Source organism: Dendrobates tinctorius, unplaced genomic scaffold, assembly GCF_039654945.1.
Source record: "Dendrobates tinctorius isolate UK_male_01 unplaced genomic scaffold, ASM3965494v1 ptg000177l, whole genome shotgun sequence".
NCBI lineage: Eukaryota > Metazoa > Chordata > Amphibia > Anura > Dendrobatidae > Dendrobates > Dendrobates tinctorius.
The window spans coordinates 8769266-9057623 of NW_027361844.1; the positions used below are offsets into that span (position 1 = coordinate 8769266).

The 288358-nt window shown below is 44.6% G+C and overlaps 3 protein-coding genes across 5 annotated transcripts in view; 2 read left to right on the plus strand and 1 right to left on the minus strand.

The window, feature by feature from the left end:
• The first annotated feature begins 680 nt into the window (after positions 1-680).
• Positions 681-197155, plus strand: MPP4 (MAGUK p55 scaffold protein 4). Its single transcript, XM_073551429.1, has 21 exons — positions 681-720; positions 8901-9022; positions 20510-20587; positions 25782-25862; positions 26045-26176; positions 58867-58948; positions 59226-59311; positions 67455-67526; positions 148140-148336; positions 148436-148500; positions 150398-150415; positions 152641-152679; positions 166056-166076; positions 166472-166486; positions 167444-167485; positions 182713-182883; positions 188266-188346; positions 189542-189635; positions 190831-190939; positions 193181-193315; positions 196970-197155. Exons 1-21 carry the CDS (start codon positions 681-683, stop codon positions 197153-197155), a joined length of 1866 nt encoding a protein of 621 aa, XP_073407530.1.
• Positions 197156-206270: 9115 nt separating this feature from the next.
• On the minus strand, positions 206271-239961 carry WDR12 (WD repeat domain 12). Its single transcript, XM_073551529.1, has 13 exons — positions 239777-239961; positions 237276-237370; positions 236216-236310; positions 235026-235132; positions 234826-234941; positions 232494-232648; positions 212453-212498; positions 212073-212158; positions 211589-211729; positions 209030-209135; positions 207878-208010; positions 207691-207763; positions 206271-206636 (listed from the first exon to the last, which is right to left on the minus strand). Exons 1-13 carry the CDS (start codon positions 239815-239817, stop codon positions 206559-206561), a joined length of 1272 nt encoding a protein of 423 aa, XP_073407630.1. The 5' UTR covers positions 239818-239961; the 3' UTR covers positions 206271-206558.
• Positions 239962-240012: 51 nt separating this feature from the next.
• CARF (calcium responsive transcription factor) overlaps positions 240013-288358 on the plus strand; it is a 127861-nt gene continuing 79515 nt past the window's right edge. The window contains exons 1-2 of one of the 3 annotated variants that reach the window (XM_073551528.1): positions 264538-265658; positions 265942-266170. The gene's annotated coding sequence lies outside the window, so the exon portion shown is untranslated. Of the gene's footprint in view, positions 240150-240177; positions 240329-264537; positions 265659-265941; positions 266171-288358 lie in introns of those variants that run through there. The other 2 variants (XM_073551527.1, XM_073551526.1) reach the window with 2 other exon arrangements.

A 288358-nucleotide genomic window follows, 5' to 3' on the forward strand; every position in this document is an offset into this window, starting at 1 on the left:
ACAAAAAGGATGAGAACAGAGAAATGGTCTGTGGTCATCCCCTGCAGAACCACTCCTTCATAAGAATTGTCTTGCTAATTGACTATAATTTCTGTTGTCTCTTCCATCTGCACAACAGCACGAGAAATTGATTCACAATCAAAGTTGCTTCATAAATGGACAGGCTGATTTCACAGAAGTGTGATTGACTCGGAGTTATATTGTGTTGTTTAAGTGTTCTCTTTATTTTTTTTGAGCAGTGTATATGCATTCATTTAAAAATGGACACTTTGGTTTCCTATTTTACATTCGTTTTTAATACACAAGTTTCTGAACATCTCCAATGTTCTTGGCATGCACAGTAGTAAAAACGGATTCTTTAACCCCTTTTTGACATTGGGCGTACATTTACGCTGATGTCGGACTTCCTCCCTTTGATGTGGGCTCCAGCAGTGAACCCAAATCTTTCCCGACACTTGCCAGCTGTTTTGAACAGCTGACAAGTTCCTGGAACAGTCGCGGGTGAAATCGCGATCCACCCGCGGCTATTAACCCGTTAAATACCGCTGTCAAACACTGACAGCATTTAACATGACTGCATTTAACACTGACGGCATTTAACATGCACTTCCAGCAATTGCGACCAAAATCCGCCCACCGGTGACCACTGTCACGTGATCGCGGGTCACCGGTGGGTTGGCATGACAACCGGAAGTCTCCAGTGGTCGTCACTCATAGCAAGTGAGTAATTCTACTACATAGAGGCGATCTGATCATCGCCTGTATGTAGCAGAGCCGATCGGGTTGAGGCAGCTTCTAGTCTCCCATGGAGACTGTTGAAGCATGCCAAAAGTAAAAAAAAAAAAAAGTTTTTAAAAATATTAAAAAAATAAATAAATGTTCAAATCACCCCCCTTTTGCTCCATTCAAAATAAAACAATAAAAAAATCAAACATACACATATTTGGTATCGCCGAGTTCAGAATCGCCCAATCTATTAATAAAGAAAAGGATTAACCTGATCGCTAAATAGCGTAGCGAGAAAAAATTCAAAACGCCAAAATTACTTTTTTTGGTCGCCACATTTTATTAAAATGCAATAACAGGCTATCAAAAGATTCTATCTGCACCAAAATGGTATAATTAAAAATGTCAGCTCGGTATGCAAAAAATAAGCCTTCACCCAACCCGAGATCACAAAAAATGGAGACTCTACGGGTATCGGAAAATGGCAGAATTTCTTTTTTTTTTCTTTTTTTTTTAACAAAGTTTGGAATTTTTTTTCACTTCTTAGATAAAAATAACCTTGACATGTTCGGTGTCTATGAACTCGTAATGACCTGGAGAATCATAATGGCAGGTCAGTTTTAGCATTTAGTGAACCTAGTAAAAAAGCCAAGCAAAAAACAAGTGTGGGATTGCACTTTTTTGCAATTTCAATGCACTTGGAATTTGTTTCCTGTTTTCTAGTACACGACATGGTAAAACCAATGGTGTTGTTCAAAAGTACAACTCGTCCCGCAAAAAATAAGCCCTAACATGGCCATATTGACAGAAAAATAAAAAAGTTATGGCTCTTAAAAAAAAAATGAGAGTGAAAAACGAAAATACCTCCTGGGGTTAAGGAGTTAATTGATTACATTTCTCCTTATCTGAACCCAATTGATCACCAATGAGAAATTCTGAAGAGGTACATTGAGCGTCACTCTCCATCCACCATCCAAACTTTAAAATAAGTCATTCTGGAAGAATAGAAAAAGGCAGATGTTGCAATATGTGGCCAACTTGCTGATTTCATGCCTAGAAGACTTGGTGCTGTCTTTAACAATCATGGAGGTCGTAAAAATACTAGATGTAGTAGTTATTGAAGTAGGGTGTACTCGTTTTTGATTCAAGTAGTATGAGTAAAACTGAAGATTTTGTAATGAAAGTTATAGCATTAGGCCAGGGTCACACGTGAGTGTGATGCAAGAAACTCGCATCAATACCCGGCACTGCCGCCGCCACTCGGGAACAGAGTGTGCGGCTGTATAGAAATACATGCAGCCACACACTCGGGTCCCAAGTGTCGGTGGCAGTGCCGGGTATTGATGCGAGTTTGTCGCATCACACTCGCAAGTGTGACCCTGGCCTTAACCTAATTTTCAAATTATGGGTTACAAATGTTTTTGGAAAATCAGTCTTGTCAAAATGTCAGAAATTGCTCTTGTGTTTAGTGAGATATTGATTTGAAATCTTACTTTTCAAAGTGGGTGTAATCATTTATGCTGAGCACTGTAGTGAAGATTGCAGGATGACACAAAACAGTAGGATGAATTTAAAAGTAATTTGCATAGGACACAAGCAGAGAATTTTCACCTTCAGGCCTGGGGTGGAGAGGTCACTTGTGTTCTGCTGTAACTATTGTGGATAACATTAAATGTTAAGGAGATTAACCCTTCTTAGAAAAGAGCAGAGGCACTGATTAAGATTCCCTTCACCAAAGTCATCAGAGCAGTAAGTGCTCAGACTGAGTCAGGTTTATTTCTTTTACATTTTTCACTGCAGTAATCTTGAAATAGTAATGAGGTCTTGCAGATTATCTGGTGCAATCATACGTAATAACACATACCGTAGGCAACATTTTAACAGCATGGGAAAATTAAACTCTGAGACGAGGCTGTTATTATATAATATACAGTATGGGATCACTATTAGTTTTTACATTAAAACATACTTCAGATCTTTTACAAAAAGGTTATTTATAAATTTAGGCAAGCCGAGATATTTGTAAACTCTTTTTGTTTAGTTTGCACTTGTGTGCTATACAATAAAACTCAGTAATCTACTGCAGTGGTAGTCAATTAATTTTCCTGTGGGGCCACATGAGAGACCGTGACTGTTGTGGAGGACCGAACCAATAAGCTGAACTTAAATCTGCTCAATATTAATATTGTTGAAGAAAAGAGGAAAAACGTGGATATAAACCGCGCTGCTGTAGAATTCACAATCCAGGTATATGGATAAAAAGGACTGGTATTTATTTCATAGTCCATACAGTACACCCAATGCGTTTCGAAGTTCACATAACTTCTTCAGGTCTGTGGATCTGCAGCAGCTGTTGACTCTGAAGAGTCCTATATGCATGTCTAATATGGATGACTAGGTGAGTGAAAATTAATTTTTATTTGTGAAATTATCATCGGATAAAATCCTATTTGCGCCTTTCTCTCCTGGAGGTTTTTGTATTTCAATATTAATATTGACATATTAATTCTAATTATTTTTTAATTTTAATATTAATTGGATCATATAATATTGAGCACAAGTGAACTGACACCCCTATATATAACATGAGCCTGCACACAGTCCAAATATACAGTATACCATATGAGCCGCTACACAGCTCCTATATATAACGTATGAGCCTGCACACAGCTCCCCAATATTCCGTATGAACCTTTACACAGCTCCCCAATATTCCGTATGAACCTTTACACAGCTCCCCTATATACCTTATGAGCTCCCACATAGCTCCCCTATATATAGTATGAGCCCCTACACAGTTTCCCTATATACCGTATGAGCCCTTACACAGCTCCCTTATATACCGTAATTATAGAAGGATAGGGAAAATGAAGGGAGGTCAGCTCACCAGTCTCGGTTGCGATCCATAATCCTCCTGCGCACGGAGTCACCTTGATCAGGGGTGTTGACTGAAGCAAAATAAAGGATGGAATCTCCAGCGCTGGACTTCAGTTAAAAATACATCATTTATTGTAAATTCTTAAAATAGAACAGAAAAAAGTATGGATAAGGACATACAGGCAGATGGGGTCTCTGGTGGTCTCCAACCAACGCGTTTCGACCTAGAGGGTCTTACTCATGGTTCACACTAGACCAATACTGACGACTACAAATAGTACAAAAACTAGTGCCTGTATGTCCTTATCCATACTTTTTTCTGTTCTATTTTAAGAATTTACAATAAATGATGTATTTTTAACTGAAGTCCAGCGCTGGAGATTCCATCCCTTATATACCGTATGAGCCCCTAAACAACCCCCTATATACCGTATGAGTCCTTACACAGCTCCCCTATATACTGTATGAGCCCCCTATATACTGTATGAGCCCCCACACAGCCCCCTATATACCATATGAGTCCTTACACAGAACCCCTATATACCATATGAGCCCCCCACAGCCCCTTTATATACCGTATAAGCTCCCACACAGCTTCCCTATATATCGTATGAGCCCTTACACTGCTTCCCTATATACCGTATTAGCCCCCACATAGTTCCCCTATATACCGTATTAGCCCGCACACAGCTCCCCTATATACCGTATGAGCTCCCACAAGCTCCCCTATATACCGTGTGAGCCCTTACATAGCTGCCCTATATACCGTATGAGCCCGCACACAGCTCCCCTATTTATAGTATGAGCTCCCACATAGCTCCCCTATATATAGTATGAGCCCCTACACAGTTTCCCTATATACCGTATGAGCCCTTACACAGCTCCCTTATATACCGTATGAGCCCCTAAACAGCCACCTATATACCGTATGAGTCCTTACACAGCTCCCCTATATACCGTATGAGCCCCCTATATACTGTATGAGCACCCACGCAGCCCCCTATATACCATATGAGTCCTTACACAGCTCCCCTATATACCATATGAGCCCCCCACAGCCCCTTTATATACCGTATAAGCTCCCACACAGCTTCCCTATATACCGTATTAGCCCCCACATAGTTCCCCTATATACCGTATGAGCTCCCACACAGCTCCCCTATATACCGTGTTAGCCCTTACATAGCTGCCCTATATACCGTATGAGCCCGCACACAGCTCCCCTATTTACCGTGTGAGCCCCACACAGCTCCCCTATATATCGTGTGAGCCCTTACACAGCTCCTCTATATGCCATATGAGCTCTCACACAGCTCCCCTATATACTGTATGAGCCCACACATCTCCCCTATATACCGTATAGGCCCTCACACAGCTCCCCTATATACCATGTGAGCCCGCACACAGCTCCCCTATATACCGTGTGAGCCCTTACACAGCTCCCCTATATACCATATGAGCTCCCACATAGCTCCCCTATATACCGTATGAGCCCTTACACAGCTCCCCTATATATCATATGAGCTCCCACATAGCTCCCCTATATACCGTGCGAGCCCTTACACAGCTCCCCTATATACCATATGAGCCCTCACACAGCTCCCCTATACACTGTATGAGCCCCCACACATCTCCACTATATACTGTATGAGCCCTCACACTGCTCCCCTATAACAGCTTGGTATTCACCTCTGTTACAAGTTCAGAACAATGCTTACAAACTAATGGAGTAGGATGTGATGAAAGACGGGAAAAAAATGTATGAAAAAAACTGAAAATGTGCCTAGCCATTGTTTCCTTTATATTCTACTCCATTAATTTGTGAGCATTGCTCTGAACTTGGAAGAAAGCTGAATGCCAAGCTGTTAGTCCAGTGCTCTGTATCACACTATGATAATTTTATTTTATCACCCAGTGCATTTATTAGATCTAGAATGGTTAGCTGAGGAATTTCATAACTTTATAAAATACTCATACAATTTTCTCTTTTATCTTACAGTTCAATCGCAATTGGTTTGATTGGATTGATTGATGTTTCAGCCACAGAAGGCTGGAGAGTCTTTGAAAATGAGGGAGACCATGGAAATGAATCCAGGATGTCTTCAAGAAAATGGTAGAATGTCATATCATTGTGATACATGATGAGCTCTCATCTACATATCTTATTAAATTGTTATTCCCAGAATCGAAAAGTATCACCTATCATTAGAATAATGGGTAACCTGCTGGTCTTTATGGTTCCAGTGATCCTGAATAAAGGGGGTTCTAGGGACCCAGACTCTGCAGTGCCCAGTCTTGAATGCATATTCGACTTCCAATCCATTCACTGTTTTTGGGACTGACAGAAATAGCTGAGTGTTGTGCTTGGCTTTCTTCAGCTGTCCCATAGACTATGAATGGAGTGAATTTCGAGCATGTGGACCTCCGCCATATACAAAATAAGGCAATAGCCTGATTTCAGTTTCAAAGAGCCTCATTATTGAGATAATTGGAGGCTCCATTGGTCAGACCTCCAGTAACAGTTAAATGATCCCTCATCCTGTGGATGGGGATAACATTTAATTCTTGGAAATACTGTATATACTCGGGTATAAGCTGACCTCCCTAATTTTGCCACAAAAATCTGGGAAAACTTATTGACTCGTGTATAAGCCTAGGGTGGAAAATGCAGCAGCTACTGGTAAATTTCAAAAATAAAAAAAGATACCAATAAAAGTAAAATTAATTGAGACATCAGTAGGTTAAATGTTTTTGAATATCCATATGAAGCAGGAGCCCCATATAATGCTTCAACAGTTCATGATGGGCCCCATAAGATGCTCCATACAAAATACACCCCATGTAATGCGTTAATAATGGCCCCATAACATGCTCCATAGAATAATATGCTGCTCCAAAAAGGTTATGGCCCCATAAGATGCTTCATAGATTATGCCCCCATTTGCTGCCCCGTAAGATGACCCATAATTTATTCCCCCATATACTGACACATAGTTTATGCCCCCATATGCTGCTCCATAGTTTATGCCCCCATATGCTGCCCCATAAGGTGCTCCATAGTATACCCCCCATATGCTGCCCCATAAGGTGCACCATAGTATACCCCCCCATTTGCTGCCCCATAAGATGCTCCATAGTATACCCCCCATATGCTGCCCCCATAAGATGCTCCATAGTATACCCCCATATGCTGCCCCCATAAGATGCTCCATAGTATACCCCCATATGCTGCCCCATAAGATGATCCATAGTATACCCCCTATATGCTGCCCCATAAGGTGCTCCATAATATACCCCCATATGCTGCCCCATAAGGTGCTCCATAGTATACCCCCCATATGCTACCCCATAAGTTGCTCCATAGTATACCCCCCATATGCTGCCCCATAAGGTGCTCCATAGTATACCCCACATATGCTGCCCCATAAGGTGCTCCATAGTATACCCCCATATGCTGCCCCATAAGATGATCCATAGTATACCCCCCATATGCTGACCCATAAGGTGCTCCATAGTATCCCCATATGCTGCCCCCATAAGATGCTCCATAGTATACCCCCCATATGCTGCCCCATAAGATGCTCCATAGTATACCCTCATATGCTGCCCCATAAGATGCTCCATAGTATACCCCCATATGCTGCCCCATAAGGTGCTCCATACTATACCCCCCATATCCTGCCTCATAAGGTGCTCCATAGTATACCCCCCCATATGCTGCCCCATAAGATGCTCCATAGTATACCCCCCATATGCTGCCCCCATAAGATGCTCCATAGTATACCTCCTATATGCTGCCCCATAAGATACTCCATAGTATACCCCCCATATGCTGCTGCTGCCACCGCAAATAGAAAAAAAAAGAAATACTTACCTTTCTGTCGTGGGGGGCCCAGGTGCCGGGGTCACCGCTGGCTCAGGACCCCGGCACTGGCGATACTTACCGATCCTCCATCCATCGCTGTGTCATCGCACCCTCTGCTTGAACATCACAGACAGAGGACGGAAGACAGCAGAGCAGCACGCAGCAATGGAGCGAGGACAGGTGAATATAGCGTATACTTACCCCCTCCTGGAGCGATCTCTGCAGCCCTGTTCTCCAGGTCTCAGGCTCCTTCCTGCAGTGGTCACGTGGTACCGCTCATTAAAGTCATAAATATGCGCATATTCATGACTTTAATGAGCGGTACCACGTGACCGCTGCAGGAAGGAGCATGAGACCTGGGAGAAGCGGGGGGGCTGCAGAGACCTGCCAGGAGGGGGTAAGTATGATGGTACATCCTCACTCCCCCTCGCCCACCGACCCCCCCGTATATGACTCGCATATAAGCCGAGAGGGGGACTTAGAGCCCAAAAAATGGGCTGAAAATCTCGGCTTACACGCGAGTATATACGGTAACCATTTAATTGAGGCTGTCAAAATGAGGATCTGCTCTATTTCATTTCTTTTGAGGAATAATAGAAGCCACTGGTTAATTTCTATGAGGCATAAATATTGCGCTGTCTTGTCTTCACAAGGAAGATCAATGTCATGCACAACCTTTGGTTTAGATTGACTCCTCTAATAAATAGCAGTCCATCTGTGCCCCAGTGATATTCTCAATATTCTCATCAAACGATTTTCTTAAAGTGCTATTAACCTTACAATAATTGTCAGGAAAAAAATCAAAAGATCTATTCACTTTCTCCAAGATATTGAAGATGGTCTATATGGCCAAGAGAAAACTCCATTACGTTTCACTTCTTGTCCTCCTTAACCCTTCCCCTTAGTCATCATGGACCTGAGTATAATGTATGCAAGCGAAATCTAAGTGTAATAACGAAATTTCAGTATTTGGATTGAAGGGTTTTTTTTTTTTTTTTTAATCTAATTTCTTATCAAGACAAACTATTTCCATTTGCAGTATTAGGAAATATAGATATCTCAAGTGAGGGGTCCTGTGGGCCCCTTTCACTAGCCAGAAAAAAACCCTTAACAATAAGCATCTTTTACTCATGTAGACTAGATCAGTTCATGTATCCATGTCACTCGGAGTTGCAGCTTTATGGCCAATCCCCGATTCATCACTGGGGCTTTTGAAGCCATCCTATGTATTGGAGTCCTGGAGGGTCTTCATAATAAAGATGGTTGTCTTAGTGAGAGATCCTTTATAGACCTCACAAATACCTCAGGATCCAATGTAGTAGGACAAGCAATAATAACATTTTTATTACAATGTGACAATGTTTGTTTTACTTTCTCATTATATGTTGAGATAACTGTGGCCTCTACTAACCATTTCCATTCATTCTTAAAGGTCTCTCTCAGATCCTTACTTTAGTTCTTGAGGAGCTGGGCCTTTTCTACCACAGAGATGTGAATGGAATTGGGGTCCTGTACGGTTTGCTCCAGGCCCCATGGCTGCAGGCTTTACTTAAGGTATTTAAACAATGATCAGTAAACTTATCCATAAAATTCCTTTAAATCACCATCCAAAAATACATAATTTCTGATAGCTCACTTTTCTGGCAAAACAATGCAAGTTGAACCACATGGGCACAACTATGCAGTGTGCTCAAAGGTCTACAGCATTTTTCATCAGTGTGTTAGATCTGACTTTCATCCATTCTTGGTCAATGTGTCCATTTTTGCTTTCAATGTGGTATCTGTTTTTATCACATACAAGAAAAAAACTAGTACAGTAATTTCCAAGCTTCTCCTACTGACTAAACAGGAAAAGGCGAACAGCACTCAGTTGACACATGGAGGCCATCAGAGTGTTGTCCCTTTTTTCTAGGTCCATTCACTGGAATGAGTAAGTTTGAGCCTTAAATTGTATAAAAAATGCTCGACATGTCTCAGTTTTTCCTTTACAGATAATCAGTTCGTAAAAAAATAGACGTGTGACGCATCCTATGAACTATAATAACAAAGTATATGTTCTATCTATGAAAAATATGAATAGAATATATATGTGAAACCTAAACGTATGAATGTATCTTAGCAAGACACAAAGGCCTTGATTCATCAGTTTTCACCTAAATTCTGGGGTAAAACTGATTAAAAAATGATGCAAAATGTTAGCACAACTTGTAGTTGCCCAAAATGTGGCACATTAATATATGGGGTGGGGAAACTTTTCAAGATGGGTGGTGACCATGGCGGCCATTTTGAAGTCAGCCATTTTGGATCCAACGTTATTTTTTCCAATGGGAAGAGGGTCATGTGACACATTAAACTTATTGAAAATTTCACAAGAAAAACAATGGTGTGCTTGGTTTTAACGTAACTTTAATCTTTCATGAGTTATTTACAAGTTTATAACCACTTATAAAATGTGTTCAAAGTGCTGCCCATTGTGTTGGATTGTCAATGCAACCCTCTTCTCCCACTCTTGACACATTGATAGCAACACCGCAGAAGAAATGCTAGTGTTATGAATGAGTCACCGGAGGAGGAAAAAACAAAAATGCAAGCTAAGTCCAGAAAACCAGAGAGGTTGGTAGCTAGCGGATTGCAGACCCCTGATCCTATTCACAACAACTAACAGTAGCCGTGGAGCGTTCCTATGGTGGTCCTAGATGCCTCTTCACAGCCGGAGAACTAAATAAGCCTAAAGAAAGAAAGGGGTAATCTAAACTGTCCCAGAGCAGACCCCAAAGCAATAGACAGCCCCCAACATGTATTGTCGGTGAAAACAGATGCAAACACAAACACAGAAAGACAGGCAGAGCAAACGATGGGACCCAACTAACTAGATAGGAAAGGACAGAAAAGATGCTGGCTGCAATCCGCAAAAACCCTACCAAAAATGTCCCAACACGTCTGATAGGAAAAACGCCCTGAAGTCACTAGACTTCAAAATCCCTATATCAGCACTCCGATATATTCTGAAGACAGAGCAAAAGAGATTTAACCGATCAGGGACAAAAATGGAAATTCAGCAGAGCCCCAGCCGGGGCTGGCAGAACACAAAACTAAGCAAATCAGACAAAATCTCATGGAACAATAACAGAGCAAAACTTTGCTTTAGAAGACAGGAACTGAACTGGAGGCCTGAGCCCAGAGCAGAGAAATCACCAGCAACCCTGCAGGGCGTCGGCTGCCTTATATCCACTCAGAGATTCCGGATGTCCAATCGCAATCCACCTGTTCAGGTGACAGGTTTCTCCCATCCAAATCAGTTTCACCACCTCCTTTCACCAGCAGAGGGAGTTCATCGGACATCAAAGGTGAACTAGAAAATGAGCTCACAACAGCTAGTCTAAGGGGGTCAGATTCCTTGTAGGAATGCTCGGACCTGACACCCATAATGTGGTGGTGCACCATCTTGCTGGAAAAACTCAGGGAACGTGCTATCTTCAGTACATAAAGAGGGCAACACATCATCATGTAGCAATTTCAGATATCCAGTGGCATTGAGGTTTCCATTGATGAAGAATGGCCCCACTATCTTTGTACCCCATATACCACACCATACCATCAATTATGGGTGTCAGGTCCGAGCACTCCTACATGAACAGTTTCCTGGAAAGTGGATTGGTCGTCGTGGGCCAGTTGAATGGCCACCAAGCTCTCTTTATCTGACTCCCTTAGACTTTTATCTTTGGGGTCATCTGAAGGTAATTGTCTATGCTGTGAAGACACGAGATGTGCAGCATCTGAAACAAAGGATACTGGAAGCCTGTGCTAGCATTTCTTCTGCGGTGTTGCTATCAGTGTGTCAAGACTGGGAGAAAAGGGTTGCATTGACAATCCAAAACAATGAGCAGCACTTTGAACACATTTTATAAGTGGTCATAAACTTGTAAATAACTCATGAAAGAATGTTATGTTAAAACCAAGCACACCATTGTTTTTCTTGTGAAATTCTCAATAAGTTTGTTGTGTCACTTGACTCTTCCCATTGAAAAAAATAAAGTTGGATCCAAAATGGCCAACTTCAAAATGGCCACCATGGTCACCACCCATCTTGAAAAGTTTCCCCCTCCCATATACTAATGTGCTACAAACAGGAAGTTGATATCTCCAATCATTCCCATTTTATTTAGGTGTATCCATATAAATGGCCCACCCTGTAGATCGTAAACAATATACCAAGAAACATTCCTGAATGGTGGCATCAATGTTCACATTGTCAGGAGATATTTAAGGCCATCCTGACTTCACCTCTTGAGTCCTCCTTTACTTCCTTTTCATTTCCTATTCTACTAAGAATAATTCCATCATCTCAAGATACAAATCCGCAGGGTATTTTACACATTTTCTTTTTATTTCTCAGGAGAAAATCATGACACATATACAGTTGTGTGAAAAAGTATTTGCACCTCTTACTGATACCCTATTCTTTTACTTGTTTGTCACACTTAAGTTACAGATCACCAAACAAATTTAAATATTAGAGACATAACACAAGGAAACAAAAAATGCAGTTTTTAAATGAAGGTCTTTATTATTAAGGTAACAAGAAATCCAAACCTACAGGGCCCTGTGTGAATAAGTGATTACCCCCTAAACCTAATTCCTGGTTGGGCCTCCCTTAGCAGCAACAACTGCAATCAAGCATTTGGGATAACTGGCAATGAGTCTTTTACAACGCTCTGGAGGAATTTTGTCCCACTCATTTTTGCAGAGTTGCATTAAATCAGCCACATTGGAAGGTTTCTGAGCATAAACTGACTTTTTAAGGTCATGCCACAGCATCTCAATTGGATTAAGGTCAGGACTTTGACTAGGCCACACCAAAGTCTTAATTTTGTTTTTCTTAAGCCATTCAGAGGTGGACTTACTGATGTGTTCTGGATCATTGTCCTGCTGCATAATGCAAGTGCACTTCATCTTGAGGTCATGAACAGGTGGTCGGACATTCTCCTTCTTCAGGATTTTTTGTTAGACAGCAGAATTCATGGTTCTACTTACCACAGCAAGTATTTCAGTCCTGAAGCAGCAAAACATCCCCAGACCATAACACTGCCACCACCATATTTTACTGTTGGTATGATGTTCCTTTTCTGAGAAGTAATGGGACATACACCTTCCAAAAGTTCAAAAACTTCAACTTTTGTCTCGTCAGTCCACAGTGTATTCTCCCACAAGTCTTGGGGATCATCAAGATGTTTTCTTGGAAAACTGAGATGAGTCGTTTATGTTCTCATTGCTCAGCAGTGGTTTTAATCTTGGACCATTTTTGCCCAGTTTCTTTCTTATGGTGGAGACACAAACACTGACCTTAACTGAGGTGAGGCCTGTAGTTCTTTTGATGTTGTTGTGGGATCTTCTGTGACCTCTTGGATGAGTCATTGCTGCCCTCTTGGGGTAATTTTGGTCTCCCAACTCCTGGAAGGTTCAACACTGTTTCATGTTTTTTGTATTTGTGGAAAATGGCTCTCACTGTAGTTCGCTTTAGTCGCAAAGCTTTGGAAAAAGGCTTTATAACCTTTTCCAGACTGATAGATCTCAATTACTTTGTTTCTCATTTGTTCATTTGGATCGTTGCATCATGTCTAACCTTTGGGGATCTAATTGTCTAATTCACTTTGTTAGACAGGTCCTAGTTAAGTGATTTCTTGCTTGAGAACCGGCTTGGCAGGACTCAGGCCTGAGTGTGGCTAGGGAATTTGAACTTTGCTTCTCAAAGATGTGATAAACCACAGTTAATTTATGTTTCAATGAGAGGTTGGGAGGGAATCACCGTTTCACACAGGGCTGTAGGTTTGTATTTATTTTTCCCTTAATAATAAAGCCCCTCATTTAAAAACTGCATTTTGTGTTTTCTTATGTTATCTTACTCTAATATTTACATTTGTTTGGTGATCTTAAACATATAAGTGTGACAAACATGCAAAAGAACAGGAAATCAGGAAGGTGGCAAACAATTTTTCATACAACTGTACAGGCTCCGTATTCAAATACTTGTGATGAATGTACTCATTGTCCAACATAAATAAAAAACATAAGTGCTCTCCAGATAATGGCTGCATCTACTTGGTATGTGAAGAAAAGGAAACTCGGAACTCCAGTCCCAGTGCAAGGTGCTTGTCGATACCAATGGAAAAAGAATAACTAGACCTTGCAATTTGAAATAGTGCTGAGTTCTGTTTATTTTTAGGCAATCCAAAAACCTGACATTTCACACTGAGGCTATAACCTTTCTCAAACATCAGATTGCAGGAGCTGATCAGAATGTAGAATAGAATCACAGTGAGTGGCGGTTTGAGAGGTGTCTCTCACCAGAGCGATCATACCACCACTCACTACACTTCCCTTCTATATTCTCATCAGCTCCTGCAATCTGATGTTTGAAAAAGGTCATATCTTCAGGGTGGAATGTCAGGTTTTTGGATTGCCTAACAATAAACAGAACTAGACCTTGCAGTTTGAAAAAGAGCGCCGAGTTCCTTTTACCTTGGTATGTGCAAAGACAGGTTATATTCAGCACTCATCTACGTTTCCACAATGAGATTTTGGTGTGTTTTTGATGCTGCATGTTTTTGCTGTGTCAAAAACACAGCTTCTTACAGTTCCAGCAAAGTGGATGGGATGTATAGAAATCTCCTGCCCACTGTGCTTCTTTCTAAAGCAGCGTACCCTGACCTGTTGTGCCTTTTTCAAATTTTCAGCATGGCAATTTCTTTTGCGGGGTACACTGTGCTTCTTGTGTGGAATTTCCCCATAGAATTGACATAACATGTGGAAATTAACAGGTAAAAAACAAACATGCGACTTTAGTGTGTTTCCGTGGTGGAAATCTGCACCTAAGTATATCAATAAAGTTTTATCAAAGCAAAAAAAAAAACAGGACAAATCAACAACAAAATAACTTTATTTACAGCATGACACAGCAAACAGAGACAAAAAAACACAGTCAAAAATGCAATAAAAACACATGTTAAATAAAACGCAATAAAAAAAACGCAGGTAACCTAATTTACATATAAAAGGAGATGACAGGGTCCGTCAAGGGTCCCCCCCCGTGGGTACTGTACACCTGTCTTGCGTGCGGCACCCTGTTAGTGTAATGTGCTGTATTGTTTATGTATGTATTGTGATGTACTTAATATGTGTAGAAGTAGGGAAGGTATAGAGGTTAATACTTACATTCCATTGAAAATTTAAAGAGAGAATGAAGAGATCCATAACTAAAAAAATAGCTTTTAATCACAAAGATTAAAATACAAGAATATAAAGTAAAAAAGCATAGTGCCTCACATAGAGGACGACAATGGCTACCTAGCATAGACTGTAAGCCTGCGAGCAGGGCCCTCATTCCTCTTGGTATCTGTTATGATCTATGTGATTACTGTTATGCTGTAATGTCTATTGTCTGTACAAGTCCCCTCTATAATGTAAAGTGCTGCAGAATATGTTGGCGCTATAGAAATAAAATTATTATTATTATAAACACTCCAATACGGTACAAAATATATATCCTGTTTAGAAATAATTCACTTAATAGCAACTCTAGTAAGATAACCTACATACATCTGGTAACAACCAGTCCAAAGAGCCTCTATAAAGTATCTAGTGCTTCATATATAATGATATGCAAACATAAAGATCCTATGCTGAGTAGCTGCCACAAAAAATTGAGCACTAGATCAAGAGGCCAGCTCTAAACCAAAATAAATGAAGATATAATATTCAAAAAATAAATAGGAGTGCAAGGAGAATACCAGACGCTTATATGGCTTACTGCCTGTGGTAAAGGACCTGTACACAATATTAGACCCAAGAGTATCTATAGTAATAACAACTAATGGGAGATAACCTGTCAGATAACCACAGACAAAGTCCAGGAAAGTGCTGCAAATGATAGGTAACTGTGCCCGCATGTAAAGGAGACTGATTCACCTTATGAACAGGAGCCCGGGATACCGTCCTCTCACCCCGACACACGTTTCGCCACTGGCTTCTTCCACCCCTGGAAAAAAAAACGCCTCAAAAGCTCATTGTGGGAATGTTGCCTTATACTCAGCACTCATGCACATGGTGAGTATTCAGTCAGTATTTTACCTCAATATTTTTGTAAGCCAAAATCAGGAGAGGAACAATCAGAGGAAAAGTATAATAGAAACACGTCACCACTCCTGTATTTATCACCCACTCCTGGTTTTGGCTTACAAATACTGAGGGAAAAAACTCAGCAAATACTCAACGTGTGCACGGTTCTAAACATGCCTGACTAACAAGTATACACACAAAGAGGTGTGAAATGTGGGCTAAATGGGTATTGTTTGTATGGGGCTGTACTGCTTTTTTTTACCATTTTGTGCTGCTTTTTATATTGAGAAATAAAGTGTTTTTTTTATATACAGAGGACAAATGCAGGATCACTGGTGTTTTCACATGTAAATGTGCTCATGATGTTGGAGTTCACATATATCATTTATATGTCAGTGAAAAATTTGGAATCTCCTTATTATACTGTGATTTACTATGACACTAGAGTAGCTTACTTACCAAAAATTCACTAGTCACCTCCCTCCAAAAATAGTTATAGACATCCACTTTGGAAATGCTAAGTATACTTATCAGCAGGGCCATCTGGCAATTCTGGCAAATGCCAGAAGGGCCTGTCTAGTCAAGGGCTGCCTTGTCTCCTATGTTTTTAACAGAATCAGTGTTCTCAAATTACCCATACTTTTAAGAGTTGTGATGGAGCACAAAGTTGCTGACTTTGTTGTAATGATACTACGAATATGCTCACAATCAAAGTACCCTTCTAGGAGGTTCCATAGCTGTACAGACACACACACTGTGGGTTTTTTAACCCCCTCCTACCCCCGTCACGGGTGCGAGCTCTCTCTCCCTAGCTTCCTTCACTTCGCCTGCATGCCATACTAAAGCCCTCCTACCCCTCCCTCAGGAATGTGTTAATTAGCAGAGATCATTTCATTTTTGTCCACCATGTGCTCCTTTGTGATATAGGAGGTATTAAAGATGGAATAACTTGGTCCCATTCAGTGACAGAGATATAAAAATTACATATTTTGCACCTGCGATGTTAAAGCTACACTCCAGCGCCTTTGCCTAAGCTCTGGCACCAGCAGAATTAGAGAAATAGATTTCTCCTGAACCGAGTCAAATAACCACTCCATGTTTAGATTTGATAGAAAGCTAATTCCAAAACAAGATTGGCGATGGTTCCGCCGTTGTTCTGCTTTGTGTTCTGCCCAAGTTATGGAATTAATAAGGTTTTAGCAAGTTTTCAATTCTGGTAGAAAGGGAAGTGTATTCAGTAGCTCCGCCCACCTCAGTGATGTCACGACCAGGGTATAAGATGGTGTAAGCTCATTGTGCAGCAGCTTTTGCCCTAGAAACCTGAGGCAGAGAGGCTCTGTGATGCACTTTGATATATTGCCCCTCCCACCTCGCACCGCATGGCCTGCTATGAAATGACTTAATAATAATAATAATCTTTATTTTTATATAGCGCTAACATATTCCGCAGCGCTTTACAGTTTGCACACATTTTCATCACTGTCCCCGGTGGGGCTCACAATCTATATTCCCTATCAGTATGTCTTTGGAGTGTGGGAGGAAACCGGAGTGCCCGGAGGAAACCCACGCAAACACGGGGAGAACATATAAACTCCTTGCAGATGTTGTCCTTGGTGGGATTCGAACCCAGGACTCCAGCGCTGCAAGGCTGCAGCGCTAACCACTGAGCCACCGTGCTGCCCTACTTAAGCAATTGTAAGTGCTTTTCTTCTTTTAATCCCTGTTATTTTGTAATCATTTGTACATATTTCAATTGTCTCCCTTTCTGCAAATAAAGTCCGTGGAGCCTCATTTAAGAGTCTCAAACACGGGACTAGCCAGATCTTCCTCCAGGGAAGGACCCAGCCAAGGAGTGGCTCCTTTCGGAAACCACCATTACCACCATATTAAGTGGCCCTTTAAATCAATATCCAGCTCTTTACGAGTTTACAGATATGACAAGGGAAATACCAAGGCCAGGTATCCATCCACAGACAGCTGTTTCGGGGTGTTGCCCCTTATCAGTGTGGAGTAGGATTCTGGCTAGGTGGGAGCAATGCCTAGTAGACCAACATCATGAAACAATCACTGACCTCAGGGAGACCAGTCAAAGAAAACACTGCGGCAGCCGGCAAAGGCGCTCAATCAGTGAAATCCTAGGTGCATTGCTCCCTGGGAAATACAAATATGCAAATAAAGTCCGTGGAGCCTCATTTAAGAGTCTCAAACACGGGACTAGCCAGATCTTCCTCCAGGGAAGGACCCAGCCAAGGAGTGGTTTCCGAAAGCTGGCAGTGACGGAACAGGTTTTATAATCGTATTGCCTGGCTGCGGCTGGGAGTAGTTATATTTCCCTCACTGCAGCATGCCTAATAGCCAGTACACATCCACGCAGTCCGTCTGGCAACTACTTATCCTAGGTGCAGTTCCCTGACTGACCTGAGGGTAAGGGTGCGCTGGCGAGCTGCGAGTTCCAAACCGGAACTGGAAAGTAGGATATACATAAATCCCTGCAGTTGGTGACATATCGGTGGCAGAGGTGGGATAACTAAATATATTCCCCCTGAGATCATTTTTTTATCACATCCGTCACTTACCCCAGCAGGCCATGGGTATCATTAGAAAGATTGGTCTTGTAGAAAATCTTCCTTTCCTTCATCCAGGGTAATATTAGTAATATATCCCATCTGGTTCATGGGGACGAGGACAACACAGACCTGTGTGATTTCAAATGCCAGGACTGAATTTCAGCCCCAGTCCGTACCTGCTTATCAGATGTAAAAACACACATGTGACATGCACAAGTGTGAACACGTCGATCAGACAATGCTCACACCACCCACTAACTGAGGTACAACAAGAAAACACAGAATGACAGATTTACAAAAATACTCTGCAATAAAAAATGGCAGTAATCAGCAAGTGCTGGATAACAAATACAGGGTATTTAGTCAATACGTTTTTTTGCGCAAAAAAATGTACACCAAGCTGCTCCACCACGTCAAGGTAACCCCTATCGAAGCAGTCCCTATCTAATGTATTAAAAACCTGAACATGTGAACAGTGTCTAATATAAACAGGATTCAGACAGGCCGCTCCCTAGTATGGGCTTGTGGTCTGAGAAAGCTCTTATGTGCACGTCACACAAGAGAGGGGTGGGGTCTCCCAAACCATGCTAAGCAAGGAAAAAAACGGATTAAAAACACACATGTGACATGCACAAGTGTGAACACGTCGATCAGACAATGCTCACACCACCCACTAACTGAGATACAACAAGAAAACACAGAATGACAGATTTACAAAAATACTCTGCAATAAAAAATGGCAGTAATCAGCAAGTGCTGGATAACAAATACAGGGTATTTAGTCGATACTTTTTTTGCGCAAAAAAAGTACACCAAGCTGCTCCACCACGTCAAGGTAACCCCTATTGAAGCAGTCCCTATCTAATGTATTAAAAACCTGAACATGTGAACAGTGTCTAATATGAACAGGATTCAGACAGGCCGCTCCCTAGTATGGGCTTGTGGTCTGAGACAGCTCTTATGTGCACGTCACACAATAGAGGGGTGGGGTCTCCCAAACCATGCTAAGCAAGGGAAAAAAAACGGATTAAAAACACACATGTGACATGCACAAGTGTGAACACGTCGATCAGACAATGCTCACACCACCCACTAAACTGCTTATCAGATGTGTAGGTGATGTTCCTGGGCCCTATAACAATATCTGTGAGACCACGTTCACACGTTCAGTATTTCGTCAGTATTTTATATCAGTATTTGTAAGCCAGAACCAGGAATGGGTGATAAAAACAGAAGTGGTGACCTGATTCTATTATACTTTTCCTCTGATTGTTCCACTCCAGGTTTTCGTTTACAAATACTGACCGAAAATTGATAGTGCCATGGGATTTATAGAACTGTCATGCCCACTGTTTTTTTTTTAGTTTATTTTTTTACTGTGGGCCTAAGGACTAACAGGTAGATAGTTACTAACTACCTGTCTGTTCTACCCTGCACCGGGTTAGAGCTGACGAGGACATATCCTGCCAGCGATTCCGCTGCTTCTTGTCAACAGTGCAGCTCTTCCTCTTTCAGACTGCTCTGTCGATGGGGCATGACTGCCGATGTCATGCTGATTGACAGACGGTTTCCTATAGTTATGCAGCAAGGAGCCTCTTGTCAATCAGCATGACTTTGGCAGTCGCGCCCTGTCAGAGAAGAGCGGAAGAGAAGCTGCTGATCTGTCAATGTGACTTTAGCTGAAGCCACAGTATTGTTGACAGTAGCTGCTCTGAGCCAGCAGAGATCGGCAGCAGGTAGAACAGGCAGGTAGTTAGCAAACTACCTGCCTGTTAGTTCTTAGGCTAGTTTTATACTAGCGTTTTGGCCCAGAGCGCCGCTAAGCCCCGCCCCCTGCCGCGCCCCCTCCGGTCATCTCTGCCTAGTATCGCACATTGCTGCATGCGATCTGTACACCCTATCTTTAGCATAGGGTGCACAGATCGTGCGCTGGCCGTGCGCTAGTTGCATTTTGCGTGCGCTGCGCCCTTTTGACGGTGCGCCGAGCGCACCAAAATGCAACATGGTGCGTTCGGCACATATCGGAGCACCGTCAAAAGGGCGCAGCGCACGCAAAATCCTACTAGCGCACGGCCAGCGCACGATCTGCGCACCCTATGCTAAAGATAAGGTGTGCAGATCGCATGCAGCGATGTGTGATACTAGGCGGAGATGACCAGAGGGGGTGCGGCAGGGGGTGGGGCTTAGCGATGCCGTGTGCTGCGGGCCAAAATGCTAGTGTGAAACTAGCCTTAGACCCATAGTAAAAAAATAAATTAGTCCAGGATTACCCCTTTAAATAAATAATTACAACATATATTGCATCTATTACTATATAACAAATTACATACAAATATTTTTAGTAAATTTTTTCTAACAGGTGCATGATTGTCTTCATGAATATATAAGGAAGAGGCCTGTGCCTGTTTTACCAAAGGCTCGTGCTTTATGCAGCGAGGTTAGTGTCTTCCATATTGTCTACTATTTCAATAGTAGTTTGATTTTGCAACAGTGTTATCTGAAGGGGTTGTCTCGTCTAAAACAACAAGTCTGCAGTCACTCTATGTCTCAGAGTTGGGAATGGTGGTCATGTGAACATATGCGCTATGCATACTCACGGACAGAATCTGACTAGACTGTTTCTTGTATGCTCAATGTAAGGCTGGGGTCACACTGGCGAGGAATACAGCCGAGTGAGAGGCGCTAAAAGCACGCATTAGAAACGGACCAATGATTCTCTATGGGGTCCCTCGCACCAGGCGTATATTTCTCATCCGTATTCTACGGTCCCTGCCAATCGCAGCATGCTGCGATTGTCAGCGTACAACGGCCGTAGTACGCCAATGCAAGTCTATGGGTGCGCAAAAAATACGGATTACACACGGACCATACATGTGACTTGCGAGAAATACGCACCCGGTGTCTTTTAGCAAAGCCGGCAATTCAGTGCGCTATACAGTAAACTCACACTGACAGGTTTAATAAAGAAACGAAAGAATGGATATATACACATAGAATACATATATATATATATATATATATGTATGTATGTATATATATGCGCATTCTAGGTGTCTATATCTATTCTTTGGTTTCTGTTAGAAACCCTGGCATAGGGCTCCATTATATGTCCATTTTGCAAGCCTGCGAGAAAATCTCGCCATACGGATGCCATACGGATTACATACGGATGCTTAGATGTGCAAAATACGCGACCACACCTTGATTACGGATGACATACAGAGCACTGTATAGGGGCCATTCATCCGTATTACGCATGTAAAATACTGACCGTATTTTGCGTCGGTTAGTGTGACCCCGGCCTTAGAGTATTGCATGAGGCCTGAAGCTGTCTAGTCAGATTCTGACCAGGATTAGACGTATTGCACACTTGCGGTCACGTGAGTGGAGTAAAGGCCCCGTTACACTAAACGATGCACCAGCGATCCCGACAACGATACGACCTTGTCAGGATCGCTGGTGCATCGCTACATGATCGCTGGTGAGCTGCCTAACAGGCAGCTTCACCAGTGATCAGCACCAGCGAGGACGCTGGTCTCTAAGGTAAATATCAGGTTACTAAGCGGCGCGCATCATTTAGTTACCCGATGTGTACCTTAGAAACCTGCATGCTTGCGCCGGGAGCTGCGAGCACGCAGGTTTCTAAGGTACACATCGGGTAACTAAGTGACGTGCGCCGCTTAGTAACCCGATATTTACCTTGTTTACCAGCTCCCAGCTCCCAGCGCTATGCAGCATCAATAGTAAAAGATAGGATGTTAAAAATAAAAAAATAAAAAATATTGTTATTATCACCTTCTGATGGCCCCCGATCTGCTCTGCGGCGCTCCCGGCATCTTCCGGTCCCAGTAATGCTTTGCGCGAAGGACCTGAGATGACGTAATCAGCAGTCATTCACGCAAAGCATTACTGGGACTGGAAGATGCCGGTAGTGTGGTTTAGAGGCGGGAAGGACTTCGGGGGGCCGCCGGAGGGTAATTATACCTCTATTTTTTATTTTTATTCTATTTTTTACAGGATTATGGTACCCAGGGCCTGGAGGACAGTCTCATCTCCTCCAGGCTCTGGGTACCGTCCGCACATGATCCGCTTACTTTACGCATGGTGGGCATAGCCACATGTGTAAAGTGAGCATTTCAATGAATTCCTTTGGGTGCAGAATCGCCGCGATTCCGCAAAAAGAATGAGCATTCTGCTTATTTTTCCGCTATGAGATTCCACAGTGGAAAAATCCGTAGCATTAGCACAGCATTGCAGAATCCCATAGGATTGCATGGGATGCGTTTTCTTTGTGTTTTCATGGTGATATCACAACGGAAAAACGCCGCAAAAAAAACTAAACGTGTGCACACAGCCTTACAGTTGCAATGAAGATTATTCCAAATTTCAAACTTTCTGCTGTTTGCAATAAACCAATAAAATAAGAAAAATTTTAATATCTCAACACAACTAATATAATAAAAGAAGAAGCGATCCAGCTGAGTGCTCTGGTGATTTATTGAATGCTGTTCAAACAACAGAACGTTGTTTACGCGTTTCTGGCTAGACACCCTTAATCATATGGTTATGATTAAGGGCGTCTAGCCAGAAACGCGTAAACAACGTTCTGTTGTTTGAACAGCATTCAATAAATCACCAGAGCACTCAGCTGGATCGCTTCTTCTTTTATTATTGCTGTGCGGCCAGGGCAGGGCCGGATCCGAGTCTGAGGTGCGGTGAGGTCAGACGTGGGTGAGCTGGACTTTTATACAACTAATATAACAAGCGGTTTTTCCAAATTCTTCACAAAATACAACTTTTATTGACTACTGCAGTCTCAGAATTATTCCACTCCTGAACAGAATACCTCATAAGAGCTCACATTTGTAACTCTGGTGTTGTCTCAAATGTAACTGATGCAATTAACCCCTTTACTTACCACCAAGGGTGGTTTGCATGTTAATGACCAGGCAATTCTGATCACTGTCCCTTTATGAGGCAATAACTCTGGAATGCCTCCATTGATCCCGATGATTCTGACAGTGTTTTATCATGACATATTGTACTTCATGTTAGTGGTAAAATTTATTTGATATGACTTGCGTTTATTTGTGAAAAAAATGGAAATTTGGTGGAAATTTTGAAAATTTTGCAATTTTCCAAATTTGAATTTTAATGCCCTTAAATCACAGGGATATGTCACATAAAATACTTAATAAGTAACATTTCCCATATGTTTATTTACATCAGCACAATTTTGGAACCAAAATTTTTTTTTATTGAGAAGTTATAAGGGTTAAAAGTTGACCATCAATTTCTCATTTTTACAACACCATTTTTTTTAGGGACCACATGGCATTTGAAGTCACTTTGAGGGGTCTATATGATAGAAAATACCCAAAAACGACACCATTCTAAAAACTGCACCCCTGAAAGTGCTCAAAACCACATTCAAGATGTTGTTTAAGATTTCAGGTGTTTCACTGGAATTTTTTGAATGTTTAAAAAAAATGAATATTTAACTTTTTTTCACAAAAATTTTACTTCAGATCCAATTTTTTTATTTTATACCATGCGTATAAAATTTCAGTGCTGAAATCTCATCTCCCGAGATTAAAGTGCCGAGATCTCCATCTGCGCTTGCGCGGCGGCCATTTTCCAGGAAGCAATCCACCGCACAGGCATGGATGGAACGGCAGAGCCCCCCATGCAGCACGGGACAGAGCCCGGTGGCGGCAGGCATCGGGGGACACAGCGCAGTGGTGGCAGCACCCGAGGGGCGCAGCATGGTGGCAGCACCCGGGGGACCCCGCGCGGTAGCGGCAGCACCAGGTACACAGTGGGCGACAGCACCCCGGGGACAGAGTGGGCGACAGCACCCCGGGGAACAGAGTGGGCGACAGCACCCCGGGGACAGAGTGGGCGACAGCACCAGGGGACAGAGTGGGCGACAGTACCAGGGGACAGAGTGGGCGACAGTACCAGGGGACAGAGCGGTAAGCAATAAAACGCCTGGATTATAAGAAGCACCACCATTTTTTTAAAAAAACGTTTTTTCCTATTTTTCTCCTCAAAATTTGGGGTGCGTCTTATAATTCGGAGCGTCTTATAAAGCGAAAAATACGGTAATTATTTTTGCATCGCTTTATTCTGAGAGCTATAACTTTTTTTCATTTTTTCGCTGATGATGCTGTATGGTGGCTCATTTTCTGTGGGACAAGGTGACATTTTCAGCGGTACCATGTTTACTTATATCTGTCTTTTTGATTGCATGTTATTCTACTTTTTGTTCAGCGTTATGATGATAAAGCATTGTTTTTTGCCTTTTTTATGGTGTTCACTAAAGGGGTTATCTAGTGGGACAGTTTTATAGGGCGGGTCATTACAGACGCGGGGATACCAAATATGTGTACTTTTATTGTTCAGATTTTTTTTATTCAAATATTTATTTCGTGATAACGAAATATTGATTTTTTATTATTATTTTTTTTAGATTTTTACAATTATTTAAAAAAGATTTTTTTTACTTTATTTCATCTTTTACACTTAGTCCCACTATGGAACAATCATTTTTTGCAGGCTGATCGCTTCTATAGCATGCAGATGAAGCAGCACCTGTATGCTACAGAAATTGTCAGCGCTGCCCTTTCTGCACACTGACCTGAGAGACTTCCTGAAATGCACGGCGCATGACAGGAAGTTTCACAGCTCTGGTAACCCAGATGTCGTCATGACAGAGATTGGGTCCCCGCGTCACGCCGCGGGGTCTCTGATCCAAAGCCAGAGGGGCTGTCAATCCCTCTGCCTGCTCCCGGAATGCTGCGATCATGTTCGATCGCAGTATTCTGGGGGTTAGAGTTTCAGGAGTGGTCTGTGACCACTGCTGACACTTAGTGCCGGGTATCAGCTGTGAGAATCAGCTGACACCCGGCCGCGATCGGCCGCACACCACCCGTGTGCGCGGTCGATCGCGATGACATACTATTCCATCCATGGTCAGACAGGCCCAGGGCACATGGACGGAATAGTACATCTGATGTCAGAGAGGGATTAATCAAGGGCTTCGAATGTTGCATCATGAGTACTTGAGATTAAAAAAAAACTTTAAATACTTGGAATCGATTGTAGCCTGTGACATTTTTTGCATATTGGAAATATGGCTAAGTCAAAAGAGTGGTCAAAAAAGTTAAAGTGGTTTGCGAGGTTCATCACAAAGTCCGCAGTAACTCTTTGTGACTAAAGACTTGTGAATTCTCACTGTGCTCACAGTGGCGAGACCGGACTGTCATCTGATTGATATACATACTCCCAGCCACATTCCAACTAGATAGGCCCAACCTTGCACAATTCACTGGTATTGAGCGAGGCCACGCAAGTCTAGTTGGAAAATGGCCATAAGTATGCATACCGTATACTTGTGGTCACATGACCGCCCGGCCTTGCCACCCGCACTGGAGAATCCTGACAGAGCGCAATTCACAAGTCTGCAGTCACACAGAGTGATTTATTGTGAACAGCAGAAAGTTTATAAATTTTTACAAATACACCTGACAAAGGAGGTTGTATCATTTTGGTTGTGATTGCGGAGCAGTCTGTTGCTTCTTAATGTACATCAACTAAAAGTTTAAATCACAAATGTAATTTCTTGTCAGGTTGCAGATGTGCTGCGTGAGTCCCCTTCTTCATCTGACTCACGAGAATTAAGACGCCTTCTGCGAGGCCCACACTTTAAGGCAAGGCATTTTATAGGTTTGCTTGGTTGTTATGTTAGTACAACTACAGAAGTTCTACATTTCGATATTAGGAAAAATGTTCTCTTTTTATATGAAACAGCAAAGCAATATTCCAAATGAAAAAAAAAGTTTCCAGCTAGGGATTCTATCCATTTTATTAATACCATTGTTCATCTTCTCAGGCATTGATGTCTGCCCATGATACAGTGGCACAGAAAGATTTTGAACCTGTTCTTCCTCCACTACCGGAAAACATCCCAGAGAATGAAGAAGCTATGAGAATTGTGTGCCTGGTGAAAAACAAGCAGCCTCTGGTAGGAGATTTGAAACTTGTGATACATTTTATTTACAAAATAGAATATAGCATTTTCATTGCTGATGTGACACTTCACTTAAACATACCTATACACATGTTGAAGATTTTTTATACTGTTGCACCTAAATGTAAAATATGAAATGCTGTCCTCTTCATTTTTGCCACTAGGTGGCATGAAATAAACAAACATACGTGTACCTGGTAAAGCAGGACTGTCTTGGTTTGCAGCTGCTGCAAAGTGATCTTAACAATAGCATCTTCCTATCACCAGCTGATGAAGGGCTGACATTAGCATGGTGAAAGGAACATTATGATATCTTTTCTATAACATTCACCATCTAAGCTATAATACGTCTTACACTTTTTATTATGCAACATACCGTTCTTCCAGTAGAAGGCAATTAACTGTACCAAATTAGAAAGATGGAAGTTGAAATAACTATCCCTGATTGTCTTACACTACAATAACAAGAGGCACAAAAACTGACTTTGTATCTGAAGTTTTATTTAGTAAGTGCTGTGGCTTCAGCGTTTGACTTCACTGTTGGGTTGGTCTTCCACGCATTTCAACTATTCATATAATTCACAGCATAATAATATATATATCAGAAATCATAAAAGTCTATTTCTGCTCCCTGCAGTCCAAGTGGTGTAAAGAAGATCTGGTATTGGATCGTTATATAGACTGTACAGTGGATGTAAAAAGTCTACACACCCATGTTAAAATGCCAGATTTGTATCAAGTACAAAAAAATCATACCAAGAACAATCATTTCACCTTTAATGTCACCTATACAATATAAAATTCAATTAAAAAACAAACTGAAATCATTTTGAGGGGGAAATAAAAACAAAACTAAAATACAGTACATATAAACAATTGAAAAATAAGCTGAAATCATTGCAGGTGGAAAAATAAAGAACAAAATAATGTTGTTTCATAACTATGAACATAAGCTAATACTTTTCTGAAAAACCTTATGAATTTTTGGCAGCATTCAGTCTTTTTGGAATAGGAGTCTGTCAGCATGGCACATCTAGAATTGGCAATCTTTGCCCACTCTTCCTTGCAGTAGCTCAAAACCTGTCAGGTTGTGACTACATTTACTTTGTACAGAGCCCTCTTCAGGTTACCCACAAATTTTCAATTGGAATCAGGTCTAGGATCTGGCTGTGCATTACAAAATGTTGATCTTCTTCTGGTGAAGCCATTCTTTTATTGATTTGCATTTATTTTCGGGTCATTGTATTGAAAGATGAAATTCCTCTTCATATTCAGCTTTATAGCACAGGCCTGAACGTTTTGTTTCAAAATTGACTAATATTTAAAATGATTTACAATTCCAGCCACCTTAGGGGGGGCGGAGCCTGAACGTTGGTGGAGCAAGAAGCAGGAAACCTGAGCTCCCGGACAAATGCACCAAAAGGGGCTCTAATATCACCAGAGCCTTCTTTTTATACCATCCCCGCATTACAACCCAAACCAGGACCCCACTGGATCGCATAGACCCTGGGTGGCAAGTCACGTTCGGGATAAAGAAGGGATTCATATAACTGTGGCCCTGCAGGCGGGAGATTGCCGGAGTGGCGGAAGGATATACTGCTAACAGCACCATCGCCTCGGGTAGAGGACTTCACCCCTGACCCAAGGCTGTCAGATAAGAGAGACCCCGGAGCTAACCCTCCCCTGCAAATAAGGTACCATTGCGAAACCCCCTGACCAGGACACATAAAATCGCTACTATTCTCATAGCTGGGGGACGGCTACAGAGAGTGTGTATCACGCCGCAGCATTGAAAATAGTCCCGTCGGGCTTGCAGAAGACACGCGGCCCGGGACCTAGAATAGACGTGCAGCGGCACGCTTCAGCCTCCTCCCCTCTCTGCAGTCAGTGAGAGAGATCTGAGGAATTCAAGCGTCTCCTGGAGCTGAGGTAACATTGAAATAACAGAAGCAAGGTGACGGAGTGTCTTAAGCAGAGGGGTCTGATTCAGGGGACAGAGGACCAGGAGAGCATGGTCATTCTCCCTAACTCCGTAGCAATAAAGGAGATAATCAATTAATCAAGTGGGGGCCTGAGACTGTCTGACCCGAGGGGTGCGAGGAGAGAAGGGAGTAATATAAGGAGCCTTAGATCTGTATTAAGCGCTCCCCCCCCACCAGTGCTGTCCCTACATCTTTCATCCCCCCCTTATTTGCTTTCTAATTGACCCATGTTATACCTAGCTGTACGAATATAAGAGAGGATTCTCTGGAAAACCAGCAGAAAGTGGTTATAGACTGCCATCTAGTGACCAGAGCCAGAACGACATCTCTTTCCATTGTTTATCACTTATAAGATTGGGCATAAAATGGAACATTAGCTAAATTCATAGCCAGCGAGAGGAATTCTAATCTTCAAACTGCTCTATTCTTCTCTGCTTTAGATAACTGCAAAAATGGGGAGATCCAGCGTAAAAACGCAAAAAAGCATGCCCAAACCTACAAGGTCCACTACGCAAACAGACATGGATGACTTTCTTACAAAACAAACGGTTCCGTCAGATTCTCTTAAACCATCCAAGCTTCGTGATTTGACCTCATTAGGAGATTCAGATTCTGAACCGGAGAGTGACTCTGACACGGGCAGCACAGCGAGAGAGGCCTTAGTCACTCGTTCGTTCATCAAACGTATATTGTCTAAAGCTCTTGAGCCAATAGGACAAGAACTTGCAGAGATAAAACACGACCTAAAACTTCAAGGCCACAGACTTGAGACATTGGAAAATTCGCAAGTTGCCATGACGCAAAGTTCGAACGCTGTACTAGACTCTTTAAAAGTCCATGAAATCCAACTACATACAATTCACACGGTGCTAGAAGATCATGAGAACAGAGAACGTCGTAACAACATAAGAGTTAAAGGCCTTTCTGAAACGGTGGCCGTTGAGGCGTTATGGAAAGCAACACAAGAGATATTCAAAGAACTACTTAATGAATCAGATCCGCAGGAAATTGAACTGGTGAGAGTACACAGAGCATTGCGTCCGAGGCCTTCTCAAGGGGAAACTCCACGAGATGTGATCTGTCGCTTCCTCGATTATCGAGCAAAAGACTTAGTTCTTCGCAGAGCGCGGGAGGCGCAGGAGATCTCGTATGAAGGCTCACAAATTAAACTTTTCCAGGATTTATCGGCCAGCACTCTCAGGAAGCGGAGGATCTTGAAACCGTTCACTGAAGCATTGATAAAAAAAGGCGTCCGTTTTAGATGGTTGTTCCCGTTTGGAGTACATATCACAAATGGAGAAAAAGGTATCTCAGCAAGAACATCACAAGACATCAAAGAGGCATGTGAGTCCTTGGGGATTGAGCTGGAGGCCTACCCGGATCTGGAGTCCTTCCATTCGGCGACCCTATTGCATCCGCTGCCAGATGACCCGGCGTGGCAGATAGCCCTGACGCCAAAATCACAAAGGCTGAAAAGGAAGCTGACAAAGACCTCGCTTCCTAAGGACTCCAGAGACAATACTTGATCTTTGGGTTAGACCCAGATTTTGCAGTTAAGTTTTCTTGGTGTCTACCCCAGTTGGGGTATTGAATGTGGTTGAAGCAAATCTGATGGGGTTGGCGTGCTTTTCCAAATATGGGTAAGCACTGCTGCCACATCTATCCAATAATTCGTTGTAAGGTTTCAACCTAGATTTAGTTACAGCCCAAACTGGGCATTCTCCTAGAATGGAGCATTTCATATTTCATATTTAGTTTATAGGCTGATTGGAATTTTCCTCAAGCTGGCATTCTATGAAACAATGTCAGTAGGTAACTATGGTACGTTGGCATATTGGTCAATGATATTGTGCAACTTAATAACATGGATAATGTTAATATTGTGTTCTCCCCCTCTTTACCTTTCTGTTTTCTCTACCCTTTTCTTTCTTTCGTCTGGTCTACTTGTCCTAGACCCCCTCCCCACACCTATAGGCACAAGGGTTCGTCCCCGTCGTGAGCTGCAAGGATGCTGCTGTGTACAGAAACATGATGGATTCGGATAAGGTACACACATTCATCTCTTTTAACGCACATGGGCTGAACTCTCCAAACACTAGACGCCACACATTACAACTATTCAAAAAACAGCAGGCAGCAGTATTGCTTATTCAGGAAACGCACTTCAAACCGGATAAATTGCCCTCCTTTGAAAGCTCGATTTATGATAAATGGTTTCATGCGACAACCACCCAGTCCGGTTCCAGAGGAGTGTCAATAGCAGTGGCAAGGGGAGTGCCCTTCCAGCTAAGAGAAACTATGGCGGACCCTCAGGGTCGTTACATCTTTGTCAAAGGTCTACTAAACGGTGCCCTGGTAACATTGTGCAGTTTATACGCACCAAATAAAAAACTATTGAGATGGGTACTCTCAACACTGAAAAAAATTGATGGCTTTAGAGAGGGTGCATTGATAGTGGGTGGGGACTTGAATGTTGCATTAGAGCCTTTGCTAGACACGACTAAACAGAAAAGTTCGCTCTCACCTAAAGATCTTTACAGAATAAAGTCACAACTGGGATCTCTACAATTGATTGACACATGGAGATATCTAAACCCCTCTGACCGAGACTACACCTTCTACTCCCACCCTCATAAATCTTACCACCGTTTAGACTATATTTTTATATCCAGTAAAATGCTTGCCAATATACAACAGGCGAAAATAATTCCGAATATTTATTCCGATCACTCTTCGGTTTTGTTAAAATTCTCATTATCTAAAGCCTTTCCCCGACATAGAGTATGGCGGCTCAATGAGTCAGTACTTGGAAGTACCGAGGTACAGACACGTATAAACAAAGTGCTCTCCCAATATTTTGAGCAAAATGCTTCACCAGAAATTTCCTCACAGATACTATGGGAAGCACATAAGTCAGTTGTCAGAGGGGAGTTGATATCTATCACTTCCTTTCTAAATAAACTGCAACAAAAAGAAATCCAGGATCTTTATGATAGTATATCACAGCTGGAGCTTACACATAAACATAAAATAGATCAACATAGCTTAGAGAAGCTGCAACAAAAAAGACAGCAACTTAAAGACATATTAAACTCGAGATCTGCTAAGCTATATGCAACATGGAAAAACAGAATGTACGTCCATGGAGACAAAGCATCCAAATTAATGTTATCGCAACTAAGGAAGCGGCAGTCACGTACGCTGATTAACTCAATTAAGAATGAACAAGGGTTCAGCTCGCAAGCTCCTGAGCACATGGAGCGGGCATTCCTTGACTACTATAAGAAATTATATAATCTCCGTCCGGAAGATAACGCCGATTCCGCACTTAAAAGAAGCATGGACACTAGGTCCTTCCTAAGCACTTTAGATCTGCCTGTCTTGTCTGATTCCCAAAAACAATATCTTACTAGACCTTTTTCACTGGGGGAGTTGCAGTCCGCCCTGTCAAAGTGCCCGAAGGGGAAAGCGCCCGGTCCAGATGGATTCTCAGCACTTTACTATAAATCCTTCTCTGGCCTCCTACTCCCACATTTATTGAACGTTTGCAACGCAGTTTTACAAGGCCACCCATTGCCAAACCAAATGCTTACAGCCAGAATATCCCTAATACACAAAGAGGGGAAGGATCCTGAACAATGTAGTAGCTATAGGCCAATCTCTCTCCTTAATGTGGACCTAAAAATCCTAGCAGGGCTGATGGCAAAAAGAATGGCCAAGTCATTGCCAAATTTGATTTCCTTAAATCAGACCGGGTTTGTGGGTGGAAGGGAGGGAAGGGATAATGTCCATAAAGTATTGCACCTTCTTCAATACGCAAAAAATCGTAAACTACCATTGATGCTTCTTGGAACAGATGCAGAGAAGGCCTTTGACAGGGTGGACTGGGTATACCTACGGGAAGTGCTGATCAAGTTTGAGATACCCGAAGCGTTTATAGCAGCCGTAATGGCAATGTACGATAAGCCCACAGCACATATTAGGATTAACGATTTTACAACAGATGCATTTACTATAAAGAACGGAACAAGACAGGGCTGTCCCCTATCCCCGTTGTTATTTGTGCTAGCAATGGAACCTCTCTTAAAGGCCATACAAGTACATGAGGGAATAGAGGGTATTCGCATCAATAAGACACACTATAAAATAGCGGCATTTGCGGACGATCTTTTAGTCTTGATGACTAATCCTTTGCTGGGACTCCCAACATTGATGGCTCTTATAGATCAATATAGCAAAATTTCCAATTTTAAAGTAAATATGTCTAAGTCGGAAGCGCTAGACATACATATATCCCCGAATACCTTAGCTAAACTAAAAAGTACATACCCATTCACCTGGCCAAAACAATATATCAAATATTTAGGTGTAAAGATAGGAAGATCGGATAGAGACCTTTTTCAACAGAATATTCCCCCCCTAATTGCCTCAGTAGAAACCATCATGAAATCATGGAGGGACTCGTATGTGTCGTGGATGGGAAGGAAAAATTTACTGAAGAGCCTAATCTTACCCAAGTTTATATATATTTTCCAAATGCTCCCTATAACCATCCCCAAATCGTATCTTTTTAAAATTAATACATTATTCCGCAGATATGTTTGGAAAAAGCAAAAGCCCCGATTAGCATACAGGACATTAACATTAAACAAATCAAGGGGTGGGATGGGTGCACCAGACATAATGAGGTACTACCAAGCGACAATGCTTACCAGAGTGGTAGACCTGTTACGGTCTCCTAACAATAAGCAGTGGATTGAGGTGGAGGAAACCCTAGCACCTTATCCCCTGAGATCCATCCTTTTGGCATATCCTTGTAAAAACATAAACAAAAATCTACCTAATATACACACCAAAGCTACCTTAAAATTATGGAAGGGATTGGTGAAAACTCTAGTTCCCCCTTTGTCCCCCTTACTCAAGTTGGCAGATATAATGCCACATGCATCTTATTCCCGAGACAGTGATGTAATCAAACCCGGTTCCCTGGCAAATGTAGCGGTTGATGACCTCTTGGCGGACGGGGCACTCCCCTCCTTTCAGGAACTGAAGAAGCAACCAGGGCTTTCCAACTTGACCTTTATACAATTCGGCTCTATAAGAGACTCCTTGGCACGGTATCTTTTAGGAGCAGACGTTACCCGCCCACTGACTGCATTTGAGACTCTCTGTGCAACAAAGGATAAACCCAAAAAGATAATGTCGTCTATTTACCAGATTTTAAATATAACTGACTGTTGTCTCAAAAGAGCTTATATAACACATTGGGAAAAGGATTTGGGATTCAAGTTTACCCCAAATCAAATATCACACATTTATAATTCATCTCATGGCCCATCACAATGTGTTAGAGCACAAGAGAATTCCTTTAAAATAGTCGCCAGATGGTATATTACACCACAGCAGAACACTTATTGGCGGACGGGGTCTTCTGCTAGATGCTGGAGATGCTGTGATTCGGAGGGAACATACTTACATATGTGGTGGTCCTGTCCACCCCTGCTGCAGTTCTGGCGACTAGTAGAGGATTATATCGGGGAAATTGTGGGCAAAAAGCTTACTTTGACACCGGAGATAGTGCTTTTAAATTTTCTGTCACCGACTGGACATAAAAATACTGCTCTGTTGACTCAACACATTCTTTCAGCAGCGAAACTTTTGATACCTATGAACTGGAAGTCAACTACCATTCCATCTATATCCCAATTGCAAGAGAAGGTAGATATGCTATATCAAGTAGCCAAACTGGCTGCCTTGGTGAATGGCTCACTTTCAGCTTTTGAAAGAGTATGGCACCCATGGACCCGATTCAGATCCATTAGTAGAAGTTGATAAGGCTATGGTGGCCTCCTTGCTTGGCTTTATCAGAGTGGACGAAATCCTTATTGCCTGGTGTTCCCCCCCCCTCCCCTTATCTCCCTTATATTCCACCCCTATATCCCAACTTCTTCCTCTAATTACTTGACCTCCTGTCCCTTTACTCCCTATACTGTTTTTTTTTTCTCTTCTCTTTTCTTCTTTTTTGTTCTTCTTCATCTTTGTTTGAAATCATGGCATATGTGATGTAGCAGGGGCGTGTGGATGGGAAGAACCCAGATTTGAACCCAGATAATCCTGCTGCTGGAAGTTCCTTTAAGGCTGTTGGTGTCCTTAAACCTCTATATATCAATAGTTTTTGCCATGAATTGATATTTCAAACTATCTGTTTATCTCCCGAAAAGTGGAATTTGTAGGTTATATAATAATTTTGTAAGCTACCCTGTTGATTGCTTTCTTTCGGATGTAACTTGCAGATTTCGATAAATAAAACATTAAAACAAAACAATTCCAGCCACCTTGACTAAAGTCCCAGTTCAAGCTGCCAAAAAAACAACCCAAAAGCATAATGCTGCCTCCACCATGCTTTAGTGTGGGTATGGTATTCTTTTGGTGATGTGCTGTGTTGACTTTTTGCCAACCGTACCTTTTGCAATTATGGTCAAAAAGTTCACATTTTTTATATGCTTTTGGCAAGCTTTATGTAGATGTTAGCAAATCTTAGCCAGGCTTGGATGTTTTTCTTTATATGAAAAGGCTTCAATCTTCCACCCTACCTCACAGGCCAGACATATGAAGAACATGGGAGATTGCTGTCACATGCCTTATACAACCAGCACTTGCCAGAAATTCCTGCAGCTCCTTTAACCTCTTCACCCCGAAGCCTGTTTTCACATTCCTGACCAGGCCAAATTTTACAATTCTGAACAGTGTCACTTCATGTGGTAATAATTCTGGAACACTTCAACAGATTCCAGTGATTCTGAGAATGTTTTTTCATCACATATTGTACTTTATTTTAGTGGTAAATTTAGGACAATAATTTTTGTGTTTATTTGTGAAAATTTTGGAAACTTGTCAAAAATTTATCAATTTTCAAACTTCTAATGGTTTTAAACCAGATAGTTATATCACATAAAATAAAATAGTTAATAAATAACATTTACCAAATGTCTACTTTACATGGGCATAATTTTTTAAACATAATCTTTTGTTAGGAAGTTAGAAGGTTTAAGAGTTTATCAGCAATTTTTCATTTTTCCAACAAAATTTACAAAACCAATATTTTTAGAAACCACATCCCATTTGAAGTAACTTTGAGGTGACAATGTGACAGAAAATAACCAAAAGTGACAGCATTTTAAAAACTTCACCCCTCAAAGTGCTCAAAACATAATTCAATAAGTTTATTAACCCATTAGGTGCTTCACAGGAATTAAAGCAATATGGAAGGGAGAAAATGTTGCTTTAGCCTCAAATTTTGCATTTTAACAAAGATAACATAAGAAATTGGACCGTATAATTTGTTGTGAAATTTTTCCTGAATACACCAATGCCCCATATGTGGGGGAAAACTATTGTTTGGAGGGAAGGAAGGAGCAAAATTTGACCTTTGGAATGCAAAATTGGCAGGAGTTGATAGCGGACGCCATGTTGCATTTGCAGAGCCCTTAATGTGCCTAAACAGTGAAAATCCCCCCCAAAATGACCCCATTTTGAAAACTAGGCCCCTCAAGGAACTTATCTAGATGTGTGGTGAGCACCCCCAGGTGCTTCTAAGAATTCGATGACGTTGATTCGTGAAAATGATTAATCAAATTTTTCTCACAAACATTTTTTATTTTTGCTAAGGTAACACGACAAAATGGACCCCAAAATTTGCTGTGAAATTTTTCCTGAGTACAATAATACCTCTCTACGTGATGATAAAGTACTGTTTGGACACCCTGCCAAGTTCTGAAAGGAAGGAATGACTTTTGGAAAGCAGATTTTGATGGAACGGTCTGCAGAAGACATGCCCCTTATGTGCCCAAACAGTGTGCCTAAAACAGTGGAAAATCCCCACAAGTGGTCCCATTTTTGAAATTACACCCCTCAAGGAATTTATCTAGAGGCATAGTTATAGTAATTTTAATAATAATGCTTTTAGTTTTACAGGTGTATGAATTTATAATGTGGTGATATGTGTAAAAATTGTTGGTGTACATCAGATTTTAAAAGGGTGTTGTTAACAGTGTAAAACCAAATTTTATCAATTTATTGACGTGTCATATGCTTTGATCCAATCCTTAATGCAAAGGACAGGTTTCTCAGGCCAGGTTTCATAATAGTAAATTGTATCTTTTTATATTCCCATCTAGGAGCATACTCTGCATCTTTTCTGTGTTTTTCCTTTACTCTCACTTTGGGGAACCTCACAGGGGAAAATTTTGCCCTGGTACAATATGGACACATGAAGTTTCAGAAGTACTGAGTCCCTCACTTTCCTGACTGCCAAACATTAGTGCCTTGATGACTACCTCCTGAAAGTCCCCGTATTGCCTGCACGACAAAACAGCACAAAAACATTGTTCAGTGTGTGACAAAGTCACTGGCAAAGTACTAGAGTGGAGATACGTATATAGCACTGAAGTTGTTAGCTTCAGTAATATAAACCTAGGAAAAATCATCCAGCACACTAAGTGATGAGAGGGGTTAATCAGCCATGTTTAGTGCTAGGATGATTGAACAGCTGTAGAGTGGGAGGAGATCAGAGGATAAATACTCAGCCTTCTAGAGCATTTGAGTGTGGGTGGGTCTGGAGGTGCAAGATCTGGAGATGTGCTTTTGTGTTAAGGAAAGCTGGAGGTATGGAGATTACAGGTCTGCTGGATTGAATGTCCTTTGCTAAAGGACATGGAAGCTGGAATCTAAGCCAGGTGGGCTAACCAGAACTATTGTATGGACTTGTTACTTTACGTCTTGCCTTCTGCTGGACAAAGGCTGTAGTTACGTTTTCTGGAGCCGTAATTTATGAGGATTGTAATAAATCAGGTGGACTGTAAATAGAAATGGTTCCTGTGTCTAACGCTTTAAAAAGTCGAGTGTGTTGACCTACTACAAGTGCCATCTGTACAATGGGCATAGCTGACTTTCTGTACCATACTTTAGCTTTTCACATGGCACTGTATGGTTTGAGGACTTGATCTGAGAGATCTACACCCCCCATATACCGATTGTAATCCAGAAGATAATCTGGATTTGGGATTTGTGTTATGGTACCTCAGACAGTGACAAGGGAGCTGTTGTCACGGTATATTTTGATCACAATAAGGACATCCCTTTTGACCTTATACTTGACCACCAGCATGTTGTCTCTACATTAGGCTCTGATGTTGCCTTTTCTCGGTAGTTGCCCAAATAGTGGCTTAGGGAGGCCTCTCTGATTTCTTCTCACGGTGACGCATGCAACTGTACCTCTGACGGAGAGGGTCTTGAAGAGTGGGCTACTGGTGTAAAAATTATCTATGTAGATATGTAGAGGTGATAAGCTTTATCCAACTGAGCATGTAGCAATTCCCACACAATTTTCTCACTCACCCCCAGGACAGGGGGGCATTCAGGGGGGTCAATCTGGGTGTACTTCCTTTAGTAAGTCCTAAATCTGTGGGTGTACCCTGAGGTACTCTCGCACAGCTTAAACAGTTTAATTCCATATGTGACCCTCTTACGGGGCCGGTATTGTCTGAATTTCATCCTCCCTTTGAAAGGAACCAGAGATTCATCTATAGAGATGGTGTGTACGCCTCAGCAAATTTTCTGCTGAAGTGGTCAACCACTGGCCGAATTTTATATGGACAATCAAAGTTAACCTTGTCTCGGGGAGGATACTGCGCATTATCAATATAATGCAAAAACTTTTTAGAATGCTTCAAATCGTGTCCTTGTCATCGCCATACAAAATACTGGTGTGCTGTAGAGTATATCAGTTGACTGGAAGTTGACTGGGTCACTAACCCGGAGGACACGGCACAGAAGCAGGCACCTGTTTGCACAACAGACTGTGAGTAAAGCTTTGGAACTACATGCCCTGGTGTCCTCCACTTATTCCTGCGCCAACCTGCCCAGCACTGCTACATCCCTTGCGCCTGACACTACACCATCTAAGTGTCACTTCACTTACACTGCCCTGGGACTACAGCCCTGCCTGTGGAGGGCTATAACATCACTGCTGCACCACACCATCTGTCCCAGAGGATCTGTCTGCAGCGTCGGCTTACATCTCTATTGCCGAATACCACAGGTGGCGTCACGAATCACTTATAAACTTTCACTACCATAAGCACACTGAAGATTCTCCTTTTACAATGGGCGCCCAGGGCCACGGGCTGAGTCCCAGCTGCCGTGACATCTCCCATTAAAGCTCATCGGGCCTGGTACCGAGTACCCCACAGCCCTGGGTGTGAGGGCGTCCCAAGTTCCTTTCAGCTTATGACATATCGTGACGTATTGGGCGACGATCTCCACTGTTAATTCCTCTGCCCCCAGTAGGATGCGGAGTTTCCTCTCCTCGTCCATGGATGGGAAGTCCGGGTTGTGAATGGAAAGTCTCTGGAAGTGGGAGGCCCTCACTGCTGAGTATTTGTTGCAGTGAAGAAGGAAGTGTGCCTCCTCCTCCAGTGCCCCCTACTTGGCAGTGCTGGCACAGTCTGTTCTCCTGTGGCTTGTATGTCTGTCAGTGCCATCCTGTTTCCACCTCTAGACTGTGGGTACTCAGTCTGTATAGACTCAGGGTCTGCCTGTCTTTGGGGTGATGTAACCTTTCCAGATATGGGGCCAGAGTATAGTCCCTCCTCAGTGGTCAGTAGATAGTGAGTTTCTGGGAGTTCTCTAATTCACTCTGCCAACCTTCTATATATTGCATCTTGTGGCTCTCTGAGATCTTCTTTATTTCGGCTTTTGTCAGGGTGTGTTGCTGACTTTGGCTTTATTGTGGTAGGAGCTGGGGTTACTGCTCTGTATGAGCGCCTGGTGTGATAGCGTCATCTAGTTTATAGTTAGTCATACGGGGAATCGGCCCAACTCTGCCCGACAGGCTATGTTTGAGATGCTGCGATGTACTTGGAGAAGATATTTGCAGAACTCCACGTGAAAGACTTTGGTCGGGCTGGAATCTCACTTTGTGTGGTCTGGGTAAGTCACTGGGCCCCAAACCTGGCTACCATTGAGCAGTATAGGAGTGATGACGCTATTGAATATCTTAAGTCAAACTCACCGGTGGTTTGAGGTGGTACAGTTGTCTTCTGATGGCATAGAAGGTTCTGCATGCTTTTCTTTTCAGGGCCTCTGCTGCTTGCTTGAGGCTCCAGACCGAGGTAGGTATAGCTGTTGGTCTTCTCCAGTTTGGAACCATTTAATGTGAGAGATTGAGTGGGCGTTTTATTCTGATTCCTCTTCTGAAACACCATGACTTTGGTCTCCTTTTGGTTGATGGGCAGCGCCCAGGTGGTGCTGAATGTTTCCAGCACTGCCAGGCTATCTTGGAGGCATCTCTCAGTTGGGGAGAGTAGCAGGAAGTCATCTGCGTACAGCAGAACCTTCACCAGAATGAGGCCTGGGGTGGGGGAGGATTTCAGGGCTGCTGCCAGTCCATTTATGTAGATGTTGAATAGAGTTGGACTCAGGCTGCAGCCCTGTCTGACTCCGTGGCCCTTCCGGAAGAAGGCTGTCCTCTTCCCGTTCACCTTCATGCTGCAATGGTTCTCAGTGTATGAGCTCTTGATTATGTTGTAGGTTCTGTCACCTATTCCGCTTTCCAGGAGTTTCAGAAACTCTTCTTCTAACCAGTAAGGATGTGTGTGCAAGTGCTTTTACATGTGTATTGTGTTCGGTGTGAATAAAGGGTACTATTTATTATAAATTATAGTATAAAAAGCAGAAAGAAACCAAAAAATTTTTTTTTTAAGCTACAAGAAAATCAGATGTCACTAACACTGCAACATCCGCTACTCTACTTATAGAAAACAAAGTAAAAGTCTCTTGGCGAGAGACTCTGTTCAGCAGCAATACTGATCAGAGCACTGCGACCGCAGGATGCGCACATGTTAGTGTTTAGAAAAAAAAAGCATGGATGCTCATCGCAGTAGGCAATTGGGGTGTGGATGAGTCGCCCTCCCAGGGCTGTGGGGTACTCGGTACTGGGTCGGTATCAGTGGGATGTGTCACAGTGGCGGTGACCCGGACCGTGGCCCTTGGCGCCCAAGTAATAGGAAGATGTGAATGTTATAAAATGAATAGTTCGTGACGCCACCTGTGGTGTTTGGCAAGGAAGGTGTTAAGCCGACGCTTCAGACAGATCCTCTGGGACAGATGGTGTGGTGCAGCAAGGATGGTATAGCCCTCCACAGGCAGGGCGGTTGTCCCAGGGCAGTGTAGATGTGTAGACACTTAGATGGTGTAGTGTCCGGCGCAGGGGATGTAGCAGTGCAAGGCGGATGGACGCAGGAAGGAATGGAGGACACCAGGGCATGTAGTTGAAAAGCTTTACTCACAGTCTGTAGTTCCCGCTTCTGTGCCGTGGCCTCCGGGTCAGGGACTTGGTCAACCTCCAGGCAAGATGGAATGCTCCCTTCCACACTCCGCCAACTGATGTGCCCTTTCTGAACGTCTCCTCTATAGCACCTTAAGTGTGAAGATCTCCTAGTACTGTGTTACACTGGAGTTCCTCCTGACAGATGTTCCCAAGAACTCTACTTGCACGGCAGACAGCTGTAGCCTGCTTCGGGGACTCTCTAGTCCTAGTCCCGGCTCTCTATCCGTGTTGCTGTTGTGCCCTCAAGTCTTAGATGGGAGTAGTGCATTTACAGCCTACTACTCCACCGGTGTCTGCTGCAGAACCATTAGTGTCCATACAACCTCTGGGACCGGGCCCCGGCCTTGCGCTTAGAACTTCTAGGCAGGGTTCTTCCTCTAACCCACGTCCTCTATGTTCCCTTTTCTCCTACGTTCCGAACTTGTCTTTTCCCTTCTATGGAAGCTCAGGCTTCAGTTCAATGTTCTTCTCCTTCTTTCCTTTCCCGTGCCAGCTGGCTCAGGTCACTGAGGCAGCTGCAGCACTCCTTCCTCCATCCCTCTTCCAGGGATCCCCACTCCTCACAAGTGGCTTCCTCTCTCACTGACCTCCTGTCAGACTGACCTGTAATCCTAAACCATCCTGCTCATATATATATTCTGAACTCCACCCACCTCCCAGCACGTCTAGTGTTCCAAGCAGGGAACCACCAAAGGTGGTCTGCCTCTCTCTAAGCAAGGAGCCGCAATGTGGTTTTGCTGAACTACTCTATTGTGTGGGGTGCGAGTGTTGGAGCGTGGTCAGGAGCCTCCAACTTACCTGGATGGTGGGGCACAACACCTTAGGAGAAGGTGCAGTACCTCTGTGGCAACTGAGCCCCAGGGGCACATGGACGCAGGACGTGCACGCATTAAAGGCGCCTCAAATAACAATGCAAAAGTGCCTCAATAATGCAATTGGAGAGTGGGGGGGGACTGGAACAGGGATTTGGGAACTGCTGCTGTGATCACAGATCAGTCACACAGACATCACGGCAAAGGAGAAGCAGGAGAATCGTAGGAAACAAGGAGGATTGCAGCAGGATCGCACTAGTGACCACCAATGATTTTTCTCTTTTCCAGGTACACAGAGGACCTATACAACCACTCTGCACTCCAGATCTGAGGAAAAAGATGGTGCAAAGTGGTGATTGTCATTTTAAATCAACCCTTTTGGCACCAATTGGTCAGTAACTATTGTTCAGCCAAACGGTGCCAAAAGGGTTAAAAAACAACGGTGCAGTTGTGATCACCCCATCCATATTGACTGTTGTGATTGGTGCTTCCTCAGACAGCATGCCACATTGATTAACATTTTTTAGCGTTAAAACATGATGATTGGCTGGTCAGAATTGACCAGCCAATTACAGCGATTGGCGACGCTGAGGGGTGGTACAGTCCCATGGGGGTGATGTACAAGGATGGTCTGTTGTCAGAGGCAGAAGCTATCTTATCTCAATTCAGCACGGTGACCGGAACTTGAGGCTGCCATACATGCAGTTCCTGCAGCGCTGTACATATACTGGAGATGTCGTGAAGGGGTTAATATTGCTGTGGGTCTCTTGGCAGCTTTCTGGATCAATTGAATTTTTTTTTCTTTTCATCAATTTTTGAGGTACGTCCAGTTCTAGGTAATTTGACTGTTGTGCCAAATTTAAGCCACTTCTTGATGACCGGCCTCACAGCGTCTCATGGTATACCTAATAACTTGCAATTTTTTTTAAATCATCATGACTCTTCAATAATTAGATTCCATTGCTGTGTTGTAAGCTTATTATGGATCATAGCTTCTGTTGTAAAATGCAACCAACAAAAAAGTCAGGAAAATCATACCACAACAGCTAAGCTTTATATTGTATTAATCAGGATCACTGTAAATGATGGCAGCTGTGCACTGACTACTATTTGACATAAGTTTAAATGTGATTAGCTAATTCTAAACTCAACCACATCCCCGATTATAAGAGTGTGTTTCCATCATAAGATAGTTTCCCTCCTCAAAATGATTTCAGGATATTTTTTCAATGGATTTGCACAGATGGGTGACACTAAAGGTGGAAAAAGTTCTGAAATAATTTTTGTTGGTAAGATTTTTTTTTCATGACAAAAAAATGGCATTTTTTTGACAGCGGATTATTCAGTATACTCTCCAAGCATGTGAAAACATGAACAAACAGGAACAATATATGATAAGCTTAATAGATCAGGAATAAAACATTTGTGTGTCTCCATCTGTGCATCATCTACAGCAGGCTGCTTCTCTCATACACAGACACAGGAAAAACAGGAAATACAGTCACATGCTCTCCCTGTGTGAGCCTCTGGGAGTTTTTTTTGTTCTAACTTTATAAACAGCATACAAAACTAGCAACTGAACACTCAGACAGGAATGGAGTTGTTGCACCAAACATATTCCAACACCTCCACTCAACAAATACTTATCCTGTTAGTCCCATTGCAGTTCTGAAGTCCACAAACTTGGCTCTTGGTAATGGCTTTGTCATACCATCAACTATCATCTTGTCAGACTTGAGTACACCACGTTCCAGTAAGTCAAGTAAGTGGTGATGTTTTACATCAATGAGCTTAGTCATTGCACTAATCTCACTGCTGGCAAGTTTAATGCATCCTTGATTGTCCTTATAGATAACTGTTGGTTGAGCTAATGGCTTGCCGAAATCTTTCAAAAGTTTTTTCAACCAAATTACTTCTTGACTTGCATAAGCAGCAGACATATATTCTGCTTCTGTAGAAGATAATGCGACTGACACTTGTTGTCTGCTGGACCAAGAAATTGAATATACTCCTAACTTGAACAAGTAACTGTGGCGTCCCTGAGAGTTCAGTCGCCACAGAGGTACTGCACCTCCTCCTGAGGTGTGGTACCACACCATTCAGGTAGGGTGGAGACACCTGACCACGCTCCAACACCTGCATCCCACACAACACAGTAGTGTAGCAAAGCACCCTTTGGTGGCTCCCTGCTTGGAACACGAAGCGTGCTGGGAGGTGGGTGGAGTTTGGTTGGCACCAAAAGAGCGGGAAGAGTTTAGGATTTAGTCAGTCTGACAGAGTCAGTGGAAGAGTGAAGATCCCGAGTGGGATGGATGAAGGAAGTGCTGCAGTGGACCTCAGTGACCTGGGTCCGCTGGCACAGGAGAGGAACATTGATGGAAAGCCTGACTCTCTCCATAAGAAGGAAGGATTAGTACGGAACGTAAGGAGAGGAGGACTAAGGATTAAGGTTAGAGCAAAACCCTTCCCAAGTTCACAGCGCATGGCCGGGGTCCGGTCCCCGAGGTTGTATGGATACTAATGATCCTGCGACAGACACCGGAGGAATAGAAGTTGTCACCACTTTATTCCAACACAAGACTTGGGGGCACAACAGCATCGTGAGTGAGCCGGGACTAGGTAGTGGAGTCCCCGAAGCAGGCTACAGCTGTCTGCCGTACAAGTAGAGTTCTAAGAACATCTGAAAGGAGGAACTCCAGTGTAACTCAGTACTGTGAGTACTTCATTAAAGACGCAAGAAGGGAGACATTCAGAAAAGGCACATATGTTGGAGGAGTGTTGGAACGGAGTTCTTCATCTTGCCTGAAGGTTGACTGAGCTCCTGGCCAGGAGGACATGGTACGGATGCGGGCACCTGTATGCACAACAGACTGTGAGTAAAGCTTTGGAACTACATTCCCTGGTGTCCTCCGCTTATTCCTGCGCCAACACATTCAGCACTGCTACACCTTTGTGCCTGATACTGCACCATCCACGTCTCCCCTCACCGTCACTTTATCTACACTGCCCTGGGACTACAGCCCTGCCTGTGGAGGGCTACACCATCCTTGCTGCACTACACCATCTGTCCCAGAGGATCTGTCTGCAGCGTCGGCTTAACATCTTCATTGCCGAACACCACAGGTGGCGTCACGAATCATTCACTAATAAACTTTAAGCATCATCATCCACTCTATTCCGCTTTTACAATGGACACCCAGGGCCACGGACCGGGTCACCGCTGCCGTGACATCTCCCATTGAAACCAACGGGCCCGGCTCCGAGTACCCTTCGGCCCTGCCACGGCACGGGGCGATCCATAACCACTTGTTGATTTCCGATCACTTGAATTTCCAGCCCAATTTGCATCCACATAACCTCTGAGAGTGAGATATCCTGATGCAGATATCTTAAGATTTAGCCTTTGAGTTTCTTTACGATATTGAAGAATTTTCTTAATTGCATTCCAGTCTCTTTGGCGTGGCTTGCTTACATGTCGCCAGAATTCCAACTGTGGCTGTGATAGCCAGACAAGTTGTGGTTGCTATGTACAGAAGCGAAATAGCAAAGCCTCTAAAGAAGACTCAAGGTCTCCAAAAATTCATTTTTAAACAGCAGAAAAAAAGGCAGCAACACTTACCTGCCCAGGTCTAAGAACAAATGCACTGCAGGGTGCAGCCAGCCCATAAAGCAAGGTGTTAGCAACACAGGTGCAAAATACCAGATTAACAGCCACTCTCCACCTACCCATTCCTGGAGGGGGTGACTGCCCAGTATAAAATTGCACAATAAAGGCCCGCATAGGGCGCTGTTCACACAAGGGAACTACACAGTGTCTGGCTCACAGCCTATTAGTCACGCCCCTACTATTCGACTAGGTGGGCTGGCCAGCACACCCTCAATGCATCCCAGTGTGAACACCCCTCATACGAGACCAAAAGTATTTGGGCTCGGCTGCACCCTGAAAATTATATAGTGCAAAAAGTACACAATTAGTGAGGTATTAGCTGATATTTTTACGGGCTCAAGTATTTTGGCCAAAATATCAGCTAATACCTCACTAATTGTGTACTTTTTGCACTATATAATTTTCAGGGTGCAGCCGAGCCCAAACACCTTTGGTCTCGTATGAGGGGTGTTCACACTGGGATGCATTGAGGGTGTGCTGTGACTGTTCCCCAGAATGTATGACCTGGTTTGACTTCTGACCTGCCCATCCGTCTTTCGTTCCTGTTTTGAATCGTTCTGTCTGGCTCTGATCTTTGGCGTGTTTCTGGCTGTGCTTTCATCTCGTCCTCGTTACCGCACTCCCGACCGGCTTTTTGACCTCTGGTTTGCTTTAGATCTTGCTCCTGCTTCCCCTCTGACACCGCGTTCCTGGCTGTTTCTGACTTGGGTTGTACGACCTCTCTACTGCACCCTAGTGGAGTTTGCTCAGCTCTACAGGACTTCGCTAGAGATGAGCTCCTGTTACCTCCTTCCTTGCCCTCTGGTAGTTGTCCCTGTATTGCAAGACATTAGGATTGTGGAAATTTTAGAGCTTTGTTTGAGAAGAAAACTCCCATCTTCCTCTCTCTGGATTTGGATTCCCAAATAATATGTCACATTTCCAAGGTCCTTAGTCTCAAAGTGCTGGCTGAGAATTTCACCTAGCCTTGCAATTTCCTTTTCATCTTGACGACACATGATTACATCGTCTACATCCACTCCTTCGCTACATTTTTTGTATACAAACATGGATCAACTTGAGATCTTTTAAATCCATCATCCATCAAAATTTTTCTATTTTCAAGTTCCAAGCTCTTGCTGACTGCTTAAGTCCATAGAGAGATTTTTGCATTTTACAAAGTGCTCTGATTGTCAGTGACGAGTTGGCTCATGTACAACTCTTCTTCAATGTCACCATGTAGGAAGGCTGTTTTGATGTCAAAATGTCTCACTGTCATCTATTAAACTGCAGCTATGGACATTTAAGTTCTGAATGTGGTTTGCTTCGCAACTGGAGAAATTGTAGCATCATAATCTTCACCATACTTTTGTGAGTACCCTTTTGCAACCAATCCTGCCTTAAACCGGCGAACTTTAGCTACTGAGTCATATTTTTTTTAAGACCCACTTACATCCCATAGCTCTTTTTCCTTGTGGTAGCTCAGTAAGCTCCCATGTCTAGAGTTGGTGAAGCGACTTCATCTCTTCATTAGCAGCATGTAACGGACACCGCCCTTCCATTGTTTACCGAGTCAGTGTGCATTTCCTGAGTTGAGCGGATGGTGCCTAGAGATTCCAGTGGAACGGGACGGCTGTGGTGAAGAAGCGTTCTTGAGGTAAAGAGGACCTGAAGCACGTGACCACAAAGGGAGTGTCAAGGGGCGGAGACAAGTCCAGGACTCCAGGGATTGGAACTCGGGCTAGAGAAGCCCAGGGGAATGCCAGATAGACGCAAGTCAACCAGGAGACAACACAGTACAGACAGAAACAGAGACGTGGTCAATAACAATTCAGGGTCAGAAAGCTGGAGATAGCAGCGTGGTATCAGACGGGAAACACAAAGTGGAAGGTCAGGGTCAAGCAGAGATCAAAACCGAGAGACAAAAGGCCCCTTTACATTTAGCGATGCACCAGCGATCCCGACCACGATATGACCCGGTCAGGATCGCTGGTGCATCGCTAAATGGTTGCTAGTGAGCTGCCACACAGTAAGATCTCACTAGCGATGCAGCGAAGCTCGGCAGTCGTACTTACCTTTCAGACAAGCAATGACTGCCATCTTCCGCCCGCGTCCATAGATCGCTCGTCGGCGCCAGCAGGAAGCCGGCGACGAGAAATGGACCAGGTCGATCTCGCGCGATCAGCGATAGCCAGCGGGGGAGCCGGTCGGAGGTAAGTATCACATGTAGCGATATCGTTAGCAATATCGCTGCTGCATCACAAATCGGTGATGCTTTAGCAATATCACTATGTGTAGAGCCCCCTTAAGAAAGTGCAGAATCGGGTAGCAAACTCAGAAACAGGAACAGACCGAGTCAAACACAAACAATCACACACAGGCAGACAGTATCTTCAGATACACGGGGATCAGGAACTCAGCCAAGGTCAAAAGTATCACTGACAATGGACATAGCACAAAAGAGGCTATTTAAAGCCCTCCCAAAGTCAGAGAGAGGCCAACAGCATTAACCCTGAAGCACTAGACAAGAACTTCCATACAGACCATGACACAGCATTTATCCACTTCTGCTTCTCGTGTACAGGCAGTTTTTGCATCTCTTGCCATGACTGTGGCTCTGGTTCAGGAAGTGTTCTGACCATATAAAAAAGGCGTTTAGCTGGGATACCTTTGTTTGGCCTTTCTGATTTCCTTGACTTGGTTCTTCTGTGTCTTCCTTGGTGGCTACAGAGCTTATCTACACTTCAGTGTTCTCCTTTTCGGCATCTGGGTTTGGTGGTAGAGATTCTTGTTCTTGCTTCTTAGGTTGAATAACTGGCGTAACTTCATGGAATTTGACCAATACAGAGTTTTCATCAATCACTACATCTCTGCTGATTGTTACTGTGTTGGTCTCTGGGTGCAGGATTCTGTATCCCTTTGGCGTTTCGCTATAGCCCACCAGGACTCCTTGTTTTGCATGTGATTCCCACTTGGAACGTTTTTCTTTGAGAACATACATAAACGTTTTGCTTCCAAATATCCTGAGGTGCTTCAGGTTAGGCTTCTTGCAGTTCCATAGCTCATATGGAATTTTATTTGTGGCTTTACCTGGCACTCTATTTTGAAGATAGCAAGCTGTCATGATGGCTTCTCCCCAATACGTTGTAAAGTAGATTTGCATCAAGCAATATACTTCTTCCACTTTCACAGAGAGTACGGTTCTTTCTCTCTACAATGCCATTTTCAATAAGGAATAAATTCTTGGACTTTAAGTGCGCTGCCAGACTGATTCCATAACCACACAAGGTTAAAAAAGTTAACCCTTTAATCCCTACGCGTTTCGAAGCATAACGCTTCTTCTTCAGGGGTTGACACATCTGACATCTGTGTCAACCCCTGAAGAAGAAACGTTATGCTTCGAAACGCGTAGGGATTAAAGGGTTAACTTTTTTAACCTTGTGTGGTTATGGAATCTGTCTGGCAGCGCACTTAAAGTCCAAGAATTTATTCCTTATTGATCTGTGGTGCGGTTCCACTGTGGACCGTTGGACGTGCAGCAGGCTGACATACTATGCAGGCTTTACTTTCTCTTTGAGAAGGTGAGTATAATACTTTTAGAATTTGTACATTTTACCCGGATAAGACCCTATTGCGCTCTTGTTTCAACCTTTTAGTGAATACAATTTACAATGCCATTTTGTTCTGAGTTGTATGGAATGGTAGTCAGGAACACGATTCCATCCTTTTTCCAAAATGGTTTGTTCCTTACCACTTGTATATTCGGTTCCATTATCTGCACGCAGGGCTTTTGGCATTCTTCCAAATTTGTTAAACACCACAGCAAGATATTCTTCAAGTTTCTGTGGAACTTCATCCTTACTGTGAAGCATGTAGGCGACTGTATATCTGGAGTAATCATCAATAAATGTGAGAAAATATCACTCATTGGGCCACATACATCTGTATGCATCAGATCCAGAGGCTGTGCAGATCTAGTGGTGTTTATTTTAGGAAAGGATTTTCTGGACATTTTCCCTTTAAGACAGCTAGTGCACTTCATCATTTCACTACACTGGTTGATTTCAATACCATTTGCAAGGTGAGCTAGCTTCCTTACTGCTTCTCGGACTCTGTGGCCAAGACGTCTGTGCCATACATGGATACAGTTCTTATGTAGATCTTGTCTAGCACTGCACACTCTTTCTTTGCATTTTAGCTGATAAAGCTCAACTTGGATTTTTCCTTCTGCAAGAGTGTGACCCTTCTTTGAGATGATGCAGCTGTTATCTTTAAAGGTAACTACATTCCCCTTTTATGTGAGCTTCTTGGAGTTTTTTTTGGTTCTAACTTTATGAACAGCATACAAATCTAGCAACTAAACACTCAGATAGGAATGGAGTTGTTGCACCAAACATATTCCAACACATTTTAACAGTGGTGTGTAGACTTTTCATATCTATTTATAAATCTACAGTGTGTTGCGAAAGTATTCGGCTCCCTGGAACTTTTCACCCTTTTCCCACATATCATGCTTCAAGCATAAAGATACCAAATGTAAATTTTTGGTAAAGAATCAAAAACAAGTGGTACACAATTGTGAAGTTGAGCAAAATTTATTGGTTATTTTAAATTTTTGTGGAAATTCAAAAACTGAAAAGTGGGGCATGCAATATTATTTGGCCCCTTTACGTTCAATGCAGCAAACTCACTCCAGAAGTTCATTGTGGATCTCTGAATGATCCATTGTTGTCCTAAATGACTAATGATGATAAATATAATCCACCTGTGTGTAATGAAGTCTGCGTATAAATACATCTGCTCTGTGATAGTCTCAGGGTTCTTTTTGAAGCACAGAGCGCATCATGAAGACCAAGGAACAGAACAGTCAGGTCCGTGATACTGTTGAGGAGAAGTTTAAAGCCAGATTTGGATACAAAATGATTTCCAAAACTTTAAACATCCCAAGGAGCACTGTGCAAGCGATCATATTGAAATGGAAGGAGTATCATACCACTGCAAATTTACCAAGACCCGGCCATCCCTCTAAACTTTCATCTCAAACAAGAAGACTGATCAGAGATGCAATCAAGAGGCCCATGATTACTCTGGATGATCTGCAGAGATCTACAGCTGAGGTGGGACAGTCTGTCCATAGGACAACAATCAGTCGTACACTGCACAAATCTGGCCTTTATGGAAGAGTGGAAAGAAAAAAGCCATTTCTCAAAGATATTCATAAAAAGTGTTGTTTAAAGTTTGCAACAAGCCACCTGGGAGACACACCAAACGTGTGGAAGAAGGTACTCTAGTCAGATGAAAGCAAAATCGAACTTTTTGGCAACAATGCCAAATGATATGTTTGGCGTAAAGGCAACACAGCTCATCACCCTGAACACACCATCCCCACTGTCAAACATGGTGGTGGCAGCATCATGGTTTGGGCCTGCTTTTATTCTGCAGGGACAGGGAAGATGGTTAAAATTTGTTGGGAAGATTGATGGAGCCAAATACAGGACCATTCTTGAAGAAAACCTGTTGGAGTCAGGAAAAGACCTGAGACTGGGACGGAGATTTGTCTTCCAACAAGACAATGATCCCAAAAATAAAGCAAAATCTACAATGGAATGGTTCCCAAATAAACGTATCCAGGTGTTAGAATGGCCAAGTCAAAGTCCAGACCTGAATCCAATCGAGAATCTGTGGAAAGAGCTGAAAACTGCTGTTCACAAACTATCTCCATCAAACCTCACTGAGCTCGAGCTGTTTGCCAAGGAAAAATGGGCAAGAATTTCAGTCTCTCGATGTACAAAACTGATAGAGACATACCCCAAGCGACTTGCAGCTGTAATCACAGCAAAAGGTGGCGCAACAAAGTATTAAGTTAAAGGGGCCGAATAATATTGCACGCCCCACTTTTCAGTTTTTGAATTTCCACAAAAATTTAAAATAACCAATAAATTTCGTTCAACTTCACAATTGTGCCCCAGTTGTTGTTGATTCTCCACCAAAAATTTACATTTGGTATCTTTGTGTTTGAAGCATGATATGTGGGAAAAGGTTGAAAAGTTCCAGGGAGCCGAATACTTTTTTATATATATATATATATATATATATATATATATATATATATATATATATATATATATATATATAGCTGGTCTATGTATATCTACGTATCTCTAGTAGATAATGTTTAGTATTTTGTTGTTTTTTTTAAAACCGTAATATAAAGAAAAACTGAAAATAGCTTCACCTATGTATCCAGTTAACATGTCAGACCATTTTACCCCCTACCACCATTGCACTGTAATATACGACCAGGCAATCCTTTCAAACATGACCCTTTCTGTTTTGCATATGGAGTTAAAATAGAGAAAAGCATTTTTTAAAAGCCAGGTCCTGTATACCTCGCTACTATGCACTTGGGATGTATAAAGCAATGATACATGCACAATATTTGTAGCAGCTGGGTAGTGACTACAGTGGCAGAGGAGATGTCATTTAAGGCAGGTGGGTGGACACCAGATACCACAACTCTTCAGAAGTCATTTCTAAAATTGAAATTATTGCTTTTACTGCATTTAAAAAAATCAAACAAATAAATAGGGACGTGTTTGGAATGATTGTCGGTTCATCTATTAATGCATGGAGCCAAGAAAGCTGATAAAATGACCTGACAGGTCCCATTTAGACTTTTTCTCTACGTTCATCTTGGTATTCAGAAAATCATCCGATATTTTCCATTGAATTTGAAATCTAATGTAAAAAATAAATAAATAAAAGTACAAAACTTTACAAATTGCCTTGATAAAAAATCTGCCATTTTTGTCTAGCGCTCCTATACAGATCTAACATAATTGTAGATTATTGATAAGTAGTGGACAGATAATAGTAAAAGTGCACTTTTAGACTACACAGCATTTGGTTATAGCCTGTTGTCATGTTTACTCATAAATGTACTAAGGAGCTGAAGACATAGTATTATATATATATATATATATATATATATATATATACCGTGTATATATATAAAAATATATATATATATATATATATATATATATATATGTATATATATATATGTATATACTATAAAGTTTTGATATGCACTGGAAGGATAAAATAACTTACAACAAGAGGATCTAGTTTGTGTACGGTTTATACAAATCAATAATAAATCTTAAAAATCTTAAAAATTTCAAACTAAACAATTATTTTGCCCATATTAATACTTTTCTGTCTCTATCAGTGTAGTTTAAAGTGGATCTGTAACCAAATTTGATAATACAAACTGCATACATTATGAAATAAATCATGCATACATACCTGATCAGACTGGAGTACTTACTTGGAAAAAAAATAACATTTAAATAGGATTCTACAGTCAGTTCACCAGGCTCATCACGTCTAAGACATCTATTTATTCATGCTTGCAGTTTAGGATGAACCCAGCAGGCTGTAACTCATCATTTTGGCATTAGCTAGAGAATATTGCAATAAAGTTGTAACCGGAGACTGAACATCGGAACCTTGGTGTAATTTATCTTATGTTTCTTTCTGTAATAGGAAACCATGGGAACCCATATGGTATAGTTGTATGGCATTATAGTTTTATGTACCGCAATCCTTTACAAGCTGTGCAATGGGTAGCTGCACCATCTATAGATGCTTGAAAGTAGTTGTAAAGGGAGACAACCCTAAATTTCCTTTACATTAGTTTTTGCATATTTTCTTCATTGTGTTTGTGTATAATCTGTCTAAAAACTTGACTACCCTGACCTTCTCATTCCTACCAGAGAGGTAGCCACCCTGAGAACAAATCTCAGAAATATGGCTCTTCCATATTATGGCTAGAAGGGGGCTGCGATCATCATCCATAGTAGGAGAACATTGATATGGCCATAATAATAATAATAATTTTATTTCTATAGCGCCAACATATTCCGCAGCACTTTACATTATAGAGGGGACTTCTACAGACAATAGACATTACAGCATAGCAATAAACACATAGATCAAAACAGATTCCAATAGAAATGAGGGCCATGCTCGCAAGCTTACAATCTACAATCTATAAGGGAAAAGGGGAGACACGAAAGGTGGATGGCAACAATTGCTTTTATTGTTTTTATTGCTTGGACCATCCCTATTGTAAAAATCGGGTGTTCCTGTTGCTGCATGAACCAGTTAACAGTCTAAATATGTAACAGTACAGACACAGAGGGCTATTAAATGCATAAAGCATGTGAGAACATGATGCGAGGAACCTGAATATGGTAAAAAATTTTGAAATGAGTCACACAGAAATATTTAGGTTAGTGTGTTGAGGCGATAGGCCAGTCTGAACAATTGCATTTTTAAGCACGCTTAAAACTGTGGGGATTGGGGATTAATCGTATTAGCCTGGGTAATGCATTCCAAAGAACAGGCGTGGCACGTGAAAAGTCTTGGAGACGGGAGTAGGAGGTTCCGATTAATGAGGATGTTAACCTCAGGTCATTAGCAGAATGGAGGGCACGGGTAGGGTGGTAGGCTGAGACTAGGAAGAAGATGTAAGGTGGTGCTGAGCCATCGAGTGCTTTGTGGGTGAGGGTAATAAGTTTGTACTGAATTCTGGAGTGGATGGGTAGCCAGGGTAAGGACTGGCACAAGGTAGAGGCATCGGTGTAGTGATTGGTGAGGAATATGATCCTGGCTGCAGCATTCAGGACGGATTGGAGAGGGGAGAGTTTGGTAAGAGGGAGACCGATTAGTAGAGAGTTACAATAGTCTAGACGAGAATGAATAAGAGAAGCAGTAAGAGTTTTTGCAGAGTCAAAAGTAAGGAAGGGTCGAATTCTAGAAATGTTTTTGAGGTGAGGATAACAAGTGCGAGCCAGTGATCGGATGTGGGGCGTGAATGAAAGCTCGGAATCAAGTATGACCCCAAGACAGCGAGCATGTTGCTGGGGAGTAATGGTGGAACCACACACGGAAATGGCAATGTCGGGCAAAGGTAGGTTAGTAGAGGGAGGAAACACGAGAAGTTTAGTTTTTGACAGGTTTAGTTTCAGAAAGAGTGAGGACATGATGTTAGAGACAGTGGTAAGACAATCACTGGTGTTTTCCAAGAAGGCAGGCGTGATATCAGGAGAAGAAGTGTATAATTGAGTGTCATCAGCATAAAGATGGTACTGGAACCCAAATCTACTGATTGCTTGACCAATAGGGGCAGTATACAAAGAGAAGAGGAGGGGGCCTAGAACCGATCCTTGAGGAGCCCCAACAGTAAGGGGAAGATGAGAGGAGGAGGAGCCAGCAAAAGATACAGTAAAGGAACGGTCAGAGAGATAGGAGGAGAACCAAGAGAGAACGGTGTCTTTGAGGCCAATGGAACGGAGCATAGTGAGGAGGAGCTGATGATCCATAGTGTTGAATGCTGTGGAAAGATCCAAGAAAATTAGCATGGAGTAGTGACCATTAGATTTAGCTGTTAGAAGATTATTAGAGACTTTAGTGAGGGCAGTTTCAGTAGAGTGTAGAGAGCGGAAACCGGATTGTAGAGGGTCGAGGAGAGAGTTATCTGAGAGATAGTGGAAAAGATGGGTGTGGACCAGGCATTCCAGGAGTTTAGAGATGAAGGGAAGATTGACAGGTCCATAGTTAGTGGCACAGTTTTGGTTGAGGGATTTTTTTTTTAAGTAATGCTGTATGATGGCATGCTTAAATGAGGAAGGAAAGATACCGGAAGAGAGAGAGGTTAAATATTTTAGTCAGGTGAGTGGTGACAGCAGGGGAAAGGGGCTGGAGGAGATGTGATGGAATGGGGTCACTTGTGCAAGTGGTAGGGCGAGAAGTTGCAATGAGCCTGATTACTTCTTCTGTGACTGGTTCAAAATCAGAGAGTAAGCTAGATGCAGTGGGGGAGGGAGGATAGTGCATGGTATGAGGGGATTGGGAGATAATTTCCTGTCGGATATGGTCAATTTTTAATTTGAAATAATTAGCCAGATCATCAGCATGGAGATCCATGGTTGGGGCCTGCACTCTTGGGTTAAGTAGGGAATGAAAAGTGTCAAAAAGATGTTTCGGGTTATTGGATAGTGAGGCGATGAGGGTGTTGAAATAGGTTTGTTTTGAGAGGTGAAGGGCAGTGTTGTATGTTTTAAGCATAAACTTATAATGGATGAAATCTTCGGGTAGATCGGATTTTCTCCACAGACGTTCAGCGCACCTGAAGCACCACTGTAGGAAACGTGTTTGCAGCGTGTGCCACGGTTGTCACCGTCTGTGCCTAGTTGATCTATATATACTAGGTGCAATTTCATCCAGGGCACTTTGAGGTGTTTCATTTTAATGCTTCAGTACAGAATCAGGACATGAGAGGGAGGAGATGGGGGTCAACGATGACTGCAAGTTTTTCATAAGATTCTGGGTGTTAATGTCCTGTATGTTTCTAAAAATGTGGAAAGTGCGGGTGACCTGGGCAGGATGGTAGTTCTTGATAGAGAATGATAGAAGGTTGTGGTCAGAGAGCGGGAGAGGGGAGTTTGTGAAATCATCCACCGAGCAAAGCTGGGAGAAGACTAAGTCGAGGGAGTTTCCGTCTTCATGTGTTGGAGAGTTTGTATGCTGCGAGAGGCCAAAAGAGGAGGTTAGAGATAAAAGGTGAGAAGCAGATGGTGAGAGGGGAAGGGCAATGGGAATGTTGAAGTCTCCCATGATGAGGGTGGGGATGTCACAGGAGAGATAGTGTGGAAGCCAGGTGGCAAAGTGATCCAGAGACTGATGGGAGGGGCCCGGAGGACGATACACCACCGTCACTCGCATGGAGAAGGGGATATAGAGTCTGGCAACCATAAGACATATTCTTTCAAGTGTGAAGGGGATAAAGCTCTGGGAACAATGTTGGGGCTTCACTTAAACCTATCAATAAAAAACAAGAATAAAAGTAAAAGACTTTTGAATATTTTAGTGGACCGATAAAGCTAGGCATTTCCTTTGTGTGTAAGAACCTGAGTATGGCTTGGGACCCTTGACACAGGGATATCTTGAATAAACTTTATTGAAGCATTTAATGTAGTGGTTACAGTTTCTCAATGAGCCAGCATCATAGACAGACCGGGCCCGTATGCGGGTTTTGGAGACTCTGTCACTTTTATCAGGTCTGACAATGTTCACCATAGTCTTTTCTTGCTGTCTCAGACAATGGTGGATTCACAACCAATACCACAACACAATTAGAGTCTCAGGCAAATGCAGAGATTGCCATCACCAGCCACAGCTCACTTCACTGTCTCAGGTCACTTTGTACGAGCAGCATTCAATTAATTTATCTACCTTAATATGAAAACAAACTTTTCTGAGAAAATTGAACGGACTACTTTTCAATGTGACCCCCTAGCAGGTTGTTATTTGTAAGACTTGTGAGGCTGGCACATTAGCGTGAAGCAGCAATACTCTTGCCGACAACTTCCCACGGCATTTCTGTTTGCCTCACATAATGCCTTCATTGTTGAAGCACAAGTGTCTCCAGTAGTTGTTGTCATGTGTGCCATCAATTCTAGTAATAAAATGTCTTCTGTACCCCAAAAACCTGTTGTCATGATCCTTCCAGCTGACTGCTGGACACAAATTTCTTTGTAGTCGGTGAAATTTTATGCTTCCATTATATGGACTCTTGTTTGGTCTCAGGACCATGATAGTGGGACCATATTTCATCACCTGTAATAATTCAAACATAGAAGTTTCCTGGGCTTTCTCAAAGCATGACTAAATTCTCTTTCCTAAATTGCTGCTGAGTTGTTTTTTGATCAAGCGTCAACATTCATGGCACCCAAAGGGGAGTAACTTTTGACACTATCAAAACATCATGAATGTGAAACTGTGCTGACTGAAATTCCTTATTCATGAGCTATAACACTGACTTTGACCCAACGATCTTCCAAAATCATGGCCTCCAGTTTATGGCACATTTCCTCTGAAGATGTGTCAACAGTTCGCCATACATGGTGGTCATCTTCGTTGATTCCATACCCCATTTAAACTGCTTGGCTCAAACCTTTGATGGTAATAGGAAGGTCCATCATCCCTATATACAGAAATCATTCTGTGATGAATTTCTTTAGGCTTATTTTCGTCCTTTGTAAGGAATTTAATCATGGAACGAAGCTACAAATACTTTTCATTGTAGAGCCACACTGTACTGTACTTGCCAGCCTGTCACTTCCAATGCTTTCATCATGCTGGACTTCTGCTGTGTCAGTTGCAAGTCCAGACATGTCTCAACATGCACAGAAAAGTTCAGCTCTCGAAAATTGACATAACACGTTGGGGTAGATAACTTATTGAACACCACTCATATGGTATTATTAAGTCAGGGTTATAGTTGCCCTGAGGTAGTCACCAGGGAGTTGTCTTTAGCCACCTGCTGTTCCAGATTCACTTTACACATTTATATTTGTCCTTACAGGCTCAATTTGGCTGCAATCCTGCACAGGACTCTCAACATCCTTTGCTTAAAGGCGTCTGAAAGTAAATTTTTTTTTAGCCATGGAGTGATTAAAAATGGAGGCTTACCTTCGCGGATCCAGTGCAGGCTGCTCTGAAAGCGGTATATGCCTCGTTTGGGAGTCCACCACTGCAGTAGTCAGGTAAGCAGAAGAGCACGTCATTGGAAAAATGTCATAAGCAGAGCTGCTCAGACTTCAGAATGGGACAGACACCACTTCCAGAGCGGCCTTTGCTAGATCTGCAGGTACGTCAGAAGGGGAGTATACCTCTGTTGTTTATTATTATTATTATTATTATTATTATTAATGGCTAAAAAAAAGTCTGTTCTACTGAACGATAACCTCTTGAACTATCAGCAGCAGCTTCTGACCATGAGTTGCAGTATAATGAGCATTTTATACCCTGGATCTGCCTTGAGTAACCATAGCCGAGCTCCAATACTCACAGCACACACAATGATTAGTCATTTAACCATTAATGAGCCATTGGGCGCAGTCGGACAGTTGCATAAATCGTACCAAGATCGGAACACTCGTCTGACCCAAGCATTACAGCTTCATGTATTTCTATGCAGCTGTCGCGCTCAGGTTGGGAGAGCCGCCTGTCAGTCTTTACATTGTGATCTGATCTCGGTCTGATTTATACAGCCGTCTGACTGCGCCCATTGCCTGATACGTTAACAGAGCCTCAGTTAGTCTTTCTGTGCGAGGAGCCCCTTGTCTTAATGAGGTAGTGCACACATTACTATTTAAAGGGCCAGCATCCACATAGATATGTTCTTTAATTTTTTCAGTGTAAAAAAAAATGCAGGACTCTGTGCTTTTTGTTCTGTTAAAATGACAGAAAAACAGAAACCAAATGGATCCCACAAAAGGCAATTGGATCAGCCTAGCGCTGTTTGTATCCATCATAGGATAAATGTTTTTCTTGCTGGAGTTCCATACTTTTTGTTCCTGTAATGACGTTCAGAAAAAAGGAAGTCTGAACTGCAGCATAAACCTAGTATACATGTAATATCAGCTGATAGGGTATATATAGCCACAGTATGACATTACATGACTCAGGTGGACAGTCACTTCATTGAATCAACTCATCTCAACTGTGGCAATGATTTTTGGCCGTCCCTCTTACATATCTATGGTTACTTTTACTGTAATTCCACTACAGTTACTAGTTCTCATTGGTCCGTCTCTACAGGTGTAATAATGTCAATTCACCGACTACTTATGGTTAGTGCCCATAAAATGCTCCTTGTCATATTTAGTGGTAAACTCCTTTAGTTCTTCTTCTTCTTTATAAGCAGTCATACACATAGACTAGCCTGAATAGTTATGTCATAAACGTCTCATCGGTGACCCTTACGTTATATTATTTCTTCCAAGGGAGCTACAATTAAACGTCATGAAATCACTGGTGACATCATAGTTGCCAGAGTCATCCATGGTGGTCTTGCAGATAGAAGTGGTAAGTATACATAATTGGAATAAAAAGTGTGATTATTATTATTTTAAAGGGGTTGTCCAGGTTTATCACGAAAGTCTGCAGTTGCTCTATGTGACTGCAGACCTGTAAATCCTTGCATTGCACACAGTGTGTATTGTGAGGATTCTCTGGTGGTGAGATCGAACAGTCATAGAGAGACGGCAGACTTTTGTGGAAACACCTGGATAACCCCTTTAAGTGTGTCAGTATTGTGACGTGTACATTGTATTATTGAACTCATTCCTTGCTTTCATCATAGGTCTCCTGTATGCTGGCGATAAACTGGTAGAAGTAAATGGGGTTCCTGTGGATGGTCTGGAACCTGAACAAGTTATTCAGATTCTGGTATATGTAATATCAAATAAAATTATACACATTTCACATGTGCTATGGTGATCTACCTCAGCTGTGTAAAGAAAACACTACACAGATATTTGTATGTAAATGTTTTGTTTGTAGCATACTACATATAAAATGATTGAATATTAGTAGGCGTTAGCATTGCTAGATCCTACTGTATGTGATAAAACACTCCGGGATCGCCTTTGCTGGGGTCAAAGGTCACGTGCATTCAGCATGAAACTCAGGCGCAGAGCTGGGATTCGGGTATAACTGACCCTGGGTCAGGTTTATTAACGGTGAAAGCAATGCAAAAGGAAATAAAACATAAAACAAATCCTTGCCTGTCCGGCACTAACTAAACAATGGACAACCTAACTACAAACTGGCGGGCTTCTCCCGTCCAGCCAAACCACAGTTGCAGTGGGCACTGCTTCCACTCACTTGTGTCTCTCACACAGACAGGCTCTCTGTGTTCCCAGGCTGAGAGACACTCACACAACCACCTGGCATCCTTTTATATCCACCTCCCATTATTCATTAGCAAGCAGGTGCGATACTGACCAGACTAGGCCACATAGGAAAGGAATCTGGGCGAGATATACCTGCCCTCATCCACTATTCCCACATGATTCTCACATATCCCCCCCTTCTGCTCAGACCACTCCGGTCGAGCAATGGCACCCGCCAAACAGTGCACTCGGGACAGGGCATCGGCATTTCCCATCTGTACCCCTGGGCGGTGCTCCACCGTAAAAGTGTAGGCCTGCAGGGCAAGGAACCACCGGGTCACCCGGCTATTCCGTTCCTTGTTCAAGTGCATCCACTTGAGAGGGGCATGGTCAGTGATCAGCCTGAACTTTCGGCCCACCAGGTAATATTTGAGGGCCTCTAGAGCCCACTTAATGGCGAGGCACTCTTTTTCTACGACTGCATACCTTTGCTCGTGTTTATTCAGCTTCCTGCTGAGATAGAGGACTGGGTGTTCCACTCCGTCCCTCACTTGTGAGAGTACGGCCCTGATACCGGTATCAGAGGCATCCGTTTGTACCACAAACTCACTGCGGAAGTCCGGAGTCTCCAGTACGGGCTGAGAGCAAAGTGCCCGTTTTAGGCTATGGAAGGCTTCTTCAGCCGCTAAACTCCATTTAATCATGACGGAGTCTTTCCCTTTTGTAAGATCCGTCAGGGGGGTAGCGATGGCTGCAAAATTGGGTATGAACCGGCGATAATAACCGGCGATCCCCAGGAAGGCTTGCACCTGCTTCTTGTTGACTGGTTGTGGCCAGTCCTGAACCACCTGAATCTTATCAACCTGGGGTTTAACAACACCCCTCCCAATTACATACCCCAAATACCGGGCTTCTACTAGCCCGATGTGACATTTCTTGGGGTTCGCGGTTAGACCTGCCTCCCACAGGTCGTCAATCACAGCTTGTACTTTCTGGAGATGAGTCTCCCAGTCCAAGCTGTAAATGACAATGTCGTCCAGATAGGCCGAACCGTACTGCCTATGTGGCCTCAGGACTCGATCCATCAGTCTCTGGAAGGTCGCCGGTGCTCCGTGCAGTCCAAACGGCATATACACATACTGAAATAGACCTTCTGGGGTAGCAAATGCTGTCTTTTCTCTGACAGCCTCCACCAGAGGGATCTTCCAATACCCCTTTGTTAGGTCTAGGGTCGTAATATACCGGGCTTTTCCTAACCGATCTATTAACTCGTCGACCCGGGGCATGGGGTAGGCATCAAATGTTGAGACCGCATTCAGTTTCCTGAAGTCATTGCAGAACCGGATGGTGCCGTCCGGTTTAGGAATTAGCGCAATCGGGCTGGACCAAGCACTGTGCGATTCCTCAATGACACCTAACTCTAACATTGCCTTCACTTCTCGGCAAACGGCTTCACGGCGCGCTTCCGGGATTCAGTAGTGTTTTACGTGAACTGTGACACCAGGTTCCGTTACGATGTCATGTTTTATTAGCGTAGTCTGCCCGGGTTTTTCTGAGAAAAACTTTTGGTTGTGAAGTAGAAACTGCCTGACCTCAGTCTTTTGCCGCTCCGAGAGAGTCTCTGCAACCCGTACCTCCGGTACGGTATGCGAGCAGACAGGACGGGCCAGCTCCGCTGACAAGGCAGACCGATCCTTCCAGGGCTTTATCAGATTTACATGATAAATCTGTTCAGGTTTCCATTTACCTGCCTGGTATACTTTGTAGTTTACTTCACCAAGTCTTTCCTTGATCTCAAAGGGGCCCTGCCACTTTGCCAGGAACTTACTGTCCACCGTGGGGACCAGGATCAACACCCTATCTCCGGGTGCAAACGTACGGATCTTGGCGCCCCTATCATAGATTCTTTTTTGGGCTCCTTGAGCCTGTATCATGTGTTCTTTGACGATAGGCATAACAGCCGCAATACGGTCCTGCATTTGTGTGACGTGATCTATCACTGTTTTAAACGGAGTGACCTGACCCTCCCAGGTTTCTTTTGCAACGTCTAACAGTCCGCGAGGACGTCGGGCGTACAATAACTCGAAAGGCGAGAATCCCATGGAAGACTGGGGTACTTCCCTGATGGCAAAAAGCAAATACGGAAGTAAATAGTCCCAGTTCTTCCCATCCTTGTCTATCACCTTTCTCAGCATCTGCTTCAGAGTTTTATTGAACCGTTCGACCAACCCGTCTGTTTGAGGGTGATACATGGATGTGCATAACGGTTCGATTTGTAACAATCGGCAGAGCTCCTTCATTACCCTGGACATAAAGGGGGTCCCCTGGTCGGTGAGTATCTGTTTTGGCATACCGACCCGACTAAACACATGCACCAGTTCCTTGGCAATCGTCTTGGTGGCTGTGTTACGCAAAGGGATGGCCTCCGGGTAACGAGTGGCATAATCCAAGATGACCAGGATATGTTGGTGTCCACGTGCAGTCCGTGGAAGGGGCCCAACTAAATCCATCCCAATCCTCTCAAACGGGACTTCAATAATAGGTAGGGGTACCAAAGGGCTACAGAACCGGGGCTTAGGTGCAGAGGCTTGGCAGTCAAGACAAGACTCACAATATACACGGATATCGTGATGCATGCCTGGCCAAACAAAACAGTGTAATATCCTTTCGGTGGTTTTCTGGACTCCCAGGTGACCTCCCATCACAGGTCCGTGGGCCAGGTCCAGCACCTGCCGCCGGTAGGGTTTTGGCACGACTAATAGTTGCACCGTATCTTCCCCCTTTTTCTCTATCTGATAGAGTAAATCATTCTCCAGAACCATGTAAGGATATGCCAGCCTAGAGCCAGGTTCTACGGGTACCCCATTTATCACTTTTACATTTGTCCTAGCCTGAGAAAGGGTAGGATCCTTTATTTGCTCGCTTTGGAAGTCATCTTTCTGAACTTCTAAATCCGGCAAACGGGGAGGTGGACGGCTGTCAGCCTCCTCCTCCCCGGTCTCCTCCGTATCACCCGCCATGACTGAAAACGGGAACTGCAGGTCATTTCCCGCAGACTCTTCCCCCGAGTCTTCCGGGGAGACCTCTTCCCGGGGTTCGGGACCCACACGCGCCCTGGGAGAAGAATCATGTACACTACTACCCGAAGGCATCAACTGATTCTCCCACAATTGCCAGAAGTGGGGAAAATCCCGGCCCAGGATAACATCATGCAATAACGCCGGGACGAGTCCCACTTTATGTTGCACAGACCCATAGGAAGTTGTAATGCATATGACCGTGGTGAGGTACGAACAGGTGTCTCCATGCACACACGTTACAGAGAATTTGTCTGATGGTCCAGTCGGGGCTGGCACCAGACTGGCTTTCACCAGAGTCACCACACTTCCCGAGTCTAATAATGCCACCACATTTTTGCCATCAACAGTTAAATCACACAAGTGTTTTTCCACATCCTTTTGACCGGCATTCACACTCACTACCCGTGCAACCATAGACATGCGGTTTTTAGAGTCTGTGACGTCGCACTGCATGGGTTCAGTAGTGACCGGACAGTTCGCAGCAATATGTCCCATCTCTTGGCAGCGGAAACACCTAACGGGCCCCTTGCTTAGACCATAGTTCATTACTCTCGGCCTCGCAGTGCGGGCAGTCCCGTTTTCCTCCCCCACTGTCTTAGGGATTTTTCCATCTCCCCTACTCCCTGGAACAGTCTTACCGGTTCCACGTGGAGATGATGAAGAACGAGGTGGGGTAGCGTCGTCTCGGAGTCCTTCCGCCACGGAGTAACGTTCAACCAGATCCACCAGTTGATCTGCCGTCGTAGGATTTCCATGGCTTACCCACTTCCTCAGGGCTGGCGGTAGAGCTCTCAGGTACTTGTCCAGGACGACTCTCTGGATTATCTCTGGCGCTGTCAACACCTCGGGTTGTAGCCACTTCTTCGTCACGTGGTTCAGGTTGAACATCTGTGACCGCGGTGGTTTATCCGGCTGATAAGTCCATTGATGCGCTCTCTGTGCCCGGACAGTGGTCGTCACTCCCAGCCGGGCCAAGATCTCGTCTTTCAATTTGTCAAAGTCCTGCGCAGCTTCAGGTTCCAAGTCATAATACGCCTTTTGGGCCTCACCGGAAAGAAACATGGCAATCAGGCCGGCCCATCGTGCCTTCGGCCATTTTTCTCGCACCGCCGTCCGTTCAAACGTGGTCAGGTATGCCTCGACGTCATCATCAGGCGTCATTTTCTGCCAGTACTGACTCATGTGAATCACTCTCGACTCGGCTTCCAGGTTAAGCTCAGGTAAGCTTGCCAAGCGCTGCGCCACCTGCTGGAGAAGCGAACGATCGGTAACTGTCATGTCCACCAACTCCTTCAGCTGGGCCATCATCACCCGATTAGCTTCTTGCTGGACGGCGGTGGACTGTACCAGCGCTTTCACCATGTCCTCCATGCTCATGCTTGCAACGTTATGCCCGCGTTCTCCACCACAATGTGATAAAACACTCCGGGATCGCCTTTGCTGGGGTCAAAGGTCACGTGCATTCAGCATGAAACTCAGGCGCAGAGCTGGGATTCGGGTGTAACTGACCCTGGGTCAGGTTTATTAACGGTGAAAGCAATGCAAAAGGAAATAAAACATAAAACAAATCCTTGCCTGTCCGACACTAACTAAACAATGGACAACCTAACTACCAACTGGCAGGCTTCTCCCGTCCAGCCAAACCACAGTTGCAGTGGGCACTGCTTCCACTCACGTGTGTCTCTCACACAGACAGGCTCTCTGTGTTCCCAGGCTGAGAGACACTCACACAACCACCTGGCATCCTTTTATATCCACCTCCCATTATTCATTAGCAAGCAGGTGCGATACTGACCAGACTAGGCCACATAGGAAAGGAATCTGGGCGAGATAGACCTGCCCTCATCCACTATTCCCACATGATTCTCACATGTACTTATTTGTGCCCTGTGGTGTGTGGGCACAGAGAACAAAAGGGCGCAAGTTTGTGAGTGACATACCCAAGCTGAGAGGTATGATAGGAAGAAATGGATGGGGCAGAATGCAGGAGAATATTGTGTTTCTTCCCTTGGCGCTTTCTTTTCTATGTCCTTTTTATTTTATCAGTCTTCACTTTTCCTTTTTTCCTCTTTTTTATATTGATTCTCTTTATTCTCTTACTTGTCTCTCTTGCTTTACTGACTTAATCTCTCTCCCTTTCTTCTCTCTGTTCTTTCTCCCCATCTATCTCCTATCCCTTCCTTCCTTCCTTCCTTCCTTCCTTCCTTCCTTCTTCCCTTCCCTTACATTCTTTTGTTGTGTACTCTCTTTAGCTTCTCTCTCTTTTCCTCTCGGCTTCATCTCCCTCATTGTCTCTTCTCTTCTTGTTCTCTTACCCTTTGTCTATTCCCCACTCTTTTCTCTCTGTCCCTCCATTTTTTTCCTTGCTCTCGATTCTCTCCCTCTCTTTAAAGGAAACCTGTCATGTTATTTTGTCCTATAAACTGCAAACAATGCCATAGAGGTCATATAATGTGCATCCCTAATGTATCTATAAAGTTAAACACCTCAGTATATAAGTTAAAACACTTTTAACCCCCCATAGAATATAATGCAGCCCCCTCCTCATATAGTATAATGCAGCCCCTCCATATAATATATGGCAGCCCCCCATAGAATATAATGCAGCCCCTTATATAGTATAATGTAGCCCCTCCATAGAATACAATGCAGCGCTCCTCATATAGTATAATGCAGTCCCCATAGAATATAATGTAGCCCCCTCATAAAGTATAATGATGCTCCATACAATATAATCTAGCCCCCCACAGAATATAATGCAGCCTCCAATAGAATACAATGTAGCCACCTCACATAGTATAATGTAGCCCCCTCAGAGTATGATGCAATAACCCCCCCATAGAATATAATAAATATAATACAGCCCCCCATAGAATATAATGTAGCCCCAAATAGAATATAATACAGCCCACCTCCCCATAGAATATAATGCAGCCCCCCATATTATATAACACAGCATCCCCTATAGAATATAATGTAAAATGTACCCCCCATGGTATATAACACAGCCGCATAGTATATAGGCCAGCACCACATGGTATATAGCCCAGCGCCACCATGGTATATAGCCCAGCCTCACATGGTATACAGCCCAGCACCACATGGTATATAGCCCAGCCACACATGGTATACAGCCCAGCACCATAGTATATAGCGCCCAGCCCCACATGATATACAGCCCAGCCCCAGATGGTATATATAGCCCAGCCCCACATGGTGTATATATAGCCAAGCCCCACATGGTATATACAGGCCAGCACCACATGTTATATACAGGCCAGCCCCACATGGTATATACAGTCCCGCCCCACATGGTATATACAGTCCCGCCCCACATGGTGTATATATAGCCCAGCCGCACATGGTATATATAGCCCAGCACCACATAGCATCCCCCCTCCCCCCCAAGAGTGGCCCCACAGTCCAGCACACACAACGATATATTAAAAAAACAACACTCCTCACCTTCTCCTCGTGCCTGCGCTGCTCCCAGCTCCTGTCTCCTGCTCTCCCTGGCACACAGTGAGAGCGTGATGACGTCATTGCGCACCCGCCATGTCAGTAGCAGAGCGGGGAATGATGGGAGAGGGAGCATCAGCTGACGCTCTTTCCTCCATAATTGCGGCGGCGAGGAGAGTCGGCGCTGGGGGCTGGCAGTGGCGGGGGGGGAGTCGGCGCCGGGGGCAGGCGGGCCCCCTGCCTCACAGGGGCCCCATAGCGGCGGCATGATGTGCCACTAGCTGGGGGCCCCTGGGGGAGCGGGGGCCCTAGGCAGCTGCCTGGTCTGCCTGCCCCTAACGCCGGCCCTGCCTCCGACCAGTAGTCATGCTCACTGCAGTTTGAATGATGAGCTGAACTGATCCAACATCACGGCCCTCTCTGAGGAAATCCCACATGTTTGTGCTGACATCCCGCTCCCCTGGCATGCACATTGAAGCAGGGTGTTCGTACCCAGCTTCACTTTTGATTAACACATGCTCTAAAAGGTGCTGGCACTTAGGAGCTTGGTGCATGCCTTGATCTCATGGAGGAATGTGAGCGGTGTGCACTCACAGCATGCCCCAAGCCCCTAAGTACCTGCACCTTCCCGAATATGTGCAGATCAAAAGTGAAGCTGGGGACATATACCCAGCTTTAATGTGCATGTCCAAGGAGCTGGATGTCAGCACAATGCCATGAGATTTCCTCTGAAAGGGCTGTGACATTGGATCAGTTCAGCCCATTATTCGATCGGTGGTGGTCATGACTAGTGTCAGAGGAGCGTGAATGAAACAATATCCAGAGACATTACTAGAAGCCAGGAATTTACATAGAAGGTTAGAAAATATTAAAAAAGTTTTTTTACTTATATGTTGCAGCATTTGGCCTTATAGACACATGTTAGGGCTTCACATTACATGACCTGTACGGCATTGGGAGCAGTTTAGTAGGCACAATGATGTGACAAGTTCTGTTTTAATCTCCTTGCCACTCATTTTTTCACTCCACTTGAAAACTCTTTCTCTATCCCTATTCATTTCTCTCGCTTTCTCTCCTGTAATTTCTTTCTCTATCTTTTCTTTTTTTTTCTACTTTGTGTTTTCTCATCCCAATAAATATTCTTTATTAAATCTGCAGGTTCATTCTGAGGGAACAATCATCTTTAAACTCATACCCATAGGTGATCGCACTGTAAGCAGTCACACCATGGTAAGAAGAATCCATTTCTTTTAGTTCCTATATGTTTGTTTTAACACTCCAAAGATGCTCCTTATGCTTTACACATGGCTCCCCTGGACCTAACCTAGTCTTAACAAAATCCACATTTAAAGGGATTTTTAACATCCACCGCAGCAAAAAAGCAGGAGGGGATAAAGAGGCATAGGCAAATATAGAATAAAATGTCAATATTTATTAAAGCATTTAAAACATAATTTCCAAAGGAATCTCCCAAAAAGGAATGAAAAAAGCGGACAATGAGCAAAGACAAGAAACCAGTAGTGGTAAACATACCATAGCAGAGGTTATTTTGTATAAATGGCTAAAGCTATCATTAAATACCACCAAAAGGCAACACAATTTACAAATGCATAGTGCCCATATATTGCAACAGTGTCAATCAAAATGGAATAGCTATGTCCCAGCCTGTAAAAGTGCTTCAGTGCAAAGTAAAAAAAAAAACATGCTAAATAACAAGTATGTTGTTACCTACATAGACATGTGTCCTGGATCTGTGATGCCCGCTGTCCAACCCCGACAGCGCCGTTTCGCCTTACCGGCTTCCTCACAATGGGGGCAGTGTGTGTTATGTGCCGCGCGGTGCCTTTTTATACAGAGCTCACAGCTGATGATAATATCGGCAGGGTTGGTTTTCCACTGCGCATGCGCTATTTTCCGGATCTCCCCTCTAGTAAATTTGACTTCCTGGTTCATGCGCCTGGAACGCAGGCGTGGAACGCACTGTGTGCCAAAATGGCGGACACCAGGAAGTCATGGGGTAATCCAAAGCGCGCATGCGCTGCCAGCGCCGACAGATCTACCAAAATATATAAAAGAGGAATGAATTGTTTTGCTGAATAGACAAAGAACACCGCAAATACATTAAATCCAATAGTGGGACAAGAATAGCTAAGACAAGGAAATGTGAAACACGTGAAAAATAATAAAATAAAAAGAAAAAGGGGGAGGGGGGATTTATAATGACTACAAAAAATATTTTAGCTAATTTTAATACTTCATAATGAAGTGATAAAGTGAAAAATTTGTGTTTATATCAAAATGTTAATTGGGCTATATATAAGTGCATGTGAAATTATTATATTTATTTAAATAGACACAATTTAAGTATCAAGAAATATGAATACACATTATATGTACCACATACAGTATACAGTATATCCTAAAGAAAATATGTGCACTAATGACTGATTAAGGAACAGTCCCAATAAAATACATAAAAAGTCCTCAATAGAATTCTGTACATCGTGCACTAATATCTCGAATAGAAAAATCTTGCAGATGAAAATTCTTCAATAAAACTTGTTGAACTGGATCCAATTGAGAGCCAAGGTTTCATGATGACCCCACAAAGGAACATCCCCATGGAAACTAAATAAATAAAATGGAATAAATAAGAATACGAACGAACACATCAAATTAAAACATCAAAAGGTGGAAAATAGATATATTACAAGAGAGAATTGAAACCAAGTGTTTCATTTAAACCCTGAGGTACCATTGCTCCCAACAAATAAATCCATCTACTCTTTCTGTGCCAATATTTTACCTAAATTACCTCCCCTAGGTCCCAACTGCACTTGATCTATTGCTTGAATTCTTAAACCATTTGGATTTGACTTATGATAGAGTTTAAAATGCCTAGGTAAAGTGCGTAAGGTAAAGTGCGTAAGGTACTCACGTCCTCAATGGTGTTAGATTTCTCGATGTCCCTTACATGTTCACGAGTTATTATTTTTAATTCACGTGCTGTCAGGCCCACGTAGATTTTACCGCAAGGGCAGCAAGCATGATAGATTACGCCTTTTGAGGCACATGTTAGTCGTTTTCTGATATCATAAGTCCTGGAACCATCGAAATTTAAGAAGTTCTTGCTTTTAATATGATTTTTACAAGCTTTGCAGGTTGAACAAGGAAAAAAGCTGTTACATTTTTGAACATATTTTTTTGAAAAATCTTTTGAATAATGGCTGTGCACGAAAATATCCTTAAGGTTACGAGAGTGTCTAAGTACAATTGATGGATGATCCGATAAGCAAGTTTTAAGAATAGGATTACTCAATAGAATCTCCCAATGTTTATGTATAATTCTAGTAAGTTCCGGCCATTGTTTATTGAAATCTGTTATAAATTTAATCTGTTGTTTTTTTCTCTTGTGCACATTGCTTCTTCATTTTTTCTCTATAGAGTAATTCATCTCTAGCGGATTTCATAGCTCTTGTGTATCCTCTTTTTATCTGCCTCTTACTGTAACCTCGGTCACTAAATCTCCGAGCTAGATCTGATGCTTGCCGTTCAAAATCCTCTTGTAGGGTACATATTTTCCTTACTCTTAAAAATTGTCCTGTTGGGATTCCATCTATGGTGGGAAGAGGAAGCATGTAACAGTGTATTTGTCACTGTTGGTTTCCTAAACACATCTATAATCACTTTTCCATCAGGGTGTGCCATTATCTTTAAATCAAGGAATTCTACAGACCTTCCATAATTTTTTTTTGGAATCAGATCTTTTTTATTAAACATTCAGGAATCAATACAGAAAGAATATGACATCTTATATAGCTAGTAAAAATTACATTGAGAGCAGATATTATTTAAAGGGTAAAACTCTTCCTGTGTAAGAATAAATAAAAAGAAGAAATCTCAAAACACAGATATTTGCATAAAATTGAGCCTATAAACAACATGGCTCCACAAATAAACAAAAATCAAAATTATACATCAGTGCCTCATTTCAGCGGGAAAACCATCCCCGCCAGCCGCGCCACTCCGCATCATATTTCGCCCCCCCCGCCCCCCACGGATATCAGGTCCAATCCACCCCAGCCTCCTCCCACCGCGCCACTCAAAATCTACTTCGCCACAAAGGGCACTAGACTTTATTTTCACCCCCCAAGCATCCCCTCATCGCAAGCACAACAGCAACTGGTCCAACATCGCATCCCGTACCAGTGCGCCCGAGGGGAGACCCGGTGACTCCATCCATGGCTGCCAAATTTTGTAAAACTTGCTTATTGCATTTCTTTTTAAATAAGCCCCCCTTTCCAATCTGATGACATTATTTAGTTTATTTTTAAGCTCTGACAATGTTGGTGGCATAGGATCCAACCAATGATATGCAAGTATCTTTCTTGCCTGATACAGGATGCGTGCTATTCCCAGGGCCACTGCAGAGTCCGGGTCAACCCCCTCCTCCCACAAATTCAACAAACATAGACGAGGTGACGGTCGTATTGTAATATGGTATACCTGGGCTATGAGTCCCAGGGTCTGCCTCCAGAAATCCCCAATGTGCCCGCACTCCCACATAACATGCATCAAGTGGGCATCATCCTGCCCACACCTAACACATTGTGTATTGGGCCTAAGTCCCATTTTAAATAATAAGCTGGGTGTTTTATATACCCTGTGAATGAGATATATTTGCGAAAGCCGTTGGCACTCAGAAACCGCCATTTTAGGGACCTGTTCTAGAATATCGGACCACTGGTCCTCCGTCAGGGGGCCAACGTCCCGTTCCCACTTATTCTTAGCAGCAGTCAGTGGATATGTCTCCAGATGGGCAGGCAATAATCTTTTATATAATTCAGAGATAAGTCCCCTAGAAGACTCAGATGTAAGTAGCATATGTAGTGTTTGATTATGTGTCACTATCACCGGATTTGTCCTTCTCTGTTTTTCCAATGCATGTCTTAGCTGTAAGTACTGATAAAAGAAGACGTGCGGGAGGTGAAATTCTGTTCTCAATTGTTCAAAACTCTTAAGAGTATTATTTTGCAAAATTTGTGACACCAGATAAATCCCTTTATCTTCCCATCTTCCGAACCCCACCAGCTTTTTGATCTCTTGCAAATCTGGATTTCGCCACAATGGCCACAATTCCGTAGGCCCATTTATCTTCAAAAGAGACTTACCCCTATCCCACACCTTGAAAATCATAGCCAACGTGGGGTATTGTGCCCCATTTATCTGCCGTCTTCCCACCTCCAACCGGCACCCTGGATATTTCCATACCGATCCTTCCCTCACAATATCACCACCATTGTCACACGCCCCGTCTCTACCCCAACCCTTAAGATGTTGCATCTGGGAGGCTATAAAGTATATGAATGGGTTTGGCACCGCCCATCCTCCCTCCTCCTTCCCTCACTGCAGTATCTCCAAGCGAATCCTAGCCTGTTTTTTCTTCCAAATTAATTCCCGGAATAATGTATTTATTTTTGCAAAAAAGTCCCTACAGATCCACACCGGAGAATTATGTATCAAATATAATAATTGTGGCATCATTACCATTTTGATTAAGTTAGATCTACCAATATTCGACAACGGCAGGCGACACCAAGTATGTACTTTTGCTCTAAATCGCTGCAACAGGGGCTCCAGATTCAGAGCCCGAAAATCCTTCGGGGCAGGACTAACAATTATACCCAGATACTTAAACTTCCGAACTACAGGGACCGGTATCTGCAAATCTGAGAAATCCGCCGGGAGAGGGTCTATCGGCATTAAAGCTGATTTGGACCAATTAATCCGAAGACCAGACCTCAGCCCAAATTCTCAAATGACCTCCATTGCCGGCAAAATCGAGGAATGTACCTTATCTAAATATAGAAGTAAATCATCCACGTACAATGATATCCTCAACTCCACAGTTCCACACCTGAATCCCATTATTTCTCTGGACTTCCGAATTGCAACTGCCAATGGCTCCACCGCAGTAGCAAATAGCAAGGGCGAGAGCGGGCACCCCTGTCTAGTACCTCTCCCAAGAGGAAAAGACTCAGAGACCCTGCCATTAGCCCCAACCTTCGCCACCGGCGAGCCATACAACAGCCTCACCCAATTTATAAATCTGTGTCCAAAGCCCATTTTCCGAAGTACCGCCCACAAAAAACCCCACTCCAGACTATCGAACGCCTTAGCAGCATCTAAGGACAAAATTGCTCTTCTCCCCAACTCCCCAGAACTATGTTGAATCCCCAAGTATAGTTTCCTAAGGTTCATAGATGTGGCTCTGCCTGGGATAAATCCCGTCTGATCCTTCTGTATAACAGATGAGATAACTCGGGACATCCTATTGGCGAGTACCTTGGCCAATAATTTAACATCTGTTGATAATAGGGAAATCGGGCGATATGAATCCAGAACCTCTGGATCCTTTCCGGGCTTTAATATTAAAACTATCAAAGCTTCCCTCATAGATGGCGGGAGGACCCTCTGCCTTTCAGCCTCTTCAAATACCTTAAGTAGCTTAGGTAGCAGTAAGGGTGCATAGGTTTTGTAAAACTCGCCAGGCAGGCCATCCATTCCTGGAGCCTTTTCATTTTGCATCTGACCAAGCGCCTCCTCCAACTCCTCCAACAGGATGTCCCGATCCAACGAATCCCTATCGCTATCAGCCAATGCAGGGAGAGAGAGAGCATCCAGGTACTGCTCAATCTCATTCTCCGTGAGACTGCAATCTGATGTGTATAGTCGCATATAATACCTCCTTATCTCACTCACTATGTCCGCACTGTCTGTCACAAGACCACCCGAGTCCGTTTTTAGCCTATTGATATATGAAGATCCGTCCTGTGCTCTAATGACCGTGGCTAATAAATGTCCTACTCCCTCCCCCTCTATAAAATATTTTTGTTTGAGGAAATAACGTTTATTTGCTGCCACCGACATGAGGTTTTCCCTGAGCGACCCCTGTGCCTTCTCCAAAGCTTTTTTAGTTTCCTCTGTCGGGTTGAGTATCACCGCAGCCTCCGCAACAGACACCTCCTGGATCAGGCCCCGGGTGTAGCGTCTATTTTGGCTTTTCCGTGTGCATATTTCTCTAATATATAAGCCCCTGACATAGGCTTTCATGGAATCCCAGACTATGTGTGATGATGCAGAGTACTAGAGTTGAGCGATACCGTCCGATACTTCAAAGTATCGTATCGGATGGTATCGGCCGATCTTTAAAAAAAGTATCGGTATCGCCGATTCCGATACCGGAAGTCCCATTCAAGTCTATGGGACTTCCGGTATCGGAATAAGAAAAACCCTTTCCTGCCCTTGTACAGCCTCTCTGGGGTCTGTACGGGCCTTTCGGGGGGCTGTGCCGGCCTGCCAGGGGGTCTGTGCAGGCTCCGGTGGTCTGTGCCGGCCTGCCGGTGGTCTGTGCAGGCTCCGGGGGGCTGTGCCGGCCTGCCGGGGGGCTGTGCCGGCCTGCCGGGGGGCTGTGCCGGCCTGCCGGGGGGCTGTGCAGGCTCCGGGGGGCTGTGCCGGCCTGCCGGGGGGCTGTGCCGGCTCCGGGGGTCTGTGCAGGCATCGTCCGATGGGACTACAAGTCCCATCGGGCGATGCCTGCTACCATGACAGTGATTGACACATTAGCCAATGATGGGACAGTAGTAGTCCCATCATCCGGCTAATGTGTTAAATGTAAAAAAAAAAAAAAATTACATGCTACATACATACAACATGCATACTACATACATGCTACATTCATACTACATACTACATACATGCTACATTCATACTACATACTACATACATGCTACATTCATACTACATGCAACATACATACTACATATATACTACATGCATGCTACATACATACTGCATACTACATGCTACATACATACTACATATATACTACATGCATTCTACATACATACTACATGCTACATACATACCACATACATACTACATATATACTACATGCATGCTACATACATACTACATGCTACATACATACTACATGCTACATACATACTACATGCATGCTACATATATACTACATGCATGCTACATACATACTACATGCTACATACATACTACATGCTACATACATACTACATGCTACATACATACTACATGCATGCTACATATATACTACATGCATGCTACATACATACTACATGCTACATACATACCACATACATACTACATATATACTACATGCATGCTACATACATACTACATACATGCTACATATATACTACATGCATGCTACATACATACTACATGCTACATACATACCACATACATGCTACATATATACTACATGCATGCTACATACATACTACATATATACTACATGCATGCTACATACATACTGCATGCTACATGCATGCTACATACATACTACATGCTACATACATACCACATATATACTACATACATACTGCATGCTACATACATACTACATACATGCTACATACATACTACATGCTACATACATACCACATATATACTACATACATACAATACATTCATACAATACATACATAGACATACAGTACATATAACATAGAGTAACATACTTACCAATACTTGTCACATTGTTCCCCGAAGCCATTGTCGTCTACGGAATAAATATTAACATAACAAACCACAAAAATACTCACCCACGATCCGAAGCAGTCCACGAGTGTGTCCCACGACGATCTTGGGTAGAGAACGGCAGCATCAGCTGTTGCTGCCGTTCTCTACGGGCTGCAGGAATCCAATGACGGAAGGTAGGTATCCTTCCGCACTGTATTCCTCCGCCACTTAAAAAAAAAAAAAGTCCCTAGTCTCACTTTATGCCATTGCTGTGTGGGAAATTCCCACGCAGCAATGGCATAAAGTGAGACTAGGGACTTTTTTTTTTTTAAGTGGCGGAGGAATACAGTGCGGAAGGATACCTACCTTCCGTCATTGGATTCCTGCAGCCCGTAGAGAACGGCAGCATCATCTGATGCTGCAGTTCTCTACCCAAGATCGTCGTGGGACACACTCGTGGACTGCTTCGGATCGTGGGTGAGTATTTTTGTGGTTTGTTATGTTAATATTTATTCCGTAGACGACAATGGCTTCGGGGAACAATGTGACAAGTATTGGTAAGTATGTTACTCTATGTTATATGTACTGTATGTCTATGTATGTATTGTATGAATGTATTGTATGTATGTAGTATATATGTGGTATGTATGTAGCATGTAGTATGTATGTAGCATGTATGTAGTATGTATGTAGCATGCAGTATGTATGTAGTATGTATGTAGTATATATGTAGTATGTATGTAGCATGCATGTAGTATGTATGTGGTATGTATGTAGCATGTAGTATATATGTAGCATGCATGTAGTATGTATGTAGTATGTATGTAGTATGTATGTAGCATGCAGTATGTATGTAGTATGTATGTAGCATGCATGTAGTATGTATGTAGCATGTATGTAGTATGTATGTAGTATATATGTAGTATGTATGTAGCATGTATGTAGCATGTATGTGGTATGTATGTAGTATATATGTAGCATGTATGTAGCATGTATGTGGTATGTATGTGGTATGTATGTAGCATGTAGTATGTATGTAGCATGCATGTAGTATGTATGTGGTATGTATGTAGCATGTAGTATATATGTAGCATGCATGTAGTATGTATGTAGTATGTATGTAGTATGTATGTAGCATGCAGTATGTATGTAGTATGTATGTAGTATATATGTAGTATGTATGTAGCATGCATGTAGTATGTATGTGGTATGTATGTAGCATGTAGTATGTATGTAGCATGTAGTATATATGTAGCATGCATGTAGTATGTATGTAGTATGTATGTAGTATGTATGTAGCATGCAGTATGTATGTAGTATGTATGTAGTATATATGTAGTATGTATGTAGCATGCATGTAGTATGTATGTAGCATGTATGTAGTATGTATGTAGTATATATGTAGTATGTATGTAGCATGTATGTAGCATGTATGTAGTATGTATGTGGCATGTATGTGGTATGTATGTGGTATGTATGTAGCATGTAGTATGTATGTAGCATGCATGTAGTATGTATGTGGTATGTATGTAGCATGTAGTATATATGTAGCATGCATGTAGTATGTATGTAGTATGTATGTAGTATGTATGTAGCATGCAGTATGTATGTAGTATGTATGTAGTATATATGTAGTATGTATGTAGCATGCATGTAGTATGTATGTAGTATGTATGTAGTATGTATGTAGCATGCAGTATGTATGTAGTATGTATGTAGTATGTATGTAGCATGCATGTAGTATGTATGTAGCATGTATGTAGTATGTATGTAGTATATATGTAGTATGTATGTAGCATGTAGTATGTATGTAGTATTTTTTTTTTTTTTAACATTTAACACATTAGCCGGATGATGGGACTACTACTGTCCCATCATTGGCTAATGTGTCAATCACTGTCATGGTAGCAGGCATCGCCCGATGGGACTTGTAGTCCCATCGGACGATGCTTGCACAGACCCCCGGACATCAGCACAGCCCCCCGGCAGGCCGGCACAGCCCCCCGGCAGGCCGGTACAGACCCCCACAGGGTGCACAGACCACCGGCAGGCCGGCACAGCCCCCCGGCAGGCCGGTACAGACCCCCACAGGGTGCACAGACCACCGGCAGGCCGGCACAGCCCCCCGGCAGGCCGGTACAGACCCCGGGCAGTCCACACAGCCCCCCGGCAGGCCGGCACAGCCCCCCGGCAGGCCGGCAGAGACCCCCGGAAGGCCCGAAATGACGGCGCATCATGATGCGCACACACCGCGCATCATGATGACGTCAGGCCGTCAATCAACTGAACTTCCGATTCCGATGCCGAATTCCGATATTGAAAAAATATCGGAAGTCGGTATCGGAATTCCGATACAGCAAGTATCGGCCGATACCCGATACTTGCGGTATCGGAATGCTCAACACTACAGAGTACTCATTAAGTTGAAAATATTCTAGAATGGCATCATGCAAAGATCCCCCTATAAGCTGGATCCAGAAGGGATTAAGCTTCCAGATAGGTCTAGACAGGGTGAGGGGGTGTCCCCATGAAAGTGTGACATGCAGCAGCGAGTGATCAGATACACTTCTAGGCAGGTAGGCCACCCCTCGTACATATGGGGTCATGAGTGTATTCCCAATGGCCAGGTCTATCCGTGACATAGCGTGGTGGGAGCTAGAGTAGCAGGAAAACTGTCTGGCTGTGGGGTTTCGGACACGCCAAAGATCTACCATAACCAGCTCCACTAACGTTCTAGCAAATGAGGTTGAGGCTGCATCTTCTGATATGTTTCCCGAATGCAACTTATCCAAATAGAGATGCAAATATGTATTAAAATCTCCTATTAGAAGAGTCGGCGCAGGGGGAAAGGAACCCAAAATAGACAAGATTCTTTTTACTGGTTCGACTGAATAGGGCGGGGGGATGTACATGGCAACCAAAATAAATTGTATACCGTATAACGTGCAAAGCAAACATACAAATCTGCCCCCAGGGTCAACCACTGATTTAGTACATGAGAAGGGGATGGACCTGTGCACCAGCACACTGACACCCCGCGCATGGGTCGAGTACGTGGAATGATATTCATGTGAAACCCATCCCTTTCTTAGCCAATGAATATTATCTTTCACCATGTGGGTCTCAGACATACACAGGATAGCCGGGAGAAATTTCTGCATATTAGTAAATATAGCACATCTCTTATTTGCATCCCCGAGCCCCCTAACATTCCACGCTACAATATTAAGTGATATCGCCATAAGAGCAGACTAAAAAATGAGAAATCGGAGCATACTCCACTCCCGAGGGAGAGAGGCAATCTCCACCATCCCTCGGTACAATGAATTGGGTGACACGGCTGACGCACATCACATCCCACAGAACAATTAGGGAATACAACAACAAACGAAAAAAACAAAGGAGGGAGAGGGAGCACTGCACACCAGTGCACAGCGCCCCTACCCCCAAACACAAGTGTAACTTGCACATTTCTCTCAAATAGAGAGAATCAGGGCTAGAAAACTCGCCCAGAGTCCATGCAGGGAGAAGGGTCCACAGCTTGTCACTGTAACGAGTGTCCACAGCAATCCAGTCAGCTCCCGCCCTGAATCCGAAATGGAATGAACAGTAGTAATTATACCAGCATAGCGTCCTAGACAAAAAGGAGTAACACCACCTGGTGGCGAAAAAAGGGAGAACTTCAAGTATTCTTCCTCCTCATGGACCTCTCATTAATATCCAGCCAGGACAGCGCCATTCCCGCCGTATCAAAAAAGTGCGTTTCTCCATTCACATCAATCTGCAGTCTAGCAGGGTACATCATGGAATATGTCACCTGTAAGTCACGTAGGCGTTTTTTAATCTCAATAAGGCTGGTTTCACATTAGCGCATTTTCAGCGCGCGCACGGCCGGGGGTAGCTCCGCCCCCGAGCCGGCTCTCTGCCCGGCGTGCCCGCCCCTTGCTTGTAGCGCCGCCTACTAGCGGACAGCGGCGCCTGCGATCGGCGCACCCTATCTTTAGCATAGGGTGCGCAGATCGTGCGCAGGCCGTGCGCTAGTTGCGCTTTGACCTGCGCTGCGCACTTTTGACGGTGCGCCGTGCGCGCCAAAATCCGAAAAGTTTGATTTTGGCGCGCACGGCGCACCGTCAAAAGTGCGCAGCACAGGTCAAAGCGCAACTAGCGCACGGCCTGCGCACGATCTGCGCACCCTATGCTAAAGATAGGGTGCGCCGATCGCAGGCGCCGCTGTCCGCTAGTAGGCGGCGCTACAAGCAAGGGGCGGGCACGCCGGGCAGAGAGCCGGATCGGGGGCGGAGCTACCCCCGGCCGTGCGCGCGCTGAAAATGCGCTAATGTGAAACCAGCCTAAATTGCGCCCTTTTACGCTGCACCTCCAGGGAAAAATCAGGGAAAATGGAGACTTTCCTCCCATTAATAGCAAGTTCCTTAATATCTCTGGATCTGCGCAGGATAGCATCTCTATCTTTAAAGTGTAGGAGCTTGAGCAAGATGGGACGCGGGGGTGCTCCCGGCGGGGGGGCACGCGTAGGGACCCTGTGTGCTCTCTCAATAGTAAAGAATGGGGACAAAACATCTTTACCAAAGGTGTCCATTAGCCATTTTTCAAAAAAGCCCAGTGAGTCAGTCCCCTCCGTCCTCTCTGGAACCCCCACCAGTCGCAGATTACTTCTACGGGAGCGGTTCTCTAAATCATCCACCTTGTTCAGCAGTATTGTAATATTTTGCGTGGCTTTTCCCAGCTCCCGTGTTATTGGTGGCAATTTATCCTCCGTCGCACCAACACGCTCCTCCAGTTCCCCCACCCTGGCAGTCACCCCCGCAGCTCTTGTTTAATACAGGCCATGTCCTTGGTGACAATCTCCATTTGATTACTTAGAGTGGCCAGTGTGGTATTGCAGGAGTTAATTGCTGCGAGGATTTCTCCCAGTGTGGGCTCAGCAGTCACAGACTCCGGCTGCTCCCCATCCCCCACTCCTTCCTCCTCCAGCACAGGCCCCTGCGTCTGCACGTGTCGGGCTGAAGGGGGGCCCAGTTTACTCACTGCTCCCTCCCTGGAGAGATGATCCTCCAGCTCCATGCTGCAACCAGCGTCTGCCTCAGTCTGTGCACCGGGCGATCGAGCAGCAGCAGGAGGCACCCTTGCATATCGTTCCAGCCTGCCAGCCGCTCCCATCGCTCCACTACCGGCTGACTTGTTGTTTGCTGGTGCCATCTTGGATGTAGCAGAGGCGCGCCCCGGCGTCTCCTTATCTTTTTTACTGCCGCGGTTCGACATGGCCCAAGGATCCTCCGCTGTCTAGATGCCCAGGGAGATATTGCAGCCCTCCAGGTCAGTGGGACTCGTCAGCAGTGCCGGTAATCAGGATTTATTGTCGGATCCAGGCAGGAGCTCTCTCACTCCACGTCCTCCCTACATGAGGTCCAGGCCACGCCCCCCCAGACCTTCCATAATTAAATGTCAGTCTGATATTCTGATCATTATTATTTAATCTTCCCATGAATGAGATCAAATTCTCAAGACTGTCTTCCCAAATGAGGAAAATGTCATCGATATATCGACTCCACCCTTGTATTGCTTCAATTCCTGTTAGACATTCTCTCAAAATTTGAGCATTCCCGTAGGCCCATGAATAAATTTGCATACGAGGGGGCACAAATGGCCCCCATCGCTGTACCCTGTCGCTGCAAATAAATATCTCCATTGAACAAAAGACATTATGCTCAAGTACAAACCTTAATAATGTCAAAATCAAATTTATCATTGGTGCTTCCAAATTACTCTCATATAAAAAATGCGAAACTGCCGTAAGGCCATCAACATGTCGTATAGAAGATTAGAGAGCCTCTACATCGGCTGTTACCAATAAATCATTTTCTCCAAGATGCAAAGAGTCTAATCTGCGTAGCATCGCTGTGGTGTCCTTTATATAAGAGGGAAGTGTTTGTGCCAATGGTTGTAGGTAATAATCAATAATTGTACCAACAATTTCACACAATCCCCCAATACCCGACACTATCGGTGTACCCGGGGGATCAATGGGGTCTTTGTGTAATTTGGGTAGTAAATAGAATGTTGCCAATTTTGGTTGTAATTTCTACCAATCTTTTTGTAATGATCCCATCTTCAAATGTTACTTCCAAAATATTGACCAACTCTTGTTGGAAATGTGTCAATGGATTAAAATGAAGTTTCTTATAACAGTCAAAATCCTTTCTGCTTGCTTTAAGTACAATTTCTTTGGCCAAATGACGGTATTCCCGCCCTTATCAGCTTGTTTGATGACAATGTCATCAAACATCTGCAATTCTTTGAGGGTTCTATTCTCTTCTACATTAAAGGGGGTTTTACACATAGAGATATTGCTAACAATATTGCTAAAGCATCACCGATTTGGTGACGCAGCAGCGATATCACTATGTGTGATACTTACCTCCAATCGGCTCCCTCGCTGTCCATCGCTGATCGCGCGAGATCGCGCAGCTCCATTTCTCGTCGGGCGCTTCCTGCTGGCGCATCGCTAAATGATCGCTAGTGAGCTTCCACACAGGAAAATCTCACAGCGATGCAGCAGCGATACAGAGGACGATACTTACCTTTCAGACGCAGCGATCCTGACGTCCTCCGTCCACGTCCACGCGTCGCTGGGAAACATCAAAGCTAAATTACAGAAGAATCAAGATAGGCAAGCTTTCTATTACAATAAATCTGCAAAGGATCTGCCTGAGCTCCAGAGAATTGACAACATTCGGCTGCAGCCAAGCAGCACGTTTGACAAATACTGGCAAAAGTTGTCCAGAAACTAGGACCTCGGTCCTACGATATTCTAACAGAGGAAGGAAGAAGACTAAGGCCTCTTTCACACATCAGGTTTTCGCCGTCAGGCGCGATCCGGCGCTTTTGACAAAAACCGTATCCGGCGAAATGCAATGCCGGATCCGGTTTCCCCCCCATTGACTTGCATTAGAGCCGGATCGAGCCGGATGGCCGTGCGTTTCATCCGATTTTCGCCGGATCCGGCAATGTGACGCGATCCGGCGTCTGGAAAAAACGGCTACTGTAATGTTTTTTGTCTCTGGCGAAAAAGCCGGACACGCCGGATCCGGCGTGTCCGGCTTTTTCATACAATGAAAGCCTATGAGCGCCGCAATGCGCCTGATCCGGCGAAAGCCGGATCCGGTGGCCGGATCCGTTTTTTTTGGTCTGAGCATGCTCAGTAGCTCTGCCCACAAGACATATATAAAAGCAAGACAGTGTGACCCTCAGCCACACCCAACATGCCACCCAAGCCAAGGACCAGGAGCAGGAGAAGGCAGCAGACATCTGCAGCAGCAGCACCATCAGCACCACCCCAAATGGAGCAGCATGCTGAACAACGGGAGGGGAGTCCAGCAGCAGATGAGAGACGGTAATTATCAAATCCCCCATTCCTCCAAACTAGGGCTATGGAATATCAAGATATTCATTGGCCCTTTGTTTCTCTTTATTCAACAGCCACCCAATAGATGCAGCAGCAGCAGCAATGGCAGCAGCAGGAACACCACCCACAGCCATGGAGTCTGGCCATGAGGAAGACAGCACATCTTCTTCTGGGAGCCCTCCCTCGCATCGTCAGCGTTTGACGGTAAGTTTTTATTTCCAAAATCCATCATCTCTGGAATATATGTCTATTCATTGCCTTTTATTTCAAAACAGGAATCACAAGATGAAGAGGAGCTCCCAGAAGAAGAAGGAAGGGGTGGACAGACACCTGGAGTGGGCTCACAATTGGTAAGTTTTTTGCATCAGACGCAGAAACACAACATCACACTACACACAACACATAGAAAACAATGTTCTGCAGACCACACACAGGAAACAAATGCCTACATCCAAAGACACAACATTTTTTGTTTTCTTCTCTAGTCTTCCCAATCTGGTGCTCGACCAAGAGGTCCTCGCAGTGCTTCCCGGGGTCGTCGGCGACAGCAATGCGGCGGTCACCAGCGTGTAAGTATAAATATTTTTGCTTTGCTTTTTTTGCACTTTTTATTTCATTTCTTTTGTGGAGGCTAATTATGTTATTTTTGTCTTTTTCTTTAACAGCCTTCACAGCGTGCTCCCGACTCTGATGGTGAGGATGGAGGGATTGATGTGGACCGCTTCATCGATCTCGTCAGAGAAAGGGAGCCGCTCTGGAATATGGCTGACCGCCGCCACGCTGACCTTATCGTTACCCGACGACTCTGGGAGGAAATCTGTTCGCTCCTTGTGGACCGCTGGGAGGACCTCGAAGCTCGGGCCCAGATTAAAGAGCGTAAGTATATACAGTACCGGTTGCTTGATTTAAACCAGTGTTTCCCGAACTCCAGTCCTCGTGGTCCCCACGGATCATGTGTTCAGGATTTCTATTTACTTTGGAAATCCTGAAAACATGACCCCTGGGGACCATGAGGACTGGAGTTTGGGAAACACTGATGTTGTATACTAACCACTTTGTCCTTTCTCGTTTCAGGGGAGAGAATTGTGAAGCGGTGGCGGTCTGTGAGGGATCGTTTCAAGAAGGAGTTCAATAAAGAGATGCGGGCCCCGAGTGGATCTGGAGGACGCAGGAGCAAGTACAGTACAAGTACGCACGAGCCCTGTCGTTCCTCCGGGAGACAATGCTCACCAGAAGGTAAATATTACACACCACATGTGACAAAAAAATGTTTAGATGTAACTTTTTTTTTTTCAGCCAGGGCCATACCATGTCACTATTTTAATTGTTTTTTTTTCTCTTTATTCCACAGCACGGTGAGCAGCACTCGGGAGCCTGCACGATTGGACCCTTCTGAGGCGATCCCTGAGGAGACCGGCACCGAGGGACACTTCGACCGCCCCGGTACATCTGCACCTTCCCAGCCTTCCCACACATTCGACCCATCTGTCCCATCCACCAGCACAGGAGCATCGTGGCCGCCTACATTACATGAAGCTGCTGGTGAGAAGATCGCTTTCCCTTTACCCCACCCTTCTGCCCCTGCCACCTCTAGTACACCTGCGGGTACTGGGCGGCAGCGGCAGAGGGGTCAGGAAAAGAGTTATGCGCAAGAGTTCTTGCATCTGAATGCATCTTTCCAGAACTGTCTAAAAGTCTTGTCAGAGCAAATCTCCGCAGGCTTTCAGCAGATCAACTCCAGCATTCTGGAGGTGAAGACACTTCTGCAAACCATGCATTCAGAAGCAAGATCTTCGCCAAACCACACCTTTTTCAGGTCTGTTGTGGAGCGCATGGCAACACTATCTCCTACCCAGCAGATGCATGTAATGCATTCGTGCCACGGTGCTCTACAGCAGGTTACCTCCCAACCTCCACCTCCCACCACTGTAGTTCCTCCACCTGCACCCCTTCCAGCCACTTTCCATCCTCCCCCTCCTATTACATCTGCACCCCCTCCAGCCACTTTCCATCCTCCCCCTCCTATTACATCTGCACCCCCTCCAGCCACTTTCCATCCTCCCCCTCCTGTTACATACCAGCAACCTCCCCAGTACCAGCAACCTCCCCAGTACCAGACATCTCCCCACTTCCAGCAACCTGCCCCGTACCAAACTCCTTCCCCGTACCAAACTCCTTCCCCATACAACTTTCCATCAACATCATCTGCTCCTACAGTCCCTGCCCAACCCTCCACTCCACCGCCCACCACCTCTTCTGCCTCCCACATGTCCACCCATTCTGTAGCTTTTTCCACACCATCACCTCTAACTGTTCCTTCCCCATCACGATCCCAGTCCTCTCTCCACACTCCCAGTGTCGAAGTGTCCCGCAGCCCCTCCAGCAGTATTTCCACCCCACACTACACAGATTTGTAATGTGTGTTTTGTAATAAAAATGCCCAGTTTTTTTCAAACCTTTATTAAAAAAGTTTTTTTAACTTTAAAAACCGTTTACAAAAAAAAAATATTTTAACTAAAAGTTAAATTATTGTTTACACTGGTTGTCTGTCATTTCTTTCTGTGGCGAAATATGTTTAAAAAAAAGGTTAAATACAGGGTATTTAAAAGGTAAAAAGGTATTCAAAACCAGGTATATAACTGTGGGTAAATTTTAGCTTTTTGCCACAGTTGTGTTCGTGGTTGTGTTTGAAGCAAAGTATTTCACCTAAAAAGTTGTGTTTATTGTTCGTGATTTCCTAACAATGTACACAACTTTTGTTAAAAGGTGAAATACTTTGCATAAAACACAACCAGGTACACACCTGTGGCCTAAAGCTAAAAATAGAGAACATGACAAGATAGCCAACTTTGGTTGGCAAATGTATATGCTGTTGGTACAGAAGGTACACAAGTTTGGTTGGGCACAAATCTTTCACACTCTGTCATCCTGCCAGTGTACTCTGCCTTGAGGTGACATAAAGTATAGTGCAAAATTGTCCCTCATTACTGAAACCAACACAGAACTTCTAGTGGTAATGTCATGGTAATCTTGCAAGGTGGTTTCTTCAGAGGTGTCCTCAATTGAAATGGGTTCCTTGCAGATAACAAAATTGTGGAGTACCACGCAAGCTTTGATCACCTCGTCAACAGTTTCTGTCTTGAGGTTGATCGCAGTCAATAGGACCCGCCATTTGGCTGTCAGAATACCAAAGGTACATTCAACCATTCTTCTTGCTCTTGTGAGGCGGTAATTAAAAATGCGTTTTGGTCTTGTCAATCCTCTGCTAGAGTACGGTTTCAAAAGGTGTTCTGACAGCTGGAAGGCTTCATCCCCTGCACAGACAAATGGCATAGGTGGACCAGATGTTTGCGGCAGCGGTCTAGGTGGTGGGAACTGGAAGGTGTTTCCATACAGTTTACGCCCCATGGCAGACAGTTTGAAAACTTGAGAGTCATTGGAGCGGCCATAGGCCCCAATATCAACAGCAATAAATTTGTATTCCGCGTCAGCGATGGCCATGAGGACAATTGAAAAATATTTCTTGTAATTGAAATATTCCGATCCCGATCCGGCTGGCTTTACAATGTGGATATGTTTCCCGTCCACAGCGCCCAAGCAGTTGGGAAACTGACATATCTGTTGAAACTTGTCAGCAATTTCAATCCACCTCTCTGTTGTGGGCTCTGGTAAAAACTCTTCAGCTAAGGAGTCCCCCAGTGCACGGCATGTGTACTTCACTATTCCAGATATGGTGGAAATCCCGAGTCTGTACTGGAAATGCAGTGACGAAAGGGATTCTCCAGTTGCAAGAAATCTGTGGGGAATTAAAAAACAATAAATTAGTTTTAAATCACAGCATTACATACCAAAACTCAGCTATAACACTTGGAGATACAAACTACCACCAACAAGATTGCAGTGAAAGTGTGCTCTGATGCGAGCATATCCAATAAATGTGGCTTACCTTAAAGTCACCATCAGACGCTCTGCGGGTGAAACAGAGAAGCGGCAATAGGTGTCCGCTTTTCTTATGAGGTGTGCAATGCGCTCCACCAAGTAATCGAAATTCTCCATTTTCATCCGAACATATCCAAAAAATTTATCCGGGTTTCGTCGAAGGTCCATGCAGAGTGTAGAATAGACCCCACGCGTCATTCTCTTGGCTGTGATGGGGTGGATCCACAAACGTCGTCTACGATGCCTGATGCGCTGCTGTCTCGCTCTCTCCTTCTCCAGAACAATCACCCTCAAACGATTCGCCTCCGCTATAAAATCCGCCAAATTCTTCAAAATATTTCCAATCACAGCATCCATCTTCGCCAGTAACTTGCTCTTCTCTCAAACCTGCACTTTCTCCTCTCCAACCTGTCAAAGAAGGGCTGTAGGAACACGCTATATATAGTTTTCCAGTAGCCAATCCCGTTCGGAAGGCCACAAGGGTCAATTTTAAAAACCGGATCCGGCGTAATCCGTCGAAAAACGGATAGAAAAATGGATGAACCGGATGAGACGGATCCGTTTTTTTCTGTCAAGAACAAGACGGATCCGGCAGAAAAACGGATCCGGCACATCAGGTTTTACAAAACATTTGCCGGATCCGGCGTTCCGGCACGACGCCGGATCGCGCCTGACGCCGAAAACCTGATGTGTGAAAGTAGCCTAAGGAGAAATCGGAGATATCTGAGGAAATCACAAGAAAGAGAATTCATTTTCATGGCCTTTTGAGCAGTATCCTGACACCCAAGACAACGAGGCAGCAAGTACAAGTCAAGTACCAACAGTGACAGCTGACCATCAGGGTGAGGATTCTGGCCAGAGACAGACAATATCAGAAGGCATATTACCAGAATCAGAAGAACTACCAGATGTAGGCAGTGACACATCTTATGTTACTAGAGCTGGCAGAATTATCAGAAAGCCGATGCACCTCAAGGATTATATCTAACTGGACTTATTATGTTATAGCTCTAACTTGGTCATGGTATACATTGTTCATTAATTTTATTGTTTATTCAATTAAAAGAGAAAGGATGTAGCAATATGTTATATGTTGCTGTGGCCTCTAGGGGTCTCACTACTTTGATGTGTGTAATATAGAGTTGTAATTAGTGTTGAGCATTCCGATACCGCAAGTATCGGGTATCGGCCGATACTTGCTGTATCGGAATTCCGATACCGACTTCCGATATTTTTTCAATATCGGAATTCGGCATCGGAATCGGAAGTTCAGTTGATTGACGGCCTGACGTCATCATGATGCGCGGTGTGTGCGCATCATGATGCGCCGTCATTTCGGGCCTTCCGGGGGTCTCTGCCGGCCTGCCGGGGGGCTGTGCCGGCCTGCCGGGGGGCTGTGTGGACTGCCCGGGGTCTGTACCGGCCTGCCGGGGGGCTGTGCCGGCCTGCCGGTGGTCTGTGCACCCTGTGGGGGTCTGTACCGGCCTGCCGGGGGGCTGTGCCGGCCTGCCGGGGGGCTGTGCTGATGTCCGGGGGTCTGTGCAAGCATCGTCCGATGGGACTACAAGTCCCATCGGGCGATGCCTGCTACCATGACAGTGATTGACACATTAGCCAATGATGGGACAGTAGTAGTCCCATCATCCGGCTAATGTGTTAAATGTTAAAAAAAAAAAAAAAAATACTACATGCATGCTACATACATACTACATGCTACATACATACTACATATATACTACATACATACTACATACATGCTACATACATACTACATACATGCTACATACATACTACATGCATGCTACATACATACTACATGCTACATACATACTACATGCATGCTACATACATACTACATATATACTACATACATACTACATACATGCTACATACATACTGCATGCTACATACATACTACATACATACTACATACATACTACATGCATGCTACATACATACTACATACATACTACATACATACTACATGCATGCTACATACATACTACATGCATGCTACATACATACTACATGCATGCTACATGCATGCTACATACATACTACATGCTACATACATACCACATACATACTACATACATACTACATACTACATATATACTACATGCATGCTACATACATACTACATGCTACATACATACCACATACATACTACATACATACTACATACATACTACATGCTACATACATACTACATATATACTACATGCATGCTACATACATACTACATGCTACATACATACCACATACATACTACATACATACTACATACATACTACATGCTACATGCATACTACATATATACTACATGCATGCTACATACATACTACATGCTACATACATACCACATACATACTACATACATGCTACATATATACTACATGCATGCTACATACATACTACATATATACTACATGCATGCTACATACATACTACATGCTACATGCATGCTACATACATACTACATACATACTACATGCTACATACATACCACATATATACTACATACATATAATACATTCATACAATACATACATAGACATACAGTACATATAACATAGAGTAACATACTTACCAATACTTGTCACATTGTTCCCCGAAGCCATTGTCTTTTCCGGAATAAATATTAACATAACAAACCACAAAAATACTCACCCACGATCCGAAGCAGTCCACGAGTGTGTCCCACGACGATCTTGGGTAGAGAACTGCAGCATCAGATGATGCTGCCGTTCTCTACGGGCTGCAGGAATCCAATGACGGAAGGTAGGTATCCTTCCGCGCTGTATTCCTCCGCCACTTAAAAAAAAAAAAAGTCCCTAGTCTCACTTTATGCCATTGCTGCGTGGGAATTTCCCACACAGCAATGGCATAAAGTGAGACTAGGGACTTTTTTTTTTTTTAAGTGGCGGAGGAATACAGTGCGGAAGGATACCTACCTTCCGTCATTGGATTCCTGCAGCCCGTAGAGAACGGCAGCAACAGCTGATGCTGCAGTTCTCTACCCAAGATCGTCGTGGGACACACTCGTGGACTGCTTCGGATCGTGGGTGAGTATTTTTGTGGTTTGTTATGTTAATATTTATTCCGGAAAAGACAATGGCTTCGGGGAACAATGTGACAAGTATTGGTAAGTATGTTACTCTATGTTATATGTACTGTATGTCTATGTATGTATTGTATGAATGTATTGTATGTATGTAGTATATATGTGGTATGTATGTAGCATGTAGTATGTATGTAGTATGTATGTAGCATGCATGTAGCATGCAGTATGTATGTAGCATGCATGTAGTATATATGTAGTATGTATGTGGTATGTATGTAGCATGTAGTATGTATGTAGCATGCATGTAGTATGTATGTAGCATGCATGTAGTATATATGTAGTATGTATGTAGCATGTAGTATGTAGCATGCATGTAGTATATATGTAGTATGTATGTAGCATGTAGTATGTAGCATGCATGTAGTATATATGTAGTATGTATGTAGCATGTAGTATGTATGTAGCATGCATGTAGTATATATGTAGTATGTATGTAGCATGTAGTATGTATGTAGCATGCATGTAGTATGTATGTAGCATGCATGTAGTATGTATATGGTATGTATGTAGCATGTAGTATGTATGTAGCATGCATGTAGTATATATGTGGTATGTATGTAGCATGCATGTAGCATGCATGTAGTATGTATGTAGTATGTATGTAGTATATATGTAGTATGCATGTAGCATGTAGTATGTATGTAGTATGTATGTAGCATGCATGTAGCATGCAGTATGTATGTAGCATGCATGTAGTATATATGTAGTATGTATGTAGCATGTAGTATGTAGCATGCATGTAGTATATATGTAGTATGTAGCATGTAGTATGTATGTAGCATGCATGTAGTATATATGTGTTATGTATGTAGCATGTAGCATGCATGTAGCATGCATGTAGTATGTATGTAGTATATATGTGGTATGTATGTAGCATGCAGTATGTATGTAGCATGCATGTAGTATATATGTAGTATGTATGTTGCATGTAGTATTTATGTAGTATGAATGTAGCATGTATGTAGTATGTAGTATGAATGTAGCATGTATGTAGTATGCATGTTGTATGTATGTAGCATGTAATTTTTTTTTTTTTTTTTTTTTACATTTAACACATTAGCCGGATGATGGGACTACTACTGTCCCATCATTGGCTAATGTGTCAATCACTGTCATGGTAGCAGGCATCGCCCGATGGGACTTGTAGTCCCATCGGACGATGCCTGCACAGACCCCCGGAGCCTGCACAGACCACCGGCAGGCCGGCACAGCCCCCTGGCAGGCCGGCACAGCCCCCCGAAAGGCCCGTACAGACCCCAGAGAGGCTGTACAAGGGCAGGAAAGGGTTTTTCTTATTCCGATACCGGAAGTCCCATAGACTTGAATGGGACTTCCGGTATCGGAATCGGCGATACCGATACTTTTTTTAAAGATCGGCCGATACCATCCGATACGATACTTTGAAGTATCGGACGGTATCGCTCAACTCTAGTTGTAATATAGACTTGTTGGTTGGTTGTTGTTAGCAGACATCTTGGAATGTATCACAAGTCTCATGTAATAAACAAGCCTGGAGATATCCAAGGAGTGTGATCCTTGACCGGAAATACATAACAGAACATGGTGGCAGCTGGGCACAGAACCTGCAAATCCTCAGAGCTTGTGTGAGGCTGGGACTGTACAGAGGATCACAGAGAATCACAGCACCTGTAAGTACGGACTCCCTGACATTACTGCAAAATGGAGACTGGTCTGAAGCCCCCTCAGGGACTGGATGTGACTTCATGTAATTTGTCCCAGACTTGGAGACATTGGAAGGAAGAGTTTACACTGTATGTGGATCTCACAGTGGCCCCCTCTGATGACAAACGAAAAGTGAAGCTGTTTTATTACCTTATTGGGGAAAATGGCAGAGAATTAGCCCATACCTTACTCCCACACACAGACAACCTCCTTCTAGCAGATATTGTGCAGGCATTTGATAAACACTGTGACCCAAAGAAGAATGAGACAGTGGAAAGATATAACTTTTTCACAAGACATCAGGAGGATGGTGAAAATGTGGACAGATATCTGACAGAGCTCAGGAGGCTGGCAACAACATGTGGTTTTGGAGAGATCAGGGACAGTCTAATCAAAGACAGAATGGTGTGTGGCATAAGAGACAGTCATCTCAAAGAAAGATTACTGAGAGAGTAAGACATGACTTTAGAGAAATGCATGCAAATCTGCAGGGCTGCTGAACTGACAAAACACAGCCTGAAGATGATGGCAGGCACCAGTGATAATGATGATGATAAGGTACATGAGGTATCTATGAAAGGAAAGACAAAACCAAGCTCCCTTATAAGCACTGTCCACTGCAAGTATTGTGGGAAAAGACATGAGAGAGGCAAAACCAAGTGTTCAGCATATGGTGAAACCTGCAGATTGTGTGGAAAGAAGAATCATTTCTCAGCTGTCTGCAGGCAAGGAACAGGCAAACAGTACAGACAGCTCCACACTGTGACACCAGACACTGACAGTACAGAGGACATTTCATGGCTACAACTGCAGCCTGCAGCAGAGAAAGTCAATGTAGTCAGGCAGTCAGTAGGCAAGGATGCCAAGCAGCTTTATGCAACATTCTTGTTGGATGAAAAGCCCATTAGATTTCAGTTGGATTGTGGAGCAAGCTGCAATGTAATTCCATCTGCTCTGCTGAACAAACAGGTTTCTATTGAGCCAACTGACAAGGTACTGGTGATGTACAACAAAAGTGTTCTGAAACCGATGGGAACATGTAAGCTCAAAACACGGAACCCATGTAACAGAAAGAGTTATAGAGTTGAATTTACCGTGTTGCGTGGTGGTAACCATGTACCATTATTGGGAGTAAAAGCTGTTCAGGCAATGGACTTAATAAAAGTACAGTCTCAGAATATTATGTATGTTGAAGTTTCCCAGAATATACCAAATCCCAAACTACATGCAGAGCACAACTTGGATATTCAGAAAATAAAAACAAAGTATGCTGATTTATTTGAAGGTGATGGGTGCTTTGAAGGTAAATATAGGCTAGAAATTGACAACACCATGCAGCCTACCAGATTAACTACAAGGAGAGTGCCTGTAGCTTTAATGCAACCGCTGAAAGTAGAACTGCAAGATTTACAGAGAAGAGGCATGATAGCACCAGTCCATAAGAGCACAGATTGGATCAGCAGTTTGGTCATAGTGCAGAAACCATCTGGCAAGTTAAGAATATGCATTGATCCTAAGCCACTCAACTAGGCGCTGAAAAGAAATCATTACCCCATGCTGACATTAGATGATGTTCTACCAGATCTATCAAAAGCTAAAATATTTTCTGTATGTGATGTGAAAAATGGATTTTGGCATGTGGCACTGACTGAAGAATCAAGTTTATTGACAACATTTTCTTCACCATTTGGACGTTTTAAATGGCTGAGAATGCCCATGGGACTAAAACCTGCTCCAGAGGTGTTCCAGCAGACGTTAATGCAGGCTTTGGAAGGACTTCCTGGAGTGAAGACAATAGCAGATGATATACTAATAGTGGGAGAAGGTGAAGATATGGAATCTGCAATCAAGGATCACGATCTGAAGATGATACAATTTTTGGACAGATGCAGAGCAAAACACATAAAGCTGAACTTGGACAAATTCAAACTGAAAATGACAGAAGTGGCCTATATTGGACATCATCTGACTTCAAACTGTGTAAAAGTGGATCCTGAAAAGGTGAGAGCAATACAAGATTTGCCTACCCCTACTAATGTTTGTGGAATACAACGATTTTTGAGAAGGAACTACTGGCTGTGGTATTTGGGTTGGGGAAGTTTCACCAATACACCTATGGTCGACGGGTAAGAGTACAGTTGGATCACAAACCTTTGGAGAGCATTACAAAGAAACCACTACTGAATGCCCCAAAGAGACTACAGCGCATGCTGTTACGACTTCAGAAATATGATTTTGACATCGGGTACTGTCCAGGAAAAGACTTACTGATTGCAGATACGCTAAGCAGAGCTTACCATCCTATCACAAATGATGAGGAGAAAGGCATTGAAACCATCAATATGTGTAACTATCTTGCAGTGTCAAAAGAAAAGTTGAAGAAAATCCAGACTTTCACAGAGAAGGATAAACATCTCCAGAGTTAAAGACTGTCATCTTGCAGGGCTGGACAAAATACAAGCAACATGCTCCAAGGGAAGTTTCACCATTCTTCCACATAAGAGATGAATTGTCACTGCAGCAAGGAATCATATTTAAAGGAGACAGGGCGGTTATACCAGTAGTTCTTAGAAGAGACATACTGAAAACATTGCACTCTTCCCACTTAGGCATGGAAGGATGTCTACGTCAAGCGCGAGAATCTGTTTATTGGCCAGGTATGAATGACCACATTAAAAATTATATAGCACAATGTGAAATATGTGTATCCTGCAGTGATAAGCAACCAAAGGAGACATTGCAACCACATGAAATTCCACATAGGCCATGGTCAAAAATAGGAACGGACTTGTTCACTTGGAAAGACAAAGAATACCTGATTACAGTGGACTATTTCTCTAACTTCTGGGAGGTTGAGGTGTTGCAGGACACAAGGGCGGGAACAGTGATTAAAAATCTCAAGGCCCATTTTGCCAGGTATGGCATTCCAGATGTCGTTTTCTCGGAGAATGCGGCACAGTTTACTTCAGAAGAGTTCAAAACCTTCAGCAAGAAATGGGAATTTGAACACCAGACGTCTTCTCCCAGATATCCTCAGATTAATGGGAAAGCAGAGTCAGCAGTAAAAACAGCCAAAAGACTCATGCAGAAAGAAAAACAAGCAGGTACTGATGTATATCTGTCTATTCTGGATCATAGAAACACACCCATTCAAGGCCTAGACAGCAGTCCTGCACAGAGGCTCATGAGTAGGCGTACAAAGACACTCTTACCAACTGCTAGTCATCTGTTAAAGCCAAAGTTGCTGGGAAACATCAAAGATAAATTACAGAAGAATCAAGATAGGCAAGCTTTCTATTACTATAAATCTGCAAAGGATCTGCCTGAGCTCCAGAGAAATGACAACATTCGGCTGCATCCAAGCAGCACGTTTGACAAACACTGGCAAAAGGCAAAAGTTGTCCAGAAACTAGGACCTCAGTCCTACGATATTCTAACAGAGGAAGGAAGAAGACTAAGGAGAAATCGGAGATATCTGAGGAAATCACAAGAAAGAAAATTCATTTTCATGGCCTTTTGAGCAGTATCCTGACACCCAAGACAACGAGGCAGCAAGTACAAGTCAAGTACCAACAGTGACAGCTGACCATCAGGGTGAGGATTCTGGCCAGAGACAGACAATATCAGAAGGCATATTACCAGAATCAGAAGAACTACCAGATGTAGGCAGTGACACATCTTATGTTACTAGAGCTGGCAGAATTATCAGAAAGCCGGCGCACCTCAAGGATTATATCTAACTGGACTTATTATGTTATAGCTCTAACTTGGTCATGGTATACATTGTTTATTTTATTGTTCTTTCAATTAAAAGAGAAAGGATGTAGCAATATGTTATATATTGATGTGGCCTCTAGGGGTCTCACTATTTTGATGTGTGATAGATGTGATGTGATAGAACACCACAACGCAGACGGCGACAACCCTGGCACACGGTGCAAACACGTTTCCTGCAGCGGTGCTCCAGGTGCGCCGAACGTCTGTGGAGAAAATCCAATCTACCCGAAGATTTCATCCATTTTAAGTTTATGCTTAGAACATACAACACTGCCCTTCACCTCTCCAAACAAACCTATTTCAACACCCTCATCACCTCACTGTCCAAAAACCCGAAACATCTCTTTGACACTTTTCATTCTCTACTCAATCCAAGAGTACAGGCCCCAACCACGGAGCTCCGAGCTGACGATCTGGCCAATTACTTCAAAGAAAAAATTGACCAGATCCGACAGGAAATTATCTCCCAATCACCTCATACCATGCACTGTCCTCCCTCCCCCACTGCATCGAACTCATTCTCTGATTTTGAACCAGTCACAGAAGAAGAAGTAAGCAGGCTCCTTGCATCTTCTCGCCCAACTACTTGCACCAGTGACCCATTTCCGTCACAGCTCCTTCAGTCCCTTTCCCCTGCTGTCACCCCTCACCTAACTAAAATATTTAACCTCTCTCTCTCTTCTGGTATTTTTCCCTCCTCATTTAAGCATGCCATCATACATCCACTACTTAAAAAACCATCCCTCGACCAAAACTGTGCCGCTAACTATAGACCTGTCTCTAATCTTCCCTTCATCTCTAAACTCCTGGAATGCCTGGTCCACTCCCGTCTTATCCGCTATCTCTCAGAAAACTCTCTTCTCGACCCTCTCCAATCCGGTTTCCGCTCTTTACACTCCACTGAAACTGCCCTCACTAAAGTCTCTAATGATCTGCTAACAGCTAAATCAAATGGTCACTACTCCATGCTAATTCTCTTGGATCTCTCTGCAGCATTCGACACTGTGTATCATCAGCTCCTCCTCACTATGCTCCGTTCCATTGGCCTCAAGGATACCGTTCTCTCCTGGTTCTCCTCCTATCTCTCCGACCGCTCCTTTACTGTATCTTTTGCCAGTTCCTCCTCCTCTCATCTTCCTCTTACTGTTGGGGTTCCCCAAGGATCGGTTCTAGGTCCCCTCCTCTTCTCCTTGTACACTGCCCCTATTGGTCAAACAATCAGTAGATTTGATTTCCAGTACCATCTCTATGCTGACGACACCCAATTATACGCTTCTTCTCCTGACATCACGCCAGCCTTTCTAGAAAACACCGGCGTTTGTCTAAACGCTGTGTCTAATATCATGTCCTCACTATATCTGAAACTGAACCTGTCAAAGACTGAACTCCTGGTGTTTCCTCCCTCTACTAATGTACCTATACCCGACATTGCCATTTCTGTGTGTGGTTCCACTATTACTCCCCAGCAACAGGCCCGCTGTCTTGGGGTCATACTTGATTCCGAGCTTTCCTTTGCCCCCCACATTCGATCACTGGCTCGCTCTTGTCATCTGCACCTCAAAAACATTTCTAGAATTCGACCTTTTCTTACCTTTGACTCTGCAAAAACTCTTACTGTTTCTCTTATTCATTCTCGTCTCGACTATTGTAACTCTCTTCTAATCGGTCTCCCTCTTACCAAACTCTCCCCCCTCCAATCTGTCTTGAATGCTGCAGCCAGGATCATATTCCTCACCAATCGTTACACCGATGCCTCTACCTTGTGCCAGTCATTACACTGGCTACCCATCCACTCCAGAATTCAGTATAAACTTATTACCCTCACTCACAAAGCCCTCCATGGCTCAGCACCACCCTACATCTCCTCCCTTGTTTCAGTATACCACCCTACCCGCGCCCTCCGTTCTCCTGATGACCTGAGATTAGCATCCTCAATAGTCAGAACCTCCCACTCCCGTCTCCAAGACTTTACACGTGCCGCGCCAATTCTTTGGAATGCACTTCCCAGGTCAATACGATTAGTCCCCAATCCCCACAATTTTAAGCGTGTCCTGAAAACGCATTTATTCAGACTGGCCTACCACCCCAACACATTAACCTAATCTATCCCTGTGTGGCAGAGCCAAAAGTTTTACCATAACCAGGTTCCCCGCATCATGTTCCCACATGCTTTATGCCTCCATTAGCCCTCTGTGTCTGTACTGTTACACACTTAACATTATGACTGGTCCATACAATCAGGGTAACTGTTACCACCCACCTTTCGTGTCTCCCTCTTTCCTCATAGACTGTAAGCTTGCGAGCAGGGCCCTCTTTCCTCTTGGTATTTGTTATAATCTACTGTATGTGATTATTGTTATGCTGTAATGTCTATTGTCTGTACAAATCCCCTCTGAAATGTAAAGTGCTGCGGAATATGTCGGCGCTATAAAAATAAAATTTATTATTATTTATTATTATTATGTGTGTAATATAGAGTGTAAGAACTTGTTTGTTGGTTGTTGTTAGCAGACATCTTGTAATGGAGGAATGTATCACAAGTCTCATGTAATAAACAAGCCTGGAGATATCCAAGGAGTGTGATCCTTGACCGGAAATACATAACAGAACAACAGTAAAGGATTTGCATTTATTTGCACGAAAAGTAATCCTACAAAAACTACATCACTGAACAGATCCTGAATTTTCTACAGATGTAGAGAAGGAGGCTTTGAAAAATTTGGAGGATCTATTGGAAGAGAATACAGTTGAAGATTTTGGTAAGTTTCCAATACATCTTATTAATAAATCCACTAAATTTCCCAGCTTGAGTATTTGTTCAGCTGTGGAAATTTTAACCAAAATAGTTACTAGAGATGTGGAAAACTTGCCTAATATCCCAGGATGGGTCTTCAATATTAATGTAGAAGAGAATACAGCCCTCAAAGAATTGCAGATGTTTGATGACATTGTCATTAAACAAGCTGATAAGGGCGGGAATACCGTCATTTGGCCAAAGAAATTGTACTTAAAACAAGCAGAAAGGATTTTGAATGATTTTGACTGTTATAAGAAACTTCATTTTAATCCATTGACACAATTCCAACAAGAATTAGTCAATATTTTGGAAGTAGTATTTGAAGATGGGATCATTACAAAAAGATTGGTAGAAATTATAACCAAATTACAACCAAACAAACAAACATTCTATTTACTACCCAAATTACACAAAGACCCCATTGATCCCCCGGGTAGACCGATAGTGTCCGGTATTGGGGGATTGTGTGAAATTGTTGGTACAATTATTGATTATTACCTACAACCATTGGCACAAACACTTCCCTCTTATATAAAGGACACCACAGCGATGCTACGCAGATTAGACTCTTTGCATCTTGGAGAAAATGATTTATTGGTAACAGCTGATGTAGAGGCTCTCTATTCTTCTATATGACATGATGATGGCCTTATGGCAGTTTCACAATTTTTATATGAGAGTAATTTGGAAGCACCAATGATAAATTTGATTTTGACATTATTAAGGATTGTACTTGAGCATAACGTCTTTTTGTTCAAAGGAGATATTTATTTGCATTGACAGGGTACAGCGATGGGGGCCATTTGTGCCCCCTCGTATGCAAATTTATTCATGGGCCTATGGGAACGCTCAATTTTTTTGGGAGAATGTCTAACAGGAATTGAAGCAATACAAGGGTGGAGTCGATACATTGACGACATTTTCTTAATTTGGGAAGACAGTGTTGAGAATTTGATCTCATTCATGAGAAGATTAAATAATAATGATCAGCATATCAGACTGACATTTAATTATGCAAGGTCTGTAGAATTCCTTGATTTAAAGATAATGGCACACCCTGATGGAAAAGTGATTATAGATGTGTTTAGGAAACCAACAGCGACAAATACACCGTTACATGCTTCCTCTTCCCACCATAGGTCTACCATAGATGGAATCCCAACAGGACAATTTTTAAGAGTAAAGAAAATATGTACCCTACAAGAGGATTATGAACGGCAAGCATCAGATCTAGCTCGGAGATTTAGTGACCGAGGTTACAGTAAGAGGCAGATAAAAAGAGGATACACAAGAGCTATGAAATCCTCTAGAGATGAGTTACTCTATAGAGAAAAAACGAAGAAGCAATGTGCACAAGAGAAAAAACAAATTAGAGTTATAACAGATTTCAATAAACAATGGCCGGAACTTACTAGAATTATACATAAACATTGGGAGATTCTATTGAGTAATCCTATTCTTAAAACTTGCTTATCGGATCATCCATCAATTGTAACCTTAAGGATATTTTGGTGCACAGCCATTATTCAAAAGATTCTTCAAAAAAATATGTTCAAGAATGTAACGGCTTTTTTCCTTGTTCAACCTGCAAAGCTTGTAAAAATCATATTAAAAGCAAGAACTTCACAAATTTCGATGGTTCCAGGACTTATGATATCAGACTAACGTGCCTCAAAAGGCGTAATCTATCATGCTTCCTGCCCTGCGGTAAAATCTACGTGGGACTGACAACACGTGAATTAAAAATAATAACTCGTGAACATGTAAGGGACATCGAGAAATCTAACACCATTGAGGACGTGAGTACCTTACGCACTTTACCTAGGCATTTTAAACTCTATCATAAGTCAAATCCAAATGGTTTAAGAATTCAAGCAATAGATCAAGTGCAGTTGGGACCTAGGGGAGGTAATTTAGGTAAAATATTGGCACAGAAAGTGAGTAGATGGATTTATTTGTTGGGAGCAATGGTACCTCAGGGTTTAAATGAAACACTTGGTTTCAATTCTTTCTTGTAATATATCTATTTTCCACCTTTTTATGTTTTAATTTGATGTGTGTTCGTCCGTATTCTTATTTTATTCCATTTTATTTATTTAGTTTCCATGGGGATGTTCCTTTGTGGGGTCATCATGAAACCTTGGCTCTCAATTGCATCCAGTTCAACAAGTTTTATTGAAGAATTTTCATCTGCAAGATTTTTCTATTCAAGATATTAGTGCACGATGTACAGAATTCTATTGAGGACTTTTTATGTATTTTATTGGGACTGTTCCTTAATCAGTCATTAGTGCACATATTTTCTTTAGGATATATACTGTATGTGGTACATATAACATGTATTCATATTTCTTGATACTTAAATTGTGTCTAATTTTATAAATATTATAATAATTTCACATGCACTTATATATATGGGCTAATTAACATTTTGATATAAACACAAATTTTTGCACTTTATCACTTCACTATGCAGTATTAAAATTAGCTAAAATATTTTTTGTAGTCATTATAAATCCTCCCTCCCCCTTTTTCTTTTTCTTTTCTTTTTTTTTTTTTTTTCACATTTCCTTGTCTTAGTTATTCTTGTCCCACTATTGGATTTAAAGTATTTGCGGTGTTCTTTGTCTATTCAGAAAAACATTTCAGTCCTCTTTTATATATTTTGGTAGATCTGTCGGCGCATGCACGCTGTGGGATTATTCTATGACTTCTTTTTTTCATATATCTCGGCTGGGCTGGCAGCGCATGTGTGGCGCCTCCAGGAGTATGGTCGCCACAGTGGCATTGCCTTCCTCCTAGGGAGTGTGATGTCATGCTTGGAAGCAATAAAGGGTCTCTCTGGCAGTTAACCACAACACACAACACAGTTCCATTCCAGGTCAGCAGAGGGAGCTCTGAACCAAAACTGGGGAGGAGCTGCTCTCTGGGGGCCAGGAAGGGGAAATTAGTAGGTTCGTGTGAGGAGGGCAACGTGTGTGGATGTGAGGAGAAGAGCTGGGAGATTGAGCAGAGAGTTCAGGCTCATTCCCAGCTATAGTGCATGATCTGGAGCCCAGTATCCAAGGCTGTATGGACACTGATGGTCCTGCAACATTAACTGGAGGAATAGGAAGCTGTAAATGCTCTATTCCCACATAAGACTCGGAGGCACAACAGCGACGTGTGAGCCCGAAGAGAAAGGCTACAGCTGTCTGCCATATGAGGGAGTTCTAGAGAGAATAAGCATGTGGAACTTCAGTGTAACACAGTACTGCAAGTACCTAAAACTAAGCGCTAGGAAGGAGACTACACAACCCATCTGCCTAGAGAGATTCCTAAGTTGCTTCCAGGCTAGCCAGCTCCTGTGCCATCTGTAATCTGGACCCTGGACTGCATTTGCCAAGCAAAGTAAAGGTAAAGAAACTGCACCCTGTTGTGTCCTTGCCTTCTTCCTGCAACCCCATCAGCACTGCTACATCTCTGTGCCAAACACTACACCCTCTTCCTCAACACCTATCCTCTTCATCTACTCTGCCCTGGGACTACAACCCTGCCCGTGGAGGGCTACACCATCATTGCTGCACCCCACCATCTGTCCCAGAGGATCTGTCTGCAGCGTCGGCTTAACACCTTCATTGCCGAACACCACAGGTGGCGTCACGAATTATTCACTCATAAACTTTATTCCATCACTTCATCCCTTTTACATGGGCTCCCAGGGCCACAGACCGGGTCACCGCTGCTGTGACATTCCCCTCTGAGAGACCGGCCCGGTACCGAGTACCCCACAGCCCTGGAGGGCGACCCATTTTGGCGTCACGAACAGGATTTACGGAGCTCGGTGTCCCCGGGTCCTGTGTGCCAGAGACTGTGTTGTATGCCATAGACTGCGCAATTGCTGCCATTACCCCGCCATTTGGCGCGCACGGGAAGCAAGAGGGGTGGGCTGTCGTGGGCGGAGCCAGCCGAAAAGCATGGAAGAAGTGAAGTGCCGCGCGGGAAGAGGCCAGCGCGCGAGAAGTGAGAAGCCGAGGCCTGCAGTCCCGGTGTCACCCGATCATCCAGCCGGTTGAGCGGCTGCCGGTAAGCCAGCGCAACCCAGGGCCTGGCCAAACGTTAACTAGGGGGGGAAGAGAATGTCTGAAGCAAGAGCAGGCGCAGCGGCAGACGCCACTGCAAATCCCACAGTGCCACAAGCTGCAGGGCCGCGGCTCCCATAGCGCCGCTGCATCCAGCAGCCAGCGCTACCTCCACAGCGCCACAAGAATCAGCACCCACCGCAGCAGTCCCCATAATGCCACTGTCCATGCCCTATGTACTGGGAGCGGCCTGGCTACCGCATTACTCAGGGGAGTTGCATACCCTGAGTGAATTTAAAGAGAGATTGTGCAGTTTGTTTGAGGTGTATCCTCTGTCTGAAAGCCAGAAAGTGAGCATCATTATTGGGCAGCTAACTGGTGCAGCGCAAAGTGAACTAAAAGTCTGGCAGGACACTGATAAAGAGACTGTTAAAAAGATCCTGGCTAAGCTAAGAAGCACCTTTGACACCCGCACTGCAGCTGAAATAAAAATGAGATTCTTTGGGTGTAAGCAAAGAGTGCAGGACAGTATACGGGACTATGCTCATAACCTGCAGGAGGCGCTGCGAGCCATCAAGCAGATTGATCCAGACAGTGTGAAAGATGGAGACAGACTGTTAAAGGAGCAATTTATTGAGGGACTCTTATCCAGTACCCACAGAGCACAGCTGCGCATCATAGCCCTACAAAACCCTGACCTAGACTTTGCAGACTTCAAAGACAGGGCTATTCGGGTGCTGCATGAACCAAATGTCAGCCGTCCAGCGCCCCCTAGGCGCCCAGCGATCACATACCATCAAGAAGCAGCATATTTCCCTCTCCGCCCGGTGGAGGCTGATGCAGAGACTCTGGACAAAGACCCATCTGCCGAACTGCGTCTCCAGGTCCAGGAGCTGACCAAAAATATGGCTGCACTTGCCAAAACTGTGCAGTCCCTGCAGGTGTCATCAAAGGAGAAGATCCAGCTGGCATCCAGTCCAGAGGATGCCCCGTGGCTGCGGAAGAAGAGGATCCTGCCATGCCGAGGGAGAGACAACGATTGCTATGACCCGGATGGACGTCCCATCTGTCGTCACTGCCACAAGGAAGGCCACATTGCAAGGTTCTGTTATTTAAACGAACAACCCCTGGGGCAGAGGGCCAACCCCCAGGAGTAGGACCACAAGGCCCAAAGAACTGGTGAGCCAAGTATGTTGGAGGGCGACCGGTCCTCCCAGTGGTGATTGATGGCATCCCCATGAACGCTTTGCTGGGACACTGGCTCTCAGGTGACAACTATGCCATATATCCTTTACAAGCGGTATTGAGCTGACTCTGAACTTACTTGCGGCCCAAGTGAACTGACAGTAGTTGCCAGCAGTGGTCAGTCTTTACCGCAAGTAGGATGTAAAGAGATTACCATTAAAGTGGGGCGAGTAGAGTTGAAATCTCAAGGTCTGATAGTTGTAGACATTGATCTACGAGAATTTAATCCAATGATGACCTTAGGTACTAATGTGATTGAAAATTGTCTTGCCGAGGTTATTGTTTTGTTGCAACAGGTGGCTGAGACTGCTGGTTCCAGTGAACAACGAGTCCTGCAGAAGGAGATCAAGGCCCTGATGCAAAGACAGCAGGTAGAACTCTCTGGCGGAGAAATTGGCAGCGTCAGAGTGAGTGATCCTTTCCCCATTGCAATACCCCCGAGATGTGAAATGTTAATTTGGTGTCGGGCAGCCATAGGCCTCAGAGGAAAAGATTACCAAGCATTGGTAGAGCCAGTGTACTCTGATAGCCGGCCCACTGTCCTGACAGCCAGAGGGGTAGTTGATGTTCGCAAAGGGAGAGTACCTGTACGCCTCTTGAACTGTGGGGAGGAGGAGGCCACAATACCTCGGTTTGCCACAGTTGCTAAGCTGCTTACTGTCAGTAACAATGCAATACGGGCAGCAGAGCCCTTGGTCTCATCCGACCAGGTGGAGGACAATAGCTCTATAAAGCAGCTGGAGGAGTGGTGTCAGCAGCTGCAGGTGGGAACTGACTCCACCCCTTCATACCAAAAGAGTGGGGTTTACCGAGTGACTCAGGAGTATGAGTGGGTATTCAGTAAACACCCCCTAGACTTTGGGAAGGCAAAAGGGGTTCAGCACCATATCCCCCTGGAGATCATCCACCCTTTAAAGAAAGGTACCGGCCTATACCCCCAACACAATATCAATGTGCCAAAAGTATGTTGCGGGAAATGAAGGAAGCTGGGGTGATCAGAGACAGTTGTAGCCCCTGAGCAGCTCCAATAGTCTTTGTGAAAAAGAAAGATGGTACCAAGAGAATGTGTGTTGATTACAGAAAAATTAACAGCATTACACATAAGGATGCCTACCCATTACCCAGAATTGAGGAGTCATTAGCTGCACTTAAAACTGCTAACTATTTTTCCACATTAGATCTCATTAGTGGGTATTGGCAGGTTCCCAGTACCCACAGAGCACAGCTGTGCATCATAGCCCTACAAAACCCTGACCTAGACTTTGCAGAGGCAGACAAGGAGAAAACAGCGTTTACCACACCAATGGGTCTCTGCGAGTTCAACTACATGCCATTCGGGCTCTGCACCGCCCCAGGGACATTTCAACGGCTAATGGAGTGCTGTCTTGGACACAAGAACTTCGAGACAGTCCTGTTATACCTTGATGATGTCATTGTTTTCTCCAAGACTTATGAAGACCATCTGAAGCACCTGGCTGAGGTGTTTGAAGCCTTGTCCAACTTTGGCCTGAAAGTGAAGCCTTCCAAATGCCACCTCCTGAAGCCCAAGGTACAGTACCTCGGTCATGTAGTCAGTGCAGAAGGTGTGGCACCGGATCCTGACAAAGTCACTGTCATCTGGGACTGGCAGAAGCCCAGCAACCTCCATGAGGTACGTCAATTCCTAGGGCTGGTAGGCTACTACCGAAAGTTCATCAAAGGCTTCACTGAGATAGCCACCCCTATGCAAAATCTTCTGGTGGGCAAGCCCAAGAAAGCCAGGAAGAAGAGTCCTACATTTGAATGGAATGACGAACTGGAGAGGTCTTTCACTCAACTGAAGGTGGCTCTCACAGGAGATGAAGTTCTGGCCTACCCAGATTATGACCAACCATTTGTTCTGTATACTGATGCCAGCAACGTGGGACTGGGAGCAGTACTGTCACAGGTACAGAATGACAAAGAAAGAGTGATCTCCTATGCCAGCAGGAAGCTTCGTCCCACTGAAAGGAACCCTGACAACTACAGTTCCTTCAAATTGGAGTTCCTCGCCATAGTCTGGGCTGTGACTGAACAATTCAAGCATTACCTAGTTTCAGCCAAGTTTACCATCTTCACGGACAACAACCCGTTGACTCACTTGGAAACTGCAAAACTAGGTGCACTGGAGCAGCGATGGATGGCCCGGCTGTCTAACTATGAATTTACCAACAAGTACCGAGCGGGGCACAAGAATGCCAACGCTGATGTGCTGTCCAGAATGCCTAATCTGCCAGATGCAGGAGAAGACCCTGAGGCACTCGAAGAAATTGAGTTACCTGCCTTCCACCGGCCAATTGCGGCCCAACGTGCCCAAGGAGTGAGAAACAGACAGTCTATCATGAAAGAGGCCACCCTAAATCCATTGCCTCATTATGACTGGGCAGAAATGCAGGATGGCGACCCCGCAGTCCGCCTGGTAAAGGAGCTACTGTCACAAGCTGACTCACGCCCAGATCCAGATGCTCCTGAAGAAACCCAGCAGTTGTGGAAGGAAAGAGGCCAGCTGTTCATCTATGAGGGAAAGCTGTGTCGGAGGAGTATCAATGCCCGCACTCATAAGCTGGTCTGGCAGGTGATAGTCCCAAAGAGGGAGGCATCAATGGTCTTGGAAGCATACCACAATGGAGCTGGCCACTTCGGATGGAAGAAGTAGGAGGCCTTGCTCCGGGAGAGATTCTACTGGGCTGGTATGAGGAAGTCCATTGAAAATTGGTGCCGGGAGTGTGGACAATGCAACCTGCGCAGGAAGGACCGTAACAGCCAGCGAGCTCCATTGCAGCCAATAATAACCAAATAGCCACTCGAGTTAGTAGCCCTGGACCATGTGAAGCTGGTTCCAAGTCGTTCAGGCTACATTTATGCTCTTACCTTCGATTCCTGGTAGTCGTGCCTGTCAAGGATCAAACAGCCAGGACAGCAGCCAGAGCATTCCAACAGCACTTTTGTCGACCACACGGATATCCCAACCGAGTGCTTACAGATCAAGGTCCAGCTTTGAGGCAGAAGTGTTCCAGGAATTCTGTAACTTGTACTGTTGCAAGAAGATCAGGACAACACCGTACCATCCACAGACCAATGGCATGTGTGAAAAGATGAATCAAGTGGTGATCGGCCTACTGAAGACCTTGCCTTTGGAAGAGAGGAATTTGTGGCCAGAGAAGTTGCCAGATCTGATTTCCCTCTGCAATCACATTCCTGTGAATTCCACCAACTGCACTCCAGCCTACCTAATGAGAGCGAGGCCTGGCAAGCTGCCTATTGATTTTGATATGGGAGTCCTTACACCTGAGGTAACATCACCAGATGCTGACTGGGATACAGAACGGCAGCAACAGTACCGAAGAGTACAAGAGTGTGTAGAAAAGAGTCTAGCTCAGGCGAGACAAAAACAAGAAAAGAACTACAATCAACATGCACCTGCAGATCCCTTGTCACCAGGAGAACAAGTCCTAAAGAGGAAAAGGATGCTGGATGACCAGTGGGAAGCTGAACCCTACACCGTCTTACCATCAAACTTCGACAACACCAAAGTGTGCCTTATCAGTAAGGATGGAGGAGAAACCTCATCAGCAGTATCGAGGGATCATCTGAAATTGTGCCCGGACCAACTAAAGGACAGAATTGGAGAGCAAATCAACCTTCAGCCCATAGAGGAAGAAGAAGAAAAGGTCAGCACTATACTCGGAGAATTCCCTGCAAATTGGAATAGAGCGAATCAAGCCATAGTGGTGCCAGTTTTGACCTTTCCCCAACTGGTAGTGCAAGAAGTGACTCAAGACCACCCTGAAAACCAGCAAGTACAAGCAGCAGATGCCACACCAGCAGTGGAACAAGAGAATTCTCACCCTGCCAGTGGTGAATCTGTCATGCCCACAGTGAGTAGAAGTGGTCCTAGGAAATCTAGTATCCCTGTGCTGCGCAGAACCAACAGTCATGTAGCCAGTACAACACACACTACACCAGTAGTAGTTAGCACAAGGCATCCAGTAAGGTCCCCAACAACACCAGTGCTACGTAGGTCTGTCCGTAGTACCCAAGGTATTCCACCCTTAAGGTTCCGCATATAGATAAGTTTTGCAATTGTTAAAATGTAAATATGCAATGTTTTCAAGTTTTGTGCCTACAGAGACTCTGTAAGAACCTTTTTGAAGATCTTATTTTGTTTTGATGGACAATTGGACCACAGGACTATGTGTGGTCAAAACTCTACTTGTAAATAGTTCACCAACTTGCTCAGGAATTAGACCATGGACATTGATGCATGGACTAATCGTCATCAGGACTATTTTTGAGCTTTGGCTTTTGTATTTTTCATTTTTTTTTTAAATCTTATGATATTTATAATTGTTTATATGTTTACATGTTTTCTCTTTAGTCCGAGAGTACTGAATTGCACTAGGGGGGAATGTGGTGCCCCCAGGAGTATGGTCGCCACAGTGGCATTGCCTTCCTCCTAGGGAGCGTGATGTCATGCTTGGAAGCAATAAAGGGTCTCTCTGGCAGTTAACCACAACACAGTACCATTCCAGGTCAGCAGAGGGAGCTCTGAACCAAACTGGGGAGGAGCTGCTCTCTGGGGGCCAGGAAGGGGAAATTAGTTAGTTCGTGTGAGGAGGGCAACGTGTGTGGATGTGAGGAGAAGAGCTGGGAGATTGAGCAGAGAGTTCCGGCTCATTCCCAGCTATAGCGCATGATCTGGAGCCCAGTATCCAAGGCTGTATGGACACTGATGGTCCTGCAACAGAAACTGGAGGAATAGGAAGATGTAAATGCTCTATTCCCACATAAGACTCAGAGGCACAACAGCGACGTGTGAGCCAGAAGAGAAAGGCTACAGCTGTCTGCCATATGAGGGAGTTCTAGAGAGAATAAGCATGTGGAACTTCAGTGTAACACAATACTGCAAGTACCTAAAACTAAGCGCTAGGAAGGAGACTACACAACCCATCTGCCTAGAGAGATTCCTAAGTTGCTTCCAGGCTAGCCAGCTCCTGTGCCATCTGTAATCTGGACCCTGGACTGCATTTGCCAAGCAAAGTAAAGGTAAAGAAACTGCACCCTGTTGTGTCCTTGCCTACTTCCTGCAACCCCGTCAGCACTGCTACATCTCTGTGCCAAACACTACACCTTCTTCCTCAATACCTATCCTCTTCATCTAGTCTGCCCTGGGACTACAGCCCTGCCTGTGGAGGGCTACACCATCATTGCTGCACCCCACCATCTGTCCCAGAGGATCTGTCTGCAGTGTCTGCTTAGCACCTTCATTGCCGAACACCACAGGTGGCGTCACAAATTATTCACTCATAAACTTTATTCCATCACTTCATCCCTTTTACATGGGCGCCCAGAGTACCCCACAGCCCAGGGAGGGCGACCCACACGCGCGCTTTGGTATTACCCCACGACTTCCTGGTGTGCGCCATGTTGGCACACAGTGCGTTCCACGCCTGCGTTCCAGGCGCATGAACCAGGAAGTCAGATTTACTAGAGGGGAGATCCGGAAAATAGAGCATGCTGTGAGTTCATTCTCTGGTTTACCAGTTGTGAGTTCCCCTTCTGGACTCCCTCTGGTGGTGACGGGAGGTGGTGCGGCTGGTTTGATCGGTGGAGATCTGCCACCTGAGAATGAGGATGACGATTGGATCTCAGGATTCTCAGATTGGATTTAAAACAGCCGACGCCCTATTCAGTTGCTGGTGATTCCTTCTGGCTTGTCAGCTCTTGGTTTTCAGCTTTGTTCCAGTCATCTAAAGCTAAGTTTTTCTGCTGATGTTCACACTTGATTTTGTTGGTCTATTCAGTTTTTTGTGTGGTCTGCCAGCCCCGTCTGGGGGATGAGCTGAATTTCCACTCTTATTTATCAGTATTTTGCCAATTGGCTTTTAGTCCCTTACTAGTTTGGTCTCTTTTTCCTCTGTCTCAGAATATTTCAGAGTGCTGATATAGTGGGAGAAGTCTAGTGACTTCAGGGTTAATTTTGCTATCAGAAGTGTTGGACATTATTTTTGTAGGGTTTTTTGCAGGTTGCAGATAGTGTCTTCCCTTTCCTTTCCTGTCTAGTTAGTTTGGGCCCCATCATTTGCTCAGCCTATTTTCCTGCCTGTGTTTGTGCCTTCATCTTGTTTCACCGTCAATACATGTGTGGGGCTATCTATTCCTTTGGGGTCTGCTCTGGGTCAGTTAGTTTTCCCTTTTCTTGCTTTAGGCTTATGTAGTCCTCCGGCTGTGACGAGGCGTCTAGGTTCATCGTAGGCACGCTCCACGGCTACTGCTAGTTGTGTGGTAAGATCAGGGCTCTGCAATCTGCATAGTTACCAACCACTCTGGTTTTCTGTGGCTTAGCTTGTTTTGTTTTTTTCTCCTCGGTGACCCATTCATAACAGCATGCGCAGTGGAAAACCAACCCTGCCGATATTATCATCAGCTGTGAGCTCTGTATAAAAGGGCACCGCGTGGCACATAACACACACTGCCCCCATTGTGAGGAAGCCGGTAAGGCGAAATGGCGCTGTCGGAGTTGGACAGCGGGCATCACGGAGCCAGGACACACGTCTATGTAGGAAGCAACATACTTGTTATTTAGCATGTTGGTTTTTTTTTTCTTTGCACTGAAGCGCTTTTACAGGCTGGGACATAGCTATTCAATTTTGATTGACACCATTGCAATATATGGGCACTATGCATTTGTAAATTGTGTTGCTTTTTGGTGGTATTTAATGATAGCGTTAGCCATTTATACAAAATAACCTCTGCTATGGTATGTTTACCACTACTGGTTTCTTGTCTTTGCTCATTGTCCGCTTTTTTCATTCCTTTTTGGGAGATTCCTTTGGAAATTATGTTTTAAATGCTTTAATAAATATTGACATTTTATTCTATATTTGCCTATGCCTCTTTATCCCCTGCTTTCTTGCTGGGGTAGATGTTAAAAATATATGTTGATATGAGGATGGTGCTATACCTAAAGAGGACATTTGATATTCATTTAAAGGGATTTTCCCACAAACTACAATTTAATAGATCTTGGAATAAAACATAGTTCCACAATTCAATGTATTAAAAATAATGTCCCTGTGCTGAGATAATCTTGTAAATTTGCCCCTGCTGTGTACTGTGTAATGGCTGTGTCTGACCGTGCAGGAACATGGTCTGATCGATCATACCACAGCTCCTGGGCAGGGGAGAAAGGGAAAGAGAGGATACAGACATTACACCAAGGGATCACTGCTGATTCTTTTTATGATAAAACATTTCCCTGCCTGTTTTTAAGCAATGTTTTACCTGAATGAATCATTTGCCATCCCATGCTGTCCTGTCTGTATACTATTTGTGTTTTGATCCCGTTTTAATGCAGCAGCATCTCCATGCTATGCAAACTGTCAGCTCTGCACTTGCAACACAGGTATTCGGATGCAGTGACACAGAAGTACAGAGCAGGGGTTAACACTTATTCGTTTTATAAGCACAGGGGTAACCTCCTTGAAGGGAGCAACAGGGAATAAAGGCTGAGGAGTACAAAGGGAAAGAATAACTCAGTGGCAGTTTGTAAATATCAACTTTACTTAGTGTGACTCGGTTGTCCTTGTCTTACTTCTAGTGGCAGCGAGCGGTCACCGGTCTTACTCACTGAGCCCCTAGTCCGTTATGTTGCAACACAACAAAGAGGAATCCTTCGCAATCCTCCACTCAGCATGCGTTTGTAAGGAGGGCAAGGGCTTTGCCCTGCGACAGTTGATGTTGTTGTCTGCAGTATGTGGAGCGCCCCACCAGGGCCTAGCGGGGTACTCGGTACCGGGCCCGTTGATCTCAATGGGAATTGTCACGGAAGCTGTGACCCGGTCCATGGCCCTGGGGCTCCATGGCAAAAAGGGGGTGAATGAGCAATGAAATAAAGTTTATGAATAGCTTGTGATGCCACCTGTGGTGTTCGGCAAGTGAGGTGTTAGGCCGACGCTGCATGCAGATCCTCTGGGACTGGTGGTGGGCTGCAGCCAAGATGGTGAAGCTCCCCACAGGTGGAGCTGTAGTCCCAGGGCAGTGAAGATGTAGCAATGGAGGAGAGGTACAGACGGTGTAGAGGCTGGTGCCAAGATGTAGTAGTGTGGGGTGTAGTGGTGCGGGAATAAGTGGAGGACACCAGGGCATGTAGTTCCAAAGCTTTACTCACAGTCTGCAGTTCACACAGATGCCTGCCTCCGTACTGTGTCCTCCGGGTCCTGGGCTCAGTCAACCTCCAGGCAAGATAGGATGCTCCCTTCCAACACTCCGCCAACATGTATCTTTCTGAACGTCTCCTCTATAGCGCATTTAAGTGAAGTACTCCTAGTACTGAGTTACACTGGAGTGCCTCCTGACAGATGTTCCCAAGAACTCTACTTGTACGGCAGACAGCTGTAGCCTGCTTTGGGGACTCCTTACTCCTGAGTCCCGGCTCACTATCCAAGTTGCTGTTGTGCCCCAAGTCTTAGATGGGAGTAGTGCATTTACAGCCCACTACTCCACCGGTGTCTGCTGCAGAGCCATTAGTGTCCAAACAACCTCGGGGACCGGGCCCCGGCCTTGCGCTTAGAACTTCTAGGCAGGGTTCTTCCTCTAACCCTCGTCCTCTGTGTTCCCTTTTATGCCTACATTCGATACTTTCAGTTCAATGTCTTTCTCCTTTCCTTTCCCGTGCCAGCTGGCTCAGATCACTGAGGCAGCTGCAGCACTCCTTCCTCCATCCCTCCTCCAGGGATCTCCTTTCCTCAATCCTCTCTGAGTGATTCTCTGACTGACTGACCTCCAATCCTATACCTTCCCACTCTTTTATGTATTCTAAACTCCACCCACCTCCCAGCACGTTTCGTGTTTCCAAGCAGGGAACCACCAAAGGTGCTCTGCTACTCTCTAAGCAAGGAGCCGCAATGTGGCTTTGCTACACTACTTTGTGGTGAGGGGTGCAGGTGTTGGAGCGTGGTTAGGAGTTCCCACCTTACCCGGATGGTGGGGCACCACACCTCAGGAGGAGGTGCAGTACCTCTGTGGCGACTGAAGCCTCAGGGGCACCACAATCCCCCCTTTAAACACAGCACGTCCGCGGGCTGCAAGTCAAACAGAGTTAACAATATAGGAACATACAAAATTTTGGTAATGCTGAATAAACATTCCTTATACTAAACTTCCTAATATAGGAGGCACGGTTTCTTGAACGTTACAAGCAAATTAACTGTCTAAATCTTATATTATGCTACCTAATGTAAAGTGCTACAGGAGCAAACTCAATATCAATTCACATTTTCTAGCAACACCTCTCTTTCCATTATCTTTCACATTTTCTACTTTTCACTGTCTCTTCTAGACTTAGGATGACAACCGTAGATATCTGGTTCGTCACCTGTAATTTTCAATTCTGCATTCACATTCTCAACATCTTTATTCAAAAACTCTGTAAAACATTCACTATGTTTCTTTCTCGATATACTTCTATAAAATCTGTCATTAATACTTCCATTATACACTATTACGTTCTAGCTTCTTATTCAGAGAATAACATTAAGCATTATTATCAAGTGCAAAGATAGACACTGGTCCGGCCATTGCGTCTGGAAATGTCCCTATGTCGAGGTAGATCTTCTTTCAAAAAGAGAGTCCTACGTAAAACCAAGAGAGAGCACCTAAAGAGGTGCAAACTATATACAATAACAGTTCTGGACCATTCAGCGTTCATGATCTCCACAGTTCAAGTGTAAAGGCTGCCAACAAAACTGGGCAACTCTGGGAAAATAAACTAGGACATGATATCCCAAAGCAACCTAGACTCCTCCCCTCCCCGAAGATGCCGAATTCTGCTCGCCTGTTCCATCCGTACCCTTCTCAGTAAGGACCTCTTCCACCTCCCCATTTCCGACAGTCTGGTGCCCCCAGCTGACTCTTCCAACTTCCCCATTTCAAGCTCCCGCAAGCCAGCCTCTGACAACATGAATTCGGGGGGGCAACCCATTAGGAGGGTCGGGGTATATACCTGGTGCCTCCTGGTGGTGCGGTCTCTGCTCTGGTGCAGGTACAGTGGCGGTGGACGCTGTCCGGTGGACACCAGGGACGGTGGTGGAGCTAATGGTGCTCCGGGTCCGCAGGGGTCTCTGGTGGGACCTGCGCGGCCCCGTCAGGTCCGGGCAGGAGCTCCTCTTCTTCCGCTTCGGCTCCCGAGGCCTCATACAATTCCTCCAGTGGTGGTGGCAGAGAAGGGACTCCGGATGCTGTCGGTGGTGTGGCAGCGGCTGCAGGCTTCATGGCATCTGCCTGGGGAAGCTCCGGTATTGCAGCGACGGGTACCGGTGACGGCGGTACCGCTGGCATAGGCCCCTCCTGGGCGTGCTGCCAGTTCAGCCTCCACAAGGCCTCCTGCCTCAGCTGCATATGTTGGGTCAGCCAGGTAACCTCTTCCTCTAGCTGCCGGCGATTCAATCTAGAAGCAGGGTCCGAACCTTTAGCCATGGCGCCGTGGAGATCCAGCTCAGCCTCCCCGCACTCCGCAGGCCTCCTTCCCTCTTCTTCCATCATGGCGAACTGGCGTTCTTCTTCTTCCTGTGTCGGCTTCCTTCCCGCCACTGGCTTCTGCCCCTCCTTCTTGGGGCGGCGTCTTCTTCCAGCTCCTCCATACCAAGCCAGTATACGAACCCCTCGGGGGGTGGGCCAAGTTGCTGTCGCATAGAAGTTTAGACAGGGGAGGCTGTCATGAACTCATTTTCTGCTCCACCAGTTGAGAGTTCCCCTTCCGTTCTCCCTCTGGTGGTGACAGGAGGTAGTGCGGTTGGTTTAAGTGGTAGTGATCTGCCACCTGATGAGGAAGATAACGATTGGATCTCTGGAGTATCAGACTGGATATAAGACAGCCGACGCGCTATCCGGGTGCTGGTGATTCAGTCTGCTTCTCAGGTCCTGGACTTCAGCTCTCTTCCAGTCTTCTCAAGTTAAGTTTGTTTTTTGCTATTGTTCACACTTGCGCTTGTTGGTCAATTCAGTTTTTTGTGTATTCAGCCTGCCCCTGCTGGGGCTATGCTGAAATTCCACTCCTATTAATCAGTATTTGCCAATCTGCTTTTTGTCCCTTATTAGATTGGCCTCTTTTTGCTCTGTCTCAGAATATTTCAGAGTCCTGATATAGGTTTAGAAGTCTAGTGACTTCAGGGTTAATTTTGCTATCAGAAGTGTTGGACAATATTTTTGTAGGCTTTTTGGCAGATTGCAGTCAGTGTCTTTCCTTTTCTGTCCTTTTTAGTTAGCCGAGCCCCATCGTTTGCTCAGCCTATTTTCCTGCCTTTGTTTGTATTTTCATCTTGTTTCACTGTCAATACATGTGGGGGGCTGTCTTTCCTTTGGGATCTGCTCTGGGGCAGTTAGTTTTCCTCTTTTCTTGCTTTAGGCTTATGTAGTTCTCCGGTTGTGACGAGGCGTCAAGGACCAAAGTAGGAACGCTCCACGACTGCTGCTAGTTGTGCGGTTAAGATCAGGGATCTGCAATCTGCATAGTTACCAACTTGTCTGGCTTTCTGAGTCTTAGCTTGTTGTCTTTTTTTCCTCCTCGGTTTCCCATTCATAACAGAATCACCAGCCATACCGCAGATTCTAGGGTACTCAAAAGCAGGAAAGAATTGTTAGAGAAAGAAAAAGGAAAAGTGTCAGAATTTTTTTTTTTTATTATTATGTATTTTTTCCTCTTTTTCTCTGGGGCCGTAGGATTTTTTTCCTAATGGAGATTAAGCAACTGTCTGATCATGTGGAGCAGCTTGCTGCTGAAGTACAGGGAATTTCCACCTACCTTATTCAGTCACATGCTGCTGAACCCAAGATTCCTTCTCCTGATGTGTTTTCTGGGGATCGGTCTAAATTTCTGAATTTTAAGAATAATTGTAAATTATTTCTTGCTTTGAAGCCTAACTCATCGGGGAGCTCTGTGCAGCAGGTTAAAATTGTCATCTCCTTGCTGCACGGCAATCCCCAAGATTGGGCTTTTTCTCTGACACCTGAAAATCCTATTCTGACTAATGTGGATGCATTTTTTCAGGCCTTGGGGTTGTTGTATGATGAACCTAATGCCGTTGATCAAGCTGAGAGAACCCTGTTGGCATTAAACCAGGGTCAGGATCCTGCAGAGTTGTACTGTCAAAAATTCAGAAAGTGGGCGGTCCTTACTACATGGAATGATAGTTCATTGGCAGCTCTCTTTCGGAAAGGTTTGTCAGAGACCATAAAAGATGTTATGGTTGGATTAACTGTTCCCTCTGGTCTGGATGGCTCTATGTCATTAGCCATTCAAGTTGATCGGCGTTTAAGTGAACGTAAAACTACACGGGAGGCGCTGCCACCTTTTGAGCAAATGTCTGAGCCTATGTAATGTGATGGGGTTTTGTCTAGGGCGCAACGTCGGGAGTTTAGAAGGCGTAATAAGCTGTGTTTTTTCTGTGGAGACGCCTCTCATACTATTTCTGTCTGCCCTAAACGAGAGAAATGTTTTGCACACACATTTGCTGTGGGCAGTATACAACCTAAGTTCCTTTTGGCAATTACTCTGATCTGCTCCTTGTCCACATTTTCCACTAAGGCTTTTGTGGATTCAGGAGCAGCTCTGAATCTGATGAATTTGGACTTTGCTAAACGTTGTGGTTTGTCCATGACGCCTCTGCAGATGCCCATTCCTTTGAGGGGTATTGATGCCACTCCTTTGGCAGAGAATAAACCTCAGTTTTGGACCCAGGTGATAATGCGAGTTGCCCCAGACCACCAAGAAAATTGTAAATTTTTGGTTCTGCATAATTTACATGATACTCTTGTTCTGGGTTTCCCCTGGTTGCAAACTCATAACCCAGTTTTGGATTGGAAATCTGTGTCTGTGGTGAGTTGGGGTTGTCAGTGTGTTCTTAGGGACGCTCCTGTTTTCTCCACCTCTCCTGAGTCTCATGATATTCCTGATTATCTGGCTGATTTCTCTCATGTATTTAGTGAGAGTAAGTCTGCGTCTTTGCCTCCTCATAGAAGTTATGACTGTGCAATTGAGTTGATGCCTGGGTGTAAATTTCCCAAGGGTCGGCTTTTCAACTTATCTGTACCCGAACATGATGGTATGCGATCCTATATTAAGGAGTCATTGGAGAAGGGTCATATTAGACCATCCTCGTAACCGTTAGGCGCTGGGTTTTTTTTGTGGCCAAGAAATATGGTTCATTAAGACCGTGTATTGATTATCGTTCCCTTAACAAGATGACGGTTAAATATCAGTACCCGTTACCTCTGATGTCTGATTTATTCTCCAGAGTTAAGAGTGCCTGCTGATTTACTAAGCTTGACCTCAGGGGGGCGTATAATCTTAATCACATTAAGCACAGGGATGAATGGAAGACGGCGTTTAATACTCCGGAGGGACATTTTGAGTACCTGGTGATGCCTTTTGGGCTCTCTAATGCCCCTTCTGTCTTCCAATCCTTTATGAATGATATTTTCCAAGACTTTGTGGATAAGTTTTTGATCATCTATCTGGATGATATTTTGATCTTTTCTAGTGATTGGGATTCTCATGTGGAACATGTCCGGACTGTGTTCCGGATTTTGATGGAGAATTCCCTGTTTGTTAAGGGATCGAAGTGCCTCTTTGGTGTACAGAGGATTTCATTTTTGGGATTTATCTTGTCCCCATCAACTATTGAAATGGACCCGGCCAAGGTACAGGCCATTTATGATTGGGTTCAGCCTACTTCTTTGAAGGCTCTCCAGAAGTTTTTGGGTTTTTCTAATTTCTATCGTAAATTTATAGGTAATTTTTCTAGTATTGTCAAACCACTGACTGATCTGACCAAGAAGGGAGCTGATGTGCTGAATTGGTCTCCTGAGGCTGTCTCAGCATTTCAGGAGCTTAAGCGGAGATTTACTTCAGCTCCAGTTTTACGGCAACCTGATGTCTCACTTCCATTGCAAGTGGAGGTGGACGCTTCTGAGATTGGTGCAGGAGCTGTGTTGTCCCAAAAAGACCCTGTGACTTCCAAGATGAATCCCGGTGCCTTCTTTTCTCGAAAGTTCTCCCCATCTGAACGCAACTATGACGTGGGGAATAGGGAATTGTTGGCCATGAAATGGGCATTTGAGGAGTGGAGACATTGGTTGGAGGGAGCTAGACATCAATTTGTGGTCCTCACCGATCACAAGAATCTGATTTATCTGGAGTTGGCCAAACGCTTGAATCCTAGACAGGCTAGATGGGCCTTGTTTTTCACGCGTTTTAATTTTGTGGTCTCTTTTCTTCCAGGCACTAAGAATGTTAAGGCAGACGCCCTTTCTAGGAGTTTCTTTGCTGATTCTCTTAATGTGACCGAGCCTACTACTATCCTGGGTGAGGGGGTAGTTCTTTCTGCCATTTCGCCCGATTTGAGACGCGCCATGGAGGAATTTCAGGAGGATAAACCTGAGCGTTGCCCTATGGGAAGATTGTATGTTCCTGTCCAGTGGAGAAAGAGAGTAATGTCTGAAGTCCATTTCTCCGCATTGGCTGGTCATCCGGGTATTTTTGGTACCAGAGATTTGGTGAGTCGGTCGTTTTGGTGGCCTGCCTTATCTCGTGATGTCAGGAATTTTGTACAGTCCTGTGGGACTTCTTCTCGGTCTAAACCCTGTTGTCGTTCTAGTGGGTTGCTGATGCCCCTGCCGGTGCCAAAGAGGCCATGGACCCATATCTCAATGGATTTTATTTCTGATCTTCCTGTCTCTCAGAGAATGACTGTTATCTGGGTGATTTGTGATAGATTTTCGAAGATGGTCCATCTTGTACCACTCCCAAAGTTGCCATCTTCCGCTGAGTTGGTGCCCTTGTTTTTACAACAGGTGGTTCGGTTACACGGGATTCCTGAGAACATTGTGTCCGATAGAGGGGTCCAGTTTGTTTCCAGATTCTGGAAAGCCTTTTGTTCCAATCTGGGTATTCAGTTATCCTTCTCCTCCGCGTTTCATCCCCAGACCAATTGGCAGACTGAGAGAACAAACCAGACCCTGGAGTCTTATTTGAGATGTTTTATATCTGCTGATCAAGATGATTGGGTCTCATTTTTGCCCTTGGCCGAATTTGCGCTGAACAATAGAGCTAGTTCTGCCATTCTGATGTCACCCTTTTTCTGTAATTTTGGGTTTCATCCTCGGTTCTCTTCAGGGCAAGTGGAATCTTCGTCCTTCCCAGGTGTGGACACTGTGGTTGTGAGAATGCAGTAGATATGGGACCAAGTGGTGGATAAGTTGTCACTCTCTCAGGAAAAGGCCCAGCGTTTTTCCAACCGGCATAGGATCATTGGTCCCCGGTTTAAAGTGGGTGATATGGTTTGGCTGTTGTCTAAGAATATTCCTATGAAGGTTGCATCTCCAAAATTTAAGCCAAGATTTGTTAGACCTTATAAGATTTTGGAGATTCTTAATCCTGTTTCTTTTCGATTGGCTCTTCCAGTTACGTTCAAAATCCATAACGTATTTCACAAGTCACTGTTGAAGAGGTTTGTTGAGCCAGTAGTTCCTGTGGCGGCACCTCCTGATGCTGTATTGGTTAAAGACAATGTGGAATATGAGGTAGAGAAAATATTGGATTCTCGTTTGGTTAGATGGAGACTCCAGTATTTGGTCAAATGGAAGGGTTATGGCCAGGAGGATAATTCTTGGGTCTCTGCCTCTGATATTCATGCCAATAAATTGGTTATTGCTTTTCACTGGGCCCATCCTGATCGGCCTGGTGGCATGGATGAGGGTTCGGCGACCCCTCCTCAAGGAGGGGTACTGTCATGAACTCATTTTCTGCTCCACCAGTTGAGAGTTCCCCTTCCGTTCTCCCTCTGGTGGTGACAGGAGGTAGTGCGGTTGGTTTAAGTGGTAGTGATCTGCCACCTGATGAAGAAGATAACGATTGGATCTCTGGAGTATCAGACTGGATATAAGACAGCCGACGCCCTATCCGGGTGCTGGTGATTCAGTCTGCTTCTCAGGTCCTGGACTTCAGCTCTCTTCCAGTCTTCTCAAGTTAAGTTTGTTTTTTGCTATTGTTCACACTTGCGCTTGTTGGTCAATTCAGTTTTTTGTGTAATCAGCCTGCCCCTGCTGGGGCTATGCTAAAATTCCCCTCCTATTAATCAGTATTTGCCAATCTGCTTTTTGTCCCTTATTAGATTGGCCTCTTTTTTGCTCTGTCTCAGAATATTTCAGAGTCCTGATAGAGGTTTAGAAGTCTAGTGACTTCAGGGTTAAATTTGCTATCAGAAGTGTTGGACAATATTTTTGTAGGTTTTTTTGGCAGATTGCAGTCAGTGTCTTTCCTTTTTAGTTAGCCGGGCCCCATCGTTTGCTCAGCCTATTTTCCTGCCTTTGTTTGTATTTTCATCTTGTTTCACAGTCAATACATGTGGGGGGATGTCTTTCCTTTGGGGTCTGCTCTGGGGCAGTTAGTTTTCCTCTTTTCTTGCTTTAGGCTTATGTAGTTCTCCGGTTGTGACGAGGCGTCTAGGACCAACGTAGGAACGCTCCACGACTGCTGCTAGTTGTGCGGTTAAGATCAGGGATCTGCAATCTGCATAGTTACCAACTTCTCTGGTTTTCTGAGACTTAGCTTGTTGTCTTTTTTTCCTCCTCGGTTTCCCATTCATAACAGGAGGCCCAGGACAGTCCGCGCTCTTTTCTTAGGACCACCCATATGATCACGCCCTTCTTCTCTAGGCTGTCGGCCATCTTTAATATTCATTTCACAGTCTATTAAATTGGGTCTTCGGCACATTCTCACAAGTTTTAAGTCCAACAAATCTTAGGCACACAGAACCTGATGGCATCGGGTCTCGTCATCCTGTTCGTGACACCAGAATGGAGCGCCCCACCAGGGCCTAGCGGGGTACTCGGTACCGGGCCCGTTGATCTCAATGGGAATTGTCACGGAAGCTGTGACCCGGTCCGTGGCCCTGGGGCTCCATGGCAAAAAGGGGGTGAATGAGCAATGAAATAAAGTTTATGAATAGTTCGTGATGCTACCTGTGGTGTTCGGCAAGTGAGATGTTAGGCTGACGCTGCATGCAGATCCTCTGGGACTGGTGGTGGGCTGCAGCCAAGATGGTGAAGCTCCCCACAGGTGGAGCTGTAGTCCCAGGGCAGTGAAGATGTAGCAATGGAGGAGAGGTACAGGCGGTGTAGAGGCTGGTGCCCAGATGTAGTAGTGTGGGGTGTAGTGGTGCGGGAATAAGTGGAGGACACCAGGGCATGTAGTTCCAAAGCTTTACTCACAGTCTGCAGTTCACACAGATGCCTGCCTCCGTACTGTGTCCTCCGGGTCCTGGGCTCAGTCAACCTCCAGGCAAGATAGGATGCTCCCTTCCAACACTCCGCCAACATGTATCTTTCTGAACGTCTCCTCTATAGCGCCTTTAAGTGAAGTACTCCTAGTACTGAGTTACACTGGAGTGCCTCCCAAGAACTCTACTTGTACGGCAGACAGCTATAGTCTGCTTTGGGGACTCCTTACTCCTGAGTCCTGGCTCACTATCCAAGTTGCTGTTGTGCCCCAAGTCTTAGATGGGAGTAGTGCATTTACAGCCCACTACTCCACCGGTGTCTGCTGCAGAACCATTAGTGTCCATACAACCTCGGGGACCGGGCCCCGGCCTTGCGCTTAGAACTTATAGGCAGGGTTCTTCCTCTAACCCACGTCCTCTGTGTTCCCTTTTACTCCTACGTTCCATACTTGTCTTTCTTTCTTATGGAAGCTCAGGTTTCAGTTCAATGTCTTTCTCCTTTCCTTTCCCGTGCCAGCTGGCTCAGATCACTGAGGCAGCTGCAGCACTCCTTCCTCCATCCCTCCTCCAGGGATCTCCTTTCCTCACTCCTCTCTGAGTGATTCTCTGACTGACTGACCTCCAATCCTATACCTTCCCACTCTTTTATGTATTCTAAACTCCACCCACCTCCCAGCACATTTCGTGTTTCCAAGCAGGGAACCACCAAAGGTGCTCTGCTACTCTCTAAGTAAGGAGCCACAATGTGGCTTTGCTACACTACTTGGTGGTGAGGGGTGCAGGTGTTGGAGCGTGGTTAGGAGTTCCCACCTTACCTGGATGGTGGGGCACCACACCTCAGGAGGAGGTGCAGTACCTCTGTGGCGACTGAAGCCTCGGGGGCTCAACATATTCATGTTGTGTGTGTGTATTGGTGTCCACACAACATTAGTTTAGATAAGTCAGGTGGAGTATTAGAAAAGGGCCACTAGATGGGGGCACTGAGCTCACCTAGTGAGAAGACTGCTTAAGGGTTAACTTAGAGGAGTGGCTAGACAGGAGGAAAGGAGATAGATTTCCCTCCAAGAGTTAGTTGAGCTGGGGGTAGCTAACAGGACAGGATAAGAGTGCAGAACAGTGGAGTGCCTACAGCAGTAGCCAGCAAGTAGTGGTTAGCGAGACAGAAGGAGTCTCGTCGGTCAAGTCAGCTAGCAAGCTGAAGTGACAACCCAAGCCAGTCTATTGAGTCCAGCCCGTGTTTGGAGAATTGCGAGCCAGGGAGGTCCGTGGAAGAGTTCCTGTGGGAGTAGCAGCTGGAGTACAGGAGCTTTGTGGAGAGTTCAGTGAGCTGTGAAACTAGGACACGAACAAGAGCAACAGTGCCTTTAGGGGGTGAGCTTTAATAGAAAAGTCGGGTACCTTCGTGGGGTGAAGTCGGGCTCTGGAAGAAGGGAAGTGTTCCGTGTTCATTGTACTCCGTGTGACGTGTCAGCTTGCCTGTGTGGTGCATATGTGTGAAGTGAAGGAAGAAGTGACGTACTGCTGTAGATGAAGATGTATTGCTATTACTAAGTAAAGAGTCCTGTTGCTGTATTGGACGTGCTGTGACCTGAAGAGAATAAAGCTGAGTTGGTAAAGTTGTTTCCAGCCTCTGTCTGCAGTCAATTGGGTCCCCAATGTGAGCGGCATATGGGTGATAAAACAGCCTCCAGCACAGTGAGTACTGGGACGACTGCAGCAGCTACACCTTGGCGGCCGTGGTATTACACGTTCCTTCGCACACCCGCTGAAGCCTGAGATTCTTTACCGCATGCTATGCGGCCTAACTTTCCCCGCAGCCCGTGCAAACCCTTTTATACCTCCCTGGCTTGCCACACCCTTTCTACCCAGGTCAAGGGTATGCTCCATCTCCAATCTCCTTCCCCCTGCAACAGCAGGTGCTGACCCAGCAGTTCCCTGTCAGCCTCCACAGCCTGTTCTTCTCTACACCCTGACAGAGAAAATTGCTGATCATGTTTGAGGGGAGCCAGGGCTGTAGTCGTGGCTGACATAGATTGCTTCAACGTGCCCTGGTCTCCCGCCACATACATACAATGTCCCCTTTGCTGCGTGCCTTTTGTAACGCCTTCTGCACCATCAGGGTCCCATCTGGTCTGCTGAAGTTCTGCTGCTGGCATTGTTAAACATAGAGACAGTCCAGTTCTAACTCAACATAAAAGAATTTACTTGCATCCGAACACAGTATGTCCATTTCAGTTACAGCCACATCATAAGGTTCCACATTCCACATGCATCCTTCATTTTCCCTGTGTCTTTCCTCATTCCTCCCAGGGTGTCCCCGGGACGTACCGACCCATCTGATTTCGCAGCATCTCTCTTGTCCAGCTTCACTAACTTTAGGAGTTCCCCTGTTCGTTTCACCCCAGACATAAGGGCATCTGCCCATGTAGTAAGCTACCACATCCTGGTGCTGTGAAGGAGTGCCAGGGATGTAGTCATGGCCGAGGATAATGGTGTAGTCATGCCCTGACCTCCCATCACATGAAATCAGTGTCCATTACTCTGCATACCTGTGGCTTCACTTTCTGCTCCTTCAGGGTCTCCTCAGCGTTTCTGAAGGCTCCATCTAGATGGATCCACATAAATTGAGACACAGTCCATTTCAACTTTCAAATGAACAACTCTACTGGTTTCCTTACGCAGCACATCTATATTCAACACAGCATTAACAGCAGGTTCCACAATGCACATTTCTTCCTCTTTCCCTGTACCTCTTTCCTTGTCACACAGGACGTACCTAGGTTGGACCGTATCATACGGTTCTTCAGTGTCCTCCCTGTCCAGCTTTTCTATGGTTAGGTGTTCCCTCATCTGTTTTGCCCCAGACATGAGGGCATCAGCCCACAATGTCATCTGCCACCTGGTGAGCGACCTGCCCTTCTGCACTGTCTCTTGTGGTGACACAGCATCCTCCCTGTCCAAACTCACTACGCTTGGGGGTTTCCCTCAGCCATTTCACCCCGGATCTGAGGGCATCAGCCCATGCGATAAGTTGCCACATTATGGAGCCACATGCGTCCCCGTACTGTCCTGACTTTGTCCTTAGCCTCTTTTCCACCACTGATGTAACTCGTTGCTTTACTGGCCTCTTGCCCTGGATGGCTGATACCCCCCTGCTCGTCACAGTCAGGTCGGGAATCAGACAGTATAGGGAGAGCTGCTGCTGAGATAGGGACAAATTTGTGCTTTTATTAGTTAGTGTGGGTATACCATCATAGAATCCACAAATCCAGCTAAACCAACAGTCCTTCTAAGGACTAATTACAGGGTATATAGATTGCAGGGCTAGGTAAGCAGGGAGTGTATGTGCGTATATACACATCAGTGCAAGGCATGCAGGCACTGTTTGTGGGTATATAGCTGGCATTGCATACATTAAGAGGGTCCATTACTGTCTGCTACTGCGTATTACATATATGCCTAGCTCCAGGTATCAGTGGCTAGGAATAATTTTTTTTGCACCTCAATCCTGATTGTTTTATTCCAAAGCTATCCAGAGCCCTTATTTTTTCTCCATTTGCTTGTTGATACTGCAGACTACAGCCAGATCCTTGTAATTTTAACCCCTTTACCCCCCAACGGTGGTTTGCACATTCATTACCAGGCCAATTTTTACAATTCTGACCATAGTCCATTTATGAGGTCATAACTCTGGAACGCTTCCATGGATCCTGGTGATTCTGTCATTGTTTTCTTGTGACATATTGCACTTCATGTTAGTGGTAAAATTTCTTTCATATAACTTGCGTTTATTTGTGAAAAAAAATGGAAATTTGGCAAAAATTTTGAAAATTTCGCTGTTTTCCAACTTTGAATTTTTATGCCCTTAAATCACAGAGATATGGCACACAAAAAACTTAATAAATAACATTTCCCACATGTTTACTTTACATCAGCACAATTTGGGAACCAACATTTTTTTTGTTAGGAAGTTATAAGGGTTAAAAGTTGACCAGCGATTTCTCATTTTTACATCATTTTATTTTTAGGGACCACATCACATTTTAAGTCACTTTGAGGGGTCTATATGATAGAAAATACCCAAAAGTGACACCATTCTAAAAACTGCACCCCTCAAGGTGCTCAAAACCACATTCAAGAAGTTTATTAACCCTTCAGGTACTTCACAGGAATTTTTTGAATGTTTTTGAAAAAAAAAATGAACATTTAACTTTTTTCACAAAAAAATTAGTTCAGGTCCAATTTTTGTATTTTACCAAGGGTAACAGGAGAAATTGGACTGCAAACATTATTGTGCAAGTTGTCTTGAGTACACTGATACCTGATATGTCAGGGGGAACCACTGTATCAGCGCATGGCAGAGCTCAGAAGGGAAGGAGCGCCTTTTGACTTTTTCACTGGAAAAATTGGCTGGAATTCAGATCGGATGCCATGTCACGTTTGGAGAGCCCCTGATGTGCCTAAACAGTGGAAACCCCCACAAGTGACCCTATTTTGGAAACTAGACCCCCCAAGGAACTTATCTAGATGTGTGGTGAGAACTTTGAACCCCCAAGGGCTTCACAGAAGTTTATAACGTACAGCGTTATAACGTACAATTAAAAAATCATATTTTTTCCACAAAAATTATCTTTTCACCCCCAATTTTTATTTTCCCAAGGGTAACAGGACCCCAAAAGTTATTGTGCAATTTGTCCTGGGTACGCTGATATCCCATATGTGGGGGTAAATGACTATTTGGGCCCATGGCAGAGCTCGGAAGGGAAGCAGCGCCATTTGACTTTTTTGGCTGGAATTGAGATCGGACGCCATGTCGCGTTTGGAAAGCCCCTAATGTGCCAAAACAGTGGAAACACCCCACAAATGACACTATTTTGGAAACTAGATCCCCCAAAGAACTGATCTAGATGTGTGGTGAGCACTTTGAACCCCCAAGTGCTTCACAGAAGTTTATAATGCCCGGGCATGAAAATAAAAAAAATCATATTTTTTCCACAAACATGATCTTTTAGTCCCCATTTTTTTTTTTCCCAAGAGTATTAAATAGGACCCTAAAAGTTGTTGTACAATTTGTCCTGAGTACGCTGATATCCCATATGTGGGAGAAAACTACTGTTTGGGCACACGTCGGGGCTCAGAAAGGAATTAGTGACGTTTTGGAATGCAGATTTTGATGGAATGGTCTGCAGGTGTCATGTTGCCTTTGGAGAGCCCCTGATGTGCCTAAACTGTGCAAATCCCCCACAATTGACCCCATTTTGGAAACTAGACCCCCTAAGGAACTTATCTAGATGTGTGGTGAGCACTTTGAACCCCCAAGTGTTTCACAGAAGTTTATAAAGCCCAGGCGTGAAAATAAAAGAATTATATTTTTTCCACAAACATGATCTTTTAGTCCCCAATTTTTTTTATTTTTCCCAAGGGTAACAGGAGAAATTGGACCCTAAAAGTTGTTGTCCAATTTGTCCTGAGTACACTGATACCCCACATGTGGGAGAAAACTACTGTATGGGCACACGTCGGGGCTTGGAAGGGAAGTAGTGACGTTTTGGAATGCAGACTTTGATGGAATGGTCTGCGGGTGTCATGTCACGTTTGTAGAGCCTCTGATGTGCCTAAACTGTTGAAACCCCCCACAAGTGACCCCATTTTGTAAACTAGATCCCCCAAGGAACTTATCTAGATGTGTGGCGTGCACTTGAACACCCAAGTGCTTCACAGAAGTTTATAACGTAGACCCATAAAAATAAAAAAATCACATTTTTATTCCACAAAAATGATATATTTGCCTCCAATTTTTTATTTTCCCCAGGGTAACAGGAGAAATTGGACCCCAAAAGTTATTGTGCAATTTGTCCTGGGTACGCTGATATCCCATATGTGGGGGTAAATGACTATTTGGGCCCATGGCAGAGCTCGGAAGGGAAGCAGCGCCATTTGACTTTTTTGGCTGGAATTGAGATCGGACGCCATGTCGCATTTGGAAAGCCCCTAATGTGCCAAAACAGTGGAAACACCCCACAAATGACACTATTTTGGAAACTAGATCCCCCAAAGAACTGATCTAGATGTGTGGTGAGCACTTTGAACCCCCAAGTGCTTCACAGAAGTTTATAATGCCCGGGCATGAAAATAAAAAAAATCATATTTTTTCCACAAACATGATCTTTTAGTCCCCATTTTTTTTTTTCCCAAGTGTATTAAATAGGACCCTAAAAGTTGTTGTACAATTTGTCCTGAGTACGCTGATATCCCATATGTGGGAGAAAACTACTGTTTGGGCACACGTCGGGGCTCAGAAAGGAATTAGTGACGTTTTGGAATGCAGATTTTGATGGAATGGTCTGCAGGTGTCATGTTGCCTTTGGAGAGCCCCTGATGTGCCTAAACTGTGCAAATCCCCCACAATTGACCCCATTTTGGAAACTAGACCCCCTAAGGAACTAATCTAGATGTGTGGTGAGCACTTTGAACCCCCAAGTGTTTCACAGAAGTTTATAACGCCCAGGCGTGAAAATAAAAAAATCATATTTTTTCCACAAACATGATCTTTTAGTCCCCAATTTTTTTTATTTTTCCCAAGGGTAACAGGAGAAATTGGACCCTAAAAGTTGTTGTCCAATTTGTCCTGAGTACACTGATACCCCACATGTGGGAGAAAACTACTGTATGGGCACACGTCGGGGCTTGGAAGGGAAGTAGTGACGTTTTGGAATGCAGACTTTGATGGAATGGTCTGCGGGTGTCATGTCGCGTTTGTAGAGCCTCTGATGTGACTAAACTGTTGAAACCCCCCACAAGTGACCCCATTTTGTAAACTAGATCCCCCAAGGAACTTATCTAGATGTGTGGCGTGCACTTGAACACCCAAGTGCTTCACAGAAGTTTATAACGTAGACCCATAAAAATAAAAAAAATCACATTTTTATTCCACAAAAATGATATATTTGCCTCCAATTTTTTATTTTCCCCAGGGTAACAGGAGAAATTGGACCCCAAAAGTTGTTGTGCAATTTGTCCTGAGTAGGCTGATACCCCATATGTGGGGGTAAACCACTGTTTGGGCGCATGGCAGAGATTGGAAGGGAAGGAGCACCGTTTGACTTTTTCAACGCAGAATTGGCTGGAATTGAGATCAGACACCATGTTGCGTTTGGAGAGCACTTGATGTGCCTAAACAGTGGAAACCACCCAATTCTAACTCCATCCCTAACCCCAACACACCCCTAACCCTAGCCTTATCTCTATCCCTAGCCCTAACCCTAAAGGGAAAAATGGAAATAAATACATTTTTTTTTAATTTTATTATTTTTCCCTAACTAAGTGGGTGATAAAGGGGGGTTTGATTTACTATTTTTAGCGGGTTTTTATGTTTGGCAGCTGTCATACGCTAAAAGACGCTTTTTATTGTAAAAATAGCTTTTGCATCACCACATTTTGAGAGCTATAATTTTTCCATATTTTGACCCACCAAGTCATGTGAGATCTTTTTTTTTGCGGGACGAGTTGACGTTTTTATTGGTACCGTTTTCAGGCACGTGACATTTTTTGATCGCTTTTTATTCCGATTTTTGGGCCACAGAATGAACAAAAAACAGCATTTCATGAATTTCTTTTGGGGGGTGCGTTTACACCTTTCCGCGTGCGGTAAAACTGATTAAAGTGGTTTTATTCTTCAGGTCAGTACGATTACAGCGATACCTCATTTATGTTTTTTTATGTTGCCGCTTTTATACAATGAAAACAATTTTATATGAAAAATAATTATTTTTGCATTGCTTTATTCTGCGAGCTATAGCTTTTTTATTTTTTCACTGATGATGCTGTGTGGCAGGTCACTTTTTGCGGAAAAAGATGACGTTTTCAGTGGTACCATGGTTATTTATATCCATTTTTTTGATTGCGCGTTATTGCACTTTTTGTTCGACAGTATGATGATAAAGCATTGTTTTTCGCTTTGTTTTTTTTATTATTTTTTAAGGGGTTCACTAAAGAGGTTAACTAGTGGGACAGTTTTATAGGGCAGGTCGTTGCAGATGCGGCGATACTAAATACGTTTATTTTTATTGTTTTTTTATTTCCAAAAACTGAATTTATTAGGGAATATTCTTTTTTTTTTTAATTTATTTAGCGCTTTTTTTATAAATTATTTTTACACTTTTTTTTTTTTTAACTTTATTTTATTGTCCCAGGGGACAAGGGGGCATCCTCTACATCTGGAGGAAAGAAGGTTTAAGCATACTTACAGACGCGGATTCTTTACTGTAAGAGCAGTGAGACTATGGAACTATGATGTTGTAATGAGTGATTTCCTACTAAAATTTAAGATGGGACTGGATGCCTTTCTTGAAAAGTATAATATTACAGGGTATATACACTAGTTTCCTTAATATTGTGTTGATCCAGGGAGCTAGTCTGATTGCCGTATGTGGAGTCGGGAAGGAATTTTTTTCCCCAATGTGAAGCTTACTGTTTGCCACATGGGTTTTTTTTGCCTTCCTCTGGGCAAAAAATGGACTTAAAGTCTCCCTTCAACCTTAATAACTATGTTACTATGTTACTATGATGTCAGAAAGGGGTTAAACTCCTTTTCCCGTCCCAGGCATCACATCTGAGTGCGTAGAAAATTCTGGCATTTTTTGTGGTACTGTAGTTTTTTTTGTAGTGTCTTATCCAATTTTTTTACTTCATTTTTCTGCCAAAAGAATATTTAGCTGGAAAAAAATATTTATCTGCCAAAAAAATAATTAGCTACAGTACATATATTTAACACTGTGTTTTGTCCGCCACACGCAGCGTATATCATTGTGCTAAATATTTTACAATTTTAGTCCTACAAAGAATTTTTTTTGTAGTGTCATAGCCTACTTATTGACACAATTTTTGTGGCCAAAAAAATACAAAACATGCCACATATTGAAGAGTCTGGTATGTCAGTCAAACGTCAGATCTATCTGTGGTCTACATATTGTGCCATTTCAGGGCTACATTTCACTGTATTTGCTGTCCGTGACCCTATTTGAATACACCATTTTGGGGTACAAATTATAAAAATACAGGCCACATATTGAAAAGCCTGGTATCTCAGTCACACATCAGATCTATCTGTGGACTACAAATTGTGGCATTTCAGGGCTACATTCCACTGTATTTGCTGTCTGTGACCCTATTTGTATACACTATTTTGGGGTGCAAAATTTAAAAATACAGGCCACATATTGAACAGTCTGGTATCGCCGTCACACGCCATATCTATCTGTGGACTACAAATTATGGCATTTCAGGCCTCCATTTTACTGTTTTTGCTGTGTGTTGCTCTAGTTATTGACACCAGTTTGATAACCAAAAATAAATTTTTACCTACAGTCCAGATATATTAAAGTGTGGTTTTCACGCACACAGATCACAGACAAATTCGCTACCAATTCAGCCATTTGTAGTGAACGTGCAAAATATTGTAGTCCATTTAAAATGGGCAAGGTGTGTGGCAAGGGACGGGGAAGTAGACATGATGTTGATAGAGTATGCAGACACCGAGGCCGGGGGCAAGCTGAAATTGTGCCACAAGAAACACCCACATTTTGTAGCCCACACTTCATGACCCAATTACTAGGGGCCTGCAGAAGGACATCTCTATTGAAACCAGAGCAGTGTGAAACGGTTGTTGGTTGGTTAGCGGATAATGCTGCCGGTCAGTTTGCCACCACCACTACTACCACCCTGTCATCCACACGGTCAAGTCTGAGAAGTTGCGAGTATGGACCGCATATTCCTCTCCCTGATCCTCCTTCCTCCCACCATGCCAAGTGCCCGGAGACAACTGATCCCACACTTGGACACTCCAAAGAGCTGTTCACTTTTCCATTTATAGATTCGGCCTCTAGCCCGGTCCACTTGAAGCAGGGCAAGATGAGATCGCATATAGCGATGCCCAAATATTTGAGCAGCCACGGTCACACGAAGGCAACGGAGGAAACGTGTCTCAAGAGGTGGACAATGATGAGACACAATTGCCAGCAAGTCAGGAGGATGACCAGGGTGCGGAAGTGGAATCCGAGGTGGTGGATGATAAAGTAACTGACCCAACCTGGCAGGAGGACATGCAGAATGAGGACAGCTGCACACAGGGGGAGGGAGGCGTAGCATCCCAACAGGCAGGAAGAAGCAGTGTGTTGGCTGCAGACAGAAGGCGGGCAACCATTCCTCGTAACACCAGCACAATGGAAGTTGGCAGTACAACTGTTAGGTCTTCCCGAGTCTGGTTGTTTTTTAACCCCTTAATGACCGGAGCTTTTTTCGGTTTTGCGTTTTCGTTTTTCACTTCCCTTCTTTCCCAGAGCCATAACTTTTTTATTTTTCTCCTTCGCCTCATTGGGGGACACAGGTACTGTGGGTGTATGCTACCGCCACCTGAAGGCTGACACTAAGTAAACAACACAAGGTTAGCTCCTCCTCCGCCATATACACCCACGCCCTGATTGCGAGGGCCATCAGAATCGCTGGAACCCCTTCTGTTTTGATCTTCTTGATGACCCTCGGAAGTAGTGGCAGCGGGGGGAATAAGTATGGGAGGCGAAACTGGTTCCATGGCAGAACCAACGCATCCACAGCAATCGCTCGTGGGTCCCGAGACCGAGCAACATACACGGGGACCTTGGCGTTCACCCTGGAGGCCGTCAGATCCACATCCAGTGTTCCCTACCATTGGCAAATCTGCTGGAAGACCTCTGGGTGTAGAGACCATTCCCCAGATGCGACCCCCTGCCGGCTGAGGAAGTCCACTGCCCAATTTTCCAGGCCCGGGATGTGGACCACCGATATTACCGAATGGTTCCTCTCGGTCCAGTGAAGCACATGTCTCACCTCGTGCATAGTTGCCCTGCTGCGAGTGCCCCCTTGATGATTTACGTAAGCCACCGCCGTGGCGTTGTCCAATTGAATCCAGACGGGACGTCCTGCTTAAAGGTGCTGAAAATGTTGCAGCGCCATCCGGACCGCTCGTATTTCCAACAAGTTGATCGGAAGGCGTGCTTCCTGATGCGACCATTGCCCTTGGGCCGTGTGGTGGCAAAAAACTGCTCCCCAGCCGAGGAGGCTGGCGTTGGTTGTGACCACTAGCCATTGATCTGGGGGAAAGGGTTACCCCTGAAGAAGGGAGGACCTGATCGTCCACCACTCTAGTGACTGTCTGACCTGAGAGGATAGCCGGCACTGATGATCGAGCGTGAACGGGTTCTTGTCCCAAGATGACAAGAGGGCGTGCTGTAGGGGGCGAAAATGAAAGTGGGCAAACGGAATCGCTTCCATTGCTGCCACCATCTTCCCTAGTACCCTCATCCCAAACCGAATGGTGTGTGGGACTGGCTGTAGAAGCTTCTGGACTCCTTGCCGGAGCGCTAGGGCTTTGACTTGAGGGAGAATTACCAACCCTCGGGAGGTGTCGAAAATCATCCCAAAAAGGAAATCCTCTGGGCTGGGACAAGGGATGATTTTTTTCCTGTTGACCAACCACCCTAAGCAGGAGAGGGTATCAGCGTAATGCTGACATTCTCCTCGCATGCCCGAAATGAGGGGCCCTTCACCAAGAGGTCATCTAAGTATGGTAGGATGACTATGCCCCGAGAGTGTAAGACGGCCATAACGACTGCCATTATCTTTGTGAACACTCTGGGGGAGTGGCTAGCCCGAAGGGCAGTGCTGCAAACTGGAAATGTTGGCCATTGATGGCGAAACGTAAAAACCTCTGATGCGAAGGAAAAATGGGGACGTGCAGGTAGGCATCCTGGATGTCGATAGAGGCCAAGTATTCTTCTTGTCCCATGGCCGATATAACTGAACGGAGAGATTCCATTCGGAAATGTTTGATCCTGATGAACCTGTTCAGGAGCTTCAGGTCCAAAACCGGCCTGACTGTCCCATCCTTTTTGAGGACAGCGAACAGATTGGAATAAAAACCCTGAGCCTTCTTGTGCTCTGGTACGGGAACAATGACTCCATTGTGCTGGAGTGAATTGATGGCCCCTAGCAACGCCCTTGCCCGGGGCTCCACTTTGGGAAGTCGGGACAGAAAAAATCATTTTGGGGGCTACTTGATAAACTCTATCTTGTACCCTGAGGACACCAGTTCCGCCACCCATGAGTCGCGTGCTACTGCGACCCAGACATGGCGAAACCAGAGCAGGCGGCTGCCTACTCTGCTGATGTCACCCAAGTCATTTAGCTGAGGATCTCTGGGACCTGATTCCCCTCGACCTGGGCTGGCGAGCACGCTTTCTCCCCAATGGGTTGGCTCTATATGAGACCTGTCGCTCCCTGTCCTGGTTGGAGCGACTTGGAGCGGCAGAACTGGCCGCTGCCATCCACCCGGGGTTGCGAAAGGCCCGAAACTGTGCCTGAGCCTGGCGAAACGGCTGTTTGACCTTTTGTTGCGGGAGGAAGCTGCTTTTTCCCCCAGTAGCATCGGAGATGAGTTGGTCTAACTTTTCCCCGAACAGGCTGCCACCCTGATAAGGCAGGGAAGTCAAGGACTTCTTGGAAATTGAATTGGCCCGCCATGTCCTTAACCATAGAGCTCTCCTAATGGCTACCGCTTTCGTGGCCGCAAGTGCCGCACAATTGGCCGCATCCAAGGAAGCGTTGATTAAGTAGTCACCAGCCATAGCAATCTGACTTGTGATCTCTGATACCTCCGAAGGCAGGTCTTTATCCTGCAAGACTTTGTTCAATGACTCCGACCATGACATCATGGCCTTGGCTACCCACGTCGCCGCGAACGAGGGAGAGAGTACTGATCCTGACGCTTCAAAAACTGAGCGATCCAAACTCTCTATGAGCCGATCAGTGGGGTCCTTAATAGAAGAACCACTAGGTACAGATAACAAGGTTTTCAAGGCCAAGCGTGACACTGGTGGATCCACCACTGGGGATTCCGCCCATTTCTTACAAAGCTCTGGGGCAAGCGGATATCTTGCCTCCATCGTCTTCTTGCCCGAGAAACGTCTATCCGGCCGTTCCCTGTGACGCTGCACTATGTCCTCAAACTCTGGGTGAGTGCCAAACATTCTATGCGGTCGCTTAGTCCGTTTAAAGGATACCTTATGGCCTGAGGCCAAGGTGACGTCATCCTCAACCCCCAGAGTCTGATTAACCGCTTCGATGAGGCTGTCAACTGTTTCTCGACACCCTGGGGTATCTAGGTTTTGTGGCTCATTTGAGTCATAATCTGAACTCTGCCTGCTCCCGACTACTGGTGAAGGAGAGCGTGATGCCGAACTCACGGATGCCGAGGCTCTTGTGAGGTGGAGGACCCCTCCCAGATAAGTAAGCCACTATCCTTGCCCCTATCTGGAGGGTGAAGAGACTCGATCGTCTTCGTAAGCACTGCCATAGACTGCGATAGTGATAGGGCCCATTCCGGAGGATTTGGATCACTGAGCTCGGTCGCAGGTGAGGGCTCCTGGGCGCGTTCGGATTCGCAGGCTTCGCAAAATTTTTTGCTCTGTGCCCGCAGAAACGAGGCCCAACAGGAGATGCATGCAGCATATAGGAACGTGTGCATCTTCCCCTTCCCAGCCATATTGTATCTGCCAATCTCAATACTGCTCTGCTAGGGGATGTGGGGGGGGAGAGAGCACCCCTCGATTGTTTGTAGCGTGGCCGTCGGGACCGCACTTACCTGGTCTTGTGTCCCCCACACGTGCTGTTTCTCCTCACCGATGTGCTCCCTCCTGCTGTGGGCGGGCCGACCGTCATTTCCCGGTTGCAGCCTACCCTGACGCGAAGCCGGGGGCTCAATTTATCCGGCGCCTGCCCAGGCGCCGGAGGGCGGGCCGCCGGAAGTGACGTCGCGCAGGGAGGGCGGGACTTCCGGATGCGGCCTACCACTGACCGAAGCCGCGGGCTGGATTTTTAGTGTCCGCCCGCCAAAGGGTGGCGGCGGGCGGGCAGGCCGCCGCAAACCACGGCCAGAGCCGGCGTCGGACACGGCATCAGGCACGGCGACGCCGCCAGGGGGGAAGGGGAGGGGGCCTAACCTTCAGTCCTGCCGAGCTGACGCATGAAGCTAAGGGCTCCAGTCCTCTGGACGCTGCCGTAGGGCCCTCCCAGGCCATCTCATCCATGCCCTCTAGAGGTAGAGGGAAGGGGGGTGAATATCCAGGACGGTGCAGGCTCCGTCTCCTTCCAGGGCTGAGGAGAGGGACCGTCCGCCGCCTTGCAGCACCGCCGTCTAGCGTTGGTGGAGCAGTGGGGGCCGGTCGGACTGTCTTGTGCCTCTGTACAGCCCATGGCTTCCATACCTAGGGGTGGTCAGGGCTAAGTCCGGCCTCATGTCCCACGTTGCAGGAGAGGATACATGGAGGGACACTCGCACGTGCTCGCCCGTTGATGGTTTAGGGAAATCGGACCCTTTCAATAGGATCCGTTGCCCCTGTCTTATCTTCATAGCAAAAGAGAGAGAGAAAAAAAAGTCTGGGGAAAATGGCCCAGATATGTCCCACGATGCGGGAAAGGATACGTGGAGACGATTCTCATGTGCTTGTCCGTTGATGGTTTGGGGAGATCGGACCCTTTCAATAGGGTCCGTCGCCCCTGTCTTATCTTCATAGGGAAAAAAAAAAGAAGTATGGAGAAAACCAGACATGTGTGCCTCCAAATGAGACAAAGGAGAAACATGGATTTTTGTGATAACTCACCGTAAAATCCTTTTCTCCGAGACGTTCATTGGGGGACACAGCACCCACCCTGTTAGCCAGTTTGGCTCTTGTTTATTTAATTAAGGTGCATTTTTGTTGATGTCAGGGTGGTTCTTTTCCAGACATATTGTTATCTTCATTAAGGCTGTTTTTTGTTATTCTCCTACTGCTTTTGCACTAAACTGGTTTCCGCCCGCAATCAAGGTGAGGGTGTATATGTCGGAGAAGGAGCTAACCTTGTGTTGTTTACTTAGTGTCAGCCTCCAGGTGGCGGTAGCATACACCCACAGTACCTGTGTCCACCAATGAGCGTCTTGGAGAAAAGGATTTTACGGTGAGTTATCACAAAAATCCATGTTTCCATCAATATGGCCATATAAGTCCTTGTTTTTTGCAGGATGAGTTGTACTTTTGAGCGACACCTTTGGCTTTAGCATGTCGTGTACTAGAAAACGGGAAAAAAAATTCCAAGTGAGGTGAAATTGCAAAAAAAAGTGCAATCCCACTCTTGTTTTTTGTTTTTTTTTTGCATAGACACCAAACATGTCTAGTTTTTTTTATCTAAGTGGTGAAAAAAAATTCCAAAGTTTGCTTAAAAAAAAAAAAAAAAAAAACTGCGCCATTTTCCGATACACGTAGCGTCTCTATTTTTCATGATATCAGGTTAGGTGGGGGCTTATTTTTTGCGTGCCGAGCTGACGTTTTTAAGGATACTATTTATGTGCAGATACGATTTTTTGATCGCCCGTTATTGCATTTTAATTCAATGTCACGGCAACCAAAAAAACTTAATTCTGGCGTTTCGAGTTTTTTTCCGCTATGCCGTTTAGCGATCGGGTTAATCCTTTTTTTTTATTGATAGATCGGGCGATTCTGAACTCGGCGATACCTAATATGTGTGATTTTTTTTTTTAAATTTATTGTTTTATTTTGAATGGGGCGAAAGGGGGGTAATTTAAACTTTTACATATTTTTTTATTTTTTTCAAAACTTAATTTTGGCATGCTTCAATAGCCTCCATGGGGGGCTAGAAGCATCCGCTATTTGATCGTCTCTGCTACATATAGGCGATGAGCAGATCGCCTATATGTAGCAAAATTACAGCATTGCTATGAGCGCCGACCAGCTTCTGTGACATAATAAAATTCTCTGTCCATTTATAAATGAGTTTTCCAAGCGTGCAGTGATTTCTGGATGATTTCCTCTGTAATTGCAGAGTTTGTTCACTCGATCGAAAGGATTCAGTTGTTTCATATGTCTCCATTTTAAAAAAAGGAGGAAAAATATAAAGAACCTAAACAAATATATTTTCTCTTAATCTTACTCCTTCATGGAATATTTTTTTGGGCCATCAAAGGATTTAGACCACATTCACACATTCAGTATTTTTTCAGTTTTTTACCTCAACATTTGTAAGACAAAGTCAGAAGATATAATAGAAACACATCCCCACTTCTGTATTTATCACCCACTCCTGGTTTTGACTTACAAATACTGAAGCAAAAAAACTCACCAAATACTCCGTGTGTGCGTGTAGCCTTACTGAAATGGAAATGGAGGTGGTAAACATAGGATCAGAATTTAATCTTAGATTTCCTGGAACCTCCTAGGCAACACGTTATAGGTAAATTGGGGATGTTATACCTCAAACTAATGCTATGTATGTAAAGGAGCTTTCAAGGCTATCAAATCCATTCTTTAACCTCTTCCCGACCGCCCACAGTAGATAAACGTTGGCGCTTGCTGGGCTTTGTGCAGCGCCGACGTTTATCTACTGCCGGCGGTTTTGTGCCCCCCGGGACCCCCACATACCTTACAACGCGGGGATCCAGGTGCACAATGCATGCTGGGACCCCCGACGTCATCGAGACCTGATTGGTTCAGGTCCTGATGACGTCAGCGTCACAGCAGCCAATGGGAGCGATCGCTGGGAAAGCTGCTTGTTTCCCGGCGATCTCACTCATTGTAACGCGGCTTCTCCTCTGATCTAACACTGACAGATGATCAGAGGTGAAGCAGCGTTACTGTGTGACTAGATCGCTGCCTAGCACAGCTGATCGCTGCCTGGCACAGCTGTGCCAGGCAGCGATCTTGTCACACAGTAACGCTGCTTCACCTCTGATCATCTGTCATTGTGAGATCAGCAGAGAAGTCGCGTTATTATGTGCCATGCAGCGATCTTGTCACATAGTAACGCTGCTTCACCTCTGATCATCTGTCAGTGTGAGATCAGAGGAGAAGTGGCGTTACTATGAGTCAGATCGCAGAGCAGCGATCTTGTCACAAAAATAAAAAAAAGTAAAGAAAAAAAAAGCAGGTACACAGGTTAGGGCTAGGGTTAGGGCTGGGATTAAGGTTATGGGTGTGTTGGTGTTAGGTTTGTGGTTAGGGTTATGGTTAGGGCTGAGATTAGGGTTAGAGGTGTGTTGGGGTTATGGTTGGAATTAGAATTGGGGGTTTCCACTGTTTAGGTACATCAGGGGCTCTGTAAATGCAATATGACGCCCGCAGACCATTCCATCAAAGTCTGCATTTCAGAACGTCACTATTTCCTTTCCGAGCCCCACCGTGTGCCCAAACAGTAGTTTTCTCCCACATATGGGGTACCAGCGTACTCAGGACAAATTGGACAACAACTCTTAGGGTCCAATTTCTCCTGTTACCCTTGTGAAAATAAAAATTGGGGGTTAAAAGATCATTTTTGTGGAAAAAAAATGATTTTTTTATTTTCACGCCTCTACATTATAAACTTTACTGAAACACTTGGGGGTTCAAAGTGCTCACCACACATCTAGATAAGTTCCTTGGGGGGTCTAGTTTCCAAAATGGGGTCACTTGTGGGGGATTTCCACTGTTTAAGTACATCAGGGACTCTGCAAACGCGACATGACACCCGCAGACCATTCCATCAAAGTCTGCATTTCAGAACGTCACTACTTCCCTTCCGAGCCCCACCGTGTGCCCAAACAGTAGTTTTCTCCCACATATGGGGTACCAACGTACTGAGGACAAATTGGACAACAACTTTTGGGGTCCAATTTCTCCTGTTACCCTTGTGAAAATAAAAATTGGGGGCTAAAAGATCATTTTTGTGGAAAAAAAAATGATTTTTTTTTTATTTTCACGGCTCTACATTATAAACTTTAGTGAAACACTTGGGGGTTCAAAGTGCTCAGCACACATCTAGATAAGTCCCTTGGGGGTCTAATTTCCAAAATGGGGTCACTTGTGGGGGGTTTCCACTGTTTAGGTACATCAGGGGCTCTCCAAATGCGACATGGCATCCGATCTCAATTCCAGCCAATTCTGCATTGAAAAAGTCAAACGGCACTCCTTCCGTTCTGAGCTCTGCCGTGTGCTCAAACAGTGGTTTAGCCCCACATACAGGGTATTGGCGTATTCGGGAGAAATTGCACAAAAAATTTTGTGGTTCATTTTCTCTTTTTACACTTGTGAAAATAAAAAAAAATGGTTTTGAAGTAAAATGTTTGTGAAAAAAAGTTAAATGTTTATTTTTTCCTTCCATATTCCATTCATTCATGTGAAGCACCTGAAGGGTTAATAAACTTCTTGAATGTGGTTTTGAGTACATTGAGAGGTGCAGTTTTTAGAATGGTGTCACTTTTGGGTATTTTCTGTCATATTGACCCCCCAAACTCACTTCAAATGTGAGGTGGTCCATAAAAAAAATGGTGTTGTAAAAATGAGAAATCGCTGGTCAACTTTTAACCCTTATAACTTCCTAAAAAAAAAAATTATGTTTCCAAAATTGTGCAGATGTAAAGTAGACATGTGGGAAATGTTATTTATTAATTATTTTTTTTTGTATTGTAAATTCTTTATTTTAGAATTTTTTAAGTTTTTGAACATCACCATTAAACACAACACCAATTCTCAGGTACAGTTGGTGACATATTAAATAGTGTCTGGTTTAGGGCGGGAAGGGAGGAGAAAATAAGGAAAAAATAGGTAGGGGAGGAAAGGAAAAAAGAAAGGGAAGGGGAAAAGGGAACATATTCATATACAATATCAACAACATTAACAATAACAACATGTGGTTGACAACATGAGCACAATCATTGCATGGGTGCACTTCAAAAAATAACGCTTCTCCATGTATTACAATTGAGCTATCTAATATGGGGTAGTAAGGCCGGAAGCCCCAAAGCAGAAGCCACCCAATTCAGTAGAGCCTAACAAAACAAAAAACTCCAGAATGTTCCTAAAGAGGATTGTCTTCTAAGTACCTATTCCAAGGGGCCCAAGTCGACACGAAAGCTTTATGATTATAAATTTCCCAGCTAGACAGCTCCTCTAAACGATAAATCTGATTTATTTTCGTATACCATTCTCCCAACGTGGGAGGAGCTACATCCTTCCAATGGGTAGCTATCAACTGTCTCGCCGCACTCAACATCAGTGGAAGAAGCCCATGTTTTTTTGGTAAAAAATCTTTTGACGGGCATGAAAGGAGAGCTTCCGTGGCTCCAAGATCCACCTTTATTAATCCTAATTTTTTGAGAACTAACTCAACTCCCTCCCAAAAAATTCGCAATCTAGGACATTCCCAGAATATATGCGTATGATGTCCTCTAGGATTGAGGCATCGCCAGCAATCATCATTATCCACGAGGCCTAACTGGAACAACTTAGCTGGAGTTAAATGCCACCTAGTTAATATTTTATAAGAATTCTCCTGCAAAAGTACACATCTAGAAAAACCCCTAGCATTTGACAGCATTTTAGATATTTGATCTTCTGTAAACGTGATATTAAGTTCAATTTCCCACGAGTGTATAAATGAGGGTTTAGAATGTACATTCGGAGAGATGAGATGTGAGTAAATGCGGGATATAATTTTCTGCCGTGGGGATGGAAGTTTAATCATAATATCTAGCCAGGACCAATTAGATTTAGACGGGAATCTCCTTCCAAACTGTAAAAGTATGCGTTTGATGTGTTGTTTCTGGAGAAAATTTGTTGGTTGGACCGATGCCCCCTGTGGCCAAGATCCCTCCCGCAAAGTGTTATTACTATAAAAACTATTTAACGTTTCTCTAGGGAGGTTGGACCATAAATTGTATGGATCCTGAAAGTCTTGCTCTAACAAATAGGGAATTGAGCCAATCGGTGTCAATGTGGAGGGGAAAGTATCTTCCGGGAACTCTCCCATTACAAATCTTTTAATACGCAACGTAGTTGTAGTTACATCATCCAACCTAAGAGAGGCCGGCGGCTTAGCCCTAGTCCAGAGATACGGCAAACCTCTCGGGCCCAGTAAAGCCCAGTCAACACTATCCCCCTCTTCCCTTTCAGCACAGGACACCACCTTTAACCATCTACTGAGATGGATAGCCTTATAATATAAAAGAAGGTCTGGAACCCCTAACCCTCCAAAAGAGAGAGGACGAGAAAGAAACTTATAAGGTAACCTAGCCCTTTTATTTTTCCATATAAATTTTCCAATAAGGGATTTTAATGTTCCAAAAAATGTCAGGGGAATCCGAATCGGAACCATGTTCATGGTATATAGTATAATGGGCATTATATATGCCTTAAACACATTAATACGACCCATCCAGGATAAAGTGGGTAAGCTATACTTCTGCATCAGGTTTTTGACCTTTTGAATTAAAGGAGTGTAATTGTCATGGAATAGGTTAGTGGGGTCTCTAGTTATCATTATTCCCAAATATCTAATAGAATTAGTGGCCCAAGAGAATGGAATCTGCGTACGAATGGTGGAGGTCTGAGAGTGAGGGAGACCAATGTTTAACACTTCAGATTTTGACAAATTGATTTTGAAATTAGAAAGGAGACCAAAATGATGAAAGGCTTGAAGAATAATTGGAAAGGCCTGGGATGGATTGGAGATAAGGAAAAGCAAATCGTCTGCGAAAGCTAGAGTCTTAAGTGACCTCTGACCCACCGTCAACCCCTCTATACGTTGATCTTGTCTGATGCTTTGTATCAAAGTTTCTATAACTAAAATGAACAAAGAAGGCGACAAGGGGCAACCCTGTCTAGTCCCGTTGCTAATCCCAAAACTATCTGACAGGGTGCCGTTGACTCTGACCTTGGCCGTCGGTTGTGAATAAAGCGAGAGGACTGCTGTTATATATTGAGGAGGGAAGCCAAACTTAATCATTACTTGTTCCATAAACCTCCAGCTCACTCTATCGAAAGCCTTCTCAGCATCCGTCGACAAGAGCATCAAGGGCATACCCCGAGTCTTAGCAAACATTATAGACTGAATGACTTTAGTAGAATTATCCTTCCCCTCCCTGCCTCTTACAAAGCCTACTTGGTCTGCATAAATTAGCTTAGGTAAGAAATTGCTTAATCTGCCCGCTAATATTTTAGCCCACATCTTAATATCTGCATTAAGCAGTGATATTGGTCTGTAGCTAGTGCACAGATTGGGATCTTTACCCTCCTTAGGGAGGACTGTGATGTATGCCTCCAAGGATTGTCTAGGGGGGAGCTGGCCTGCTAAATAGGAATTAAACAAAGACACTAGGTGAGGTAACAGTGGTTTTATAAACTTTTTATAATAGATAATGGGAAGACCATCTGGGCCCGGTGCCTTTCCGTTCGGAATAGTAGAAAGAATGTCTAAAATCTCTGTAGGGGTAACTGGGGCAGTCAATAAGGACTGACCTTCAAGAGTTATTTTAGGGAGATGTAACGAGGTCAAAAATTCTTTCATTTTTGCTAAGGCTGTGACTGGCTCCTGCATGCTATCAGGTGTATTTAAATTGTATAAATTTTCATAAAAGTCTTTAAACTCCCTGGCAATATCTGCAGTCCCGAGAATTGAAGAGCCATCTAAAGCTCTAAGTTGTCTAATAAACGTCTTTTCCTTTTGTTTCTTAAGTAGGGATGTCATAAGCTTACTACTCTTATTGCCATGGAGATAAAACTTCTGTCTACTTCTCATATAAATTTTTGCTGATTTAATGTTTAAAAGGTTTTTTAATGAGGTTCTCAGATCTGTCAGTTCTGACAATATTTTATTTACCTGAGATCTCTTATGTAACCTCTCGAAGGAACTGATTTGATGTAGAATAGACACAACCTTTTTTGATCGCTCCTTTTTCAAATATGAGCCTAGGGCTATAAATTCCCCTCTCATTACTGCTTTATGAGATTCCCACACCATAGGCAAGGGCGGGCCTGAGTGCAAATTATTCTGAAAAAAGAAGTCAAGAGTACTTGTCAGTTTTTCAATGTGAGAATCCGAGTCCAAAAGAGTTTCATTCAGTGACCACGACCCAGCCGGCCGTGGTAGAGTTTTTATCTCTATGTCAAGAAAAATGGGAGCGTGATCTGAGAGAGAAATGATATCTATATTAGCTTTTCTAACTAATTGGAGATTAGCTGTTTGTACCAGTAGGTAATCAATTCTGTGATAGCTATTATTCGGATGGGAATAAAAAGTGTAATCTCTGCCCGAAGGAAAAAGCGTTCTCCAAGGGTCTATCAGATGCAATTTTTGTAATGAAAGGTGTAATCGTCTCAGCGCCCTCTGAGAAAGAGCCGATCTGCCCGTTGAAGTATCTAAGGCTGGGTTCAAAGATACATTAAAATCCCCTCCCACCAACAACAGACCCTCAGTAAAAAGTTCCAGAACATTCAATGTTTTACACAGCCAACCTATCTGGTTCCTATTTGGGGCATATAAGTTACACAAGGTAATCTTAGTGTTAGCCAAAAAGCCCTTAATTATAATGTACCTGCCTTCTGAATCAGATAAACAATCGCTCAAAATAAAAGGAACATTTTTCTTTATAGCAATACTCACTCCACCTGACGCTGAACCGCCCGTACTGTGATACCAGGTCGGGTAGCGAGATCTAGACATATCTGGGACTCTCCCTTTTTTAAAATGTGTCTCCTGCAGGAAAACTATACTAGATTTCTTTGAGTGCAAAAGATTCATCACTTGGCTTCTCTTATTCGGAGAGCGTAAGCCCTTTACATTATACGAGGCCACAGTTATAGTGGCTAAGTTCACCTTATCACCCATAATTTGTTAAAGAAGGTAATAAAAAGGATTCCTCCGTCATCAAACCACAGAAATTAAAAGAAAAAAACAGAGATAAGAAAAATAACAAAAAACCTAAAAATTATTAAGATAAAACATGAGAAATACAACAAGAACCAACTACCTGTCTGTGGCAGAGGCAGGGGGTCAAAAATACCTCCCATAACAGAACAGGAAAAAACATTTCTGACACACGAGTGGCATATGTTAACTTATACGGCAATTGAATGATATCAACACCTGAATAAATGTCAAACTTAGCAAGCTAAAGTAGGATAAAGCATGTCCGAACGGGCCGAGGGGTCCGGCTCCAGTGTGGAAAAAACAAATACAACCGGGAGAAGTACAAGAAAGCTCAGGGGGGTATCTCCTTTTCCGTTCCAGATTTCCCTCTTTTGGGAGTCGAGCGTCTCTTTCCCAAGACCCAGTCCCCCTGTCCTCCAGTAAAAGCATGAACAGGGGGAGGCGTACGATGATCCATGTCTAGAGGAAGCCAGGAAGGAATGTCCATAGGGGCGATGCCAAAAGCGTCCCATATTTTGGGTAAATCTTCAGGGGTCCGAACCATTATTTGCCTACCATCTCCTTGTATAGATATACCAAACGGAAACAGCCATTTATATAAGATTTTACGCGAGCGTAACACCTCCAGGAGGGGCCTTAGGACTCTTCTTTTTGCAAGGGTCGACGGCGCAACATCCTGATAAAGATGAATAGCAGATCCCTCATAAGAAAGATTTTTAATGTCTCTTGAAGCGGACAAAATAGCATTGGTATCCAAATAGCTCAGTAGGCCGCAAATCACATCCCTCGGAGGTTCCGTTGGTTTCGGCTTTGGTCTAAGAGATCTATGCACCCTTTCTATTACAATTCGGTCACATGTTTCTTGTGGAATTAAGAGGGCAAAGATCTCCTTAGTAGCTTTTTCCAATATCTCTGTGGAAACACTTTCAGGCAAGCCTTTTATCCGTATGTTCTTTCTGCGACTCCGATTTTCCTGATCCTCAAGGGCCAGAAAAGAGTTGTTAAGCTGTATTCTGTGATAATCTAGATGTTCTCTCATAGCATTGGAGTGGCTAATGATAGAGGACTGAGAGGACTCCAAAGACTCCACTCTATTACCAATGTGTAACAAGTCCGCTCTCATACCAGATATTTCATTAACCAATGGTTTCATAGCCTGTGCTAATAATTTTTTAAAAAACGATCTAGAAAGTTTCCCAGAGTCTGATTGAGTGACATCGCTGCCAGAAGCATCGTCACTGGAATCTGAGTCCTCGGCATGCTCCTCCTCCACAACTTCTACAGGGAGCCTTTTAGCATTAGGCTTAGACGTAGCAGATTTGTTTTTCAAAAATTTATCCATTTCACCTTGTTTGCTTCGATGCGCCTCCGCAGTCAGCGGTTTTGCTCGCTCTTTATTAGTTTTGACCATTTTGCTCAATTGAAGCGTGCCTAAAATTTACCACCCGTGCGTCAAGAAAAGTCTAGTACAGCATTTTGCTATATAAAAATAACCCCATGTAACTTGGAGGGTGAGGGGTTAAAAATTGGAAACATCCGCGGGGATCCGCTGGAGCCGGCAGAGACAGGGTAGCGCCAACTCTCCACTGCTGCGTTTATATCAGCAGACAGCAGCACTTCTATGTGGGGGGAGCGATATCCCCCGCTCAGGCCTTGCAGAAAGTCTCAGCAACGCCGGGGGCCGTCAACAACCTGTCTGGCCCAGAGCCAGCACCCTCCTCCCCCTCATGCAGCTCATGCAGCAACAGCAATCCCCGCAGGCCACACAGACAGCACACCGGGGGTTTCCTCTCACCGCCTTGTGCTCCAACAGGCGAGACCGCTCCCTGCTCTGCGGTCTCACACCTCCACCAAGGGCCTCCTGCGGTCCGGATCTCCGGGTCTTGTACTCAGGGGGATATATAAAGATGGCGCCCGTCTTCCTCCAGCGCCGCAGCACTCTCCACGAGGCCGCTCAGCGCTCCGGTGCCGCGTCTCCACACCCCCCCTCACCTTCTTCTCCAAGCCCGGGGCACTCTAAAAATCTTTTTTGTCGCTTTTATGCCGCTTTTATCTGGGCCAAATAAGGCAATTTTGTGGCTAGGAGCGGGAGCTGCCATAAAACACGTCCTCCCTGTGTGAGATCCAGGCCACGCCCGTTATGTATTAATTATTTTGTGCGATATCACTCTCTGATTTAAGGCTATACAAATTAAAAGCTTGAAAATTGCTAAATTTTCTAAATTTTCGCCAAATTTTGATTTTTTTAAAAATAAGCGCAGATCATATCAAAATTTTTTTACCACCATCATGAAGTACAATATGTCATGAGAAAACAATGTCAGAATCAGTAGGATCCGTTTAAGCGTTCTAGAGTTATGACTTCATAAAGTGACACTGGTCAGAATTGAAAAAATTGGCCCGGTCACGAAGGCAAAAACAGGTTCGGGTGCGAAGGGGTTAATTGTAGAAATCCAGTGTTGAAATCATATGCAAATGAGCTGCAAGTGCTTTGTGGTAGTTAGTACACTTGCAGCTCTCCTGTCCTCCCTCTTTATTTCCCGCTTGCCTTCTGTTTATTGACTGACAATTCACTTTTATTGTAGAGTCCTACCTCCCATGACCTGTAAGTCAGATGCCGGATGCAGGCGGATAATAGACAGGAAGGACCTAAATGTGTAAAATTCTCAAGACAGGTTCCCTTTTAAGTTACGGATGTACTAATAATGTTTTTTTTTTATATCAAATGAAAAAGAAGGTTGTAACCCTCTCTAGCCTTTCATTATCGTTCCCTTGGTGTCCTGTTCTCACTGGCACAACACACTGACTACATAAATAATTGAAGAGATTCCAATAATTTACCAGTTTAACCCCTTCCCAATATAGAATGTAGTAGTACACCCTATGTTAGGTGTGGGTGTAAGGAGCAAGCTCAGGAGTTGAGCCCGCTCTATACACAGGAAGTCTTAGCTGTATAATACAGCCATCACCTGCCTCCACCTTATCTAACTTAATCTCTCAAGTGCTGCTGTCAATCTCTGAAATGATTGAAAGGTGCCAATGAGTTAAATGGTAGCTTGGGGCCTACATCTTTGAGGTTGGGCTTGTGGCACAGCAGTATTGCACTACATAGAGCAAGCAGTCAAATGATTGCAGGTTCAATCGAAATCACCAGAAGAATTATGTCATAATTTTTTCCACATAATGAGCACCTTAAAACTGAAACCCCGCAAAACAATGGAGGAATTGTGTTTTTATTCACCATTTTACCCCGTTTGGAATTTTTGTTCCAGGTTTTCAGTACATTATATGGCAAAAAAATGAATGGTGTCCGCTTCCACGGCTAAAAATCTTGTCTCGTATTTACTCACATCTGATCTCTCCAGGGGTACATTTTAAGCCCTCATTTATTTACTCCTGGGAGATGGAACTTAATGTTGCGTTTACAGGGGAACAAGTATCTAGGATGCTATCTAGTGCACGGGGATTCTCCAGGTGTGTTCTTTTGCAAGAAAACTCTTATAAAATTTTGACCAGGTGGCATTGGACTCCCGCGAAGCTCTTTCAGAGGGGTCTTGCTGATAATGATGCTTGTTGGAGATGCCTTAATCCTGGAGGGCATCATACACACATATTTTGGGATTGTCCCAAATTGAGACATTTTTGGGACGGTGTCGAGCTGGTTCTCAAGAATTTACAGCTAATTAAGACCAGTCTCGGGGCGACGGAGGTTCTTCTTTCGTGCCCATCAAAGGATTTTTTACCAAAAAAACATGGCCTACTCCCCTTGATGTTAAGCGCTGCAAAACAACTGATAGCTGTTCATTGGAAAGATGTCACTCCCCCCACATTGGAGGAGTGGCGTGACAAAATAAATCAGATTTCTCGTCTGGAAGAGCTGTCTAGCTGGGAGGTCTTTAGTCACAAATCTTATGTGTTGACTTGGGCCCCGTGGACTAGATATTTGAGGGACAACCCTCGAGGAGAGGGATCAGATACTATTTGAACCTCGCTTAGATTTGGTGGCCTTGATTTTTGGGGTGGCTGGTTCCGGGGTTACGTATAAAACTGTTCACCTGCTCTAATTTTATATTACATGCACTTATTGCTAGTGTCGATGCCGACGACTACTTTGTTTTGATGTTATTGTTATTGTTTGTTATTATATATCCCTCCTTTCCCTTCCCCTCTTCTTTTTCCTTTTTCCCATCCACTTTCCCCTCCCCCTCTTGCTTTTTCCCCAATTATTATTTTTTACACCTTGGATGGACGCCTAAACAATCTTTAACCATATGCATTTGTAAAGTGTTGATCTGTCTTATGGTGTAATTGAAACTTGAAAATAAAGAATTTAAAAAAAAAAAAATGAATGGTGTCATTGAAAACTAAAACTCATCCCACAAAAAATAAGCCCTTGTAACAGCTATGTTGATGGAAACATTGTAAAACAAGTTATGACTCATGGAAAAAGGGGAGGTTAAAACAAATTAGCAATAATGAAAAATTGCCTGGTCAAATTTTTGGGTGAAATTATTCTGTAAATGATTATTTAATCTCAGCAAATGCTATTTACCTGCAGATAAAGGATTAATCTGCAGGTTAATAGTGTTAGGCCAGGGTCACACTTGCAACTGCAATGCGAGAAACTCTCATCAATACCCGGCACTGCCGCTGACATTGCCGCTGGCGCCCAGGACCGGCGCGCTCAGCTGCATAGAAATATGCCGCACACTCCAGTCCTGACTGCCGGCGGTAGTGCCGGGTATTGATGCGTGAGTTTCTCGCATTGCTGGTGTGGCTACAGGGAGAAAATGAACTTCTTTCCTTCCAGGAGCCGCCGTCTTTCAGTCGCTCTGTACAGATGCGCTGCAGTGGTGAAAGGCAATTAAGGAGCCGGGGCAAGCTTAAAGTCAGTGCTCACAGTAAAATGAGCGATGTTGAGTGTTCACTGTTGCCGCTCCGGGCAGACCAGTATAACTGAAGGCTGGCGGATCCCTGGAGGAAAGAAGTTCATTTTCTCCCGGTAGCCGCACTTTCAATAAAGTAACAGGCTCCCTTTAAGAAAATGCCTCTTCCTCCAGGGTCATTTATAGTTTATTCCAGGTGTACATTATGGAATGCTCTGGCTTATAATAGATGTGATAGTGTTGAAACAGTATGTGCTCATTTTCCTCTCTTTCTTTTTTCTTCTGAATAAGCTGTTTGTCAGAGCGATGGCAGATTACTGGCCTCATCAGGATCCGGCCATACCCTGCGCAGATGCTGGACTGCCTTTTAAAAGAGGAGAAATCTTGCAAATAGTTGATCAGAGCGACTCTATGTGGTGGCAAGCACGAAAAGCATCAGACCTCAGCAGATGTGCTGGCCTCATCCCATCCAACCACTTACTGAAGAGGTACAGTTCTAACTTCTAGTAATCCTGTCTGCAGCTACTTCCCGCTATTGCTTTTTACAAAGCGAAAATGATTGTTTTTTGTTTTTTTTATGTATTCAGGAAACAACGGGAATTTTGGTGGTCTCAGCCATTCATGTCCCATACTTGCCTTAAAGCATCCCAGTGTGAGTATCTACTAATGCACTATGCTGACAATATCGGGCATTTATATTTTACATTTTGTATTCTTTTTTTGTTTTAAATATATTCTTTGTTTTAATCATTGCAATATTTTCAGCCTAGACTTAAAGGCTTTTTTCCCTTTTAAATAGCCTTCTACCCTGGCTGCAGTGTATTATAATAAATAAAAAAAAAAAAAAACAAGCTCTACTCATCTTCCCACCTGTGAGTCTCTGCCTCCCCCTCCCCCTCCCCGATGTCTGGCATTAACTGTGTTGCTGACGTTATGGTGATAGCATTGCGGCCAATCAGTGAGCTCAGGGGCTCTGAGCAGTGCGTTCCATCTGCATTAACGGGGCAACTAAGCTCACTGATTGGCCACCGTGCTGTCCATGTGGTGTCAGCTCAGCACCAATGTCAATTTGTGAAGAAAAAGCAATGATTTAACCACTTAACCCCTGAGCCATTTATCGTTTTTGCTTTTTGCTCCCCTTCTTCCCAGAGCCATAACTTTTTTTATTTTTCCGTCAATATGGCCATATCAGGTCTTGTTTTTTGCAAGATGTGTTGTACATTTGAACAACACCATTGGTTTTATCATATCATGTACTGGAAAACAGGAAAAAAAATTACAAGTGCAGTGCAATTGCAAAAAAAAAGTGCAATTCTACAGGTTTGGGTTTTTTTCCATATTCACTAAATGCTAAAACTGACCTGCTGTTATGATTCTCCAGGTCATTACGAGTTCACAGACACTAAACATGTCTAGGTTCTTTTTTTATTTAAGTGGTGAAAAAAAAATTAAAAATTTGTTTAAAAAAAAATAAAAATGGAGTCATTTTCCCAGACCTGAAGTGTCTTCATTTTTTGTGATCTGGGGTTGGGTGAGGGCTTATTTTTTGTGAGCCAAGCTGACGTTTTTATTCACACAACTTTGGTGCAGATACAATGTTTTGATCGCCTATTATTGTGTTTTATTCATATGTAGTGATGACCAAAAAAAAAAGAATTCTGGCGTATTGAATTTTTTTCTCGTTACTCCGTTTAGCAATCAGGTTAATTCTTTTTTTATATTGATAGATCTGAATGCAGTGATACCAAATATGTGTATACTTTTTTCATTGTTTTATTTTGAATGGGGTGAATGGGGTAAATGGGGGGTGATTTGAACTTTTATATTTTTTTTAATTTTTTTTAAATATTTTTAAAAGCTTTTTTCTTTACTTTTTGCATGATTCAATAGCTTCCATGGAAGACTAGAAGCTGCAGTACTTTGATAGCCTCTGCTACACATAGGCGATGATCAGATCGCCTGTGTGTAGCAGAAATGCTCACCTGTTATGAGCGCCGACCACAGGGCGGCACTCGTAGCAATCTGGCAATGACAACCACAGAGGTCTGCTGCAGACCTCTGTTTTCATGCCGACCCATCAGTGACCCGCGATCATGTGTCGGTGTCACCGATGGGCGGAGCCAGTGACGCACTTAATGTAAGCGCAAGGTAGATGCCACCATCAATCTCTGACAGTGGCATTTAACTAGTTAACAGCCACGGGTGGATTATGATTCCACCCATGGCTGTTGCGGGCACATGTCAGCTGTATAGATCAGCTGTCATGTGCCCTGAAGGTGCAGGCTCAGCGCTAGAGCCCACACCAAACGGGGAATCCAACATTTGCGTATTATTATGGCACATATCAGAAATGGGTTAATGTATCAGTGAATAACAGTGCACTGGCCTCCTATACAGATGTATGAAAAGATGGTAGACATTAGCCCTCATTGAGGGCAGGGGCTGATTTGAGCTCTGCTACTAAGCTCAATGATTTCTGCGTAAACTAATTTATGTTTTACATTAAGTTTTACTTTGTCTTTTTTTTTATTATACTTTCACATGGACAGTGAGCACAATTGGGGAAGGTAAGAAGTATTAATTCATATAAAAAAAAAACCCAGAATGGCATTATTTTTCACAAAGCATAGTAAATGCATACTTAATGTATTACACAATCTAAGCTCAACATAACCTTTTTTACTTGCACCTTTGTGACCTTTACCATCTCTCTACCTGCTGTTCAGTGTATCCAGCTTCGTATAGTAGAATTGGGGGCCCTATTCTTACCTGTTGAAACTACATTTCCCAGCAGCACTTGCTTCTCTTCAGTGCTGCAGACCCCTTTCTTGTGTGCTCCTGCCAATCTCCATCTTTCTGAGTTATCATCAAGTTAATCTAAGCGTAGAATTTACCTTATGCTTCTGTGCACACTCTACTCCTGTACAGTGACCAGCCTGACTGATTTTATCTTCTGTCATCTACATCATGGTTCTAACTCACCTATCCTACACTTCTCCACAATGGTAGCGCTAAGGTGTGTTTGCTGCCTGTTGCAGAGAGATCAGTTATGTAAAACTGCAAATGCTTCTCTGTTGATGTACTGTATATACCAGAAAATAATGCTCTGTCATATGTATTAATACAGAAGCATTTACAGATTTACATAACTGGTCTATCTGTTGCAGTCAACAAACACAGTTCCACTAATCTCAACCCGTGCACATTGATCCCCATACTGCAGTATATCTCTCCTCTCAACCCCTCTATACAGTGTCTCATTCTGCAGTCAGTACATCACTTTTTTTTAGCCCCCTTTATTTAACTCTACCCGTAGTATATCTCTCCTCTCAGATCCCTGTACACTGCCCATTCTGCAATATATCTCTCTTCTCTGTCCCCTCTATATACAGCCTTATCCTGCAGTATATTTGTCCTCTCAGCCTCATCATGCAGCATATCTCTCTCTCCTTTCTGTTCCCTAAATTTAAATCTCATTCTGCAGGATAGCACCTCTATATACAACCCCATTCTGCAGTGTATCTCTCCTTTCAGCCCCATGTCTACAGCTTATCTGCAGTATATCGCTCTTCTTGGCCCCTATACACACAGCCCCATCCTACAGTATATCTTTCCTTTCTCTCCCCTCTATTTACAGACTCCTACTGCAGTATATCTCTAGTTTCTTTCCCCTCAATATACAGCCCTATATTGCAGTATATCTCTCTTTTGTCCCCTCTATATACAACCCATTCTGCAATGTATCGCTCTTTTCTGTTCCCTGTAGATATCACCCATCCTGCAGTATATCTCTTCTTTTCCTTTCCCCTCTATATACAGCCCATTTTGCAGTACATCTCTTCTTTTTGTTCCCTGTAAATAAAGCCCACATTCTGCAGTACGTCGCTCCTCTTAGTTCCTAGCACACACACCACACCACTGCTTCCTGGTATGAAAATTGTAGAGTGATGTTTGAGGCTCTGCCCCTTCTCATGACATGATTCCACACAGTAAAAGCTTTGTTCTGGACACAACCCAGAGCAAAGCTATGCTGGCAAGATGCCATCAGAGAGATAGATTACACTGCGCATGAGTGACCATTAGCTGTAACTATTAAAGGATGGTTCCAATGGTAACTGATGGGTAAATAGTGCCTAGAAGCTCAAGCTTAGGGTGGTGATTTGTGCAAAATGTGGCAGATTAAGGCTACTTTCAGACTTGCGTTACCAGGCGCAGCGCTCGGCCGCCGCTAAGCTCCGCCCGGCCACGCCCCCTCCGGTCAGCTCCTCCTATGGTCGCATGATGCTGCATGCGATCAGCACACCCTATATTTAGCGTTGGGTACGCTGGCCGTGCACTGGTATGTGTTTGCCGGCGCATGCGCCCTTTTTGCGCTGCGCTGAGCGCACAAAAATGCAACAAGGTGTGTTTGGCACACGTCGGCACAGCGCAAAAAGGGAGCATGCGCCGACAAAAACATACCAGCACACGGCCAGCGTACCCAACGCTAAATATAGGGTACGCTGATCGCATGCAGCGACCATAGGAGGAGTTGACCGGAGGGGACGTAGCCGGGGCGGAGCTTAGTGGCGGCTGAGCACTGCACCTGGTAACGCAAGTCTGAAAGCAGCCTTAAAAATTAGTTACGGTATATTGGCACAAGTGAAAAAAATATGTGTATTTTATTATAAGACTACATTGTGATATTGGGAATAAACCTCAAAGCTTTTGTCTCAACATACGCATGTATATAACTATATGGATAATTTCTAAAATTAAAAAAATGACATTGATTCTGTGTTGTCATTTCTAGAGGAAGATATGAGACTTGATGAGAAATTTGTAGAAGCTGGTAAGCATTTACCATCTGTATATATTATAGATAGTGTGTGATGAATAGTTTCACTGTCTACATTATATCTTTCCAAGCGAGAATCGCAGAGGTGTTCACTAGATGACAGAAGAAGCGAGTAGTGTCACTTATACAGTGGGGATGGGACAGGATTACAGCATACACAGCAGTGCTTGTGTTACCATAGGAGGGGAAGTCTTTGCAGGTGTGCAGTTATGAATGACCAAATCACAGTTTTCGACAAAAGTTATGGAAACTTTTTTAATTTCCATACCGAACATCTTTGATTTAGGAGTATTGTTTTAAGGATTTCTTCTTCAGTAATAGGTTGGGAGTCACTGGTCTACATGTTAAATGCCATTTTAGCATGACATCATAATGGATATGGTTACAATTTGTAGTGCTCTAATATTAGCATAGAATAAAAGGAAATCGTTATTTAATAATCCAAATTTAACAATCTAATGTTTGTTTCCACTATAGACATAGAATTTATTATGGAATTTACCAGAACTGCAAGAGTACATTCACAAAAGCCCAACGCCACCACATAACAAAACCACGACAAATCACAGTGAAAATGCATCGAAAAAGAGCATTGTCACACGATGTTGAGTTGTGTTAAGTAAATTGAATCGTGTGTTAAAAAAATGTGATGAAAACATAAAAGGGTCTTGCAGAAAGGTTATGGATGTCACAGATTTTTGGAGCAAAACACGCAGTTGATTATATGAACACAAAATTACCTTTATGTACTGACATGGAAATTAACTGAAATTCTGAGTAAGGCTGGAGTCACACACAACGATAAAAAAATCAGTCCGATTTTGACGGACCGAAATCGCACAAAGGTTTCTTGACCAGGGATCCGTCTGTCATCCGAATTTCCTGTGATGATGCGATTTTAATCGCATCTAAGCATCCGTTTGATATCTGTCTGCCGAGATTTTCTCGCAGGCTTGCAAAATGGACATATAGTGACAGGTTTTCAAACACAAAGGAAAGAATAGATATAGACACAAAGAATACATATATATATATATATATATATATATATATATATATACTGTATATATGTCATAGAGACACATATATATATATTTATAATTCATACAGTTCTTCATAGCTGAATAGCCGCTGAAACATTTGCCGGCTTTTGTAAAATCATTCCCCAACGATATGAAATGACACATAGTTTGCATACAGTTAACTATTTCATTTCATGTTTTTTTTTTATATGTCTATCACTAGTAATTAGATGAGGGTTTGTGTGGAAAATTTTGAAGTTGTAGGTGTTAATTTAAGTGGTTAATTCGTTGTAAAAAATTGCGGGGACTCCCTGCAGCCTCAGTGACGTCAGCGGAAGTCCCCGCAATTTTTTACAACGAATTAACCCCTTAAATTAACACCTACAACTCCAAATTTTTCCACACAAACCCTCATCTAATTACTAGTGATAGACATATAAAAAAACATGAAATGAAATGGTTAACTGTATGTAAACCATGCGTCATTTCATGTCGGGTTGGGGAATGATTTTACAAAAGCCGGCAAATGTTTCAGCGGCTATTCAGCTATGAAGAACTGTATGAATTATAAATATATATATATATATATATATATGTATATATATATATTGTGAGAATCATGTGGGAATAGTGGATGAGGGCAGGTATATCTCGCCCAGATTCCTTTCCTATGTGGCCTAGTCTGGTCAGTATCGCACCTGCTTGCTAATGAATAATGGGAGGTGGATATAAAAGGATGCCAGGTGGTTGTGTGAGTGTCTCAGCCTGGGAACACAGAGAGCCTGTCTGTGTGAGAGACACACGTGAGTGAGAGCAGTGCCCACTGCAACTGTGGTTTGGCTGGACGGGAGAAGCCTGCCAGTTGGTAGTTAGGTTGTACTTTGTTTAGTTAGTGCCGGACAGGCAAGGATTTGTTTTATGTTTTATTTCTTTATGCATTGCTTTCACCATTAATAAACCTGACCCAGTGTCAGTTATACCCGAATCCCAGCTCTGCGCCTGAGTTTCATGCTGAACGCACGTGACCTTTGACCCCAGCAAAGGCGATCCCGGAGTGTTTTATCACATTGTGGTGGAGAATGCGGGCATCACGTTGCAAGCATGAGCATGGAGGATGTGGTGAAAGCGCTGGTACAGTCCACCGCCGTCCAGCAAGAAGCTAATCGGGTGATGATGGCCCAGCTGAAGGAGTTGGTGGACATGACAGCTACCGATCGTTCGCTTCTCCAGCAGGTGGCGCAGCACCTGGCAAGCCTACATGTGGTTAACCTGGAAGCCGAGTCGAGAGTGATTCACGTGAGTCGGTACTGGCAGAAGATGACGACCGAAGATGACGTTGAGGCATACCTGACCACGTTTGAACGGACGGCGGTACGAGAAAAATGGCCGAAGGCACGATGGGCCGGCCTGATTGCCCCGTTTCTTTCCGGTGAGGCCCAAAAGGCTTATTATGACTTAGAGCCTGAAGCTGCGCAGGACTTTGACAAACTGAAAGCCGAGATCTTGGCCCGGCTGGGAGTGACGACCGCTGTCCGTGCACAGAGAGTGCATCAATGGACTTATCAGCCGGATAAACCACCGCGGTCACAGATGTTCGACCTGATCCACGTGACGAAGAAGTGGCTACAACCCGAGGTGCTGACAGCGCCAGAGATAATCCAGAGAGTCGTCATGGACAAGTACCTGAGAGCTCTACCGCCAGCCCTGAGGAAGTGGGTAAGCCATGGAAATCCTACGATGGCAGATCAACTGGTGGATCTGGTTGAACGTTACTCTGTGGCGGAAGGACTCTGAGACGACGTTACCCCACCTCGTTCTTCATCATCTCCACGTGGAACCGGTAAGACTGTTCCAGGGAGTAGGGGAGATGGAAAAATCCCTAAGACAGTGGGGGAGGAAAATGGGACTGCCCGCCCTGCGAGGCCGTGAGTAACGAACTATGGTCTAAGCAAGGGGCCCGTTAGGTGTTTCCGCTGCCAAGAGATGGGACATATTGCTGCGAACTGTCCGGTCACTACTGAACCCATGCAGTGCGACGTCACAGACTCTAAAAACCGCATGTCTATGGTTGCACGGGTAGTGAGTGTGAATGCCGGTCAAAAGGATGCGGAAAAACACTTGTGTGATTTAACTGTTGATGGCAAAAATGTGGTGGCATTGTTAGACTCGGGAAGTGTGGTGACTCTGGTGAAGGCCAGTCTGGTGTCAGCCCCGACTGGACCATCAGACAAATTTTCTGTAACGTGTGTGCATGGAGACACCTGTTCGTACCTCACCATGGTCATATGCATTACAACTTCCTATGGGTCTGTGCAACATAAAGTGGGACTCGTCCCGGCGTTATTGCATGATGTTATCCTGGGCCGGGATTTTCCCCACTTCTGGCAATTGTGGGAGAATCAGTTGATGCCCTTGGGTAATCGTGTACATGATTCTTCTCCCAGGGTGCGTGGGGGTCCCGAACCCCTGGAAGAGGTCTCCCCGGAAGACTCGGGGGAAGAGTCTGCGGGAAATGACCTGCAGTTCCCGTTTTCAGTCATGGCGGGTGATACGGAGGAGACCGGGGAAGAGGAAGAGGCCGACAGCCGTCCACCTCCCCGTTTGCCGGATTTAGAAGTTCAGAAAGATGACTTCCAAAGTGAGCAAATAAAGGATCCTACCCTTTCTCAGGCTAGGACAAATGTAAAAGTGATAAATGGGGTACCCGTAGAACCTGGCTCTAGGCTGGCATATCCTTACATGGTTCTGGAGAATGATTTACTCTATCAGATAGAGAAAAAGGGGGAAGATACGGTGCAACTATTAGTCGTGCCAAAATCCTACCGGCGGCAGGTGCTGGACCTGGCCCACGGACATGTGATGGGAGGTCACCTGGGAGTCCAGAAAACCACCGAAAGGATATTACACTGTTTTGTTTGGCCAGGCATGCATCACGATATCCGTGTATATTGTGAGTCTTGTCCTGACTGCCAAGCCTCTGCACCTAAGCCCCGGTTCGGTAGCCCTTTGGTACCCCTACCTATTATTGAAGTCCCGTTTGAGAGGATTGGGATGGATTTAGTTGGGCCCCTTCCACGGTCTGCACGTGGACACCAACATATCCTGGTCATCTTGGATTATGCCACTCGTTACCCGGAGGCCATCCCTTTGCGTAACACGGCCACCAAGACGATTGCCAAGGAACTGGTGCATGTGTTTAGTCGGGTCGGTATACCAAAACAGATACTCACCGACCAGGGGACCCCCTTTATGTCCAGGGTAATGAAGGAGCTCTGCCGATTGTTACAAATCGAACCGTTACGCACATGCGTGTATCACCCTCAAACAGACGGGTTGGTCGAACGGTTCAATAAAACTCTGAAGCAGATGCTGAGAAAGGTGATAGACAAGGATGGGAAGAACTGGGACTATTTACTTCCGTATTTGCTTTTTGCCATCAGGGAAGTACCCCAGTCTTCCACGGGATTCTCGCCTTTCGAGTTATTGTACGCCCGACGTCCTCGCGGACTGTTAGACGTTGCAAAAGAAACCTGGGAGGGTCAGGTCACTCCGTTTAAAACAGTGATAGATCATGTCACACAAATGCAGGACCGTATTGCGGCTGTTATGCCTATCGTCAAAGAACACATGATACAGGCTCAAGGAGCCCAAAAAAGAATCTATGATAGGGGCGCCAAGATCCGTACGTTTGCACCCGGAGATAGGGTGTTGATCCTGGTCCCCACGGTGGACAGTAAGTTCCTGGCAAAGTGGCAGGGCCCCTTTGAGATCAAGGAAAGAGTTGGTGAAGTAAACTACAAAGTATACCAGGCAGGTAAACGGAAACCTGAACAGATTTATCATGTAAATCTGATAAAGCCCTGGAAGGATCGGTCTGCCTTGTCAGCGGAGCTGGCCCGTCCTGTCTGCTCGCATACCGTACCGGAGGTACGGGTTGCAGAGACTCTCTCGGAGCGGCAAAAGACTGAGGTCAGGCAGTTTCTACTTCACAACCAAAAGTTTTTCTCAGAAAAACCCGGGCAGACTACGCTAATAAAACATGACATCGTAACGGAACCTGGTGTCACAGTTCACGTAAAGCCCTACCGAATCCCAGAAGCGCGCCGTGAAGCCGTTTCCCGAGAAGTGAAGGCAATGTTAGAGTTAGGTGTCATTGAGGAATCTCACAGTGCTTGGTCCAGCCCGATTGTGCTAATTCCTAAACCGGACGGCACCATCCGGTTCTGCAATGACTTCAGGAAACTGAATGCAGTCTCAAAATTTGATGCCTACCCCATGCCCCGGGTCGACGAGTTGATAGATCGGTTAGGAAAAGCCCGGTATATTACGACCCTAGACCTAACAAAGGGGTATTGGCAGATCCCTCTGGTGGAGGCTGCCAGAGAAAAGACAGCATTTGCTACCCCAGAAGGTCTATTTCAGTATGTGTATATGCCGTTTGGTCTGCACGGAGCACCGGCGACCTTCCAGAGACTGATGGATCGAGTCCTGAGGCCACATAGGCAGTACGCTTCGGCCTATTTGGACGACATTGTCATTTACAGCTTGGACTGGGAGACTCATCTCCAGAAAGTACAAGCTGTGATTGACGACCTGTGGGAGGCAGGTCTAACCGCGAACCCCAAGAAATGTCACATCGGGCTAGAAGAAGCCCGGTATTTGGGGTATGTAATTGGGAGGGGTGTTGTTAATCCCCAGGTTGATAAGATTCAGGCGGTTCAGGACTGGCCACAACCTGTCAACAAGAAGCAGGTGCAAGCCTTCCTGGGGATCGCCGGTTATTATCGCCGGTTCATACCCAATTTTGCAGCCATCGCTACCCCCCTGACGGATCTTACAAAAGGGAAAGACTCCGTCATGATTAAATGGAGTTTAGCGGCTGAAGAAGCCTTCCATAGCCTAAAACGGGCACTTTGCTCTCAGCCCGTACTGGTGACTCCGGACTTCCGCAGTGAGTTTGTGGTACAAACGGATGCCTCTGATACCGGTATCGGGGCCGTACTCTCACAAGTGAGGGACGGAGTGGAACACCCAGTCCTCTATCTCAGCAGGAAGCTGAATAAACACGAGCAAAGGTATGCAGTCGTAGAAAAAGAGTGCCTCGCCATTAAGTGGGCTCTAGAGGCCCTCAAATATTACCTGGTGGGCCGAAAGTTCAGGCTGATCACTGACCATGCCCCTCTCAAGTGGATGCACTTGAACAAGGAACGGAATAGCCGGGTGACCCGGTGGTTCCTTGCCCTGCAGGCCTACACTTTTACGGTGGAGCACCGCCCAGAGGTACAGATGGGAAATGCAGATGCCCTGTCCCGAGTGCACTGTTTGGCGGGTGTCATTGCTCGACCGGAGTGGTCTGAGCAGAAGGGGGGATATGTGAGAATCATGTGGGAATAGTGGATGAGGGCAGGTATATCTCGCCCAGATTCCTTTCCTATGTGGCCTAGTCTGGTCAGTATCGCACCTGCTTGCTAATGAATAATGGGAGGTGGATATAAAAGGATGCCAGGTGGTTGTGTGAGTGTCTCAGCCTGGGAACACAGAGAGCCTGTCTGTGTGAGAGACACACGTGAGTGAGAGCAGTGCCCACTGCAACTGTGGTTTGGCTGGACGGGAGAAGCCCGCCAGTTGGTAGTTAGGTTGTACTTTGTTTAGTTAGTGCCGGACAGGCAAGGATTTGTTTTATGTTTTATTTCTTTATGCATTGCTTTCACCATTAATAAACCTGACCCAGTGTCAGTTATACCCGAATCCCAGCTCTGCGCCTGAGTTTCATGCTGAACGCACGTGACCTTTGACCCCAGCAAAGGCGATCCCGGAGTGTTTTATCACTATATATATATATATATATATATATATATATATATATATGTGTGTGTGTGTCTCTATGACATGTATGTATGTGTGCATATTTATATATATATATACTAGCTGAAGAGCCCAGCGCTGCCCAGGCATAGTAACTAACTGTGGTTAGTTATAGCAAATTATAATTATCCTCCATCCCATAGTCCCGTGCCCATATACCCATCATACATATCCTCCATCCCATAGTCGAGTGCCCATATACCCATCACACATCCTCCATCCCATAGTCCCATGCCCATATACCCATCATACATATCCGCCATCCCATAGTCCCGTGCCCATATACCCGTCATACATATCCTCCATCCCATAGTCCAGTGCCCATAAACCCATCACACATCCTCCATCCCATAGTCAACCATTATGACATCATAATGAGCGGCGGGGCTTGCAACCTATGATGACATCAGCGTCGCCATGGCAACCATTATGACACACATTATGTAGATAGGGGCAAAATTGTTTGGTGAATTGGAATGCGCGGGGTTAAAATTTCGCCTCACAACATAGCCTAAGACGCTCTCGGGGTCCAGACGTGTGACTGTGCCAAATTTTGTGGCTGTAGTTGCGACGGTGCGGATGCCTATCCTGGACATATACACACATACATACATACACACACTTGAGCTTTATATAATATATATATATATATATATATATATATACATATGTATATGTGTGTAGCTATATCTATTCTTTCGTTTCTTTATTTAACCTGTCAGTGTGATTTTACAGTATTGCTAAATGAATTGCCGGCTTTTTGTAAAGGACACCGGGTGCGATTTTATCGCAAGTCACACATCTGGTCCGTTTGTAATCCCATTTTTTTCTCGCACCCATAGACTTGCATTGGCGAGTCCAATCCGAAAATCGGTGACAATCGCAGCATGCTGCAATTGTCTCGCTCTGAGGAAACGTTCCGAAAAAAAATTGGATAATGGGAGCTGCCCCATAGAATAACATTGGGACGAATGCAATGCGATTTTTTTATCGCATTGCATTCGTCCGATTTATTCGCTAGTGTGACGCCGGCCTAATCCGAATATTAGCAGAGAAAACGCTAGAAATCTTGTCTGAACCAAATACAAAAGGCTTGGTTAGAAAAAGTAGGGTAAAGCGGTATGAAGGTGATCAGTTAAGATAAAGTGGCAGACTTATTAGAGATAAGCTGATTAGTTTGCGGAGGATCGAGTTTGAGTCAAATTTCCTGAAATTTGCAGTTTCACGTAAATATGAATATTTTGATAAACAATTCACGGTTGGCAAAAAAAAAACCTTACCCAGCACCATTTCCCACACTGTTGAAGCATCAGACAGTGGGTTAACGTCATTTTGCATTGCCTCATGGCTTCCCCATGATGCCAGTAAAAAGTATGAGAGGCTCAATGTGACCAGTGCCACCTAGTTTCCTACCCCTCTTATTCTACTGGTACTGTGGGCACACTGACTGGTACTGAGGAAAAGAAAGAAAGAACAGAGAGAAAAAGAAAACAGAGAGAAAGAAAGAGGGGAAAGAAAGAAGAGAGAGAGAAAGAAAGAGGGGAAAGAGAAAGAAAGAAGGAAAGAAACAGAGAAAGAGAGAGAGAAAGAAAAAAAGAAAGATTAGAAAGATAAAGAAACAGAGAGAGAAAGATTCTATAAAGATACTATAGCAGCCCGACTCCCACTGTAGTGCCCACCTGAGCCTCCAGATGCAGGACATATAATGATCTGCTCACATGGCCGGCATCCCCGAGTCCAAGGCGATCCTGCTGTCCACGCTGTTGGAGGAGGACACGGTGAAGGATCTGAAGCATTCCCTGAAGTGCCTCCATGGTTCTGTCACAATCTCCTCCCTCCTGAAATTACCTCTTTCCGGTCAGCTTCTAGCACGTCACTTCTGGTGGAACGTCACGTGCGAATTTTAAAGTGCTCCTCGGGGCTCCGCTGAGTACTCATGTGTCTGCGGGAACACCTTGCACACACGCAGTTCCGCTCCATAGACCTCGCACACACGCAGTTCTGCTCCATAGACCTCGCACACACGCGGCTCCGCTCCATACACATGCGGCTCCGCTCCATACACACACATGTGACTCTGCTCCGTACACCTCGTACACGTGCGGCTCTGCTCCGTACACATGCGGCTCCACTCTGTACACCTCGCACACACACGGCTCCGCTCCGTACACCTTGCACACGTGCTGCTCCGCTCCATACACACACGGCTCTGCATCGTACACACACACAGCTCCACTCCGTACACGTGCGGCTCTGCTCCGTGCACCTCGTACACGTGCGGCTCCGCTCCGTGCACCTCGTACACGCGCGGCTCCGCTCCGTGCACCTCGTACACGCGAGGCTCCGCTCCGTGCACCTCGTACACGCGCGGCTCCGCTCCGTGCACCTCGTACACGCGCGGCTCCGCTCCGTGCACCTCGTATGCACACACGGCTCCGCTCCTTACACCTCGTACACACGCGGTTCCCTTCCGTACACCTTGTACACACGCAGCTCCCCTCCGTACACGTCACACACACAGCTCCACTCCGTACACCTCACACACTTGCGGCTCTGCTCTGTACACCTCGTACACACACACGGCTCCGCTCCGTAAACCACGTATACATGCGGCTCTGCTCCGTACACCTTGTACACACATGGCCACACTCTGTAAACCTTGTACACAAATGGCTCCACTCCGTAAACCTTGTACACATGCGGCTTTGCTCCATACTCCTTGTACACACGCTTCCGCTCCATACACTTGCGACCATGCTCCGTACACCTCGTACACACACGGCTCTGCTCCGTACACCTCGTACACACACGGCTCTGCTCCGTACACCTCGTACACACACAGCTCCGCTCCGTACACCTCGTACACACACACGGCTCCGCTCCGTACACCTCGTACACACACACGGCTCCGCTCCGTACACCTCGTACACACACACGGCTCCGCTCCGTACACCTCGTACACACACACGGCTCCGCTCCGTACACCTCATACACACACGGCTCCGCTCCGTACACCTCGTACACCCACATGGCTCCGCTCCGTACACCTCGTACACAAACTCGGCTCCGAACTGTACACCTCGCACATACACAACTCTGCTCCGTACACCTCACACACTCGCGGCTCCGCTCCGTACACCTTGTACACACGGCTCCGCTCCGTACACCTTGTACACACACAGCTCTGCTCCGTACAACTCATACACGTGTGGCTCTGCTCCGTACACCTTGTACACACGTGGCCACGCTCTGTAAACCTTGTACACAAATGGCTCCATTCCGTAAACCTTGTACACATGCGGCTTTGCTCCATACACCTTGTACACACGCTGTTCTGTTCCGTACACCTCGCACACACGCGGCTCCTCTCCATACAGACGGCTCCGTACACGTGCGACTCTGCTCCGTACACCTCGTACATGTGCAGCTCGGCTCCGTACACCTCGTACATGTGCAGCTCGGCTCCGTACACCTCGTACATGTGCAGCTCTGCTCCGTACACCTCGTACACGTGCAGCTCTGCTCCGTACACCTTGTACACATACACGGCTCCGCTCCGTACACCTCGTACACACACAAGATTCTGCTTCGTACACCTCGTACACACACGGCTCCGCTCCGTACACCCCGTACACACACGCGGCTCTGCTCCTTACACCTCGTACACACGCGGCTCTGCTCCTTACACCTCGTACACATGCGGCTCTGCTCCTTACACCTCGTACACATGCGGCTCTGCTCTTTACACCTCATACATACGCGGCTCCGCTCCTTACACCTCGTACACACACGGCTCCGCTCCGTACACCCCGTACACACATGCGGCTCTGCTCCTTACACCTCGTACACATGCGGCTCTGCTCCTTACACCTCGTACACATGCGGCTCTGCTCCTTACACCTCGTACACATGTGGCTCTGCTCCGTACACCCTGTAAACCCCCCTGACCCCACACATAAACTTGTCTCATCCAGGACGATGACAACCAGCACAGACAGCAGAGTCCTGCATAAACCATGGGCTGATGCGCACAGGGCCTGTGATGAGGTCACAGGAGGGGAGGAGTCAGGGGTCACATGATCGGGGGCCCTGACTCCTTGCCTCCTGTGACCTCATCAATTACAAGCCTCTTGCACGACCGCAGCACCAGTGTGCAGAGGCTAAATTGTAGGTGCTGTGGGTAGAGGAGCGCATAATGCCACCCCCTGCAGCTTCAGCAGCTGGCTCAACTCGCTTCATTATAGCTGCGGCCCTGGATGGGGCAACTCCTGACTCCAACCTGTGTCTGTCCCTAGGCGCCCCTAACACCCTATGCGAGTCCGTACCCCCACCGTCACGTGCCTAGTCTCTAGCTGTCACCTCAATATACCCTGGCTAATGCACTGGCCGGCAAGGTTGCTAGCATCACCACTGTAGATGGTAAAAACACAGAGGAAGTGACAAACATGGGACAGACAAAGATAAGGGTATCATTACTCAACAACTGGCTCTGCTGCAAAGCTCCAAGCAGCAGAGGATATGATAACTGGAATCCAAACTCCACAGTAACAGCAGCTACACCACTGACACAAGAGAGCGCCCTCTCTCTACTGTAGAGTGTAAGCTCTTTTTGATAGCAGGATCCTCGCCCTCTCCTGTAGAGTATAGGCTCTTATGGTCAGCGGGGCCTTCTCTCCCTCTCTCTCTCCTGTAGAGTATAAGCTCTAGTGGTCATCAGGGTCCTCTCTCTCCTGTAGAGTGTAAGCTCTTATGGTCAGTGGGGTCCTCTCTCCTGTAGAGTATAAGCTCTTGTGGTCATCAGGGTCCTCTTTCTCCTGTAGAGTGTAAGCTCTTATGGTCAGCAGGGTCCTCTCTCTCCTGTAGAGTGTAAGCTCTTGTGGTCAGCAGGGTCCTCTCTCTCCTGTAGAATGTAAGCTCTTATGGTCAGCAGGGTCCTCTCTCTCCTGTAGAGTGTAAGCTCTTATGGTCAGTGGGGTCCTCTCTCTCTCCTGTAGAGTGTAAGCTCTTATGGTCAGCAGGGTCCTCTCTCTCCTGTAGAATGTAAGCTCTTATGGTCAGCAGGGTCCTCTCTCTCCTGTAGAGTGTAAGCTCTTGTGGTCAGCAGGGTCCTCTCTCTCCTGTAGAGTGTAAGCTCTTATGGTCAGCGGGGTCTTCTCTCTCCTGTAGAGTATAAGCTCTTGTGGTCATCAGGGTCCTCTCTCTCCTGTAGAGTGTAAGCTCTTATGGTCAGTAGGGTCTTCTCTCTCCTGTAGAGTATAAGCTCTTGTGGTCATCAGGGTCCTCTCTCTCCTGTAGAGTGTAAGCTCTTATGGTCAGCAGAGTCCTCTCTCTGCTGTAGAATGTAAGCTCTTATGGTCAGCGGGGTCTTCTCTCTCCTGTAGAGTATAAGCTCTTGTGGTCATCAGGGTCCTCTCTCTCCTGTAGAGTGTAAGCTCTTATGGTCAGTAGGGTCTTCTCTCTCCTGTAGAGTATAAGCTCTTGTGGTTATCAGGGTCCTCTCTCTCCTGTAGAGTGTAAGCTCTTGTGGTCAGCAGGGTCCTCTCTCTCCTGTAGAGTGTAAGTTCTTATGGTCAGTGGGGTCCTCTCTCTCCTGTAGAGTATAAGCTCTTGTGGTCATCAGGGTCCTCTCTCTCCTGTAGAGTGTAAGCTCTTATGGACATTATATAAGAGTATAAGCTCTTAGTTGTTTCATATACAATATATCTGAAATTAGTAAAGTTAAAACACTAGTGAGAACAAGAGATTATCTTTTGGGTGGGGTTATTGAACTATTGGGGTCTAGAAGTAAGATGATTTCTATTGGTAAACTTCTCTTTGTGACCAGACATATTAATAATTGAAAATTGAGGACTAGAAAATGTAAATGGTCAAATATGAAAAGTGGATATACATTTAAGAAAGTGGATATACATTTAAGGGAAAACAATCTGTATGTTGTGGGAAATGGGTGGATTATATGATGGATGATATTTATAAACAGAGCTTTGGAGACTGATTAAGAAGGCTTGTGAAATGTGCAAATTTGCAACATTGCTTGTTTTTACAAGCACTTTGCAATTTTAACGATTTAAGACCTAGTGGGTTTTTTTAAGCTTTCATTCTGAAATTTATTTTTCTTTACTAGTGAATTTGTGTGTTTCCATGATTTTTTGATAATATAGCATATTTAATGATGCAAAATGTGAATTGTCCTATTGCTAGGAAATTAAAAGAATTTTAGTGTATGGGTGCAGTCAGACGGCCGTTTAAATCGGACCGAGATCAGAATGCAGTCCACGATTGGGTGGCGGCTCTCTTCACCCAAGCATGACAGCTTCATGTATTTGTATGCAGCTGTCAGGCTCAGGTCGGGAGAGACACCGGCCAGTCTGTGCATTGCGTTCCCATCTCAGTCCAATTTATGCGGCTGTCTGACTGCCCCCTTATAATGAAGAAATTATAAATAATAATAAATAATGATTCACTGTTTTTTTCTTTGGCTAGATGAGGAAACATTTGAATCAGGTAAATATACATCTGAGGTTATGTAGTGCTAGAAATCACTTTGTGCTGTACTCATATCATACAATAAGTCTTGTATTCAGTGTAATAAAAGGTTTCATCACTCATTTTATAAGGCACAAGTGTATATTGAATATAATAAATATTGGCTTAAATATATCTTAGAACTATTTGGCAATGCAAAGATAAAGTGATACAGTATAAAGTATTTCTTCCCATCTGGTTACCAGTATCTGTTGGCATGTTCCCAGTATTATGCCGCTCTGTGTATTGCCATGCTCTGATCTGCTGCCCAAAGAGCTAAGCCAGCTGGTCTGCACATAATATCCTTTATAAATGCAGTGTTAATAATGAATAATCAATTTATATTAATTCTCTTTGGCCTTTCATCTTACTAGAGGAATTGAAAGGAGGTAAAGTGAAATCATTTTATTTCATGATTATTTTTGAAGGACTAGTCGATATATTACCAGGCTAGGTGTAGATTAGGCGCTGGGCAGGGGCATTGATCATTGCCATGACCAACTGGCAGACAGACGTAAACTTCTCTAATGACCGCTGCAGATCGGCAACTTCTACGGTCTGCCATTGGTGTCACGCAAAGAAAAGAAACTGTGTTCCTTCTCAGCTGCTGAGTCATTAGACATTGTCTGTTTGCTTGGCCTCTAATATGCAAGTATCACCTTCAGAGAAAGAGAACTAGAACTCTGGTGCCTCCTGTTGGCGGTAGCAATCCTAAAAGGCAATCTTGACTCTTTACCGAGCCTTGTCCAATACCAAACCAGACACTCAGTTTGTACACACATGTTTGTGGGTGTTTGCCCCTCATCAGTTCAAAGCAGGAGTTTGGATGGCTGAGATGTCCCTGACAGAGGGTGTAAGTTTAAGCAAGGTACCTGAAGGCGTTTATTCCCCAATGTCTTCTACTAGTCATTACAATGGTGGGGAAACTTCAACTATATTACACAGTGACATTATGAGTATTCTATGAGGACATTACAGTCATGAGCCTACCGGAGGAAAGGATGCTCCATAATACAAATGGTTACATAAATTAACCCATTTCAGCTAGAGAATTGTCACTAGTCCAAAATGATATTCTGATTACAAAAAACTAAAGTATTTTACATTTTCATATTTATGTTTCATTTACTAGTTCGCTTTTCCTGTTTATTTCTCCAGTCGTTCTGTGTTGCCTGTTCTGAACTTTGCTGATCCCAGTTGTGAACCGTAGTCCTAAATGTTCAATGTGCGCCCAAAGTTTTCCAATATTGTCTTACACAACGCAGAACTTTGATGTTATGGTAAAGAATGACTGTTTTATAATAACATCCTCTCTCACCCCTTCCTGTTTTTACATGCATGTTAAGACGAGGAAGACTATGGCAGTGATGGACAGGCATATGTTATTGGTAAGTCTGAGATTTGTTATTATAGCAAGGGAATGGGAATTAACTATTATACACATGGCCCATGGGAATCCCACATCCTAATAAATATGAAGACTTTAATGAAACAAGATTACAGAAATAAATGTTACACATGTGTAGGTCTTTACTAAAAACATTGAAATTCCATAAAAGAGTCCCTCTGTGAGTAGATGTGGTTATTGTCAATGAGTCTTTTTTTAACAATGTTGCACACATCACAGTATTTGTATGTAGGGTCTAAGAAGTAACGTTTCTCCTTGCGGAGAGTGACATGCCAGCTGTGGCTTGTCAAGGTAAGGAGACTTATTCGCCGTGCAATGCTCCTCTGGGAAAATAATATGCAAATTGCCTCTTCAGAAAGAAAGAGGACTTTTACTCTACAGCGCCACCTATTGGTAGTAGCGATCCTACAAGTCACAATCAACCCTTTAACGAGTCTTGTAGTATGACTTAGGATACAAGCCAAATCAGAATCTCAATTTGCAGACACGGTGTTTCGAGCTGTTGGCTCTCGTCAGTGCAAAGTATGAGATCTGATTTGGCAAGGTGAGAGGCTCTGGACTAGGGTCTAAGAAGTAACGTTTCTCCTTGCGGAGAGTGACATGCCAGCTGTGGCTTGTCAAGGTAAGGAGACTTATTCGCCGTGCAATGCTCCTCTGGGAAAATAATATGCAAATTGCCTCTTCAGAAAGAAAGAGGACTTTTACTCTACAGCGCCACCTATTGGTAGTAGCGATCCTACAAGTCACAATCAACCCTTTAACGAGTCTTGTAGTATGACTTAGGATACAAGCCAAATCAGAATCTCAATTTGCAGACACGGTGTTTCGAGCTGTTGGCTCTCGTCAGTGCAAAGTATGAGATCTGATTTGGCAAGGTGAGAGGCTCTGGACTAGGGTCTAAGAAGTAACGTTTCTCCTTGCGGAGAGTGACATGCCAGCTGTGGCTTGTCAAGGTAAGGAGACTTATTCGCCGTGCAATGCTCCTCTGGGAAAATAATATGCAAATTGCCTCTTCAGAAAGAAAGAGGACTTTTACTCTACAGCGCCACCTATTGGTAGTAGCGATCCTACAAGTCACAATCAACCCTTTAACGAGTCTTGTAGTATGACTTAGGATACAAGCCAAATCAGAATCTCAATTTGCAGACACGGTGTTTCGAGCTGTTGGCTCTCGTCAGTGCAAAGTATGAGATCTGATTTGGCAAGGTGAGAGGCTCTGGACTAGGGTCTAAGAAGTAACGTTTCTCCTTGCGGAGAGTGACATGCCAGCTGTGGCTTGTCAAGGTAAGGAGACTTATTCGCCGTGCAATGCTCCTCTGGGAAAATAATATGCAAATTGCCTCTTCAGAAAGAAAGAGGACTTTTACTCTACAGCGCCACCTATTGTGACTTGTAGGATCGCTACTACCAATAGGTGGCGCTGTAGAGTAAAAGTCCTCTTTCTTTCTGAAGAGGCAATTTGCATATTATTTTCCCAGAGGAGCATTGCACGGCGAATAAGTCTCCTTACCTTGACAAGCCACAGCTGGCATGTCACTCTCCGCAAGGAGAAACGTTACTTCTTAGACCCTAGTCCAGAGCCTCTCACCTTGCCAAATCAGATCTCATACTTTGCACTGACGAGAGCCAACAGCTCGAAACACCGTGTCTGCAAATTGAGATTCTGATTTGGCTTGTATCCTAAGTCATACTACAAGACTCGTTAAAGGGTTGATTGTGACTTGTAGGATCGCTACTACCAATAGGTGGCGCTGTAGAGTAAAAGTCCTCTTTCTTTCTGAAGAGGCAATTTGCATATTATTTTCCCAGAGGAGCATTGCACGGCGAATAAGTCTCCTTACCTTGACAAGCCACAGCTGGCATGTCACTCTCCGCAAGGAGAAACGTTACTTCTTAGACCCTAGTCCAGAGCCTCTCACCTTGCCAAATCAGATCTCATACTTTGCACTGACGAGAGCCAACAGCTCGAAACACCGTGTCTGCAAATTGAGATTCTGATTTGGCTTGTATCCTAAGTCATACTACAAGACTCGTTAAAGGGTTGATTGTGACTTGTAGGATCGCTACTACCAATAGGTGGCGCTGTAGAGTAAAAGTCCTCTTTCTTTCTGAAGAGGCAATTTGCATATTTGTATGTAGTGTTTTTGTAGGATTTACTGTCTCACTGAGTCACTTATAAATGTATTTCTTTTGTATTAATCTTTTAAAAAAAAAAAGGATAATCTTGCAATTTTTACACTGGCCACTCTGGCTGTTTACACTTATACTTCTTGCCCTTTCTTGCCTGAGTCAGTCTATTTTTGCTAATGTGCAAGTGGATTTCCTAAGACAACAGGAAGTATGAGTGTAGGAAAGATCCAGTGGCAAGTGGGAAAATTGCACTACTTCTCATTTTTATTTTTAACTAGCTGAAGAGCCCGGCGCTGCCCGGGCATAGTAACTAACTACGGTTAGTTATAACAAATTATAATGATTATATCTATATATATAAAGCTGAGTGTAGAGCCCCACCCACTCCGCATAGCCACATTCACTATAATATCCCACATCATCCCGTCAGCCAGAGACACCGGACTACTACCCCTAATATCCCACATCATCCCGTCAGCCAGAGCCACCAGACTACTACCCCTAATATCCCACATCATCCCGTCAGCCAGAGACACCGGACTACTACCCCTAATATCCCACATCATCCCATCAGCCAGAGACACCAGACTTCTACCCCTAATATCCCACTTCATCCTGTCAGCCTGGGGTCAGAACCAGAGCGCTGAGTGGAACGGTCCTAACTTCCATACCGGGGATCCCTTTAAGAGAGGCCTGCATCAGAACCAGAGCGCTGAGTGGATTTGCCCTCACTTCCATACCGTGGATCCCTTTAAGAGAGACTGGGATCAGAACCAGAGCACTGGGTGGATTTGCTGTGACTTGCATACCAATGATCCCTTTAATTGAACCCTGGGATCAGAATCAGAGCATTGAGGGATTTGCCCTAACTTCCATACAGGAGATCCCTTTAAGAGAGCCTGGTGTGAGAACCAAAGCGCTGGATGGATTTGCCCTGACTTCCATACCGGAGGTCCCTTTAAGAAAGGCCTGGGGTCAGTTCCAAAGCGCAAAGTGGATTTGCCCTAACTTCCATACCAATGATCTCTTTAAGAGACCCTGGGGTCAGAACCACAGAGCTGAGTGGAACGGTCCTAACTACCATACCAGGGATCCCTTTAAGAGAGGCCTGGGGTCAAAACCAAAGCCCTGAATGGATTTGCTCTGACTTCCATACCAATGATCCCTTTAAGAGGGAAGATGTGCCTATGGGATGGAGGATGTATGATGGGGATATGGGCAGGGAGGGGGTGATTCATTTCTGTCATGTGCTCTCTGCACCTTTCAGGGGGCAGACAATGGCTGGGAGCTTATGTTCCCGAAGATGCTAGATTTCTCCCACCATGTCAGTGTCTGCTGAGGTGTTGTCAAGTGGGAAAACTTGCTCATAGCAACCAATCACAGCTCAGCTACATTTAACGAGCCAGCTCTGGTGAAATGAGAGATGCTTAATGACTGGTTGCAAGGAAAACTGTTGCTCATAGCAACCAATCACTGTCATGTCGGACACTGTTCACACCAGGGTGTCCGGCAGACAGCGGTAATACCCTATTCCACTACAGTATTGTCATGTCGGACACTGTTCACACCAGGGTGTCTGGCAGACAGCGGTAATACCCTATTCCACTACAGTATTGTCATGTCGGACACTGTTCACACCAGGGTGTCTGGCAGACAGCGGTAATACCCTATTCCACTACAGTATGCTCAGGGACTTTGTTGGGTATTCTGTTCCAGTCGGGATAGGGTTAACCAGGTTGTCATGCTGGCTGAGGGCTGGGCCACGCCCTTGGTCTTTAAATAGTCCGTCCTGACTATGGGCGTCGCCGACTATAGCTTTTGCCTAGTGCTAGCAATACCGGTGCAGTATATCTCTCAGTTGTTCTTTCTCCTATCTGTTATATATATATATATATATTTGGTTGCCCTTGCACATTATTGTATTCCCTTGTGTATTAACGGTGTGGTGTTTCTTTTACCCCTGTCCATATGTATTTGTGGGGTCTGGTGTCTGGTCCCCTCACTGGGTGGAGGGTGGTGGGTTCAGCTTAGGGCTGGACAGGAGACAGGGACAGGGTGGAGGCCCAGGCAGGCACACCTTCAGTGTAAACCCTGGGTTGAGGGACAGACAGGGTTTTCCCTAGTCTGAGGGACACTGCAGGGGTCCCGGGGTTTTAGCCTAAAGTAACTTAGGCATACCATGACATTATAGTCGGCCCAAATACTAAAGTAAAAAAAAAAAAAGTATAGATAGGGAATATAGGGGTTACTTACTATGGATCCTATACTTTCCCTAACCAAGCAGCTGGAGGCTCTATCCATACAGGTCACTGAACTTAGGGGGGCGGTCCAGCAACAAGGCCTGTCAGCTCCTGCGGTACCTGCTGACGCTGCAGCCAGGGCAGCTGAACCCAAGTTTCCCCTTCCTGAACGATTTGCTGGTGATCGTGGTAAGTTCATGGTTTTTCGTGAATCATGCAAATTGTATTTCCATATGCATCCACATTCCTCAGGTAATGAGGCTCAACGCGTGGGCTTGGTGATTTCTTTGCTGAGTGGTGATCCACAGGCTTGGGCCTTTTCACTCCCTTCTGACTCACCGGCATTTGAGTCTGTAGATTTTTTTTTCTCTGCTCTGGGTTTGATCTATGACGATCCGGATAGATTAAACTTAGCAGAGTCTAAGATACGCTCACTACTACAGGGTGAGCGACCAGCTGAGGATTACTGCACGGAATTCCGGCGCTGGGCGGTGGACACGCAGTGGTATGACCCTGCGCTTAGAAGTCAATTTTTGCATGGGGTTTCTGGAAGGGTTAAACAGACTCTCCTAATGTACGAGACTCCCGCCTCTCTGGAGGCTGCGATGGCACTTGTAGTACGCATAGACCGCCGTCTCCGTCAGGGGGCGCTGGTTTCGTTGCCTCTGGGAGGTGGGGGAGTTGTAGGTGAGGTTGCCTCGGGTGAATCCGTGGAACCAATGCAGATCGCTGGTATAGCACAGCCACCGAGTAACAAGCCTAAACGTCTTTGGCACAGAAGGCAGGGGGTTTGTTTTTTTTGTGGCAAAGGAGGACATTTTATTAACGCTTGCCCCCTGGTACCTAAGAAGGGCGCGCCGGCGGAAAACTGATAGGCTCAGAGGGTTTGGAGGAGTCTAGTCTGAGCCTTTGTGTATCCTCCGTCATGGTTTCCCAGTGTATGCTCCCTGCTAGGGTAGCACTTGGGGGGCAAATGCTCTCTATTACAGTGTTTGTTGATAGTGGCTCAGCTGCCAATCTCATTGATGAGAAGTTTGCGCATACAGCGGGATTTCCGGTGGAGAAATTGCCGAACCCCATCCGGGTGGTTACCATCAATGCTTCCCCGTTGTCTCAAGGGGAGATCACAGAGTGTGTGTTGGATATACAACTCCACATTGGAGTATTACACTCAGAGCGGGTAACTTATAAGGTGCTTAGTAACTTACCGGCTCAGATGGTTCTGGGCTTTCCATGGTTGTCAATGCATAATCCTGTTATTGATTGGAAGACCCAGGACATAATTCAGTGGAGCAGGGAGTGTCAGGAGAGGTGCCTGGCTACATGTATTTCCACTTTGACTCCCAGTATCCCGGAGCCGTTGCTGGACTATGCGGATGTATTTTCTGAGAAAGGTTGTTCAGAACTACCACCGCATCGCCCCTATGACTGTGCTATTAGGTTGAAACCAGGGGCCAAGTTACCTAAAGCTAGAATGTTTAATATCTCAGGTCCCGAGAGGCTAGCTCTCAAGGAGTACATTGCGTATATTCTGAGCAAGGGTCATATTAGACCTTCCTCTTCTCCTCTGGCTGCTGGCTTCTTCTTTGTTAAAAAGAAGGATGGCGGTTTACGCCCGTGTCTGGATTTGAGAGAACTCAACCAGATTACGGTTCGTGATCCTTACCCTATGCCACTTATACCCGATTTGTTCAACCAAGTGGTTGGTGCCAAGTCGTTCTCCAAACTGGACCTCAGGGGGGCGTACAATCTTATAAGAGTCCGTCAGGGGGATGAGTGGAAGACGGCATTCAATACCCCTGAGGGTCACTTTGAGAGTTTGGTAATGCCGTTTGGGTTGACTATGGCACCGGCGGTCTTTCAACATTTCATAAATGATGTCTTCTCTCATTTGTTGGGGAGATTTGTTATAATTTATCTAGACGACATCCTCATTTTCTCTCGCGACCATGATACACATATAGAGCATGTTAGACAGGTCCTGCAGTTGCTCAGAGAGAACAGGCTCTATGTCAAGCTTGAAAAATGTGTGTTTGTAGTACAGGAGCTACCGTTCTTGGGTTATATAATCTCCGCCTCAGGGTTTAAGATGGACACCGCAAAGGTGCAGGCGGTACTACATTGGGATCGGCCTGATAATCTTAAGGCGCTTCAGCGATTTCTTGGCTTCTCCAATTACTATAGGAAATTTATTAAGAATTTCTCTATGATTGCCAAACCACTTACTGACATGACTAAGAAGGGTACCGACTTTTCTGACTGGTCTGAGCCTGCGGTACAGGCGTTTGAATTCCTCAAGAATAGTTTTGCCTCAGCGCCCATTCTGGTGCAGCCCGATGTCTCCTTACCGTTTGTCGTGGAGGTGGATGCGTCGGAGGTTGGAGTGGGGGCTGTACTGTCTCAGGGCCCATCTTGGGCCAAGTTGCATCCGTGTGCCTACTTCTCCAAGAAGCTGTCGCCTGCGGAGCGTAATTATGATATTGGCAACAGGGAATTGTTGGCCATCAAATTGGCATTTGAGGAGTGGCGACACTTCTTGGAGGGGGCTGTTCATCAGATTACTGTGATAACCGACCATAAGAATTTGCTTTATTTAGAATCTGCTAAGCGCCTGTCCTCCAGACAGGCTCACTGGGCATTATTCTTCACCCGGTTCAACTTCATTGTTACCTATCGACCTGGTTCGAAGAATATTAAGGCAGACGCTTTATCCAGGTGTTTTCCTGGTGGAGAGTTATGTGAAGAGCCGGTGCCTATTCTCCAAAAGCGTGTGGTGGTATCTGCCATCACGACAGAAATTGAGGCAGAGATTGCGGAGGCTCAGAAGGAGGTACCGCCGGGGTTGCCTGCTAATAAATCTTTTGTGCCACTACATCTACGCTCTAGAGTGTTAGGCGAACATCACGACACGGTACTGGCAGGTCATCCAGGGGTTAAGAGCACTCTGGAACTGGTATCGCGTCGTTTTTGGTGGCCTAAAATTCGGCAGGATGTGGCCTCATATGTGTCTGCCTGTACCACGTGCGCACGGGCCAAGACTCCTCGTTCCCGTCCCGCTGGTAGGTTGCAGCCTCTCGGGGTGCCCAGTAAGCCATGGACTGAGATTTCCATGGATTTTATTACAGACTTGCCCGCCTCGGCGGGGAACTCGGTCATTTTGGTAATTGTTGATAGGTTCTCCAAAATATCACATTTCGTTGCTTTACCATCTTTGCCCAATGCTAAGACTCTTGCTCAGATATTTATTCGCGAGGTGGTCAGACTTCATGGTGTCCCGTCTGACATTGTGTCTGATCGAGGTACGCAGTTTGTGGCAAAGTTTTGGAGAGCTTTTTGTTCTCGCCTTGGGATCAAATTATCTCATTCATCGGCTTTCCACCCTCAGTCGAATGGGCAGACTGAGCGGATGAACCAAAACCTGGAGCAATACTTGCGCTGCTTTGTTTCCGACAATCAGGAAGAGTGGTCAGCGTTTCTTCCTCTGGCAGAATTCGCAATAAACAACCATTGCCAGGACTCGTCTGGGGAATCTCCTTTTTTTTGTGTGTATGGTCAACATCCTCAATTTTGTACCTTGCGTCAGGGGTGCTCGGTTGGCGTCCCTGAGGAGGACCAGTTGGGAGCTCAATTGTCATCTGTTTGGAGGAGAGTCAAGCAGCGCTTGTTGAAGTTGGGTTCCAGGTACAAACGGGTGGCTGACTGCAGACGTGTGCCAGGTCCGGACCTGTGTGTGGGTGATTGGGTGTGGTTATCTACAAGGAACATCAAGCTCAAGATACCGTCACTTAAGTTGGGTCCCAGGTTCATTGGCCCATTTAGGATCTCCGCAGTGATCAACCCCGTGGCATTTCGTTTGGAGTTGCCAGCTGTGTATAAGATTCATAATGTGTTTCACAAAGCATTGCTAAAAAAGGTCGTGGGTTTGGTGGATGGTTCTCCCGGGCCACCACCTCCCATCTTGATGGATGGCGCGTTGGAATTTGAGGTGTCCAAAGTGGTGGACTCTAGGGTTGTGCATCACACTCTACAGTACCTGGTCCACTGGCGTGGCTATGGTCCTGAGGAGAGGACATGGGTGCCGGCCTCGGACATTCATGCTGATCGACTGGTTACTATGTTCCATCGTCGCCATCCGGACAAGCCAGGTCCTCGACATGGTGAGGTTCCGGAGGTCCCTCGTAGAAGGCGGGGTACAATTAAACATAAAAAACTTAATTCAAACAATAGGTGATTGTCTGATGACACATTCCTTTATTTGAAAAGTGTGAGTCACCTATCCTCTAATTTCCCAGCATTTTAATGATACAGGAGATTAGGTCTGTACTCTTACATCTCACACATAGAGAAACCTAAGCTATTGTGGGGGCGTGTTCTAATTTATCCAGTGTGTTTCTCCTTGCCCATGATTGGCCAACTCTTCCAGTGAGGCATACACGTCCACAGTGAACACTATCTGATAACACCCATTTGAATGTGACAAAAGATAAATCATTAGATGCCACATACTTTCACAATATCAATGCAACAGAAAGGCCAAAAAAATAATAATAAAAAAAGTTTTATTCCACTCTGAAAACACTTATATCATGTGTCCAGACCAGTTCAACATAAAAAAATGGTGAAATGTGCTCTTTATCCCCTTACTACTATGGCTAATTCTGAGTTATAGAGCACAATGATTTTATATTATGCTCTTTCCTCAACGTCTCCTGAGACCAATACAATTTTTTTATTTTTACATTTTATGGCGTTTACTATGAAATATAAATGATATGTTAAGATTATTTTGTGAGTCAGCAGGTTTACAGCAATACCAAATATATATTTATTTTTACTCATTTATTTATAATTTATCTGTGCTTTAGAACTTTTGCACAAAACAACACTAGCTTTTATATTAATGGCAACACCTGATTTCTGAAGAGGAAGACCGCCTGTATGACTTTTAAATAAAAAAAAATAGGAGTAACCAGCTCACCACAGTAGTCCTTAATTCTCCAGATGTCGGATCGACACCACTGCTCAGACAGGAAGACAAGTAAATGAAGTAGAGAGAAATTCAGCTGCATGGATAGAAATTCCTGAAATTTTATTCGTTCACATTAAAAATCCCTCAAAACATCCATAATAGTCCAAAAGTGAAACACCACCATTGCGTTCCTGGTGCATGCAGCGCCCTTACACCATGACTAAGGGTGTGTGCACATGCTGCGGATTCTGCTGCGGATCCGCAGCGGATTTGGTCCTGCGGATCCGCAGCAGTACAGTACCATTATAATCAATGTAAAACGGAATCCGCAGACTGTTATGGATGTTTTGTGGAATTTTTAATATGAATGAATAACTTCAGGAACTCAGGAAACTCCAGGAATTTTTATCAGTGTAGCTGGATCCATCTCTGTTTCATTTATGACTTTTATATGTCCCAATAGGACATGCACACAGAAAAGCCGAATTACTTACCGGTAATGCTCTTTTAATGAGTCCACGACAGCACCCACTTGGAGAGAGGGATCCGCCTATAGGAACAGGAAACCTACAGAGATAAGAGGGCGGTCCGCCTCTCCTCCTCAGTTGTATTTCAGAGTACCCGGAGGACCGCCAATTATTAGGCCATTATATTAATCAATATTTAAAATTTATCAATTTTACATCTAAGAAGGTGTATATACATTGTTAACTTCTAGGGAGGGTTAGTGAACGGGTGCTGTCGTGGACTCATTAAAAGAGCATTACCGGTAAGTAATCCGGCTTTTTACTCTTCGCCACGACAGCACCCACTTGGAGAGACTTTCAGAGACCTTCACCTGGGAGGGACCACCGTGCTGAGGACCGCTCTACCAAAGGCTAGGTCAGATGAGCATGATAAGTCAAGCCTATAGTGGTTATAAAAAGTAGAAGGCGTCGACCAAGTTGCGGCCTTACATATAGACTCGATTGCGACGTCTCCCCTCTGCGCCCACGAGGGTGCCATAGCTCTGGCGGAATGTGCCCTGATACCCTCCGGAGGATCTTTATTTCTCGCGGAGTTTGCCAGACAGGTCGCGTCCCTAATCCACAGAGACAGAGTACCCCTTGTGACTTCATATCCCTTCTTTGGCTCTGGAAAGAAATAAACAGAGCCCTACTCTTCCTCCAGCTGTTAGACTTCTCGATGTATTGTAACACTGCTCTTCTAACGTCTAGTGTATGGAATTTTTCTTCTGGAGTAGAATGGTTACTGTAAAATGAAGGGAGGTGGATCTCTTGCGACCTATAAAATTTCCCCGCTACTTTTGGCAGAAACGAGGGGTCTGGTTTTAATATCAACTGATCCTGGAATGTTTAACAGGAACGGAGGTTCTATTGAAAGTGTCTGTATGTCGATGACCCTTCCGGCTGAAGTTAGTGCCACTAGCAGTACCGTCTTAAGAGATAAGTGTTTAAGGGATATTGAGTCTAATGGATCAAAGGGGGAGCGCGTTAGGGCATCTAGTACCAGATTCAAGTCCCAGGGAGGCACTCTGGGTATGTGTACTGGTTCGCTCTGTTCACAGCCAGAGATGAGTCTGGCTATCCATCTATTGCCTGCCATGCTATAATTAGAGGGCCCCTAGAGCAGACACTTGAACTTTTAGTGTGTTGACGGATAGCCCTAGATCTTTCCCCTTTTTGTAGAAATTCTAGAATGGGTGTTATCGGGATTTCTCTAGAGTCGGAAGCTGTGTGGAACTCTAGGAACTTCCTCCATACCCTGTTATAACTCTTTGTAGTAGCCAATTTTCGACTCTGTAGGAGGGTATTGACTAGTCCCCCGTGAACACTCTTGCTCTCAACATCTCCCTTCCAAGTTCCAGCCGTCAAGCGGAGATTGTCCACTTGAGGATGGAAGAATGGCCCCTGAGAGAGGAGCTTGTGGGCTGAGGGAGCACCCAAGGGTTTGTCACTGACATTGCTTGTAGGCACAAAAACCCCTGGCCTCCTGGGCCAAAATGGCGCTATTAAGATTATTCTCGCCTTTTCTGCCTTGATCTTCCTGATAACCTGCGGCAGTAGTATGATTGGGTGAAAGGCATATGCCAATCTGAACTGCCACGGGGCTTGGAGGGCATCCAGAATTTCCAGTCTGCCACGTTCAGGGAGGCGAACCTTCGCCCGTCTGTTTTGTTTGGTGGCAAAGAGATCTATCTGGGAAAGACCCCACAGTGACACGACGTGTTTGAATATTTGCCGGCTCAGGCACCATTCTCCTTGCCATAACGTGTGGCGACTTAGGAAGTCTGCTTCTGAATTGTCTCTTCCTCTTATGTGGACAGCCGAGAGAGACAAAAATTGTTTTTCGGCTAAGAATAAAAATTTTCTTGCGGAAGACATTAAGCTGTTCGATCGAGTTCCGCCTTGCCTGTTCAGATATGCTACCACTGTGGTGTTGTCTGAAAGGATTCTCCTGTGTTCTCCTTGTAGCTGTGGAAAGAAGTGATATAACGCATGACTAACCGCATTCAGATCTTTTAAGTTTGAGGAATCTTGTCTCTCGCTTATATCCCATTGGCCTTGGGAGAAGATCCCCCCCATATGAGCCCCCCTCCTGTAGGGCTGGCATCAGTAGTAACTATACCGGAAGGTGTTATCACCCATGACACTCCTCTCGATAGATTGTCATCTAACCACCATACTAGGGAAGTTAGGACTGTTTGGGATAAGGTGATTTCCTTTGCCAAATTCCCTCAGACACAAGCCTCCTCTAGGAGAATCTGTTGTTGCAGTTCCCTGGTGTGGAACTGGGCCCACTGAACCGCTGGGATGCAGGAGGTAAGAGACCCCAAGAGAGACATTGCTTCCCTCAAGGACAGGCCTGGTTTGTCCATTGCTAATGTGATCTTTGTTTTGATCATTGCAATCTTTACCTGTGGTAGCAGACATTTTTGTAACGCATGACCTCGGACCTGTGAGCGCGGGTGGTCTCCCATTCGGGCCCAGTCCGCTTAGCGGCCGCCACCCGACGAACGCAATCACGCTCGGTCTAGAATGGCCGGCGGCCTAGTTGGAGACCTAGGAAGGACTGGACGGATTGTGGCTCGACTCTGGACTTCTTGAAGTTTATTATCCAACCTAGAGCCTGTAGGGATTAAGATTGCGTCAGCAACTCGTCTATTATATTGTTGAGTTGAGTTCCCTATTATTAAGAAGTCGTCCAGATAGGATATTATCAAGCTGTGTTTCTGGCATAGGAAGGCCTTTACAAAGGTTGATGCTGGAAGTAAAGACCCGTGGTGCAATGGAGAGGCCGAATGGCATGGCTGTGAACTGGAGATGGTGTATAGTGCCATCGAGGGACACCGCCACTCAGGTATTTCTGATACCTGTAGTGGATGGGAAGAGTATTATAAGCATCCTTTAGGTCTAGGTCCGCCATCATACAATTGGGGAAGAGAAGTTTAATTGTAGACTTAATATACTCCATCTTAAATCGTTGATTTTTGACAAATGTATTTAGCTTTTTCAGGTTGATGATTGTCCTGAAAGAGCCATCTGGCTTAGGTACCAGAAAAAGAGGGGAGTAAAATCCTCTCTCTTCCTGCCCTTTGGGCACATGGTCCAATACTTCTTTGTCCAACAAGCTTAGAATCTCAACTTCCAGGGCCTGCAGTTGGATTGGTGAGTTGAGAGATGCTATAATAACCGAGTTATGTGGGGTATGATGGAACTCTATCTTTAGCCCATTTCTAACAATGTCCAGGACCCAAGAACTGGCTGTGATTTTTCCCCAGTCTCAGAGGAAAAATATTTTAGTCTTCCTCCTACTGTAGGGACTAGCCCTTTAGTTTCTGTCTCTACGGGAGGATCTTGTCCTCCTTTATGGCCCAACGATTCTGGTTTTCCGTTGGCCTTCCTCTGCCAAATGGCCATCTCCTAAACGCCCTCCCTCACAAGGAATGGCACAGAGCTTTGCCTTGGATTGGGTATCGCCTCTCCGGCTTTTAAGCCATAGACTATGCCTGGCGTTATTAAGTAAGCCTGCTGTCCTGGATGCCAAACGTAATGAGTCAGCAGAAGCGTCCGCTATAAATGCAGCCGCGCCACGGATCATGGGAACAGCGGCTCGTAATCTGTTCCTTTTTGGTCTATTTGCTGGTCTAGTTGATCAATCCAGATCAGCATAGAATGGCCCATGCAAGTGCTGGCTATTGACGGCTTAAACGTGCCGGTAGCTGCCTCCCATGCCCTTTTCAGTGCGGCATTGGCCTTACGGTCGAGTCGATCTTTTAGCACGCCCTGATTGTTTTGAGGTAGAGGCGACAACAGCGTCCACTTTCGGGACCTTAGACCCCGTTACCAACTCCTTGTCACTGAAGGGGTACCTTCTCCTTGAAGCCGAGGGGAGGTAACCTCTCCTGGTCCTGTTTCTCCCATTCTTTCTTAACCAGGCTTTTATGACTTGTATAACAGGGAAGGCTCTCCTCTTCCTATCAGTTAGTCCTGCAAACATTATTTGTTTGCAGCTCACTTGTGTCTGTGCATCCCATGGTGTTTCTCACGGACTTAACTAAGTTGTCCATGTTCTCTAAGGGGAAACGCAAACACCCCTCCATACCTGAGGAGGATGACGATGTGGATATGTTAGAGCTATCAGAGATCACAGCCTCATCAGAGTCTGAGCTGGCCAGTCGGTTTCTTAGTCTTAGTATGTGTAGGTGTACTACTAGACTGGGTTAAGGCCCGTAACTTCTGTGGCTGACGCTGAAGCCCGTTTCGCAGTCTCATTAATGCATTTTTTACATAGCCTTTTTTTTTTTTTTTTTTTTTTTCCTGAGGGAGGAGATGTAGCTAAGAGGAGAAGAGGGAGAGAGGAAGGGAGAGGTATTTGTCAGCTTGATAGGCAGAGAGTCGTCCACTCACCCAGAGAAGCTGTAGGTACCGACTCAGGAGGCTGAGATGGGGGCTTGTTGGCGTGGCTTCTGTCTGAGGAACCTCTGCCAGAGTGGTCCTTGGATGCCACCGTGTCACCTGCAAAACATGCTTGCCTGCTAAACCCTTCGCAGCAGGGTTTTTTTTTTTTTTTTTGCTCCACCATTATTTTGCTGGTACTCCCTCCCCCCCGGGAGCACCTCCTCAGGGTAGGCGCAGCTAATTTGCGCATGCTCGGCCTGGTATACAGCCGCCGAGCCGCGCCGCTGAATATTGTCCCTCTTTTTTTTTTTTTTTTTCCTTTTCTCCTTTTGCAGCTTCTGCGGGGAGGGGGCGGGGAGCGCTTCGCATGCTTATGCGTGGTCTCGCGATGCTCCTGAGACCGCGCATGAACCTTGCCGCTGGGGATTCTCCGGTGACCCGGAAGTTCCCCCTTACCACTTCCGGTATCGGCGCTGCATGTGCGTCCTCCCTCTGGGGACTGAAGCCATGGGAAAACGGAGGCTGCATCTGTTCCCTCCGGTTCCGCGCTCCCACACGGACCGGGACGGCCATCTCCGGACCCCGGTGGCGTGTATATGCAGGAGAACCCCGGGCAGCCTCACCCGGACCCGTTGTTTCTGCCATCGCTGCTGCGGCTGTTCAGTCGAAGAGGGAGCCGGATTACAGCACTCCCCCGTCGCTGCTTCTGGACCGGAACCCCTGCCGTTCCCACAGAGACTGCACAGGCGGTTCCTTGGCCCAAGTATGTCTGTAGAGGAATCCTGCTGTCTTCCACCGGAACAGGAAACCAACTGAGGAGGAGAGGCGGACCGCCCTCTTTTATCTCTGTAGGTTTCCTGTTCCTATGGGCGGATCCCTCTCTCCAAGTGGGTGCTGTCGTGGCGAAGAGTAAAATATCTAATATTTTATCATTATTAATTGTGGCAATATTTTCTGTCTTCCACAGCTGGATTTCGGAGAAGCATGCGCCTTTGCCGAAGAAAGTCCCACAACATCCAATTTTCCTGTTATTCTAGATGTCCAAGTAGCTGTTACCACACTTTAGCTGCCCCTTATGAAGAGGTTGTAAGATATCAGAGAAGACCCTGTGACCGTCATAGACTTATTGTCCTAATGGGTTAGTTCTAGTTCAGAGACTACAGAACTGAATGTGTATATGTGTGAGCATGTGCAGTGCATGTACTGTAAAAATGTGTGTGTGTGTGTGTGTGTGTGTGTGTGTGTATATACACTGTGTTCCAAATTATTATGCAAATGATATTTTTCTCTGATTTTCCTAAATAGTCGGTAGAAATGACAGTCAGCCTAATAAAAGTCATCACCGGTTAGAGTATACATCAATTTTTATTGAAGAAACCTCCCAATAATAACAGTATAGTCTCCAAAATGAATAAATACTCAAATTGCACTGTTCCAAATTATTAGGCACATTAGAATTTCTAAACATTTGATATGTTTTAAAGAACTGAAAATGCTCATTTGTGGAATTTGCAGCATTAGGAGGTCACATTCACTGAACAAAAAGGATATTTTGGAGTTAAATAGCTTAATAGGCCAAGTTACATGTTAACATAGGAACCCTTCTTTGATATCACCTTCACAATTCTTGCATCCATTGAAATTGTGAGTTTTTGGAGAGTTTCTGCTTGTATTTCTTTGCATGAAGTCAGAATAGCCCCCCAGAGCTGATGTCTTGATGTGAACTGCCTCCCACCCTCATAGATCTTTTGCTTGATGATACTCCAAAGCTTCTCTATAGGGTTGAGGTCAGGGGAAGATGGTGGCCACACCATGAGTTTATCTCCTTTTATGCCCATAGCAGCCAATGACTCAGAGGTATTCTTTGCAGCATGAGATGGTGCATTGTCATGCATGAAGATGATTATGTTCCTGAAGGCACGTTTCTGCTTTTTATACCATGGAAGACAGCTGTCAGTCAGAAACTCTATATACTTTGCAGAGGTCATTTTCACACCTTCAGGAACCTTAAAGGGCCCTACCAGCTGTTTCCCCATGATTCCGGCCCAAAACATGACTCCTCCACCTCCTTTCTGACGTCGCAGCCTTGTTGGGACAAAGTGGCCATCCACCAACCATCCACTACTTCATCCATTTGGACCATCCAGGGTTGCTCGACACACATCAGTAAACAAGACTGTTTGAAAATTAGTCTTCATGTATGTCTGGGGCCACTGCAACCATTTCTGCTTGTGAACACTGTTTAGGGGTGGCCGAATAGTAGGTTTATGCACCACAGCAAGCCTTTGAAGGATCCTACACCTTGAGGTTCGAGGGACTCCAGAGGCACTAGCAGCTTTAAATATGTTTGCTGGTTTGTAATGGCTTTTTAGCAGCCACTCTCTTAATCCGATGAACTTGCCTGGCAGAAACCTTCTTCATTCTGCCTTTATCAGCACAAACATGTCTGTGCTCAGAATCAACCACAAATCTCTTAACAGTACAATGATCACGTTTAAGTTTTTGGGAAATATCTAATATTTTCATCTCTTGACCAAGGCATTGCACTATTTGATGCTTTTCAGCAGCAGAGAGATCCTTTTTATTTCCTAAATTGTTTGAAACCTGTGCCCTGCTTAATAATGTGGAATATCATTCTTAAGTAGCTTTCCTTTAATTGAGCTCACCTGGTAAACTAATTATTACAGGCATTTGAGATTGATTTCAGTGATCCAAAGAGCCTTGATGCACAATACCATCTACGAGTTTATTTGATAAACAAAAAATTACATCTTTATGACACTTAAATCCAATTTGCATAATAATTTGGAACACAGTATATATATATATATATATATATATATATATATATATATATATATATATATATATATATATATATATACACAGCTCTGGCAAAAACCAGACCACCGCATCAAATCCCTTTCATGGCCAGCCCCCATTCTACAGACCTGAACCCCATTGAAAACCTCTGGAATGTAATCAAGTGGATGATGGATAGTCACAAGCCATCAAACAAGGAAGGACTGCTTAAATTTTTGTGCCAGAAGCAGTGTGAAAGACTGGCGGAAAGCATGCCAAGACGCATAAAAGCTGTTTTTAAAAGTCATGGTTATTCCACAAAATATTGATTTCTGATCTCTTCCTGACTTAAAACATTAGTATTGTTGTTTCTAAATGATTATGAACTTGTTTTCTTTGCATTATTTGAGGTCTGCAAGCATTGGGGATTTTTTTAAATTTTGACCATTTCTCCTTTTCAGAAAAAAAAAACAAAATTTAGTGCTTGGAAATTCAGTGACCTGTTGTCAGAAGTTTGTAGACTAAAAGAACAATTTACATTTTACTCAAAATATACCTATAAAGAGAAAAATCAGACAAACTGAACATTTGAAAGTGGTCTCTTAATTTTTGCCAGAGCTGTATACAGAGCCTTGTGAAAGTATTCGGCTCCCTGGAACTTTTCAACCTTTTCCCACATATCCTGCTTCAAACATAAAGATACCAAATGTAAATTTTTGGTGAAGAATCAACAACAAGTGAAACACAAGTGTGAAGTTGAACGAAATGTATTTGTTATTTTAAATTTTTGTGGAAATTCAAAAACTGAAAAGTGGGGCGTGCAATATTATTCGGCCCCTTTACTTTCAGTGCAGCAAACTCACTCCAGAAGTTCATTGTGGATCTCTGAATGATCCAATGTTGTCCTAAATTAGTAATGATGATAAATATAATCCACATGTGTGTAATAAAGTCTCCGTATAAATGCACCTGCTCTGTGATAGTCTCAGGGGTCTGTTTGAAGCACAGAGAGCATCATGAAGACCAAGGAACACAACAGGCAGGTTGGTGATACTGTTGTGGAGAAATTTAAAGCCGGATTTGGATACAAAATGATTTCCAAAACGTTAAACATCCCAAGAAGCACTGTGCAAGTGATCATATTCAAATGGAAGGAGTATCATACCACTGCAAATCTACAAAGACCCAGCTGTCCCTCTAAACTTTTATCTCAAACAAGGAAAAGACTGATCAGAGATGCAGCCAAGAGGCTCATGATCACTCTGGATGAACTGCAGAGATCTACAGCTGAGGTGGGACAGTTTGTCCATAGGACAATAATCAGTCGTACACTGCACAAATCTGGCCTTTATGGAAGTGTGGTAAGAAGAAAGCCATTTCTCAAAGATATCCATAAAAAGTGTTGTTTAAAATATGCAACAAGCCACCTGGGAGACACACCAAAGGGGGAAGAAGGTGCTCTGGTCAGATGAAAGCAAAATCGAACTTTTTGGCAACAATGCCAAACGATATGGCGTAAAGGCAACACAGCTCATCACCCTGAACACACCATCCCCACTGTCAAACATGGTGGTGGCAGCATCATGGTTTGGGCCTGCTTTTCTTCAGCAGGGACAGGGAAGATGGTTAAAATTGATGGGAAGATGGATGTGCCAAATACAGGACCATTCTTGAAGAAAATCTGTTGGAGTCTGCAAAAGACCAGAGACTGGGACGGAGATTTGTCTTCCAACAAGACAATGACAAAGACAAAGACCATTTGGTATCTTTATGTTTGAAGCATGATATGTTGGAGAAGGTTGAAAAGTTCCAGGGGGCCGGATACTTTCACAAGGCACTGTATGTGTGTGTGTGTATATATACACATACATGCACAGTGTCGGACTGGGGTGCCAAGGGCCCACCAGTAACACTGACTTTGGGGGGCCCACTTTTCATCTGCATGCAAATATCACACTACCCTTGTTCACAGATGTGCCTATATTTCTCTATAACAATAAACTAGATAGCTTGGTTACTGAATGGAGATGCTGCTTTTTTTCTGTACAGAGTGAATCAAGTGAATTATGCCAAGTACTGCCAATACAGTGGGGTTGGGGGCTCAGATCTTCACAGGGGCCCACCAGGGGATTCCCCTGTTACCCTGTGGGCCAGTCCGAGCCTGCCTATATATATTATATATATATATATATATATACCTATACATATAATAGTAAAATGCACATGTTTATGTAGTGTGCAAATATGTGTGTGTATATATATATATATATATATATATATACACACACTCACTGGCCACTTTATTAGGTACACCATGCTAGTAACGGGTTGGACCCCCTTTTGCCTTCAGAACTGCCTCAATTCTTCGTGGCAGAGATTCAACAAGGTGCTGGAAGCATTCCTCAGAGATTTTGGACCATATTGACATGATGGCATCACACAGTTGGCGCAGATTTGTCGGCTGCACATCCCTGATGCGAATCTCCCGTTCCACCACATCCCAAAGATGCTCTATTGGATTGAGATCTGGTGACTGAGGAGGCCATTTGAGTACAGTGAACTCATTGTCATGTTCAAGAAACCAATCAGATGATTCGAGCTTTATGACATGGCGCATTATCCTGCTGAAAGTAGCCATCAGATGTTGGGTACATTGTGGTCATAAAGGGATGGACATGGTCAGCAACAATACTCAGGTAGGCTGTGGCGTTGCAACGATGCTCAATTGGTACCAAGGGGCCCAAAGAGTGGCAAGAAAAAATTCCCCACACCATGACACCACCACCACCAGCCTGAACCGTTGATACAAGGCAGGATGGATCCATGCTTTCATGTTGTTTACTCCAAATTCTGACCCTACCATCCGAATGTCGCAGCAGAAATCGAGACTCATCAGACCAGGCAACGTTTTTCCAATCTTCTACTGTCCAATTTCGATGAGCTTGTGCAAATTGTAGCCTCAGTTTCCTGTTCTTAGCTGAGAGGAGTGGTACCCAGTGTGGTCTTCTGCTGCTGTAGCCCATCTGCCTCAAAGTTCGACGCACTGTGCGTTCAGAGATGCTCTTCTGCCTACCTTGGTTGTAACGGGTGGCAATTTGAGTCACTGTTGCCTTTCTATCAGCTCGAACCAGTCTGCCCATTCTCCTCTGACCTCTGGCATCAACAAGGCATTTCCGGCCACAGAACTGCCGCTCACTGGATTTTTTTTCTTTTTCGGACCATTCTCTGTAAACCCTAGAGATGGTTGTGCGTGAAAATCCCAGTAGATCAGCAGTTTCTGAAATACTCAGACCAGCCCTTCTGGCACCAACAATCATGCCACGTTCAAAGGCACTCAAATCACCTTTCTTCCCCATACTGATGCTCGGTTTGAACTGCAGGAGATTGTCTTGACCATGTCTACATGCCTAAATGCACTGAGTTGCCGCCATGTGATTGGCTGATTAGAAATTAAGTCTTAACACACAGTTGGACAGGTGTACCTAATAAAGTGGCCAGTGAGTGTATATATATTTATACTTCATACATATAATAAAATGCACTGATCTTTGTCACAGATATGATGTGTGTATATATGCACATATATATCATAAGTTTGATCAATTTTGTGCACTTTCCTATTTTTGTGGTTGCAGAGTAACATCCCAATAGATGTACATTAGTGGGATATTATTTTTTTCATTGTTTTACTGTTATAACAAGTTTGCATTTTTTACAGGACCATCCGGAGTTGGTGTTAATGAATTAAGAAAACAACTTATTAGGTTAAATCCCAACATCTCTTACAGCCCAGTGCCACGTAAGTGCTAATATTCTTAATCCAGTAAATAGATATATATGAGGACACTTAAAATATTAATGAACTGCTATACGAGGAAAAATTCACAAAAATATGTAAGTGTCCATTCTATAAATATCTGTGCAGTTTTATCAATGACACTGGTTCTCCCATAACATCATAACTTCAAAGAAGCACGGTTGCTGTATTGGGGTTGTATTTAATTCAGATCCTTCATTCATTCTCTATCCTATCACTTGCTCACTCATATTGCCTGCACTCGTATAACAGAATTTGACGATTCCTCACCTTTGACTCTGCAAAAACTCTTAATGTTGCTGATTCATTCCCGTCTGGGCTATTGCAACTCCCTGCTAATCGGTTTCCCTCTTGCTAAACTCTCCTATCCAATCCACCCTGAATGTAGCAGCCAGGGTCATGTTCTTAAGATTAACATTCTCAATAATGCGAACCTCCCAACTCCTATCTCCAGAACTTCTTGCGCGCTACACAAGGTTTCTGAAATGCAATTCCCAGTATCCACGGTTTCAAGTATACCCTAAAAACACATTTATCTAGACATGCCTGTCAACTCACCTCTCTAATCTAACCCCTGTTCTCCCTTCTATGTACTCAATAGCACTTTGCATCTGCACTTGTACAGCTACTGACTGATGACGGGTCTATGCAGTGTTATTTGCATGCCCCTATTTATTATATTGTTGGCTGGACCGTACATAGCAAGCACCTTATTTTTACCTTTCGTGCCTCCTCTCCTTGCTCGTATATTGTAAGCTTGCTATGTGTTGAATTATAAATAATAATAAAAATCTCTTTATTTATGTAGCACCAACATATTATGCAGCGCTTTACAGTTTGCACACATCATCATCGCTGTCCCTGATGGGGCTCACAAGATAAATTTCCTATAAATATGTCTTTGGAATGTGGGAGGAAACCGGAGTACCCGGATGAAACCCACGCAAACACGGGGAGAACATACAAACTCCTTCAGACGTTTTCCTTGGTGGGATTTGAACCCAGGACCCCAGCGCTGCAAGGCTGCAGTGATAACCACTGAGCCACCGTGCCGCCCTTACTGATATGTTACTCTGTAATGTCTTATCTTGTTTTGGACAAGTACCCTCTAAATTGTAAAGTGCTGCAGAATATGTTGATGCTATAGAAATAAAGAAATATTATTGTGTTCCAACAGACACCACTCGCCACAAAAAGAGTTATGAAGAGAATGGTCGAGAATATTTCTTTGTAACTAAAGAGACATTTGAAAGCATGATATACAGCCACAGGTATGTCGACTCCCGGTATGTAAAAGAAATAGATAAAAGGAGCCATATCCCCCGATACCTGGACACAGTACTAATGCACTGCAGGATGCAGCAAGCGCCATAATAAGAGGTGGAGGCTCCGCAGGTACAAAATACTGATGAACAACCATTCGCCCACCTACCACTCATGGTGGGCATGGGTGGGTTTGATGCACACAGACAGAGCTTGTATAGGGCACCAGTCACACCGATGCGTGTAGTTCACCACACTGGCTTGGTCCCGCCCATAGCATTATATCAGGCGGGCTCACCAGCGCTATATATGTGCCCCCCATGGGGACAGACACCAGCAATACCGCACATGTTTTCATCTGGAAAAGATGCACAGTATTATTGTTGTATGTTAGTTGATTTTTCAGAAAAAAGACATTCACAACCAGCATCATGGTTCTTCACTATCTTATGAGTCCCTAAAATTAAAAGCAGTTCACTAAAAAGAACATCAAATCTCCCAGCACACAGTAAAATTAAATTATTAAATTTAGACTCCCCCTGCCATGTTGATATATAATCGATTTTGAAAAATAATTTTATCTAAATATGAATTTAAGAAATCAGCTCATAATTAACAATAATGTCCAGTTCTGGGCACCATTTTATAGTTTACATACAGATGTAATATACTTAGTAGATTAGTAAAATCCATTGTATTATTCAGCTTCCACTGATCCCGAGATATAGCCCGTATAATCGTACTCCTGGTTGCTATTGGAAACAGACAACAAGCTTGTAGTCAGGCACATCCCCAACAGCTTTTTTTTGGGGAGCGGCTGACATTACAGAGTCTAGGTCTGGTGATGATGACACTTTCCAGTATATCACTGGAATCGGGGTCATTTCTCTACATCATGCTGCTCTCAGATGGGGTAGCAAAAACCTGGTGACAGATTCCCTGTAACAGGCCATCTGCAGGCAGCCTGACTTGAGCTAATGCCATCGTATATGCCTGTGCGGCTATTAGTCTGGGTCAGGACACCGGCGTCCGATACGGAAATCACGGTCAGTACACAGACTGTGAAAGGCACACGTGTGATGTCAGCCTAACTTGCCATTTATTACCATGCATTAACTGCAGCGTTATGTGCGCTCCATAGGTCAAACTGTACTGAATTGGTGTTTTGGTTAATTTATGTAGATTTCAATATTTTTTTACCAGTTTCCTGGAGTATGGAGAATACAAAGGACACATGTATGGTACCAGCGTGGACACCGTGAAAGATATACTGGATGCTGGAAAAATCTGCGTCATTGACTTGGAGCCACTGGTTAGATCACAATTATACATCTGTAATATTAATATATACTCACATTAAAAGCCAAGGGAGGACAAGCCAACAAGTAACTCGAGTCCAGGGTTTGGTTAAATACGTATACACATATAATTAAAAAAAAACGTAATCACAATAACAGAAAAAAAGGACGCAAGACCCCAGTGAAGACATATGAGTCTGTTGCATCAAAATAAATGTATAGTAAAACACATCATGGTAGTAAAGATAAGGATAATTTGATCTCAGGAGTGCCAATGCATCACATCAGCAGCTTAGAGCCAGTGCAGTCAAAACATTAAGCTGCCGCAGTGCATACAGTGAAAGGGATCTAGTACATTACAAGACTTATCATGGAACAATCCCTGAAGCTATCATAGCGATATTGCACACCAAAAATAGTACCATTGCTAGCATTAGTGCTTACCCATGCTGAGAATAAAATGAGGCCCCGGAGCCAGGCACACCCCTTTGACGCACGTTTTGTGTTTGCTTTGTCGAACAGGGAACAAATAAATATATAGCTCTTTGGATAGGGATTAAATGGGTTATGTTTTCTTTATTGTTTTTACTTGATTATTTATTCACTTTAGGGGACGTGGACCTGCGATCATTGGATCGCTCACATACTGTACTGTAGTATTGCATGATAATGTAACTGGTGTTCTCCCATGAAGTCCAACTGTGCTTCACAATAGCACTACAATGGCAGCTATGGATCTTTCAGCAGGCACCTAGTTGCTCTGGTAGCTCCTTGTCTCTCCATGATTGCGTCACGTGCAGGCCATTTAACGCTAACTCTTGTGCAGCTGTTAGCGGCAAATGCTGACTGTGAAAACGGCCAATGTCTGCCCGGTATATAGGCCACTTAGCTATTGTGCATGCTCCATACAACCTACCTGAAACATGTATAAAAAAAAATGTGCATCACAGATTGGAACCGGTCATGTAAAAATATACTACCAACCTGCACATATGGGGTTAATCTGCAGGTTAATAGCATTCTAAAGCTGTGTGGCCGCTGCACTGAGAACCAGGCTGCCGGGAGGAAATGATCCCAGCAGTTTCTGGCTTTCAGTCATAGAGGTCACTGACAGCCGGCTCTAATAATAATAATAATAATAATAATAATAAATTTTATTTTTATAGCGCCGACATATTCCGCAGCACTTTACATTTCAATGCTCTACAATGCAACAGTCTAGAGATGGCTGTCAGTCAGAGCCATAGCTTGGCTACAGAGGCCGCTCCCCTATGACTGAAAGCCCAAGACTGCAGGGAGGAATAAAGGTCATTTCCTCCTGCAGTCGGGTTTTCAGTGCGGCAGCCTCACGGGTTTACAATGCTATTAACCCAATATCTGCAGGTTAATAGTGTTTTTTGATATGACAGGTTCCATTTAAAGGATTAAACGGTTCTGAGAAAAATCACAGCACAAGTGAGAATAGGCCATACCCCAAATAATATTGGACAGCTGTACAGATCATACATCATTATACCAATAGTCGAGGTTGAAAGTAAACAGAATTTTGTCATTTCACTCAAAGACTGCACAAAGATGGCAGCGCATTTCACATAAGCATTGCGCACCCTCTTTCTATTGTAGGTCCCAATAATACACATTATTATAAGGCTTCTTAATATGTCAAGGGAAACTGTTGTGGTTGTCAAGGGAATCAATCAGATCAAGCCCCCCAAACCACATATACAAGAAAGTAGATCTTAGAAGACATAAAAGCGTCCATGGATTTAAATTTCAATTTTTTGCTACATTCCAGAGATTTTTACATTTTAATTCATATGTGCAGTTAAGTACTCTGGGCGTGGACAGAGCAGTAAAGAAGTCTCAGCCCCCTGAGCTTGTTTTCCCACCCAGCAAGGCCTCTTTAAGTTGCTCAATAGCTGTCTGTCTGATCTTAGGTACCAAGCAAGGAAGTCAGACAGCGAGTTATCAATCAGCTAAAGAGTGCTGGGCGGCGAAACAAGCTCAGGGGCAGAGTCACTAAAAGTGCTCTGCCGCGCCTTAAGCACTTAATGTCTCATCTGTATAAGAATGAGAAAGCCAATTACTCTGGAACGCAGTCATAGGTAGAAGATATGAATGTGTTGATGGATTTACACTTCGGAGACTTACATGCCCATCTGTGTGACTTGGGGGGCGAGGTTGATCTTACTGCCAGGTTCCTATTAAAAAAAAAGCTTCGGAACATATGCCAATTTTATTCTGTCTTGTTGCAGGGTATTACAGGGACTAGAACGCATGAACTTAAACCTTATGTAATATTTATAAAGCCAGCAAGCCGAAACTGTATGAGGCAGACAAGAAGAACCGCCAGCATCCTCACCGATTACTACGTGAACCTGAAGTATAAGGTACTGTTTATTCTGTTGTATATGTTATTGTCATTAATAGTAAAGGTCTTGTATGTCCTAACACATAGGGCTACATACAGTATCTATCATCAGGACTCAGCGACGTTATCCACAGTTTTACAGAACTGTAGAACACTTACTCATGTGGGTATTATAATAATCTAAATGGCAAAGTGAGGAAAGGCGTCGGCTCACCACTGCCAGGGGCACCTTGACAGAATGAATATCACCGCATGGAGCCGCTCCAGTCCAGGCCGAAGAAGCGATACAGGAAGGAAAGGTATTCTCCAGCGATGATCAAAGAGGTAGTTATAAAACTTCACATTTATATACAAATTTTTAAAATCCATATTTGGGAATCCACAGTAAATCCACAAGAAAACCAACGTGTTTTGGCTTTATTCAACCATGAAAGGCATATAGGCGAAACGCGTTAGTTTTCTTGTTGTGGATTTACTGTGGATTGCCAATTATATTATTAGTATGTAAATTCATTATTACGGATTTATTTTAAAAATGTGTAAATCAACGTGAAATGTTATACCTACCTGACTGATCATAGCTGGAGAATATCTTTCCTTCCTTTATTATAATAATTGGTATCTTACTTCTACTAATGGATGCAATTATACTCACTGGAGAGTCTGATACTTTAAAAGCCGGCATGAACCGAACCACGTTGGAGATTATTCAGACATGCAGATTCCCAGCGGCTTCTTCCGGTCTGCTGCCGGTGACTGACTGGTCTTTCCTTGCATGTTTCTATATGGAGATGCCAGTCAGTCATTGGCATCGGGCAGGAAGAAGCGGCAGCTTATAAAGTATGTGTTCCTCTGACATGCCACAGCATTTACTAGTCAAACGTATGACTATTATGCTACTTGCTGCCCCTGGGTCGGGTCTGGCTTCCTTTAATCTATTCCATTTTTGGGATAAAAATGTTGATGAATTTGCGGAGCCTCCTTGATTATGTCCCAAGTTACACTCAGCCCACTTTGTCAAAGTGGTGCTACAACGGGATGGAACTGGTGTAAAATCGGCATCAATCACAAAAAACGTCAATAATTGCATCATGTTTGTGTAACTACGGGTTGTGCAAAAATGTTACAATATTTCAAGAAAGTTTACGCTACAAAACTTCTTCTGGCTCCATGGGAGTGATTCAGTAATGTTTCAGGTACAGATTGCATTCAATATGGTCTTGCTTTTAATGCATTTAGGAGACCGTAATGGCTCAGCGAATATAAAAAACGTAGAGTAGGACTGCCCCATATGAGATTGCCTTGGCGAGGCGGGATTGCTCAAATGATTGATCAATTTTTTGCCAAATATCTCATTTTGAATCGTTAGAAAATAATACAGTCATATGTAAAAGTTTGGGCACCCCTATTAATGTTAACCATTTTTCTTAATAGCAATTTTGGTTTTTGCAACAGGTATTTCAGTTTCATATATCTAATAACTGATGGACTCAGTTATATTTCTGGATTCAAATGAGGTTTATTGTACTAACAGAAAATGTGCAATCTGCATTTAAACAAAATTTGACCGGTGCAAAAGTATGGGCACCCTTATCATTTTCTTGATTTGAACACTCCTAACTACTTTTTACTGACTTCCTGAAGCACTAAATTGGTTTTGTATCCTCATTGAGCTTTGAACTTCATAGCCAGGTGTATCAAATCATGAGAAAAGGTATTTAAAGTGGCCACTTGCAAGTAGTTCTCCTATTTGATTCTCCTATGAAGAGTGGCATCATGGGCTCCTCAAAACAACTCTCAAATGATCTGAAAACAAAGATTATTCAACATAGCTTTTCAGGGGAAGGATACAAAAAGTTGTCTCAGAGATTTAACCTGTCAGTTTCCACTGTGAGGAACATAGTAAGGAAATGGAAGAACACAGGTACAGTTCTTGTTAAGCCCAGAAGTGGCAGGCCAAGAAAAATATCAGAAAGGCAGAGAAGAAGAATGGTGAGAACAGTCAAGGACAATCAACAGACCACCTCCAAAGACCGGCAGCATCATCTTGCTGCAGATGGTGTCACTGTGCATCGGTCAACAATACAGCGCACTTTGCACAAGGAGAAGCTGTATGGGAGAGTGATGCAAAAGAAGCCGTTTCTGCAAGCACGCCACAAACAGAGTCACCTGAGGTATGCAAAAGCACATTTGGACAAGCCAGTTACATTTTGGAAGAAGGTCCTGTGGACTGATGAAACAAAGATTGAGTTGTTTGGTCATACAAAAAGGCGTTATGCATGCGCTGTATTGTTGACCGATGCACAGTGACACCATCTGCAGCAAGATGATGCTGCAGGTCTTTGGAGGTGGTCTGTGGATTGTCCTTGACTGTTCTCACCATTCTTCTTCTCTGCCTTTCTGATATTTTTCTTGGCCTGCCACTTCTGGGCTTAACAAGAACTGTACCTGTGTTCTTCCATTTCCTTACTATGTTCCTCACAGTGGAAACTGACAGGTTAAATCTCTGAGACAACTTTTTGTATCCTTCCCCTGAAAAGCTATGTTGAATAATCTTTGTTTTCAGATCATTTGAGAGTTGTTTTGAGGAGCCCATGATGCCACTCTTCATAGGAGAATCAAATAGGAGAACTACTTGCAAGTGGCCACTTTAAATACCTTTTCTCATGATTTGATACACCTGGCTATGAAGTTCAAAGCTCAATGAGGTTACAAAACCAATTTAGTGCTTCAGGAAGTCAGTAAAAAGTAGTTAGGAGTGTTCAAATCAAGAAAATGATAAGGGTGCCCATACTTTTGCACCGGTCAAATTTTGTTTAAATGCAGATTGCACATTTTCTGTTAGTACAATAAACCTCATTTGAATCCAGAAATATGACTTAGTCCATCAGTTATTAGATATATGAAACTGAAATAGCTGTTGCAAAAACCAAAATTGTTATAAAGAAAAAAGGTTAACATTAATAGGGGTGCCCAAACTTTTACATATGACTGTATGTGCATATGCACTTTATGTATTGCGTTCTGACCATAAGCAGCGCTGGCTTCTCCCATTTTTTGCTACGAAACTACTACAATGTCTATAACTCTTAGTTTGGCTCTGTTACCTACACATTGCTGTGCTTGATTTGTACAGTCATTTTGTGCTGTGCTTTCAGCACACATTCACAGATGAGTTTATCACGATCCAAGCTCTGATGGCAATACTCGGCCAAACCACGGGACTCCTGCCATAAGCCAATGACTTGATATATGTCCGAGGCCGTTTGTCAGGAGACACATGGGCGAACCAGTTATTGCATTTGTGCCTTAGTTCTTTGTGTTTTTAATCCGTTTATGATTTATGTGAAATTCTTTTAATTTGTACCTTTCTTTTTAAACTGTGACATTTCAGCAGAGCGGTTTTTAGTTTTACACAAAATTCATGAACCACGTGAGCAATTTTGAAGAAGTTGGTGCAAAAAAACCCCCGCACAGAAAACAAGAAAGAAAAACGATTTAAAAAAAACCAAAACCTGTAAATCATGGCTCTACCCCTTTGTATGGGATGTGAACAACTGATGTGTGACTGCATTTTAAGGCAAAGAATCGTTAGAAGTTCTATAAATTATTATTTTTTTTTAAATTGTGCATTATATGATATGGACGTTTTCCTATTTTGTTAAATCTGCAGGAGGAAGACTTTCAGGAGATAGAAGAAACCGCAAAAAAGATGGAAGATCAGTTTAGCCAGTTTTTCGACCAAGTGTTGGTGAATGATGATCTTCAGTCGGCCAGTGTGCAGCTCCTGTCCATTGTCCGCCGTGCTCAAGATGAGCCACAATGGATCCCGGCGTCTTGGATCTGCTCGGATTCATAATTATTTGAAGGCTGATAAAATGATTAAGGACTAAAAAAAAAAAAAAAATCTAAAAATGATCCGCTGTTCAGAATGTTCTAGGACATAACGGGAGAGAGAAGTGATCCATTAGATAACAGTAAAGGGATATGTGCACAGGACTTATTTTCCAGGCAGATTTTGCCTGAAATAGTGTCTATAGTTACTTCTATTAATCGTTTCAGGGTTCGGAAATTCTGAAACTGTTAAAAAACGGCATGTTCATTCTTTGGAAATCCGCTCACTGTTAATAGTTTAAAACAGCAAAACCACCAGGGAAGCCGCTTGAGGAAAATCTCAACGTCTACAGACGCTGTATGCACATACCCCAAGTAACATCGTCCCATGTGTAATGTATGAATTGTGGTATCTAATCATCCTCTATGAAACATTGTAGATTTAGTAGATTAATTAAGGGAATTGTAGCTGATGTGCCACGCATCTCCTACATGCCAGACATCATCACATTACATTTAGCTAGTTTACCTTAGGTCTCATTCAGACGTCTGTTTTTGACTTGCGCGTTCTACCCATGTTTTTCATGGATAAGAACCCCGTTCACATTATAGCCTACATGACTGTTCACGTCTTTATTTGCAGACCATGTTTGCGAAAAAAAATTAATTATGGAGCCATGTCTGATTTTAATCCACGTAAGAAAAATGCTTAGCTACTTACCGGTAGCAGTGTTTTTCGGAGCCCATGACAGCACCACGAGAGAGGGGATCCGCCCTTCAGGGACAGGAAACCTACAGACATAAAAGGGAGATACCTCTCTCCCACATCAGTTAGATTACAGAGCATGAGAGGATTTCCCAGGTTAGTAGAAAAATATACATTTTAAACTAAATATAATTTCCACATGTGCTTAAGCTTAAAGCCCAGAAGAGTGCTCACCCACGTGTGAAAGGGAAGGAATATAAGGGTGCTGTCATGGGCTCCGAAAAGCACCGGTACCGTTAAGTAGCTAAACATTTATTCGGTCTCCCATGACAGCACCACGAGAGAATCACAGAGATGTAAAGAATCTAGGGAGGGACTATTGCCTCAAGCACCCTTCTCACAAAAGTGAGATCTGAGGAGCCACCCAAATCCAGTCTATAATGTTTGAAAAACGTGGATGGAGAAGACCAAGTAGCCGCCTTACATAAGTCCTCAATCGACACCTCCAACCTCTCCGCCTAGGATGTCGCCACGGCTCGGGTGGAGTGGGCCTTCAGGCCCTTCGGAACTGCAGTATCACTTGCTGTGTATGCCAAAGAAATTGCCTCCCTAATTCACCTGGCTAAGGTGCTTTTGGAGACTCTAAGCCTATTCCTAACTCCCAGAAAGGAGACAAAGAGTTTTCCTTCTTCCAATGGTCGGTTACTGAAATATAACTAAGATGACACCTTCTAACATCTAATGAATGGAGATTCCTTTTTTTTTTATCAGGCTTAGAGCAAAAGGAAGGAATGACCATTTCTTGCAGTCTGTGGAATTTGGAAGCCACTTTTGGCAGCTTGGGATTCAGCTTCAAAACAACCTTTTCTTCCCTAAACTGGGTATATGGAGGCTGCCTAGACAGGGCCTGCATGTCACTAACCCTCCAAACCGATGTCAGTGCAACTAAAAGGGCTGTTCTGAGAGATAGAATTCTTTTTGGGGCTACTTCAGTAGGTTCGATTGGAGCCTTCGTCAATGCTGTCAGCACTATGTTCAAATCCCATGGTCCCAACTTCTGCTTAATGATGGGCCTAGCTCTAGCCACTGCTCTAATAAACTTGGATACCCAGTAATTGCCTGCTAGATCACAATTATACAGGGCTTCTAATGCTGACACCTGAACTCTAAGAGTGCTCGTGGCCAGACCCATCTCCAAACCATTTTGTAGGAACTCCAACACCTGGTTTATCTTAACTTTTTCCCCATTCTCCACCCCCAAGACTGACAGGAACTTTCTCCAGGTTCTGGCGTAAATTTTTCTGGTGGATGCCTTACTACTTTTTAGCAAAGTATCCACTAGGCCCCCAAGAAAACCCTTTCTCCCTTAGCAGTGCCCTTTCAAACTCCACGCCGTCAGATGCAGGTTGGACACTCATGGATGGAAGATCGGTCCTTGTGAGAGGAGATCTGGGAGCTCCGGGAGAACCCACGGGTTGGTGACGGACATCTTTCTTAGCCATAGAAACCATGGTCTTCTGGGTCAGAATGGAGCCATTAGAATCACAGATGCCCTGTGTCTTCCCATATCTTCCTTAGAACTAAAGGAATCAGGGCTATTGGGGGAAAGGCATATGCAAGTTTGAAGTCTCATGGGATCTGGAGAGCATCCACAGCATATGGATCTTCTCTGGGGTTTAAAGAACAAAACCGATGCACTTTTCTGTTCCCCTTGTTGGCGAAAAGATCTATGGCCGGGAACCCCCACATCTGCTCAATTTGGTTGAAGACAATCTGATTCAACACCCATTCCCCCTGCCTCAGCTCAATGCGGCTTAGAAAATCGGCTTTGATGTTCTCTTTTCCTTGTATATGCAGGGATGTTAATGACAGCAGATGAGTTTCAGCCATCTGAAAAATACGATCTGTCACCTCCATCAAAGAACTGGAGCAAGTTCCCCCCTGGTGGTTAATGTAGGCCAAAGTTACCTGATTGTCTGAGAACACTCTGACATGTCGACCCTGCAGGGACATAAGGAGTCTTCTTAATGCCTGCTCCACAGCTAACAGCTCCTTCAGGTTAGATGACACATCCTGCTCAGAATGTGTCCACGCCCCCCTGGACCCACACCTCCCCCATATGAGCCCCCAACGCCTGGGGCTTGCATCCGTAGTAGCAACCCAGGAAATATGGTTTAACCAGGGAACCCCTTTACAAAGGTTTGACAAGTGTAACCACCAACACAGGGACTGTATGGTAGAAATGTCTGTTGTAGCCATCAGGGGCTTATCTATAACATTCTGTAATGCTGTAGATAAGCCCCCAATGAAACCTACAAGATAAGAAAAACACGTTAGATTTTACTCACAGGGTGTCGCGGTCCGGCGCCTCCCATCTTCATACGATGACGTCCTCCTCCTTGCTTCTCCCTCAGCTCCTGCGCAGGTGTACTTTCTCTGCCCTGTTGAGGGCAGAGTAAATTACTAAAGCGCGCAGGCTCCGGGAAAGGTCAGAGATCTCCGGCGCCTGCGCACTACAGTACTCTCCTCTGCCCTCAATAGGGCAGAGAAAGTAGGCCTGCGCAGGAGCCGAGGGAGAAGCAAGGAGGAGGACATCATTGTATAAAGATGGGAGGCGCCAGATCCGACGGCAACACCCATCACACCGGACCGAACGCCAATATAATCTAAATCTTTTTTCTTATCTTTCAGGTTACATAGGGGGCTTATCTACAGCATTACAGTATGCTGTAGATAAGCCCCTGATGGCGGTGGCCGCAGCTGATAGTCCAAAAATGGGGTGACAGATCACCTTTAAGAACCATTTCTTGGGAAAGGGATCTTACTAAACCCCTGACCTCTGCTCTAACCATCTCCCTTAAACTGGAAGCAAAGTCTGGAGTCTCCTCTGCCACCATCTTCTGAAGGCAAGGCTGGCATAGCTTTTTCTCATAGTAGTCTGGTAGCGGAACTCTGCAAACCGCACACTCCTTGTGTTTGGCGTTAGAGATACATTTCTTCCACTAACAAAATATGGAGATATAAGGGGAAAAACTACATCACCAAGCGAACTAATCCATGGGGGGCCTCTCTCAGTTGAAGGGTCGTCCTTATGGGCTGGATACGCCCAGTTTACACTTTTGACTGGATCTCGTGTCACCAACACCACCTGCTGTGACACTACTCAGTCGTTGCTGAGTGACTTATGTGGGGCTTCTCCATGAGCTACTGCTGGTCTAGTGACTCCATATTGGATTATGGGCCTAGAAGCACGACACCCACTATGGCCTCCTTAAGTAGTTCCGGCCACTCCCCCTTTGGTACCGCCCCCGGCCGGGGTCAGCAGGTCCTCCATGTGGCCTGCCCGGTGCTTACTATGCAGGTCGCTGGGCACCCCCGGCTTACGCGTGGTGATCCCACACCCGGCTCAGCCTTTGCTCCCATGGCCTCAACAGCTTCCGGCTCTGATGCATTGCCCACGACCATGCCCCCTGACTCACCACCGCGGACGCCATCTTTACCGGCGGCCCCCTGACTCACCACAGAGACCCACCCGACACCCACTGCGCGTGCCCCGGCCGCGCCGAATGTCACCACACGTGCCTCGGTAATCGGACGTGCCCCACAGCCCTCCGCCGTTGGAACCAATCAGCCCCGCCAGTCGTCAGAGGCAACACCGCCAAGAGCATGACGCAGCCCCGGGAGACAGACGCCGCCGCAGCAGCACATACTTACCCACACCTGCGGCGATGGACCACCACCAAGCCCGCTCTCCTCCCCAGAGGCTGTTTCTTCTGCTGTGGTCTACACGAGCAGTCCCCCTGCACTGTGGCGCTTCCAGCACAGCAGACAGGCCGAGGCAGGGGACCCTCACTGCCTGAAAAGATTTGCCTGTCAGGGACAGGAAACCAACAGATGCGGGAGAGCTGTGCCACCCTTTTATGTCTGTAGGTTACCTGTCCCCGAAGAGCAGATCCCCACGCTCGTGGTGCTGTCCATGGGAGACCGAATAAATCAGTCCTACAAGTCAGCGAAAATCACAGACAAACAACGAATGGAATCTGTGTGCGAGCAGGTTTTAATTTTGCAAAGAGCAGAAGCAATTTTTTTTTTTTTTTTTTACTACAAGGAAATCACTAATGGGATAAAAACTGACAATGACCAAGAATGATATAAAAAAAAAAAAAAAAAAAAAAAAAATCAATCTGCCATTTTCATGTATGTCTGAATAAAACTTTAATCTGACAAATATAAACTCTAGCCAAATACCTTTTAATGATATGTACAGTTGTGTCCAAAAGTATTGACACCCCTGCAATTCTGTCAGATAATACTCCGTTTCTTCCTGAAAATGATTGCAAACACAAATTCTTTCTTATTATTATCTTCATTTAATTTGTCTTAAATAAAAAAACACAAAAAAAAATTGTCCTAAAGCCAAATTGGATATAATTCCAGACCAAACATAAAAAAAAAAAAGAGGGTGGACAAAAGTATTGGCACTGTTTGAAAAATCATGTGATGCTTCTCTAATTTGTGTAATTAACAGCACCTGTAACTTACCTGTGGCACCTAACAGGTGTTGGCAATAACTAAATCCACTTGCAGCCAGTTGACATGGATTAAAGTTGACGCAACCTCTGTCCTGTGTCCTTGTGTGTACCACATTGAGCATGGAGAAAAGAAAGAAGACCAAAGAACTGTCTGAGGACTTGAGAAACATGAAGCATGAGCAATCTCAAGGCTACAAGTCCATCTACAAAGACCTGAATGTTCCTGTGTCTACCGTGCGCAGTGTCATTAAGAAGTTTAAAGCCCATGGCACTGTGGCTAACCTCCTCCCTAGATGTGGACGGAAAAGAAAAATTGACAAGAGATTTCAACGCAAGATTGTGCGGATGTTGGATAAAGAACGACTAACATCCAAACAAGTTCAAGCTGCCCTGCAGTCCGAGGGTACAACAGTGTCAACCCGTACTATCCGTCGGCGTCTGAATGAAAAGGGACTGTATGGCAGGAGACCCAGGAAGACCCCACTTCTTACCCCGAGACATAAAAAAGCCAGGCTGGAGTTTGCCAAAACTTACCTGAAAAAGCCTAAAACGTTTTGGAAGAATGTTCTCTGGTCAGATGAGACAAAAGTAGAGCCTTTTGGGCAAAGGCATCAACACAGAGTTTACAGGAGAAAAAAAGAGGCATTCAAAGAAAAGAACACGGTCCCTACAGTCAAACATGGTGAAGGTTCCCTGATGTTTTGGGGTTGCTTTGCTGCCTCTGGCAATGGACTGCTTGACCGTGTGCATGGCATTATGAAGTCTGAAGACTACCAACAAATTTTGCAGCATAATGTAGGGCCCAGTGTGAGAAAGCTGGGTCTCCCTCAGAGGTCATGGGTCTTCCAGCAGGACAATGACCCAAAAAGACACTTCAAAAAGCACTAGAAAATGGTTTGGAAGAAAGCACTGGAGACTTCTAAGGTGGCCAGCAATGAGTCCAGACCTGAATCCCATAGAACACCTGTGGAGAGATCTAAAAATGGCAGTTTGGAGAAGGCACCCTTCAATATCAGGGACCTGGAGCAGTTTGCCAAAGAAAATTGGTCTAAAATTCCAGCAGAGCATTGTAAGAAACTCATTGATGGTTACCGGAAGCGGTTGGTCGGTTATTTTGGCTGAAGGTTGTGCAACCAAGTATTAGGCTGAGGGTGCCAATACTTTTGTCTGGCCCATTTTTGGAGTTTTGTGTGAAATGATCAATGTTTTGCTTTTTGCATCATTCTCTTTTGTGTTTTTTCATTTAAGACAAATTAAATGAAGATAATACCAAAGAATTTGTGTTTGCAATCATTTTCAGGAAGAAACTGAGTATTATCTGACAGAATTGCAGGGGTGTCAATACTTTTGGCCACAACTGTATACTATATGTCAGTGCTCCCTGACTCCAGTCCTCCAGAGACACGAACAGGTCATGTTTTCTGAATATCCTCAGCACTGCACAGGTGATATCTGCTCACCTGCACCATACTGTATTTTTCGGACTATAAGACGTACCAGACTATAAGACGCACCCCAAATTTTGGGGTGGAAAATAGCAAAAAAAAAAAAAAAAAGATTTTTATAAGTTGGGGGGGCCGTCTTATTGCCCAAATTTAAGGTATCTTACCTGAGGACCAGCAGTGGTAGAGCGGTGTCACAGAAGGCATGGTCCCTTCCTTAGGAAGCCGGCGGCAGCAGAAGTGGGGCAATGCTGCGGGTCCGGTGTCGGCGGTGAGGCAGAGCAAAGTGCGTTGCATGGAGCAGGGTCTCTTCCTCAGGCTTCCAGCAGCAGAAATTTGGCGATGCTGCGGCCCTGTGTCCACGGTGAGCAGAGCCGAGTACATCATTGGTTTCTCGGCGGCCATTTTCCTGAGGCCATGCGTGTGGAGATTGAGATCTCTGCGACCCTCGGCTTCAGGAAAATGGCCACCGAGATCTCAATCTGTGCAGGAGCGGCCTCCGGCAGCCATTTTCCCGAAGCCCACAGCCTCAGGAAAATGGAGTGCGAGAGGTCAGCCAAGATCTCAATACGCGCACGCGCCGCCTCCGACCCACGGTTTCAGAAAGATGGCCACAGTTAAACCAATGATGCACCCTACACTGCTCACCGCCGACACTGAGCTTCGGCCACGCCACACTTCTGCCGCCACCGGTTCAGAGAAAGGGACGACTGCCACAACCCCTCCCCGGTAAGCCTGCGTTGGACTATAAGACGCACCGCCCATTTTCCTCTCAAATGTTTTGGGGAAAAAGTGCGTCTTATAGTCCGAAAAATATGGTAATTCCATCAGCTGGGCAATGCCAAGGAAATTCTGAGAACATGACCTTGAGGACTGGAGTCAGGGAACACAGCTATAAGTGTTTGTGTTCTTTTGTGGAATAGAGACTAAGTAAACCATGGAAAAGTTGGTTGCAGCAATCCAATGTTTCGCTTACATGTTTTGTCCAAGCCATGTCAAAAATTATGCAACAGACATTAAAAGCGTATTATGTATAAAATGCCTGATCTTCACTTTAGGACCCTCACGTACCTATGAAAGGAAGGGGGTCCTGTGTGATGCCAGCAAAGCATCCCTTCGAGACAACAGACAGGTGGTCATGCATGTACGTGCCCCTCTCCCCTGAAGTCTAAAGCCAAATTTAGATGTCCGTGAACCATGGTCCAATTACAGACTGTTGTCTCAAAGAGGCACAGATCTCCTGACTAGAGATGAGTGAATTTGATCGGGTTAGGGCTTATTTGGCAAGCTATAGCGCTTGCCGAATAAGTCGCAGAAGGAACCTGGCTTCCTGGATCACGCCGGCTGATCAGCTGTTCGACTGTTAAATATTGTTAAATGTTTCAAGGAAACTTTTCTACACCTGCTACTATTAAAAAAAAAAAAAAAAAAAAGTATAGCAAGCGATAATCTCCACATTTTTTAGCTGCACAAAAGCAAAGCATGAGAAGAAAGCTCAGTTGTAAGGTGTACTGGATATGGCATTAAGCCAGATGGCCGAGACACGTCAAGAACAAGCGGTGCCTGGGTTCTGAGCGGCTCAAAAATGTAATCAATTTCCATTAGGGTCAAGGTCAGAAGGGGATCATAAAAGGAAGGGAAATTGTAGAGGAAAGACGTCGCACTTTGGCAATATGTACAGACAACACAAATAATTTATAAACGTCGTATTCTATACTCAGTCCTCATACAAAGCAGACCATGCTGCAAATAATGCTGGTTCTGATACCTGGGCCTTGGGGACTGAATTGCTGCAAAAAGTGGAATATTGAGAAATATTGTGCTTTAGTTCTACATGTTTTTTTTCACTGTAGCACATGCTGAAGTAATTGCTGTGTCCCCACACCAGTAGATTTGTCTTGCTGGAATTTATAAAATATAAATATGAAAAGAAAAAACAAAGTTCCCTTTAAGCAAATGATAAATAAAATTGCTGATCACAGTGTTTAGTTATGATGCCCAGGGGAAATCTAGAATGCCGACAAGAACATTTCTCATTTCATTCTTGCCATAAGGAAATGCTGTAATATCACGTGGAAGATAAAGACTCCGAATATGATGAGAATAAAGGGATTTTCCCCATCTCATTAAAAGTTCTCCAGGAACAGAAAAACAACATTTTGGATAAATCATGAATAAATGCCTTATACCTTTTATAATTAGGAAATCAAAATGGTTTGTCCAGGGAGGTTGTCCGACGCATCTAGAAGCTTCACCTACCCTGAAAAAAAGGGGCCATAGCACTTACCAGCTTCTTCCATTGCTGAGAAAAATAAATGCAGCGGGTAGCCCGCAACAGTGTAGCACCTACTGTCTCAGAGCAAATGGGATCCCTGCCGTCAGACCATCAGCAGTTGTAAAACAATGGTATATCCTAACCCAAGATGCGAGTAACCCTTTAAAGCACCGAGTCCACAATCATTAGAAATAATGATGGTTTAATGCACAACCATTATAAAAAAATAGCATTGCACAGGTCATCTCCTTCATATCTGCAATTTCCATGTATGACTGCAGACCAACAAGTCAACTCTGGGCTCGTTTTCCCATTTAAAAAAAACAAAAAAACCTGTTCCTTAAGTTAGAAAGCTGCAACATCAAGTCCCCATTTACGGTTTTCACAAATATACTATAGTAGTAAAAGAGGCCAGCTTCATTTACAAGAGGTTTAGCCGTAGTGATAAAAATCACGCCAGTCCAGGATGAAGTTCAGGCGCCGGCATCGGACGGTGGTGCGGTGTATCTGTAGGAATACAGCTTGTTGTCTGCACCTCCACTTAGGATCAGCTGGAGAAAGCAATGAAAAAAATTATTAAGGGGAACAAAGTTGAAATAGCCACATACTGCAACAAACCACTTGTGATAAGGTGTTATCTGAGCATGCTCGGGTGCTAACAGAGTGTCTTCGGCGTGCTCAAATAATAGATTTGAGTCCCTGCGGATTCATGTCTCACGGCTGTCCGACAGCCACAACACATGCAGGGAATGCCTGTTTGTAAGGAGAACCCCACAGGTGTTGCCGCTGTCGAACAGCCAGGAGGCATGCAGGTACGGGGACTCAGAAATATTATTCGAGCACGCAGAAGACACTCGGTTAGCACCCGAGCATGCTCACCTCATCGGAGTATGCTCGCTCATCATCAGAAACCACAAGAGAAAAGAAACCCTGAAAGAAGCTACAAGGATGATACTGACAGCAAATGAGTCCCCCCTCCATTCAGTACATTCACTACTAGTGCCGAACACAGGAAAAATGTATGGACAGTTCAAAACGGAGTTTCATGGACATGAATGAATTAATTGGTTTACCATACTTCTGACAAGGGGAATGGAGACCCCACTCAGCACACTGCAGAGTGTCAGACAAGCACAGAGCAAGATCTCAATTTATTCCTATGATCCAATGAGGTCAGCACAATGTGCAGGTCTAATAATATACAGTATACACTAAACCTGTAGCAGAGAACTGAAAATATACCAAGAAGCTGACTTCTAAAGAAAATGCGGATTTCCTGCGAAGGAGTCTGGTTTTGCTCAAGAAAATTCTGCTTACGTGGGCACATAGCCTTACAATAGCAGCATTTATGAAGTCTCATGCACATGCTGCTTGTTTTTTCCTTTCCATCAAAGCATTTTGTTTATTTTCAATTTTGCAGCATATCGTTTCTTTGTGTTTTTGTGGCATTTTTCATCCATTCAAATATGAGTAAAAATTCACCAAAAGTGCATGTAAATGAGCAGATTTTAGGCAGGATTTTTACTGCCAACAAAGACTTTGGTGCAGAAACATCTGCTGTAAATACTGTAAAAGAAGACGGATGAGCAGCAGTACGGCTCTTACCCCATGTTCTGTCCAGTCAACGCTTAACACTTTATCTCCGTGTGCTGCAAGATCATAGAGCGGAGCCTTACAACTGTGGAAAGGAACAGAAATAGGGTGGTGCTAAATACTAAGCTAGGACAGATATGTCCGCTCTCCGTGGAGCCACAATCCTTAGTACATCGCACTGCTGTATGTGGACCATTACCTCCTGGTGTCCCAGAGCTTCACCACCTTATCCAGAGATCCGGACACAAGCTGCTGCTCATTGGTGGGCGACCATGTCACGGCTGTTACCCAGCCTGTGTGAGAGGTGAGGGACAGCAGCACCAGGGACCCATCTGTGGACAGATGCAAAACTCATGAATTCACTAATAACTTAATGCTCAGAGTTAAAGGGGTTTTTCCCATCTTTTTAGGAAAGTGTACCCCAAACGATTCCAGTAATGCAAAATACCAAAGCCAGATAGGTCCTTGCCCTCCCCTGCTCCAGATCCATCTCTCCACCACTGTACGGGTCTTCATGTTTAGGTGTAAGCAGTGGCATCTCACCACCTAACAGCACTGCTGCAGGCAATCATGGAGCTCAGCGACCGGCTGCAGCATTGATGTGGGCTCTGAACGTGACATCACAACTACAACTAAAACAAAGGTTGGAGCAGTGGCATAGAGCCAGCGCAGAAGGCTTAATAACACCAGGAATAATATTTAAGGGGAACTGGTCTGGAGGAGGCCATTACTCTAAGGCTGGGTTCACATTGTGCTAATGGCAATGCGCTGACTGCATCCGTTACATAGAGACACTAACGCTATGTAACGGATGCGTTAGCGCAGCCATAGACCGCCATTATGTAGCGCATCGCTAACACATGCCATTATCAGCATGCGTTTCTGATGTGCCGTCATTCTGTGACGGACCCTCGGACGCGGGCTGCAGCGTTTGAGGGTCCTTCACCGCTGGCACAGACAGGAGAGCTATGCGTTGAATGGACTGCATTAACGCGATGTGAACCTAGCGTAACATGTGCTATGGGTGTGCTCGTCCATGAAAGAATACAAATGATCCCTACAATATAGTAATCCAGTGTGCCAGCACTCTGAACTCAGACCATGAAGCCACATGATAATTAGCCCGGAAGAGCATTGTGGGCGTGTTTATGCAGTGCACTGACACGCCCCCACTGCACTGATATTTCTCAGCCCTGGCACATTGGATAACTACAATGTATGTATCATAGCTATGGTCAGACTAGGCCTCTACAGCCACATTACTAGCAGGCTTCGTAACATCGTCCTGACAGGCTCCCTATAGATGGAAAATAAGTGTCATGTTAGGACAATGAGTGGAATAAGCACCAACCTTTAGTTCTTGGATCCCATAAGCGGACATGTCTGTCCGTACTACCGGATGCCAGTCGTCTGCACAGCGGCGAGTAGGAGATACAGTTGAAAACTTTACTTCCAGTCTAAGAGATAAGAGCAGTAGTCATGCTGATTGCATTACATATTATAAATGCTATAGATAAAAGAAATAATCTCATTTCACCGATAGAGGCTCTATGTGTATACAGGAAAGGGGGTGAAAGAAAACCCAAATACTTAGTGCGCTCCTACAGATATGACTCCAGCAGCACTACGACTCCATTCAGACATAGACTTTCATCTGCAGTCTCTGGCACTCTCCGTGCGTCTGTGTGACAGGATAAGCATCGAGGCTTCCATCATTCAGCCGGTCAGGGTTTTTGGCGCTGTATCATTTTCATCGGCGTCTAATAGCAGTGATCTGATCTACCCATCACTGCTGTCCAAGGGAGTCTGTCATCAGGTTTATGCTCCTTATTTGAGAGCAGCAGGATGTAGGGGCAGAAACCCCGATTCCAACGATGTGTCACTACCCGGGATGCTTTCTGCAGTTTTGATAAAATCCCGGTCTTATCTGCTACAGATGAATAAGTGCTCTGAATGCTGAGCTCTGTATAACCCCACAAACACCACTGACTGGCAGCGTTTGAAGCCAACTGTACATAGGCAGAAAGCACCCAATCTGTGGTGGGGACGGTGTTATACAGAGCCCATTAATTTAGAGGACTACCTGGCGCCAGATTTACCAGTGCTTGCGTGATCATCTCCTGTTGAATAAAATGTCAAAATTACAGCAAGCAGCTCAGTAAGTGACAATACTGGAATCAGGGTCTCTATGTCTGCTTTACGCTGGTCTCAGATTAGGTGGCAACATTCTGGTGACAGATTTCCTTTAACCCATTAAATGCTACAATTAGTCATGGATAGTGGAAATTAAGTCAAATGTTCCCAGGCTGGGAACCCACTGCTTCCCCTGGGAGGTGATCATAAGGTTCCAATACTGTAGTACTTCAGGACACAGCCTGCAGATTCCAAGTTCCCTAGGAGGGACTTTATATGTATTAAAAAAAAAAAACCAAACAAACGTGAAAATCTGAATCAACTCCTTTTCCCAGTTAAAGTGATTGAGCTTGTTAAACTGGCCCCATCATGTAATAGTGGCTGCAGAGCTGGGCAATACAGGTTTTATTTTTTAATGTTTTTTCTCTGTTGTGGACATATTAGATTGGAAAGTTTAGGTGATAAATTTTGAGGAGTCCAAGGGACTGTTATCAGAGATTTATCCATGGGGTGTGTATCTTTTCTTCTGCACGACATAGACTAATAATAAGCAGCAGTCAAGAGGGAGGTGTATGTGTTTGTGTATAATATTATATATATATATATTGAATTTAGTACACCCCCCCAGAAGGTGAGAATATGCCTTCCCCTGTGGGCAGGGACAGACAGCGGGTGTGCAGCACTGAGCAGAGCTGGGTCACGTACAGATCTCCTCTCAGCAATCAAAATGTAATATTTACTCCAAAATGAGACCATTGAAAACTGCAATTTGGGATCCAAAAACAAGCCCACCCAAAGCTTGATAGACTGACAAATGTATGGGGCTTGGAAAATTTTAACAAATGCCAATTTTTACAAAGTTCAAATTAACTGTAAGCCACCAAATCTGAAAAAATAAAAATTTAGCATCGGTTTTGTGCTTCTAATTTCACCATTTGACCTCACTTGAATTTTTTCCCCCTAACTTTTTCCACACACTGCCTGCTAAAATGAATGATATCTTTCAATAGTAAAAGTAGTCCTGCCCTCAAAAAAGCCCAAATATATCTACGTCGTTTCGAGGTCTGAATACAGACTGGTGCATGGATCGGCTCCAGGTTTCCTGATCCAACCTCAGCAGCCTCATATTTACCTATACAGAGGTGTGAATCAGGCCCTTGTAGTGAGAAGGGTCTCTAGCCTGTATGTCCATATCAGCGGACAGTTAATGTATATATGGAGCTTTATTTCACACCAGGATGTGACAGATTTAATACAAAGAGAATGAGAAATCTTTAAAGAGGTCCTACACTCCTTGGACAACCCCTTCTTAAACTCTGACTGCAGACTTGTGAGTCCTCATATGTGCACTGTGAGGATTCTCTGTCATGTGACTGCAAGTGATTTAAATACTTCGGGCCACATTCCGACAAGACGTGTCAATCCCAACTCAATTCACATGTCTAGTCTTTACGTGACGGCATGTATGCAAATCGCTTACTCGCAGTTACACGCCGACACTGGTGAATCCTAACAATGGGCAATGTGAAGATTCACAGAGTGACTGCAGACTTGTACCATAAGGTCGGACTACACCTCCTTTAAATGCTGTAGACGTCTGAAGAAAATAAAAAAATAATTAAAAAAAAATATCTTAAAACATCTTCGGCACCAACAATGTCGAAGTATAATGTTATTTTATTTTACCCAGGGAACTATATTTAAGAAGGAGTTGTAGAAGTAGCGGCCAACCCCTTTAATCTAAATTAGACTCCCGCTTATGCTATGCAGTTCTTACCAATGTGGTTTTGGCCTCGCCTGCTTCAATATCCCACACTCTGATTGTGTGATCCCATGATGCACTGCAAACTTCATCCGCATCAGACCACAGCACCGATGAAATGGCCTCATTGTGTCCAGAGAGAGTAACAAGTGGGGTCTAAGAAAAGAAGTGACATCCTCAGTGGTAATCCTTCATTTATGATGCCCATCACCCGCTCTTAGCGAGCACTGCATGGAAATCCACACATTGAAACAGACAGGCTTTTCTAATTCCAGCTTTCTATGGCTCATTCAGCGAAGACATAAGAGTATTGTGCTGGGAAAAGGACACACAATGCACAGTACACTACTTGCAGGCTGTCACTGGGACAAGCTACCTAGCGCAGCCTCGCAGGACAATTCCAGATGCACCCACCAGTTACTCACTGCAAAAGCACCGGCACTGACCTTGCCCAAAACTCTCCTCCCAATGCCCAAACCTGGTCTTCTTATACACTTACCCTTGTTAATCCAAGCTGCTCGGTTTTCTGCTTCTTCCTTGGACGGTTTCCCTTCTCCTCAGCTTCATCTTCTTCATCTGTTGGCACTGCAATATATCAGAAGGGTCAGAAATCTTCAGGCCATGAAGGTTTGGACAGAACTTCTTTGCAGAGTTCAGACCCTCTATCTTACACAATGGAAAGCTAGATACTGGTGGAACGCCCCTGTTTCCACATCAATCATGGGAAAAAGTCCTGAATGTGTGACTTAAAGGGTTATTCCCAGTCCATACTCATGTGATCACATATGTGGTATATGCTACATGTATATAACAATATATAATACAATAATATATAACAATGTGCTCTAATAAAGAAGGCAGATCTCCAACGACTATTACCTGCAGACCAGATTTTCAGCATCTTGTCCCACGATCCACTGCAAAACTAATGACAAGACATGCAGGTTATGAAGAGAAAATTAAAGCACAGTGGAAATAGGATTTCAGTGATTACCGTATTTTTCGGACTATAAGACACTTTTTTCCTGCAAATATTTGGAGGAAAATGAGGGGTACGTCTTATAATCCGTATGTACCTGCTGTGGATGGGAAGGTGTGGAAGAAGCAGGGGCGGATGACCAGGGTCACAGGAAGCAGGAGACGACTGCTGAGGCTAACCTCTGAGCCCGCTGCTAAAAAGAAATAAATATTCACTGCTCCCCACGCGCATAGTTACTACCACCTCTATGCACTGAAGCTAGCGCCGAGAGGTGGGAGGGACTATGGGCGTGGGGAGCGGTGAATATTCATTAATTTGAGTAGCAGGCACAGGCGATCACCCAGCCGCTGCAGGAAGCTGGAGACTGTGGCTATCAGTGTGCCTGCTATTAAAGAGAAATGAATATTCACTGCTCCACACGCCAAATTGCCCCGGGCGTGGAGAGCAGTGAGTATTCTGGCAGCTGTCCTCGGCTTGTAAGCAGCGCATGACGTCACTGCCATGCGCTGCTTATAAGCATAAATCAGCTGATGGCATCAGAACATGACGCTGTGAGAGTGCAGGAAATGTTAAGTAGAATGGTTTATCTTTTCTTTATATTTTTCTGATGGGGCCATGTATAGCAGGACGGGGATGAGGGGGACCATGTATACTTGAATTGGGGACACGTACAGCTCTGGCAAAAATTAAGAGACCTCTGCACGGTTTTATAAAAATCAGCTTCTCTACATGTCTGACAGCCATTCCATTCCAGCGTCAGTTTAACTCCAACCAGAGTACACCTCATTCTACTTAATGTGCTTCTGATTAGGTGATCACCTGAACCAAACCTTATTTAACGAAGGAAAGTATAAAAAACCCTGCTGTGGTGTTCACAATCCTCTTGGATAGGACAGCTGGATGGCAAAACAAGTGCTAGTAATATCCCAAAAGTAATAGGAATGAAAAAATAACTTAACCATGCCAAAGGAGTTGAAAAGAAAGCCTCAATTCTGGCTTTACTAGCATAGGGATACAGTGAGCATCATGTTGCCTCCATCCTTAAAATTTCTAAGACGGCAGTTCATTACAACAAGGTCAAGCGCAGCAGAGATTGGGGACAACAAAGCTACAGACTGGCAGAGGGCGAAAACGACTCTCCACTGACTGGGATGACCGTCATCTTATTCAAATGTCACTCAGCAACCACAGGATGACATCAATTGACCTACAAAAGGAATGGCAAATGGCAGATGGGGTGAAGTGCACGGCAAGAACAGTTCGTAACAGGCTCCTAGAGGCAGGGCTCGAGTCATGTAAAGCTAGAAAAAAAGCCTTTCATGAATGAGAAGCAAAGGAGAGCCAGGCTGAAGTTTGCCAAAGACCATAAGGATTGGACCACAGAAAACTGGAGTAAGGTAATCTTCTCTGAGGAGTCTAATTTTCAGCTCTGCCTAGCACCTGGTCGTCTAATGGTTAGACGGAGACCTGGAGAGGCGTACAAGCCACAGTGTCTTGCACCCACTGTGAGATTTGGTGGAGGATCGGTGATGATCTAGGGATGCTTCAGCAAGGCTGGAATTGGGCAGGTTAATCTTTGTGAAGGACGTATGAATCAAGCCGCATACAAGGTTATTCTGGAAAAACAGTTGATTCCTTCTGCTCAGGCAATGTTCCCCATCTCTGAGGACTGTTTTTTCCTGCAGGACAATGCACCATGTCACACAGCTAGGCCAATCAATGTGTGGATGAAGGACCATCACATCAAATCCCTGTCACGGCCAGCCCAATCTCCAGACCTGAACCCCATTGAAAACCTCTGGAATGTACAGTGCCGGCAAAAAAATCTTTACACTTGCGCAGCAAAAAAAAAAAACTTTACATATAAAATCCACATCATAATTTCACTTTTTAAAAGTGTACACAATGGGGGAGATAATAAAAAACTGTCTAATATTAAAGCTGGCTTTGTTGCAAATATCAACCAATCAACGCTCAGTTTTCACTTCTCTGGTAAAGCGAAAGCTGCACTCTGATTGGTTGTTATGTGCAGCTCAGCCGGTTTTGCTATTAGGCAGTCTTTTATTATCTCCTTCAGTTTTTTATTATCTCCCACAATGGGTCGAAAGAAGCTTAAAATGGAAGAGAAATCCCGTGCCTTGGCTCTGCTCGAGAAGGGGGATTAGGTGATTGCTGTAGCTAGAGATCTGGGAGTGTCAAGAGAAGCAATTTATCAACTGAAGCGGTGGCCTACATCATTGTCTCCTGGGATGGTACCGCAGAGGAAGTCAGGCTCTGGCGCACCTAAGAAGACTTCACCAAGGACTGATAAGCTTCTGAAGCGTGAAGTGATGTCACATCCTTCTATAACTGCTGTTGAACTAAAAAACAAGTACCCTATGCTTCTCCAGAACATCGCAACTAGGACAAATCGTCACCGCCTGCAGAAGGACCTGGATCTACCAAGTTGCCGTGCCGCAAAGAAGCCCCTGCTCACAGCAGCAATGAAGAAGAAAAGGCTTGCCTTTTGTAAGAAATATCAAGATTGGACATCTGAAGAGTGGAAGAAAGTGATGTTTAGTGATGAGAGCACCTTCAGGCTGGTCAGGGGAGGCTCAAAGGTTGTGCGTCGTCCGAGTACCGTGTCACGGTATGACCCAAAATGTACAGTTAAGACTGTTAAACACCCTGACAGTGTGATGGTGTGGGGTGCATTCAGTGGAAGCATGGGCAGGGCAGGTTTGTACTTCCTTCCCAAGAATGTAACTATGAAAGCAAGCAATTATATTACTGTTTTGGAAGAACACATACTTACTTTTTGGGTCATACATCAGTGTGATTACTTTATGCATGATAGAGCCCCTGTCCACAAAGCCAAGGCCGTGAGAAAGTTTCTCAGTGACCATAACATTAACATTTTAGAGTGGCCAGGTAATTCCCCTGACCTTAACCCCATAGAAAATGCCTGGAATTTAATGAAAAACAAGGTTCAAGAGACACGACCCAGCAACATCAACAATCTAAAGGAGGTGCTGAAGACACTGTGGGTAGAGTTGAGCGATACCGTCCGATACTTCAAAGTATCGTATCGGATGGTATCGGCCGATCTTTAAAAAAAGTATCGGTATCGCCGATTCCGATACCGGAAGTCCCATTCAAGTCTATGGGACTTCCGGTATCGGAATAAGAAAAACCCTTTCCTGCCCTTGTACAGCCTCTCTGGGGTCTGTACGGGCCTTTCGGGGGGCTGTGCCGGCCTGCCAGGGGGTCTGTGCAGGCTCCGGTGGTCTGTGCCGGCCTGCCGGTGGTCTGTGCAGGCTCCGGGGGGCTGTGCCGGCCTGCCGGTGGTCTGTGCAGGCTCCGGGGGGCTGTGCCGGCCTGCCGGGGGGCTGTGCCGGCCTGCCGGGGGGCTGTGCCGGCCTGCCGGGGGGCTGTGCAGGCGCCGGGGGGCTGTGCCGGCCTGCCGGGGGGCTGTGCCGGCCTGCCGGGGGGCTGTGCAGGCTCCGGGGGGCTGTGCCGGCCTGCCGGGGGGCTGTGCCGGCCTGCCGGGGGGCTGTGCAGGCTCCGGGGGTCTGTGCAGGCATCGTCCGATGGGACTACAAGTCCCATCGGGCGATGCCTGCTACCATGACAGTGATTGACACATTAGCCAATGATGGGACAGTAGTAGTCCCATCATCCGGCTAATGTGTTAAATGTAAAAAAAAAAAATAAAAAAAAAAATTACATGCTACATACATACAACATGCATACTACATACATGCTACATTCATACTACATACTACATACATGCTACATACATACTACATATATACTACATGCATGCTACATACATACTACATGCATGCTACATACATACTACATGCTACATACTACATATATACTACATGCATGCTACATACATACTACATATATACTACATGCATGCTACATACATACTACATGCTACATACTACATATATACTACATGCATGCTACATACATACTACATACATACTACATATATACTACATACATACTACATGCTACATACTACATATATACTACATGCATGCTACATACATACTACATGCTACATACATACTACATATATACTACATGCATGCTACATACATACTACATGCTACATACATACTACATATATACTACATGCATGCTACATACTACATGCTACATACATACTACATATATACTACATGCATGCTACATACTACATGCTACATACATACTACATATATACTACATTCATACTACATATATACTACATACATACTACATACATACTACATACAAACTACATGCATGCTACATACATACTACATGCATGCTACATACATACTACATACATACTACATGCATACCACATATATACTACATACATACAATACGTGGAAATTCCCACACAGCAATGGCATAAAGTGAGACTAGGGACTTTTTTTTTTTAAGTGGCGGAGGAATACAGTGCGGAAGGATACCTACCTTCCGTCATTGGATTCCTGCAGCCCGTAGAGAACGGCAGCATCATCTGACGCTGCAGTTCTCTACCCAAGATCGTCGTGGGACACACTCGTGGACTGCTTCGGATCGTGGGTGAGTATTTTTGTGGTTTGTTATGTTAATATTTATCCCGGAATAGACAATGGCTTCGGGGAACAATGTGACAAGTATTGGTAAGTATGTTACTCTATGTTATATGTACTGTATGTCTATGTATGTATTGTATGAATGTATTGTATGTATGTAGTATATATGTGGTATGTATGTAGCATGTAGTATGTATGTGGTATGTATGTAGTATGTATGTAGTATATATGTAGTATGTATGTAGCATGCAGTATGTATGTAGCCTGTATGTAGTATGTATGTAGTATATATGTAGTATGTATGTAGCATGTAGTATGTATGTGGTATGTATGTAGCATGCATGTAGTATGTATGTAGCATGCATGTAGTATGTATGTAGCATGCATGTAGTATGTATGTAGTATGTATGTAGTATGTATGTAGCATGCAGTATGTATGTAGCATGTATGTAGTATGTATGTAGTATATATGTAGTATGTATGTAGCATGTAGTATGTATGTAGTTTTTTTTTTTTTTTTTTTTAACATTTAACACATTAGCCGGATGATGGGACTACTACTGTCCCATCATTGGCTAATGTGTCAATCACTGTCATGGTAGCAGGCATCGCCCGATGGGACTTGTAGTCCCATCGGACGATGCTTGCACAGACCCCCGGACATCAGCACAGCCCCCCGGCAGGCCGGCACAGCCCCCCGGCAGGCCGGTACAGACCCCCACAGGGTGCACAGACCACCGGCAGGCCGGCACAGCCCCCCGGCAGTCCGGTACAGACCCCGGGCAGTCCACACAGCCCCCCGGCAGGCCGGCACAGCCCCCCGGCAGGCCGGCAGAGACCCCCGGAAGGCCCGAAATGACGGCGCATCATGATGCGCACACACCGCGCATCATGATGACGTCAGGCCGTCAATCAACTGAACTTCCGATTCCGATGCCGAATTCCGATATTGAAAAAATATCGGAAGTCGGTATCGGAATTCCGATACAGCAAGTATCGGCCGATACCCGATACTTGCGGTATCGGAATGCTCAACACTAACTGTGGGTAAACATGGACTCCATATACTTAGCCAGCCTTGCTGAATCCATGCCTAAACGACTGCAGATGGTGATAAAATGTAAGGGTGACATGACAAAATACTAATTGTAATAAAATATCCACAATAAAACACTTGAATATTAAGATTTTGTGGTTTCATTGAACTTGTAAAGATTTTTTTTGCCGGCACTGTAATCGAGAGGAAGATGGATAGTCACAAGCCATCAAACAAAGAAGAACTGCTTACATTTTTGTACCAGGAGTGGCACAAGTACCCAAAAGCAGTGTGAGAGACTGGTGGAAAGCATGCCAAGATGCATGAAGGCTGGGATTAAAAATCATGGTTATTCCACAAAATATTGATTTCTGAACTCTTCCTGAGTTAAAACATTAGTATTGTTGTTTCTAAATGATTATGAACTTGTTTTCTTAGCATTATTTGAGGTCTGCACGGACTGCATTTTTTTTTGTTATTTTGACCATTTCTCATTTTCTGAAAAGAAATACAAAATTTAGTGCTTGGAAGTCTGAAGATGTTGTCAGTAGTTTATAGAATAAAAGAGCAATTTACATTTTACTCAAAAACAGGGCTGTGGAGTCGGAGCTCATTTTGGTGGAGTCGGAGTCGGTATAAAATGGACCGACTCCTAAAATATATAATACATTGGGTACAGTAGTTCAATACAGAACGTGCTGAATATTTTTTCATAGGAATTTGGGAAAGTTATGAAATGTCCTATAAATGGCTGTTCTATTCCTGATCTAAGGCTACATTCACACACAGCGTTTTTCCTGCGTTATTTGAGAATACGTTTTTCAGCTGCAAAAGCCGATCAGCTTTTAAAAAAAACGCATCACCTGAAAGGTTTTTGAGCTCATAGATAATGTTTTTAATAGCAAAAGCAGATTAGAAATCTGCTCTATCGAGGGGCGTGGCTTGAGCGCTGAGGGATGGTGGCAGCTTCAGCGCTGAGCTCCTGCACAGCTACCTCAACAAAGCGACCTTACAAGCACAATAGCGGTCATTCACACAAAAATTCCTGAGGAAATTATTCAAGCACATGCCAGGATCAATTGACCCTATTTTTGAAGAATTTGAGTGGATATTCTGAAAAATACAGCCTCTAGACATTAGCGATAAAAGGCAGCAGAAAAGGTGGGAAACGCCTCAGTAACAGCTGAAGTGTTACCTCACACAGAGGTGGCAGGAGCGGTCTGCATTGCATGTCCCAGGAGCAGAAGGGAAGCCAACCCCACGGTGAGAGAAGACACAGTCATCCAGCTGAAGCACGGTGAACAAACCGGAGGTGAACGGCTAGTGGGTGGAGCCTATTCCCACCGTCATCGGTGGGCGGTGCCTATTCACGGCGTTATCGCGGGCGGAGCCTATTCCCACCGTCATCAGTGGGCGGGGCCTATTCCAGCCATCATCGGTAGGTGGGAAAGTGAAGCGGCAAAACCAGAATCCACCTACTGAAGAGGAGTGCGGAAGAGAGGCGAAGAACCAACGGAGAGAGGGGGAGCGGACCGCTCACCTCATCACTGCAGCTGTGAAGCGGACATCACAGTAACAGGAGGCAACACCGCAAGTCGGGTCCATAGAAAGAAGATAACCGGCGCTGGCTTAATACAGAGCGGGCGGTGAGTTTTGGCCGTGCAGCCGCTGCTGAGGGGAGAGAGGGATGCCAGACTGATCCCTTGTGGGCACAACAGGGAAAGTACTATCACAGGAAACATTATTATATATTATCCTACTGCATTGAGTATCGGGTAGGAGTGTGCTTTGTACCCCTGTCTATCTGGTGACCCTGTGCCTGGAAGAACTTGGGTGTTGTGAAAGGACCTGGATCAATAGAAAGAATATTAACACCTGAGGACAATAGGAAGGATTATAAGCTATATAGGGATCTAAGCATCCTATTGACACCTCTTCACTTGCTACACTATTAAGCTTTGGATAACGCTTTAACCTAACTAGTGAACACTGCACTCACAACTGACAGAAACTTGTTGCCATCTGATTGCTTGAACCTAATTTACATGACATTAGCAATACTTATTGTAATCAATAGCTACCTAAGTATTGCAAGTTGCCTGGGAGCACCTCTTTGACTTGAACTTCCCTGGCCCTAGTGTATATAACTTCAACAGTATTGACCACAGGTAATAGTTGTATTGTTCATTCTAATCTCATATGAGTGCCTTCCACAAACACACTAAGAATATCCTGATGACCGGTGGTTTTTTACTACCTAACTTCCATTATTTAAAAACTTTACTCTGCGTAAGTAATTCTATAAATTAGTGACATCATAAAGGAGTAATTGACTTAGAAACAAACAACCAGTTATAAGTGCTGGGCAAACCTATTTCGTTCAGCCTTATTCTGGTTGTTTTATTTACAGCCATTTCCCAGACTCTCCAAGGAATATATCGGACGATATTTACAAATGGAAGCTGGGTCTGTAAAGACCAAATCTTTCAAAACAGGAGACTCATCCACCATCAGGGCTCAAAGAACTAGAGACCCTCCTAATATGAAATAAGCTTCGGGACCTCGGAACTCTGTTAGCTCTTTTAGGTTTAAATCCCCTATAAAGAATGGGAATATTACAGCTAACCTTCCCTCTATAATATCAAACAGTAAAGAGTTACAAGAGACACTGGATCATAGGTCTTCGAGTTCTGAGTCCCATAGTGAGACCCGATGTCCCTTACAAACTGCTAAATCGACAGAGTCCCTATTTGAGGAGCAGGCCTCACAGGGGGAAAATGATGGACAGCTCCCAATCACAGAAGAGAAAGGGGTCAGGGGAGGGTAACACAGGAGAAAATAATGTGTCTCACAATGCCTCTCCTACTGATAGTCCAACTAAACCACAACCTAACAAAGGTTGTCTGGAGTCTTTGTATTTGGTAGACCCTCCATCCAACCCAGTCAATTTTGATAATTTCTTAAAATCAGAAAAAGTTAGCTACGGAAGGTTTTATAGCCAATTTCTGTAAAGCTCTCACTGAGTCTATCAGACTGGGATTTGAGACTCACTACAGGAAGTATGTAAAGGATTTACCAAAAGGTTCGAAGGTAATGAAGCGTGAATTGCAAAAGTTGAACACAGGTCAGATTCTATTGCAAAAGAAAATCCGGAGTTAAGGGAAGAAGTTCTATCCTTGAGATTAAAACTAACAGATCTGGAGGATAGAAATAGAAGAAACAACATAAAAGTCAGGGAAATTCCCAAAAATGTCTTGCAAGATGAACTGGCAGAGTATGTTAAAACCTTATTTAAAAGGGCAGTTCCCTCCCTGACTGAGCTCCAACTTACCGTAGATAGGATCCACAGATTGCCTCGCCCAAGAGGCATTCCCGCTGACAAACCGAGAGACACGATTCTGCGTCTCCATTTTTTCCAGACAAAAGAGCAATTTCTGAAATTTATAAGAGAGGAGGGCTCATTTCCGCCTCCTCATAACAACATAAAATTTTTTTCAGACTTCTCAAAGGCTACGATGGACGCAAGGAAAGCTTTTCGAGAGGTCACAACTAAGCTTAGAGATATGGGAACCTCGTATAGATGGGGTTTTCCCACTAAATTGTTAGTCATGCACCAGGGTAAAATTATCCCGTTGATTACAGTGGCGGAGGGACAGGACTTCGTGCACTTTCTTAGAGAACAACGACCTTACAAAGATAAGGGATGACTATTTGGAAATTCTACCCTTCAGGACTCGACTTTCTGCTCCAGCCATCCTACACGATGAGGTGGCTGTGTAGGTCCTTCGTCACAACTTTTTGTTTTCTTACTCCTCTCCTTTCTGTGGGGGATATTTCACAGTTGGTGAGATCCTTCAGGGGAACTCTGTTAAATTTACTGAATTAAACTTATTTTGTTATTGTTTTATTGGTTAAACTTGGTTATTTAGATTTGAAGTTCTAAAAATTAATATAGACTGCCGGTAGCCGGATAAGAAACTAAAGTTTGTAAGGACTTAGATAATTAAAATGAAAATTAAAATTCTATCATTTAATGTTCAGGGCTTAAATAGTCCATACAAAAGATATGCCGCATGGAAGGAGATAAAACAGACACAGGCTGATGTCATCTGTCTGCAAGAAGTTAAATTGACTAGAGAGGGTCATCCTTTTTTTCAACATAAACATTACCCCCATATGTACAAGTCGCCTAGGGACAAAAAAAAAGGCAGGGATCATCACCATTGTAAACAAAGATGTTCCATTTCTATTCATTAGTGAGGAGATTGATCCACAAGGGAGGTTTCACGTATTGATCTGCAAATTAAACTTCAAAATATGCACAATTGTCAACATATATGCTCCTAACAAGAGACAACTCCCCTTTTTTAACAGGATTATAAAAAAGATAGATGAGATGAAGAGGGGGGAATTGGTGATAGTGGGCGACTTCAATATAGTGCCAGACGGACACATGGATTCATCGTCCTCTGTACGTCACCTAGCCCGTACCCTAAATAACTGGATCACTCAACACAAACTATTCAATGTTTTTTGCTGCCTTAACTCAACATCGAAAGAATTCACACATTACTCAGATGTTCACAAAACGTCATCTAGGATAGATTAATTTTTGACCAACATTTTTTCCCTAAATTTTAAAAAATAGAAATATTAAAATAAACCATTTTCGGACCACTCCCCAGTTTTGGGGGAATTTATATTAGGGGCCCCAACAGAGAACATGTTTCTCTGGAGAACCAATCTAACTCTTCTTAAAATACCGGAATACAAGGAGATAATCGGGAACACTATAAACAACTACTTTAACCCCTTAGCGACAGAGCCAGTTTGCAGCTTAATGACCAGGCCAATTTTTACAATTCTGACCACTGTCCCTTTATGAGGTTATAACTCTGGAACGCTTTAATGGATCCCACTGATTCTGAGACTTTTTTCGTGACATATTGTACTTCATGTTAGTGGTAAAATTTCTTCGATAAGACTTGTGTTTATTTATGAAAAAAAAACGGAAATATGGCGAAAATTTTGAAAATTTTGCAATTTTAAAACTTTAAATTTTTATGCCCTTAAATCAGAGAGATGTGTCACACAAATTTCTTAATAAATAACATTTCCCTCATGTCTACTTTACATCAGCACAATTTTGGAAGCAAAATTTTTTTTTGTTACGAAGTTATAAGGGTTAAAAGTTGACCAGCGATTTCTCATTTTTACAACAAAATTTACAAAACCATTTTTTTAGGGACCACATCATATTTAAAGTCATTTTGAGGGGTGTACATGACAGAAAATACACAAAAGTGGCACCATTCTAAAAACTAGACCCCTCAAGGTGCTCAAAACCACATTCAAGAAGTTTATTAACCCTTTAAGTGCTTCACAGGAACTAAAGCAATGTGGAAGGAAAAAATTAACATTTAACTTTTTTTTGCAAAAAATTTACTTCAGAACCAATTTTTTTTTATTTTCACAAGTGTTAAAAGAGAAAATCAACACAAAATTTGTTGTACAATTTCTCCTGAATACGCCGATACCCCATATGTGGGGGTAAACCACTTTTTCAGCACACGGCAGAGCTCGCAAGGGATGGAGAGCCGTTTGACTTTTTCAACTCAGAATTGGCTGGAATTGAGATCGGATGCCATGTTGCGTTCGGAGAGCCCTTAATGTGCCTAAACAGCGGAAAACTCCAACAAGTGACCCCATTTTGTAAACTAGACCCATTAAGGAACTTATCTAGATGTGTGGTGAGCACTTTGAACCTTCAAGTGCTTCACAGAAGTTTATAACGTAGAGCCGTGAAAATAAGAAATCCATTTTTTTTCCACAAAAATGATCTTTTCGCCCCAAAATTTTTATTTTTACAAGGGTAACAGGAGAAATCATACCCCCACAGTTATTGTGCGATTTGTCCTGAGTACGCTGATACCCCATATGTGGGGGGGAACCACTGTTTGGGCGCATGGGAGAGCTTGGAAGGGAAGGAGTGCCATTTTGGAATGCAGACTTTGATGGAATGGTCTGCGGGCATCATGTTGCATTTGCAGAGCCCCTGATGGGCCTAAACAGTGGAAACCCCCAACAAGTGACCCCATTTTGGAAACTAGACCCATTAAAGGAACTTATCTAGATGTGTGGTGAGCACTTTGAACCTTCAAGTGCTTCACAGAAGTTTATAACGTAGAGCCGTGAAAATAAAAAGTCTTTTATTTCCACAAAAGTGATTTTTTCAGACCCCAATTTTTAGACCCCCAAAGTTGGTAAATAGTGGAAACCCCTCAATTCTTGCTCCAACCCTAACCCCAACACACCCCTAACCCAAACCCTAACCCTAATTCTAACCCTAATCCTAGTTCGCCCTAACCCTAATTCTAACCCTAGCTCAACCCTAACCCTACCCTAACCCTAGCCCAACCCTAACCCTAGCCCAACCCTAACCCTAATGGAAAACTGAAAAAAAAAATATTTTCTTTATTTCATTAGGTTTGTCTATATAATTTTTTATTTTGCTCACTATGATCGTTTATCATAGAGATCAAAATACTGAATGGAATCTGCCAGCCGGCGCCCGCCATTTTCAAGATGGCGGCGCCCATCGGAGGACGCCGGCGGGACGTGGGACCACCGGGAGGGGACGGAGTGGGGGGGGGGGGAATCGGGGACCCTGTTTCTCTCTCCTCTGATGTGCGATCACATCAGAGGAAAGAGAAATTTAATGCATAATCGCGGCTTTTTTTTTTGTGGTCGGCGTTATAGGGTTAATAATGGCGATCGCAAAAGCCGGGTTGGTAAAAACCGACCGATTCATGTTCTCTGGGGTCTCGGCTACCCCTGGCAGAAAATCTGACACTGGGGGGCGCTATTCACTTAAATCACAGCGCCGTGAATTAACGGCGCTGTGGTTTTAGTACCCTTAACTACCACCGTTAAAAGGCGTATCGGCGGTTGTTAAGGGGTTAAAGAAAATTCCTCACATGATACTGATCCATTCACCTTATGGCAAGCACACAAGGCCGTTTTAAGAGGATGTATGATACAACTTTCGGCCAGATACAAGAAAGGGAAAAGAGCTAAAATTTTAGACTTATAATCCCAGATCAAAATTAAGGAAGACCAACAAAATAAGCTTGATCAACCTTCACACGAGATCCATCTAGAATTACTAAAATTAAGACAGGCACTTAAAGAGGAAATCATTACTGAATATGATTCAATTATCTGAGCCTCGAAATCCAACGCGTGTTCATCAACAAACAAACCGACCAAATACATGTTATCTAAACTAAAACAGGAACGGGTACATAGAAGGATAACTAGGATCAAAAATGCGTCAGGTGATTCCAAATTTCATCCTTCTGATATTGCGGAGGTTTTTGCTGACTTCTTTATCAAATTATATAATTTAAAGCAAGACCCTGACACTTTAACTCCTACTCAATCAGACATAGACTCTTTTCTTAAGGATCTGGACCTTCCGCATATAGACTCTTTAGATTTGAAAACATTAATCTCATCTTTCACTACCAAAGAGATTTCAGACACAATAACTAAGCTTAAACCATTGAAATCCCCGGGCCCAGATGGGTTTATTAATGAAAATTTTAAGTTTTTTTCAGAATCAATTTCCCCACACTTAAAGTGCCTTTTTGACCATACCTCGTCTATAGGCACATTCTCTAACGAAATGCTGGAAGCGGCCATTATAATGATACCAAAAAAAAAGGGAGACATGGAAACAGTTCAAGACTACAGGCCCATTTCACATCAAAATATACTCCAAAATAATCGCAAAACGACTAAAGAATATCATGCCCCATTTAGTTAAAGATGACCAGTTGGGATTCAGATCAGGAAGACAGGCCTCGGACGGGACTGGGCGGGTTATAAATATCATTAATCAAATCATCAAATATCCCCTCCCTATTAGTGAGTTTAGATGCAGAGAAAGCCTTTGACAGGCTGAATTGGCAGTACCTCAAAACAGGCCTAACAAAATTTGGCTTTGACAATAAATTCATCTCCTCCATCTTCTCCTTGTATTCGGAACCCAACGCAAAAATCTATTTGAACAATCACCTCTCTAAACAATTCCGCATTTCAAACGGCACAAGGCAAGGATGCCCTCTGTCACCCTTACTATTCGCCCTAGCAGTTGAACCACTAGCTGAAAAAATGAGAGCAAATGCCTCTATATCTGGGATTAAAACACAGCAACGCCAGCACAAGATAAATTTGCTCGCTGACGATCTTGTTGTAACAATATCTGACCCAGTGGTATCACTTAAGACCTTGACACTGATACTAGAACAATTTTCAATAGTGTCTTACTTCAAAATTAATGCTACCAAATCCAAAATAATGCAGTTTAACCTAAGAAATACAATGATAGCAGAAATAAAAAAACAGACAAACTTCATATGGGAACAAAAAGAGATCAGTTATTTGGGTATTACTTTAACTAATAAGTTCCAATCAATTATTCCTACCAATATTGGGGATATTACCAAAAATTTCTCGAGATTCAAAACCTTAGACTTAACATTCATGGGGAAAATTTTTTGTGGTTAAAGTATTTATTCTACTAAAAATACTCTATCTATTCAGAACCATACCATTAGATATACAGATTTCTTTCATAACAAAAATCCAAAACCTAATTAAATTGTTTGTGTGGAAAAACAAAAAAGCAAGGATCGCAGCAGATATAATCTACAAATCAAAAGAGAATGGAGGACTCGCTTTACCTAATGCTTGGGCATATTACCAAGCGATACTAATGAAAATGAGCCAAACTTGGTTTAAAGAGCGCACTCCTCCAGCATGGGTAGACCTAGAAAAGGCACAATGAGATATGATTCCATACAGACGGTTTTTCTTCACCACCTTATGGGGACTCAGCGGAGAACACCCTAACCCAATATTCCAGGCCATTCTGGCAGCCTGGAAAAATTTAACAAAGATAAAAAAAGGACTTCATAAGAGGGACAGGATTAGAGCTTTTCCCCTATCCCTACTAGCTGAAATGTATACATTTTCAATTCCAAGCTCCTGGTCTGAAGCAAATATAAAGAAAGTGGGAGACCTATGTGATGGTCAGACGATTATACCCTTTAAGGAGATTAAGAATAAATTTCAAATGCCCTTATCTGAGATCTTTACATTTTTCAGGTGTAAGGAAAGTATCCAGAGGTTTTTACAAAACAGAGCTATAAATCTGGAAATGATGTCTACATTATTATCCAACCCCAACCATAAGACTAAATGGAGCATAAAAAGTATATATTCACGATTTAACAATGATACTTCCTTCATTAGGAATAACTATATGAAACGATGGGAACTAGACTTACACATTGAAATCCAATCGGAACAATGGGAATACGCCATTAAGCATCCTTATAGGGCAACCATAGCTATGGCCTTACAAGAATCCTTTCACAAGGTTCTCAATAGGTGGTATTATACACCAACGAGATTATCACATATTAACTCTGAAATCTCCTCAAGCTGTTGGAGAGGTTGTGAGGAAAAGGGGACTCTACGTCATATATTCTGGAGCTGCCCTAGGCTAAAAATCTTTAGAGAGGTTAAAGCGCATATCAATACTTTAACCGATAATCTATAATAATAAATGCCCTAAGCAGCTTCCGGTTGTAACAACTTCCGTCCAGTTGTAACCGGTGACGTCACCGCACGCCTCTTTCCATGTTAACCCTCAACACACACACTCCTCTCACCTTTCACCATCTCCACTCACGTCCACTCACTCTTTCACTCCACATACGACCCTTTCTCTCACTCCGTCTCTCATACTCACGCCGTCATCGCCGCTGATCCACGATCCCCGCCATCCTGGATCCAGACGTCCTCCATGCCGGCGACATGTTCTTGCGGCGATGCCATTTTGGATCGGCGAAATCCAGCGATAGTCAAGATGGTGTCGCCGCAAGAACATGTCGCCGGCATGGAGGATGTCGGGATCCAAAATGGCGTCGGCGAAATCTCGCGAGATTTCGCCGACGCCATTTTGGATCCCGACCGCATCCACGGCGGCGACATGTTCCTGCGGCGACGCTATTTTGGATTGGCGAAATCCCACGATAGTCAAGATGGCGTCGCCGCAAGAACATGTCGCCGGCGAGGACGACGTCGGGATCCAAAATGGCGTCGGCGAAAACTCGCGAGATTTCGCCGACGCCATTGTGGATCCCGACGTCGTCCACGCCGGCGACATGTTCTTCCGGCGACGCCATCTTGAATATCGCGGGATTTCACGATACTCAAGATGGCGTCGCCGGAAGAACATGTTGCCGGCGTGGACAACGTCTGGATCCAGGATGGCGCCGGCGGAAGAAGATGTCGGGGATCGTGGAGCAGCGGCGATGACGGCGTGAGTATGAGAGACGGAGTGAGAGAAGGGGTCGTATGTGGAGTGAAAGAGTGAGTGGAGATGGTGAAAGGTGAGAGGAGTGTGTGTGTTGAGGGTTAACATGGCAAGAGGTGTGATGCTATGGAATCCTCCCGATGCGATAGCATCGGGCCATAATCTAGTAGAATTATAATATCTCCTCAGATGGTGCTACTATCCTTAGATCTTGAAGGCACTATCCCCTCGATCAAATATATTTTGATACACATCTTCTTAGTAGTCAAAACTTCACTTGCACAATGGTGGAAAAAATCTGATGTCCCCGACTTTAAAGGGAATCTGTCACCCCTTTTTTGAGATATCATGTAATGATATCATTCAATTGTGTGTCACATAAGGATTCTCTTAGTACTTTTGCTTCCCCCTGACCCCGCACCTTTCATGCATAAATACCTTTTTTATATCGGTTCAGATGTATGTAAACTGCCACGGTCCGGTCTGATGGGCGGGGCTTATTCACCTGCTCCCCCCCTTCCTGTCTCGCTCTACACAAGAAATACGTAGAGAAAGACAGGGAGGGGGGAGCAGGTGAATAAGCCCCGCCCAGCGGACCGGACAGCGGCAGTTTACATACATCTGAACTGATATAAAAAAGGTATTTATGCATGAAAGGTGCGGGGTCAGGGGGGAGCAAAAGTACTAAGAGAATCCTTATGTGACACACAATTGAATGATATCATTATATGATATCTCAAAAAAGGGGTGACAGATTCCCTTTAAAGATAAACTACAAAAATTAAGCACTCAAAGTTCAATTGAAAGAAGACTAGCCTTCAATAATAATTCTCTTTCCAAATATCATATGAAATGGAATACTTGGAATGAAAAATTTGCATTGATTTAATACAACTTCTATGTCCTTGCAAGTCTGTGTTAGAACCTAGTTCTGGATTGGCAGGTATGTTCAATTTATCTTAATAATACAATACATTGATTTTGTTAAAATGTATGTAACAGACTAAATGTCTTTTCTCATTCTAATTCTAAAGAATGGAGTTCTCTAAATTTTAATGTATTTCCCTTCTCCCTTTGTTTCTCCCCTTCTTCCCTTGATAAAAATTTGAAAAAAATCCAATAAAAATATTTGAAAAAAAGAAATCTGCTCTATCCATATCTGTCTATCCATATCATATCTTATCCGTACCAAAAAGAATGAAAGCCGGGTAGCACACAGACTAACACTCCTTTTTTTTTTTTTTTTAGCACCAGTCAGGTACAGCTCATAGCTGCCCAAAAGAACGCACAGTAACACATCAACATCAATTGATAGTTGGAATAAATAGACTGCATTCATCACCACATCTTCTTAAGGTGCAGGCTTCTTAAGGTGCAGGCTTTATTTTCAAGTGTGGGGGTGTGCAGTATGAGGTTCTGCAGCAGCTGAGGTGTGCAGTATGAGGTTATGCCCCCCCCCCCCCCAGGTTTGATCCTGGCTACGCCCATGGTGTGAATGTAGCCTGAGGATCTAGGCTTTGTCTTAGCTGAGATAAGTCATAGTGAATATATTATATATATATATATATATATATATATATATATAAAATTTAGATAAAAAGAAGAAACCGCACAGTACTTGGCTTCGGGTGCACGGCCCCCAGGCAAATAGTCCAGTATCAGCCACAGCATCCAATATTCATTCCAAATAGAGGCAGCACTCCATAGTTAGTTTTCAAGTGATAGTGAGTTTATTAGACCCACATATCAGAGCTCTGATATGTGGGTCTAATAAATTCACTATCACTTGAAAACTAACTATGGAGTACTGCCTCTATTTGGAATGAATGTGTGTGTGTGTGTGTGTGTGTTATATACATACATATACACACACATATTTTCAGTTGTTTCACACTTTTTTGTTAATTACCGTATTTTTCGCTTTATAAGACGCACCTTTGTTCCCCCAAATTTTAGGGGAAAGTGGGGGGTGCGTCTTATAAAGCGAATCTGTGTGCTGCTGTGCTATAGAGTGGGGGGCTGGGGTGGGCTGGATGGGGGCTGCAGAGACAGCGGGAGGTCCTGTGCTCCCGCTCATTAGCCTCATGTAATAGTCACTGCACCCGCTGTCCATCACCTTGGTGCTGAAATAGCGCCGAGTTGGTAGACAGGGGAGCGGTGCATATTACATGTGCCTGCACTCACCCCCAGTCACTATAGACACTTACCTACTGATGATCTCTCCTGCTCCCAGCTCCCCAGTGGCTTTCCTGAGTCGAGTCTGCTGTCATCCTCCTTCTGCAGGGCGAGCGGCAGCAGCAGCTCATTCAGGCAGCTCATCGCTTCAGGCCTTTGCATGATGTGACCAATAGGACCTCCGGTCACATGACTCCCAGTGTGCACTGCGAGTCACATGTCCGCAGCTGAGCAGCTCCTATTGGTCACATCATGGAAGGTCCTGTAGCAACAATGAGCTGCCTGAATGAGCAGCAGCTGCGTGCGCCCTGCAGAAGGAGGATGACAGCAGACTCGACACAGACACAGGTAAGCCACGGGAGAGCTGGGAGCAAGAGTGATCAGTAGGCGAGTTAACTGTTTATTATTTTAGCAGGTGCTTGCCAGCAAGGGGGAAATATTGGGACGGGGGCCATGTGTGACAGCAGGGGGAAATATAGGGATGGGGCGACAATGTGTGGTAGCAGGGAAGAATATAGGGATGGGGGGGGGGATATATGGAGGGGGGGACAATGTGTGCCAGCAGGGGGGAATATATGGAGGGGGGACAATGTGTGCCAGTAGGGGGGAATATATGGAGGGGGGAGACAATGTGTGGAAGCAGGGGGGAATATATGGAGGGGGGGGACAATGTGTGCCAGCAGGGGGGGATTATAGGACCGGGGTGACAATGTGTGCCAGCAGGGGGGAACATAGGGACGGGGGGCCATGTGAATGCCACCAGGGGGGATATAGGGACGGGGGACAATGTGTGCCAGCAGGGGGAATATAGGGATGGGGGGCCGTGTGCGTACCAGCAGGGAGGCATATAGAGAGAGGGGGGCCATGTGTGTGCCAGCAGGGGGGCATATAGTGACCAGGGGGCCATATCCAGGATAGGATGGGGGGGCTATGTGCCAGCACAAGGGGGCAATGTGCCAGGATGGGGGTTATATAAATATCAGGATAAGGGACACATACGGTATATGATTTGAAAGGTGGACACTGGCATTATAAGACACACCTCCATTTAACATAAAAAAAAACATTTTTTTCTTCACCAAATTTGGGGGTGCGTCTTATAATCAGGTGCGTCTTATAAAGCGAAAAATACGGTATATAATTCCACATGTGCTAATTCATAGTTTTGATGCCTTCAGAGTGAATCTACAATTTTCATAGTCATGAAAATAAAGAAAACTCTTTGAACGAGAAGGTGTGTCCAAACTTTTGGTCTGTACTGTATATATGTAATCGATATTACATAGTGTATTACATATTTACAATTTACTACAGTTTTTTGTGTTCTAAAGTTGTTTTCCAATAAATATATAATATGTTCTATCTAAATATCTTGATTATTGGATCATAAAAATGATTAAATGTCTGATGTTCACATTGTAGTACTATACATTTTTCACTTAAATATAAGCAATATATGTGGGAGTCGTGGAGTCGGAGTTGGTGGAAGGGAAATTGAGGAGTTGGAGTCGCAGGTTTGGCTTACCGACTCCACAGCCCTGTTCAAAAATATACCTATAAAGAGAAAAACGAGACAAACAGAAAATGTTGCAGTGGTCTCCTAATTTTTGCCAGAGCTGTATATATACCAGAATGGGGGATTTTTAGGTACAGAATCGACCAAATTTTTTGCTTCAGCTTTTTTTTTTCTGTTTTCCTCCTCTAAAACCTAGGTGCGTCTTATGGTCTGAAAAATGTTGCTAAATTATGCCATTACATCAAAACCAAAAATAGTCACTTACTTTATTGCCTGATCCGTCCACAGCTATGGTGTCCACGCTGCCGGCATGTCCTCTACAACAATGGAGAGCCTTCACTTTATTCCTCTCTGCATTCCACTCCCATAGAAGAACGGTCTGGTCCATAGATGCACTCAGCAACAAACACGACAGGCTGTCTAGAGAGAAGACGTCATGACTTTACACCAACATTTAAAGGGCTTCTCCCAATTTCAAAGGTTTAGAAGAATAGATTGAAAATTGTTGGGCGACAGGAGACTTCTACCTAAAATCAACAGATTTTGGAATAATAATAACTTCCACGATTGGATTTGTTTAAAAGAAATGTTCCTGTGCTGAGACAATGTTATAATTGTGCCCCTGCTGTGTGCTGTGTAATGGCTGTGTCTGACCGTACAGGGACATGGTCTGATCACACCACAGCTCCTGGGCGGGAAGCAAAAAAAAGAGTATACAGAGAGGACAGCAGGGGATCACAAATAATTCTTTGAGGTAAAACATTTTTACAAAGAGGCATGAAAATGCTTTATCTCACAAAAAGAACCAGCTGTGATCCCATACTGTCCTGTCTGTATCCTCTCTTATGCTTCCTGCCCAGGAGCTGTGGTATGATCAGACCATGTTCCTGCACGATGAGACACAGCCATTACACAGCAGGGGCACATTTATAAGATTATCTCAGCACAGCAAGATTTTTTTTTTTTTAAACACATCCAATTGTGAAAATTATTATTATGCCAAAAATGTATTGATTAAAATGAACATTAAAATGAACTTTGTTAATGGGAAAACCCGTTTATTAACTTTGAAAGGTACCCTGGAAAATGTAAGAGCAATAAATTTTGCTCCTCATGATTCAGGAACCCAGGTTCAGTTTTCCCACTTAGCCAAGCATAATGATCTGTTGTGTCATGGAACCAAAGTGAGGGGCCAGGTAAAAGAGTGCCTTCTCAAGGCACGATCCAGGAGACATAGTCCGGTGACTCAGGTGAAACAACTTAAACCTGGGGATCGTGTGCGAGTCTTGGTACCCACAGTGGGGAACAGTTTTCTCACCAAGAGGCAAGGGCACTATGAAGTGATGGAAAGGGTTGGTGAGGGCCACTATAAAGTTTACAAACCAGATGAAAGGAAGCCCTAAAAGGTATGTCATATCAGCGTGGTCAAGCCTTGGTGGGACAGGGTTCACTGTGGGTTGGCAGATGGTGCCCAGTCCTCGACTTTGGGTAGAAGGAGAGGGCATGTAGCAAAGCCAGGTAAGGACAGGGTTAAAGCCCAACTTTGCAGGGTGTCGTTGGGGGCATCTGCATAGGTTTTTGACTCAAACCAGCAAATGGATTCATTGGGTGTCAAGTCTACTGGATAAAGCAGAGTGGAGTGTGCTGGGGAACAGAGCAGTGTGGATTCTGTCACGAGCTGCAGAGTACAATCCTAGATTGCTCAACAGGTGAGAGGCAGTCGTCTGTGTCTGGGAGGAGAGGTGAAGAGACCTGTTGGTTCTAGTCTAGCTGACGGGACTTGAGAGACAGCTGTACATTTATCTGAAAAGGTGCCTTTGTATGGACTCTATTTTTTATTACTTTATGCAGAAGAAAGGCTGTATTTCTGTTCTGTTGGAAGACTATGCATTTCAATAAACCTCCCTGTTTGACCAAGGAACTATGTGCCTATGTAAATACTACCAGCAGCCTAAAAGAGAGTAAATCCTTACAATGCCTATTTACATAAATATACAGAGTTTACTGAATTTATCTTGAGTATTGAAGAAGCACTCTTAAAGTGTTTAACCTATTAATATATTGCAAATCATTATCTAGCCATGTGCACTTACAATAGTTCATTTTGCCTTTCTGCACAGCTAATGCTTCTCTTTGCTCTATGTAGAAACAGGGAGTCTCTTGTTCCTGCATTTATCATTCCCCTCTTCAGCTACTGACCCAGCTGCTCCCCCTCAAGGGTCTTTTGCAGTGACTCATGACTCATACAGGGAAAGCTGACCTCCTGTTTCTACTTAGAGCTTAGAAGGATTCAGCTGGTCAGTTTTTAATCCTGTGATGTCATAGATCTAATGGAAAAGAGAAGAATTCCCTGGGTAGAAAGGCAAAATGAGCAATTGTAAGTACATAGCATATATAATATGATGACTGCAATATATTATGAGTATAAAAACTTTGATGGGATAAGAGTGCTTCTTCAAGGGGAGGTCAGCAAAAAAACACCTGACCGGAGGCTTAGGCCTAAAACGTCACAGTGGAAGAGGTCTCAATGTAAAAGTTTGAAAATAAAATGGATATTTCTTTAAGGAAATAGCTCAATTACATATCTAAAAACATACCTTTCTTTATCCAGGCAACATCTTTGACAACTTCAGTATGGCCAGCAATGGTCATTAGTGGTTTCCCTTCCACTGACCAAATTCTACATGTTTTGTCATAAGAACCAGTTAAAATCCTAAAGCATAAAAAATAAAGAGATTCCTAATTATGACCACACCGCAGGGAGTACAACCCTAAACCAAAATTATGTCCGACGTACCACTCTTCACTTCCTGCTATGGCGCTGACCCAGTCGTCGTGGAGCATGCACTCTTCAGGCTGTGGAGCTGTGATCTTTTCAACATATTCGACTTCAACAACTTCTTCCTAGAAATAACAGGAAGACGAGAGGCTGGATATTTAACAATTCATCTGTTTGGGCGGTTTATGTTACAATGAACGTTTCCACTATTGGAAAACGATGGGCAGATTGGGAAGCAGTCCCCAGTCTAATATCAACAGCAGAACAATTGGTTTCTAAGTGCAAATTCTGCTCTGTAATGTGCTAAACAGCAATAAGGGTCAATTTTTTTTTCTTGAGGGATTTGCCTATTAGATTTTGTGCTAAATTCACCAAAACAGTGAAAAAAATAATGTACTGTACATAAATCCTGCACCAGAGGGGAACACAATTCACTTTTAAAAAAGCACAAATTAAAACCAGAATCAAGTGCAAATGTAATAAAGGCTGGAAAAGCAAATAAACAAATACTAGACACAAAAAAGGAAGAAAACCCAATCATGAATGGGCACCATGTGTCATACAAGAGCATATGAAAAAAAATGTCATTGATTCAAAATGTTGCCACTATCCACCTTCTAAGTCGCCCATTCAATACCGACCAAGAGACAATTCGGTTGGCGACTTATCTATGCAAGAACAGAAGGATCAGCAGACCAAAATTGGACATGGCATACCAATATGTCCCCTTATTTTCAATTGTCTGAGGCCCCCATACACAGTGTCGGCCAAACCAGTCACTATTTTCAGGCTTGACTGACATTAGTCTAATGTGTATGGAAGCTTAAGGCACAACCGGCTCCATCACAGAACCCACAGTCCACCTAACTTCCTAGTCATATCTGTCAGTTTCATAACTGACGGTGGCCTAGGGATGCTGTGGATGCCCGCTCAGCCACTCACTGGGATCTGGAGTGGATTCCTGGTGACGGATGCATAAGCATCAACTAAGACTTTATTCAATGACTAGAGTTTTTGACTAATAAATCTACCCCTTTATCAACTGAAGGGGACACGGCACTAAACCAACCCTATGGCCCCTAATTCTAAGCATCGGACAGGGAGCCAGAGCTCAGACCATGACCGATCATTAAGTGATTACGTATCCTAGTAATATAAGAATGGGAATATCCTTTTTTTTCAGGCCAGAACAGAGTGGAATCACCTACTGTCGATATGCCTTCTGCTTCCATATGTTTAATAAGCGGCAACCGCAGAAACTGGCTCCGGACGAGGAAGTCAAACTCCACGTGAATGTGGTCATCTGTAATATGGAAAATATCAATTAGCTGTTGAGAGAAAGGAATTATGTTCAACCAAGTGTGCTGTACATGATGCATGTATGTCTCTCAAGGAAACTAATATATACAAGAAAAAAAAAAAATAGGAAAATTACATTTTAGATTTACACACACAAGTTTTATACATTAGAAGACATACAAGTTTAATTATAGGTGACTACCTTTAGTCCCTTAATCCCTTTTACCATTCCTTTAAAAAGAAAGAAACATTAAGGGGTCAATTCATTAAAGTATTTTAAAAAATAAACTGGAGTAAAAGCTTTGAAAAGTCGTACAAAAAATGTTGCGCCTTTTTGTATTTTCACGCCTGTTCGAATCTGCTCTGCCAAAATGGGAGGAGCCAGGACAGGGACCAATTAGAAGAGAAAACATATAGCTTCCAAATCACCATGACCGCGGCGCGTTTCCCCATTAAGGCACAGGTTCATTGTGCAGTATATAAAAAGGTGGACCAGGTGTTTTTATCCCACAGTTCTCCTTTCCTATGGTTGTGGCGAATCTGGTAGCCATGTGGGGTTTCATATACATGTGATATCTCAAAACCCATTGCCTGCCATGTATGGGCCAGACACTTGCGTCTAGTGTTTTATTATGTGTTGTTTCTGGGATAATCAGTTTTATTGCATGGATACTGCATCTGCCCCCATATATGAGGGATCTGTCTATGCCAGGGGCTTGTAGGTATAGGGCTCTCTAGGATTATCTAGGGTAAGAGGACGTTGAGTGGAGGTGCCAACCTCTGGGGTTAGGTAAAGTTCTCATAGGGTACATTGATTTTAGGGAGAGCTTCAATTCGCCTAACCCCTACCACTTTTTTGTCTGGGAAGAACTTGTTTTTCTCATTTAATCTTCTATTCTTTTGGTTTTATTTATGCAAGAGACCATTTTAAGACCCCAAATAATAAAGTAACCCAACACATGAACTCACCATTTTTGGTTTCAAGCACCTTGTTGATGATATTACTGAGATCTGTAATTTCAGATGATGCCGGAATGGAGAAAGGAAAATCATCGATCTCATACCTAAAAAATTTTACAGTTTTTAAGCCATAAAAGAAGGCTACACGTGCGAAAATAGAATTAAATGGAAGACTTTATTAACTGGAATGAAAGTACAAAACCAGCCACTAAAAGACACAAGACGCTGTGGCACAGCCTGTTTCCTATTAAATTGCTGCACTGGAGTGTATAGTAGGGGGTGTAGGATAAAGTAATGGAGTCAACATTGATATTGCAACACCAAGGAAGAAACGTTGCAATCACAGGATAGATATGTTAATTATAGGGAAATGATTAAAAAAAAAATAGAAACAAAATTAAAATATCTCAATATATTCAGTTTCAAGTATGAGCGCCACACAGAAATCCCCGCACTTAAACGCCTTGATTACTATCAAGATCCGCTGCTGGCAGCTCCCTTTGCAATTGCCGACTAATGATGATCTAGATGTCCTTGGTGGGAGACTAGTATGGATGCCGGCAATGGTAGGACGTTTATGGCTCACAGGCTGTTCTCAGTAGCATAAGCAACATGACACCTGGCATTGACATGTAGAATAATGGTTCCAGATTACAGCAGATAGATGGAGTGCTGGGTTTGTTGGACCACTACAAACCTGATACTAATGGAATTATCCACATCATTTTCCAAGGGAACCACTTTAAAGAACTCCTCCCATGATGTTTTTTCACTAAATTAGTGTATATGTGCATGTAATAATATACGCACCTACCGCTGCCTTCTCCGGTGTCCAGCACCGTTCTCCTCTTCTCAGTGACGTCACTGCTCTGCAGACTGCCCGAGTCACGCTGTGCTCTGCATGACTTGGAAGTGGCTTTTCCAATGTAAGTCTATGAAGCATCAGAGAAAAGGCGCCATTTACTTACACTGTAACAGAGACTTCATTCTCACGCATAGAATGACTTGAAAACTCTGATGAGCGGTGACATCACTAAGAAGGGGAGCAGATCAGTGCTGGATCCCATAGTAGGCGGAGGTAAGGGAGCAGATCAGTGCAGGATCCCAGAGTAGGCGGAGGTAGGGGAGCAAATCAGTGCGGGATCCCAGAGTAGGCGGAGGTAGGGGAGCAGATCAGTGCTGGATCCCAGAGTAGGCAGAGGTAGGGGAGCAGATCAGTGCTGGATCCCAGAGTAGGCGGAGGTAGGGGAGCAAATCAGTGCGGGATCCCAGAGTAGGCGGAGGTAGGGGAGCAGATCAGTGCTGGATCCCAGAGTAGGCAGAGGTAGGGGAGCAGATCAGTGCTGGATCCCAGAGTAGGCGGAGGTAGGGGAGCAGATCAGTGCTGGATCCCAGAGTAGGCGGAGGTAGGGGAGCAGATCAGTGCTGGATCCCAGAGTAGGCAGAGGTAGGGGAGCAGATCAGTGCTGGATCCCAGAGTAGGCGGAGGTAGGGGAGCAGATCAGTGCTGGATCCCAGAGTAGGCGGAGGTAGGGGAGCAGATCAGTGCTGGATCCCAGAGTAGGCGGAGGTAGGGGAGCAGATCAGTGCTGGATCCCAGAGTAGGCGGAGGTAGGGGAGCAGATCAGTGCTGGATCCCAGAGTAGGCGGAGGTAGGGGAGCAGATCAATGCTGGATCCCAGAGTAGGCGGAGGTAGGGGAGCAGATCAGTGCTGGATCCCAGAGTAGGCGGAGGTACGGTAGCAGATCAGTGCTGGATCCCAGAGTAGGCGGAGGTAGGGGAGCAGATCAGTGCTGGATCCCAGAGTAGGCGGAAGTAGGGGAGCAGATGAGTGCTGGATCCCAGAGTAGGCGGAGGTAGGGGAGCAGATCAGTGCTGGATCCCAGAGTAGGCGGAAGTAGGGGAGCAGATCAGTGCTGGATCCCAGAGTAGGCGGAAGTAGGGGAGCAGATGAGTGCTGGATCCCAGAGTAGGCGGAGGTAGGGGTGCAGATCAATGCTGGATCCCAGAGTAGGCGGAGGTAGGGGAGCATATTAACACACACACACAGATTTATGCAAAACATGATCTTCATGGGAGATGATAAAGATGGCTTCTCCACGATAAACCCACAGTTGCCACATGAAGAGCTGCCATGAAAATCACATTCCACATGGAGAACACCAGCAGCAATTCAGTCTTGTGTGGATTTAGACCGAGTGTAGCCCCCACTGGTGGAGTTGTGGTACCTATGGTCAATAGAGTGACTGTCATGTCACACCACCAGCAATGGCTGCCCACGCAAGGCTTTCCCTGGCAACATACACAGCAGGCAGCATAGTGGAGGCAGCAGCTGTCAGTGTCACACACAAGTCAGTGTCCTATGTGGCAGACATGCGTCCAGTCTCCATATCACTAAGAATAATACATCAGAGAGCAGTCATAGCTCGCCCTAGTCTACAGTGGCTGATAACAGGGGACAGTAGCGTGCACTCAGGGGTGTCAGGTCTCGCTACAAGGGGGAACGCACCTCTTACTCCTGGTAAAGAACCGGGCCTGAATCTGCGCCATAGCGGGGTCTCCTCAGTCCAGCAGGGCGTCCTTAGTACAAGGCTGAGACGCTGTATGTGAGGAGCGGCTAACCAGTAACCACGTGTTACACGGAGCACGCCTGCAGGCCGAGCGCGAGTCTGCTATCGATTCGTCAGGACTGGTGTTAAAGTGAGAGTTCTCACTCAGCCGGAAGGCCTACTCCCAGCGTACAGGCCGGGGACGACCACTGTTACAGACGGCACTTGCTAATACCGTCCATGCATACGGCTCACTGTACACCTTCTTCGCAATGCGTCAGCTTTATTGATGCGGGCACACCGGGTTAGCTCTTGGCAGATTTTACATAAAAGGTATCTCAGTGTAAACGTGATGCTTTCTGCGTTGCGTTCCACTTTGTTTTTCCATGTCCGGTTTGCGTTCCACGAACCTACGGAAGCCGTAAAAGGACCAATGGTGGCGCGCTTTTGTTCGTGAGCGCATGCGCGAGTGGTCCGGTCTCCATGGTGGTGCCTGGAAAAGCCAAGACGAGGTTGAGTAGACTCGTTTTGAATTTTCTCTCCTTGGGTGGCTGGGGCTCACCCCTCCCCCTTTATAGAGCCGCGTGCAGGGCAGAGAGCGGGGCAGAGCGGGCACCGGGGGTGGCGGAGTCACTCATGTACTGTCAGCGCCTTCTAATATGGCGGTGCTTACTGGCATCAGGCGCAGATGTGGTAGACACGGGCTGTGTTATGTGCCGGCAGGCAGCAGTACAGGGGCGGCTGCGGGTGATAGAGCAAATACTATGGATTGTAGTGTCTTGTTACAGGGGCGGAGCACTGCTCTGTGCCATATGGGGTCATTACTATGTAGTGTGTCTTATTACAGGGGCGGAGCACAGCTCTGTGCTATATGGGGTTATTACTATGTAGTGTCTTATTACAGGGGCGGAGCACTGCTCTGTGCTATATGGGGTTATTACTATGTAGTGTCTTATTACAGGGGCGGAGCACTGCTCTGTGCTATATGGGGTTATTACTATGTAGTGTCTTATTACAGGGGCGGAGCACTGCTCTGTGCTATATGGGGTTATTACTATGTAGTGTGTCTTATTACAGGGGCGGAGCACTGCTCTGTGCTATATGGGGTCATTACTATGTAGTGTCTTATTACAGGGGCGGAGCACTGCTCTGTGCTATATGGGGTTATTACTATGTAGTGTCTTATTACAGGGGCGGAGCACTGCTCTGTGCTATATGGGGTTATTACTATGTAGTGTCTTATTACAGGGGCGGAGCACTGCTCTGTGCTATATGGGGTTATTACTATGTAGTGTGTCTTATTACAGGGGCGGAGCACTGCTCTGTGCTATATGGGGTCATTACTATGTAGTGTCTTATTACAGGGGCGGAGCACTGCTCTGCCATATGGGGTTATTACTATGTAGTGTGTCTTATTACAGGGGCGGAGCACTGCTCTGTGCCATATGGGGTCATTACTATGTAGTGTGTCTTATTACAGGGGCGGAGCACTGCTCTGTGCCATATGGGGTTATTACTATGTAGTGTCTTATTACAGGGGCGGAGCACTGCTCTGTGCCATATGGGGTCATTACTATGTAGTGTGTCTTATTACAGGGGCGGAGCACTGCTCTGTGCTATATGGGGTCATTACTATGTAGTGTGTCATTACAGGGGCGGAGCACTGCTCTGTGCTATATGGGGTCATTACTATGTAGTGTGTCTTATTACAGGGGCGGAGCACTGCTCTGTGCTATATGGGGTTATTACTATGTAGTGTGCCTTATTACAGGGGCGGAGCACTGCTCTGTGCCAAATGGGGTCATTACTATGTAGTGTGTCTTATTACAGGGGCGGAGCACTGCTCTGTGCTATATGGGGTCATTACTATGTAGTGTGCCTTATTACAGGGGCGGAGCACTGCTCTGTGCCATATGGGGTCATTACTATGTAGTGTGTCTTATTACAGGGGCGGAGCACTGCTCTGTGCTATATGGGGTTATTACTATGTAGTGTCTTATTACAGGGGCGGAGCACTGCTCTGTGCCATATGGGGTCATTACTATGTAGTGTGCCTTATTACAGGGGCGGAGCACTGCTCTGTGCTATATGGGGTTATTACTATGTAGTGTCTTATTACAGGGGCGGAGCACTGCTCTGTGCTATATGGGGTCATTACTATGTAGTGTCTTATTACAGGGGCGGAGCACTGCTCTGCCATATGGGGTTATTACTATGTAGTGTGTCTTATTACAGGGGCGGAGCACTGCTCTGTGCCATATGGGGTCATTACTATGTAGTGTGTCTTATTACAGGGGCGGAGCACTGCTCTGTGCCATATGGGGTTATTACTATGTAGTGTCTTATTACAGGGGCGGAGCACTGCTCTGTGCCATATGGGGTCATTACTATGTAGTGTGTCTTATTACAGGGGCGGAGCACTGCTCTGTGCTATATGGGGTCATTACTATGTAGTGTGTCTTATTACAGGGGCGGAGCACTGCTCTGTGCTATATGGGGTCATTACTATGTAGTGTGTCTTATTACAGGGGCGGAGCACTGCTCTGTGCTATATGGGGTTATTACTATGTAGTGTGCCTTATTACAGGGGCGGAGCACTGCTCTGTGCCATATGGGGTCATTACTATGTAGTGTGTCTTATTACAGGGGCGGAGCACTGCTCTGTGCTATATGGGGTCATTACTATGTAGTGTCTTATTACAGGGGCGGAGCACTGCTCTGTGCCATATGGGGTCATTACTATGTAGTGTGCCTTATTACAGGGGCGGAGCACTGCTCTGTGCTATATGGGGTTATTACTATGTAGTGTCTTATTACAGGGGCGGACCACTGCTCTGTGCCATATGGGGTCATTACTATGTAGTGTGTCTTATTACAGGGGCGGAGCACTGCTCTGTGCTATATGGGGTTATTACTATGTAGTGTCTTATTACAGGGGCGGAGCACTGCTCTGTGCTATATGGGGTTATTACTATGTAGTGTCTTATTACAGGGGCGGAGCACTGCTCTGTGCCATATGGGGTCATTACTATGTAGTGTGTCTTATTACAGGGGCGGAGCACTGCTCTGTGCTATATGGGGTTATTACTATGTAGTGTCTTATTACAGGGGCGGAGCACTGCTCTGTGCCATATGGGGTCATTACTATGTAGTGTGCCTTATTACAGGGGCGGAGCACTGCTCTGTGCTATATGGGGTTATTACTATGTAGTGTCTTATTACAGGGGCGGAGCACTGCTCTGTGCCATATGGGGTCATTACTATGTAGTGTGCCTTATTACAGGGGCGGAGCACTGCTCTGTGCTATATGGGGTTATTACTATGTAGTGTCTTATTACAGGGGCGGAGCACTGCTCTGTGCCATATGGGGTTATTACTATGTAGTGTCTTATTACAGGGGCGGAGCACTGCTCTGTGCCATATGGGGTCATTACTATGTAGTGTGTCTTATTACAGGGGCGGAGCACTGCTCTGTGCTATATGGGGTTATTACTATGTAGTGTCTTATTACAGGGGCGGAGCACTGCTCTGTGCTATATGGGGTTATTACTATGTAGTGTCTTATTACAGGGGCGGAGCACTGCTCTGTGCCATATGGGGTCATTACTATGTAGTGTGTCTTATTACAGGGGCGGAGCACTGCTCTGTGCTATATGGGGTTATTACTATGTAGTGTCTTATTACAGGGGCGGAGCACTGCTCTGTGCCATATGGGGTCATTACTATGTAGTGTGCCTTATTACAGGGGCGGAGCACTGCTCTGTGCTATATGGGGTTATTACTATGTAGTGTCTTATTACAGGGGCGGAGCACTGCTCTGTGCCATATGGGGTCATTACTATGTAGTGTGCCTTATTACAGGGGCGGAGCACTGCTCTGTGCCATATGGGGTTATTACTATGTAGTGTCTTATTACAGGGGCGGAGCACTGCTCTGCTATATGGGGTTATTACTATGTAGTGTGTCTTATTACAGAGGCGGAGCACTGCTCTGCTATATGGGGTTATTACTATGTATTGTGTCTTATTACAGGGGCGGAGCACTGCTCTGTGCCATATGGGGTCATTACTATGTAGTGTGTCTTATTACAGGGGCGGAGCACTGCTCTGTGCCATATGGGGTCATTACTATGTAGTGTGTCTTATTACAGGGGCGGAGCACTGCTCTGTGCCATATGGGGTTATTACTATGTAGTGTGTTTTATTACAGGGGCGGAGCACTGCTCTGCCATATGGGGTCATTACTATGTAGTGTGTCTTATTACAGGGGCGGAGCACTGCTCTGTTCAATATGGGGTCATTACTATGTAGTGTGTCTTATTACAGGGGCGGAGCACTGCTCTGTGCTATATGGGGTCATTACTATGTAGTGTGTCTTATTACAGGGGCGGAGCACTGCTCTGTTCTATATGGGGTCATTACTATGTACTGTGTCTTATTACAGGGGCGGAGCACTGCTCTGTGCTATATGGGGTCATTACTATGTAGTGTGCCTTATTACAGGGGCGGAGCACTGCTCTGTGCCATATGGGGTTTTTACTATGTAGTGTGTCTTATTACAGGGGCGGAGCACTGCTCTGTGCCATATGGGGTTATTACTATGTAGTGTGTCTTATTACAGGGGCGGAGCACTGCTCTGTGCCATATGGGGTTATTACTATGTAGTGTGTCTTATTGCAGGGGCGGAGCACTGCTCTGTGCCATATGGGGTTATTACTATGTAGTGTGTCTTATTACAGGGGCGGAGCACTGCTCTGTGCTATATGGGGTCATTACTATGTAGTGTGTCTTATTACAGGGGCGGAGCACTGCTCTGTTCTATATGGGGTCATTACTATGTAGTGTGTCTTATTACAGGGGCGGAGCACTGCTCTGTGCTATATGGGGTCATTACTATGTAGTGTGCCTTATTACAGGGGCGGAGCACTGCTCTGTGCCATATGGGGTTATTACTATGTAGTGTGTCTTATTACAGGGGCGGAGCACTGCTCTGTGCCATATGGGGTTATTACTATGTAGTGTGTCTTATTACAGGGGCGGAGCACTGCTCTGTGCCATATGGGGTTATTACTATGTAGTGTGTCTTATTACAGGGGCGGAGCACTGCTCTGTGCCATATGGGGTTATTACTATGTAGTGTGCCTTATTACAGGGGCGGAGCACTGCTCTGTGCCATATGGGGTTATTACTATGTAGTGTGCCTTATTACAGGGGCGGAGCACTGCTCTGTGCCATATGGGGTCATTACTATGTAGTGTGTCTTATTACAGGGGCGGAGCACTGCTCTGTGCTATATGGGGTTATTACTATGTAGTGTGTCTTATTACAGGGGCGGAGCACTGCTCTGTGCCATATGGGGTTATTACTATGTAGTGTGTCTTATTACAGGGGCGGAGCACTGCTCTGTGCTATATGGGGTTATTACTATGTAGTGTGTCTTATTACAGGGGCGGAGCACTGCTCTGTGCCATATGGGGTTATTACTATGTAGTGTGTCTTATTACAGGGGCGGAGCACTGCTCTGTGCCATATGGGGTCATTACTATGTAGTGTGTCTTATTACAGGGGCGGAGCACTGCTCTGTGCTATATGGGGTTATTACTATGTAGTGTCTTATTACAGGGGCGGAGCACTGCTCTGTGCCATATGGGGTTATTACTATGTAGTGTCTTATTACAGGGGCGGAGCACTGCTCTGCTATATGGGGTTATTACTATGTAGTGTGCCTTATTACAGAGGCGGAGCACTGCTCTGCTATATGGGGTTATTACTATGTAGTGTGTCTTATTACAGGGGCGGAGCACTGCTCTGTGCCATATGGGGTCATTACTATGTAGTGTGTCTTATTACAGGGGCGGAGCACTGCTCTGTGCCATATGGGGTTATTACTATGTAGTGTGTTTTATTACAGGGGCGGAGCACTGCTCTGCCATATGGGGTCATTACTATGTAGTGTGTCTTATTACAGGGGCGGAGCACTGCTCTGCCATATGGGGTCATTACTATGTAGTGTGTCTTATTACAGGGGCGGAGCACTGCTCTGTGCCATATGGGGTCATTACTATGTAGTGTGTCTTATTACAGGGGCGGAGCACTGCTCTGTGCTATATGGGGTTATTACTATGTAGTGTCTTATTACAGGGGCGGAGCACTGCTCTGTGCCATATGGGGTTATTACTATGTAGTGTCTTATTACAGGGGCGGAGCACTGCTCTGCTATATGGGGTTATTACTATGTAGTGTGCCTTATTACAGAGGCGGAGCACTGCTCTGCTATATGGGGTTATTACTATGTAGTGTGTCTTATTACAGGGGCGGAGCACTGCTCTGTGCCATATGGGGTCATTACTATGTAGTGTGTCTTATTACAGGGGCGGAGCACTGCTCTGTGCCATATGGGGTTATTACTATGTAGTGTGTTTTATTACAGGGGCGGAGCACTGCTCTGCCATATGGGGTCATTACTATGTAGTGTGTCTTATTACAGGGGCGGAGCACTGCTCTGTTCTATATGGGGTCATTACTATGTAGTGTGTCTTATTACAGGGGCGGAGCACTGCTCTGTGCTATATGGGGTCATTACTATGTAGTGTGTCTTATTACAGGGGCGGAGCACTGCTCTGTTCTATATGGGGTCATTACTATGTACTGTGTCTTATTACAGGGGAGGAGCACTGCTCTGTGCTATATGGGGTCATTACTATGTAGTGTGCCTTATTACAGGGGCGGAGCACTGCTCTGTGCCATATGGGGTTTTTACTATGTAGTGTGTCTTATTACAGGGGCGGAGCACTGCTCTGTGCCATATGGGGTTATTACTATGTAGTGTGTCTTATTACAGGGGCGGAGCACTGCTCTGTGCCATATGGGGTTATTACTATGTAGTGTGTCTTATTACAGGGGCGGAGCACTGCTCTGTGCCATATGGGGTTATTACTATGTAGTGTGTCTTATTACAGGGGCGGAGCACTGCTCTGTGCTATATGGGGTCATTACTATGTAGTGTGTCTTATTACAGGGGCGGAGCACTGCTCTGTTCTATATGGGGTCATTACTATGTAGTGTGTCTTATTACAGGGGCGGAGCACTGCTCTGTGCTATATGGGGTCATTACTATGTAGTGTGCCTTATTACAGGGGCGGAGCACTGCTCTGTGCCATATGGGGTTATTACTATGTAGTGTGTCTTATTACAGGGGCGGAGCACTGCTCTGTGCCATATGGGGTTATTACTATGTAGTGTGTCTTATTACAGGGGCGGAGCACTGCTCTGTGCCATATGGGGTTATTACTATGTAGTGTGTCTTATTACAGGGGCGGAGCACTGCTCTGTGCTATATGGGGTTATTACTATGTAGTGTGCCTTATTACAGGGGCGGAGCACTGCTCTGTGCCATATGGGGTTATTACTATGTAGTGTGCCTTATTACAGGGGCGGAGCACTGCTCTGTGCTATATGGGGTCATTACTATGTAGTGTGCCTTATTACAGGGGCGGAGCACTGCTCTGCCATATGGGGTCATTACTATGTAGTGTGCCTTATTACAGGGGCAGAGCACTGCTCTGTGCTATATGGGGTCATTACTATGTAGTGTGTCTTACTACAGGGGCGGAGCACTGCTCTGTGCCATATGGGGTCATTACTATGTAGTGTGTCTTATTACAGGGGCGGAGCACTGCTCTGTGCCATATGGGGTCATTACTATGTAGTGTGTCTTCTTACAGGGGCGGAGCACTGCTCTGTGCTATATGGGGTCATTACTATGTAGTGTGTCTTATTACAGGGGCGGAGCACTGCTCTGTGCCATATGGGGTTATTACTATGTAGTGTGTCTTATTACAGGGGCGGAGCACTGCTCTGTGCTATATGGGGTCATTACTATGTAGTGTGTCTTATTACAGGGGCGGAGCACTGCTCTGTGCCATATGGGGTTATTACTATGTAGTGTGTCTTATTACAGGGGCGGAGCACTGCTCTGTGCCATATGGGGTCATTACTATGTAGTGTGTCTTATTACAGGGGCGGAGCACTGCTCTGTGCTATATGGGGTTATTACTATGTAGTGTGTCTTATTACAGGGGCGGAGCACTGCTCTGTGCTATATGGGGTTATTACTATGTAGTGTGCCTTATTACAGGGGCGGAGCACTGCTCTGTGCCATATGGGGTTATTACTATGTAGTGTGCCTTATTACAGGGGCGGAGCACTGCTCTGTGCCATATGGGGTCATTACTATGTAGTGTGTCTTATTACAGGGGCGGAGCACTGCTCTGTGCTATATGGGGTTATTACTATGTAGTGTGTCTTATTACAGGGGCGGAGCACTGCTCTGTGCCATATGGGGTTATTACTATGTAGTGTGTCTTATTACAGGGGCGGAGCACTGCTCTGTGCTATATGGGGTTATTACTATGTAGTGTGTCTTATTACAGGGGCGGAGCACTGCTCTGTGCCATATGGGGTTATTACTATGTAGTGTGTCTTATTACAGGGGCGGAGCACTGCTCTGTGCCATATGGGGTCATTACTATGTAGTGTGTCTTATTACAGGGGCGGAGCACTGCTCTGTGCTATATGGGGTTATTACTATGTAGTGTCTTATTACAGGGGCGGAGCACTGCTCTGTGCCATATGGGGTTATTACTATGTAGTGTCTTATTACAGGGGCGGAGCACTGCTCTGCTATATGGGGTTATTACTATGTAGTGTGCCTTATTACAGAGGCGGAGCACTGCTCTGCTATATGGGGTTATTACTATGTAGTGTGTCTTATTACAGGGGCGGAGCACTGCTCTGTGCCATATGGGGTCATTACTATGTAGTGTGTCTTATTACAGGGGCGGAGCACTGCTCTGTGCCATATGGGGTCATTACTATGTAGTGTGTCTTATTACAGGGGCGGAGCACTGCTCTGTGCCATATGGGGTCATTACTATGTAGTGTGTCTTATTACAGGGGCGGAGCACTGCTCTGTGCCATATGGGGTTATTACTATGTAGTGTGTTTTATTACAGGGGCGGAGCACTGCTCTGCCATATGGGGTTATTACTATGTAGTGTGTTATTACAGGGGCGGAGCACTGCTCTGTGCCATATGGGGTTATTACTATGTAGTGTGCCTTATTACAGGGGCGGAGCACTGCTCTGTGCCATATGGGGTTATTACTATGTAGTGTGTCTTATTACAGGGGCGGAGCACTGCTCTGTGCTATATGGGGTCATTACTATGTAGTGTGTCTTATTACAGGGGCGGAGCACTGCTCTGTTCTATATGGGGTCATTACTATGTAGTGTGTCTTATTACAGGGGCGGAGCACTGCTCTGTGCTATATGGGGTCATTACTATGTAGTGTGCCTTATTACAGGGGCGGAGCACTGCTCTGTGCCATATGGGGTTATTACTATGTAGTGTGTCTTATTACAGGGGCGGAGCACTGCTCTGTGCCATATGGGGTTATTACTATGTAGTGTGTCTTATTACAGGGGCGGAGCACTGCTCTGTGCCATATGGGGTTATTACTATGTAGTGTGTCTTATTACAGGGGCGGAGCACTGCTCTGTGCTATATGGGGTTATTACTATGTAGTGTGCCTTATTACAGGGGCGGAGCACTGCTCTGTGCCAAATGGGGTTATTACTATGTAGTGTGCCTTATTACAGGGGCGGAGCACTGCTCTGTGCCATATGGGGTCATTACTATGTAGTGTGTCTTATTACAGGGGCGGAGCACTGCTCTGTGCTATATGGGGTTATTACTATGTAGTGTGTCTTATTACAGGGGCGGAGCACTGCTCTGTGCCATATGGGGTTATTACTATGTAGTGTGTCTTATTACAGGGGCGGAGCACTGCTCTGTGCCATATGGGGTCATTACTATGTAGTGTCTTATTACAGGGGCGGAGCACTGCTCTGTGCTATATGGGGTCATTACTATGTAGTGTGCCTTATTACAGGGGCGGAACACTGCTCTGTGCTATATGGGGTTATTACTATGTAGTGTGCCTTATTACAGGGGCGGAGCACTGCTCTGTGCCATATGGGGTCATTACTATGTAGTGTGTCTTATTACAGGGGCGGAGCACTGCTCTGTGCTATATGGGGTTATTACTATGTAGTGTGTCTTATTACAGGGGCGGAGCACTGCTCTGTGCTATATGGGGTTATTACTATGTAGTTTGTCTTATTACAGGGGCGGAGCACTGCTCTGCCATATGGGGTTATTACTATGTAGTGTGCCTTATTACAGGGGCGGAGCACTGCTCTGTGCTATATGGGGTCATTACTATGTAGTGTGCCTTATTACAGGGGCGGAGCACTGCTCTGTGCCATATGGGGTCATTACTATGTAGTGTGCCTTATTACAGGGGCAGAGCACTGCTCTGTGCTATATGGGGTCATTACTATGTAGTGTGTCTTACTACAGGGGCGGAGCACTGCTCTGTGCCATATGGGGTCATTACTATGTAGTGTGTCTTATTACAGGGGCGGAGCACTGCTCTGTGCCATATGGGGTCATTACTATGTAGTGTGTCTTATTACAGGGGCGGAGCACTGCTCTGTGCTATATGGGGTCATTACTATGTAGTGTGTCTTATTACAGGGGCGGAGCACTGCTCTGTGCTATATGGGGTCATTACTATGTAGTGTGTCTTATTACAGGGGCGGAGCACTGCTCTGTGCCATATGGGGTTATTACTATGTAGTGTGTCTTATTACAGGGGCGGAGCACTGCTCTGTGCCATATGGGGTCATTACTATGTAGTGTGTCTTATTACAGGGGCGGAGCACTGCTCTGTGCTATATGGGGTTATTACTATGTAGTGTGTCTTATTACAGGGGCGGAGCACTGCTCTGTGCTATATGGGGTTATTACTATGTAGTGTGTCTTATTACAGGGGCGGAGCACTGCTCTGTGCCATATGGGGTCATTACTATGTAGTGTGTCTTATTACAGGGGCGGAGCACTGCTCTGTGCTATATGGGGTTATTACTATGTAGTGTGTCTTATTACAGGGGCGGAGCACTGCTCTGTGCTATATTTGGTTATTACTATGTAGTGTCTTATTACAGGGGCGGAGCACTGCTCTGTGCTATATGGGGTTATTACTATGTAGTGTGCCTTATTACAGGGGCGGAGCACTGCTCTGTGCCATATGGGGTTATTACTATGTAGTGTGTCTAATTACAGGGGCGGAGCACTGCTCTGTGCCATATGGGGTCATTACTATGTAGTGTGTCTTATTACAGGGGCGGAGCACTGCTCTGTGCTATATGGGGTTATTACTATGTAGTGTCTTATTACAGGGGCGGAGCACTGCTCTGTGCCATATGGGGTTATTACTATGTAGTGTCTTATTACAGGGGTGGAGCACTGCTCTGCTATATGGGGTTATTACTATGTAGTGTGTCTTATTACAGGGGCGGAGCACTGCTCTGTGCCATATGGGGTCATTACTATGTAGTGTGTCTTATTACAGGGGCGGAGCACTGCTCTGCTATATGGGGTTATTACTATGTAGTGTCTTATTACAGGGGCGGAGCATTGCTCTGTGCTATATGGGGTTATTACTATGTAGTGTCTTATTACAGGGGAGGAGCACTGCTCTGTGCTATATGGGGTCATTACTATGTAGTGTGTCTTATTACAGGGGCGGAGCACTGCTCTGTGCCATATGGGGTCATTACTATGTAGTGTGTCTTATTACAGGGGCGGAGCACTGCTCTGTGCTATATGGGGTTACTATGTAGTGTGTCTTATTATAGGGGCGGAGCACTGCTCTGTGCCATATGGGGTTATTACTATGTAGTGTCTTATTACAGGGGCGGAGCACTGCTCTGTGCTATATGGGGTTATTACTATGTAGTGTCTTATTACAGGGGCGGAGCACTGCTCTGTGCTATATGGGGTCATTACTATGTAGTGTGTCTTATTACAGGGGCGGAGCACTGCTCTGTGCCATATGGGGTTATTACTATGTAGTGTGTCTTATTACAGGGGCGGAGCACTGCTCTGTGCCATATGGGGTCATTACTATGTAGTGTGTCTTATTACAGGGGCGGAGCACTGCTCTGTGCTATATGGGGTTATTACTATGTAGTGTGTCTTATTACAGGGGCGGAGCACTGCTCTGTGCTATATGGGGTTATTACTATGTAGTGTGTCTTATTACAGGGGCGGAGCACTGCTCTGTGCCATATGGGGTCATTACTATGTAGTGTGTCTTATTACAGGGGCGGAGCACTGCTCTGTGCCATATGGGGTTATTACTATGTAGTGTGTCTTATTACAGGGGCGGAGCACTGCTCTGTGCCATATGGGGTTATTACTATGTAGTGTCTTATTACAGGGGCGGAGCACTGCTCTGTGCTATATGGGGTTATTACTATGTAGTGTCTTATTACAGGGGCGGAGCACTGCTCTGTGCTATATGGGGTTATTACTATGTAGTGTGCCTTATTACAGGGGCGGAGCACTGCTCTGTGCCATATGGGGTTATTACTATGTAGTGTGCCTTATTACAGGGGCGGAGCACTGCTCTGTGCCATATGGGGTTATTACTATGTAGTGTGTCTTATTACAGGGGCGGAGCACTGCTCTGTGCCATATGGGGTCATTACTATGTAGTGTGTCTTATTACAGGGGCGGAGCACTGCTCTGTGCTATATGGGGTTATTACTATGTAGTGTCTTATTACAGGGGCGGAGCACTGCTCTGTGCCATATGGGGTTATTACTATGTAGTGTCTTATTACAGGGGCGGAGCACTGCTCTGCTATATGGGGTTATTACTATGTAGTGTGTCTTATTACAGGGGCGGAGCACTGCTCTGTGCCATATGGGGTCATTACTATGTAGTGTGTCTTATTACAGGGGCGGAGCACTGCTCTGTGCTATATGGGGTTATTACTATGTAGTGTCTTATTACAGGGGCGGAGCACTGCTCTGTGCCATATGGGGTTATTACTATGTAGTATCTTATTACAGGGGCGGAGCACTGCTCTGCTATATGGGGTTATTACTATGTAGTGTCTTATTACAGGGGCGGAGCATTGCTCTGTGCTATATGGGGTTATTACTATGTAGTGTCTTATTACAGGGGAGGAGCACTGCTCTGTGCTATATGGGGTCATTACTATGTAGTGTGTCTTATTACAGGGGCGGAGCACTGCTCTGTGCCATATGGGGTCATTACTATGTAGTGTGTCTTATTACAGGGGCGGAGCACTGCTCTGTGCTATATGGGGTTACTATGTAGTGTGTCTTATTATAGGGGCGGAGCACTGCTCTGTGCCATATGGGGTTATTACTATGTAGTGTCTTATTACAGGGGCGGAGCACTGCTCTGTGCCATATGGGGTTATTACTATGTAGTGTCTTATTACAGGGGCGGAGCACTGCTCTGTGCCATATGGGGTTACTATGTAGTGTGTCTTATTACAGGGGCGGAGCACTGCTCTGTGCCATATGGGGTTATTACTATGTAGTGTCTTATTACAGGGGCGGAGCACTGCTCTGTGCCATATGGGGTTATTACTATGTAGTGTGCCTTATTACAGGGGCGGAGCACTGCTCTGCCATATGGGGTTATTACTATGTAGTGTGCCTTATTACAGGGGCGGAGCACTGCTCTGTGCCATATGGGGTTATTACTATGTAGTGTCTTATTACAGGGGCGGAGCACTGCTCTGTGCTATATGGGGTTATTACTATGTAGTGTCTTATTACAGGGGCGGAGCACTGCTCTGTGCTATATGGGGTCATTACTATGTAGTGTGTCTTATTACAGGGGCGGAGCACTGCTCTGTGCTATATGGGGTTATTACTATGTAGTGTCTTGTTACAGAGGCGGAGCACTGCTCTGCCATATGGGGTCATTACTATGTAGTGTGCCTTATTACAGGGGCGGAGCACTGCTCTGTGCCATATGGGGTTATTACTATGTAGTGTGCCTTATTACAGGGGCGGAGCGCTGCTCTGTGCCATATGGGGTTATTACTATGTAGTGTGTCTTATTACAGGGGCGGAGCACTGCTCTGTGCCATATGGGGTCATTACTATGTAGTGTGCCTTATTACAGGGGCGGAGCACTGCTCTGTGCTATATGGGGTCATTACTATGTAGTGTGCCTTATTACAGTGGCGGAGCACTGCTCTGTGCTATATGGGGTTATTACTATGTAGTGTGTCTTATTACAGGGGCGGAGCACTGCTCTGTGCTATATGGGGTTATTACTATGTAGTGTGTCTTATTACAGGGGCGGAGCACTGCTCTGTGCCATATGGGGTTATTACTATGTAGTGTGCCTTATTACAGGGGCGGTGCACTGCTCTGTGCCATATGGGGTCATTACTATGTAGTGTGTCTTATTACAGGGGCGGAGCACTGCTCTGTGCCATATGGGGTCATTACTATATAGTGTGTCTTATTACAGGGGCGGAGCACTGCTCTGTGCTATATGGGGTTATTACTATGTAGTGTGCCTTATTACAGGGGCGGAGCACTGCTCTGCCATATGGGGTCATTACTATGTGGTGTGTCTTATTACAGGGGCGGAGCACTGCTCTGTGCCATATGGGGTCATTACTATGTAGTGTGTCTTATTACAGGGGCGGAGCACTGCTCTGTGCCATATGGGGTCATTACTATGTAGTGGGTCTTATTACAGGGGCGGAGCACTGCTCTGTGCTATATGGGGTTATTACTATGTAGTGTGCCTTATTACAGGGGCGGAGCACTGCTCTGTGCTATATGGGGTTATTACTATGTAGTGTGTCTTATTACAGGGGCGGAGCACTGCTCTGTGCTATATGGGGTTATTACTATGTAGTGTGTCTTATTACAGGGGCGGAGCACTGCTCTGTGCCATATGGGGTTATTACTATGTAGTGTGTCTTATTACAGGGGCGGAGCACTGCTCTGTGCCATATGGGGTCATTACTATGTAGTGTGTCTTATTACAGGGGCGGAGCACTGCTCTGTGCCATATGGGGTCATTACTATGTAGTGTGTCTTATTACAGGGGCGGAGCACTGCTCTGTGCCATATGGGGTCATTACTATGTAGTGTGTCTTATTACAGGGGCGGAGCACTGCTCTGCCATATGGGGTCATTACTATGTAGTGTGTCTTATTACAGGGGCGGAGCACTGCTCTGTGCCATATGGGGTCATTACTATGTAGTGTCTTGTTACAGGGGCGGAGCACTGCTCTGTGATATATGGGATTACTATGTAGTGTGTCTTATTACAGGGGCGGAGCACTGCTCTGCCATATGGGGTCATTACTATGTAGTGTGCCTTATTACAGGGGCGGAGCACTGCTCTGTGCCATATGGGGTTATTACTATGTAGTGTGTCTTATTACAGGGGCGGAGCACTGCTCTGTGCCATATGGGGTCATTACTATGTAGTGTGTCTTATTACAGGGGCGGAGCACAGCTCTGTGCCATATGGGGTCATTACTATGTAGTGTGTCTTATTACAGGGGCGGAGCACTGCTCTGCCATATGGGGTCATTACTATGTAGTGTGTCTTATTACAGGGGCGGAGCACTGCTCTGTGCCATATGGGGTCATTACTATGTAGTGTCTTGTTACAGGGGCGGAGCACTGCTCTGTGCTATATGAGGTTACTGTGTAGTGTGTCTTATTACAGGGGCGGAGCACTGCTCTGCCATATGGGGTCATTACTATGTAGTGTGCCTTATTACAGGGGCGGAGCACTGCTCTGCCATATGGGGTTATTACTATGTAGTGTGCCTTATTACAGGGGCGGAGCACTGCTCTGCCATATGGGGTCATTACTATGTAGTGTCTTATTACAGGGGCGGAGCACTGCTCTGTGCCATATGGGGTCATTACTATGTAGTGTCTTGTTACAGGGGCGGAGCACTGCTCTGTGCTATATGGGGTTACTATGTAGTGTGTCTTATTACAGGGGCGGAGCACTGCTCTGCCATATGGGGTCATTACTATGTAGTGTTCCTTATTACAGGGGCGGAGCACTGCTTTGCCATATGGGGTTATTACTATGTAGTGTGTCTTATTACAGGGGCGGAGCACTGCTCTGTGCCATATGGGGTTATTACTATGTAGTGTCTTATTACAGGGGCGGAGCACTGCTCTGTGCCATATGGGGTTATTACTATGTAGTGTGCCTTATTACAGGGGCGGAGCACTGCTCTGTGCCTTATGGGGTCATTACTATGTAGTGTGCCTTATTGCAGGGGCGGAGCACTGCTCTGTGCCATATGGGGTCATTACTATGTAGTGTGCCTTATTACAGGGGCGGTGCACTGCTCTGTGCCATATGGGGTTATTACTATGTAGTGTGCCTTATTACAGGGGCGGAGCACTGCTCTGCCATATGGGGTTATTACTGTGTAGTGTCTTATTACAGGGGCGGAGCACTGCTCTGTGCTATATGGGGTTATTACTATGTAGCGTCTTATTACAGGGGCGGAGCACTGCTCTGTGCTATATGAGGTCATTACTATGTAGTGTGTCTTATTACAGGGGCGGAGCACTGCTCTGTGCTATATGGGGTTATTACTATGTAGTGTCTTGTTACAGAGGCGGAGCACTGCTCTGCCATATGGGGTCATTACTATGTAGTGTGCCTTATTACAGGGGCGGAGCACTGCTCTGTGCCATATGGGGTTATTACTATGTAGTGTGCCTTATTACAGGGGCGGAGCGCTGCTCTGTGCCATATGGGGTTATTACTATGTAGTGTGTCTTATTACAGGGGCGGAGCACTGCTCTGTGCCATATGGGGTCATTACTATGTAGTGTGCCTTATTACAGGGGCGGAGCACTGCTCTGTGCTATATGGGGTCATTACTATGTAGTGTGCCTTATTACAGTGGCGGAGCACTGCTCTGTGCTATATGGGGTTATTACTATGTAGTGTGTCTTATTACAGGGGCGGAGCACTGCTCTGTGCTATATGGGGTTATTACTATGTAGTGTGTCTTATTACAGGGGCGGAGCACTGCTCTGTGCCATATGGGGTTATTACTATGTAGTGTGCCTTATTACAGGGGCGGTGCACTGCTCTGTGCCATATGGGGTCATTACTATGTAGTGTGTCTTATTACAGGGGCGGAGCACTGCTCTGTGCCATATGGGGTCATTACTATGTAGTGTGTCTTATTACAGGGGAGGAGCACTGCTCTGTGCTATATGGGGTTATTACTATGTAGTGTGCCTTATTACAGGGGCGGAGCACTGCTCTGCCATATGGGGTCATTACTATGTGGTGTGTCTTATTACAGGGGCGGAGCACTGCTCTGTGCCATATGGGGTCATTACTATGTAGTGTGTCTTATTATAGGGGCGGAGCACTGCTCTGCCATATGGGGTTATTACTATGTTGTGTGTCTTATTACAGGTGCGGAGCACTGCTCTGTGCCATATGGAGTCATTACTATGTAGTGTGTCTTATTACAGGGGCGGAGCACTGCTCTGTGCTATATGGGGTTATTACTATGTAGTGTGCCTTATTACAGGGGCGGAGCACTGCTCTGTGCTATATGGGGTTATTACTATGTAGTGTGTCTTATTACAGGGGCGGAGCACTGCTCTGTGCTATATGGGGTTATTACTATGTAGTGTGTCTTATTACAGGGGCGGAGCACTGCTCTGTGCCATATGGGGTTATTACTATGTAGTGTGTCTTATTACAGGGGCGGAGCACTGCTGTGTGCCATATGGGGTCATTACTATGTAGTGTGTCTTATTACAGGGGCGGAGCACTGCTCTGTGCCATATGGGGTCATTACTATGTAATGTGTCTTATTACAGGGGCGGAGCACTGCTCTGTGCCATATGGGGTCATTACTATGTAGTGTGTCTTATTACAGGGGCGGAGCACTGCTCTGTGCCATATGGGGTCATTACTATGTAGTGTGTCTTATTACAGGGGCGGAGCACTGCTCTGCCATATGGGGTCATTACTATGTAGTGTGTCTTATTACAGGGGCGGAGCACTGCTCTGTGCCATATGGGGTCATTACTATGTAGTGTCTTGTTACAGGGGCGGAGCACTGCTCTGTGCTATATGGGATTACTATGTAGTGTGTCTTATTACAGGGGCGGAGCACTGCTCTGCCATATGGGGTCATTACTATGTAGTGTGCCTTATTACAGGGGCGGAGCACTGCTCTGTGCCATATGGGATTATTACTATGTAGTGTGTCTTATTACAGGGGCGGAGCACTGCTCTGTGCCATATGGGGTCATTACTATGTAGTGTGTCTTATTACAGGGGCGGAGCACAGCTCTGTGCCATATGGGGTCATTACTATGTAGCGTGTCTTATTACAGGGGCGGAGCACTGCTCTGCCATATGGGGTCATTACTATGTAGTGTGTCTTATTACAGGGGCGGAGCACTGCTCTGTGCCATATGGGGTCATTACTATGTAGTGTCTTGTTACAGGGGCGGAGCACTGCTCTGTGCTATATGGGGTTACTGTGTAGTGTGTCTTATTACAGGGGCGGAGCACTGCTCTGCCATATGGGGTCATTACTATGTAGTGTGCCTTATTACAGGGGCGGAGCACTGCTCTGCCATATGGGGTTATTACTATGTAGTGTGCCTTATTACAGGGGCGGAGCACTGCTCTGCCATATGGGGTCATTACTATGTAGTGTCTTATTACAGGGGCGGAGCACTGCTCTGTGCCATATGGGGTCATTACTATGTAGTGTCTTGTTACAGGGGCGGAGCACTGCTCTGTGCTCTATGGGGTTACTATGTAGTGTGTCTTATTACAGGGGCGGAGCACTGCTCTGCCATATGGGGTCATTACTATGTAGTGTTCCTTATTACAGGGGCGGAGCACTGCTTTGCCATATGGGGTTATTACTATGTAGTGTGTCTTATTACAGGGGCGGAGCACTGCTCTGTGCTATATGAGGTTATTACTATGTAGTGTCTTATTACAGGGGCGGAGCACTGCTCTGTGCCATATGGGGTTATTACTATGTAGTGTCTTATTACAGGGGCGGAGCACTGCTCTGTGCCATATGGGGTCATTACTATGTAGTGTGCCTTATTACAGGGGCGGAGCACTGCTCTGTGCCATATGGGGTTATTACTATGTAGTGTGCCTTATTACAGGGGCGGAGCGCTGCTCTGTGCCATATGGGGTTATTACTATGTAGTGTGTCTTATTACAGGGGCGGAGCACTGCTCTGTGCCATATGGGGTCATTACTATGTAGTGTGCCTTATTACAGGGGCGGAGCACTGCTCTGTGCTATATGGGGTCATTACTATGTAGTGTGCCTTATTACAGTGGCGGAGCACTGCTCTGTGCTATATGGGGTTATTACTATGTAGTGTGTCTTATTACAGGAGCGGAGCACTGCTCTGTGCTATATGGGGTTATTACTATGTAGTGTGTCTTATTACAGGGGCGGAGCACTGCTCTGTGCCATATGGGGTTATTACTATGTAGTGTGCCTTATTACAGGGGCGGTGCACTGCTCTGTGCCATATGGGGTCATTACTATGTAGTGTGTCTTATTACAGGGGCGGAGCACTGCTCTGTGCCATATGGGGTCATTACTATGTAGTGTGTCTTATTACAGGGGAGGAGCACTGCTCTGTGCTATATGGGGTTATTACTATGTAGTGTGCCTTATTACAGGGGCGGAGCACTGCTCTGCCATATGGGGTCATTACTATGTGGTGTGTCTTATTACAGGGGCGGAGCACTGCTCTGTGCCATATGGGGTCATTACTATGTAGTGTGTCTTATTATAGGGGCGGAGCACTGCTCTGCCATATGGGGTTATTACTATGTTGTGTGTCTTATTACAGGTGCGGAGCACTGCTCTGTGCCATATGGAGTCATTACTATGTAGTGTGTCTTATTACAGGGGCGGAGCACTGCTCTGTGCTATATGGGGTTATTACTATGTAGTGTGCCTTATTACAGGGGCGGAGCACTGCTCTGTGCTATATGGGGTTATTACTATGTAGTGTGTCTTATTACAGGGGCGGAGCACTGCTCTGTGCTATATGGGGTTATTACTATGTAGTGTGTCTTATTACAGGGGCGGAGCACTGCTCTGTGCCATATGGGGTTATTACTATGTAGTGTGTCTTATTACAGGGGCGGAGCACTGCTCTGTGCCATATGGGGTCATTACTATGTAGTGTGTCTTATTACAGGGGCGGAGCACTGCTCTGTGCCATATGGGGTCATTACTATGTAATGTGTCTTATTACAGGGGCGGAGCACTGCTCTGTGCCATATGGGGTCATTACTATGTAGTGTGTCTTATTACAGGGGCGGAGCACTGCTCTGTGCCTTATGGGGTCATTACTATGTAGTGTGTCTTATTACAGGGGCGGAGCACTGCTCTGCCATATGGGGTCATTACTATGTAGTGTGTCTTATTACAGGGGCGGAGCACTGCTCTGTGCCATATGGGGTCATTACTATGTAGTGTCTTGTTACAGGGGCGGAGCACTGCTCTGTGCTATATGGGATTACTATGTAGTGTGTCTTATTACAGGGGCGGAGCACTGCTCTGCCATATGGGGTCATTACTATGTAGTGTGCCTTATTACAGGGGCGGAGCACTGCTCTGTGCCATATGGGATTATTACTATGTAGTGTGTCTTATTACAGGGGCGGAGCACTGCTCTGTGCCATATGGGGTCATTACTATGTAGTGTGTCTTATTACAGGGGCGGAGCACAGCTCTGTGCCATATGGGGTCATTACTATGTAGTGTGTCTTATTACAGGGGCGGAGCACTGCTCTGCCATATGGGGTCATTACTATGTAGTGTGTCTTATTACAGGGGCGGAGCACTGCTCTGTGCCATATGGGGTCATTACTATGTAGTGTCTTGTTACAGGGGCGGAGCACTGCTCTGTGCTATATGGGGTTACTGTGTAGTGTGTCTTATTACAGGGGCGGAGCACTGCTCTGCCATATGGGGTCATTACTATGTAGTGTGCCTTATTACAGGGGCGGAGCACTGCTCTGCCATATGGGGTTATTACTATGTAGTGTGCCTTATTACAGGGGCGGAGCACTGCTCTGCCATATGGGGTCATTACTATGTAGTGTCTTATTACAGGGGCGGAGCACTGCTCTGTGCCATATGGGGTCATTACTATGTAGTGTCTTGTTACAGGGGCGGAGCACTGCTCTGTGCTATATGGGGTTACTATGTAGTGTGTCTTATTACAGGGGCGGAGCACTGCTCTGCCATATGCGGTCATTACTATGTAGTGTTCCTTATTACAGGGGCGGAGCACTGCTTTGCCATATGGGGTTATTACTATGTAGTGTGTCTTATTACAGGGGCGGAGCACTGCTCTGTGCTATATGAGGTTATTACTATGTAGTGTCTTATTACAGGGGCGGAGCACTGCTCTGTGCCATATGGGGTTATTACTATGTAGTGTCTTATTACAGGGGCGGAGCACTGCTCTGTGCCATATGGGGTTATTACTATGTAGTGTGCCTTATTACAGGGGCGGAGCACTGCTCTGTGCCATATGGGGTCATTACTATGTAGTGTGCCTTATTGCAGGGGCGGAGCACTGCTCTGTGCCATATGGGGTCATTACTATGTAGTGTGCCTTATTACAGGGGCGGTGCACTGCTCTGTGCCATATGGGGTTATTACTATGTAGTGTGCCTTATTACAGGGGCGGAGCACTGCTCTGCCATATGGGGTTATTACTGTGTAGTGTCTTATTACAGGGGCGGAGCACTGCTCTGTGCTATATGGGGTTATTACTATGTAGTGTCTTATTACAGGGGCGGAGCACTGCTCTGTGCTATATGGGGTCATTACTATGTAGTGTGTCTTATTACAGGGGCGGAGCACTGCTCTGTGCTATATGGGGTTATTACTATGTAGTGTCTTGTTACAGAGGCGGAGCACTGCTCTGCCATATGGGGTCATTACTATGTAGTGTGCCTTATTACAGGGGCGGAGCACTGCTCTGTGCCATATGGGGTTATTACTATGTAGTGTGCCTTATTACAGGGGTGGAGCGCTGCTCTGTGCCATATGGGGTTATTACTATGTAGTGTGTCTTATTACAGGGGCGGAGCACTGCTCTGTACCATATGGGGTCATTACTATGTAGTGTGCCTTATTACAGGGGCGGAGCACTGCTCTGTGCTATATGGGGTCATTACTATGTAGTGTGCCTTATTACAGTGGCGGAGCACTGCTCTGTGCTATATGGGGTTATTACTATGTAGTGTGTCTTATTACAGGGGCGGAGCACTGCTCTGTGCTATATGGGGTTATTACTATGTAGTGTGTCTTATTACAGGGGCGGAGCACTGCTCTGTGCCATATGGGGTTATTACTATGTAGTGTGCCTTATTACAGGGGCGGTGCACTGCTCTGTGCCATATGGGGTCATTACTATGTAGTGTGTCTTATTACAGGGGCGGAGCACTGCTCTGTGCCATATGGGGTCATTACTATGTAGTGTGTCTTATTACAGGGGCGGAGCACTGCTCTGTGCTATATGGGGTTATTACTATGTAGTGTGCCTTATTACAGGGGCGGAGCACTGCTCTGCCATATGGGGTCATTACTATGTGGTGTGTCTTATTACAGGGGCGGAGCACTGCTCTGTGCCATATGGGGTCATTACTATGTAGTGTGTCTTATTACAGGGGCGGAGCACTGCTCTGCCATATGGGGTTATTACTATGTTGTGTGTCTTATTACAGGTGCGGAGCACTGCTCTGTGCCATATGGAGTCATTACTATGTAGTGTGTCTTATTACAGGGGCGGAGCACTGCTCTGTGCCATATGGGGTCATTACTATGTAGTGGGTCTTATTACAGGGGCGGAGCACTGCTCTGTGCTATATGGGGTTATTACTATGTAGTGTGCCTTATTACAGGGGCGGAGCACTGCTCTGTGCTATATGGGGTTATTACTATGTAGTGTGTCTTATTACAGGGGCGGAGCACTGCTCTGTGCTATATGGGGTTATTACTATGTAGTGTGTCTTATTACAGGGGCGGAGCACTGCTCTGTGCCATATGGGGTTATTACTATGTAGTGTGTCTTATTACAGGGGCGGAGCACTGCTCTGTGCCATATGGGGTCATTACTATGTAGTGTGTCTTATTACAGGGGCGGAGCACTGCTCTGTGCCATATGGGGTCATTACTATGTAATGTGTCTTATTACAGGGGCGGAGCACTGCTCTGTGCCATATGGGGTCATTACTATGTAGTGTGTCTTATTACAGGGGCGGAGCACTGCTCTGTGCCATATGGGGTCATTACTATGTAGTGTGTCTTATTACAGGGGCGGAGCACTGCTCTGCCATATGGGGTCATTACTATGTAGTGTGTCTTATTACAGGGGCGGAGCACTGCTCTGTGCCATATGGGGTCATTACTATGTAGTGTCTTGTTACAGGGGCGGAGCACTGCTCTGTGCTATATGGGGTTATTACTATGTAGTGTGTCTTATTACAGGGGCGGAGCACTGCTCTGCCATATGGGGTCATTACTATGTAGTGTGCCTTATTACAGGGGCGGAGCACTGCTCTGTGCCATATGGGATTATTACTATGTAGTGTGTCTTATTACAGGGGCGGAGCACTGCTCTGTGCCATATGGGGTCATTACTATGTAGTGTGTCTTATTACAGGGGCGGAGCACAGCTCTGTGCCATATGGGGTCATTACTATGTAGTGTGTCTTATTACAGGGGCGGAGCACTGCTCTGCCATATGGGGTCATTACTATGTAGTGTGTCTTATTACAGGGGCGGAGCACTGCTCTGTGCCATATGGGGTCATTACTATGTAGTGTCTTGTTACAGGGGCGGAGCACTGCTCTGTGCTATATGGGGTTACTGTGTAGTGTGTCTTTTTACAGGGGCGGAGCACTGCTCTGCCATATGGGGTCATTACTATGTAGTGTGCCTTATTACAGGGGCGGAGCACTGCTCTGCCATATGGGGTTATTACTATGTAGTGTGCCTTATTACAGGGGCGGAGCACTGCTCTGCCATATGGGGTCATTACTATGTAGTGTCTTATTACAGGGGCGGAGCACTGCTCTGTGCCATATGGGGTCATTACTATGTAGTGTCTTGTTACAGGGGCGGAGCACTGCTCTGTGCTCTATGGGGTTACTATGTAGTGTGTCTTATTACAGGGGCGGAGCACTGCTCTGCCATATGGGGTCATTACTATGTAGTGTTCCTTATTACAGGGGCGGAGCACTGCTTTGCCATATGGGGTTATTACTATGTAGTGTGTCTTATTACAGGGGCGGAGCACTGCTCTGTGCTATATGAGGTTATTACTATGTAGTGTCTTATTACAGGGGCGGATCTCTGCTCTGTGCCATATGGGGTTATTACTATGTAGTGTCTTATTACAGGGGCGGAGCACTGCTCTGTGCCATATGGGGTTATTACTATGTAGTGTGCCTTATTGCAGGGGCGGAGCACTGCTCTGTGCCATATGGGGTCATTACTATGTAGTGTGCCTTATTGCAGGGGCGGAGCACTGCTCTGTGCCATATGGGGTCATTACTATGTAGTGTGCCTTATTGCAGGGGAGGAGCACTGCTCTGTGCCATATGGGGTCATTACTATGTAGTGTGCCTTATTACAGGGGCGGTGCACTGCTCTGTGCCATATGGGGTTATTACTATGTAGTGTGCCTTATTACAGGGGCGGAGCACTGCTCTGCCATATGGGGTTATTACTGTGTAGTGCCTTATTACTGGGGCGTTGCACTGATCTGTGACTATATGAGGTTGTCGGCACACATTGTGCTAATGCCGTTGTTCTGTGTCACGGCTGATGTAGTGCTGTGCTCTGGAATACTCAGTCATACCATGCAGAGATGCCTTTGTCATATATGTCTGATCCAGGCATCAGATGCCGCAGTACCACGCTCACTGATAGTTTGTATTGGGCTCTGTATTCTACCCCCTTTCTTCTTAGGGTAACAAGCTGTGTGATGTACATGTTCTATTAATATGGGCAGACAGGTGATAGAGTTGTTACACCAGTCCTACCTGTATGCCTCCTATTGTCATGATGCTGAGAAATGTTACATTCTTTATGTGCCCCTGTCAGCAGGATTGTGCTCAGTAACCTGCAGGATTGTGCTCAGTAACCTGCAGACAGTGTCAGGTCAGCGCTGTTATACTGATTAGGCCGGGGTCACACTAACCGACGCAAAATACGGTACGTAGTTTACGTGCGTAATACGGATGAATGACCCCTAAATAGTGCTCCGTATGTTATCCGTAAGCAAGGTGTGGTCGCGTATTTTGTGCATGTCAGCATCCGTATGTAATCCGTATTGCGAGATTTTCTTGCAGCCTTGCAAAATGGACATTTAACAATTTTGAGGCCTGCTAACTATTTAAATCATTAGCCTGCACCCTATTTATTGCCTCAGGAACAGGTGGCTGCCTCCATTCTGTCCATTTGTGACCTTGCCTTCACTAGGTGTGTTGGTGTTGTATGTGCAACATGGCAGACAGTCTGACTTTCAACACAACTGAGCATGTTCTCTTCAACTGGCTTTTGTCACGGCGCTTTGGTCAACCATACCAGTGATAGTGGATCCGCGGAGGAGGAGACGCATGTTGGTACATCCACTTTTGAGGCAACGACTCACAAGAGGTCATTTCCACCGCCTCTATTCTTCTCTGCGGGAGCATCCGGCTAAATTCTACCAATACTGTGGCATGAGCCTTGCAACATTTGATCGACTCTTGGAGACAGTGCGCCCTGGGATAACCTTTCAGGACACAAGGATGCGCAAAGCTATATCTGCAGAGGAGCGACTTCTACTCACATTACGGTATGTACTACACAACCACATTCTCTGTTCATGATGTGTTGCCCAAAGTATGTATTTATTGCTTCATGGACTAATTTTAATGCCCTCATCTTATTCCAGATATGTTGAAACTTACAGACCAGAATGTTATGTGTAAGATGTACTGAATAATATCACTCAGTCATTGTGCAACAAAATGTGTGTTAGTAGATCTGAAATCCTAACAAGTTTGGTATGTATGTACCTGTTTTTTTGTTTTTTTGTTTTTTACATTCTAAAAGGTTCCTTTTCTGTTGTTCTTCAGCTTCCTGTCCACTGGCCTGTCTTATGCCGCCCTCCACCATGAGTTTCTGATTGGAAGATCTATCATTTCTGGCATAGTCAGGTCGACATGTAGTGAAATATGGTCAAGACTACATCAACTCATCATGTCCGAGCCCAGGGTGGAAGACTGGTTGAGGATATCAAGGGACTTTGAGGAGGAATTCCAGTTTCCTAATTGTATTGGGGCCCTTGATGGCAAACATATCCGGGTGCGTAAGCCACCAAACTTTGGCTCCCAATTCTTCAATTATAAACAATACTTTTCTGTTGTATTGTTGGCTCTGGTCGACCCTCAATGCAATTTTATAATTGTTGACATTGGGGCCTATGGAAGGACGGGAGACTCTCGAGTCTTCAATACTTCCATTATGGCTCGGCGGCTACACACCAACCAGTTGGATCTACCACCACCACGCCAGCTACCAGGCTCCACTCAAGAATCTGTCCCTTATGTCCTTGTGGCAGATGAGGCGTTTCATTTAACGCGCAATGTAATGAGGCTATATCCCTGGCGCAACCTTGACCACAGGCGCAGAATTTTTAACTTGCGCCTATCACGTGCTCAGCGACTGGTGGAGTGTTCCTTTGGCATTCTTTGTGCCAAATGGCGGGTACTCCAGTCTGCCATTCAGCTGAGTGAACAAAATGTTAATGAAGTAGTTAAAGCCTGTGTGGTTCTTCATAACTTCACCAGGATACACGATTGTTCCTCCTCTGCTGGTGTTGTGTGTGGGTTGGACAATGTGCGTAGGGTGAGACCACATATCAACCCTCAACGTAGACCACTGTATGGCCTCAAAGTGCATGATATTTTCACAAATTACTTTGTCACCTGAGGGGGAAACGTCTTGGCAAGAGCATGCTGTGTCTGTTATAATTTTGAGGTTTGTGTCTAAATATATATATTTCTACCCCTTCAGATTCTATGACTGTTTAATTGCATTGGTAAGCGTATGTTAGTTTGCTGACACTGTTTTTTAGAATTGAGACAGACGTAAAATGTAGTAGCCAAATGTTTACTTGACCCTATTTTTGTTGTTTTAAATCAAAACATATTATTGCCATATAAGAAATGTGACAAATTGGCCTTTTTGCAGATATGAACATTTTTTCACAAACAATTTTTCACACATACAAAATCAAAAATACAACATAATGCAATACCAAAAATGGCTACATTATAAATTTTGGTAATTTGGGGATGGAGCAGGTGGAAGACCAGCCTGTGGTTGCTGCTGGCTACTTTGCCCTACATCGCCCTGTGTGGGAGCATACTGTTGCCCATGATGTGGGTATTGTACTGCCTCCTGGGATTGGGCTTGGTACTGGCCAGAGTGATACGGAACAGGGGCATCTTGTTGGCTCGGGTAGGCCCGTGTCTCGTACCCACCAATATAGCCATGTCGTCCCCAACCAGGTTGGGACCAGCCTCCAACACTGGGTGGGAAAAAGTGGCCATATTGGTGGGGTTGGCTAGAGGCAGACATATGTTGCTGGTGTTGTAAAGGTTGGGTAGGGGGAGGAAGGGGGTGAGGTGTAGGCCCACGTATTTGAGGATCCTCAGAGCCTGCTTGAGCAAGCATCTGTGTGGGTGGTCTAAGGCGCATTAGATTTCTGGGTGAAAGCTGCCACCTCTCCAGATATTCAAACAACTCATATGGGGTATTGGGGGGTGTGCTTGCATCAAGCAAGATCTGAAAACATCCTCGAATACGGAGCCTCACCTCATGGGAAAGGGCACGGAGATAAAGGGCCAGGCTACGTGAGTATGCCTCCTCGCCATCTGTATTCACTCAAGCCAGATAGTTGAGGACCCCTGTGTCCACATTGGTCCGGGTATCTTGGGCTGGGATCTGGCGCCTTCTTCGTCCTCGCCGGGATGGTCCAGCAGGCTGTGGTGAGTCCCGGATCTGGGCAGTTGGGCTGCTGCTCATGTTGCCCTGCTCCTTCAGTATGGGTGATGGCCCAGCAGCAGACGGTCCTGGTGGTGGGGTTTGTGTCGCAGGCAATGGGTTCTCCTGAGAGGATTCTTCACCCATGCTTTTTGTAGGGGGAGAAGATGGGCCAGCCACCTCATCCCCTACAGGGTCAATTATGGGCTCTGTATCTGAGCCAGTTCCTCTATCTGTAAGGTTGGACTGAGTTCTGTTATGAAATAGAACAGAGCCAAAAATAAATCAATATTTTTGGCCCTGTAAAGTATCTGTGTAATGTGGTGTGAGGTATCTACTTACTTTCTCAGATCCAGAATAGGGGCAAGGAAGGAGAGGCTGTCATAATAGATGTATTTCCTCTTTATGTAGCCCGCATCACCACTCCTGGACCGCTGTTGACGTTCCCGCCTGTATTGGTCGCGGATGCTGCGCCACCGTCTCATTACATCTTCCACTGCAATGTGACAGGAAATATTATCAATTTCACATATTTGATAGGTCAAATTTGCTACCAGTAGCCTAGGCATGTGGCCTTCTGGGGTGTGCTTTCTACCCAGGGAGGCATATCTATTTGGCCCATCCAGGCCAGATACACAGGGTCACAATAGTTTATGTATCAAGTAACTACACTTAATAACTTGGTTGGCTAGGAGGATGAGGAGCTTGTGGCCTGTGCCAAATGATGGCAGTGTAAAACCATGGGTCACATCAAAATCTACCCGCCTCATGAGGAAAAAAGTACAAGCACAGGAAGGGGGGTGGCCGATTCTATATGAATCTTTTGTTGTGAGGTATTTTTAAACAGTTTTTGGGTTGTACTTGCTCAGTTGCTGCTGCTCCTCACGTGGCCGATCACCAAAATCATGGAACATCTGGCGACATATGCGCCTCCATGACGCCTCCTTTCTTGCCCGTTTGGCATAATGGGCGTCACGTTGGTCACAGAGTTCTGGCCGCTCCTGCACCAGTACAATGAGCATCTCTACATTGAGGAAATATGGCGCCATGACGCTGATGTACTCCGTGGAGGCGTACTTCCTGGATGTCTGGAGCGCTTTTTGAGCTCATTTGCATGTCTAGGCTTCCTGATGATGGATTGGCCCATTTCCTGCCAAAAGACCTGCATATTTCTCGCAAGTCACATGTGTGGTCCGTGTGTAATCCGTATTTTTTGCGCACCCATAGACTTGCATTGGCGTACTACGGGCGTAGTACGCTGACAATCACAGCATGCTGCGATTGGCATGGACCGTAGAATACGGCCGAAAATTATACGGCTGTTGGGAGCTGCCCCGTAGAGAATCATTTGTCCGTGTGTAATGCGTGCTTTTAACGCCTCTCACTCGTCCGTATTCCTCTCTAGTGTGACCCCGGCCTTACAATGATACCTGGTGGTTGTTGTTTAATCTTTATTTGCAGTTTTCAGTTCATGATATGATCGTGCTCTGGGCGGCCTGTGGGGGGGCTTCATATGGTGCTCTGATTAGATATCCACCAGTGTGGCTTCTGACAGTGAACTGCCCCCTATTTTACATAATAAATATATATATATAATATATTATCTCTCGCCTTCTGCAGGTGCCGGGACTGAACCATGATCTTATCATTTTGTATTTAATTTTTTTTTATGGTATACATGAATTCCTTAGGAAAAAAAAAAAAGTCTGAAAATGGTGTCGGTTGTGCCTGTGCAGTGGCAGCTATTGGCGATCCAATAACTGCTACTGTGCTGACGCCATCATGCTAGAGAAAAAAAATTGCCGCCTCTATGATGGCATGTAGCATCTATTGATCACCGGTTGCTACTACAGTGCTGGCGGTGCCATCTTGCTAGAGAAAAAAAAAATTGTCTCCTAAGATGGCGCCAGCTGAGCCTGTGCAGTAGTGTCTATCTGCGATTCGATAGATGCTGCTGGAGATGCCATCTTGGAGGAGGCAATTATTTTTTTCTCTAGCAAGATGGCGCAGTAGCAGCTAATTGGAGCACCACATGAAGACCCCCACAGGTCGCTCCAGAGCACGAGCATATCATTAGCTCAAAACTGATAAAAATTAAACCACAAGATGGATTTTATTAAGCAAGGTATCATTTTAATCAGTAAAATGGCGCTGACCGGTGTGCGTGACGATAAGGTGCACTCCCTGCATAGTCATCACCATGTACACATGGTTCCTGAGGGAGTGCAGGGCGCAGGATTTGGGAGTCATAACTGATACTGATGGGAGGGGGGTAGTATCGTAATGAGGACAGGAGGCAGGAATTTCTTCCAGGAACCGCACGCCCCGGAGCCAGGAAGAAATCATTTAGCATAAGAAATGACTATAACATTTCTCTACAACACAACCATTACGGTAACATGAGGCATACAGGTAGAAAAGTTACCCTAGTAATATCGCCTGTATGCCCATATTAATAGGTCATAAACGATCCAAGGGGTGACCGATTCCTTTTAACTGCACAAACTCATTTGGAAACCTCTTGATTCTTCCTGAATGTTGGCTTTGTCCTTATGTGTGTTCATACCAAGGTTTTTGCTGAATTTCTGGAAGGAACTCTCCAAATATTACAAGTTTTGATTGGAAAGTCTTCGTTCTCCAAAAGCTTATCAAAACAGCCAATCCCTGCATGTGTTAATGTCTGTCAAACAGCCGAGAGATATACAGCCAAGGCGACTCAGACATATTATTCACGCACCCAAGCATGCTCAGATAACACCTTGTGCTAGCAGGCTCGCTCAGCACTAAGTATCACATGTCTCATCATAGCCACAGTGACATAGGAATGCTGTGCAGGGTCTATAGTGTGCGCGTAGTTGGGGCTGCACGTCATTTTGGTCACCGCATACTGTAGATCGAGCTGCCCAACCTGTTTCTATGCTGCGGCGACATGGTAGTGGGATGCAGGTGAGTAGGGTCACATTGCGTCCCCTGCGGTGCTGTGACCAGTTCCACTTTAGAAGATGTAATGTGACCCGTATTCACGTTATTTCTGCTGCTATGTGCACACTATGCGATTCACATACTTGCGGTCCCCTAACAATGTACCTGGCTTATCTCGGTGCACTTTGTTGGGAGAAGTCGAGCATGTTTAGATGGCACAGGACTGTAATTAAGCAAATTGCACACGAGTCTACGTGAACGCTCCTTTGCTCTGGGGATGACCACATACTTTTGTGTCAAGCCTGGAAAATACCGAAATGGCCACAATTGTGTCTCCACAGTGCTTTAATACTATTTAAAAAGTGTATCAAATGCATCTCAACTGACCCAAGGATATTTAATAAAGTCCCCATGCAGCCCAGTGGTAAGTATACAACCAACAAGGGGTGCCAGCAACAAAGCACAATGTCTTAATAAAACTTTATTCAATAAATGTAAAAATGATACACAGTACAATTTGAGCAAAAAAAAAAACAAAGTACCGACACAACCAAAAAATATTGGTGGGTGAGCGAATCAAATCAGCACATCATCGTAATTCATGAATCTATGTATTTCCTGGTGTACGAGATACAAATCAGCATTGGGTAACGTTACATACTGACTGGCTGTTGCCTGTAAACCTGCACAGAAAGCCTGGAGTATAGCAGATTATTCCAGTATAGCAGGGTTGTCAAGGGAATCCCCTTCAAATAATTACATTAATAATTAGGCTATGGCGTCCTAGGCTATGTTGTGAGGCAAAATTTTAACCCCGCGCGTTCCAATTCACCAAACACTTTTGCCCCTATCTACATAATGGGGAAAAAATGTGTATCAAGCCCTGCCCCTCATTATGATGTCATAATGGTTGCCATGGCGATGCTGATGTCATGATAGGTTGCAAGCCCCGCCCCTCATTATGTCATAATGGTTGACTATGGGAAGGAGTTTGTGTGATGGGTATATGGGCACTGGACTATGGGATGGAGGATATGTATGACGGGTATATGGGCACGGGACTATGGGATAGAGAATGTGTGATGGGTATATAGGCACGGGACTGAGATGAAGGATGTGTGATGGGTATATGGGCACTCGACTATGGGATGGCGAATATGTATGATGGGTATATGGGCATGGGCCTATGGGATGGAGGATGTGTGATGGGTATATGGGCACTCGACCATGGGATGGAGGATATGTATGATGGGTATATGGGCACGGGACTATTGGATGAAGGATGTGTGATGGGTATTTGGGCACTCGACTATGGGATGGAGGATATGTATGATTGGTATATGGGCACGGGCCTATGGGATTGTGGATATGTATGATGGGTATATGGGCTCCGGACTATGGGATGGAGGCTAATTATAATTTGCTATAACTAACCACAGTTAGTTACTATGCCCTGGCAGCGCCGAGCTCTTCAGCTAGTGATAAGTACAGATAGGGGATTACATCCAGTGTACAGACAGCAAAATCAGTAGTGCATAGATATGATCAGCTCACACACCAAAAACCTGACACGCGTTTCACCACAGCTTTTTCAGAGGTAGTTGGTAAAGGAGTCAGAAAGCTATAAATGTGATTTCTGGCCAATCAGAGTGAAAGAGAAAAATACTCCACCTGCTTAAGAATCAGAGAGAGATACAGTTGTGCTCAAAAGTTTTCATACCCCTGCAGAATATTTTGCTTTCTTGGCCTTTTTTTCAGAGAATATGAATAACACCAAAACCTTTTCTCCACTCATGGTTAGTGGTTGGGTGAAGCCATTTATTATCAAACCACTGTGTTTTCTCTTTTTAAATCATAATGACAACCCAAAACATCCAAATGACTCATCAAAAGTTCACATACCCCATTACTTAATACCGTGTATTGCCCCCTCTAACATCAATGACAGCTTGAAGTCTTTTGTGGTAGTTGTGGATGAGGTTCTTTATTTTCTCAGATGGCAAAGCTGCCCACTCTTTTTGGCAAAAAGCCTCCAGTTCCTGTAAATTCCTGGGCTGTCGAGCATGAACTGCTCGCTTGAGATCTCCCCAGAGTGGCTCAATGATATTGAGGTCAGGAGACTGAGATGGCCACTCCAGAACCTTCACTGTGTTCTGCTGTAGCCAATGACAGGTTGACTTGGCCTTGTGTTTTGGATCATTGTCATGTTAGAATATCCAAGTACGTCCCATGAACAGCATTTGCCTCCAGTATTTGCTGATAACGTGCTGCATTCATCTTTCCTTCAACTTTGACCAAGTTTCCTGTGCCTTTGTAGCTTACACATCCCCAAAACATCAGCGATCCACCTATGTGCTTTACAGTAGGAATGGTGTACCTTTTATCATAGGCCTTGTTGACCTCTCTCCAAAAGTAACGTTTATGATTGTGTCCAAAAAGTTCAATTTTGGCCTCATCACTCCAAATTACCTTGTTCCAGAAGTTTTAAGGCTTGTCTCTGTGCTGTTTTACATATTGTAGGCAAGATATTTTATGGCATTTGCACAGTAATGGCTTTCATCTGGCAGCTCGACCATGCAGCCCATTTTCCATCAAGTGCCTCCTTATTATGCATCTTGAAACAGCCATACCACTAGTTTTCAGAGAGTCCAGTATTTCAGCTGATGTTATTTGTGGGTTTTTCTTTGCATCCTGAATAATTTTCCTGGCAGTTGGGGATGACCTTTTTGTTGGTCTTCCTGACTGTGGTTTTGTTTATAGAGAGTCCCTGATTTTCCATTTGTTAATCACAGTTTGAACGCTGCTGACTGGCATTATCAATTCATTCGATATCTTTCTACATCCTTTTCCTGTTTTATACAGTTCAATTACGTTTTCCTGTAGATCCATTAACAATTCTTTTGCTTTCACCTTGACTCACAATCCAGAAATATCAGTGGCTGGATGAAAGATGCAAGAGTCTGTCTGGATCCCAGAAACTCAGCTTTTATGCACACACACACACACACACACACACACACACTGATTACAAGCAAACAGGTCACAGGTGAGGATGTTACCTTTAGTAGCCAGTCAAACCCATTTGTGTCAACTACTGTGCATGTTATCAGGCCCAAACCACCAGGGTATGTAAACATTTGATCAGGGTCATTTGGATGTTTTGGGTTGTCATTATGATCTAAAAAGAGAAAACACAGTAGTTTGACAATAAATGGCTTCACCCAACCACTAACCATGAGTGGAGAAAAGGGTTTGGTGTTATCATTCATATTCTCTGAAAAAAGGTCAATAAAGCAAAAATTCTGCAGAGGTATGTAAACTTTTGAGCACAACTGTATCCTCGCTACTGAATAGCAGATAGCTCTGATGCTGATTTGTCTGGTACATAGATTCATGAATCTGTCATTGTATTTATTTGATTAGCTCACCCACCAATTTTCTTTGTGTCTGCGCTTCGATTTTTTTTTAAGTTTAAATTGTACTGTTTGTCATTTTTAAGTGTATTGAATAAAATTAAAGTATTTTTTTTAAGACCTTGTTGTACTTTGTTTCTACTTTGTATATATTCATACCCCATGTTATGTAAAGGATGTAATACATGTATAGGGGATAACTAGATAATGGACACTATGATGATTTGATATGCTGTGATTGTCATTGTGAAGTAGCATAAAACTTTGTTAAAGGCTTAGGGTAGGAAAATCGAGTGGTTTCTTCTTGGTGGCCTTCAAATTTTTAGGTAAACCACAGTCCTAGTATAAAGGCTTCATTCACACAGTGCTGTCATATTGCTTTATTTTCTGCAAATGTTGTCTAATCCCAGCAAAAAAACGCCTAATGATTTCAGTGTGTGAATAACCAATAGCTTAAGCTTGTAAGGTGATGCAGTTGAATCAACAGGTATAATACACAGCTTGAAAACAAAAATAATGGGAACCTGTCACTTTGGAAAATGCTATTTGCTTGCAAATATAGGGTTAATCTGAAAGTCTGGCCACTGGGAGGCTATGGCTTTCAGTCATGGGGGTGATGCAGGGAGCGACTGCCGTCATCTCTCACAGCATCACTCGCTGTACTGTAAGCTTGCCCCCCGGCACTTTGAGGTGCGCCTGGTCAGTAAGTACTGCAAGTTGGACGCCTTGTACTTCCGCAGCGTCCAGATGTTACAGCTTTCTGGATGGGCTTTCAAGAAATTCCATGCCCACTATGCCTGCACCGACGCCTGTGGAGACGGACATGCGGTGCATCTTTCCAGACCGCAGCATGTGTATATATCTTGTGGAGACGCTCAGTCTTCGCAAGATGAATCTCACCCCTACAATGTATTGGCGGTGGTGATTCTGCACAGTTTAGTGAACACGTGGATTCACCTGTGTTCTATAGCCGGAAGCTTTTTGGACGGGGCGGACATATGCTGCGTCCAAAGTGCTGCTAATTACTGAACGTCTGCACATACCCTAACATCTCTGCAAAGTGAGCTGAGAATCCAGCTGGTGGGATGTGCGTACAGCCACCGCTCATGTTCATTTTCTCCCGGGAGCCACACGTTTCAATAAAAGGTGGCCCAGCAGCATTGTAACACTATTAACCTTCAGCTTTACCCTATATCTGTTAAATGAAGTTTTCCAAGATGACAGGTTCCTTTTATGGGAACACTTAAATCACACATTGGACCTTGATGAAGGAAAGAAACCTTTATTACAGGAACTCCTACTGTGGCTCAGTAGTGTGTGTGGTCCATACGTGCCTGTATTCACTCATAACAAGGCTGTGCATGTTGTCTGGGGTTCTCCTCCCACACCTGAATCTGAGTATCGCTGGCTCCTGGGAAGCCTGTGTCATCGCTGGCTCCTGGGCAGCCTGTGGTGCTACTTGGGGTGTCATCTGCGCTAATGTGTAATATCCTGCAGGTTCTTAACTGTGAATCTGATCTGGGGTACATGGAGGCATCCATGTATTGTACCTGCCTACACACTCTGACTACGTGAGGCCGGCCATTGTCTTGAACCAGGAGAAACAAAGGCCCTACTGGCTCAATGTAAGGCAGGGCTTGGGAAGTCTTTTCTGGCAAGAGCCATTTGAATATTTATACCATCCTTTGGGGGCCGTACAAATCGCCCACATATTACATCCTGATGCTGGCACTGGTGTCGGCGTAATCTTCTATGCATTCATCTCGGTGTTTAGTAGTGAACACAGCGTGCGCTTGATCACATAGCAGGAAGAAATTAATGGGCCAGCAAAGTACAGCTGCCCGCCCAAGCACTGTGGTCCCTGGGAATCTGCCCGGGAGCCGAATGAAAGGTAACTGAAGGCTGTTAACGGCCTGCTGGTCTGAGGCTCCCCACCCCTGATGTAAGGTGTGACAATGGTTTTGAGGATTTCATCTTGGCACCTAACAGCCGTCCGGGCACTATTGGAAAATAGCAGAAAAAAAGATTTTTATAAGATGGGGATCAGTCTTACTGTCCGAATTTAAGCTATCTTACCTGAGGGCTGGCGGTGGTACCGCAAGGTCACAGGAGGCATGATCCCTTCCTCAGGATAAGAGCAGTGGGGCAATGCTGCAGTCCCACTGTCCGGTGTTGGCGATGCTGATGTTTGGTGTGGGCTGTGGGGAGTGCACCGTAGCAAGGTCACTTCCTTTGGATGCCAGAAATGTGGCTATGCCGCGGCCTGGTGTCCACGGGGGATTGCGGCAGTGGTATGGCGGCGGCAGAGGTGCGGTAATTCTGAGGGGGGTACGGCAGCCATTTTCGTGAAGCCAAGATCTCAATCTGCGCACTCTGCTTCAGGAAAATGGCCACCGCGATCTCAATCTGCGCACGGGCGACTCATGCGGCCATTTTCCTGAAGCCACGGGAAGCAGAGAATTCAATCTGCGCACGGGCGGCCTCAGGAAGAAGGCCGCCGCCAATGAGAAACCCGTGATTCACCCGGCTCTGCTCTCCATGGACACCGGGCCACGGCGTCACCTCACCTGAGGAAGGGACCCTACTCAGGTTCACGCCGTACAACCCACCGCGCTTCAGCATCACCACACCTCTGCCGCCGCAACCCCCCCCCCCGGTAAGCCTGCATTCGTACTATAAGACGCACCCCCCATTTTCCTCACAATTTTTGGAGAAAAAGTGCGTCTTATAGTCCGACAAATACGGTACATCACATAGAGACACCGGGACTGGTCTATATGCATTATAGGAAACACTGGGACTGCTGAATATACAGTGGGTACAGAAAGTATTCAGACCCCAAGTTTTTCACTTTTTTTTTTTTTTTTTTATATGGCAGCCATTTGGTAATTTCGAAAAAGTTCATTTTTTTTTCTCATTAATGTACCCTTTGTTCTGGCACCCTTAACTTTGTGCTTAAGAAAAGCGAGTTGACAGCTGTACTCTTTCCTATCGATGCATTGAGGTAGACACATGGGGTCCTTTACAACTTTTATTGAGCGGATCAGTGTAAAACTATAAGAAGAATGAAAGTACTCAGTACAAGGCATACAACATATCTAAAGTACATAGTATTATGTATGGTACAGGACATTCACAGTGTAAGTGCAGAACATGGCGGTATTGTAAACATCTGCAATGACAAAAGACTACTTTGATATAAAATATGTATAACAGAGTAGATACAGAATACTATATGGTGATCTCTAACAAGGGGAATGAATGTAGCCTAGCACTACTTTGCTATCAGTGAAGAATTCTGTGTCTTCAAGCTGTAGGTCAAGTTCTGATGTGATAAGCTCCACCAGTTCTATGGCAAGAACAGCAGGGCAGAGTTCTAGCCTGGGTATGGTAGATTCAGGACATGGTGCCAGCTTGGCTTTACCCATGATGAACCCTATGTGGACATTACCCATAACATCTATAGTTTTTAAGTAGGCGGCTATGGCTTTAACTGAGGCATCACGAAATACACACAGCTTCTTAGAGAGAACTTCTTCCGAGGAGATATACGTGTACGGCCTGTGTATTTGCAGGTCAGATAACGACTATAGAGAATCCCTCCAGGTTACCCACAAAACTTCTTTCTGAGGAGGAAGTGGGGTCTCCCAAGCAACCGAGTCTACAATTAATTCTCGTAGCAAAGTCTTACCTTGAATGATCACTGATGCAGCGAATCCAAGGGGATGATATAGACTGATTGTGGACAGGACGTCTTGTCGTGTGAAGGGTTTTTGCTCTAGATTTACCTGAAATGCAAAGTATCAGACTTTAAGTCCCAATTGAGCCCTAGACTGCGTTGTACAGGAAGAGAGTCTGTGGATAAATCTAGGTCTTTCAATTCGGTGGCGTAGTCCTCGGTGGGAAAGGCTTCCATCAACATTTTGCTATTAGAAGCTATCTTATGCAGTCTGAGATTAGAACAAGCAAGTGCATTCTGAGTCCTTTTGAGTAGGCTGATCGCAGCCTCTGGAGTTGGAAGACTTTAAACAGACATCTACGTAGAAGTCTCTTTCAGTGAACTGTCTGACATCTTCATCAATGTCTCTTTTCCTTCCTCGTGCGGACCACTTAAGTCCGTAAATTGCAATGGCAGGAGATGGGCTATTGCCAAAAACATGCACTTTCATACGGTATTCTACAATGTCTTTGGTGGGTTTGTTATCTTTGAACCAGAAGAACCGTAAAAAGTCTCTGTTCTTCATTGATGAAGAAACAAACCTTTGCTTTATGTCTGCTGTGATGGCAACTGTTTCTTTACGGAATCTGATGAGAGCACCAATGAGAGCATCGTTGAGGTCAGGACCCATTAAGAGAACATCATTCAAGGAGAGTCCTTGGTATCGTGAGCTGGAGTCGAACACAATGCATATCTGTCCAGGCTTTTTAGGGTGATAGACACCGAATTTCGATAGGTACCAGTGTTTTTTGTTCTCTTTCAGAGGTGGAGCTACCTCCGTGTGGCCAGTTTCGAATATTTTGCCCATAAAAGCAAAGAAGTGTTCTTTCATTTACGGCTTCCTTAAGAAGCTGTGATTCAAAAGGGCAAGGCTCTTTAGTGCAGGCTCTTTGTTAGAAAGACTGGGGTCTCTGTGGCTTCAAACGTAGCGGAGCCACCCAGCTGTTGTTTTCATCCTTGTGAAATCCTTGATGCATTATTTCCAGGAAGGTCTCCTCTTTGATGGAATGGGCTAATTTATAATCTTCTTTAGTCCTTTGAAAGACAGCACACCATAGGTGATCTTTGTCTCCGTCGCACAGGTACTTCATGGCATACCTGTCTTCCCTGTCGTTCAAGTGTGCCGAGTTGGCGAGCTTCTCCTTTACAAGGAATTTGTTGGGACAGGGTAGGAAAAGAGATGGACGCCCACTCTATCGTATTTGTGTAGAGAGAGTTCACGTTGTTTGGTTTGTGAGCGTTTCTTAGGCAAACGTCCCCTATGATGACCCATCCCAGGTCTAGCTTCTGAGCGTAGGGTGAGTAATGAGGACCGTTTATCTGTTTCCTCACCTTGTGGACTCTAATGATATCTCTCCCCAGCAAAAGGACCAACTTGGCATGAGAATTGAGAGCAGGAATGAGATGCGCTCTGCTTTTCAAGTGAGGATGATGTACAGCTGCTTCTGGTGTGGGGATTTCTTCTCTATTGTTCAGGATAGAATTACACTCATTTAACGTAGGAAGAGGTAAGGATATTTGCCGTCCACAAATAATCACGCTAAGTAGCATACGAAGGTGCAAAGATGTATGGAAAAGGTTAAGTGCAAAGATAAAATCATATAAAAATAGAAAGCACAACTCAAAAACCAACATACTAAAAGTAAGAAACTTTATTGAGATAACAATAAGGCATGATAACATTTGAAAAAACAGGGAAATGACAGTGGTAAACCGAATAAGTAGTGCCATAGTTAACAGACAGGCAAAGTAAAACCATAGGCCAAATACGTAATTGTAAACAGAAGTGTGCTCAAAAAGTGCAAGTGCATTGTGCTAACAAGTATACCTAGGTAGATAATGTAGATAAGGAAAAGTATGCTCCAAAGGGTGAATCTACACTAAGAGCACAAGTAGAATCCCCAGAGGCTAAACCACCACAATAAAAAAGGGAAAAGTGACAGAGCAGAACACCGGTAAAAGGTAATACATGTATGCCTGCGGAGTTTACCTGAAGAACCGTGGCTCCACCAACCCCAACGCGCGTTTTGCCGTGGTGCCGCCTTTGTTCTTTTTTTTTTTTAATATAAAATATGTATAACAGAGTAGATACATAATACAATATGGTGAGCTCTAACAAGGGGAAAATTACGCACCGACTGTGCTATATGGAGGTAAACAACCAGATGGGCTGAAAATCAGGGAGAGATAATCAGCAGGTCAGTATCCATGAGGCCAAAATGGCTGCTGGAGAAGAAGGGGGCAAGGCTAATGCAGGCTGAAGGGAAACTGCGGAAGCCTTGATGAGCCTTAAAGTAATCAATGAAACAGAAAGTAAACCACAATGAGAACACTCAATAGATGGCGCTGTTGGATGTTATCACAATACACCACAGTTCAATAATACAAAGCATTATAAACTGATACATGCATTTGTATAAAGTCATGATGCACTCTGCACCACATCTTGCCTGAAAAAACCCACCCAGAAATGTTGTTTACATTTTTGCAAATTTATTAAAAAAGAAAAACCTGAAATATCACATGGGTCATAAGTATTCAGACCCTACACTCATATTTAAGTCGCATGCTGTCCATTTCCTTGTGATCCTCCTTGAGATGGTTCTACTCCTTCATTGGAGTCCAGCTGTGCTTAATTAAACTGATAGGACTTGATTTGTAAAGCTCACAGTGCATGTCAGACCAAATGAGAATCATGAGGTCAAAGGGACTGGCCAAGGAGCTCAGTTCTATTCACTTGAAAAGAATGTGTCATCAGAAAATGACTCAAAGGTTCTCCACCCATGATTTAATAAATACTCTTTTGCATAAATAAAATACATGATACCAAAATGTCAAACATGGTGGAAGTGTCCTGCATGACTTATTTATGTCTCGTAAAATGTGAAGGGTACAGCCTTGTATATGGTCATAGAAAAGCATGTACCTCTGCTTCCCTTTGTGTGTGGAGTACAGAAGCTGCAGCGCCCACTGGAAAATATTGCAGGGAAAATGTAAAGGAAAAAGGTAAGTATAACTTAGATTGCTGTAAGGGAAAAAATGGAAAGAATAGTGAAGGAGAATACAAGAAGCACAGGATAGGGTTAAAATACATCTATAGATATAAAACTCAAAATCTGTAGTAGCCCACTCTATACAAATCCACAGTTCTCACCCGATTTGGGTGAAATTTAGCACGTCCCCTCTCCTCCCACAGGAGCAGAATACTGCGCATGATACAACTCGCTAGCGTCCCCCCCGTCATGAGATTGGGGCCCCCGAAGTTAGGCCCTATACATATAATGGAGAAATGTGAAGGTGAAAGTAAAAGTGCTGAGGGGAAAACAACAGTTGTGGCTGACAAATTAGTAAAATGTCAAAATAATACAAATTTAAAGTGGAAAATTTTTTTTACCGTAGCACTCTGAAAATGTCAATTTCATGGTGACACTGAAAATGTTACTTTAGCTACCATAACCAACAATTTAACATACTTTCTGCAAGCGAAGCCGCCGGCATTCTACTAGTTTACAATAAAAAGGATATAAGGCTATAAGGGAACGAGGTACGGCAGCTCAGGGGCAGACTCATGACTATATACGAGGCTGTACCGGAAGCATTACAAAGGCCCCATTCATATGAGTGGGTTTTCTGTGTTTTGCAGGTAATCTATTTGTGCTCCTGCCAAGGGAAAGGGATTTTTTACAGAGGACCCCCAAAGTTAAAGGGAACCTGTCACTCTAAAAATGCCATCCAGTGTGCAGGCCCCATGTTATAGAGCAGTGGGAGCTGAGCACATGGCTATATAGTTTTATGAGAAAAGATTCATTATAACTTCAGTGACTGACAGCTTCATTCCTATAAGTGGATGTAGAGATGGCTGTCAGTCACTGATAGGACCGCCCAATGGACCCAAATCCCAGAAAGAACAGAGGATTTAATACTAAAACATAAGTTTTACTGAATCATTTCTCACCAAACTATATATCCATCTGCTCATCTCCTCCTGCTATAACATGGGACCTGCACACTGGTTGGCATTGCCATGATGACAAATTCCCTTTAACTGTGAACCCCTTTAAAGAGTTTTTAAACTTTTTGTTTTTCTTTAATTTCATTGTGTCCAGCATGTAAAGTTAAAGGGAATCTATCACCAGGTTTTTGTCCCCTAATTTGAGAGCAGCATGATGTAGAGACCCTGATTCCAGTGATGTGTCACTTTTGGACTGTTTGCTGCAGTTTGAATAAAATCACCATTTTATCAGCATGAGATTCACTAGAAGATCAGTAAACCTGCTGCCCTGTAGTCTTCCATGTTCATGAGCGCTGTTTAATCCCGCCTCCACCACGGATTGGCAGCTTTCTTGCCTATGCACAGTGTACACAGACAGCTGCCAATCCGTGGTTATACACAGCACAGCATTCATGGACCTGCTAGATCTGCATTAGAGAAAACACTGATTTCATCAAAATGACAGCAAGGAGCCCAGTAAGTGACACATCTCTGTAATCGGAGTCTCTGCCCCTACATTTTTCTGCTCTCAAATGAGGCAGGAAAAACCTGGTGACCGATTCCCTTTACGATTTGTAATTGACTTTATTATGCAATTTGGCTTCTTATTATTCTGCAGTACCTGTACTCCATGTCTTTGTGCAATTGGGGTACAGATTCTGTCTGCAAAGGGGGCTGCACTCAAGAGTGTGATTGCTCCCAAGGAAGCTGCATTCCAACAGCACACAATGCAGGGCGTCACGGTGGCTCAGTGATCAGCACTGGGGTCCCACCAATGACAACATCTGCAAGGCGTTTGGATGTTCTTCCCCGTGTTTGTGTGGATTTCCTCTGCTTTCCTCCCACACTCCAAATACATACTGATGAAGATTGTGAGCCCCATCGGGGACAGTGCCGATAATGTCTGTAAAGCACTGTGGGATTAATGGCGCTATATAAGTGAGTAAAATGAATAAATGAGTGCGAGATGCTGGAGCAGCAGCACGACCTGAGCGCTGGATACACTAGATGGGCTCCTCTGAGATGCCGACCCCTCTCTGTATGGACAGCATTGGGCTGCTCTCACATGTTGTGATTTTATGTCTGAATTTTAGCAAATCATTGCAAAACAATTCTGTCTGAAAGCCTTCATAATAGGTGAAAAGGTTTTCTGTATGTTGGACTTAGCACGCCCCGCTCCCTTGCTCTCCATTTTCTTACTTGCTGAGGAGCGTGAGCTCTTGATTGATAGTTTGGACCAGTGGCAGTGCTGAGCCGCTGCTGGCCTGAGCTGTGCTTTCTCTGATGCTGCTATGTGGGCTAGCTTTGCCTCCGCAGCATTGGACGCTAACCATGTGCTGCAGCGACCCTGGCTAGCTTCAGTGCAGTGCTTATAGCTTAAAGGGGTTGTCCACTGCTTGGACAATCCGGTCTCAATTACTATATTTCAACATGTAACAAAAAACAGCCTGTACTCCCCTCCGACGCCATTCTAGGGGTGCTGGGTCTCACATGCCATACCAGCATCACTCGGGCACCAGAGGAGAGTACAGGCTGTTATCTGACATGGCGGAATCCAAGCATTGCGAAGAGGTTGTCATACTAATCACATAGCCTTCTAAGAAATGGCGAGACAATAAAATCGTTCTTTTCATTTTTAAATCTATTCCTCCATTGCCCCCCAAAAAAGAACTTTATTGCACAATGCAATTGTGGGGGCCCTGTGAACCCTTAGTGTGGCTGAATGTCTTGTTGCACCTTTCTACCCACTTATTTGGATTACGGCTTCTGTGTTAAAGCTAGAGCTGTCTGAAGATAAAACCTCCATTACAGTGGAAATAAAGTCTACAACACCTTTGTTAAAAAAAAGAAATCCTACAAAGAAGAATCATTTCAGAACATTTTCTACCTGTAATGTCACCCATAATTTGTACAAATGCCTTGAGAAACAAATTGAAATCTTTTAGGGTACAAAAAGAAAAATAACTAAAATAATGTGGTTGCAAAAATATGCACCCAGTAAAATTAATACTTTAATACATGGTTGAAGTACCTTGAATTTATGACAGCACTCTGTCTTTTAGGGTAGGAGTCACAGGGATCATCTAGAATTGCCAGTTTCCACACTCACTTGCAGTAGCCCACCACATCTGTCAGATTGTGAGGACATCTCCTGTGTACAGTGCCTTCTTCTGGTCAACTCACAGGTTTTCAGTTAGAATCAGGTTTGGTCTTTCCATTGCAAAACTTTGATCTTCTTGATTCTTTTTTTATTTGGAGGTATGCTTTGCATTGTCATGTTGAAAGATGAAATTCATCTTCAGCTTTTTAGCAAATGGCTATAAGTTTTGTCAAAAAATAGGCTGGCTGATATTTGGAACTGTTCATAATTCCCTCCACCTTAACTAAAACCCAGGTTCAAGCTGCCAAATATCAGCTCCAAACAATAATGCCTCCATCATGCTTCACTTTGGGTATGATGTTCTTTTGGTGATGCTGATTGTTGGCTTTGTGTAAACGTACCCTTTGTATTATGGTAAAAAAGTGCAACCTTTCTCTTATGCATGTTTTCCCACATGCGTTTGATGTAGGTTTTGTCAAAACATAAGCTGAGTTTGGATGTTTTCCTTTGTGGAAATATGGGTAGACAGGTGAAGAATACAGGAGATTGTTGTCACATGTCCTTTGGATGAAAAGCAATCCTACACAGACTGTTTATGAAATATGGATGAATGATTGATTGTTTTTGAGTCCTGTGTCATGTGAAGAGTAGAGGATCCTGAGACCATTCATGTGTGTGGGGCTTCTCATCCATACAGTGGGCTCACTCACAATTTTGCCTAAGAACATTGCCATAAATAAAGAAGGGGATCTAAACATCCTCCAAAAGCTAATTCTCCCAGTGATCCAGTAGCAATTTGTTGATGATGCTTTTTCCACCATAAGCCGGGATCACACATGCAAGAAACTCGGACTTGTCTCACGTCTTAATACCCCGCACTGCCGCTGGGACTTGGGAGTGGAGCGTGCGGCTGCATAGAAAGACATGGAGCCGCACGCTCCGCTCCCGAGTGCCGGCGGCAGTGCCAGGTATTCAGATGCGAGACTCATCCGAGTTTCTTGCATGTGTGATCCCGGCCTAAGGGAGACCATGTCACAATGCAAAAGCCATATAAAAATGGCTTAGGGTGGTTTCACATTAGCGCTTTTTAAGGGCACGCACGGCCGGGGGTAGCTCCGCCCCCGAGCCGACTCTCTGCCCGGCGTGCCCGCCCCTTGCTTGTAGCGCCGCCTCCTAGCGCACAGCGGCGCCTGCGATCGGCGCACCCTATCTTTAGCATAGGGTGCGCAGATCGTGCGCAGGCCGTGCGCTAGTTGCGCTTTGACCTGCGCTGCGCACTTTTGACGGTGCGCCGTGCGCGCCAAAATCAAACTTTTCGGATTTTGGCTCGCACGGCGCACCGTCAAAAGTGCGCAGCGCAGGTCAAAGTGCAACTAGCGCACGGCCTGCGCACGATCTGCGCACCCTATGCTAAAGATAGGGTGCGCCGATCGCAGGCGCCGCTGTGCGCTAGGAGGCGGCGCTACAAGCAAGGGGCGGGCACGCCGGGCAGAGAGCCGGCTCGGGGGCGGAGCTACCCTCGGCCGTGCGTGCGCTTAAAAAGTGCTAATGTGAAACCACCCTGAGTGAACAAAACACATCAATTTTAGGCCCTTGGCCAAGAAACTCCTCAGATGTCAATCTGACTGAGAACCTGTGGTCCATCCTCAAAAAGCGGGTGGACAAACAAAAACACAGAAATTGTGATAAACGCCAAGTATTTCTTGGGTAATAATGTGCTGTCATCAGGAAGGGTTTGGCCCAAAAGCTGATATCCAGCGGCCAAAGCGAAGTGCAGAAGACTTGAAAAATAAGGGTCAACATTGTAAAGATTGAAACTGTATAAACTTGATGTATTTATCAATAAAAGTTTCAAAACTTCTGAAATACTTATTGTATTTCAGTAACCATAGAAAAAGCCGACTAAGAGATCTGATAATACTGAAGCAGCAAACTTTGTGAAAACCAGAATTTGTGTCAGTCTCAAAACTTTTCCCACGACCGTGCAAGGCAGACGCTTATAGACTTAAAGGGCCGAGCACTAAACTAACTTTGTGACATTTGCATTAGCCGCATCTGTATAATAATATATATAATCATGAACCAAACTACTAAAAACTGGATTCACAGACCGATAAATCAGATTGTTGAACAGCTTGCCCCATTTAAACTGAATCCTTGTGTCCATCTGAGGGCATCGAACAGCGAGAAATACAATCCAAGTGCAGTCCACCGCTCACTTAGAAATGTTAGTGTCTTCTTTATGATTAAGAGATGACCGTGCTCACACACAAACCTCAGTATGAGATGGCAGGAGCATGGTCCCAGCAGACATCAGGGTTCTGACACCTGGATTACTTCTGTTGCTGTTCACACACTGCAGCTTGCAGCAGAAGGACGGCTCATTGTTCCTTCACTATACCGAGCACATTCAGTACACCGTCAATTACTAGGCCTGGTTGTCTCTCTTCTATGGCAGTGGTAAGAAATTGTTCACATGATTATTTTTCTGATATCTTAGGTCCGTCAATTCTCACTGTGGAACTAAATATACAGCTTATACAGTATTTGGAGCTATGCACATTTTTTAAAGGGGTTTTCTAGTCTCAGAGTGACTGCAGACATTTCTTCTTTCTGACAGCAGTCTGCTGAATTGTAATGGTTGAGCAATGCTGATACTGGCACAATTTCCCATTCGGGTGTGTGGTCCCAGACCGCATGTACAGTGGGTACGGAAAGTATTCAGACCCCTTTAAATTTTTCACTCTTTGTTTCATTGCAGCCAGTTGGTAAATTCAAAAAAAGTTCATTTTTTTTCTCATTAATGTACACTCTGCACCCCATCTTGACTGAAAAAACATGTAGAATTTTTTGCAAATTTATTAAAAAAGAAAAACTAAAATATCACATGGTCATAAGTATTCAGACACTTTGCTCAGACACTCATATTTAAGTCGCATGCTGTCCATTTCCTTGTGATCCTCCTTGAGATGGTTCTACTCCTTCTTTGGAGTCCAGCTGTGTTTAATTAAACTGATAGGACTTGATTTGTACAGGCACACACACTGTCTATATAAGACCTCACAGCTCACAGTGCATGTCAGACCAAAATCATGAGGTCAAAGGGACTGGCTAAGGAGCTCAGAGCCAGAATTGTGGCAAGGCACACATCTGGCCAAGGTTACAAAAGAATTTCTGCAATACACGAGGTTCCTAAGAGCACAGTGACCTCCATAATCTTTAAATGGAAGAAGTTTGGGACCACCAGAAGTCTTCCTAGACCTGGTTGTCCAGCCAAACTGAGCAATCGTGGGAGAAGAGCCTTGGTGTGAAAGGTAAAGAAGAACCCCAAGATCACTGAGGCTGAGCTCCACAGATGCAGTAGGGAGATGGGAGAAAGTTCCACAAAGTCAACTCTCACTTGCAGCCCTCCACCAGTCAAGCCTTTATGGCAGAGTGGCCCGACGGAAGCCTCTCCTCAGTGCCAGACATACAGTTAGGTCCATATATATTTGGACAGAGACAACATTTTTCTAATTTTGGTTCTAGACATTACCACAATGAATTTTAAACAAAACAATTCAGATGCACTTGAAGTTCAGACTTTCAGCTTTCATTTGAGGGGATCCACTTTAAAATTGGATGAAGGGTTTAGGTGTTTCAGCTCCTTAACATGTGCAACCCTGTTTTTAAAGGGACCAAAAGTAATTGGACAATTGACTCCAAGGCTATTTCATGGACAGGTGTGGGCAATCCCTTTGTTATGTCATTCTCAGTTAAGCAGATAAAAGACCTGGAGTTGATTTGAGGTGTGGCGCTTGCATTTGGAAGGTTTTGCTGTGAAGAAAACATTCGGTAAAATGAGCTCTCCATGCAGGTGAAGCAAGCCATCCTTAAGCTGCAAAAACAGAAAAAACCCATCCGAGAAATTGCTACAACATTAGGAGTGGCAAAATCTACAGTTTGGTACATCCTGAGAAAGAAAGAAAGCACTGGTGAACTCATCAATGCAAAAAGACCTCGGCGCCCACGGAAGACAACAGTGGTGGATGATCGCAGAATAATCTCCATGGTGAAGAGAAACCCCTTCACAACAGCCAACCAAGTGAACAACACTCTCCAGGAGGTAGGTGTATCAATATCCAAATCTACCATAAAGAGGAGACTGCATGAAAGTAAATACAGAGGGTTCACTGCACGGTGCAAGCCACTCATAAGCATCAAGAATAAAAAGGCTAGACTAGACTTCGCTAAAAAAAAACATCTAAAAAAGCCAGCACAGTTCTGGAAGAACATTCTTTGGACAGATGAAACCAAGATCAACCTCTACCAGAATGATGGAAAGAGAAAAGTATGGCGAAGGCGTGGTACAGCTCATGAT

What these genes read in the sequence shown, in the direction of transcription:
- WDR12 (XM_073551529.1), bottom strand. Translation starts at nt 239,817, where the DNA reads ATGGCGCAGATTCAGGCCCGGTTCTTTACCAGGAGTAAGAG. An exon ending in TTCTTTACCAGGAGTAAGAG is followed by an intron (nt 237,371 to 239,776) that starts GTGCGTTCCCCC and finishes AAAATTTTTTAG; the next exon opens with GTATGAGATCGATGATTTTC. An exon ending in ATAGCAGGAAGTGAAGAGTG is followed by an intron (nt 234,942 to 235,025) that starts GTACGTCGGACA and finishes TTTATGCTTTAG; the next exon opens with GATTTTAACTGGTTCTTATG.
- MPP4 (XM_073551429.1), top strand. Translation starts at nt 681, where the DNA reads ATGACAACCGGAAGTCTCCAGTGGTCGTCACTCATAGCAA. An exon ending in AGCATGATATACAGCCACAG is followed by an intron (nt 189,636 to 190,830) that starts GTATGTCGACTC and finishes TTTTTTTACCAG; the next exon opens with TTTCCTGGAGTATGGAGAAT. An exon ending in TCATTGACTTGGAGCCACTG is followed by an intron (nt 190,940 to 193,180) that starts GTTAGATCACAA and finishes GTCTTGTTGCAG; the next exon opens with GGTATTACAGGGACTAGAAC.